The sequence below is a fragment of the Xenopus laevis genome, chromosome 3L, assembly GCF_017654675.1.
Source record: "Xenopus laevis strain J_2021 chromosome 3L, Xenopus_laevis_v10.1, whole genome shotgun sequence".
In the NCBI taxonomy this organism is placed as follows: Eukaryota; Metazoa; Chordata; class Amphibia; order Anura; family Pipidae; genus Xenopus; species Xenopus laevis.
This window is the reverse complement of record NC_054375.1, coordinates 98,520,948-98,798,401: the sequence shown is the minus strand read 5'-3', so window position 1 is coordinate 98,798,401 and position 277,454 is coordinate 98,520,948. Positions and strand designations below refer to the sequence as shown.

The following is a 277,454-nucleotide window of genomic DNA, read 5'->3' as shown; positions in this document are numbered from 1 at the left end:
TTATGTTTAAGAAAACTTGGTTGTAAGCAGCATCCACATTCCCAGTCAGGATAACAGGAAGGCCAAGAATGTTGAATGCCAAATGTAATGTGGCCAATAAAATAGAAATTAAAGATAAACTGGTGGTCTCAAAATCGTATAGATATCATAGAGAAACTAGGTAGGTGTGTGTTAAGCTAGCCATAGACGCAAAGATCTGATCATACGAATTCTCGATTCGTACGATTTTCGGATCGGGTGTGGAAAGTCATGTAATTTTTCGTCCCACGGAGATCTGTCGTTTGGTTGATTGGCCAGGTTAAAAGATTTCTGTCGGCTGATCTGTTCTTTTACTACTTATTTGATCTGAATGGTTAGTGGCAGGTCGGGAGATGGGGAAGTCCGATCGTTCGAGGATTCGAACGATCAGATCTTTGTATCTATGGGCAGCTTATTATCTAATGTCAGATAGGGCTGTAAATCAGTCTGCTGAAACACGCACGCCAATAATCTGCCCCTAAATTTGCATTAGCCTCCTGTCCTGTTTGCACCCAGAACCATTGTGTCAGCTCTGGTGCAGGCACATGTGGCAGATTCGGCGTAACAATGCAAACTTTTCCATTTTTGCACTTAAATCAGCATGAGTCTGCACCTGGACAGACATAATAGTTCTCGGTGCAGGCAGGACAGGAGGCTAATGCAGCAGCTGATTCTCAGCCTGCGTATTTAAGTGTATTAATCTGCCATAGGGTAGGAATACATGGAGGTTTTCATTTTCAACGATGCGACACCATGCGACAATTCATTAACTTACCTTATTTTTGTCTCATGCGACTTGTCACAGGCATTTTGTCGCAGTGCGTCGGATCGTGCCGAAAACATCCATGTAGTCCTACCCATATGGTTTCTGTTTTTGGGCTGAAACCCATTTAGAACTATATCCATTTTCTGTTGCACAATTTCTATTTAAATCGGAGATCTAAATTCTATGCATGGCGGAACGAATGAAAAAATGTATATCAGAATGCAATATATCCCTGCCATATAAGTAAAATTGTCAGGGGAAATTGTTGAAAAAAGGGATGCATAATATGCAGTTTAATTCATGTCTGCAAGAAGTATGGGCTCATCTATGAAAGTAGATCGCGCTCCACGTTTATATCTTATTCTGCCCACCAACTACATTTAGAAGCTAGTAAGCCAGGGGTTAAAAGAGGGTTACTAAGTGAAGGAGAGGCTGATGTATGTGATGATTTAAGACTTAACTTTCACCTGAGGGGGTCCCAGATTTCAGTGTAATTTGTAAACATGGACTATCCTATGTGGCTTGTAGGTAGGTACTAGAGCTACTGGAAAATATGGAGGGTATTAATTCTGGTATTATTCTATTTTAGTGTGGGAAATCTACATTGCCATCTCATGGTCAGATATGTGATAATTATGCTGTTTTATAATAATATTAGAATCTCAGGAGGCCTATGACCCTTTATCTCTTGGTTGGTGTGAAATGTTCCTGTTGACTCTTGGCAATTTCCAAGCCCAAACAAATAGAATTATTTTAGATTAAATTTTTTAAATCTGTAGGTAAGATTGGGGTTTAAGAGGTTGGTATTCTTTGGAATCCTTTATATATGAAGAGAGGAGAGCTCAACAATCTGAACATTGGCAGTAGTTTAATGTGTATTGAGTTAAGAGTTTAACACCCAGCAGGGAAATAAAATGAGACTGCCAGTGCAATTCAAAATTGTATTCATTTAGGTTAATGTTAATGTTCAAGGCTATCTTGCTATGCTTGATTAGGGGACCTGAAAGGGTACTAAAGGTATCCAACACTTGATATAAATTGGGAAGGCATGACATTGAGCTAGAGATATTTCAAATTAAATCTTCAGCAAAAAGACTTACTTTGTAGTGGTTGCTCCGTACCTCCAATCTGAAAATATCCAGTCTAGATCTTATTGAAAGAAGTGGTGGTTCAATAGCCATATCTAATCAACCATGCCTGGTGCAACGACGAATGGGAATGATATTAGCGGAGAAACCTACTATAATAACCAGAGCTGCGAGATTATGATAAAGGGATTAGACCCAGTTAAGTACAGCAGGTTGGTGCTAAAACCCAATTTATCTAACGTATAATAAAGCTAATCCCAAGAGAGAGAATCAAACACCTTTGGTATGTTTTACATGATGGTTAAAATTCATTTATGTACAGACTTAGTACAAAGCTAAACTGGTCCTTGTGTAAATAGAAGGGAAAGGGGTATTAATGCTCAAGTCCAAGGCTTTTCCTAGGATTTTAATCTTTGTTTAATACAGAGATGAGCCGTGAACGTGCAATTGGTCTATTCTTCAATGTGTGTTAATGTAAATTAGAGTATTAGTGTTGTTTTAACAATATCGGTATGTTTTCTTAATTAGGCTTTTATTGTGTCTTTAAGATAGATTTGGTATTTTTACTTACTCATCTACTGTGTGCAATTTAGGACACATTCACCATGTTTTTTATCCTCAATGCAACTTGCTCCCCCGATAATTCTAGCATCATTGCATCAATGAGGGAGTGACTTAATTGCGGCCATTGCATCAACCTTTAAACACTTGCATGATCCCTTTGAAGAGAATCAACTGTGCTGAGAATTTTACAGATGGTGTCACTTACAAATGCTCACCATCAATTCTTTAGTTGTATATTTTCTGCACCAACTGAAGCAGTCTACTGTTGGAACCCTGAAGATACTGGCAGCTTGGAAATGGTGGTAGAAGGCAGGCCTGCAATGTTCTTAAGAGCAACTATACAGAAGTGCAATGAGTGGCTTTGGATGCATGTATCATTAATAAATTGAATTTTTAATGTAACAACTGTGTCAAACTTTGCATCACTGCAGTTGCATTTGAGGTAAGTAAACTACCCCTTTTGCTTTTAAATGGAAGTTAAAATGCCAGGGTGACCATGTTTCTTGACCAGCCAACCACAGTTGGTTTAAAAGTATAAAGGCAGTATGAAAAGTAAAATGACTTTCTATTACCTGAAAAAGCCGTATGAAGGTTAACACACAGCAATGATATGGCATGTATCACCAGCAGCAAGAAAAAGATTGTTTTGTGTTAATGTACTATTAATGTACTATGTCAGCATATTGAGATGGAATGCACACAGGGTTGGAATACACTGTCATTTTGGAAGCACGCCGAAGCACTGGTGGGAGCAGCGTAGTCAGAACTGGTTATTAGCGGCGTGCAGTTCAGCAGAAAGTAAAAGCTTTGGCAATGGGAGAAAAGAGAAAACCCTTTATGGACTGTTTTGAGACATTTTCTAATTATTATGGCACACAAGAAGCAGTGGTGATTATGGGAGGATGCCCTCAATATCTGGACCACTTTTTTCTGACTGAAGAAATTTCATGGTCTCCTAGAGCTTGTCTTATTGTCCTTGTGCTAATAAGGGACACATGAACTCTTTTAAAACACACGTTGCCCAGACATTATTTTTCATTTATCATACCCCAGACTGCTATTCCATTTGCTCTTGAATTTTATAACTTGATCATCTTTATATGCTACAATTTCTACCATCAGCCAACTTGTATGTTGTTATCATCATCTACCTCTTACGGGGCTGATTTACTTACAGGCGAAAATTCGCCAGCGTCCACATCGCACCCAGCACCAGACACCAATTCACTAACAAGCCGTTTTGTACTTGCGCCGAACACTGGCGACTTTTCGCTAGCAGTACTTCGGTAATGTGAGCATTTCAAAGCAAAGATACGCTAGCGTTCATTCCTGCCTACGATCTGAGATCTTGCGCTCAGGTTAATTTACATATGGCAGGAAATTTAAAGTTGTATGGACTTCTTTATATTATATGTTGCAGCAAATACTTTACATTTACACTGTTTATTACATGTCCAGGGAGCCTTAATAAAGACAATAGAGTTGTTATAATGCCCTACACATGAGCCCACTGTATAATTAATGTTCCTTATGTTAGAAAATGTATAGAGAAAACCGGTTATAACAAAAAATAAAATTTAAGGACTTTTGCAGGCTATCACTCTGAAATAAGGAAAAGTTGCCAGCATTTTTTGAACTTTGATGCATTTCCACTCACAGAATATGATGTAAGTGACAGAAGATTGAGGAAGATCTATGCACTCCATTGCACTTCGTCTGGTCTGAGCTGGAGAAGGCAAGTCTGGCGAAAGAGTTAACGTTCAGTAAAATCTGCATTTTAGTGGATTTGCAGAGTAACGTCCATTTGCCAGAGCGAATTGTCACCTGGCGATAGAGTGCAAATGATCGCTAGCGTCTGTCTCTTTCACTAGTGAATTGGTGCCTGCACCCATTAGTAAATTGGCGAAGTTCCTGCGGGCGGTAACGTTAGCAAATTGACACTAGCGTTAGCCACTTCGCCCTGGAGTAAATCTGCCCCCTTGTGTATTAATCCAGATTTTATTTTTTTAACAAAAATGTTAATCTTTTTTATAGACTTATTTAAAATCCCTTCAGACAAGTACCACATTCTTGTGATGGGTCTGATTGTGATCGATTTTTTGGCTTGGGGACCATGGATTGAATCAGGCAGATTTGGCAACCCATGGACTTGCTAAATTAGATGACCTTTTCATGTATACACAACTTAAGACTCCATTCTATCTTCAGAGAAAACTAACATTGCAGCTAGACTCAATTAAATATTATACGCAATTGTTTTTGATAATTCCCCTGCACACTCCCTTTAGCAAAACATAGAGACAGAAAAAAGCTAACATTGTAGAGGCAATATTTGGATGTCCTACACAGTGGTGTATAGTTTAGTTGCTGCAGTAACTAGATGCTAAGGACAGGTCTTTGCTTCAAGGAAGAACTAAGTAAAACCTACATGTTGCTGTGCCCATTCATTGGTATTACTATCCTCTCCTTAAAAATAATTTTACTTTTTAGAAACAAGTTTATATTGCGCCACAATTCTATTTGACCCAAATCAGTCACGTTAGGGATAAAAAGATGGTGGCCATCCCCGGCTGCTAAGCCAACTTAGAAAAGAGGACACCTTCAAAATGATCTCCAAACTATATTCCATAATAGTAGAAACTGGTCCCAAACCCTTTGATAAAGCACTAGCAGCGTGGAAAAGAGATATTCCAAATCTCAGTGTTGATCAGTGGGATGAGGTAACAGGGAACCTTTACAACTTCCGCATAAGTGCCAGAGACAAACTCATACAGCACAAATTTATTCTAAGAACTTACCTCACTCACAGGTTATATCGCATGGGGAAAATACAAGCACCAATATGTAAGCGGTGTGGGGATCAGGATGGGTCCTACTGGCACATGATTTGGACATGTCCGATCATCACTAGATATTGGACAGCGGTAACACACCATGTAAAGGAAATTCTTGACCTTCCTTCTATCTGTACCCCTGAAATATGTTTGTTGGGCCTAGTGGATGACTTTCTTAATGCAACCAGAACAAGAGTTCTAGTTATATCCCTCCTCTACTATGCTAGGAAAATAATAATTATGAAATGGATGGGTCCTCTACCCATAAAAAAAGGTGACTGGGTACAATATGTTAACCGAATGCTCCCTTTGATCAAACTAACCTATGAAGCCAGAGGTTGTCCTGGAAAGTTTGGTAATATCTGGGACCCTTGGACTGATGTGCACCTGACAATATTGCCTTGAAATGTGAATAATATTGTTCTGTGTGTATGGGATCTAAACAATGTTCCGCTTCTATGGACCTTGCTGTACTCCCCCCCTTCTTTTCTGTATCCCACCTTATTTTCCCTTGAAAATATTAAAAGTTACCTATTTTAAAAAAAGATGGTGGCCATGACATCATTTTCTCCCATCTGCCACTGCTTACTGTGTGTCATCTCTAGAAGAGAATATTTATTCAAAAGGGTGAGCATGAACAGGTCTTAAGACCTGTTCATGCTGTAAGGTTTTTTCAGCAAACAGGAAAGGAGCTGATGTCATACAAATCTGCATTAGTCAGGTAACACAATGTTATAGCAATATTTAACTTTCCTTGTTCTTTAAACAGCAAACATCAGCTTAAGCAGTGGTGAGCTTCTTATCCTCCTGCCCAGTTAGGAGTTTTTATTTATTTTTGTATGACACAGATGGTACGTTTGCCATGTCTAGTGGAAAGAATGAGGAAGGCAGTTTAAACTGACAGAGAGAGAGCTAATCAATTCTGCTTAGGAAAAAATTAAACACTTTTCCTGAAAAAGGAATGAATAATAGTTAGTAAAACGTGAAGTCTGTATATCACCAACCCAGAAACAAGTGTACTTCCCTTATAAATCAGTTGCACAGGGGAAAAAAATATACCCTTGTGATACTTTCAATACTGTTATGCTTTTTTAACCCAGACATGCCAGTATAATTACTACAGAAAATGGATAGTGAGCATGTTAACCCCTGACATTCTAATTCAGTCACTAAATAAAAGAACATGAATATTAACCCTAGTTGTGCCAATATAGTTACTATAGAAAATGAATATTCTGCATATTGACCCCAGACAGTATACTCCCTGTAGAAATAGCCAATGAGCACTCTGTTAACCCCAGACAAGTCTGTAAGGTCACTGAAAAATGGATAATGAGAACTCCATGATCTCCAGGCATGCCAGTAGAATCACTAATAAATGGCCATTAACACCAGACAAGCCAGTTAAATCACTGAAAATTAGCCAATGAGCATGCCATTAACTCCAGACATACTGGTAAGATCTCTGAAAAATGGCAAATAAGCACTCCATTAACCCCAGGCAAGCCAGTAAAATCACTGAAAAAAAAGGCAAATGATCACTCCATTACCTCCAGACATGCTAGTAAAATCAATACAGAGATTCAGAAATGGATAGATTGAGGCATTACCATATATACACTTGCACATCAGAACACCAGATACCATTACCAAAGTTTTTCTTGTGCTCCTCCACTATTTGTATCTGTCTTTCTGCCTGGCTTATATCTACAGTAGATATAAAAGATTCAACTTTTTTCAACTTTTCGACCTAACTTATTATGTTACTATATACTGTGTAATAGAAGAGGCAATGCGGGACATTTATATACCGAACTGGGAGAGTGGGCTGAAAATCGGGCCTGTTACAGTTGGGTGGTATGCTATAATGTAGCTAAACCTATGCTAGATAGGCCACACAAGAGTGGTGTAAAGCTGGCCATAGACGCAAAGATCTGATCGTACGAATCGAGGATTCGTACAATTTTCAAACCGTGTGTGGAGAGTCCCGACATTTTTCGTCCGGCGGAGATCGGTCGTTTGGTCGATCGGACAGGTTAGAAAATTTCTGTCGGCTGCCGATAATATCTCTGCGTGTATTGCCGATCGTATGATTTTCAGTGGGAGACTGTCACTAGCTTTGGTTGGACATAGATATCGTACGATTGCTGTCAGGGGCAGAACATTGCTGATCTGTTCTTTAACTAATCTGACTGGTAAGACTTTGATCTGAATGGTTAGTGGCGGGTCGGGAGATGGGAAAGTCCGATCGTACGATGATTCGTACGATCGGATCTTTGCATCTATGGCCAGTTTAAGGACTCTCCATGTTAACTGACCTCCCCCCACCTGATTGTGTGCGGATGAATACTTGGTAGCTGGGATTAAGAAATAATAAAAAATATATTTTTGTTAACTAATCTTCTCAGGTCCTGTGGATCGTTTGAGTGCCGGTCGGCCCTTCTTCTACTTAGCAAATGGCAGTTACCCCAGATAACTTTTGTGAAGCCCCTTTTACCCTTTTACTCCCCACCCCAGTGGAATATGACTTTCCTTGTGCTTTACACACGATAGTGAAGTGCTCAACCTCTGTGTCTTATCCTTTCGGACCAGGTGCTTAGCAGTCAATTACCCACTCTGCCATGGGTTGAAGTCATATATAGCATCCATGAGACCGCAGCACACTCACAATACAATTCCGTTTTGCTTTGTGTATTTATTAGCTCATTGTAAGTAGACAAAAAAAAGGCCAACTTTTCGGACCTCACAGGACCCTTTATCAAGCCCCCTTGTGCTTTAAGGATGTAAAATAGTATGGAATTTCTTACCACACGTTTGAACTAAAGAAAGCACTCAGTTAAGCGGGGATATGTTTTCAACAGTACTTAGCAAGTCTAGTGCTTTAAACTTACAATATGACATACAGTAAATACAGAGTTACTGAAATTATCTAATTTGCCACAGCCAGGAAGGAATTTTTCTCCCTCCAGGGAAACTGGTGATTGCCACCTCTACATCACCTAGAAGCAGGGCAAGTGTCACCTAGAAAAACTAGTGCCACAAGCAGGAAGGAAGGATGGAATGAAGGAAGGAAGGAAAAGATTTTTTTGGATGGCAACTCTACAACACCAAGATGCCAATCAACACTGGGGTTACCACATTGTTGAAAGTAGAAGACTTTGGACGGACTGCCTCTACTTTTCACTTTTGCATTCCTTAGTGTTACATGATTTCATCATGCAAGTACTGTAAAAATACAGATTGAACAGTCTCATGGTTATTTAGGTACTATTTTAGGTATTATATTATTTAAACTTTTAGGCAATTAGGGACAGCAAGATAGTGCCAAAACATGTTTAATTTTTCTGCATAGTTTGGGTCGATGTTATTCACATCATGACCTTCTAGGGGCCTGGAGAAAAAGCTACTCAGACACAGAATGTGAAGGCATTTTCAACACAATAGCCGGCAGGATGGGCAAGATACCGCAGCCCAGACAAATTGCGGGCATATTCTCTAAGATTATACAAACTAGTTGTTCTGTTCAATGCCATATAGCTCATCTGCATTTGTGCTTTACAGCTGGTAACCCACAACATATTAAAATATTTCTAGTAAAATGAAAACGAATTCCTTATAAATTAGTTTAACAAATATCCCTAAGTAAAAACTCTGCACGTATGAAAACTGGAAGGAAGATTTCTTTCACAGAAAGCTTTGTCAATGTATATTTCATCAGTGCTGATAAACGCCTGCACATATCTTGAATGACATGATGGAGCCATTCCAAACAAACAAGCAGTACTGGTTAAATTATAATAAAGAACAACTGGGAAGTTGCTAAGCTGTGCAGAATGTAAGACAAGATTGGCTTTTGCTTTTAAGCAGTTTCTCTTAAGTTCATTTATTACTTTATTAAAAAGGCATTTGAACTCTTTGTATGGTTACTTTTGTAAATGAACAAGATATGTAAAAAAAAAAAAAAAAAGTCACTTTTTTTAAATTTTAAATTAGCATATTTGAGAAACCTGGTCCCTATTAATTTCAGCCCAATAAAGCACTTAACGGTTGCTATCCAATTCCATTCGTCAACCTATTGTATTGGCAAATATTGGGAGTTAACACAAGAAGCTTCATCCAGTTAAGCCCACAGCAACTTTACTAAGAACACAGAACAGCATTTCTGCCAGGCAATTCAGTTCAATGAAAGAAGACTTTCCAGATCTGAAATGGAATCATAAAAGATAGTTTGGCTTTTTGCCTTTTGTTCCAGGACAAATCAAATATTGATACAACAACAGAAACTTCTATGAACAAGCAAATAAAGCAGCTACAGTGTTGATAAGAAGAGAAAATCCCAAATTCATTCCGAATCATCAGAACATAGCATGGAGAGATAAATTGCAATCCCTTAACGATCCTTCCAGACGTGCTTAGCAAAACACCACTCCTCACTGTTTAGAGCACAAAATAATAAATAACCAATCATACATTAGCTGGTATTTTTTCTACTATTGTCACCTCCATGCCTTGGAGCTTGATACTGTATTTAAGTGTGATGTAGAGAGTGATCTTCTGAGACTATTTGCAGTTGGTTTTCATTTTTTTATTATTTATTATTCAGCAGCTCTTAAGTTTGCAATATTAGCAATTTGGTTGCTATGGTTTGGATTACCCTAGCAACCATGCATTGATTTGAATAAGAAACTGGAAAATGAACAGGAGAGGCCTGAATAAAAAGATGAGTAATAAAAAGTAGCACTAACAAAATTTAGCCTTACAGAAGAACATTTGTTTTTAGATGGGGTCAGTGACTCCCATTTGAAATCTGAAAAGAGTCAGAAGAGGAAACCAAATAATTCAAAAACGATAGAAAATAAATAATGAAAACCAAATAAAAAGTTGCTTAGTATTGGCCATTCTATAACATACTAAAGGTTAACTTAACGGTGAACAACCCCTTTAATGAATGTTATTTCAAACATTTACAACTACCTGAACTACATTGTTATTATTATTAATAATAATAATAATAATAATATATATCAAATATACAAATACTGACTGATACAGGGGTTAAAGAGGTTCATGTTCTTTAGGTGTAATAAGCTGAGGAAGGACCCATTCACGTGTACTACCTTGCCACATTCAAATGTAAAAAGTTGGAGAGCAACAAAAGCATGAAAAAAGTTCATGGGGTGCCAATTATGAGCTGTGATTGGCTATTGGTAAATTAAACAGCAATCAGTGCAGCCCTTCCAGCTGGATTTTCGAAATGTGTCCCTGGAGTAACTGAATTTCAAGTAATCTGGCAACCCGAATTAAAGGAGTAGATGCACAATATACCTCAAAACTTCCCGCTGTATTGCAAAATGTCTGTAAAATGGGTCTGCCTTAAAAATATGATGTGCAGAAGAACATCATGGATGTCATTGAAATGGACTAGACCACTCTAGTTCATAATGTACCCAAGAACAAACTTTAAGCCCCTCAGTTTCAAATGCAAGAAATGCAATGTTCAAAACTGCCCAATTCAAATTATTTACCCAGAGCTTAACTACTGAATATTAAATTGATCCTTATATAACTGTCCCACTAAATTCCAAAGATGACCACGCTTTTCAAGCGTTTCCCTTCCATCCGTCACTGTAGTCGTTCATTTCCTTTATTCTATCTTGTCTTTTTTTCATTCTCACTATTCTCACCACCTAGTTGTCCTAGGTGGAATTTGTAGGCCATGTCTATTTGCTCATAAAAAATTAAAGTAAACAAAAAGAACATGATGAGATGAACACTGAATTCACATCAAATGATTCCCTCACTCACTTAGATTGTTCCGTTGGCTCTTGTAATTTTTGCTGAAATGACAGTTTTGAAACTTTAAGGCATTGTAGTGGTTTGCAGCATATTACACACCAGTACTTTTGAAGTATATAGATTGTAGCAGATATTCAGATTTGGAAGAAGATCAATATGTGATGTCAGTACAGCACATGGCTGCAAGACGCAGAGCAAGGCTAAACAGGAAAGCTTTCTGTTTATTAATTTGATTTATATGTTCCTCCACTCAACAATCAATGATGTGCACTGTGCCATAATATAATATGGCCAAAAAAACTTTTGCTGTGCTATTGTGCAGCACAGAAACATTTCCTGTGTATAGCATACATTGTGTAGCACAGAAACAGGTTGTATTTTAAAGAATGTTTTGTGTTCAAAAAGGTTCATTTTGTGTTGGAACAAGCTTTTATCATGGCAAATCTTGGATAAGCTACACTTTCTTTTGTGTTGTACAATATATTTATACAGTATATAATAGTGTAACTAGGTGTTACTACCCCCCCCCCCAGCAAATTCAGTCTAGGGCACCATAAAATTGCTAAATTCACCTATTTTACCAAGATATACTTAAATTGTTCATTAATTTCGGCCTTACTGGGCCCCAACACTCCTGGGCCCCCTGCAACAGCAGGGTCTGCTTCCTCTGTAGTTACAACCAGGGCCACCAACAGGGGGGGTACAACCATACCAGGCCTGGGGCTAAAGGGGGGCCCGACTGTGCTCCAAAGTTCCTGCAGCGCTGAAGACCTGAAGCCACTCCGAAAAGACCCGATACGAAAAGACACCAAGCCTCCCTGAAAAGACCCGAAGCCACGAAAAGACACGCAAACACCAGAAGTTGAAGTCCTGCTGCTGCGAAAAGACTCAAGCTACAAAAGGTGCCGAAGAAGCTAAAGAAGAACCTAAGGTAAGTTCCACCGAACACCAATGTTTTTTTTATTGAACCCCTGGCCACCAATGATTTTTTTTAAACTTGTAAGGGGCCCTGACCACCAATGTTTATTTTTAAAACTTTTATGGGGGCCATGATGCCAGTAGTTTTTTTTAACTTATAGGGGGGCCCTGACCACCAATGATTTTTTTTAACTTGTAGGGGGCCCTGACCACCAATGTTCATTATTAAAACTTTTGCAGGGGCCCTGGCGCCAATAGTTTTGTTTTTTAACTTATACGGGGGGCCTTGACCATTATTTTTTTTTTTTACTTTTTTTTAACTTGTGACCACCTTACGTGGGACCCTGGTCGGCAATTATTCTTAAAAAATATAGGCCCAGACTGGCAATCTGTGGGTTGTGGCAAATGCCAGAGGGGCTGCTGTATTATGCCATAGAAAGTCACTATTAAGTGGGCTGGTGGGGGCTGTTTGGGCCTGTGTGTACTTGAAATGTCAGGGCCTATTTTGAATACCAGTCTAGTCCTGATTAACGGGGCCCTGACCACCAATGACTTTTTATAACTTCTGAGTGAAGGGGTTTAACGTTTTTAGTGCTGGTGTCTGTGTGGACTTTTTACTGTGGTGTGGGGGCGGGTGGGGACCAGGGGGTACAGAAAATTTTGCTGTATGGGGCCCTGTGATTTCTGATGGTGGCCCCTATATATATATATATATATATATATATATATACACACACACACACACACACACACACACACACACACACACACACACACAAATGTATGGACCCATAGGGTTAACAGGAGGATGGAAATCCCCTATAAGTGCTGTTCCCCTAGTTGCTAGGAAGAAGCCCTTGTATCTAGATTATCTTATTTACATATCTATGTTGTTGGCCCATAGAATAGTGGCCACTTCCTGTCACGCTTTAATATAGTTAATGGAAAGGGGTGGTTTGGCCTTCCATCTTCTGACCCAGGTGGATGTGTTTGGGGAGCCTGGTTTCAACAAGGCCCAGTAAAGAGTTCTGCCTTAAAGGAGAACTAAACACTAAAAATTAATGTGGCTAAAAATGCCATATTTTATATTCTGAACTTATTGCATCAGCCTAAAGTTTCAGCTTCTTAATAGCAGTATGGTATGTGTACCCACCTTTTTAGTAACTTGTACCGTGTTTTCAAAAGATAATGTCTGCTTCAAATCCCAGAACACAGCTAAAAGGAGGATTGTGTTTTTGAACAAATGATGAACTAATAGCAGGTTCTTAAGGTGTTTTGTTTTTGGAACTGTCACTATGTCTCAAAAGAAAGATGAATTAAAGATGAAGAGTAACCCCTCCTACAGTTCTCTTGTTCATGAAGTAAAAGCCTGAAATGAGGGAGAGTGAAGTAAAATACATATACTGTAATATATTCAAACACAATTTGAATCACTGTGCAATTGCAAGCTGATATTCAGTATTAACTATTAATTGTATATTTTTGCACTAGCAACAATAACTGCAGGTTCTCCACAATTTTCTAAGAAGTCCCTATATGTTCTCAATCTGCTTACAAGAATATAGTCTTTTTATACATAGAAAAAAACCCATTGTACACAACATGCATCTCCTTGTTCCACTTCACTCAATGCTCATGAATCATATATAAAGAAGGGAAAAGGTGGGGGGATGATTCATATATATACCTTTTTTATAACAAATAAATAGAATCACACTCAAAAATATGAAGTCCTAAAATGTGCAAACAGCAATGCTGTCCAAGTCTACAGAGTTGCCCATCTTGTGATATCTGGACCTCTGATAAGGACTTAATATTGCAAGTTCCGGGGGGACAGGGACTGAATGAATTATATATGTATAATCTCTGTAAAGCGTTTTACAGTACAGGACCCGTTATGTGGAATCCTATTATCCAGAAAAATCAGAATTATGAGAAGGCCATCTCCCATAGACTCAATTTTAATCAAATTATTTCCTTTTACTCTGTAATAATAAAACAGTACCAAGGGGGCGCATGCGCGCGCAGTCCAAGATGGCCGCATCCTGAGGCTGCTCTGCAACTTCCAGCTTCTTTGGCGCTAATGTTTGCTACATAACCAGTTTTTTTGTGGCGCAAACTATCTCCAAGGACTTTTTACATCGGTGCCTACCTCTATGGCTAGCCAGCGCTCCCGCAGCTCACTGAGTTTTCGTCCTTCAGCTCCTGCACCTTCACCTACGCAGTCACGCTCTGTTGCTGAACTCCTGGGTAAGCCTAAAAAGAAAAGTGCGTCATCTCCTATGGCTGCCAGCATGAACAGCCAATCCTCTGAGCTGTCGGCACAATCTCAGCAGATGCATTCTTCTGATGAAGTCCTCCTGGACAAATTTAAGATTTTACTCCAAAGTGAGCTCAAGCACACTGCGCACACTATTACTACTGATTTAACTAAGCAGGTTGCTGAATTGGGCGGATTACAGAGACAGAATCTAAAATGGATGACTGCATAACTGTTCTAGACTCCCATGAGCAGGATATAATTGCACTTCAATCACAACTAAAGGATGTCCAGGATAGGATTGAGGACTCGGATAAAAGATCCAGACAGAATAACATTCGGATCAGAGGTTTACCGGAAAGTATCTTGGATCTTAAAGTTGCAGTCCTGGATCTGCTGCAGACCCTTGTTCTGGAACTCCCAGCTATCAGACTGGAGATGGATAGAGTTCACAGAGCCCTTCGACCAAGCAGGCCAGAAGATCCTCCTAGAGAACTTATCCTTCGTTCCATTTCTACCAAACACAAGTGGCCATCTTGGCGGCGGCGAGGGCGAAGGGTAAGCTAATATACCAATCTCACCCGTACCAGATTTTTGCTGACTTGTCCCCAACTACACTTCAGAGGAGACGCAATATGGGACCTATTACTGCTATCCTGCAACAACGGAAAATACCATATCGCTGGCTATTCCCATTTCGCTTGCTGTTTTCCTACAACAACCGACAACATTCGGTTATGACCCCAGAAGAAGGCCGAGATTTATTTGCTAAATTGGGGCTTGCAGATGCAACTCTGAAAGATATTCCCCTTACTACCTCTCTGCGGAAAATATCAGCATCTTGGGAGAAAGTGAAATCTTCTTCACAGAAGTCTGCTGCTTCTCTGTTTCCTGGATGAGGGACCAATCTCCAGTTGCGCTTTCACAATCCACTGTCCCGTCTGGGTGCCTTTTGGAGACCCTTTATTATTGGTTTTCTAGCTTCTCATGCTCTCTGGACGTGACTTTGGTGCCTGACTGTTTATGGATCCTTGGTTTGGTTCATCTTTGGTAGATATATCTACGCTCCTTTGTTCTACTATAGTACAATATAGTTGTTAACTACCTGCTGAACTACATTACAGCCTTTTTGGTTGACTTTCTCTATGTTTCCCATTTTTCTATATGTTATGAGTTAAAGCTGGATATGTTAGTATTTGCTATCAAAAGGGCTGGTTGTTTAGTTCTACTCCCCCCCCCCTTTTAGGTACAGGACTAGTTGGTGCCTCGTAAGGCAGGTCCTGCGAAGTTCCTGCTGCGTCTCTGTTCCCTTTCTTACACAGTGTTGTGTAGTTTTTGAAATGTTTTTGATTCTATGTTTCTTATTCTCTTTTTTTAAATTTCTTTTTAAATTTACCTCCTTCACTGCTGTCCTCAGGTAGAAGTGTTTACTTTAATATGATGTTCTCAGGTTTGGTGAGCTCTGGGGTAGTTGAGGCCTTATTTTTTTTACGTTATTATAACAATTTGGAAACTGTCTTCCCCTCATGAGCCATAATGTACAGGGGTTCAATCCACCAACTAAGAAGACTAAGGCTTTTGCCAATTTTGCGGTTTAGCATGCAGATATTATTTGCTTACAGGAGACCCATTTTTCCCACTCCTCTCACCCCAAATATTTTCACAAACGGTACCCTAGGGTTTTATTATCTACTAGCCCGACTAAAACTAAAGGGGTGGCTTTATGTTTTCACGCCAACTTACCCTTGGTGATTGACAAAGTGGTGTCGGATCCTGAGGGGCGATATCTTCTAGCTAAAGTACTCATTGGAGATTCACACTTAACTATTGTCTCTTACTATGCCCCTAATGTCCATCAACTTGAGTTCTTAACTACACTTTTTGACTTATGTAAACGTAATCAAGTGGGCCAAATGGTTATTTGTGGGGACTCCAATATGGTATGGAATCACAGTCTAGATCGTTTAACTTTATTAGAAAAACGGGTTGTGGTCGGCCCCAGCAAAGAAGCATTAAGGTTTAAAGATACAATTGTTTCCAATGGGCTGGTTGACGCTTGGAGAGAGACCAATCCGGAGGTGCGTCAATTTTCTCATTATTCGGCCCCGCATATACTGTCTTCAAGAATAGACCACACATATCACATCTGCTATTGTGGCTTCCCTTCAGTCCTCCACGATGGTAAATGTAGGCTGGTCAGACCATTGTCCTGTTATTGTCACCTAATCTCAGATTTTAACTCTAGCATCGACTAGATTTTGGAGGCTGAATGAGTCTCTTGTTAGCTTTCCTGATGTAGTAGCTACGGTTAAGGATAATCTGAATTTGTATTTTTCTGAAAATCTCTCTTCAGTTTCATTGAAAACTACTTTATGGGAGGCTCATAAACCAGTCATTAGGGGAGTGTTTATTCAAATAGGTTCTCAAAGGAAGAGGACAAAGTCAAAGGCCATTAATATTTTAGTCAAGGAATTGGATAGGTTATCAGATCTATATATACGTTTTCCCACTGAAGCTCACCTGACCCAGTTTCACAATGCCCAGAGAGATTTAGATTTACTTTTATCTACTAACGCTGAGAAGACCCTAGGTTGGGCTAAGCATAAATTGTCTCTAGACAAACCAGGGAGGATGTTGGCCGTAAGCTAAATGAAAGATATAAGCCCATATCTATCCACAGAATCAGGACCTCACAAGGTCTTTTGTCAGGAAATCCCCAGAAGATTACAGACACATTTGACACAAAATTTTAGGTAAAATTATAGCTACACGTATCAACGTTTTCCTTCCCTCAATAATAAATAAGGATCAGGTGGGCTTTGTCCCGGGTCGCCAAGCTTTGGATGCCACTAGGCGCCTTATTCTACTTACACAACATGCCAAAGCCTCAGACATTAAGTCTTCTTAAGTTAGACATACGTAAGGCCTTTGACTCCCTCTCTTGGGACTATTTATATTACTCTTTAGTGAAATGGGAGTTTGGCTCAAATCTGTTAACCTGGCTTAAGGCATTATATGACGCCCCATTGGCGGAAGTCCATATAATGGGTTTTTCCTCCACACCGTTCCAGTTTGGCAGGGGGACCCGTCAGGGTTGCCCCTTATCCCCTACCCTGTTTAATTTGGCCATTGAGCCTTTGGCCATTGCCATCCATTCCAACCCTAATATCTCGGGTATTGAGGTAGGAGGTATGCACCACAAAATCTGCCTTTTTGCGGATGATCTTACTCTTACCATTACTAGGCCTATGACCTCCCTTCCAAATGTATATGGTCTATTGGACATATTTGGCTCTATTTCGGGCCTCCGTAGTAATCACCACAAAACTGAGGCATTAAATATTAATCTCCCTCATGAAGCAGAAAAATTGCTCCAACTCAACTTACGTTTATTTGGCACCCACACTATATCTCCCTCTTAGGCATACTAACAAGCTCCTATGATATGTTATATAAATTCAATTACCCACCTATGTTTAAAGTTTTGGCAACTCTCCTAGAGAAGTGGAGCTCTCACCATTTTTCATGGGTAGGCCATATTAACTCAGTTAAAATGACACTTTTACCAAAGCTTTTATATCTATTTAGGACCTTACCGGTCCCTATCCCCATAGGGCATTTAGCTAAATTTGAATCAAGAGTTTTCCGTTTTGTATGGGCAGGGAAATCTCGAAGGATTAATAAAGCTACCTTGTATCGACCTAAGTCTGGGGGTGGGCTGGGCCTCCCAAACCTTTCTTTTTATTATAGAGCAGCTCAGTTGGCCCAGGTCCTCGCGCTGCATTCCACCGAGGACTGCCCGCACTGGGTCGCATTAGAAGCCGCATTTACTTTACTTACCATTTTCCCCCCTTCACTAGTGTGGAGCTCTCAGGGGAAGAGACCTAGGCAGGCTAGTAGTTGTCTCCAGCAAACTTTGAAAATCTGGGATATTTCCAACAAGAAATTACATTTGGGTTCCCCCTTTTGCCCCGCAGCCCCCATATTTGGTAATCCTCAATTTACCCCTGGCCTCCAGGTCTCACAATTTAAGTGGTGGTTGGACCAGGGAATTTGGGCTGTGGGTCAACTGTGTTCTCCATTAGGCCCGCTTTCCCCTCAGCAGGTTTTAGATAAGCTTTCTATTCCACCTAGTGAAAGATTTTGGTTGCAACAAATCATTCCTTTTTTGAAAGATGGTGTATTCACTCCCACAGATTACGCTAATCGGTGTCATGTCTCTATAATAGGTTCTTTGAATCTCTCCAGCCTCTGGAGCTACCATATATATTGGCTTGGCATAGAGACCTCTCTATGGAATTATCTCCCGGGCAGTGGGAGCGTGTCTGGTCCACAACTAAGAGGTCTTCTAATAACATCTCCTTACAGGAGGCCAATTATAAGGTACTTTTTAGGTGGTACTTGGTGCCAGCACGTATAACGAAATTTTCCCCTACTGAGGATCCTGGGTGCTTCAGAGGCTGGGGGGAAATAGGCACAATGTTTCATATATGGTGGACCTGTTCGGGAGCTCGGAGATTTTGGATCAGGGGTTTTTAACATGATTTATTCTGTTTTTGAGGTTTCCTTGCCCAGAGACCCGGTGATAGCCCTACTTAAAGGACATGTCAACCCCCACAACAAATAATTTAATCATTAACATGCCTCACTACAGTCTTCACATACCTATTACTCCCGTCCTTGAAAAGCAAAGAGCTGAGCTGTTTGGTTGATTGCAGCTTCCTGCTTCTTCTCTGCATGACCAGCCTCTCTCCCCCCTCCCTTGGGAAAGAGCCTTGACGCTTGGCGATATGCACATGCGCACTTTCTATTAGCTAATCTTGCGCATGCGTATTAAAGAGTACTCGGGCTTTGTGTAAAAAAATCAGCCACATCATCAGTGACCTCTATAACATGCCTCCTAAGGAGGGTGTAAACTGGAAAAAATGTCCGCCTGGTAAACGATTGTATAGAGAGACAAAGAATGCATTGGTGTAGGGAGGAGGAGGTGATTTTCACAGCGGAAATAATGCGGTTCGGGTTGGGATAAGGTAGGCTACACAGGCATGCAAAAACTGAAAAAAGGCTTGACATTTCCTTTAACATTAAACCTCAAGAGCTCACCAAAACCCAGTTTCGCCTGTTCTCGTTTATAATGTTGGCTGCTAAGAGGACCTTAGCGGGAGCCTGGAGACAGAAGCAAATTCCCTTAAACCCAGTTAAGTCCAGAGTTGACTGGATTATGTCCCAGGAAAAATGACCAGCATTCTATTAGATACCCATCAGAAGTTTTTGTTAACCTGGAGCCCATGGATTGAGTACAGATATGGGTCTGGAGCTCCCAATATCCTTTTTTCTCTATAGCTCTATTAGGGTTTATTTGGTCTCAGTGCAGGAGAGGTATATTATATTATTTTATTTTATTACTTTACTCTATTGTTTTACTTTTTGTTTTCCTTTTCATTAAAAGGTGCTTTTGAACTCAATATGTTCATTTACGGAAGTACGAACTTTGGTTCACACAACAAATGTACGTTAACAGATGATATATGTCTAATTGCTTATTATATGTACATGTTGGCATGTCAATTTGTGCTGTTTGATAGCAATAACTCACTGTACACAAATGTTGTGATAAACAATAAAAATGTATTGAAATAATAAAACAGTGCCTTGTACTTGATCCAAACTAAGATATAATTAATCCTTATTGGTGGCAAAACAATCCTATTGGGTTTATTTAATGTTGAAATGATTTTAATAGAATTAAATTATGGAGATCCAGATTACAGAAAGACTCCTTATCTGGAAAACCCCAGGTCCCAAGCATTATGGATAACAGGTCCCATACCTGTACAAATAAAGAATATTAATAGTAGAGGACATTATGGATGAGCTCCAACATTTTAAGATTACTATAAATAATTTTGATTCTGGACATCTAGGGGGTTATTTATTAACGCTCGAGTTATGAAATTTCACTAAGAAACTCACATTTTTAGAGAACAAAAAACTAGTTTTTTTTTTTAGATTTATTATACCTGATGCTGCAAAAGCCTGAATTCGAAAATATGCCATCTCAGACTGGTTGAGGTCCTGCATAAGTCAACGGGAAAGACACCTATATCAATATGAAGTTTTCGTGGTTTGCAGGGCCGGATTCCATCACGTTGCGCCACTAGGCCGCATAGGTCCTAGCTCCAAAGCGTGCACCTCCCTGCAAGCGCATGCCTTGGCCCCTAGCCCTCCAGGTCCTATTGCCTGCCTGCCCACACATCCCCACGAGCACACGCTCCCCAGTGCTTCTCTAGATGTGGCTGGGCGGCATGCCCTCAAATTTTGCTGCCCTAGGCCCAGGCCTTTGTGGCCTCGCCACAAATCCAGGCCTGGTGCTTTGCACTGGGTTTAGCCAGAAAATCCGACTTTTTCTGGGTTTTCAGGCAAAAACTCAAAATAATTCTAGCTATAAAAATGAGAGCAACTCGATTACAAAGGACCAGTAACAGTATTTACAGTATTTTTTAAAGTTTAAACTTTTAATTCACAAAGCTTTTATTAAGAAATTACTTACTGATTCTCTGCATGCGCTCCTCTTCTGAAACAGCGACAGGGCGATGATCCATCGCATGGCGCTCGATTTCTCCTCCCTGGCTGTCTCCTATAGAAGGCAGGGAGGAGAAATCAATCGCCACATGATGGATCGTCGCCCTGTCGCCGTTTCAGAAGGGGAGCGCATGCAAAGAATTGGTAAGTGATTTCTTAATAAAAGTTTTCCGAAGTTTAAACTGTGTTGGTGTTTTTTTATCATTAAATATGTTGGTGTTTTTTTTTTCATTAAAAAGAAACAGATTTTTTTTAAAAAAATACTGTTACTGGTCCTTTAACAAGCTTTTCGGCAATCTAATTTCTTTTTATTAATAAATAAGATAAAATCAGATATGGGAGTTTGGTCGCTGTTTTTTAAAATAAAATATGATACATTCAGATTTTAGTAAATAACCCCCCAAACATACCTCTCAACTGTCCCTTTTTCAGTGGGACAGTCCCGCTTTTGACAGCTCATCCCCCAGTCCCACGTTTGTTCTGGAAAGTCCCCACTTTCTCTGCACTGAGCAGCAATGTTTCTAACTTAATTGGCTTTTGGCAGAGAGCCCTGAACATCTAACAGGTGCAAATAAGAAATTTGTAACAATTTTAAAATTTTTAAATAAGCAAATAAGTAATTGTAACAATTTAGATAAGGAGGTCTCTTGGGAGAAGTTAGACTCACAGCTTAAAGGGCAAGTCACCTTCATTAGCAAAACTGTAAAAAATACAAATAAAAACACAGAAATATGTTCAAACTTTCATAACCTGCCAATTTTTGTAAAATGAATATGGTAATTAGGGGGTGTAGCCACAAAAATGGGCATGGACCAAAAAAAAACACTGTGCGTGCCAAATTGTTTTGACCCTCTTTTTATTTCCGAAATGTTTGGAGGTATGCCCTAATGTCTGTCATTTTAAAGGTGAGAGCAGTAGACTTTGGGCATGGCTTAGAAATTCAATAGACCTATGCAGAGATTCAACTTGTAGTAGAACATCATGCACCCAGAGAACACTGCTTTTAAACAGGTATCCATTGAGTTTTATTAAAATACCCTCCTTCATCCTTTTTTCCTTCTTCCATTTATTTACCATATGTCAAACACGTATGTTTGATGATCCCTACGGTAGGATAGCAGCTGCTCTGTACATTTTATTCACAGAATAATCAACCATATTTATTATTTATAAAGTGGTTTTTATTATTTATAAAGTGGTTTGCTTCACATGGTATTTGGTGGTACAATAGGTATACAAGTGCAGTTAATCTGGTGCAAAGTAGTTGCTCACTTCCTTAGTGTAGAATTATGTATTCTATGCTATCAGGGATGTAACCAAAGCGGCCCTGCCCCCCTTCCCAGACCCTTTGTGGCTTCACTCAATTCGCACCCGCACCATCACTTGTTTGTGGGTCACCAAAACCCCTGGTACTTCAAGGCCTTCCTGTGGCCACAGTTATGCCGCTGCATACTATGAAACCTATAAGTATTTTACTCCTTGGGCTTTCCTTGTTTTAGTTAATAGAAAAGTGATTATTTTCCTTTTATGGAATATCATGAAACCAGTTTGGAATGTTCCATTCACTATTTAAATGTGGCTAAATGCCTGGAAGCACACAGTTTTCATGTTTTGGGATCACATATTTGGATGTTTTCCAGGTTAACAATTAGTGGGGTCAAAAAGGTCTTTTTATTTGTTTTCTTCTTTTTACTTTATTCCCAAAGAGTTCTCATTGTAAAATATGTGGGAAAGCTGATTGTTTATAAAGTGACTAAAATGATCATCCTGTCATATAAATACAACCCAGCAATTTCCACCTTAAGCAAAGATTGGTTAATGCAATATGTAATGACTAAATTACAAGTGCTGGAAATATAGAACCACATTAAGAATTGTTGGTAAAGTGTTAACACAATCAGCTGTTAATGGGAGATAATAAAATTAGCCATGCCATCTTAGTAAATCTTGGTATATCTGAATCTTTATTGAATGATTCTTTTAGCAGTCTGTTTGAACTAAAACTGAAAATGGAAGGCCGTTTTTTAACTTGGGAGAAAAAAAAGATCCAGATTAAAAAAAAAAGAAAAAAAGCTGCAGGGACAAGCCCCTATAAACCTCAATTCTTCTGAAGTTGGATCCTCCACCCAATACTTACTGAAGTAGCAAGTATTTCACACCCTCATCAGCATTTCCCAGTCATGATCATGATCTTTAATTTAATCCTTAACCAAAGGAGCATGCCTAGAGGTGAGCCTGCATACTGTAAGTGCAATTGTATTTAGCATTTGCTACAGCTTTTATGGCTTCTATCACTTGCAGCCTATTTTCATTGTGTCTTCTGCAATTTTTTTCTTTGGATATGCCAGGTTATACAACGCTGTGTGTAGGAGTGTCACACAGCATTTGGTCAAAAAATCTATGAATGCTTTGCTAGTGGCACGAATAAAAGTTTGATTTTGATTGGAGTGCTGCTGGAGTTATTATTATATAATAAATCTATAGCTGGCACATTCTGCGTAGTCAAATCATGCACAAATGTTGTTAGCATTTATGGATAAAAGGGGGAAATAATATTGTTTTCAAACCATATGAACTGAGCCTTTCATTAGAGAAAAATAGAGATCCATGTAGTTCCAAAATATTAAAAACCAGAGTATATTAACTTGTAACCTAATATTTCTGCTGTAAATGTGTTCCATGCTATCTCCCATTAGTTCCGGCTACCATCATAAGCTTCACTTCCCCCTGGGAGTAACTTACTAAAAGATATTTAAAGTTCAACAATCCCTTTAATATTGAGTCAGATAAGGGATCTCATACTTGTATGCATATGTCTATAACCTTGTTATTAGGTGGGGAGCAGGCATGTAACTACAGAGGAAGCAGACCCTGTGGCTGCAGGGGGGCCAGGAGGTATAGGGGGCCCCATTAGGCCCTAATTAATGAGCAATTTCAGAATACATTGTTAAACAGGACAATCTCTGGATATGTTGGGGGCCCTAAAATTAATTTGCTGTGGGGCCAAGTAACATCTTGTTACACCACTGGTGGGGGGCAGAAAAAAAATGTATGATCACAATTGAGAAAATGTACCCAACAAGTCTGAAAGTCGCAGTTCTCAGAGATTAAAGCTAAACATCATGAGTTGAACAGGCCTGGATTTGTGGTGAGGCCACAAAGGCTCAGACCTAGGGCGGTATAAATTAAGGGGCGGCATGCCACCCAGCCACAGGGGTTGTTTGCTTGATTCTGGAGCAAGTGATAGGTGCTTAGTGCTCCAGTATGAAAACGATGTGAATGTGCACTATCCTGTGGGAGGGAGAGGGTGCTGAAGGACACTGGTCTCTGGGTGAGGTGAGGTGGCAACCCTATTCCACACTTATTTTATCTGTATATGCCCTGTAACAACAATGTGCATGTAACTCTTAACCAGGGCTGTGAATCAGACATCTATTTTGATACCTCATTTTAATGAATGTGTTAATTATTAAGGAACATATTTGGAACTACACAGCAAACAAAATAAAAAACATGGCAAAATGTTTAGTGCTTGCTTGATTTCTAAGCATACCACCCACAGTCAGAGGCCTGGTTTTGCTTAGAAAAACCCACATAGTGTGAAGTGTAAGCATCAACAGAAAGCAAACGACATCAATCTTTTGTTCATTTGCTGATTTAACACTTTTTCTATTTTTGCTAGATTACATTTTCAATGAAGATACAATATCGGCAAGATACTTTTTATAGATATTCTTTGTTAAATTTTCAGGGTGTGGCTATTTTAATCTTTATCAAAAGTAAAAGTGCAACAAATTTGTGTTTAACACAAACCCAAAACAGACTTTCAAAGACTTAGGGGCCGATTCACCAAGGGTCGAATATCGAGGGTTAATTAACCCTCGATATTCGACTGGAAATTAAAATCCTTCGACTTCGAATATCGATTTAGCGCAGATAGTACGATTGAACGATCGAAGGATTATTCCTTTGATCGAACGATTAAATCCTTCGAATCGTTCGATTCGAAGGATTTTAATCCAACGATCGAAGGAATATCCTTCGATCAAAAAAACGTAGGAAAGTCTATGGGGACCTTCCCCATAGGCTAACATTGACTTTGGTAGGTTTTAGATGGCGAACTAGGGGGTCGAAGTTTTTTTTAAAGAGACAGTACTTCGATTATCGAATGGTCGAATAGTCGAACGATTTTTAGTTCGAATCCTTCGATTCGAAGTCGAAGTCGAAGTCGTAGTCGAAGGTCGAAGTAGCCCATTCGATGGTCGAAGTAGCACATTCGATGGTCGAAGTAGCCCAAAAAACACTTCGAAATTCGAAGTTTTTTTACTTCGAATCCTTCACTCGAAGTTAGTGAATCGGCCCCTTAGGTTATTTTAATACAGGATAAAACTATTGTTTTATTGGAGGCACAGCTTTCCTAAAAAGAGACCAACTGCTACACAAATATATTCATATATAATTACGTTCATGAAAGGAAAGACATCTGTTGGTACTCATGCCAAACAAAAAGTCACACTTCTCCCATTTCCCACTGAACTTGTTGCATTTTGTTGCAAGATATTAGAACTATTTAATTCTGAAACGTATTAATTTGCCACTATTATGTTATAATTCTGCAGATCCTGTCTCTAGCACTGGTTATCATCCCTATATTACCTTGCATACATTTCCTAATTATCCCCACCTCTGCTTCCTTCTATTCCACTGGCTGTGTACTTTTTCTGTGACATTGCTCATAAAACGTAAGGAACTGCAAACAAATAAAGCACACTAAATAATATTTGTTTAGCTGCAATAACGCTACTGGAATTGTTTACAGTGAGACTGTTAAGTGGAGCTTTGTAGATACTGTAGATGTTCTGAACATATGGAACGAGACATGGGCCCTGTAAGCTATAGAATGGTGTTAGAAATGGTTGACTGTATCATTATGTAGGGAGAAAGAAGTCAAGGTGCTGTTTGTCCTATATGATTAGAACAGCTACTCCTTTGAAGCCCAGTGCTGCATCTCCAAACTCTCCCTATAATAATATACTTGTATACTTATTCATAGACTTGAACAACAATTTAGCAAAAATGGACAGTGTGCCTCCTTGCGAGTCTATTTGCCAGTGTCTATTTTTGAACTATATTCACTGGGGCTTGCATTTTTTTTCTGCACATGTTAGTGATAAAAGGCTAAATGCAGACTGAGCAACATCATGACAAATGTGTTGGCAGCACTAAGCACTTACTAGCTACTACTGCTATCCTCATGTAAGCCCTTACGGTGCATAATGGGAAATGTAATGCCATTGTTATATAATATTAAAATATATTTATATTATTATTTTTATATATGGTGAGCACTGACAGGGCAGCAGCTTAAGATCTAATATTGCTTGGTTGCATGGTGTTTGTATCTGGCCCACAAGCCTCAGCTGGGCACTGCTATTATTATAATGGATTTAATAGCCTGTACTTTTCACAAGCAATCTGGCCACCAGAGGCAGCAGAGACCAGCCACCTCATATTGCCCTTCTGCTGTCCATACAGTTCTATTAGATTTTTTTGGAAGGTATATGGGTTGAGAGGTTCAGCCGCTTATCTCACAGCTGATGCACTTCTCCAGCAGCCCATGTAACTTCAACAGCAGGAGATTATTTTCACCCCTGGAGGACTGCTGAAAAGTGTAGGGGTTACATCCCTTCCAGCTGTGATGTATAAGGATAATGAAAATCACATAGTGCCACACGAATCATTGGTCACTGTAAAATGCTTAGGAATTATATAGCGTTAACCACTGCATATTGTTAAGACTCTTTAATCTTCCCGTACCATGCTTACTGATTGAGTAGATTGTATGGTTTCAGTTTTCTAAAGCATCGCTCACCCAATGACTTTCCCATAATTATACATGCACTCACTTTGCAAAAAGGAGGTCTCAAGTTAGGGAAAGGGATGTGTTTACTAAGCAGCGCGTTGTGATTCATAGCATCTTTCCCCCATTTTTGTCTCTCCCAGGGTTAAGCACATCAGGTTCCCATATTTATGACTCACTGAACTGACCTTGTGTCGAGGGAAACCAGAGCATAATGCATAAAACCTGTAATGACACCAAGCTGCCACATCCAAACATTATAGTTTTAGTGAGATTTCTCAGAAATGTAACTGCTCAGTTGGAGAGGAGGCTTTGTTGGTCTCCAGACTGTCCCGTTACATTTGTAAAATGCTGCATAAATCATACGTGCCCTATAAATAATGTAAGAATTGTCATTGTCACCAGGTAATAAATGTCACCTTGAGTCAGTACTGCTTCCTGCACATATTTCCTCTTACACACTATTCACCATTGCATTCTTCCAAACAGTGCTGCACTGTGATTATAGCAAGCGCTTGATGTGCACATTGATTTTCAAATCACACCACAAGCATTGGACACCTTTCAGTCAAACTAGCTTAGTCACTGTGGAAAACGACTCTTCTGTGGACACCCACTAATTATGTTCCCCTTGTTTCTCACATACAATCAGAACAGCTTTGTGGACCACATTGTGGCCATGCTTAGCATGCTATATGTCTCACTGATGCTCTTTTGCAAAAGTCAGAGCTGCTGGTGCATATATAAACAGATGGCGGATTCTCTATTAAACTGACAGTTGTGTTTGAGTATGACAGCTGTATGCAAACACTGCACTGGATATATATATTTACCATGCATGATTTTTTCTTTTTAGCTCTGCTCACTGTTTTTATTCTAGAACTTGTGGCATGTGTGTTTTACCATGTACCAAGGCCAAAATTGGGGGTAGGTAGCAGAGGCACATACCTGAGGTGCAACTGCTGGTGGGCTGCAATTTAGAGAGAGCAACCATCATTGGCAAAGGGATTTGTGCTCTGAGGTGGAATTAGCAGCAGCAGTAAAGGTGGCCATACACGGAGAGACCGCCAAACGAGGGCCCAACGATCGGATCCTAACGAATAGTAACGGGCTGTTGGATTGCGGGACCGCATCAAGGAACAGATGCGGCCGCGATCCAACGGGATCCGATCCTGCCATAGACCTTGCTCCTTATAAAAAAGAAAAAGCCATTTGCTCTGTGACTGCTGTGCCCTACGTTCATAGCTATTTTTGCTTTTCACATTTTCACATTTTTCCCAGTAATGGGTATGCTTATTTTGTCTATAAAAAGCACAGGGACCAGTTCTTCCTGCAAAATGTACAACTTTGTTCATATACAGAGGTCATACTTATTTGTCTTCAGTCTGTCTTCAGTGTGCTGCTACTGTATGTCCCTGGAGTGGCTTATTTCTCTGAGAGTGGGAAAGAGTTACTCCTTGCACTGCCTCTGTGCACCAAGTTAACTGGCATTCGTTTAGCTCATATAAACAGCAGCAAGCTGACACAAACAAAGCCATTAAAGGCAGGGAGCATGGTGCTGACATCATGGTGAGTGAGCCACTGACGTTCTCAGAGGGTTACCCTCCTCACTTGTTGCAAAGGCAGCAAACCACACATTTGTCAATCTGTCAGTTATAGGTGACTTTTCAGATTAAGTAGTATAGTAATAAAACTTACAACTGTCTGGGATGAAAATATACTTATTTTAATAGAAATGTATAGCCAAAAGATATAGTCATACTTCTGTAGTGGTACCCCAACCTACCCATAGGGATGTACTACAACTCCCAGGATCACACAGGTAGCTGAGGAGAACCAAGCTGTTCCTTAAAGTCGCAAAAAGGTAAACTTGGTACTGTGCCTGACAGAGCAAAGTCAGAATCACATCCTTTGTATTTTTATTCAGTTCTGTGTTTAATCCTTTATCTTCAAAGTGGCCCCTATCCTCATTGATTCAGTGTAGTCTAAAATGCATGCTATTATGATTTAAAGCAGGTTTCTGTATGTGCTGGCACATTTTTTACAAATTAAGTACCAGGTGAATCCTTGTGAACCTGGCAACTTGCAGCACAGTGTAGACGAGGGCAGGGCCGGATTTACATGGCGGGCAACCCTAGGCCCATTGCCGTTTGTCGCCCCCATCCCCTCCCTTTGTTTGCAAAAGTTTTATTGGGACCGGAGCAATGGGGATTAGTGCATGGGAAGCTTTAAAAACTATTGTATCTACTTTTTCCCAGTGTTTCTGAACCAATGTGGGTGTGGTTGGGTAGCATGCCACCCCCTAAAAATCTGCTGCCCTAGGCCTGGGCCTTGGTGGCCTTTCCACAATAACGGGCCTGGATGAGGGGTCCCCAAACTTTCTTTACCGGTGAGCCACATTCAAAAATAAAAAGAGTTGGGGAGCAGCCCAGGCATGCAAAAGTTCCTGGGGTGCCAAATAAGGGCTGTAATTGGCTATTTGATAGCCCCTATGTGGACTGGTAGCCTACAGGAGACTCTATTTGGCAGTGCACCTAGTTTTTATGCAATCAAAATTTGTCCCCAAGCCTGGAATTCAAAAATAAGCATCTGCTTTGATGCCACTGAGAGCAACATCCAACTATTGGTTGGGGATCACTGGTGTAGACCAAAGAGTAATTTGGTAGCATATATTTAACAAGAGTTTTAAAATGCAGCAGAAATATGCACACCAAGTTTAAATGGTCTAGTTGACATGAGAATATTGTATGTAGCTATTTAAATGGTTAACATGGTAACTACATGTATACTACACCTAATACTGTGTAGGGGGGGGGGGGATAAGAGTAACCATGCCTACATATTATTATGTATAGATAACAAAGGTATCCACTTAGAAAGCTTGTAATAGAAGGGGTTTCCGGAATACCAAAGAAACTATGTGCCACTGACTTTTTTGTTCTACCCAGACAACAGATGCCATTGAATTTAAGATCTCCTGTAGGCAGGGGAGTAAATCACAGTAGTGAGCTTTCTGTACCTATCAAATGGTCTGTGTAAGTCAGACAGTAATAGCTTTTACTTACCATCAGATGGCAGCATGTCTTCAGATTCTTTACATTTCTGTAATAAGTGAAGTGTTGCAATCAATAAGAGCAATAACCATATGAATAAGTAACGGGAAAGAAAATCTATCAACGAGTTATAAATCTGTAGATATTTGACAACTAAGTAATTTGACCAGTCCTTCCCTTTTATATAGGAATACTTCAGTTTTCCTGTAAAGGTGCATAAAAAATAGTGCAGTCATGTAGCATATAGTTTATAAAAAATGGTTTTAAGTGTGTATTTTAGTGTGTTAGTGCTTAAATTATAACTAAAGCTTAACTAAACAACTAGGCAAGAAATGATGTAAATTATGTTTTGGACTTCTGTACCAGCCCAAGGCAACCACAGCCCTTTAGTAGTGAAGATCTGTGGCTCCAAAGACACCCCAGTAGCTCCCCATCTTCTTTTCTGCTGATTCACTGCACATGCTGCTGTTCGTTACTGAGCTTAGGGACGGACCCAAATATACAGTATGCATAGAATATAATGTAAATGTCTCAATATAGGGCTGATTAATAATTAATACAGATAATTACAACATGGCAGCACAGAAACCAGTGTAACTAGCATCAGAATTTAATAATCAGCCCTGTAGCATCAGCTTATATTACATTATTTTATAATATAATATATTATATTATCATTTTCTGCTTGATAATTTGCCACAACGCCTAAGCTTAGCTTCTCAACAGCTGCTCAGAGCCCACTGAGCATGTGAGTGTTGCAGACACTTTCCAAGATGGTGACCCCATGTGACAAGTTTGAAGTCCTGGATCATTGCTGGTATTGAGAAGCTGAAACTTTAGGCTGGTGCAATAAGTTTAGTAAATAAATTATGGCATTTTTAGCCATATTCATTTTTAGTGTTTAGTTCTCCTTTAAGTCACTTTGCCGTGAACAAGGCAAGTGGTTTATAGGCAGGCAGGCAGGCAGGCATTTTTTGACCACTGACAGTTTTTGTCTGAGCACATTGGTGGTCCAAATGCCGTAACCTATAGATTTAACAGAGCCAATTTTTCAGTTCAGAAGAGGGTCTGGGTATTCAGAGAGATTCATGAGAAACAACCTATACAGCATGGGGAGCCATGGAATCTGTCCATTGTTTAAGAATCTCTTCTGTATCAAAAAATGTTATTATGTCCAGCTTTCTTTTTTTTTTTTATTATTATTTATTTAGACAAATTTTACAAAAATAGTACAGTACCGCAGATATAAATAGATAAACAAATAAAAGAAAAAGAAAAATAGGATAGAATAGAGTAAGAATATATAGGACCCCAGCTATCTCACAACTGATTACATATGACATCCACTCTCCTCACCCACAGGCCATCTCCCAAACCTTCAGGGTTGCATAGACCAGTTACTGCCTTTATTACTTCGGCTAACTCACTTGCCCCCTCCCCGGTGCATTCCTGTCTATACTCCAAAGGATCCTCCCTTTATTCCTCTTTCACACTGTAATCCCTTTTAACTCGATTTATTTATAAACCTAACCCATGGTTCCCAAATATCCCAGTATATAGCACTCTTGTTATGGATAATATGTGTTATTTCTTCCATTTTTCTGGTGTGCTCTACTGCCTGCTGCCATTCCATGCTACTTGGTGGAACCTTCTTCTTCCAATATCTTGGGATTATTGACCTAGCCGCATCCAGCAAGTGTAAGGTAAGTGGGTCCCTTAATAAACCCTTTTTATCAGTATCTAGACTTAGCAAAATCAAGGGGGCATCATCCAACGACAAATTGGTGTTAGTTATTTCTTTTATTACTTTAAGGATTTTACACCAATAATCTTGCAAATCCTTACACTTACACCATATGTGCGTATGTGTCCCCCTCTCCTTACCGCATCTCCAACATAAATCTGTAAGTTCAGGATACATCTTATTCAACCAAGTTGGTGTAAGGTGCCATCTAGTAATTATTTTAAAATTCGTTTCCCTCACTCTTACAGCTCTAGATGATTTGTGGGCTTGTAACAGGATCTTATTCCACATCTCGGAGAGGATCTTAATATCCAAATCTTTTTCCCATTCCCTAAGAGCTGTGTCTTTGCCCAGAAAGATATGTCCAGCTTTCTTAGTTAAATATGTGGTCCCCTGGTTCTACTTTTTTAAGTGTGGATCTAACTAAAATCAGGGGCATAACTACAGAGGAAGCAGACCCTGTGGCTGTAGGGGGGGTGGGCAGGAGGTAGAGGGGCCGCACAAGGCCCTAATTCATATATGATTTTTGTAAATATTGGTAAAACAGGTCAATCTCTAGACATTTTGGGGGCCAGAAAAATAATGTGCTGTGGGGCCCAGTAATATCTAGTTATGGCACTGCCTAAAATGTGTTAAATGTGTATTAGTATCCACTAATTTTCATGAGGTTTTATCAATATAATTGTAGTTGGGGTCCTCTTTACTTCCTACAAAGCAGTCTATGGAATTCAATGGCTAATGGCAAACTGGGACAGTTTGAACAGACAGACACCATTTCTATCAGGGCAACTGACCACGAGGAACAGATTGGAGTGGTGCTTTGTGTCAGTTGAGTACATATAATGGCCTGTTTAGCCTGAGACAATTTTGCGGCCTGTGAAATGTAAACATACACGCTTACTGCAATTGACTGTTTCCATGAGCCCCAAGCCCTACTGAGCAGCAGTGTCAGTGACTTCTTTGGTGAGAAAGGGGATGGGCAGCAAGAGGACCTAAATTATCTCATTCGGTCATTACTTTTAGTACTGACTGGTGACCTTTCCAGAGCTTTTTGTGGTGGCATCAATAGAATGTAAATATACATGCAGTCAATTTTTATTGTGTTTTTTAACAATGTGGTTTACTTACATTCCACCTCAACAACATGTGCGGGCATGGGACTTGTTATCCGGAATGCGCGTTGTCTGTTTGAATAATGGGTTTTTCCATAATTTGGATAACCATGATTTGTCTAGTTAAAAATAATTAATATATTAAATACACCCCACAGGATTTTTTGACTCCAATAAGGATGCATAATATGTTATATGATAAAAAAAAGAAATCATTTTTAAAAATGATAATTATTATCTTAAAATGGAGTGTATGGGAGATGGCCATCCTGTAATTTGGATTAGGGTTTCTAGAACTGTTTATTACGGGTCTTTTGCCACGGTAAGCAAGAACAATATTGAAAGCAATTAAAATAAGTCTTGCTCGGGTTTTATTGCATTCACCAAAAACTGGTTACCAAGCAAGCGTAGTTGCCTGATTTGGCACCCGGCTTCTAGACCAAGTGGGGCTGATCTGATCAATTCACCCCATGGCCAAATATCATAATGCAAGCCTATGGAGACCCATTTGAAAGCACACCATTTCAGCAGACCAATGCTATCTTTCTTGACTGGATCTTCTAGCCTACCCAATAGATATCTGGCTGTATGTAGGTGCCCATACACAGACCAATAAGCTGTTGACTGGAGAAGCAGAGTAAGCAGTTCATATCTGCTCTTGTATGGCCTGCATTAATCTAAAGGTGGCCATACACAGGCCGATAAAAGCTGCCGACAGACCGAGTCGGCAGCTTATTGGCCCGTGTATGGGGCCCCCCGACGGGCTTCCCCGATCGAGATCTGGCCGAAAGTCGGATCGGATCTCTCCGTGTATGGCCACCTTAACCCTCAAACATGCATTATAACATATTAGAGATCCACTAATGTAGGTTGTACTAATTAACACATGCATAACTGTGCAGAATACTGAATAAATACAGTACCACACAGTAGACCCATCCCAAACTGTGCGTATGAAATAAAAATGCTAGTGAGGCTTCGGTGCTTCTGCAAAATCCTCATTATTTATTTATACAGCAACAACAAGTTATTCGGTGTTTTACAATAATAACAAACAAGAGACCAACAATAAATTAATATTAGCTGGAATGCTGAAATGAAAAATAATCATTTGCTGTCATGGGAAAATAATTTGCAGTGGTGCAGATTGCAAGTAAAAGGGTTGGAATGGGATAACTGCAACTCTCCAGAAGATAAGCAAAGCATTTTGTAATTGCACTCAAGCACACAGCTTTGTGCTCTTTACTGTTACTATAATAAAAAGCAAAAGAGAAGGCATTTAAAAAATATTATTGCTAGTTTGGCTCCAGCTGTGCATGGTTATAAACCCTTTTTGCTTTCTTTATAAATATAATATGATGATGGCTGAAGATGTTATTATGTTAAAGTTATATCAGGGATTGTTAGGGGGACCGTCTAATATTAAACATCAATCTGTAGGGGGACATTTTACATTTGGCATGCATTTTGTCCTCAGCTTCAGGTGCACAATCAGCCCAGCTTGAACCCAAAAGTTTTGGAAACCATTGTTCGTCTTGGCATTACTGTTTTATTCTCTCTCAGCTTACAGTTATGATTATAGTTAGCATGAACAGCCTTACTAAATTGTTAGTATAGCCAAACCAGAGCAGTGAGTGCAATTAGATCTGTAAGGCTTTACTAAGTTGAAACCATTGTTCCTGCTAACCTCTGGCTGTATTTCAGCATGTGCTCAAGGAGGACAGATGGATGGACTGGGTGAATTGATGCATAACTTTGATGCATGGAGATGTAACTGTAACTGAGATGGACCGAGTTAACTTTTCTTTGTTTTTCTTTGCAAACATGCTTTGTCCATTTTACAGTCAATAAATTTAATGAGCCAAATAAATCAAATGACAACAAATATTAATAGTTGAATGCAGTCATTTAGTTGAAGAATTTAACACTGCACTGTTCATGCATTGTTGCTTGAATATCACTTTGCAATGGACAGGGGTTTGCTTTTGCTCCTCTGGGGTCAAAATGCTTAGATACTGCTGAGGTGGCTACACCTCATTCATGGCGTCCTCAAATAACGTATTGGTCTTATGTACTATTAGCTGGTGCAGCTCTAAATGTAAAAATGCATCAAAACGTGCTTGTGAAAAAGCTCAGATCTTACTATTATTTAGGTGCCAGTCAACAGTGCATCTGTTGAAGGGGACCTGTCACCCTAAGAAATAATTCCAAATTCATCATGTTAGTCAAGTAAAATAAACTTTACTTGCACTATATTTATTATTTCAATGTTGCTTCATTCAGTCTTGGAATTATAGCAAAACAGGCAGGATCCATTTTGTGGACACTGTTATTAAGATAAAATCATCCCAAAATCTTGTGTATGCACCAGAATGGGGAACCTAATTCCCATGTGCAGTGCCCTATATAATTACAGTGTGAGGAGGGAAGGGGAATGTGAGAAGTGCAGTGACATGTAGGAAGTGCTGAATGGAAAGTGAAATAAATTGACTGCCCCACCTCTATGCCTCAGGCATAGAGGCGGGGCACATAATATTTGATTGACAGCTCAGATATTTAAACACCTTTATAACCAGTATAGTTGCTTTAATGAAAAAAATTATTTAGGTTTCATATTTAATTTGCAAAGGACTTTCATTATGTAGCTTTTTATGTGTAGGTGACAGGTCCACTTTTAAGTTGCAAGATAATGCTCTACTTACATCTGCCATAGACCAAGCATTAAGTCCAAGGTTATTTTTGTCAGCAAAATTTCCATGACTGCAAAATAATTTATATTTGAGTGCATGTTTTCTGGATAAGGGGTCCGTAATTTGTAACTTCATACCTTGAGTCTGCTAAAAAATCAATAAAATAAAACCTAAAAGGATTGCTTTGCCTCCAATAAAGATTAATTATTTATCTTAGTTGGGATCACATACAAGGCACTGTTTTGTATCACAGAGAAAAAGGAAATCATTTTTAAAATGTTTAATTATTTGGTTAAAATGGAGTCAATGGGAGATGGCCTTCCTTTAATATGGAGCTTTCTGGATAGCGAGTTTCCAGAAATTACTTGGAGCAGGGGAAAGCATTGTGGATTGCTGTGATTTTGTTCCCCACTTTGCCCGCTCTTAATAATGATGCCCTTAAGCCCATGATGGGGGGGGGGGGCATCTTCACTGCTGTTTTTCTCATCAGTAAATAACAGCAGTCAAAGCACCCCTTTCCATCTGTCAACCATTCACATAGAGATGCCTAAGAAATTCCCTCATTATAGCAGACATCTAAAAGTAAATGAGTTATGGTCCTCCTGTCACCGCTGGGGCGGCCGAACATATAATTTCCCATGCATGTCTATAGCAATCATGATGATAATTATTGAGTCTTTATATCTAACACTAATCTCAGTACAGCTGTGGTCAAAGTGCCCCATGTACAATTAGCATTTGTCTTCACTGGGAATTCCTACTCTAGACTCTACCTATAGTACATACTTTTAATACTCAAGTGGAAGGGTCCTTATCCTGTTGTCACATGGTATCCCACCTAGACTGAATATACATCACAAGGCAGACTACCAGAAGCTCTGCCTCTACCCAAGGAAGCAACCTTCATGAAGGTAGATGCCACCCATCCCTTATTGTCTATGAGGCGCTGCACTGGGTATATACACTTTGAACTAAAATAATTTCATTATATCCTAATATAAGCATACTACAAATGAAACACGAAGTACAGTTTTTCATTGAGTACTTGTCTTTTACTTGAACAGTGCGGAAAAAGCCCAGATCCCAGACCCGCTTCTCAGTGGCGTGACCCCTCTAAAAATTTTGCGCGTGCACACTGACATGCATAAGCACATACCCGGCACTGTACCTATACACAAACACGACACGGCACACCGGAGCGCCAGTGGGTGCCGAAGGGGGGCCCTGGGGCAGTAGTCCCGGTGGGCCCCAAGTCCCCCAGTCCGACCCTGTTTATAATACACAAGAGCCATGAATATTCTGTAAATGATATTCTTATAAATGGGGATTAGTGAGGTCATCAGTTATAATTGGTTCTTAGCAATGTAATTTCTGTCACGTGACTCACATAAACTTGTGTATAATAGTAAATAAATTATAAATAAAGTACCCCCTGTTGTAAAACATGAGGATATTAAAAGTCACCTTGGAGTAACATGAACTTTATAAAAGCATCCGGCCTTTAGCTCCTTGCTTTTATATGGTCATTAATGATGTGTGGGCTGGCTCAAAATCCACGGGACTCACGGGTCTGGCAGGCTTGGGCTGGCTACTGCAAAAAATCTTTGGGCCAATCATTCCGCCTGCGACCTCACACTGCCGCCTTCCTTCTTCCAGCCCATCAATTTATAGAATAACGCCTGCCCTTTCATGATGTCTAAAAATAGAGGGGATGAAGCAGGCTGGGCAGGGTTTGTGTTGGGAGGGGGCGGGTGCAGGGTGGATGCGGGTCGAGAAAAACTTAACCTGCCCATCACTAATGGTCATGGAACTCCTTGGTGACTTATAATATCCTTATATTTTGCAATAGGGGGTAATTTATTCACTATATATCCTTGTATGTTCACCATCCAAACACGTTTTTTCAGTTCAATTGTTTTCAGATTGCTCACAAGAATTAAAGACAAATGCTTTCCATTTTTTATTTGTTTACATCCCATCCCAACATCTGTGGGATATTAGCAACTATTGTATCAATTATATCAGCTGTCTTTAAAGGACAGGGGAAGTATGTTCCTAATTATCTCATCATGTAATAGAATGCCCAGCATGTAAGATCTTTTTTTAAGAAACCACTCCTTTCTCTTGTAGTGGCCTATGAAAGCTAACACTATTTCTTCTTTCTCTGTGCCAAAATGTTCTTCTCTGTAATATATTATAACTGGTGCTGGAGAATGATACACAAATGTGCCAAAATAGTTCCTCCCCCTAGACATGAGCACATCTAAAAATCTTGTGCGCTGATACCAATAGCTACAGCAACAGTGCATGGGTACAGCAAAGGAGGCAGAGAGTTCCAAACATCAATCAGAGGAGACGTCTAATGTTTAGTAAAAGACTGGCGATTGTAGTTTATAATCCTCGCTTGTATTGAGGGTCAGCATAGCAACCATGAGTTGCTATTGGTGCGCACATAGTGGTGGAAGGGTTTTGGAAGAGGCTTGTGGCTGAGTGCTGGCTGTTTGTGGTTGATCAATTGCACAGACTCGCCAGTCTTAGTCTTAGTGCAGGATGGGACTTTCTATTCTAGAACTGTGTGGTTTTTTTTCTTTTACAATGTTACAGATAAGACAAACAGCTTAAGATGGAGCAGTCTTTAAACAAAGAATGACAACACAGGAGGTATTCCAGAAAGCAGGTAGGAGCGGACGCACACCCACAACGACCCTCAAAGTGTGCAGCCTGGTGCTCAGTAATGGAGGATTCGGCAGCCTCCCATGAGGTATGCATCTCAAAGAAGATTTATTTATTATTATTTCCTTGTCCTTTAATGAAACTCAGGGATTCTGCTCAGCAGGGCCAAAGATAAGAAATGCAGCATAAACTAATGTATCAATTTAGAACAGTTACAGAGTCAGTGACCCCCACCTGAGCTGCTTCAGAAAGTAAAAAATTAAACTTTAAACTGCAATATTAGAAAAACAATCACAAATGCAGAATAGAAATGAGTTAAAAAAAAAAGTCTTTATTTCTGATGAACTATCTGAATGAAACTGAACTGAAAAAAATGTAGTGGTAAATAGTAGATCAACGAATGAAGGGCTGTAAATTGGGCAACACTAATACAAAGGGTTAATGCTGCCGTCTTGCCCTACTATACATTGCACTCTTCCAACCTATAACTTTTGATTGCTGGGCCACATTCTGCTGAGGGCCCTATACAGATGTCTCTATCTGTACTCAGTTAATATGTACATTTTTATCATAATGTAAGGACAATTTTAAGTTAGATGTCAGGAAAGGATGGTTATCAGTAATTTCCGAAAGGGTTGCATCTCTGCCAGATGATTATTATGAACCATGTTAAGTACCTAACATATTGAACTTCCACAGCCTATATTTATCTGATGTTCTGTTGGAAGAATATTAATATTTTAATCTCAGTTCTTATTGACTCTGTTACTGGAGGAAATTTATATAAACTAGGTATAAAATTAATTTATAAGCCCCAACTTGTCATTATTTAGTTTAATATGGAATCTGGGCCAAAATTGTAGATTTAATTTTTATATTAACAAAACACATATTAAAGCTGTCTCTTTTGATACCTTGTCTTTCTTTTTCAATATTATTTTAGTGTTGGTCTTGGCAAGCCCAGCATGAATATTGATTGACCTTCTGTACCTTCTGTAGTATGAGTTTTGAGTCTGAATTCTGAAAATCTTAATAAACAACCTAGTGAGTGTTTTGAAGTTGATTGATATAGAATTTGTATAGAACTTTTAACTTCCATGTCAGATTGTATTAGATTAGCAGGATTCTAAACAAAGCATATTTAGTTTTATAGAATCATGTTATTGTGAATTAAAGGGGAATTAAAGGAGACATTTACTCTAAAATGAAAATTTTTAAGTGGATGTACAATAAAGTTTAATGTGTTAAAAAAGTCAAAGCCAACTCTTCTTGCATCGATGTGCAGAATATTTAAAGAAATTGTTCAGTATGAAAATAAAAACTGTCTAAATAGATAGCCCATGCACAATAACAAATGTTTCTAATATAGTTAGTTTGCCAAAAATGTATCTATAAAGGCTGGAGTGACTGAATGTCTAACATAATAGCCAGAACCTACTTCCTGCTTTAAAGCTTTCTTGGTTTCCACCAGGCAGTAACCAATCAGTGACTTGAGGGGGGGGGCACATGGGTCATAACTGTTGCTTTTGAATCTGAGCTGCATGTTGAGGATCAATTGCAAACTCACTGAACAGTTATGTCCAAAGTGGCCATCCCCCTTAAAGTCACTGACTAACTCAGAGTTCTAGAGCTGAAAAGCAGGAAGCAGTGTTCTGGCTGTTATGTTAGACATCCAGTCACTCCAGTCTTTATACATTACATTTTTGGCTAACTAACTATATTAGAACATTTTTTATTTTGCATGGGCTATCTATTTAGCCAGTTTTTGTTTTTACACTCTCCCGATCAATATCTGTCGGACTTTCAGACATGGGCCAATAAGCTGCCAACTCTGTATGTTGGCAGCTTTCATTGGCCCATGTATGGCCAGCTTAAGTCAGCCGCCTGTTTTCCAAGAGGAGTTTCAATCTCCTTTTTGGGTAAACTGAATATTACAAGGCTTTTTATCTCATACTAAAGAAGAACTTAAAGGGGTTGTTCACCTTCCAACACTTTTTTCAGTTCAGTTGGTTTCAGATAGTTTGCCAGAATTTTTTTTCCAATGACTTTCTATTTTGTTTGACCATTTTTCTAGTATTGAAGTGTAAAGTGTAATTTTTCACCCTCTAAAGCAGCTCTTGGGGGGGGGCACTGACCCTGTAAACTGTTCTAAATTGATACATTTAGTTGATACATTTCTTATCTATGTTCCTGCTGAGCAGAATCTCTGGGTTTCATTAAGGGCTAGTTCACAGTACTCGAGCCTTCCCATCCACTATAATGAAAAGTCGGCTGCAATAAAGCACACACGGCACTGCGTTTTCAGAAGTCGCCTGAAGTTGTCTCACAGCACCACGTCTGCTTTTGCGAATTTTCATTATAATGGATGGGAAGACATGTGGAGGCAGTTTGGGGAGATTGTCGTCCAGAAGACGAGGTGATTAGTCGCTAGGCGACACAAAATCTCCCCGAATCTCCTCGTGTGAACTACCCTTAAGGCAGCTGTTAGAATTGATACAATAGTTGCTAATACTCCAGAGATGCTGCTGAGAAATGTATCAACTAAATGTTGCTAGAGTCTGCACCTGAATTACTGAGCTTCTGTGACTGTGACATCAGAGACAGGGATATTAAATTTGAAACTTAGATATTAGAAATATGGTAAAAAATAAAAAATTAAAAGTAATTGAAAAAAAATTATGCTGTGTATCCTGAGTTCCCTGGAACTTTTTTTTCTATGATTCTATGAGTGGAGGTGGCTTCGGCTGTCTTGTGAGCACAAGGTAAAAACATTTTGTACAGATTAGGGATGTATCCAGAAAAAAAGTGGATTTTGGTGCATGTGCTGATGAACGCATCTCACTGTTACTGATGCCATGATTGATGAAGAACGCTGTCAGTTGACTTCACCATGTATTGTCATCCTTTTAAAGAGGAAAAAAATAAGAAGTGACTCAATGGTTAATTCACTAGATTTTGATTCAAGGATTTCGATTCCTATATGATCACCTTATGACCTTGGGCAAATCAAATACTCTCCTGTGCCTTGAGAATTGTAAGCTAAGACTTAATGAAGCTGATTTAACATGGTACTCTGTACAAGCTTAGCATTGCCGATGGCTGTGCCTGAGTTGACTGACTTCTCTTTATTTTTACTATCCTTTTCCTGTCTTTTTCTCCCTGGCAACTATTTACTTGCTGACTCCCTCTCTATTTGATTCATTACCCTGTCCCTCTGTATTTCTTTACTGATAAAATATCAGAAGCTATCTAAGGCAGTGCAGCTGTACTCTATCTTAACAATCAAAAGCTTAATTTTATAGACATAAACATGTATGCGCAGCCATAATGTCTGCCTGTGTACACACAGAGGGTTAAAGAACCATTAAATTGAGCCATAAGGTCATAAGATCATAAGTAAAGGCTATATTTAATGTGTAGTCTAATTTTAGAAACTGTTAGGAAAAGAAACATTGATGGTATTATAGCAAGTGCCCATTCAAGCAACAATGTAAATTAAAGGGATCATTCAGGTGTAAGTGAGGTTTTAGAGAGCAATTAAACTGTAGAATAAGATGAATTAAAGAGGAACTGGCTGCCTTTAGTTAATAGGAGGGATTAGATGGAGCTGTTATATAGAGCACTAGGAGGAGTCAAAAGGAGCAGCAGCTACAGACACAATCTGACAGGATTCTCCCCCCAGGTCGTGCTGTCCTCTGAAGCGTGTGATATGAGGGGCTTGGACAAAATTGGGCTAATGAGATTAGTAGCTGGGAGCAATAAGCTAGCATTAATATTGAGGGGGTGTTAGACTAGAGTTTATTTTCAGCAGGGTGGGGGCCAAGGCCCTTCAGGGGAAATAAAATGACTGCTTATCCACACAAGTGTCAACACAGATTCAGGGAGCTTAATGTTCTATTACAGAGACAATGATGAGATGCTTTACAATTGGGAGGCTCTTGTCAGCGGTATTTTTCATAAACAGGATAAATGTGCAGTGCTTAGTTGTAATGTTATCATTATCTATAAATACACAGAATTATATATGTTGATGAATATAACCCCTTGGTTGGATCTATAGGTTGTTTGCATATGTGAATTAATGGTGTTGAGGATTCTAGAAAAATAAGAGTCAGAAGAGCACAAATGAAAATGTTTTCAATGGCAACAGTAAATATAAAGTAAGGATTACCAGTGTGCTGTGGATAACATACTGTATATCTATTACACATAAAACATAGGCACTCATGCAACCAGAACAAAGGAAGTTTGTGGATTTGCTCAGTCCTGTTAAGCAGCCAATATAGGGCCATAACCAAAAGCCAGCCAGGAGTAACTTGCTAGAGCCAGTACCAGGACTTCTGCACACACAGGGTTTTGCTAGTTTTGTTGCATTACTGTATGTACTGTACTGACTTGTACCTACCTGTATTTGACTGGCCCAATCTGTAAATCGGCAGCTAGGCCCGGAATTATGAATTCAATGGCAATAAATTGGCAGTATATTTCTAACACAATTTAATCCATTTCCTTTCCTGACCCCAGTAACGTAACTAGAGGGGGGGCGGGCCCTGGCAAAGGACGTGCAGCCGGGCCCCCCCCCCGTACACTATTTTCTGCATGAATCCAGTGGCGCGCAAGCTGCCAGGGGGCCCTGAGGGAGTGCGGGTCCTGGCCCAAATGCACCCCCTGCTCCCCCGGTAGTTACGCCACTGCCTGACCCTATTCAGACAGATAACCACTTATATGGATATGCCTGCTTATTCCCTGCCCAATTCCCTCCCAAGTGATGTCATCACCGCCGCCCCATGTGACACTGACCATGCTCTGACCTGAAGGCCTGTTTTGTTCATGGAAAGAGGTAGCAACCCTATCTGTACCCTATCTGAGCTGCTAAGTAGGAAGTAGTGTTCTGGCTATTATATGTTAGACAACCATTCACTCCAGCCTTTATACATTACATTTTTGACATTGACATGATAAGACATGACACATTTGTAGCTTTTCACCAGAGATGTGGCAATTTGCCCTGCATTGGTAACTATCTTGCCCAGTTAGTAATATTCTTGGGGAGATAACACTCAGGGGCAGATTTATCAAGGGTCAAATTTCGAGGGTTAATAAATCCTCCAATTCGACCCTCGAAGTAAAATCCTTCGAATTCGATATTTAGCGCAAATACTTCGATCGAACGAATCGAATTTTAATCGATCGATCGAATGGTTTTTATGCGATCATAAAAAACTTAGAAAACTGCTGGGGAAGGTCCCCATAGGCTAACATTGAACCTCGGTAGGGGTTCAATGTAAAGTATGTAGTCGAAGTATTTTTTAAAAGATTTATGTTGGCTGCTGATAATATCTCTGAATGTATTGTTGATTTTAAGTGGGAGACTGTCACCAGCTTTGGTAGGACATAACTTTCGTACGATTGCTGTCATGGGCAGAACATCCGCTGATCTGTTCTTTTGTACTTTATTTGATCTTTATGGTTAGTGGCAGGTCGGGAGATGGGGAAGTCCGATCGTACGTTGATTCGTACGATCGGATATTTTCATCTGTGGCCAGCTTTACTCTTAGGAGGAGACTCTGGAAAAGCCTATGCTGTTTTTTCAATAACAAAAACAAACCTACTATGGTGACAGTGATATACCGTGTTGCTGCTAAATACAATATTTTTCCCCACAAAGACATTTTGCCGATCACATACATATTTTTGGAGACTACCCAAGCAGAACCTGCAAAGAACAAAACAAGCCTGTAGAACCAGGTTCTATGCTTGTAGATTGCCCATTTTCATCATCTACTAGACTTGAGTTGCATGCTACAAAAAGAACATGCAATTATTTGTTTGGATGTGTCTACATGTATCATCAGCACTTTTCTGCAGCTAAACCACAGATGTCTCACAAAAATCTTAAATGAAACAATCATAGATTCACCTCTAGATTGCTCAAATGGAAAGAACTAACCAGAAAATAAAAAAATGTATATTTCATAAAAAGCTTTACTCACAGATAGGGTTGCCACCTGGCCGGTAAAAATGATGCTTGATGCCTATGTTATTATAGGAAAAAACTGCAATAATATAGGAAGGCCGGCAACCCTACTCACAGATGACACTCACAACACACATATGAGAATATCCCCTCATGGCATGACGTATCAGAAACAAACCCGGTTTGAAAACAGGGATCGAAAGCAGCTATTGGCATCAGAACATAAAAATATATACCGCTGCTATAAACATTAAAAAAACAGATATTTTCATCTGTTGACTTTAAAATATAGAGCTAGCCACACATCTTATCTTTTATTTGCAGGAGGACATTAATCATAATTATTTTCTGGATGACAGGGTCCCTTTAACAATAACAGTATCACTCTAACCTTTCAAGACACTTGAAAGTGTTCTTTCATCTGATGCAGTCAATCTATGGGGGATCTTTTTACTCACAGGAACATACAAAGGACAAGAGGTCATGCCTTAAGATTAGAGGAAAGACATTTTCACCACCAGCAATGGGTTTGCACAATAGAAATAGTAAAATCATAGAATTTTCTGCAAGGTGAAGGTCATTTTAGATAGGTATTGGTTTATAATGAATATCAATGGTGTAAATACAGGGGGTGAAGCTGTAGCAGATGCAGGACCCCAAGATTTTTTCCCACAAAAAAAATTGCATAGCGAAGGAACTACTGCAAAAGCCTACATGTAAGGGTTGAAAGGTAAGGATAAAGAGACAATGTAATATAATTAAGAATGTGGTGGTTATTGATGGCACAGGTTGTTGTGGGAAGGAATGGATAGGGCCCCAAATTAAATTATTTAAATTGCATTGGGGGCCAGGTGCCATTAGGTATACATAAAAATATCATCCATGCCATATAATGCAATCATGCCCAGTGGCCAACTGAGGAGCCCTAACAGCTATGGAAAATGAAAACACATGCATAAAGCCAACACAAATATAACATGACATATGCCCACAGCCACATTGTCCCCACCAGTGTGCTGGATGCATGAAGTGGCATAAAAACGTCCCCTTGCAGAAAAGGAATGTAAGATATAGCCTTGTTCTGTTACATTCTGGTAAAACATATAGAAAGGTTCAAATGGTTGTACACAACTGCCTCTGTACACCTCCATGCGGTAAATAGTATTTTAAAGTACAGATATGGGATACATTATCCAGAAACCCTTTATCCAGAAAGCTCCAAATTACGGAAAGGGCATCTCTAATAGACTCCAAATCCAAATAATCCAATTTTTTTAAAAATTACCATTTTCTCTGTAATAATAAAACAGTACATTGAACTTGATCCCAGTTAAGATATAATTAAGATAATAAGATAATAATAAGATATAATCCTTATTGGGAGCAAAACCAGCCTATTGGGTTTATTTAATGTTTAAATGATTTTCTAGTAGGTTAAGATATGAAGATCCAAATTACAGAAAGGTCTCTTATCAGGAATACCTTAGGTCCCAAGCATTCTGGATAACAGGTCCCATACCTGTAATACATAATACATACCCTTTTCATCTGAACCGGATTGAAATTATCCCGTAGTAATTACTAGTAACCAGGGCCAGATTTACATAGCTGACCACCCTAGGCCTCTGCTGTTCATCACCCGTGTCCCTTCCCCTACCTTTGTGCACATGCACACATTTTTAGCATCGGGTTCAGAGTACTGGGAATTGGTGCACAGGAAATTTGAAAAACTATTGTTTCTCCTGCAAATCCACAGTGCTTCTAAACCAATGGGGGTGTGGTTAGGTGGCATGCCGCCCCCCCCCAAAAAAAATTCTGCTGCCCTAGGCCAGGGACTTTGTGGCCTTTCCACAAATATGGGCCTGCTAGTAGTTGGAGTAACTGTGGCACTATTCTGCAGGTGCCATGTCTGGATACTAAATGCTTTACAAAGAGGTCCTTGATGACCTTTTAAAAATTGGATAAATTGCTTGCTTTAGCCAACCAACAATAGCCTACAAGGAAGAGGGGTCCCTTGAAAATCTAATCTTGATTAACATTACACAAGTGGAATCAAAACAAGGCATTCCCTGATTTAGCAAACAGTATGATGAACAGAAACAATCCACAATTAACAAAATAACAATCATAAACAGAGGGACCTGTAGACACAGGTCAGTCAAATTCTGAACCGAATCTGAACCCTTTCAAGGGAGCTGAATTGTAGTGTAGCACAGCATATATTTTGCATTTTGTAGGGTTCGGATTAATATGAGGCTCTTGGATACATCCAAATCTGATTACTGCTGAAAATCTGATTACTGCTGAAAAAGGCTTGGATCTGCCCAAATCCTGAACTGAATGCTGGATTTGGTGCATCCTTAGTAAAAACAATATGGAAAAATACTCGCTCAGTGTTGAATAATATTAAAATAACTCCCCTTAGAAAAGAAGTACAACTATATTTGACCAAGGTAATATTAACTGAGCACCTGGCCAAGTTGGCATCCACCCATTTGTTGAAAGGGTCACTCCGAAAGTAGCAATGGTTTAATTGCTTAAAAAAACAGAACAAAATCCTAACCAAGAATAGACGGACAATCCACATGTTGTTAACAGAGAAGCGTTTTGAAGACATATTAAAATAGGTTATTCAGAAAAAAATACTGAAGAGAATAATCTAATAAAAGACAGACTGGCTTTATGAGGGACTGTTTTTGTATCTAATCTCTTTAGCTTCTGAGAGGGCAGTGCAGTTAATGTGCTATATTTAGGGTATCCAAAGCTGTTGATAACCGCGCCACAAAACAGGTTAGTGTATAAAAGTAGGGCACTAATGACATGGGAAAATGTTTGTGCATGGCTTATTTACAAGGAGCAGAAATGTTCTACAGTGGAGCATTTTGCACATGGGATAATGTTTGTAAGTGGATTATAAAAGAGATTAGTACAAGGTTACTCTCATGCCCAAGCCTCCCCAATGTTCATCTATATGCATTAGATTCACCATTCATAAATGTGTTGCTAATGAGGGCAGCTTATCAAGCATTCAGATGTGGCTCTTTATAAAAGACTGTGACTAATATTTTCTAAAGATTCTGTTTCTTTTGAATCAGAGCTTGATACCCTGTTGGTAATGTGTAACAAGTACATTTGGTCTAGAGTCTACCTGCAGGACTCCAGGCAAAGCTGGGGGCCTCCTTGGTGTTATGAATAACGTAATATACAGTAGTTATGTGCCTTCACTCTGGGCATGTCCTGCTCTGTGTGCAGAATTACCTGCCTGCAGAAATAGCTCTTCCACACTCTTCATGCCATGAACCAAAATCAATATTCTCTACGAAATAACAGGAATATAATACAGTTACTTTACAGCAAATTCATGCAACTAGGTCACAGTTACAAGCAAGCTTATTCTGGATTAAAGAGCACCGATGTAGGCAAATCGAGGGGATTAATTGGGAATAATTTATCAAACTTGGTACCAAATTAAAGTATTAGACAGCATCTGCAATGGCTCATTTTATATACTCTGATTTTATTATCCTTTATTTATATAGCAATGACACATATACACAGTTTGTACTTCAGCTTGTACTTCAGCATTGTGATAATCCATACTGTTATATGTATTATGTGTTTAATTACATCCCCATGTATGCTGTGCGATTAGGGTTGTCACCTGGCCGGTATTTTACCGGCCTGTCTGGTATAAATGATGCTTCCAATTGTTATTAATAGGAAAAAACGCAAGAATATAGGAAGGCCGGTATTTTTTTCCAGAAAAAGTGGCAACCCTATGTGTGATGCCTATTGTGTCACAACTTGCAACCAGTTGCATACAATTTAATTACTAGTAAGGTATTTTACACCCAGAATGTCAGGTACAAAATATTGTGCCATTTTGCAGCAGGTGCAGGTCCAGATTTGTGGGCAGGCTACAAAGGTCTGGGCCTAGGGAAGCAAAGATTAGGGGACAGCATGCAGCCCATTGACTGAATCATCACTGGGGACTGGAAGGGAGATTTTGAATTTGAATCTCACATACACTCAGTCCTCAGTAGAAGATATCACAATGGGCCTGAAGAAGCAGGCCCAACCGAGGAACAAGTTGGTGTGAGGATTGTGAGAGGCAGAAGAGGAAGGTAGGGGTGGTTACAGGCAGAGGGGTCAGCTGCGAAGGGGCGGCGTGAGTGGTGGGGTTTGGATGAGAGTTTTGGGGGCCTTACGGTGCAGCATTTTGAAATCCGGCCCTGAGAATCTGGAATTATGCTGGGATTTTAGAAAATAAATGTTTTGTGGAGATAAAGCATGTTGCATTGAGCATTTATATTTCTGATTTGGACTGGTTTGGGAGGGGCAAAATCGAAATGTAGGAGACATGTGATCTAAAATATGCTGAACACTAGTTCATCCAAAACAGTTTTGTCAACTGGTGTTATTGTTTATGTTTTTATACCTCCATTAACATTTTATGGGTGAAGAGAGGTCTGACCAAATGTTAGACAGTATTTAACACAGCATCTGACAGAGGCTTCTTAAAGCCCTCTAGTGATGTATTTGCATCACTTGAACCTCACAGGTTTATGAATAATCACAGTAAAAATAAGATAAAATGATAATCTTTCACATTTTTTATTCCAGTCCTAAAGTTTAAGCACCTCAGTGCATGTGTTTGGAACCTAGAAACCCAGGCTTCCAAAAAGATTTGCAGTTAGCTGAAGCTTTCTTGCAATATTACTGCAACAATGATACACTCCACACTATCATCTCATAGAAACCATCCTGGAATAACACAGCCTCACAGTTTTGATGTTTGATAATTGTAAATAGTTGAATGCCAACGGCCTTAGTTTTATTTTGTAACAGAACATTGCAGCTGAACTATCTTAGCTATCCCACAGAGATGGACTGGTTAACAAAAATACATAATGATCTGCATACTGATACACTCACAACAAAACCCCACTTGCAATAGATATCAGCAATCAATCAAAGCTCATAATATAAGAGAATATGAGTATAAACTCCTCAACAACCTAATGGATCCCCTTTCTAGGATGTTCTGACCTCAACCACAAAAGATCAAACTACCATGGACACACATGATTGGTCCAAGCTCAGGACTTTATCGCAATGAACAGGAAAACAACTATCTTTCTGATCACACAACATTATCCATCAATTTAAAATCATTTGACTTTATGCAATTGCCAGCGACTAATGAGTTGGCATTGCCATTACTTACAATGTACTGTCTGAAATGCCCAAGAAATTAAATATAAATAGATAATTATCATTATAGGCAATATATAGTCTGTCTTAGTGCTATTTATAGAAACATGATGGTATTGCCTAAAGAAATAGGATGCAAGCCTTTAGTGTACAGCCAGACTGAAAATGATGAAGAGTCACCTGATACTTTTATCTCAGCATAATTTCCTTATGCTCAGGTCATCACGGTTACCAAGGATTGATTTCCTAGTTCTGCTTTTTATTGTCTTACTCCTTTTTTCCCAGATCATATCAAGGCACAAAATATATAACTACATTACTTAACTGTGTATTCACAAATAGGTATAGATAATTGATATTGATTGTATTCAATAAATCATAGAATCTTCATATTTGTGTAAGTTCGAATCAGCCATGTTTATTCTGATTCCCTGCTGACCTAAATCATCAGGTCACACATGCTTGACTAAACCATTTTCTTTTAAATAAGCCAGGGAAGTGGCTACTTGGGTTGCAGTACTCAGCCTACTGATGTAGAGAGTGATATTCTGAGACAATTTCCAAATGGTTTTCATTTGTATTATTTGTCATTTTTGAGTTACATTAGGACCCTACTTTTCTGTTTTCCTGGGGACCCAAAAAATCTACATTAAACCTGGGAAAATGTACCAGCCAGGAGCAAAAGATTGTGGCTTACCTGTGCTGGACCACAAAGATTTATACATAATTTTCGGGAAAACATCTTTGTACATAAAAACAGGGTCCTACTGTATTTAGCTTTTTATTCATTACCCTAGCAACTATGCATTTATTTGAGACTATGATTTAAATAGGAAAGGACATGAATAGAATGCTGAGCAACACAAATTTAAATTTGTATCTTTACAGAAAATGTATTTTTGGATGGGGTCAGTGACTTTGAATGCTGGAAAAGTTGCTTATAATTGGCCATGTTATAATAAAAAGTTCACTTATAGGTAAATCAGTCCTTTAAGAGATACTGTACATGTGGATAGAATAGGGGGCATTAAGCAAATGGTGGTCACTGGTCATATTTGTTTGGGGTAATAAACAGGTTGACCTGCACCAGGGTCCATGGGCTCATACCTATACCCCAGTTGACACTTCACTCTTTTGAAGAAAGGCTCCTTATATTAAACATATATTTTAACTAAAAAAGTGCCTTTAAGAATCATATTGCTCTTGGCAAAACCCCAAACATAGATTCACTTCAGTACCTGAAGCCTTTCAAGATAATGTCAGAATTGGAGATTTGTCTATGTTTTTGTGTTCATGTCTGTTAGGGAAGGCTCAGGCCCAAACACAGAATATTGTAAAAGATTGCATTCAGTTCTTAAATAATAGGAATAGCTTGAGATAGCCTGAGTGACAACCAAACAACATTGCTTCATAAAAATATAAATTTGAAAAGCGAAGGTGTAGCTAATCTTATAGTTCTAACAGGGGTTTGCTGATTCCCATTGCCAGGAGACACCCACATCCAAAACAGCCAATGCAATCAATTAGTTTGAATATTCAGTTGCTTCCAACCCTAAAATTACAATAACTATGCAGATATATTTTCTTCTTCGTAAATTTAGCCCACTTTATTAGATTCCTGAGTCAATGCTAGCCACTTTAGACTGTACAGTATTCCAGGTAATGCCCTGACTCACTTACGATGGGATGGCTTTCCATCCTTCTGCTAAAAGAGACCCTCATTTGGAGCAAGACAATCCCTTATTGAAGAATCAGCAACATTTGCTGGAGGATTTAGTATTCATCGACCCTTATCTCTGTCTTACTGCTGCTACCATCCTAATTTATCTCTGCCAGCAAAGGATTACAGTGGCTGAATATGCTGTGGAATTTCATAGAAGGTTTGCAGGAATTAGTCTACACAGTGGTTTTTATATTTGCCAATATCCATTTGAAAAACAAATTATACTTGCTTTAACTGTTGCACTTATTTGGCTCAATGTATTAATGGAAAAGCTTTGCGAGTGATGGCTAAAAAGACAGGAAACACATCTGCTAGGCTCTAGCCATTTAAATCTTCCTAACTTATTAACGTTCTTAAGTCTCTGAAATGGTATCTTCCACAAATTCCCCAAGTTCAAGTAAATATCCAGGGGGTCTATGTAATAACATGAAAAAGGGGAAAATATGGCCAAGATAGATGAGTTTACTGCAGCTTTGCTAAGGAGCTGTCCTCATAAAAATAAATTGTGCCTTTGATTTATCTGTTCAGTGAGTGCAGTGGTTTCACAGAATCTTCGTGGCACAGCAGAACTCACTTACTAAAAATAAGCATTTTTGCCCCAAGCGCTAACCTATCATAACCAAACCTGCTTAGTTTTGCTCTCCCTACTACAGGTGAAAGAATAACAGCAAATCAGTCACTCCCTTCTCAGCTTAGCTTGATGCCAGTTGAGCTGACATAACAAGCAACCCAATGTTAATCACAGATACTTCACTGTTTTATCACTTAACTATCACACAATAATTATTGGTGTATTGGTGCACTTCCATGATGCTTAATAGATGAGCGACTTCTCCAGCCATCTCAGTACAGAAAGAAATCCCTACTTGTGCTTCTAAGCTGTTAATGTTTTTTTTATGATCCTAGGTGTGTTTTTGCAATGTTACAGGTGAATATTTTTATTTCTTTCTTTAATGGATAAGAAAGACATATTAGTCCATTGCTGACAAAGCAATGGATAGTGAATCAATCGGAAAAGGGCTTTCTCTAGGTAATCCAATGCTACCTAAAAATGTAGTATGAGCTTCCCTTGCACACCACCCATAGAGAGGTTAGTAGCAATCTTTGCTCCCCACACCTTCCTTACTGGCCTGCTGGGAAAAACATCTAGCTAGGGTATATATTGTATATATTGTGGGACAGAAACCAAAAACCAAATCCCTTAAAGGGATACTGTCTAAAACCCTGTTTTTTCCTGCTTGGTTGCTATTTTCATGTCTACCACAAGGGAGTATGACTTGGGTCACACTGAAGTACAATGAGAAGGGGAGAAAAAACAGCTATTTCCTTCTCAGATCTCAGAGTCAGGCACAATGCACTGAGATGGCTGCCTCCACACCAATATTACAGCTAAAAAATTACATTTGTTGGTTCAAGAATAACATTTTAAATGGTAGAGTGAATTATTTGCAATGTAAACAATGTAATTTAGAAATAAAAAGTAAACCAAAAATATCATGTCAGGATTCCTTTAATTGTGCATGCTCTTTTGTGGTGAACCTACTGGATAGTGTGACTGGGTATATTTTAATTGTCTGCTGGAAGGGTATATATAATTGTGAAACTGAATCCGATTTGATTCCCAGAATTTACCTTATCTATCTTATTTTAAATGCTACTTAAAAAAAATAATATATAGAGATGTCTGCAGAAAGAGGGACGTAATAACACTTTATAGAACATTGGTAAGATCACACCTCGAATACTGTGTTCTTTTGAGAGGCCCTGTAAAAAAAAAGAAGCTTTTCAGAGAAGCTGGTTGTCTTCCAACTGCCATTTTGATCTTTGATCTCTTTGATCCATCTTTCATATTGAGACCATGGGTGTTTGAATTACTGTGATTCCTAATATCACTGTCAGTTTCAAAACTCTAATTTACTTCATATTCCCCTGCCCTAAATGTTGAAGCATATCTGATAAAAATACCAAGACTTTTAATGCACAGCTTGTAAGAAATTGACTTATTAACGGGGCATTTCTTAGAAGTAAAAGATGTCAGAACCAGGGAATATGAAGTAAATTAGAGTTTTGAAACTGACAGTGATATTAGGAATCACAGTAATTCAAACACCCATGGTCTAAATATAAAAAGTTGGATCTAAGATCAAAATCAAGATGGCAGACAGACAATCTGAGAGTATAGAAGACTGGGAGGAGTAGAGACTAGAAAATAGCTGCATGGAAAAGAAAGGGGTGAAAGTTATCAGACAATTCTTGTGGAAGAGAAAATGACAGAGAGAAGAGTAAGAGGGAAGTGGAGTTGCAGTTGAAGGTCAAATGTGAAAATGCACAAGGCCTACAGCTGGCCATAGATGCAAAGATCCGATCGTACGAATCATCGTACGATCGGACTTTCCCATCTCCCGACCCGCCACTAACCATTCAGATCAAAGTCTTACCAGTCAGATTAGTTAAAGAACAGATCAGCAATGTTCTGCCCCTGACAGTAATTGTACGATATCTATGTCCAACCAAAGCTAGTGACAGTCTCCCACTGAAAATCGTACGATCGGCAATACATGCAGAGATATTATCGGCAGCCGACAGAAATTTTCTAACCTGTCCGATCGAACAAACGACCGATCTCCGCCGGACGAAAAATGTCGGGACTCTCCACACACGGTCTGAATATCGTACGAATCCTTGATTCGTACGATCAGATCTTTGCGTCTATGGCCAGCTTTAGAGTCTAATTACAGTAGACTGGTTACTTCCTGTTACATCACATTGATTAAGGTGTTCACTTTGTGTTTTAGAGGCATACTGCATTGGATTTAAATGTAAGTCTCAACATTGATTTATATCTGTTAGTAGCATGTCTATCACAGCCTCATGGTTTAACAGAGCAAACCAATCTACTAAACAATTGTCTCTGTCTGATCAAGTTGACTGCATTTACAGCATCAGCTGAAACATGTTGATTTAATTCAGCAACTAAATATAATTAAAATCAATCTTTTTACTTATCTGTACTTACCTTATATGACTTTTTTCTTGTGTATTCATATTTTGTTTATTTTAAAATCATCAATTTGGCATCCTGGCTGTATAATTCATCATTCTGTCTTCATACATTTACAGTCATTTTAGTACAAAGTATATGAGTCTGGTCTTGTGGATGAATGTTTAGCCAGCAGAAAATTCACGTCTGCCTTGAAGCATAGCCATATGAAACTTCTTATTTCTAAAGTTATTACTAGTTAGCAATAAAAACATAATGTAGATGTCCATTGTAAATGTATTACTGTATGTTATCTTAAATTAACTTCTGCTGTGAAAGTAATAGTTTCAGTTATTCAGTTCAAGATTTAGTATTGGCTCACAATCAAAACATACAGTATGTAAGAATTCCCTTCTACAGTTCCATCAGAATTAATACCTTTTGAGACCCTTTGTGGGGCCCTGATCTTGTTAGCCTATTGCAGATTGCTTTTTTTTTACTGTATGTTCTCCCTTGTTTAAAATAAATAAATATATATATATATATATATATATATATATATATATATATATATATATATATGTGTGTGTGTGTGTGTGTTTCGTGTGTGTGTGTATGTTTGTGTATATGTGTATATATATATATATATATATATATATATATATATATATATATATATCTTTTTTAGCTTAATATATTCTGTTAGCAAATCTGTGTGTCTAATTGCATGGATGGATGCTGTGTTAGCAGGAAATACACTGGGTTGCTCTTGTGCATTAATGCCTAGGTAGCTGTAAATCCATAGTTCTGCATCCTAGTCATTCACCTAAGCACTAGTAAATTTATCACCCTGCTCTTGTGAATTAATACTTTACCAGCAATGCATCCATCATTCTGATTTCAAAAGTCAAGGTCTAGCTTGCAATGAATACATTATTTTGGATTTAGACTATAGATTCAGATTATATAAACAATGCAGAAATTGAAGTTGGAATTTGGACGGTTGACATATCTTTTCCTTCTGTGTTCCCTCTTTTTAACCCTGTGTTATTAAATCCTCAAGCACCTACTTTACTCTTTAGTATTTTGTCATCTCATATGGCATATCTAACTGACTATGAAAATTCTATGTTTGGTGTGAAATTATTATAAGGTGATCGTAGTTCTTAGCATCTGAGTCTAATTAATCACTGGTAGACTTGAATATATATAATGTTCCTGTCCCTATCTTGCATCATCCTATTAATTTAACATCTTTCTGATCTGTCTTGTATAAATGCAGTCTACATCCAAACACCAAACTCAGGATTGTATCCCTGCTGGAATATAAAGACGGTATTGCAGTTTTTCGAAGTCAAACCAATTTTGGCAAAAATCACCAGTGCTAGAAAAAAACATTTTTCCCATGAGAATTAAATTTAGGTTACTGATCTTAAACTTTTATGTGAAGACCATATCAATCTTATGCTAATTCTTATCTTGGCTCTGGTCAGTAATACATTAGTATTCTGGTCAGTAATACACCATTGATGCTTCCCTCACCCTATCAGTCTTTAGCCATTCCTTTAAATCAAGAGCACCCTCTGATTTATTTATTCTACAAACCTCTGATTTTACCCAATTACTAATTACTAATAATTTTCTACATCACTATTCCTCCTTAAATTTACTTCGGTATTTCTTTTTCACACATGCTTAACTCAGTGTTGTTCCAAGTGCATTTGATTTATATGGTTTACTTTTTATTTCTAAATGAAACTGTTTACATTGCAAATAATTCACTCTACCACTTCAACATTTATTCTTGAACCAACAAATGTATTTTATTAGCTATAATTGGTGTGGTGGCAGCCGTCTTAGTGCATTGCGCCTGATTCTGTGCTTTGAGGAGTAGCCAGCACTTCAATCATGGAACTGCTTTGAGACAGTTATTGATTCCCCCTGTCTCATTGTACTTCAATACAACCCAAGTCGTCCCAAGTCAACCCTAATGGTAGACACCTAGTGGTATACATGAGAATAGCACTCAAGCATAAAAAGCAGGGTTTTTCCTGCTTGAGTGCTATTCCCATGTCTACTTTTAAGGTGGCCATACACGGGCGGATATAGCTGCCGACAGACTGTGTCGGCAGCTTATTGGCCCGTGTATGGGGGCCCCCGACGGGCTTCCCCGATTGAGATCTGGCCGAAAGTCGGCCAGATCTCGATCGGATGGGTTTAAAAATCCCGTCGGATCGCGGCCGCATCTGTTCGTTGATGCGGTCCCGCGATCCGACCGCCCGTTTGCCGAATGCTAGGATCCGATCGTTGGGCCCTAGGGCCCACGGTTGGATCTGCCCGATATTGCCCACCTCAAGGTGGGCATATCGGAGGGAGATCCGCTCGTTTGGCGACATCGCCAAACGAGCGGATCTTTCCATGTATGACCACCTTTAGCAATGCAAATAAATCCTTCAGCAGAGGTGTCAGGTAGCTGCTATCTGGTTAGCTGCCCATTGTTCTGTTGATAGGCCGCTGATGGGCTTCGGGGGGGGGGGGAGCTGTGAGATCACAGTAAAGAGTGACTGAAGTTAATCAGAGCACAAGTCACATGGTTGGGGGCACCTGGGAAATGGACATCATGTCTAGACCCATACCAAATTTCAAAATTAAATATAAACATTTTGTTTGCTCTTTTAAAAATTGGATTTCACTGAATTCTGCTGGAGCAGCACTATTAACTGGTGCGTTTTGAAAAAAACATGTTTTTCTGCGACTGTATTCTTTTAGACTACAAAATGTGTTTCAGTGTGCATGTATGTATACATCTACACGTATCAGCATTGTACTATTGTACAAAGGTTGTGCCAAGTAGAGTGTAACGTTTTCATAGCAATGAAGCCTATGTTACAATTATATTACAATTAATGTCTATAAAGATTTATGAGGTGCTCCATTACCCACTGAATGATTTAATTTCTTTTTTTTTTAAATTTACACATTTTTTATTTTGGGTTTTTTACGGTATTCTAGCCTTCAAAAAACAGTTCCCAGTTCTTTGGTGATGGGAGAAAAGATTTCCCAAACTGTCCACAGGCTCAGTTATATTCAGACTGTGCCTTGCTGTGCATATAGGGATGTGAACTCAAAAATTGCACCCCATGATGCAATCTAATATGGATCACTGGATACACCTGGGCACCTAAAATATTATCAGGATTTCTGGCTTTAATTTTACCATGTAGAATGAGTCCTAAGAAATACAATGACTTACACCAAGACTATGTCAGATCTGCATGGTGCTAGTACTAGGCATTCTTTAAATACCTGATTCTATGAAAAGTTAAAACGATGATTTCACCATAAGGTACATTCCTGTTGGCATTACCTATATTTGGTTTAGTAATATAATTTGTAATGAACAGCTTTGCAAAAGTTGCAATACTACCGCAGATTTAGATGTAAGGTACACATAGCATTTGTCTATCTGCAGTCACTTCCTTTGTATTTGAATTGCGAATGAGTTGCTTTTGGCAGATGCTGGCACTGTTGGGTTGTTATTAGCCAATGAGGAATGCTTACTTTCACACCAGAGTCTTCTATATGCAGAGATATGTTATGTGTGCCACATGCCCAAGGCTTTGTGAAGCTCCTTTCTAAAGTCTGCCAGGCTCTATACGATAAGTTTGTTCTTCCTTCTTTCAGTACAGACCCTGGTACAGTGAGCAATCTGGCGAGGAGTGAGATATCTATTTTTAATTAGTAATGTTCATCACAATAACCAGAGAAGAATGGCACTGTAGAAAGGAATTCCCACAAGTGATGTGGCTCAAGAAAAGCATAATAAGAAGAATGTTGTTAGAGCATAAGAAGTGATTAGAACATTGCTGTACAACAGTAGTCCTTTCTGATTTAAGCTGTGACCTCCATGCTTGGGAACCCATCACAAGGCTAATAGAGCACTAGAAATACAAGCACATAACTTAATTGCCACATTAAATTAAAGCCTAATACATCGATGTCTATTTATATGATGAGGTATGATGCTTAGTTTGCTAATTAATTGTACCACCCGTGCATTACCCAAATGGTCAAAGGAAATTATGAGCATGCAAAAATTGTGGACGGGCAAATTCACTAAGATTCGTAGTTGCGCCAGGCGTAACTTCGCCGCACTTCGCCACACTTCGCCAGGCGTAGTTTCGCCAGCGCTTCGCAAATTCACTAAAATCCGAAGTTGCGCTCAGGGGTAGCGTAAGGTTGCGAAGTTGCACTAGCGTTAATTCACTAAGTAAAGCGAAGTTATGCAAGCGAAGGCTAATTTGCATACGGCGCCAAATTCAAATTTCAATGGAGGAATACGTATCAGCACTACAAATGCCTAGAAAACCTTCAAAACATCAAATAAAAATTTTATTTTGCCCTACACAAGTGCCCACTGTATAGGTAAGTTGCCATGAGTCAGGAAATGTAGGGGGGAAGGAGGGGAGCCCCAAAAATTTTCGATCTTTTTCAGCCTATCACCCATAATGTAGAAAACACGCCAGCGTTTTTTGGGACTTAGAAAAAATTTGGACTTTTTTTGAAGCAATCCCTATCTACTCTATTGCGCTTCGCCTGGTCTGAGGTGGCGAAGGAAGTCTAGCGTAAAAGGTAGCATTCAGTACACTGCGCGCGTTAGTGAATTTGCGTAGTTACGTCGCTAGCGAAACTTCGCCAGGCGTAAGGGTGCGAAGTAACACTAGCGAAACTACGCCAGCGTTCGTTAGTGAATTTGCGCAGTAACGAAAATGCCAAACGCTAGCGAAGTAACGCTAGCGTTCGGCGCTTCGGCGCTTAGTGAATTTGCCCTGGGGTTCAGGGCTGAGCATCTCTGTGACTGCACAATGAAGCACAGGATTATGTAAGAGAATTCTTTTTAGAATTGAATGGGGATACTGGCATGAATTGTCAACTGAGGGTATTTTCTTTTACAAGAATTGTATTATCACTAAGAAAAAAGGAGACTTCTCTTTGAAACTACAGGTATGGGACCTGTTAACCCGAATTCTCAGGACCTGGGGTTTTCCAGATAAGAGATCTTTCTGTAATTTGGATCACCATACTTTAAATCTACTAAAAATAATTTAAATATTATTAAACCCAATTGGATTGTTTGCCTTTAGTAAGGATTAATTGTATCTTAGATGGAATTAAGTACAAGGAACCTTTTTTTTTTTTTTACAGAGAAAAAGGAAATTATTTTTAAAATTTTGAATTATTTGATTAAAATGGACTCTATGGGAGACAGCCTTCCCATAATTCAAAGCTTTCTAGATGAAAAGTTCCTGGATAACAGATTCTATACCTGTACAAAAATGATACTTTTCAAATATGAAGTAAACTAAGATTCCGAAAAGCTTTTAAACTTTATTTAGGGGCACATTTACTTAGCTCGAGCGAAGGATTAGAAGGAAAAAATACTTCAAATTTCGAAGTATTTTTTTGGCTACTTCGACCACCGACTACGACATCGACTTCGAATCAAACGATTCGAACTAAAAATAGTTCGACTATTCGACCATTCGATTGTCGAAGTACTGTCTTCGAGCACCTACTTCGCCGCCTAAAACCTACCGAGCACCAATGTTAGGCTATGGGGAAGGTCCCCATAGGCTTTCTAGGTAATTTGTGATCGAAGGAAAATCGATGGTCGAATATCGAGGGTTAATTAACCCTCAATATTCGACCAATAGTAAGGGGCACATTTACCTAGGGTCGAATATCGAGGGTTAATTAACCTTCGATATTCGACCATCGAAGTAAAATCCTTCGACTTCGAATATCGAAGTCGAAGGATTTTGTGCTATTCCTTCGATCAAATGATCGAAGGAATAATCGTTTGATCGAAGGATTAAATCCTTCGAACCGAACGATTCAAAGGATTTTAATCCATCGATCGAAGGATATTCCTTCGATCAGGAAATTGTTAGGAAGCCTATGGGGACCTTCCCTATAGGCTAACATTGGCCTCGGTAGGTTTTAGGTGGCGAACTAGGGGGTCGAAGAAATTTTTAAAGAGACAGTACTTCGACTATCGAATGGCCCGAATCGTCGAACGATTTTTAGTTCGAATATTTCGATTCGAAGTCGAAAGTCGAAGTAGCCCATTCGATGGTTGAAGTAGCCATATTTGACCATTTGAAATTCGAACTATTTTTCCTCTATTCCTTCACTCGAACTAAGTAAATGGGCCCCTAAATGTGCCCCTTAATGTAACATATTTTTCAAGTTTTCAGGTACAAATATGATAGTGTCCCTTTAAGTACAATTATGCTGTTTTGAAAAAAACAGTAGTTACAGCATATTTGGGTTTTTAAATTTCAATTTATTATATAAATTAAAGAAATAATCAGGTTGAATATGTATGCAGTCACAGATAAAATTTAACAAGGTCTTATGTATAAAAGCTGCGTTTGTGCTTTTAGCCGAGGTTTTAATGTGTAACAAAAATCAAAAGCAGCTCATGGAGATTAGTCCCATTATCAAATTCTATTCAGAAAGGCTTTAAATACTAGCTCTGACAGGTTACAGGCATTTATTGATTTTTTATAGAATTGAATATAACAATTACACACATTAATATGAACTTGATAAAACATTTCAATAACTATAATGACAAACCTGGAGTAACTGAATTTGAAAATAAAAAATTAAATGTAATAAAAGAAGGTTTATAATAACTGATTTGACACACACTCCGTTTAAGCTACCAAATCTGTATACAGCATAATCTTAGAACCAGAGGAAAAAATAATAAAGAAAACCAAAATAAATTCGTCTTTAATACAGTTTTGTTATGACATTTGTTTCGTGAATGGTACAATTGTATTAGTCGAGTAACAGATTTATTCTGATTGGTTTGTTTTTGAACCGAAAGGAGATTTCTACCATAAATCCCACAACCTTTCAAATTTAGCAGCTGAATTGCTTATTGAAGCACAGAAGTACAGTACATTCTTATTAATCATTCAGCTTTATAATTTCATTCTCTGTTGGTATTTATTCCAATATTCAGCTAAAGAGATTCTCCTTGGAGTTAACAAATGTGCTATTAAATATTCTTATATTATGCAGAAAATTCACTCGACTCTGTAACCAACAGGGACAATCCTAGAAATAAATATATACTTTTTATATCCTGTTTAGAACTAATTTTTCCAGATGGTTTGAGAGAAAGATGAGTTCTAGACAGGCAGCTGAGAGAGCGATAACTACAGACCATAGCCAGAGTATATACAAAGCTTCCTTGGAATACATATATCATCTCTTATAGGAGACCAAATCACTTTAAAAACCTCTCGTTCCCTGCAGAAGACTCTCTCCCCTCCTTCTAAAATGCACCACAGTGAACCCCAAATACTGCCCCATTTAGTACTCTCGGAAACTCAGAATAGTGCTAGAGGTTTGATGGCCATTATCTTCGTCGACCAGTTGAATTCAGGGCTGCATTGTCTTTAATTGCACATGCTCCTGGCCCAAGAGAACTGGGAAAGTGCCCTGATATTGCGGCCTCTAATACCATCTTCTATAGTATTATTTTCTTCTATTTCAGATTACTACATAACCACAAATCTATAAATCTACAATCATTATTGCGTAAGCATTAGTTCCATCATCTTTTCAGTTGAAGCTTTGTCTTTTTCTACTGATTACTTCACATCATGCACAAATCATGCACAAATGCTCTTCTAGTCATTCACATGAAATTACGGATACCAGGCTAGAATATCATACAAGGTAAACCCCTCAACATTTTTGTGGCATGATCATTAAAGTAGCATAGGACCATGGCAAGTAGGGTTCATTTTAATAAATCTGAAATGCTATTTATTCTTATGTTTCCTTATATATGATTTGCCTTTCAAATGCTTGTATTGATAGACCAGTTTGGCTATTTAATCTTACCTGACAACCCTCTCCCCCAAACTGATGGCATGTTAGAAAGAGTCTGATTACTCTACCCTCTAAAATAATACTCACATTTTATTCATACGGTCTAGGTAAGCTTTCCCCTCCTTTGAGCCACACATCTGTATAATGTTTGGAATCTGATAATCATTACTGCAAGTTTAGCAATGAACTCATCAATTGGCCTTGTGTACATGATGCCTACACTTCCTAAATTCATTAATCAACCATTGAGGTTTGGTGTTTGCTAGAGGTAAATGTTACAATCTATTTTTGTTAACTGATGTCTGGTCATAATTAATCTATCATTCCACTCTGATACTTGGCCATAATTGATGCATCATGCTGCTCTCTAGTATAGATTCAGGGTGGAGGTGAGGGATTAGCTAGGTACAAATCCATGAACCTGCATAGATCAATGCCTAATAAGAGGGGGGATTCATCATACTTTTTGGGTTGTTAATTGTTTCATGTTAAAAAAAATCACTGATCTTTGATGCACTGATACTGGTCTAGCAAATTATAAATCAATCATTCTGCTTACTTCAAGTGATGTCTGGTTTTATTTTTGTTCTCTATTACTAACTAGCAGTTACTATGGCTAAACAAGTAAATTACTTATTTCCTAAGTATATGCCTGTTCTAATGCAAACATTTTGAGCTATCTGTTTATCTGTCATTCTGAAAAGACTTGTTTCTCGTTCTTTTATCTAACCTGACAGTTTACAGACTGGTTGCATGCAGTAAAGAGTTTTCATTTTCTGAAAAGTAGGCTTTGAGATTCTTCACAGACTAATTGTATTTGAAATTTCCATCTAAAAAAATAACTTTGGCAGTTCTTTAAACTTCTCAATTCTTATATGAGTTCATTTCTTTGTAAGGTACACTCCTGTTGGGTTTTATAGAGCTATTTTAGTGAGAGTTTTAAAGGATAATTGGATCAATTCCCGGAGTAAATAAAAACATTGTCAAACTACTTCCCAAATGCTCCTTCACAGAGAATGCAGATTACATTTCAGACCTCCTTACAATTCAGTGGGGTCGGGTACTTAACTTTGCTGGAGACAACTCTAACAGGTGTCGCAGTGCACTTATATCGATACAAATGGTTGCTGAACAATAGGGGGCTCTTCAGCAGAAAGCATGGAGCTAAATATACAGTACAGTTCATATGAACATTTTTCCGGGGGAACTCAAACTTTAGACTGTTCTTGGATTATTCAAGGGAAGACACTCCTTTTCCATATTACTGTTTACTAGTACTCGGGTGGAGACAGACCATGCTGGAAGAATTGCCTGCACAAAACAATCATATTATTGAAGATTTGTCATTATTAGTCTTAAATGACTTGGCTCACTATCTCAGATAGAATCTTTATAGGGGCTCTTATTCCAGACTCTGGACTACATTCGCATACCTTATTGAGATGGATCCAAGTGGACAAGCATTACTTCTCCTTTGCTTTATATTTGTATATTACATGATGACTGACCAGTTGCTAACCAGTGTTTTCTCACCATCACTGCCAGTTAAAGGAGAACTAAGCACCCCCCATCCCCACTGGACCCCTCTGTTGGCCCCCTCCCTGCCACCCCCTGCACGTCTTACCCCAGAATTCTGTCCCCTCTTGAAATAGTGAGCGCACATGCAGAGTGAGTGCAGCAGAGCTCACAGGCGCCATCTTCTTCTATTCGGCTATCTTTGTGAAGTAAGCGGCGTAATGGCGCATTTGCAGTTGAAGCAATCTTCCGGTTTGCGACAACTGTGCATGCGCCAAAACAGACAAACGTTGCCAAAGGGGAGGAAGAAGACACGAAGATTAAGAAGATGGCGCCCGTGAGCTCCACTGTGCTCACTCTGCACAGAATTCTGGGGTAAGACTTTGAAGGGGGAGGCAGGGAGGGGGGCCAATGGAGGGGGCCAGTGGGGACTTAATATTGCGGGGGTTTAGTACTCCTTTAAAACACCCATGCTGCATTTAGGGCCTTTTGTTACTCTCTAATGCCTTTCTAAAACATGAATAAACCTAACTTTACAAAAGCCTGACCTCAACCCAAACGATCAGACATAGAAATCTATCTAGTGGGAACCTTGCTAAGTGAGGCAATTTCATATACCATTGGTTTGGGAATGAGATGTTGGACAGGCAGCTGTGTGACCCTCTACTGTCTATATAGTATAGCTGCTAAGGTAAAGTAATCCATAGCCCATGGATATCACTAGCATCTCAAAAGTCCTAGCCATAAAGTGCATTAATAAAATAAGACCAATCAGTTTTTCTGTAAACAGGTCAGTTATTAGGAGTGTAAAGGATGTGTAAATTTGACAAAGGTCCACAAACTGTATTGTTGGCCTTTATCACCATATAAAAGAGATTGTCAAACTTAGCTTAGCCTCCCCAAGCCTTAATGAAAAAGGGAGGGGCAGAGAACAAAAATGGATACTTTAATAATCAGAGATCTCTAAATGTTTTCTTTCTTGTTTTACATTCTCCAAATTGCTTTTTTATACAGGAAATTTCTCTACTGAATGATCCCAACCTCATCTGCTCGATAGCTATTGCAAAAATCCATCTCCCTTTTTGTGAGGAGCTGCTTCCAGGGGTATTTCATGGTTACTATTTTAGCACATCACGAGCAATACAAAAACGAAATCAAGCTCTTAAATTTACTTTTATTATCCCTAGTAATGTTGTGCCTGTGACATGGCCATATATATATATATATATATATATATATATATATATATATATATATATATATATATATATATACACACACACATCTAAGGACCTCTTTTTAGGGTGGCAGCTTTAAAAGACTTGCTGTGTAAATCTGGTTGTGGAGCCGGGGGGAGGGAGTATGAGGCGCATTGTTGCATGATGTGGACAAGACTGACATCACTCATAATAGGAAGTGACATCATGCACAGCAATGTATTCCTTCTGCAAGCTAGGGTGTCAGGGCCTAGCTGACAAGGAGGAAGCACTAGAAATGGAGTCCAATATGTAGCTGAAGGGTAAAGAAGGGTCATAGTTGTTTTTAGGGTTCAGGGGCAGACAGCGATCAGACATCGTCAGGAACAAAACTGGAAGTCAGGAACATAAGAATCAATCAGGAAGAGTATTTAGGAGCGCCCAGGAACTTTCCGACAAAAAAACAATTTTTGGGCATTGAACCTGTGTCTTGGCGTCCCTTTTATTTTGAAATTTCACTCCGTTTATGTTACTGGGTGCTTCCTGGGTGTTAGTTTTCCTGAAAGATTTATGTTAACCGTCTCCATGATAATTTTCCATTTATGTCATTTCTTCATGCAAAGAATTTTCCCCACTACATTTATAGCGGGGAATTTTCACAGAGAATTTACACCAGGAGGAAATTCACAACATTTTTCTTGAAACAGTGTTCTTATGAGTCTTCATAAATATGAAATGTGATGTGAAAATACACTTGGCAAATTGAGGTAAACTTTGTAAACTTAAATATGCCCCCCATGAATCTGCCAAAAGAAAAGGCTGGGACATCAACTGTAAGGAAGCAGGGTTAAAGCCTCTAGATAAACTTTTGTACTAAGGTAATAAGGTTGCAATGTAGCAGTTTGGTAAGTGTCCCCAATATGTTATATCAGCAGGGAAAGTGTTAACCATTTAGAGTTTTTTCTATATAACTTAATGTACTGGAAGACATGTTGATTTTAGCCAGTGCTTGAATTGGGAACAAAAAGGTGAAGGGATGGTATGGGTGTTGTGTGTAGCCCCGCTCACAGTCAAAAGCCACCACTAGAGGAAATTGAGCAGTCGTGTCCACAAAATGGCACAGTGACAATTTCATGTATAAATACCACCAAAACCCATAGCAGGATGGCAATTTCATGTATAAATGGATGCAGCCTGTCAGGAATTATACTCACGCATCATAAAAAGCTGTAATCACTCCTCCGTCATGACCGTATATCAATCTGTGATCTCCCCCATCGTGTCTCTGTCGGGTCACAAATCAAGTTGCAATCTCAGCTCCTTGGCAAAGTGCATATTTTACTTCTGTGCTCCATGCTCCCACTTTACTGTACTTTTCCTTCTCCTCTCTCCAATTTCAGTTCTCTGTCCTCCTTCCTTACCCCTCCGCAGTGGCATACCTATGATCCTGCCAGCCTGGGTGCAGGATATGCACCAGATCCCCCTCCCCAAACGTGTGTGCAGCTCATTGCGGGCTCGCACGTCAAAAAGTCCCCCTGCCCAAGGATGATTCTAGTCCTAAAGCCGTCTGAGGTGGCCTTCTTGATGCTGCCCCCTGCACTTACCATTATGGGGGGTGCATCACCAGTGTCGGACGGGGACACCAAGGGCCCACCCAAAAACCTCAGACCAGGGGCCCACCAAAGAACCATAGACCAGGGGCCCATTTTCAGCACAATTATTATTCTTCTCCTCACTCAAACTCTATTCTCCTAGTCTCTATTCTTTACATACTATAATCTATTATTCCATCTATTTAGCCTCTTTGTTCTCAAAGAAATAGGAAATAGCCATGAAATAGGCCAAATGTTTAGCAGCACAAGGGCCCCAATCACCTGGGCCTACAGGGAGTTTTCCTGGTATCCCGGTGGACCATTACGACACTGTGCATCGCTAGCACAGAGTGAAAGCCCATCAAAGCCCAGCCCTGTAGTAGCCTCACACCTGCAAGCTGAATTGGCACGCAATTGACTGAATAAGGGGCCATGCAGGGGGGCACCCAGGCCCGCCAGAGCTACGGATCCACCGAATCCAGGATTCGGCCAAGATTCTGCCTTTTTCAGCAGGATTCGGATTCAGCCGAATCCTTCTGCCAGGCCGAACCGAATCCGAATTTGCATTTGCAAATAAGGGGTGGTTAGGGAAATTGCGTGACTTTTTATCACAAAACAAGGAAGTAAAAACGGTTTTCCACTTCCCACCCCTAATTTGCATATGCAAATTAGGATTCAGATTTGGTTCGGTATTCGGCCGAATCTTTTTGTGAAGGATTCAGGGGTTTGGCCGAATCCAAAATAGTGGATTTGGTGCATCCCTAGCCAGAGCCACAAGAAATCTTATCTAGGGCAGCACGACAGGGACAGGGGCGCTTCTATAATGAGGCTATATGAGAATCTAGCCTCAGGTCGCAAAATATAACTAACCATAAGGGGTGACATTACAGCCACTATATCAGCTCAGCTCCATATTATGATAAACAAATATGTTACAGGACACCACTGCCAGGTGCTAAACAAAAGATACTGTTTTACTGCGGCTGCTGACCTGCTCGCTTGTCGTGTCCGTCACGAAGGGGCAGATTTATCAAAGGTCGAAGTGAATTTTCGAATGAAAAAACTTCGAATTTCGAAGTAATTTTTGGGTACTTCAACCATCAAACAGGCCAATTTCAACTTCAACTTCGATTCTAATTGAAAATGCTTCACAAATTCGATCATTCGAAAATCGAAGTACTGTCTCTTTAAAAAACTTTGACTTCGACACTTCACCACCTTAAACCTGCCGAATTGCTATGTTAGCCTATGGGGACCTCCTAGAACCTATAGCCAGTATTTGGCTAAGTTTTGAGAAGTCAAAGGATTTTTTTGTAAAATAGTATGATCGTACGATTCGAAGTACGATCGTACTATCTTAAAAATCCTTCGACTTCGAATGTCGGAATACCCTATTCGATGGTTGAATTTCGAAGTTTGTTTCACTTAGAAATTCAACCCTTGATAAATCTGCCCCTTACTGTTTGCTGGTATGTATGAGGATTCAGCCAATCGGGTGCCAATTCAGCGTGCAGGTGCGTGGCTGTGTAACGCTGCGCTGTTGATGTTATCTGCTCGGGCTACTACAGGGTGCAATGTGTGTGTAGTGTGTGTTATCAAACAAGTTAAAAAAACAACTACAGAAGCAACTTGGCTTTTTAAAGTCCATTCAAACTTTAGTATCAGCTTTCGCAGTTGCAAATATTTCAGTGCTGGAATTTGCAAAATATGCAGTGACTGAGGCAATGCTGAGCACTTAGGGTCGGACTCGACCATTGGGGGCCCACGGGGACTGCAACCAAAAGGGCCCTTGCGTGTCCCCCATGCACATGCACGAGCAGCGGTACCCATGAGCGAACAGAGGCGTGTCGCTAATCAGGGGAGCAGGCCGGGGCCCACCAGGTTTTTATTTATATTTTAACACAAAATTCCTTATGCGTACCACAATTTGTTGTGAGCACTGGCCTCAAAATTTGTGTGCTCACAGCCAGGGCCGCCATCAGGGGGGGACTAGGGGGATAGTTGTCCAAACCCCGTGATTTTTGGGTCTTAGGGGGGCCCAGCCGCTGTACTCACGCTGTAGCCAGGCCCCCACTGCTGTCAGGAAGCTGCAGAATCGTGTGGGGAGGGCAGAGCTTCTTCTACACGTCTTTCCCCTCCCCAGCTTCTAAACTATTGGTAGTTTCCCTAGAGCTGCAGGATCTGGGGTGGGTGGGGACCAGGGTCGCCCAGAAAATGTTGCCGTACAGGGTCCCTTGATTCCTGATGGCGGCCCTGCTCACAGCTTAGAGGGAACATTAGTCCCCACGACATCTGTTTGATTTCACCTGCCATAAAAGCTGGCTAAAGGAATTTGGACATAAATTTGAGAAGGTTATTCCTCCTGAGAGTCAGCCCAGAATTATGCTCATTTGTTTTTCTATTTCTTTCCAGCCGTGGTGGGACTAATCCACAGAGGGTAAAATGTGTAGTCAGTTTAAATCATTATAGATAGATACAGTACCGGTAATTGTTGTTATCGCTAACACAATAACACAGGGCTAAGGGATAAGCTGCCCCAACACAATACTAGAATTATGACTTTCCTGCTTTTTGTACTGCGTACTGATTGCTCATTTTAAATTCCCACAATGAAACCACTGAGAAGAATACCCATAGCTGAAGCTTGAATTTCTTCCCTTTATGTCATCTGCTTTGAAATCTGCTGCTTTTAATTTGCAGATAAACTGCTACTACCTCCAACGGGTTCCCCTTTACTTACTGAAGAATGGGAAAATGCTCAGTTATGGCTTATTATATACCTCTCTCCACATATCACCTTCCTTTATTTGTCTGCCAGCCTGCTAATAATGCAAAATGAAGCTTCCATTAGTAACTTATGCCTCAGACATCGGCTTTGTTAAGCACTGTGGCCCGCACCAGGGCCTGCACCCCCGCTTGGCCCGACGGCAGTTCACTCTCCTGTGAATCTGCCTCGATTTAGTCTTCTAGAGGGGGGGTGGGGGGCCTGTACCCAGGCACCCTCCACGGTAGTTCCGTTACTGAAGCAAAGAATATATTTTTGCTCATTATGCTTGCAAACCGTAATTTGCTAACACATGGACCAATATTGTGAATTTTATTTTCAGATAAACTGGTATACTGTACCTTAATGTGGTCTTCCATGGCAAATGTTGAATCATTGTGCTTCAAATTCAATTAATCCAGCAGAAAGAAAACTTGCCCCAGGTCTCCAGCATCAGTAATAATGTAAGAGTCATTCAGTATGTACACCATAGAAGCTCTTCCTAGAACCCCCTCAGCTGCTTCTGAGCTGGAGCCTAAAAGCAGCTACATTGCCACAGATAGGTTACACCTCTTTTATAGCATCCTTGACTTCCTAACATAAACACACGTGCCAATGACATAACTAGATGTTACTGGGACCTACAGCAAACTCAATTCAGGGTTCTAAAACATTGGTAAGGTGACCCATTCTATTGGGATATACTGAAATTGCTTAAGTGGTGCCTTACTGGGCCCCCCTACCCTCCTGGACGCCTTGCAACAGCAGGGTCTACTTCCTTTGTAGTTATGCCCCTTACATAGGCCCTGATTTCCTTTATTGCATTGCCCTCCTGCTTTAACTGTAATACTGCTCTCTTTGTCAGATAACTAGTCTTTAATTTAGCTGTCTTCTCAAATGGTCAAATATGAACTTAAGTTGTAGGAATGTATACATTTTGTTTGACCCATTGTTTTTTCTCAAGAGATCTAATGAAGAAACTCTCAGAGATGTCAATTGAATTCATGACTGAAGGATCAGGTAAAGGCTATAAGTGAGTGATATCAGGTCCAGACTGAGATTCAAAATAGGCCCTGGCATTTCAAATATATAAAGGCCCAAATAGCCTCCCACAGGCCCAATAAATATTTACTATCTATGGTATCATTCAACAGCCCCTCTGTCATTGCCAGTACGAGTGGTTGTGCCCTAGCTTTTCTTTTACCTGTAACAATATGCAGAAATGCAAGTGTAACCGACATTCTGTCACACAAACCTGTGCTACCATTTGATCAAGGCCACCACATAACTTACATTATATCAGGGAGTTATTAAAATATAATACACAAGAGCCATGAATATCCTGTAAATTATATCCTTACAAACGGTGCTTTGTGATGTCATTGGTTATAATCAGAGCTTGGTGGTGTAGACTTGTGTATTATAATAAATAAAGTACCCCCTGTTGCAAAATATGAGGATAGTAGATGTCACACGGCCTTCAGCCTTGTGTTTTCATATGATCATGGAACGCCTCAGTAACTTATAATATCCATATATTTTAAGAGGGGGGTACTTTATTCACAATAGAACCTCATAAAGATATTACAGGATTTGCAAAGGCTGAGATGAAAAAAGACCAAATTTTAACCCCTCCAAATGAAACTAAGTGCACATACATACAGTACACTTACACTAACCTAGGGTTACCACCTTTGTCAGTGGCTAAACCCGAACAAAGGGGCAGGGCAGATGGCATTAGGGGTGGGGCAGTGATGCTGGAGGTGGGTATGATGACATCAGAGGCAAGCACAATGATGCTGGGAGGGTTATGATACTAGGGCAGAGTTATTGCATTACTTAGATGCAACTGACTGGATTTCTGTTCTTTTTTTTTTAAATGTTTTAAGTTTTGAACGGACAGCTCTTTGAAAAATTGGACTGGTCAGTTCAAAACCACATGGGTGGTAACCCTATCTATATCTATATTGTGCCTGAAGAGTAAGTCCTATCCTTTAATTAAATATGTATAATATAATATAATAATATATATAATAATATATATAATAATATATTATACAGAAATCAGTTATCCTGAAAGCTCAGTAATGTTAATTTTAAAAAGCCATTCCTCATTTTTGACTGATTTGCTTCTTCTTTTGGACATAATAATATACTTGAAGATAAATAAGCCATGTTTATAGAAAAAATCATGGCAAGTATCATAATATTTAAATATTTTCATTTATTGGCCAGGTTGTTGTCCGGGTTTCACCAGGATAAAAACCAAACAGAAAGTTGAGACCCGAATATGCCTGAAAAACTAAACTGTACGGGTCAAAACCGAACAGGCGGCAACCCTACACTGACCCCTCCATTCACTCACATATATAGATATACATTTTATTACATTATACATTACACAGTTGCAATTCTTGGAAACCATTTCAATTCTATCAGTGGTTTCTCATTTGCCCCTGTCCAATACTAGAAGACATCCAAATAGCATAACAAGCTTAGGTAGTTTTGGTCATCAAAAGTGTATGTCATCATGCAAGCAAAAGTTGCAGACTATTACATAATCCTTGCACCAGTCACTTAAACTCAAACAGTCCAACAAGTGAAATACAAGAAGCATACATCAATTCATCTTCAATTATAGGGATGTTGTAAAACCCTGATGTAAAGTTCATTGTAATAAACCAGCAATATCCACTTAGAGGATTAGCTTTCATTTCATGAAAGGATATGAAATGTGTACAAATCCTCATCCTTTCTCCAGAAAGTTTCAGTCAAGACCACTAAATTCAGAAAATGTGCAGAATGAGCTGTTTGGTATGAATATGGTCTGTCATCTGTTAAATGTATTCATATGAATGGTATAAAGCTTTAGGCTGGAGTGGTATAAAGTTCTGAGACCTCACATACATCTATATTCCACCAAGATTCTCCAGGACCGCTCAAATTTTTTTCATGAGGTTAACATTGCTTGAATGTGTACAGATTAATAGGGGGAACAACAGTGATATTTGCATTTTTCTGAATTGTTAACTGTTTGCTAGATTTATTAATCAGCTTCCTAGACATTAATCTGTCACCCGATGAAGGTGTAATTGTATGTCTGACCTAAATATTGAGGATTATGTTTCAGAAACATTTTGCTTTTAGTGTAAAATTTTATTTAGCTCCCCTCTGAGTATACTTGTCACTCACTGGTATGGGGTCACTGACTGATGTTCTGAGCTGTTAGATTAGTGATAATTCAGTGACTAATCTGTTGTCTGACTTCTGATGTAAGATTAAACAAAAACTGGGATTTTCCAGTTATGTCTTGCACGTGGATGGATGCACCTCTACAATAAGAATCAGCATTATGTGCCACATTTCCTGAACGTGTAGTGTATTGATTTTGCATTTCAGTGATACCTTGACCGTTTGATACAGATAACCTGGACCTTGTTAGTGACTGAATTACTGACAAGCCAAAATGTAAATTTACATTTTTTTGTTACAGTTACTGTTATTTTCACGTTACATTTTGTAATTGGTCACACTGGGAATTGCTTCTTCTTCATGGTGATGGTGTAGACCAGTAATACCCAGGAGTAGTTGTGTCATGTTTAGACTTATTAGGGGTCTTTACAAACCCTGGGAGCACAAGTGCAAGAGAACTAAGGGACACCAGAGCATGCCCCTAACTGTTCACTTACAGAGCACTTGCTTCCCCAGGATTGTTGTTCTCTGTACTGAGTTCCACATCAGAATCAGCATCAGGAAGTGCAGTCAGTCCTTGTCCTTACCATCTCCTTTGCACATTATGTCCTGCATTGTAAATGAGCCCTATTGTCTTTTTATAATACTTATAGATTCACTGCAAACAGTCCACTTACCACATGTCTTGCTTAGTTAGCTGCTGTTAATATACTGATGAATTTGAGAATCATTACCATCAAATGACATAGGCTGATGAAATGCAAGTCATGTCGCCAAATGAAACCCACCTTCTGTAACTGCGCATACTGAATCACCATATAGGCACTCACAGCTGCTGATGGCTTTAAGCATAAGCTCATGCGTTCTGAATTTTCAGCAATTTATTATGGTACAATGTGCTTGGCTGAAGCCTTGTACACCAGTAGGAAAACACACTGCCACTGTCATGTATACTGCAATTTCACCAGCCCACCAATTCTGCATCTCTTAAAAGAACAGTAACATCAATTTTTTTTTAAAAGAAAATTGGTGTTGGTATACATCGGAAAAAAACAACAAGACAAATTAAACATTAAAATCGCAAAGTCTTTATTAAGAAATACAGTAACTTACCGAAACTCTGCTAGCGCTCCTCTTCAAAAAAGGCAACACGGCGACGTTCCATCGTGCGGCACTCGATTTCCTCTCCCTGGCTGTCTCCTATAAGGAAGAGCAATGGATCGCCTGATTATTTTTGCAATCATTGTTTCGGTAAATTATTTCTTAAAAAAACTTTGCCATTATAAAGATTAATTTGTCCTGGTGTTTTTTTCAATTTATACTAAGAATTTTTTTTACATTTTTTTGATGTTACAGGTCCTTTAATGCACTGGATGTAACTGAACATTCAACAGTAATTGAATATAGTGGATCCAAGACTAACATGAAACATAATGTACAGAACATGAATACAACACACAGTAAAACAGGATGGAAAGAATATCACGTATACTGTGTGTTCTGCCAGATCATGTCCTCAATCATACATCCTACTCTTCAGGTTACTTTTTAATGGTGGAGGAGGAAGTAAAATGTTGGTGACTGGGCACGTACTGCAAGGGAGGATTGCAAATCAGGTTGACTCCAAAAGTGTCTGAAACTATGTATTGTAGGGAGGAAATTAACTTTTCAACTATATATTAATCTTTTTTTTCATGATCTTAAAAGTGACAGACATCATACCTCTTCATTAGAAATTAATTCCTTTGAGAGGGACCAGACCATTTGGCAGTATACACAAGGGGGGTTAAGGAAAGCCCATTACAGGGATACAGTCTGACAAAGATTATCCACAGTTTTTGTCAAAGAGGTTTAGCTGCTTTGTCAGAAAGCATCAATAAGAAGCTTAGACCTAATAAACAATATTAACAAGTTCACATTTTGCACTCCTCGTGTATCTATGTGGGAACAGCTCAAATTATTTTTATTCCTATCATTGATTAAACCTTTTGCAAACCAGAAATATTTGAGAATATTCATATACAAATTTTCAACATGTTTACAAGGGTCCCCTTTATTTTTAACCTGGCATTAACCAAAGGTTAAGTACACACAGTGGCATAATTAAGGCCCCCGCAGGCTCAACCAGGTCTTGAAGGGACCGTAGAGGCCCAAGCATGGGTATAACTGGAGGGGACTTTAAAATATGTGAAGCAAAACTGAACACCAAGCTGTTAATCTTTCTCAAAATATTTTAGCTTATGATTAAATTTGTGCCTGTATGAACAAAGTTTGCTGTGCACCGTGGTTGGACACAAATACTTTTTACTGCTGGGGAACGGGTAGCCCAATAGTGCCTCTGCAGAGGGGGTCAAAAATGCTAGTTACACCACATCACTCTTGCAAAATGTGACTGTGCAATTCATAGTAGTTAAACTATATGTACTTACTTGCTGTTCATGTCTGTGACTAGTCCACAACTACATGCTATTTTATTCCCTTCACAAAAGCACTTCTTTTCTCAGAAAGCAGCCTTGCTGAAACCAGGAAGAAATATACACTCTTCACTGAGAAATAAGGTATATGCAAACTACTAGCATACAAAATACCATAACACGGCTACATAAGCTCTTTATCTAGATGCCACCTGCTTTCAGCTCTTGCATGTGCCTGAATGAATACAGGGCAATCCATAAGAGTGGGCTGTGTTTCTTCCTGTGTTCCCCCGCAGTGGAATGTAGAAGAGATCCTCTGCAGGGTGAAATGCCCATGTGAAAGAGCCCTTAGGATATAGATAATTCCCTTGAAGAGTTTCAGGTGTGCCGCAGAATGTCAATATACTGCCTCTGATACTGTTGTATTGATTCGATATTGAATACTGCAGAGTTATTGATGTGTCTATTCTATAACAAGACAGTGCTTTTTTTAGAACCACTAAAACAACATTTGTGAATGAAGCATTCAGTGTACATTTACAAACCTTCCTCATCTATATTTCGAAGTCCACTGGGTGCAAGGGCCTACTCATTTTTGTTCCAGTGTGAATTAGCAATAAAGGACATATTTGGGCACAAAATCCCAATAGCATTACAAAGCTATATTCTGATGTAACAATTACAAAATGATTTCCATTCAAAGATGTCAGGGTCTCCTTGATTTTAGCAGAGTAAAAAAGGTGCAATATACTAATATGCTAAGCTTTGGGTTTCAAGGCGGAATTTTGATTTGGGGAATAATATAGCATTGCCACCCCCACTATAAATTATGAAGTTCAGTGCATAAGTGTTAAAAGCTAGGATATGCCTTTGTAAGTACCAAATATCACCTTACTTTGCTACACCATGGAACATATTTACATAACTGTGTAAATGTTTAACTGTTAAATTGCACTGAACATCACCTCATTAAGGTCATGGTACCCCACATAAAAACATGTGTGTTTATAAAGCCGTATAAGGAATTTATGCAAATGTGTAGCTATCTAAGCACTGTTGATCATTGGTGACAATTTTTGAACAGCTTTTTATTAAGGTCCTTTTGGTGTCACAATTTCTTTTAATTTATCCCAGCTTACAGCAGGTCTGAGTTGGTGTGAAATAATGGAATAATATGTGTAAATAAAATACATGCTTTTATAAATAATGTGATGAGGTCTTTATGACTGATTATGTGATTCATGGCAAAAGGGCTACAAAGAAGCTTTATAAATATATGTTTGACTTCTAGTAAGTTAATTTGTATCCATATATTAAACTTTAATTACAACATTTAATAAGGATTATTTATGAATACAGATACAAATACAGGTATGGTATCTGTTATTCAGAAACCACTTATCCAGAAAGCTACCAATTATGGAAAAGCCGTCTCCAATAGACTCCACTATAATCAAATAATCCTGATTTTTACAATTGATTTTCTTTTTCTCTGTAATAATAAAACAGTACCTTTTACTTGATCCACACTAAGATATAATTAAGCCTTATTGTAAGCAGAGTCAGCCTAAAGGGTTTATTTAATGTTTACATGATTTTCTAGTAAATTTAAGGTATGAAGATCTAAATTATAGAAAGATGCATTATCCGGACAGCCCCAGGTCCCTAGCATTCTGGATAACAGGTCCCATACCTGTACAGGCATGTTAAAATTGGCACAAATGATTACTTAATTTTACTAAAGGTACTTGTGTCTAGAGATGTCGCGAACTGTTCGCCGGCGAACTTGTTCGCGCGAACATCGGGTGTTCGCGCTCGCCGGAAGTTCGCGAACGTCGCGCGACGTTCGCCATTTTGGGTTCGCCATTGTTGGCGCTTTTTTTTGCCCTCTCACCCCAGACCAGCAGGTACATGGCAGCCAATCAGGAAGCTCTCCCCTGGACCACTCCCCTTCCCTATAAAAACCGAAGCCCTGCAGCGTTTTTTCACTCTGCCTGTGTGTGCTGAAGAGATAGTGTAGGGAGAGAGCTGCTGCCTGTTAGTGATTTCAGGGACAGTTGAAAGTTTGCTGGCTAGTAATCGTTTTGATACTGCTCTGTTATTGGAGGGACAGAAGTCTGCAGGGGTTTGAGGGACATTTAAGCTTAGGTAGCTTTGCTGGCTAGTAATCTACCTTCTACTGCAGTGCTCTGTATGTAGCTGCAGTGGGCAGCTGTCCTGCTTCTGATCTCATCTGCTGACTGCTGCAATAACAGTAGTCCTTGTAAGGACTGCTTTTATTTATTTTTTTGTTGTTTTACTACTACTACTACTACTACTACTATAAGAGCCCAGTGCTATTAGTCTAGCAGTGTTGGGGAGTGGGACTGGTGTGCTAATCTGCTGCTCCTAGTAGTTCAGCAGCACCAACTTTAATTTTTTTTTTTAATATTCATTTTTTTTTTATTTTACTTTTTTTTATTTTACTACCGCTGTAGTAGTGTATAAGTTGACCTTTTAGGCATTATTTGCCCTGTAGGCATTATTTGCACACTGTTTTCTTCAACCCGCCATCGAGCTGTGTGACCTTGTTCACATTCTGTCTAAATATCCATAATATTACCGTCTCCAGAAAAAACACCGGAGTCACTTTTTTCAAGCAGCCATAATATATTTTACGTAATCCGTATCCACCGCTGTAGTAGTGTATACGTTGGCCTTGTAGGCATTATTTGCACACTGTTTTCTTCAACCCGCCATCGAGCTGTGTGACCTTGTTCACATTCTGTCTAAATATCCATAATATTACCGTCTCCAGAAAAAACACCGGAGTCACTTTTTTCAAGCAGCCATAATATATTTTACGTAATCCGTATCCACCGCTGTAGTAGTGTATACGTTGGCCTTGTAGGCATTATTTGCACACTGTTTTCTTCAACCCGCCATCGAGCTGTGTGACCTTGTTCCCATTCTGTCTAAATATCCATAATATTACCGTCTCCAGAAAAAACACCGGAGTCACTTTTTTCAAGCAGCATTCATATATTTTACGTAATCCGTATCCACCGCTGTAGTAGTGTATACGTTGGCCTTGTAGGCATTATTTGCACACTGTTTTCTTCAACCCGCCATCGAGCTGTGTGACCTTGTTCACATTCTGTCTAAATATCCATAATATTACCGTCTCCAGAAAAAACACCGGAGTCACTTTTTTCAAGCAGCCATAATATATTTTACGTAATCCGTATCCACCGCTGTAGTAGTGTATACGTTGGCCTTGTAGGCATTATTTGCACACTGTTTTCTTCAACCCGCCATCGAGCTGTGTGACCTTGTTCACATTTTGTCTAAATATTGATAATATTATCGTCTCTAGAAAAACCACTTGAGTTACTTTTTTCAAGCAGCATTCATATATTTTACGTAATCCGTATCCACCGCTGTAGTAGTGTATACGTTGACCTTGTAGGCATTATTTGCACAGTGTTTTCTTCAACCCGCCATCGAGCTGTGTGAGCTTGTTCACATTTTGTCTAAATATTGATAATATTATCGTCTCTAGAAAAACACTTGAGTTACTTTTTTTCAAGCAGCATTCATATATTTTACGTAATCCGTATCCACCGCTGTAGTAGTGTATACGTTGACCTTGTAGGCATTATTTGCACAGTGTTTTCTTCAACCCACCATCGAGCTGTGTGAGCTTGTTCACATTTTGTCTAAATATTGATAATATTATCGTCTCTAGAAAAACCACTTGAGTTACTTTTTTTCAAGCAGCATTCATATATTTTACGTAATCCGTATCCACCGCTGTAGTAGTGTATACGTTGACCTTGTAGGCATTATTTGCACAGTGTTTTCTTCAACCCGCCATCGAGCTGTGTGAGCTTGTTCACATTTTGTCTAAATATTGATAATATTATCGTCTCTAGAAAAACCACTTGAGTTACTTTTTTTCAAGCAGCATTCATATATTTTACGTAATCCGTATCCACCGCTGTAGTAGTGTATACGTTGACCTTGTAGGCATTATTTGCACACTGTTTTCTTCAACCCGCCATCGAGCTGTGTGACCTTGTTCACATTTTGTCTAAATATTGATAATATTATCGTCTCTAGAAAAACCACTTGAGTTACTTTTTTTCAAGCAGCATTCATATATTTTACGTAATCCGTATCCACCGCTGTAGTAGTGTATACGTTGACTTTGTAGGCATTATTTGCACAGTGTTTTCTTCAACCCGCCATCTAGCTGTGTGTATTATCGTTTCCAGAAAAACCAACTGAGTTTTTGTTGTTGTTGTTGTTTTTTTAAAAATAATGCCAGGCAAAGGCAGGCCGCCACGCAGAGGCCGTGCTAGGGGCCGTGCTGCTATGCAATCCTGTGGCCCTAGCAAATTGCCCAGTTTTAAAAAGCCAATGACCCTGAACTCCCAAAATGCTGAAGAGGTAGTTGACTGGCTTACACAGCACACCCCATCCTCTACCGTTTCTAACTTTACCACAACATCCTCCTCATCCTCCACTGCTATGGCCACCCCACGTAACACTTCCTCCACCACCGGTGCCCCTTCTTCACTGGGGTCAGAGGAGTTATTTTCCCATGAGTTTCTTGAACTGAGTAATGCGCAACCATTATTGCCAGAAGAAGATGAAGGAGATGAGGACCTTACACCAGATTTAATTCTGGCAGAGAACACGATAGAGATGGACATAATGAGTGATGAGGAGGAGGTCCCCGCTGCTGCTTCCTTCTGTGATGTGTCAGAAGAAATTGATGCATCTGAGGAGAATGATGATGAGGAGATTGATGTTTTGTGGGTGCCTAGTAGAAGAGAGCAAGAGGAGGGTAGTTCAGATGGAGAGACGGAGAGTCAGAGAGGCAGTAGGAGAATAAGACTTAGAAGAAGCAGGGAGGACAGCCCGCAGGGATCAGTAGGGCAACAACATGTATCGGCACCTGTGTTCAGCCGGCCAACGCACCCGCCATTGCCGCCAATACCGCCAACTCCGCCAACTTCTACTGTTACCGCCAGATCGCACACTTCCAAAAAGTCAGCAGTGTGGGATTTTTTTAATGTGTGTGCCTCTGACAAAAGCATTGTAATTTGCAATGAGTGCAGTCAGAAACTGAGCCTTGGTAAGCCCAACAGCCACATAGGTACAACTTCTATGCGAAGGCACATGAGCGGCAAGCACAAAGCACTTTGGGAGCAACACCTCAAAGGCAACAGGCAAACTAAAAGCCACACTCCTTCTGGTCCAGCATCTTACTGCTCTACCTCTGCTCTCCTTGACCCGTCTGAACCACCCTCCACTCCGCCTTCCACCTTGACCACCTGTTCCCATTCCCAGTCATCTGCCACCAGCCAAGTTTCTGTGAAGGCCATGTTTGAGCGTAAGAAGCCAATGTCTGACTGTCACCCCCTTGCCCGGCGTCTGACAGCTGGCTTGTCTGCACTCTTAGCCCGCCAGCTTTTACCATACCAGCTGGTGGACTCTGAGGCCTTCCGCAAATTTGTAGCAATTGGGACACCGCAGTGGAAGGTACCCAGCCGCAATTTTTTTCTAAAAAGGGAATACCACACCTGTACCAACATGTGCAGAGCCAAGTTACCGCATCTCTGTCACTTAGTGTTGGGCCAAAGGTCCATATGACTACTGACGCATGGTCCTCCAAGCATGGTCAGGGCAGGTATGTCACCTACACTGCCCACTGGGTGAACTTGGTAATGGCTGGGAAGCAGGGAATGGGTAGCTCAACAACAACAGTGGAGTTGGTGTCACCGCCACGGATTGCACGCGGTTCTGCCACCACCTCTACTCCTCCATCGCTCTCTACCTCGTCTTCTTCTTCTTCTTACTCTGCTGCTGGGTCCTCCTTCTCCTCCTCCACACCTGTGCACCCCCAGCTCCCCCTAGGCTATTCGACGTGCCAGGTACGCCGTTGTCACGCTGTCTTGGGGATGACGTGCCTGGAAAGCAAAAACCATACCGGATCTGTACTCCTGTCATCTCTGCAGTCACAGGCCGATCGGTGGCTGACCCCACACCAACTGCAGATCGGAAAAGTGGTGTGTGACAATGGAAGCAATCTGTTGGCAGCGTTGAGACTAGGCAATTTAACACATGTGCCCTGCATGGCACATGTGTTAAATTTAATAGTCCAACGTTTTGTCTCCAAGTACCCAGGATTCCAGGACGTTCTCACCCAGTCCAGAAAGGTGTCGGCCCATTTCAGACGTTCCTACACAGCCATGGCACGCCTTGCTGACATTCAGCAGCGCTACAACATGCCAGTCAGGCGTTTGATTTCTGACAGCCAGACTCGCTGGAATTCAACGCTCCTTATGTTGGAACGTCTGCTGCAACAACAAAGGGCCGTCAACGAGTACCTTTTTGAACTGGGTGGTAGGACTGGATCTGCACAGCTGGGGATTTTTTTCCCCCGTTACTGGGTGCTTATGCGCGATGCCTGCAGGCTCATGCGACCTTTTGAAGAGGTGACAAATATGGTCAGTCGCACCGAAGGCACCATCAGCGACCTAATACCCTTCGCTTTATTCCTGGAGCGTGCCGTGCGACGAGTGACAGATGAGGCTGTAGACCAGCGTGACGAGGAGCTGGAAGCGCACGATTTCTGGTCGGAATCACCAGAACGAACCCAGGCACATGCTGCAACGCAGGGAGAGGTGCCAGAAGTGGAGTCAGAGGAGGAAGGTGGCTTTGTGGAGGAGGAGGAGGAGGACCAACAGGAGCAGGCTTCCCAGGGGGCTAGTGGTGACCTTTTGGGGACCCCTGGTCTTGTACGTGGCTGGGGGGAGGAGACCGTGGATGATGCAGTCCTTGATAATGAGGAAGCGGAGATGGATAGCTCTGCATCCAACCTTGTGAGAATGGGGTCTTTCATGCTGTCATGCCTGTTGAAGGACCCCCGTATCAAGAGGCTTAAGGAGAAGGACCTGTACTGGGTCGCAACGCTACTAGACCCTCGGTACAAGCATAAAGTGTCAGAAATGTTACCAACATACCACAAGTCCGAAAAGATGCGGCATTTACAAACCAGCCTGCAAAACATGTTGTACAATGCTTTTAAGGGTGATGTCACTTCAGGAACTCATCAACATTCCAGGGGCAGAGGTGCCAGTAATCCTGCCACGAGCACACCTGCAAGGACAAAGCCCTTTGGCCAGTCTGTAACGTCAGACATGCAAATGTTTTTCTGTCCAAGGCAGCGCCACAACCCTTCTGGATCCACCCTCAAAGAACGCCTCGACCGGCAGGTAGCGGACTACCTGGCATTAACTGCAGATATCGACACTCTGAGGAGCGATGAACCCCTGGACTACTGGGTGCGCAGGCTTGATCTGTGGCCAGAGCTGTCACAATTTGCCATGAACCTCTTGTCTTGCCCAGCCTCAAGTGTGCTCTCAGAAAGGACCTTCAGTGCAGCAGGAGGGATTGTAACTGAGAAGAGAACTCGCCTAGGTCACAAAAGTGTCGATTACCTGACCTTTATTAAAATGAATGAGGGGTGGATCTCGGAGGGTTACTGCACGCCGGAAGACTTGTTCTGACTTCTATGCAGCTGTCCTTCTCTTCAAGCCTCATGACTCCACACACAGCTGTCCTTTAGCGTCCTCCTCCTCCCTCCGCCACCGTTACAAACTAGGGTGCAAACCCTACTGGTTTAATTTTTTCTGGCCTCTGTGCTTCAGTGGCTGCGACCAAAAAAATGCCTATTTTCTGCATTTATATGACATAATTTTTCTGGCCTCTGTGCTTCAGTGGCTGCAACCAAAAAAATTTATATTTTCAGCATTTATATGGCATAATTTTTCTGTCAACTGTGCTTCAGTGGCTGCGACCAAAAAAATGCATATTTTCTGCATTTATATGGCATAATTTTTCTGGCCTCTGTGCTTCAGTGGCTGCAACCAAAAAAATTACTATTTTCAGCATTTATATGGCATAATTTTTCTGGCAACTGTGCTTCAGTGGCTGCGACCAAAAAAATGCATATTTTCTGCATTTATATGGCATAATTTTTCTGGCCTCTGTGCTTCAGTGGCTGCAACCAAAAAAATTTATATTTTCAGCATTTATATGGCATAATTTTTCTGTCAACTGTGCTTCAGTGGCTGCGACCAAAAAAATGCATATTTTCTGCATTTATATGGCATAATTTTTCTGGCCTCTGTGCTTCAGTGGCTGCAACCAAAAAAATTTATATTTTCAGCATTTATATGGCATAATTTTTCTGGCAACTGTGCTTCAGTGGCTGCGACCAAAAAAATGACTATTTTCAGCATTTATATGGCATATTTTTTCTGGCCTCTGTGCTTCAGTGGCTGTGGCCAAAAAAACTGGGCAAACAATGCCTACAAGGTCAACGACGTTGACCTTGTAGGCATTGTTTGCCCAGTTTTTTTGGCCACAGCCACTGAAGCACAGAGGCCAGAAAAAATATGCCATATAAATGCTGAAAATAGTCATTTTTTGCCATACGTTGACTCAACGTATATGGCAAAAAATGACTATTTTCAGCATTTATGTGGCATATTTTTTCTGGCAACTGTGCTTCAGTGGCTGCAACCAAAAAAACTGGGCAAACAATGTCTACAAGGTCAACGTATGGCGAAAAATTACTATTTTCAGCATTTATATGGCATATTTTTTCTGGCAACTGTGCTTCAGTGGCTGCGTCCAAAAAACTGGGCAAACAATGTCTACAAGGTCAACGTATGGCGAAAAATGACTATTTTCAGCATTTATATGGCATATTTTTTCTGGCAACTGTGCTTCAGTGGCTGCGTCCAAAAAAACTGGGCAAACAATGCCTACAAGGTCAACGTATGGCAGTTGTTTAAAGAGAACAGTAGATTACTAGCCAGCAAAGCTACCTAAGCTAAAATGTCCCTCAAATCCCTGCAGACTTCTGTCCCTCCAATACAGAGCAGTATCAAGCAGATTACTAGCCAGCAAACTTACTATCATCTGTCCCTGAAATCACTAACAGCTCTCCCCCTACACTATCTCTTCCAAGCACACACAGGCAGATTTTTCAGATACATTTTTGCCCTTGATCCCCCTCTGGCATGCCACTGTCCAGGTCGTTGCACCCTTTAAACAACTTTAAAATCATTTTTCTGGCCAGAAATGTCTTTTCTAGATGTTAAAGTTCGCCTTCCCATTGAAGTCTATGGGGTTCGCGAACCGTTCGCGAACCGCTCGCATTTTTGCGCAAGTTCGCGAATATGTTCGCGAACTTTTTTTCCGACGTTCGCTACATCCCTACTTGTGTCCACATATTCCCACCTATTTGTACTAAGTGCAATTGTGTCCGTCCTGACTCTTCTGCTGAAGTGTGTGCAAATATGCCAATTGATTCTGCGGCCCCTGAAGCTACAGACTTAGACCAAAATAATCTGATGCTGATATAATTTTAGCACTGCATGATAAGTGATGCAATCCGCAGATGCAGCAGGTGCAATAATGCTTCAATTCTGGAGAAAAAATGCTGCATTATGGTTAAAAAAATTTGCTTGCAAAAATGTCACTTTTGCATACTGCACTCTGTTTGGAAATGAACCTTACTATCTAATAAAGTAATAAAGATTCAATGTTCTGGTCCACTAAATTTATAAATCAAAGTACAAAAATAGCAGCACTCCCATCTTGTAAAAACAAATCCGCCTTTATTATTTCATACAGCAACTCCAGCAATGTTTCGGACCATCCAGGTACTTATTTAAGCTGACAAAGTATTGCCAGATGACTAAAAATAAAAAAGCTATTCTGTTAAAGGACAAAGATGAAAATCAGATTTAAAAAAAACAAACTAAAAGCATATTGAAATTCATGTAGGGGTATCTAGATAAACGGGTCATGTGGGTTTCTAGAATGAACGCACATACATCCGAAATCCAACGAGAAGGACAACGAGATTGATCCAGAAAACAAATTCCACTCTGGTCATGTGGACTACAAAGCATCTGAAATAGGGAAGACGCATTCAATGCGTAGCTGGATCATAAATGCAGGGTAATCTCGCACACAGGATACCAGTTAAAAGTCCATATTTATTGAATATACTTTAAAAACATCAAGTATTGCAAAAAGTGGATGAGCTGGGCAGGGGAGTGCATGGCTCTAAGCGTTTCGTGAATGCATGGGTCAATTCATGATGTGGGTTTCTAGCAGATGTTTGAGATGTATGGAATCCATGGTTGTAGTAGAACTATGAGCACCATTGCTGTTTTTCAGTTTGTGGTTTTGTGTGGTCCAAAGCAGTAGTAAAAGGTATAACAGCTCAGGGGGTGATAAGGATATGTGAGAAGTGCTGTTTTAACTTTACACCAGACCCCAGAGGTCAGGAAAAGCCTGTGACTAAAAGGTGTTGTGGAGCATCAGGATGACTAAATAACGAGGCGCGGATTTGTGGCAAGGCCGCAAAGGCCCGGGCCTAGGGCGGCAACACATAGGGATCGCCTGGGAGCCGAGGTGGGGTTCTAGTGGGCTCTAGGACACTGCGGCATAGTGGCACCATATAAGGAAATACGGGCCTGTAAATAACCAAATACAGGGAATTATTACTAGTCAGGTCATACTAATGCTGCAGTACTAAAGCAATGATATAAAAACAAGGGTGATTGTGCAGGTGCAGCAACTATCATGAATACACAGTGACAGGTTGATTGGTGAATGTGCAGGGCTGAAAAATGTACAAGGTTGAAAAATGTCTACAATTGACCATCCAGATTATAGTGTGCTGCACACAGCAAAGAGCAATTATGAACACAAAATTGAGCAAGCATTGATGCCATTCACAAAGTGCTCCTAACAATTCCAGCAGCATCAATGCGCCTGCCCAGCATGTTGTAATGAATTATGCACACGTGCATGTATTGATGCAAGGGAACCACAGAATTACTGGCAACTTGGTCATGTTAATAGTTCCAGGCTAGCATAAGCGCAATGGGCGTCCGCAGAAAATTTTCCGGGGGGGGGCAAGAAATAAAACATATTACACATATGACTTGTACCCGTGTTTTGGTTTCCACACAAACCTAACAACAGCTTTTCTATAAATATATAAAGTAGTGACTGTTGCACATGTACAGCATTGCCATTTTATTAGTGAACAGACTCATTGTTTGCCAGGACAGCACTTGGTATTTTCGACTTTCTTAAAGGGGTGGTTCAGCTTTAAGGTAACTTTTATTATGTTATAGACATAAGCAACTTTTCAATTGGTTTTCATTATTTTTTTTATATATATAATTTTAGTTATTTACCTTTTTCTTTGCACTCTTTGCAGCTTTCAAATGGGCATTGCTGACTCCCTGCTAAAAAACAAATGCTCTATAAAGCTACAAATGTATTGTTATTGTAACTTTTTATTACTGATCCTTCTATTCAGGCCCTCTCCTATTCATATTCCAGTCTCTTATTCAAATCAATGCATGGTTGCTAGGGTAATTTGGGTCCTAGTTACCAGATTGCTTAGGATGCAAGTTGAAGAGCTGCTGAATGAAAAGCTAAATAACTCAAAAACCTTCAATAAAAAATGAAAACCAGTTGCAAATTGTCTCAGAATGTCACTCTCTATATGATATTAAAAGTTATCTCAAAGGTGAACAACCCAAAATTACTAGCCAGCACTTTGTAGACTGTTATTCCCTCTAGAGTTCTAGTTACAACGGGATAACTACAGTGACACCTCCATTTTACTTACCCTAATTTTAAAATGTTATTGATCTTTTTAAAATTATTAATATTTATGTATTTATTTATTTTTAACAGACAAGCATTTATGTGATGTTTAGCCATCAACCATACAATCCAGCCATGAAGTGATTTGCACATTCAGCACATATACATGGAAATTGGCCCCCAGTTCACCCCCCTCCTGAGAGGAGCATATTAATACATAATGCCTGGATTGGATTTCTACAATGAATCTTCTGGGTCTCTTCAGGTGTAGTTGGCTGATTAAAGGAGATATATAAAATGACGAGTGGCTTTGTGCAATTTGTCACCCACAGTTATGCTATTGTGGATTTCCGGTAGGAGCAGCTTCCCACTAGGTGGAAGCAGAAGAGGCACCTGCCTATGGCACAAAGATGTGGGGGTGCTGGGCAAGTACCTGTTCAAAAGTCTTCTGCCTACCCCTAGTCCTGTTGGTTCGCACACCTACTGCTCTCGCCTCCCTCCCCTCCATCACTCCCAATATTTTGAAATAAAATTGCAATTTGTGTCAAATTTTTATTATTTGTGGTTTTTGAGTTTTTAAACTTCTTATTCAGCAGTTCTCCAGTTTGCAATTTCAGCAATCTGGTTGATAGGGCCCAAATTACCCTAGCAACCATGCATTGATTTGAATAAGAGACTGAAATATGAATAGGAGAAGTCCTGAATAGAAAGAGGAGTAATAAAATGTAGCAACAACAATACATGTGTAGCCATACAGATCATTTGTGACCCCCATTTAAAAGCTGAAAAGAGACAGAAGAAGGCAAATAATTAAAAAACTATAACAAATAAATAACGAAAGACCAAAAAAGGAAAAATGGAGGGCACATCACCTCATAAAGTAAAAACCACTGTTATAACATAATTGGAAAGTTGCTTAGAATTTGCCATTCTATAACATACTTAAAGGTGAATCACCCCTTTAAAGACTGTTAATTGATACAATAGTTGCCAATATTCCACAGATGCTGCTGATAAATGTATTATCTAATGTGACAAATTATAACAGTTCAAAATCGGCACCTCGGTTACTGACAGAAACACCAGAGACAGCAACTTTAAAGGGATCCTGTCATTGGAAAACATGTTTTTTTCAAAACGCATCACGTAATAGTGCTACTCCAGCAGAATTCTGCACTGAAATCCATTTCTCAATAGAGCAAACAGATTTTTTTATATTCAATTTTGAAATCTGACATGGGGCTAGACATTTTGTCAATTTCCCAGCTGCCCCTGGTCATGTGACTTGTGCCTGCACTTTAGGAGAGAAATGCTTTCTGGCAGGCTGCTGTTTTTCGTTCTCAATGTAACTGAATGTGTCTCAGTGAGACATGGGTTTTTACTATTGAGTGTTATTCTTAGATCTACAAGGCAGCTGTTATCTTGTGTTAGGGAGCTGTTATCTGGTTACCTTCCCATTGTTCTTTTGTTTGGCTGCTGGGGGGGAAAAGGGAGGGGCGGTGATATCACTCAAAATTGCAGTACAGCAGTAAAGAGTGATTGAAGTTTATCAGAGCACAAGTCACATGACTTGGGGCAGCTGGGAAATTGACAAAATGTCTAGCCCCATGTCAGATTTCAAAATTGAATATAAAAAAATATGTTTGCTCTTTTGAGAAATGGATTTCAGTGCAGAATTCTGCTGGAGCAGAACTATTAACGGATTCATTTTGAAAAAATGTTTTTTTCCCATGACAGCATCCCTTTAAACTTCAATTAAAAAAAAGAATGGTCAAAAAAATAGAAAGCAATTTAAAATTAATGAAACCAACTGAACTGAAACAAAGTGTTTAGAAGGTGAACGACCCCTTAAAGAACCAGTAACATCAAAAAAAAATTTTTTAAATTCGTTAGTAAAGAACGAAAAAAAAAAAACCACAAAGACAAATTAAACTTTGAAATCGCTAAGTCTTTATAAGAAAAAACTTAACGAAATAACTTGCGCTCCTCTTCAGTCAGATCTGGTGATCCATTGTTCGGCGCTCCTCCCTGCCCTCCATATAGGAGATAGTCAGGGAGGAGAAATCAAGTGCTGCACGATGGATTGTCGCCCTGTCTCCTTTTCTGAAGAGAAGCGCAAGCGGCATTTCATTAAGTTATTTCTTAATAAAGACTTAGTGATTTCAAAGTTTAATTTGTCTTTGTGGTTTTTTTTTCGTTGTATACTAACAATTTTTTTTTTTTTCCACTGGATGAACTATGGTTTCTACAGTTTCACATACACTTAAACTTATGGGCTTTTTATGATGCATTTTTCATTCATTTTGTAGCTAATTATGTAAATTAAGTGAGTGATGACACTTAGGGGCACATTTACTAAACGAAAAACTTCAAATTTCGAAGTTTTTTTTGGGGTACTTCGAATAGGCTACTACGTCGAATAGGCTACTACGACCTTCGACTACGACTTCGATTCGAAATAAAAATCGTTCGACTATTCGACCATTCGATGGTCGAAGTACTGTCTCTTTAAAAAAAACTTTGACTACATACTTCGGTAGTTTAAACCTACCGAGGTACAATGTTAGCCTATGGGAACCTTCCCCATCACTTTCCTAAGGTTACTTTGATTGAAGAAAAATCGTTCGATCGATCAATTAAAGTCCTTCGAATTGTTCGATTTGAAGGCTTTTATCGTTCGATCAAACGATTTTTACTTCGATCGAACGAACGAAGTATTTGCCCAAAATCCTTCGAATTCGATGGATTTAACTTCGAGGGTCGAATTCGAGGGTTAATTAACACTCGATATTCGACCCTTAGTAAATGTGCCCCTTAGTTGCCCTGTAAAGGTTTCACTGCTTCACAAATGCACATGCTTGCAATTGCCACTATGTGGAGGCCAGGTACCAATTCCTCACTTGTATTGAACATCAGGTTGGCAAACATGAGTAAAGGCCAGGGTGTGCTTGTTTTTCTAAAATAGTAATCGCTACGTGATGTCACCATTCCAGGTCACACAATTTTATTCCCATTCAGGAAGGAGGAAAGGGGACATACAGTAGTCATGACAGACTAGTGTTGCTGGGCCCAGAAAGTCTGCTGCCCAACTTTTTAAATGCTGTATCTTCAAGTTTAAAAAAGTAATAAATGGGAACTGAATTCACTCCCCTATATGTTTCCCAGTTACCACTAGTGCATAGTCATTGTGTTCCCTCCTCAAACACACAGCCTACACTGCAGCAGAGAAATATAATAAGCCTCATTTTGTATACAGTATATATCACTTCAACCTTGCAAACTGTAAAGACAGGCAATTTGCTTTTTATATGTCACTTTGGCATTGCCAATTTTAATAGAATAAAGGCAGGCAGATATAGAAAGCCATAAATCCAACATGCATACTGCAGTTCTAATCTTATTAGATCTCATCAATGTAACATATTAAACAATGGCCCTCCAGTCCTATTTTTATTCTGTAACCCTTGTTTGTTAAATTATCATAGACCCCTGTTTGTTCTAAATTATTATAAATCTCCACAGAATTTGCTAGTACTATATAAATAAATGATGATAATTATGGTTTCTATTGCACATGACTTGAATCTAATCAATCTATAGGGTTAGTATGTAGAAGACAAAAGGAATTAAAAAGCCTTTCAGTGCATATACGATAAAGTAAAATCCCTTTTAAAATAAATAAAATTGGTCAAACAATTATTTTTCAATAAACAGGAAAAAGTAATGTTTCTTACTAGTACAGGTATGAGATTCAATATCTGGAAATCTGCTATTCAGAAAGCTCCGATTATGGGAAGGACATCTCCCATAGACTCAGTTTTAATCAAATAATTCAAATGTTAAAAAATGATTCACGTTTTGACTGTAATAATAAAACAGTACCTTGTACTTGACCCCCAACTGCTATATAATTGATCTTTATTGAAGGCAAGACAATCATATTGGGTTTAATTCATGTTTAAATGATTTTTTGTAGACAAAGTATTGAGATCCAAATTACAGAAAGAGTCCCCAAGTCCCAAGTATTTTGGATAATATATTGCATACCTGTATACACTGTTCCACAGTGTACAAGCATTGTATGCTCATATCTCATTATGCCCCAGTAGTAATATTTGCAAATCGTAGGTATTCATGATTATAAACACATACAGTACCTTAAAAAGACAAAGCTAGCTAACTGTACACAGGTAATATTTGTAATATTAAAATATTCATGATTGTTTTGGTAGTCCAGTTGATGTGCCAGTGAAAAACGATGGCATTGTTGTCATTTCATGTGTTGACTTAATATATAAATTAGTCCATAGAGTATTAATTCCCCTGCACACTCTGGATCAATCCCAGAGCCAAATGTCCCCAGAAAACACCCTTACAGTGATGCTGACACGTTCCTATAATCGATAGGTATGTGTCAGTATTACTTGAAATGAGGAACAACAATCTTACTTGTCAAATTGCCAATAATGCCCCTAAGCAGCCCCCAGACCAGCATTATATACCCCTACTGACCAGTTTAACCAGGCTTCATTTGTGAGACAGTACTTCGACTATCGAATGGTCGAATAGTCAAACGATTTTTACTTCAAATCGAAGTGGAAGTCGAAGGTCATAGTAGCCTATTCGATGGTCGAAGTACCCAAAAAAATATACTTCAAAATTCGAAGTTTTTTTCATTCGAATCCTTCACTCGAGCTTAGTAAATGTGCCCCATAAGGATGAAATGTTGCAGTCAAATTGCACATGTCCACATGTAGACCATGGTGATAAAAAGCCTGACATTTATTCAGACCATTAACTGTGTTGTCAATAGACAATTGGTGAATTTCTCTTTATCCTCTTTCACTGTTCACTCAACACCATTTTATCTATATCTATAATTGGACTAATGAAAGTTTAGAAAATGCCCCCAGGTGTTACTCAATAGCCATTATTAAACTGGGTCAGATCAATAGGATATTTGTAACATCTGTAACAGAATCGTGTATCAATATACACATGCCAGATATTGCTGACCAAGATAAAAAATGGAATATGCCAGAAATTGCTGAGCAAGGGAAATGGAAAACTTGAATTATGCTTACAGACATTTTACTGATTTAAATAAATTATATGGCAGTATTCACAAGGGGGAAATGTGGCTGAAGAGAAGAATGTCACATGTTTGTCTGTGTGTACATGTTTTTACATTGTTTTTAAAAATGGATGAAAGTAAAGATAGTAGACACTGTTGTGTAAATTAGGGAGTCAACTTCGATGACTTCGGAAAATGCAGTGCCGCGTGTGCTTTAGCGCAGGTGACTTTTCATTATAGCCTATGGGAAGACACGTTGAGGCAGTTCGGGGAGATTGTTGCCCAGAAGACGAGGCGATTAGTCACCAGGCGACAAAATCTCCCCGAATCTCCTCATGTGAACTAACCCTTACAGCGAGTCATCCCGGTGCACATTGTGGCAAAATGTGCAACTTACTAGCTCTATGTTAAGCTGGCCATAGATGTTAGGATTTTAAAAGATATTTTCGTTATTGTTAGACCAAGCTTATCTTGATTGTTTATGGGGCAGCTTTATCAAAGGTCGAAGTGAAAATTCAGATTAAAAAAATTCAAATTTCAAGCTAATTTTTATGTACTTCTACTAGGGAATAGTTCACATTCGGTTTGAATTTGAAAAAAATTCAAAAATTCGAATATCGAAATTTATCATGTACTGTCTCTTGAAAAAAATTTGACTTCGACCATTCGCCATCTAAAACCAGCCAAATTGCTGTTGTAGCCTATGGGGGACCTCCTAGAACCTATTTGGAGTCAATTTGTGGACTTTGGAAAAAATCGAAGTTTTTTTTGGAAAAACTTTGAATCGAATTCGATCGAATGCACTGTTACTTTGATTAGTATGGTTGAAAACGGACCTATTCCATCGAAAACAGACCTATTCGGCAAAAAAAAATTCCCATTACTTCGAAATTTGACCCTTGATAAATCTGCCCCTATTTGTACAATTTGTCCATCAACTAAAAAGACTATTTCAAGCAATGTTGTCTAGTTGAAGCCAGGAAAACTGAGAGTAGCTGCCTGCTTGGCCCTGCAAACAATTGGACAAGAGATTTCACTGTAACAATGAAAATTTTCTAATCTACCCTATCAATTTTTTGACCGATGTCGGACAAAAAATCTTTATATGCACAATTGTTCAATTCCCACTAACCTCACGATAATTTGATGGATTGGTCGGATTGCACTGAAATCGGTCGTTCGTCAAAGAAATATCTTTGTGTCTATGGGGGCGTTGTTGCTAGAAGAAATGTATGCTGTGGTCTTCTCCTGTCTTTAAAAAAGGTTAGGGATTGCCACAGTCGTGGGCTGGTGAATGCTGGGAACCAGCTACATACTGGAGATCCCTGATTACAGACAAGATAAAGGATTAAAGATCAGTAAATAAAATGTAAGACAGGGAAGGACTGAGATAAATAATTGGTCCAAAGAGCAATACTCTACAGGTTTGGCTGAGCAACATTATGTTTTAATAAAGCCATGTTCACAGGTCTCCAGTAGAGATGAAATCCCTTAGGATACAATATGCTGTAAACTGATGGCTGAATAGGATTAGTGGCCAGATGATGTGTCTCTGGGAGAGATGGAATACTCTGGTGAAATGTACATTGAGTGGCTTTCTGAAGTTCTATTCTAATAGACTGGTTTGTTTCACGCCTCTGCCTATTTATGGGGTAGGAAAAATATTTTAGTACCTTTCTTTAAAGCTTGCAATCCTATTATAAGGGAGATGTACTTGTCACTGGCACTAATGGTCCTATCAGACCTTTGCTGTTTGTACAGTCACATGGTGCATAAAAGTATTACTTCTCTGGATGAATTAGATAGGGAGCAGGTGTTATCATTGACAGTCAGTCTAGAAATATGTGGTGTGATAGACCATACTTAATCTGATATTCTCTGCTGTCTTTAGGGGAATAAATAGCTTCACATTTTACCAAAAACCCACGTCAGAATCCTTTCTAAATCAGCTGATAATATTAACCCTTAAAATGATGCAGCTCAAATCACTTTGTGGTAAGCAAAATCCCAGTATAAACATAGTTCATTTTGACATGTCTGGTCATTTGGTAACCAGCTACTTCTGTCAATATTGTGTTCCATCTGCAGCATCAAAAACTGTATAGGTCTGATTTCATATACGGTTTTAGTGGTTGAGCTATCTGCTCAAAGATGGCATCTGGGCCTGTGAAAAACCAACAATATTACTGGGGGTTGGTAAGTATATTTCTATTAAAAAATATCCATGGGCATTTTTTCAGTAACAACCTAAAATATAATACAATTATCAGTAGTGGTATGCAATGATGCAAGAAACCTGGAAAGTAAGTAGTATTCAGAAACACAAGTGACACACTGTTATTCACAATTCTTCCTGACCCACGATGAACTGCATTGATCTACAAGCCAACACATTCCCATCAGCAGTGCACTACACCCAATGCGGTGCTTATAAATTTTATTTTTTTACTAAATATACTCAATTCTGTTCATGACTGGGATAGAATATTATATACCTTACGTATACCTTATATACCTAAGCAACATTCTCAATAATGAAGCCTCAATAGCAACTTAAACAATAAAAAGGGTCTAAATTAGCTGAGATCACATTTTTGAAGGGAGGAGATAATTTTTAGTTCTAGGAAAACCAAATAAGAATTTTTACATTTTGAAAATCACTTTATAATCACTGGCCTGTTTATTATTTATTATTTACAAAATAGTTTCTGTTCAGGTGAGTGACCACTAATAAAAATTTTCATTGCTCAGTATTCAGCTTGTTCAGAGGCCCTAGGGAATTATTTCCCAGAGGTATTGCTTAGCAAAGCTTAGCAAGCATTCTCCTATCCACTAGAAACAGGTCAACAGAGGGGACAAATATAATTTACACTTAGTGCATCAAAGCAACTAATATAGCTCAAGGCTATGTGTATAAAACTGAAATACACAACATACTTTCCATTTACATCAGCACTAAACCCCAAATATTTTTTAATTTTAAAGAAATTAGCCCTGACCTAGTTTACAGATATATGTTTTAAGGTTGCAGGAGCATTTCTGAACTAAATATGTCTGAAATAAGACATTGATCAAGGATGAGGCCATTTTTTCCTGCCAGTGAGATTACTAAGGAAATTGCAGTAGAGCCCTTTTGAGCCAGCAATGACTGATAACATATGCTATTGTGGTGAAGCAGCTAACCAGGGTACATACAGAAATTTCGACATGAATATACATTGCAAATGTTACAAATCTCTTTTTCAAATTACAGCAGTTTGTAATTAAGGTTAAAGTCAAGCTGCCATATATACCAGCTCAGTAAAACACTAACAAGTATCTACATTTTGTAGCCTCATATTCAATAATCCATGTGAGATTGCATCGAAATCCCTTACATTTAAGTGTTAAATGCTGCACATATGCTTTCTATTTGTTAAAAGAAAAACATTTTGAAACATTTTGTAAAATAAGAGGCCTTTGTTTCCTCCTGTATCTCTTAACATGCAAGGATTCTTATCATAATTATGCACATGAAGCCTTATATATCTGCATAAGAAGACTTTTGTATTTGATATGTCTATATCTATGTTTGGTAGATGCTATATTTGATACTTTGGTGCGATATGAAATTAGCTCATGAATTGTCATAGGAATGGAGGACAGATTCGTACTGGTCCACCGGGATACCTAAAATAATACCGGTGGGCCCTGCCACCTGGCCGCACAACCATCTTTAAATAACCATCTTTAAATTATTTCCATTGCAGGTGCAATCTAATAGACAGCAAAGTTAGTAAGCAGCACAGTGGGAGCAGAGTGGGATTAGAAGTGACTGGGCAGTGAGCCCTTGAATAGGGTAACTGGTGGGCCCAGGTACCCCAATCTGACTGTGCCATACTTGCAGTGGAATAACTAGAGGTCCGGTTAATACAGCAAAATAATTTTAGCCCCTGCCTCCTACATTTTGGCGAATTTTTCATGAAACTGCCCTAAAACCACCTGCTTCCTCTATATCAATAACTAGTGTGATTCTTGAGTGGGTTTACTAAGCAAATTCTTTTAAACTATGAATTCGAATTCCCAAAAAACTTTAAATGCAGGGCTTTCAGATTTGCCAGCACCAATTCTTTACTTAATAAGAAAATGTGTTATTTGTGAGAAACACAGCCTAAACTTTGAATGGTGCCGTAGTGGTCACAACTTGCCCCATCATGCAATATTTTCATTCTGTAGGTGTGACTAGGAGCATCTGATAACACATGGTACCACAGTAGCTCTGTATGCTCATGGTCTCTACACTCTGTTGGATGCACAAAGACAAAATTAATATAGCAACTACTAATTAGTAAATTATCTGTTTTTTTCTTGAAAAGATGGACTTTTTACATTCAAAACCTTGTATTGAAATCTTGGATTGTCATATAGTGAAATCATTAAAAAGGGCAACTATCCATGTCAAAGTCAGGTCTATGATAACTACTACTAATTTCCTTAAACATTAGTTACAAATGACCTTGAACATTAGCTGTAACCTTTATTACATGCACAATTATAGTGCTTCACCAGGGCAGTACCATTGTTATTAAATGCATTACTGCACATTCCCTTCCTTGCAAAGGTTTGTATGTCTCATCAAACTCACCTTTTCAGATACACTTTCCATAACTTCTACAAGCGATTTAATCCCACATATTGTTCATACTAGCTTCTCCTCATCAAACATCAGTTAATCATTTAGTCTTCACTGAGATCAAAGGGATAGCAATATCTGAAAAAAAGAAAATCTTTGTATACCAGAAAAACAAGTAGTACTTAGTTCATTTATGTTAAAACACAGATTTATCTTATTTTGTCAAAATATATTGTGAGTTTTTATAGCTGCATAAAGTAATATTATTCTTAATATTTAATACTAGGATTCCAATTATCTTTATAAAAGTAAACTAGTCAAGATCAGTTGTTTTTTTTCATAAAGGAGTCTATTTCTAATGGTAAGGGAAAATGGCAATAGCTTATGCTTAACTTTATTTGCAGATATTTATAAAGTGTTGTAAAGATTTTTAGCAAAGGTCAATAAAAATGAAAATAAATGTGTAATCTCTCAATATAATTTATCTACACTGATCGAATTAGTCAGTGAATGTCCCCAGGAAAAAAAGGTATAGCAAATTGAGAGGATTTGTGCCACTAAGGAAGTTATCTATGCCTTGATTATCTTCATTGCATGCTATAATCGCAGAGGTTTTTTTTCAAATATTGTCCTATGGCTTTTCCTCTCTTGAAATATCTTCTAATGCTTTCTACTTTTTTCTTTGCCAGTGAAATGGCTACACAATTCTCAGAGATATTTTGTAGCATTTTGTCCTGGTATTTTTCCCTTGGGGAAGTCTCAGAGACCTGCAAAGACTGAAACAAATTTGCCATTACATCACAGAAATGAGTTGTGCAGAATATAACATGTTTACTGAGTACTGAGGGACAACGGAACACATATTTCTCTCATTGAAGATGATGCATTGTGCCTACAGAGTAATTTTTGTAATTTTTTTCTGGCCTGTAAAACAGTTTGTACTTTTTCAAACAGGAGAAATATACCAGCTTAACTGAGTATGCCAAAATTCTTGTGTGAAATTTAAATGCTGTGAATTTTATGGCATGTTTTCTTTTTTATAAGGTAAGTGATGCCCACACATTTGTGTTTGCATTCATATTTTGTCAATCATTTGTCAATTGCCCTGGCTTCTAACAGACTTCTTAAAAAACTCTTCGGGTTTTAGTTGACGATTTTTAATTCAAATTTTCTTTTATAAATTTTGACTATTCAAAAATATGATCTAGTATATTTGTAATCATGTTGTTTTTGCCATATTTTTTCTTGAATCACAGAAAATGTCAATCTCAAATTTGAATACATTTTCCAAAATGTTCCCAGTGCATTTATAGGAGATGTTATTTTTCTGGACAGTGATAAATGGTCCTAAAAGTCATGACACCAACACTCCCCAATCGGGAAGAGATGTTTCATAATATGTAAGGCTTGTTCACATAACAAGTAATATGTCTAGCATGAGCTATGATGTGAAATGATGGCCTTCCATAATATGCATATTGTGAATGTATGGATGTTATGATATGAATATTCAAACTTAAATAAAGAGTTAAAAATGACACGAGCGCACAACATTTTGATTAATACAATAGTAGCAATAAGAACTTACTTTGTTCTACTACTGGGCATCATAGACATTTAGTCCACACATGTAACATGCTGAAAGACATTGGAGCCTAATATTTGATTTTGATACAATAATAGAAACTTATCATGACAAAAAAAAAGTTTTATAACCAGCAACATGCTGGCACAGTGGGAGGATCTTGTTTTTGCTTTTCAAAATATTAGCCTGTGGATTATAAAGAATATTATATTATAAATATACCCCCATTGTAAAATGTATATGAATTTTATATCATTTTAGAGTTTTGCTCCCTGTAAAAAAAGCAATTGCCTTGCTGTCTCCTTGATTTATATATTTATATTTATATAGTCGAGTAACCCCTTCTAATATGTTATTATGTGTGTACATTAACAATTATATCTTCCTGTTTGGATTGTAAGCAGTGGCGTAACTAGGTATTACTGGCCTCACAGCAAATTATTTGTCAGGTCCCCAAAATGTCTAGAGGTTAACCTGTTTTACAGAAATTTATTGAAACTGTATATGAATTAGGGCCACTTGGGACCCAAATATCCCTTGGGAACCCCTGCAACCGCATGGTCTGCTTTTTCTATAGTTACGCACCTGATTGTAAGCTGTTTAGGCCATGGCACTCCTTTCCTGCTTGTATGTAAATCTGTATTCAATGTAAATATCCATCTATTGTACTGTGCTGCAGAATATGTTGGTGCTTTAAATAGAAGTAATAATAATAATTGTGATATCTGAGAGACAAGGAATATTGTCTCATGTGCATTTTTTGGGGTAAGACAGCTTAAATCATTCTACTGTAAGAAAATATTGCCCATGTATAACAATAATATCCAAGCAGAAAAGTAGCTATGCTTTTCAAAATTTAACTAATGAACTACATATTTTCATGGAAGAAATCCCATTTTAATTTGATGATTGTGACCCTTTAACAGTGCAGCTGATTCAGTTATATTTCCATAATTATTTCCCAACCACTTGCATAATTGTCAAAACACTTCTCTCACCAGTGTGAAGCTCCCGACCATCACGTGTCCAAGATCCAGCTTCCTCACAAATTTCAAAAATGGATTTCCATGGCTCGTTTTTCGTGAAATATTAAAAGCTTCTTTATTTATTGTTATATTAATCGCATATCAGCTTTGACACAGTGAACATTGTCATTACTACTGACCGGTTTCGTACCTCATAGTACTTCCTCAGAGTATACATTTTTTCACACAATACACAACTTTGTAGCTAACCTTGATAACAGACAAATATCACACCCATTATCTTAAAGGGATATACTCTAGTTCTTATTTCAATATATTGTCTCACTTCTCTATTTTGGGGAGATTTGGTCGCCTGGCGACTAATCACCTCGTCTTTGCGGCGACCAATCTCCCCAAACGCCATCCCTCACTCTGCGCCGGCTAAAATGAAAAAACGCAGGCGCTAATCACACGTGGCAGTTCGTTTTCCGAAGTTGCCTCACGAGGAAACTTCGGAAAACGAATCGCTGCAGAGACGAGGCGATTAGTTGCCAGGCGACCAAATCTCCACCCAGTGTGGCCTTACCCTTAAAAACAGATGAATGCTATAAACATAATAGATCCATGCATGCTGTTCTGGTTAATGTTTAAATTACAGGGATGCTTTACATACACTCTTATATAGTACTTCTCACTATTACCAGTTATCCCATTTAGATTTTTAGATTTTTCTCTTATTCAATATAGAATTTGATTTTGCAATCTTTAATGAGACCCAAATGTTTTTATTAAAATTAAAATAGAGAAGTGTGACAATATATTGATATAAGAACTAGGGTATATCCCTTTTAGATAATGGGTGTGATATTTGTCTGTAATCAAGGTTAGCTATAAAGTTGTATATTGTGTGAAAAAATGTATACTCTCAGGAAGTACCTTGAGGTACGAAACCGGTCAGTAGTAATGACAATGTGCACTGTGTCAAAGCTGACATGCGATCAATATAACAATAAATAAAGAAGCTTTTAATAAAAACGAGCCATGGAAATCCATTTTCGAAACTTGCATAATTGTACCTACTTTTACCCCTTTCCCCTGACATTGGAAACCCTTGTGGAATGAGTCCTCGCAGTCATTACCCCTTTGTTCAGCATCAGCAAAGCAGATTGTGATGCCTTTCTATATTAATAATAAATATAATTTATCATGTCATATGTATACCTTCCTCATTTAATCAAGGATCCAAGCTTTTCTTAAAATTAACCGTGACAACACTTAAATAAGATTAGACAGTGTGAGGTTACTGATGCTTTTTCTATTCTGCAGTGGATGTATAATCTCTGTAAAGAGCTACAGATTATGTTGCTGTTATGTTAAAAAAAAAATATAATAATAAAGGTATTGATGTAACATGATTAAATTATCTGTGTAACTTTAGTATAACGCTATCCACTACTCCAGCAGACAGGCAATAAGACATCCCTCATTATGTTCTGTAGGAAATATCTACTTTGTTTGGCACTGGATAAGCGAGAGGGCAGTCTCTGAGACATCCGCTTTCTTCATTGTCAGTAAAACATTTACAGGGATTTTATGTCCCATTCTGTTTCCAAACGAGGCTCATAAGGGCTTTGGGGGGTAAAATGAAAAAGACAGCTGGTACCCTGTCATTCAGAACAACCCCTGTACTGTAGCAGTACAGTATGCAATATTTATTTCAGCTTTGAACCATGGAGAGAATGATGCCACCCTGACAAAAAACATACTAAGAATAGAAATGCAGATTAACAGGGTCCTAACGATTAGATATAATCATTAGAAGTGTAATTTTTGGATGCAAATTGCTATGTTTTTGCCACACAATGTAGCATGTCAAGGCTGGGAAATGAATTGGAGAGGTCTGAATAGAAAAAATAAGTAATAAAAAGCAACAATAACCATATAATTGTAGCCTCACAGAACAATCTTTTTTTGCCTGCCAGGGCAGTGTCCAGAGGCGTAACTATAGAGGAAATAGACCCTGCAGTCACAGGGGGGCCCGGATTGTAGGGTCTGCTTCTTCTTCCCCGGGCACTCTCTTACCGCAGAGGAAGGGGATGCAAGTCGGGCGGGATGTGGATGGGGCGGAACATGTGCGGGCCGCGGGAGGATGGGAATCTGAGTGCCCTGGGCCCCTCTGAAGGTTTTTTTGCAGGGTGGTCCAGCATATTCTAGTTATGCCACTGGCAGTGTCTCCAATTTGAAAGCTGGGAGGGGCAGAAGAAGAATGGAAATAATTGAAAAAACTATAAAAAAATAAAGACCAATGAAAACTTTTGACATTCAATTACATACCAAAAGTTAACTGAATCTTTAATATAAACAACTATCAAATTAATCTCTGCCGTTGCCGATCTTGTGTTGATTTACTTTTGATTGATTGATATGCTGCCTACTTGGTTACAGCTGAGTTGATGTAGCAGTGAAACCTAAAACAGGACATCACGAACAGTACAAGAGTTTAGGAAGGCAAAGATTTTTGCTGTTGCAGGTGTGTAGACATGGAATTTTGGTAGTTTGGAGGTAAACAGTAAAAGTTAGGGAGGATGGTGGTTGGAAAGTATGAACAGGCCATATAAAAGGAGGTTGGAATAACCCGACAGGTTTGTGAGTTAACAGTTAATAGACTTAAAGCATGAAATAATGTAAATGTCTAATAAATTATGAGGGGGTGGATTTAAGAGAACAAGCTGAGAGACAGGCAAATGCATGATAATATCATGATAATATAAAGCAGGTATAGATAAGAATTAAATGCCTAGCTAATGCAGGACACAAACTAAAAGCATATTACTGCAGAAGTATTCTGGGAATTGTAGTAGTGTTAGAAAGCTGAAGGTTGCCTGTCCTTTATTTAAATATTATTCTTATTTATAGTTGTAGTAAGGGAGAAACTGGGAGTGGGACAGGGTCTACAAAGAAACATATGGATAGCTGAGCTGCAATCTTGTGTCTGATGGTATTCTTGAAGTGAGTGCCAAGATCGTGGGTAGTGGATCTTGTCAGAGGAATATGTGTAGGAGGGCAGAGAAGGGAGATAAAAGTTGAGGAAAAATGTTTAGGGCTGGAGGACAGCGAAGAAATCAGACAAGAAAAATAGATCTATTTTGCTCCGGAGACAGCAAATTCTTGCAGCTAAGTACGCATTTGCAATGGGGGAAATGTCTGCTGTAACTTCACCCAGTAATGTTAAAATTTATGCAACCAGTTCTGGAAGTGGAATGTAAGTGGGAGTAATCACAGGCAGACTTTGGGAAATGAGAAGTTGTAAATATTAAATATTTAGAGAGTTCCTGCTGATCCAGAGAGCCAAATATCTATGATTTTGTGTACAGTAAACATTTGGGGGTGTACAGGGTTAATGTTTTCAGTTAGAAGGTGGTGACTGATTAACTGCTAGAATAAAATTATATAACAAATTACAAGAAATCACATACTCTTCTCAGTCTAATTGTGTGTTAAGTTTATTTGGCATTATAAAGTACAGGTTGGGGACCTATTATCCAGAATGCTTGGGACCTGGGGTTTTCCGGATAACGGATCTTTCCGTAATTTGGGTCTTCATGCCTTAAGTCTACTAGAAATTAATTTAAACATTAAATAAACCCAATAGGCTGGTTTTGCTTCCAATAAGGATTAATTATATTTTAGTTGGGATCAAGTAAATTACAGAGAAAAAGGAAATCCTTTTTAAAAATTTGGATTATTTGGATAAAATGGAGTCTATGGACAGCCATTCCCTAATTCAGAGCTTTCTTGATATTGGGTTTCCAGATAAGGGATCATATACCTGTATAACTCATTTCATGCCTTTCCTTTTACTTCATTCCATATCTATTCTTCTTCCTTCCACTACTTAAAGTTTGTTCTTTTTGTTCTTGGTCCAAGAACAGGATTTATAATTGCCCTATGTCCAATTATTTTATGTACAAATAATGGGATTTCTATGACAAATGGCAAAGGTGATTATACAGGTATGGGATCTGTTATCCAGAATGCTTAGGACCTGGGGTTTTCTGTATAAGGGTCTTTCCGTAATTTGGATCTCTATACCTTAAGTCAGGAGTGCCCATAATTTACTAATGTCTACTTTTAGTGAGGTTGTCCCATTATGATCTACAACAAACAAGGGAAAGTTGTGCTCACCACTAATTTTCATCGGAAAACATGTTTTTTTTAAAACGCATCAGTTAATAGTGCTACTCCAGCAGACTTCTGCACTGAAATCCGTTTCTCAAAAGAGCAAACAGATTTTTTTATATTCAATTTTGAAATCTGACATGGGGCTAGACATTTTGTCAATTTCCCAGCTGCCCCTGGTCATGTGACTTGTGCCTGCACTTTAGGAGAGAAATGTTTTCTGGCAGGCTGCTGTTTTTCGTTCTCAATGTAACTGAATGTGTCTCAGTGAGACATGGGTTTTTACTATTGAGTGTTGTTCTTAGATCTACCAGGCAGCTGTTATTTTGTGTTAGGGAGCTGCTATCTGGTTACCTTCGAATTGTTCTTTTGTTTGGCTGCTGGGGGGAAAAAGGGAGGGGGGTGATATCACTCCAACTTGCAGTACACCAGTAAAGAGTGATTGAAGTTTATCAGAGCACAAGTCACATGACTTGGGGCAGCTGGGAAATTGACAATATGTCTAGCCCCATGTAAGATTTCAAAATTGAATATAAAAAAATCTGTTTGCTCTTTTGAGAAATGGATTTCAGTGCAGAATTCTGCTGGAGCAGCACTATTAACTTATTCACAAAAATTTTTTTCCCATGACGGTATCCCTTTAAAAACATTAGGCGGGGGTGCAATGAGGCTGTGACCACAAAATACATATAGACAAATACAAGAGGTCCTCTGCACTCAACCCATTATAAATATATTTAAGACAGAGACATTTTGTGCATACTGCTACTGAAAAATGACTTACCCTTTAAACAAAACAGGGATTGTTTGTCCATATATGCAATATATTTAAGATGGCCAATTACGTCAAAGTCATCCCATATCTGGCCAGTCCTACGCTCAATTTTCATCTGATTCATTAAGAATTCAATTGCTTAATTATACATTTTACAAAGGGACTAAGTTTTACCTGCAACATACTAGCTGCCATTATGATCTACATCCATAAAATCACTGTTAGCATTCTGTTCCATGGAAAATATGACTTAAATATTATATTGATTCATAATACTTAAAGCATAAAAACAATAAATAAAAAGAATACTTAAAGCGATACTGACACGTTCCTATAAAAATCGTAGGAACATGTCAGTATGAAGTATGTGCTGCGACAAATCTCCTCTTCTTCGCGGCGACTATTTTGCCCATTGTTAAAATCTCTATGTACCACTTTGGTCCAGATGTAGGTATGATCTATGTGCATTCACACGATCGTGAGGGAGGGGAAGGTGGTAGGGGATGCTGGCCTCTGGGCACCCTCAATAGAAATCTGGCACTAAAACTGAAGGGACTGGGGATTGGGGTATGTTAATTACTTGCTGTTCTGTATTTTCTTATATCTTTAAGATTTGTGGGTCTTCTGGATTTAAAGTAAAAAGATATAGACTGAGAAATGATCCACTTACAGTACAGGTTTGAAGATTTTTTGGGTTAAAGCCACCCCAATGTCCATTTGATGGACCTGATTTACAGCTTATGCACAGCAGTACTGAAGGGCAAGCAGTCTATTTACCTGTCTGGGGTGCAACATTTTAGGAAAAGAGAGGCTCAATTCCACAAAAATGTGTATTGATATTTTATAGTCCTTATCCAATTAAACCTCAAACAATGGCAAACATTTTCATATTTCTACTACTACTTTGTACTAAGATAATATAAGTACATATTAGTGCCAAAACAATCCTATTATATTTATTTAATATTTAAATTAGCAGACTTGATATATAGTGACCCAAAATACAGAATGCACCCATATCCAGAAAACCCCAGATACCAAGCATTCCAGATAGACCCCACACCTATACAGAGTCTAGGTCTAGGATTGTAATCAGGACCAGCTTTAGGCTAATTGAATCTATTGGCCCCTATTGGGCACTGCATTAGGGCCGGAACTAGGCAAAGTAGGTGCCTGCCTAGGGCGCAATCATGAAGGGGGTGCACTTTTAAGGGGCTTTTGTTTTGTTTGGTTTTTTAACCCTGGATTGCTTGGCCTTTAATAGTTTTTCAATTTTATAAACCGCCTATTCCAATCCCCTCTTGCCTGTGATTTGTACTGTGGGAACTCCCCATCTCCCTCTTAGCAGCTGCTGGCACAGGTACATATTTGTGGGCAATATGGTGGATTTTTGGCTCCTGCTGGCACAGATACATATTTGGGGCAATATGATGGATTTTTGGCTACTGCTTGCACAAGTACATATTTGGGGGCAATATTGTGGATTTTCTGGCTGCAACTGGCACAGGTACAGATTGGGGGCAATATGAGGGATTGGCTGCTGCTGGCACAGGTACAAATGGGGGTAATGTGATATGTGCTGGAACAGGTACACATATGTACTTTGGGGCATTATGATGGATTTTTGGCTTCTACTGGCACAGGTACAAATTAGGGACAATATGATGGACTTTTTTGGCTGCCACTGGCATAATTACAGACTGGGGGTCACACTATGATGGATGTTTTATCTTATGCTGACACAGGTACATATTGGGGGCTTGGGGCAATCTGAGAGATTGACTGCCGTTGGCACATGTACAAATGGGGGTAACATGATAGGTGCTGGCACAGGTACATGGGGCAAAATAATGGCTGCTGGCACAGGTACAAAGGCAATATGAATGGTAAGGTGGGAATGGTAATGTAGGACCGGGTGGGGGGGCACTGATTGAAGCCCAGCCAAAATACCTTGGCCCGGCCCTGCCCTATGACATACTTTCGGGTACCAGCTGCCTCCCTCTTTAGTGCTCGTCATCACAGACTATAACATCACTAGTCCCTACATCATATAAATCTCCCCCGCAGAAGCCTGATGATGAGAGGCCTGTATGGACCCACAGTATGTCGTAAATTGCTTGAGGGCCACAGTGTTCAAAAATGCATAGGGCCTCAGTGGGCTATGAAATGCATTGTAGCTCCAGTAAGTCATTAAATGCTTAGGGACAAGACTATACCATGAAATTCTGAGAACCAATAGCACACGGGAGACAGGTGAACAGGAAGAATTCCAGTGGAAGCCAGTAGGACTCAGTAGGAAAGAGAAAGAAGCAGGAATGAAAGTGCTGATATTCATGGAACCAACCCCTATCTACCACATATTTAAAATTATATATTATCCCCCCCACACACACACACTTGATTGATTGACTGGTAAAGCAAATTGTAAAAAAAAAACAACCCATTCTGTGTAGAAGGTGTTGTGCTTCCAGGAAATGAGATTGTTAATGTAGGAATAATAATATAATGACTATAATGCACACATCCTTAGAAGAAATCAGCACAACTAGATAGCAATTGGAATGATATCCGACATTATTACAGTGAAAAGTGAGGCTGGACAAAAGAGTTTTGGCTCTACATTAAAATGCCTAAAATCTGCACGTCCAACAGAACACTTGACAGAATTTATTAGAAAAGCAGCATCAGCAAATTTTATCATCGAGTAAAAAGGAGTATCTTAGCCAGAAGAGCCTTCACAATCCCACATGCCATAACCATAATGTATGGATTGTCCGGCAGGCAGCATATAAGTAATGAAATTGGAAGAGAAGCTCAGCTGGGCAAGAGTTCACTAGACACTGCAAATCCAGAATCAGAGGGGGAGATTCTGACCTAGAAGCCAGACCCAGAATGCATTGCTCATCCATAACAGGCAAGAAGGGGGCCCACAATCCAGTGCAATAAAACAAAAAAGATCTGCCAATGTTCTGTAAAACTACACAAAAAATCAGAAAGCAATCTGAATGATAAAAATATGGAATGGCACCTGACTCCGCGACTGTAAATCACAGGACTACAAAGCCCATAATGCACAGGGCAATGAAAGGCAACATGTCTGCAGTCAGGGGCGGGCCAGTCTGCCAGATAGAGGATGAGATAGGGAGGGAGGAGAGGCTGTGATTCAGCATAGCATCGCTCGCAAGGACACATAGACGCGGCTTCTATCAGAGCATCACTAACGCCACATTAGTGTGAGGAAAAGGCAGCGATTGATTTGCCATGAGAACCCCTTTGCTATAAACCCCACTTAATCTGCTACTCCCATCCCCATCCTCACAAGGGAAGGAGGTTCTTTCGCATTTGGGGGTTCGCTGTCTGGAGAAAGGGGGGCACTGACAGCTGAAGGGGGAAATAAGGAGCACATACCCCCCATACCGCACCGTTTGGTGTCGCCTGCTGGATTTCCTATTTATAAGAGGCGTTTTTTGGGTCTCTGCCATGGACTTGGGGGTCTCTAACTTTGCGGGTACGGAGGATCATGCAAGTAGTGAACTGTGCAGTCACACTCGGGAGTGAGAGACTTACTGGGGGGACCGCAGGCGTATCTACATCTAACAACTCACACCAGAACTGTCCCAGTCAGCTCACAGGCATGAGCCGCACACACATGTACAAAGCTGACATACCGTCACTGGCAAATAACAGTGCCCGGCTGTAAGTAAAGGCTTAAAGTAGCACCCACCACAGTCAGCAGCAGCACCTTGCATACATACACAGCACCCCTGGCCGCCCCGGGAGATAGGAGCACCCTCATGTGATGCACACTTGAGATAAGGTGAGTGCGCTCTGCCTTCTTGTTTGTCTTGTGCACTTGTACCTGGCCTGGGATAGCTCAGCTGCTCAGGCTCTACATGGGGTGTGAGCAAGACTCTGCCTGCAGAAACCTTTGTCTCCCTATATCTGCGCACACAACTGAAATATCAAATAGGTTTGTCTCATTTGATGGTGAGAGTTGTAATTACACAACAGCCCTAGGTTGGGGTACCCCCTGATTAACCAACCAACAGCTCAATATAGGTTTGAGCATTATCATGCCGCTCCTTTCTGTCTGTGCTTCTTATTCTTTCATTCCTATCTTTGTTTATATTTACACTTCCTTGTATTAAAAATAGAATTGTTACATTACATTTAGATTGGAATTGTACAAAAGTACATCTAACGCTGCTTTTCTCTTGTACACAAATTGTTCCTATTTATCCAGTGCAGATATCTGCTCATCTTCAGTAAATGCGTTTTCCATTATATACTTGCCAAGGGTGCTCCCTGGATGTATGTATAGTGCCGACCCTGTACATACTGCTTCGGTGTCCTGTGTTCTCATATATCACGGTGCTGCTTTGCGCAATATCTTAATGCCTGACACACAAATTGGTACAAGGGAGATGCCGTGTGTTCGTTGAAAACTGAGAGGGAGAGTGTAATTGCTATCTGACATCGCATTCAGCAGTACTTGTTTTTATATTGTGTTGGCTCCTGTATTCAGATTCACTTGGGTATTTATTTCAATGTACCGTTATATAAGGAAATTTGTTGACATCCATATGGAGTGGTTGACAATGAAACAGATTTTTAATTAGCATAAATGTAGAATTTTCAGTGTTTTACAGCTGGGGAAACTGCAAAAAAAAAAAGAGAATATGATCAGACCCACAGCTCTGCACATGTACACCAAAAAGTGGTCTGTAGACAGTTTGGCATGAAGTACACATGTGTGGGTGGTTACTTTAGCTATATTACATAAGCAAAACTGGACAATCCCCTTGAGTATTATTGTATGCCAGGTTCCTAAAATATCACTCCTTTTTTTTCCTCATTTTATAAAATATTTAGAATATATTCAACCCTATACATCATATGACTTGAGTGCTCATATACATATGAAAGCAGAGATATTTCCTTATAGTTCTTATGTCATCCCAGCTGATTGGGCCAACACGTGTACCTGATTTTGGTCCAATCAATTACACCCTAATACCATGATTAATGCCATATGTTGGAAGGGACACCAGTCACACAAACAAATGTAGCAAGTAAAATACTGTTGTGCTCATTTTACCAAAGCAAATTCCAATTTGTGGTATTGGTGAGTAGGGTACAAGTTGCAACACACTCTAATTTAGCAAACATACACTATTTAAATGGAATTCTGGGAAAATTGCTTCATTTTGATTAAAACTAAAAACACTAATTATGTCCGAATGTTGCACTTTGGAACAAGTGCTACTTTGGTAAAGGACTCTTAATTTTCAATAATCTTAAACTCCCCATAGACGCGACGATTCTTCTTGCCTAACGACCAATTTTAGGGAAGTCCAACCAATCCTTCGAAATTATCGTGCGGTTAGTGGGATTCGAACGATCGTACATTTTACGATTTTTCGGCCGACATCTGTCAGGAAATTGATCGGCCAGGTCAAAAAATCTTTGTCGGTCCCAGTGCAATCTATCTATGTTTGCAGGGCCAAGCAGGCAGCTCCCGTTTGTTTTCCTGGCAAATTGGTCTTTTTAGTTGATGGTAAATTTGAACGATCGTACGATCGTTCCAAGAAGATCGTGGTCTCGCGATTAGGATCTGATCTTATAAAAATCAAATTATCATAGCATGAGTTAAAATGAACATTTAAACATTTAAACAACATTTAAACATAGTGCTCATTTCCTTACACCAGCTCTGCCCAACAATTGAAAAGCTGTGGGCCAATAATATGAAAACAAATTGCCCGGGAGCAAGGTAATAATCAAATGTTGACTCTACATTAAAGATTCTGTGAAAACATTTGAAAGCCTTGGAGTGTATCTGGCCATCCAGCTGAATAGCTCTGCCTTAAAAATTTGCCCACAAATTTATGTGATCAAATTAATTAAGGCCTCATGAAGACTAGGAATATTTATGTGAGATTCGTTAGAGCATTTGCTCGCATACTGAATGGGACTTGCAGGGGCACACAGGAATCACACAATTTGACAACTGATGAAGTGAGATGCAATTTTTGTGTGATGTTGAAAATATTTCCACTGTTGCATGAAATCTAAGGTTCAGGATGTATTCAGTACAATTTTAGTGCTAGTAGTGACACTTATCACTCACAGTATACTGTATTTAATGCACATATATACTGGGGTGCTCATTTCCAAAGAGGTGTAGTGCATTGTCACACATGTTCTGTTTGGCTTCTGTTATGCTGTGTTGTACTTATGTGCCCAGTAAGCCTTCCTTGGGCAGAAAAACATTAAACACTATTCTAAGGTTTAAAGTCTGATCTTTACTCAAACCTACTGCATGGACAGAGAACCCTTGAATTACCTGTTGCTATAGTAGGTAGTATAGTATATATTTTGTTTGTCCATTGCAGGCTTAGTAACTATCCTGTATTTCCCAAACACTCAAACTCAAACCTACTCCATGGACAGAGAACCCTAGAATTACCTGTTGCTATAGTAGGTAGTATAGTATATATTTTGTTTGTCCATTGCAGGCTTAGTAACTATTCTGCATTTCCCGAACACATTCTGTGTAGAATGTGTGTTTGATTGTGTTGTTTATGCCACTTTTAATGTTTACTGTTCCTTTAGTTTCCCAATGGTGCAGACCAGATAAATGAGCCAGGATGCTACAGTTAATGCATTTCCTTGTGATGGTGAGAGGCCTGGTGAAGAATGATGCTTTAGTCTAGCCTGTATTTTTCTAATCTTTCCTCTTGGCCTTGGTCCATTACCTTATAGCTTTGTACTATCATGATATTTCTCAGTCCCTGTCTGCAGTCACCTTTTCTGTCAATTTCCTTTTTTATCTGTTTACTCATACATATTTTATCCTTTTTTACTTTGTTACCATCACTTGCATATCTGCTCCCTTGGCCTATTCCTGGTCTTCATTAATTGCTCTACTAACTTTCTCGTTTTCGTGTGCACTTTGAACAAAGGGTCATAGGATTTGATTACTTCCTCACAGTATGCAACTACCTTCTGATTTTCATCACATACATATCTAGTATAGTTAAATCTAAAAACAACTGGAGTTGCTGAGTAATCAATGAATACCTTTCACTACTCATCCGAGCAGCTTCTTCAGTTCAACTGACTGGTGTGGGAAATTATTGTCATATAAACTCTTCCACTAATCCAGTCACAATGGCACATTGTAACTCTTCAAAGTGGTGACATCTGAAGAAATTCACAGAGGTGTTGATTCTGTGTAGTTACTGTGTTAGACTATCCAATGTGTCATGCAACTCCTAGAAACAGGTGTTACTTGTGGGAGTCGCATGAATGGATTGTGATTGGATTAGTGGAAGAGTTTATATGCCGAGAACTTCCCACATCAGTCAATTGAACTGAAGAAGCTGCTCGGATGAGTAGTGAAATGTCTTCATTGATTATTCAGCAAGTCCAGTTGTTTTTTTTTTTTTTTTTAGATTTACCTATACTATATACTAGATTTTACCTATACTAGATATACCATGGATGAATGAAAATCTTCATAGTCATCACATACATCATTTTTCAACATAGTCATTAATGCCCATCAATACAACATTTAGATTTCCCCAATACAAACCTCAGTTCTTTGAAGCAAAGTACACTCTGCGCTCACCCTAGTCGGATGCACACTGGTCCATGTTGCATAAAATGCTCTCCAACTCAGTCCTCAGTCCCCATTCCTTATTGCTCTCTCCTTTACTTTACCCTGTGAACTACCCACTTCTCTCAGTCATAGCTGTTACTCATCTTTAGCCTTTACTAATTCTACTTTAGACTCTCTACTCATCTCCAGCAAAACCTTCACTTCTTATTCTCTCTTGTCTTCTTTGCTGTGCTTTACAACACACACGGATACTGACTGGCAGAGCAAACAGTCCTTTTGTTCACGGCTTCCTCAAAAACTCTGCCATCTCTCTCCTCTCCAATACAGCCCTTTCTGCTTCCCCATACCATTGTTAAACTCTCACTCCACCGTACAACTGTTAAGTTGACCATTCATGGGCCAATAAAAGCATAGCAAATAAAGTGTATGTAATGGTACATGTATTTTGGACTGCCAATTCCAACTGATATATTTTTATTATGGATGATCCACATACTGCATTGGCAGATGAGGAATGAGGATGAGCCACAACCTGAACGAATGGCACAATAGAATGTTGACCACACCTTGTAGGCCACTCATTTGGTACCTGTCAGATACTGACAAACATCACCCAGTGTATGGCCACCTGTCCTCTTCACCAGCACAACCATCACTGTTCTCCAGCATAAACCAAACCCTCACTTATCTCCAACACAGTCTAGATAACCTCTCACTTCTCACCCAATGCCTTATTCCTGACATCATTGGCAAAGTATTAAGTCTTCTCTAGCATAGACCCAGCTTATTTCTAGCATATTCCTTACTGTTTAGCATATTTTCTGTTTTTTTTCTGTTTTTTTTTTTACTTAACTTTAACTTTTAAGTTATCTTTGCTGCAACCATGGCTGAGATTTATGGAAAGACCAAAAAGACCCTAAAAAAGACTGGATTTTGATTTATTACAACAAAAATAGCCAAGGGCAAGGTACAGAGGTAAATCTGGGCCAACGTCCACACTTGGTCTTCTTTTGAACAACTTGATTATATATATATATGTGTGTTATTTTGGTAAGTTCTCCAGTAGTGTCATATAATGCTTTTATATTTTCTGTTGTTACAATCCTGAAGCTCTTTTGACCTTAGTCCTCCTCTAGGTCACTGTCCACAGCCCCCTCTCTATCATAGTCTGCTATCTGCTTTTCAGACACATTATTCTCTGCTGTCTCTATCCTCTTCTCCTTGTCTGTCACTACTCTCTTAATCCTTCTCTCTGTTACAATCCTCTCTCTCTTTGTCACTGTCCTATCCTAATACCCTCTATACCACGTTCTCCAGCAAAACTCATTCCAACACTCTCTTGCATCCACAAAACTCTTTTTCTTAGGCTTTTCTTTAATTTTCTTACTTTTTCACAGTTACATTAAAATGACCTGTAATTCACGATACAGAATTGACCTTCCATCCAGGTTCTTCTTATGCTGTTTCAGCCATTCTTTCTATCCTCTCTCCCTCTTGCTTTGCTTCTAAACATAAAAAATTGTATTTGGCAGGCAGACTCTTTTATGTATGGAAAAATTATCACCTGAGATAATCTAAAAACCCTTGCAGTCTGTAGGGAAATTTGTAGATTAGAAAACAGCATGGGATGCATGTTGTTCTCTGGGTTTTTTTCAACAGCCTTAAATCAAGTTAATTGAGGATTTGAGGGGTAAAATCCAGAAATAGAACAGGAATTCTATTATACTGCCCATTAACCTTCTTTCTGTAAATAATCTAATTACAATCAGCCGAATTTCTCCTTAATTTCCAGTTTTTTTGGCGTTGGCCTTGTGTCTGTTACCTGCTCTGTTTAATTTAGAAACAAAGTACCTGATGAATTCGCCATTTTGCTATCTTTACATTATTTCAGCATTTTATGTATCCTGTATTTTACATTCTTGTATGATTTTTCCTGCCTACCTATCTAAAACCAGTATTGCATCATTACTCTTAAGGTGGCCATACCAAGTAATATCTACTCGTTTATCACGGTCAGCAAATGAGCAGAGTGTTACCAGATTTGGCCACCAACATGGTTAGGTCCAGTATTAGATTATGGAGACCACATCGAAGGACCACATCGATATGCTATATACCAGCACTTTTTGTAGATTTGGTAGAATCTTTAGCATTCAGCTGAACAAAATCCTAACCCTTAGGGGCACATTTACTAAGGGTCGAATATCGAGGTTTAATAAACCCTCGAATTCGACCCTCGAAGTAAAATCCTACGAATTTGAATATCGAATTCGAAGGATTTACCGCAAATCCTACGATCGAACAATTGAAGGAAAAATTGTTACAATCGAACGATGAAATCCTTCGATCAAAAAAATCTTAGAAAAGTGATGGGGAAGGTCCCCATAGGCTAACATTGTACCTCGGTAGGTTTAAACTGCCGAAGTATGTAATCTAAGTTTTTTTTAAAGAGACAGTACTTCAACTATCGAATGGTGAATAGTCCAACAATTTTTACTTCGAGTCGTTCGAATCGAAGTCGCAGTCGAAGGTCGTAGTAGCCGATTTGATGGTCAAAGTAAAAAATACTTCGAAATTCAAAGTTTTTTGCTTCGACTTTTGTCACAAAACAAGGAAGTAAAAATATTTTCCCTTTCCGATCTTAATTTGCATATACAAATTAGGATTCGGATTCAGTTTGGTATTCGGCCGAATCTTTCGAGAAGGATTCGGGGGTTCGGCCGAATCCAAAATAGTAGATTCGGTGCATCCCTACTTTTTTCCCTAGAGTGTACCAATTCAAATCCTTTCCAAGTGGCATGGTTTTACTATATTGCAATAGTGTTACTTTTGCTTTGTAAGGCATAAAGAGTGGCTCAGTGGGCTGAGACCCTTGGCTGAGGTGCTTAACTATAAACCACAAAAACTAATTTAATTATTACATGAGCTGCTTGTAGCTTTAGACAGTCACCTTATGCCTCTGTTGCTACTGCGCCAGTAGCTAGTTTGTGAGCTCTACAAAGCTGATAAATTCAGAATGGAGTCTGATTCACAATAACCGTACCATTGACTTTAGGGATGCACCGAATCCAGGATTCGCTTCGTGATTCGGGCAGGATTCTGCCTTTTCAAGCAGAATTCGGCTGAATCCTTGTGCCTGGCCGAACTAATTCCGGACTTGCATATCTAAATTAGGGGCGGGTAGGGAAATCAGGTGACTTTTTGTCACAAAAGAAGAATTTTTAACACATTTTCCTTTCCTGACCCTAATTTGCATATGCAAATTAGGATTTGTTTTTGATTCGGTATTCGGCCGAATCTTTCACCAAGGATTCAGGTATTCGGCCGAATCCCAAATAGTGGATTCGGTGCATCCCTAATTGACTTACAGCAGTCGTTATCATTGCCATGCCATTTATTTGCACCATAATGATATCAGTGCTAATTACCTCAATACCACCGTGATGACTCAGCTTTTTCCATTTCACTCAATTTTCCCTAGCAGATACTTTCTCCCTGGTACATTAGTAACATAATAATTTTCCTTAGTACCATGGGCATCTTGCTGTGTACTGCTGTGAAACTCCATACTGACATCTTACCCTTTCAGAATACCACACTGATCTCTAACTCAGCTCTTCGATTTGGATGATGCCACCCTGCACAAAACACTGACTGAAAATCTCTCCTATCCGAGTGACATTCATGTTTCCTTAATTAACAAAATATTGCTCCAATAAGAGACTTTTTTTAGTTTTTATTATATTCTACCTGAAAGATTGCATTAAAATACCTGCCTAGTTATATCTATCATCTCACAAATGATTTGCTTACTTTAGTTCTGTTTATGCATTAAAATTATTAAAGGGAAATTAGTAGGCAAACCTTGTTTTCAGTGAAAAAACCTACACACCTTCACAGCCTGCAGAATTTAGGCCAAGGACTTTTGCAGTTTACAGAAGGTGTTAGCTGCTTTCAATAACTCAGTATCAAACAAAGTAGTTGTAACTGACAATAGGTGACCTATGTGAGCTGCACTATCCAGCCCCTCTTGGATAGTGAGTAAAGTAAGTGTATTGTATATGTACCATAAGGACATTCATAGGTTGACTAGGTGTTTTGTTTGTCACATTGGCCTGTGACCATTGAAAATAAATTTGTGGCTTACCCCAGGGCCTATTAACCCTTTTGGTAGTGGACACCACCATCAACCAGAAAAGTGATATTCAATGGAAAAAGTTTATGAAATAAGGTACTATGCAGATTTTCGTTATAGTTAATGCAAAATGGTACAGCTGGATTCCACTAGAGACGTCAATAAGCCTTTTGATTTTAATTCTAAAGGGGACATTTATTATTAAACCAACCTCTAGTGTGATGTATTCACTTATACCCTTAGATAATTCACAAATAGTCTTAATTTTTAAATTCTTGGTGGTTTTTAAAATGCAATATTTGTCTTTTTATTCTCTGACAGTTAAACTCCTTAATTTGTTAGTGTCACTGACCCTAGCAACCAAAAAGCTGGGCAATGATGAGCCTAAACTAGATCATTAAAGAACAATTAAAGAACATTAAATGATTACAACTAGGTTATTAAAGAAAAACAACACAAGCAATTATTGTTAATTTCCTTTGTACTTTAAGTTCTCTACTTTTTTTGGTACTCTTCTACTAGACGCATTCACTAAACTCAGAATACATGAAAGAAAATGTACTTCTAAGGAATGTCCAGTATACCTTTATGACATTTTTGTTTCATTGTGCTAAAACTTTTGGTGGAGTACCCTTTTATATCAGCTTGCATTTGTTTGTGGTTTTTCTCTCTTTGGCTTTTAGCATTTGCCTCTTTTTTTCTCCCCTCCTGCTTTTGTTTATTTTTTATTTAGGTTAAGAGTTTAAAGACGGTAGGTTTTTACTATATAAACTAAAAAAATCACCTGGAAACATGTTGAAAATGTAGTTATTTAGTGCCTTATGATGTTTGCTTCAGTAAAATGTACTCTGTGATGCTGTTTCACAGCTTGAGGGCTTGTTCAGACCAGCATTTTAAACTGTTTACAGTTGTCATTACTGTTGAATCTAACTGCTTGTTATGTAGCACTCATATCCATTGGCTTATACTGAATAAGGACACTTGGGACTTGCATGCAACTTCAACAGGAGCCAGTGGATATAAGTGCCACTAAAACAATCCTAAGAGTTGCATCTGATTTACACTTGCTTTGAGTCCAGCTGGTTTGAAAACTGCACTAAATGAAAGCTAATTTCTGACACTTGGACATTGCTGTTTGGGGGCCTTTTTATCATGCTGTGTAAAATATTGGAGAAAAACATCACGGGTGATGTTGCCCATAGCAACCAATCAGCGATTAGATTTAAACAGTCACCTACAAGATAGAAAACAAAAGAAAGATCTGATTGGTTGCTATAGGCAACATCACCGGTGATGTTTTTCTAAACTGTTTTACACATCATGATTAAATATGCCCTTCTTGTGACAGGATCCCCAAAAGGCAGATTGTGATAAGTAGATCTTCAGATGTGGATCAACTCAACACTGTCCACAAAACAGATTTGAAAACAGTGGCTTCAGAAGTGGGTATACTATTCAGGTAAATTCAACATTTCAGGGAAATGTAAATAGACCCGTTAGTCCCTGGACTAGGGGCTAGCACCATAACATGTATCAAATTCTGTTTACAGAATTACATCTTACATAAGAAAAGACTCTCTCCCACAGACTCCATTTTATCCAAATAATCCACATTTTTCAAAATGATTTCCTTTTTCTCTGTAATAATAAAACAGTACCTTGTACTTGATCCAAACTAAGATATACAGTCATATGCAAGAGTTTGGGAACCCCTCTTAATTCTTTGGAGTTTTGTTTATCATTGGGTGAGCTTTTAATGTACCAACTTCCTTTTAATATATAACATGCCTTATGGAAACACTAGTATTTCAGCAGTTACATACATTTTATTGGATTAACAGAAAAGATGCAATATGCATCATAATAAAATTAGACAGGTGTATAACTTTGGGCACCCAGACAGAGATATTACATCAATACTTAGTTGAGCCTCCTTTTGTAAATGTAACAACCTCTAGACACCTCCTATAGTCTTTGATGAGTGTCTGGATTCTGGAGTACAGCATTTTTGACCATTCGTCCATAGAAAATCTCACCAGTTCAGTTCAATTTGATGGCTGCCAAGCATGGACAGCCTGCTTCAAATCATCCCATAGATTTTCGATGATATTCAAGTCAGGGATTGTGACAGCCATTCCAGAATATTGTACATCTCCCTCTGCATAAATGCCTTTGTAGATTTTGAAGTATGTTTAGGGCCATTGTCTTGTTGGAATATCCAACACCTGTGTAACTTCAACTTTGTGACTGATGCTTGAACAATATGCTGAAGAATTTGTTGATATTGGGTTAAATTCATCCAACCCTCGACAAGAGCCCCAGTCCCTGAACTAGCCACATTGCCCCACAGCATGATGGAACCTCCACCATATGTGACAGTAGGTAGCAGGTGTTTTTCTTGGAATGCACCGCCCTGCAAAGCACTTTTTGTTATGACCAAATAACTAAATTTTTGTCTCATCCGTCCAAAGCACATTGTTCCAAAATGACTGTGGCTTGTCTAAATGAGCTTTTGCATACATCTATTTGTGGCGTGAGCTCAGAAAGGGCTTCTTTCTCCTCACCCTGCCAAACAGATGTTCTTTGTGCAAATTGCACTGCATTGTAGAACAATGTTCAGATCTGCAGCAAGATGTTCTTGCAGTCTATGGAAGTGATCTTTGGGTTGTCTGTAATCATTCTCACAATCTTCCGCATATGCTGCTCCTGTATTTTTCCTTGGCCTGCCAGACCTGGGTTTTACAGCAACTGTGCCTGTGGCCTTCCATTTCCTGATTACATTCCTTACAGTTGAAATTGACAGTTTAAACCTCTGAGATAGCTTTTTTGTAGCCTTCCCCTAAACCATGATACTAAACAATCTTTGTTTTCAGAAAATTTGAGAGTTGTTTTGAGGATCCCATGCTGTCACTCTTCAGAGGAGAGTCAAACAGAAGCACAACTTACATTTGGCCACCTTAAGGGCTCTTACACATGAGCGTTTTGACCTGCGCTCCCCTGCGTTCCGTTTTTTGGCGTTCAGCCGCAGGGGAGCGCAGGAATAGACGCAAGTCATTATTTGAAATGGGGCTGTACTCACTCAGGCGCATGTAGGCGCCGAATGCAGGTTCAGACGCAACATGCTGCATTTTTCCTGCGTTCGGCGCCTACACGCGCCTGAGTGAGTACAGCCCCATTTCAAATAATGACTTGCGTCTATTCCTGCGCTCCCCTGCGGCTGAACGCCAAAAAACGGAACGCAGGGGAGCGCAGGTCAAAACGCTCATGTGTAAGAGCCCTTAATGCCTGTTCTCATGATTGGACACACCTGCCTATGAAGTTAAAGTCTTAAGGAGCTAATCCAGCCAATTAAGTGTTGCCAGTAATCAGTATAGAGCAGTTGTAAGCATTTAAATTAGCAAAATTACAAGGGTACCCACATTTTTGCACAACCAGTTTTTCACATTTGATTTAATGTCATACAACTGAATACTGCTTCACTCAAAATCTTTGTTCAGAAAACACCCCAGAAAGTGGAGTAAATTATTATGCAGGCTGAGAGGGATTCCCAAAGTTTTTCATATGACTGTAATTAATCCTTATTGGAAGTACAACCAGCCTGTTGGGTTTAGTTAGGTTGTTATTTACTAAAATCCGAATTTATCATATTTTATTTTTAAAAACCTCAGCCAAACTCCCATGGCCGAGTTTATTTATTAATAAAAAAAACTTGATTTGAGCGGATAGCAGAAACTTGATAAAGTCAAGCGAAAACCCGAACCGCTTGAAACACAGAATACTTGGCACCTGCATTTAGATACATTAACTATTTAAGATAAGCAAAGATACAGTTGTAACTATTTAAGATAAGCAGGTCTCTTGGGGAAACTGTGACTTGCAGCTTAAAGGGCAATTCACCTTCATTAGCAAAATTGTAATAATACATAAAACCTGACCCTAAAACCTCCAGAAATGTGTTCAAATTTTGCATAATCTGCCACATTTTGTAAAATGGATGTGGTATTTAGGGGGAGTGGCCATAAAGTGGGCAACATCAAACTATTTTACACTTGGCAGATCATTTTGTCCCTCATTCTATTTTTCAAATGTTGGGAGGTATGCTATATATTTGACTGTAGAATATATATTTGAAGCAGCTTTCTGGGCAGCACCCACATATGCAAGGTATTGTTTTGTACCTTAAAAATCATTTACACATTAAGGGGCCCATTTACTTAGTTGGAGTGAAGTAATAGAAGTAAAAAAACTTAGAATTTCGAATGTTTTTTTGGCTACTTCGACCATCGAATGGGCTACTTCGACTACGACTTTGACTTCGAATCGAACTAAAAATCGTTCAACTATTCGACCATTACTATTCGACCACTATTTGATCGAATGAATATCGCTAAATCCTTCGACTTCGATATTCGAAGTCGAAGGATTTAACTTCGACAGTCGAATATTCAGGGTTAATTATTTTCTCATTGCAAAGCACTATGTCATACTTTTTCACTCTTGTGCTTATAATTTTTGAGCACACTGTCATTATATTTAGATATATTTAGATATATAGATAGCAGGTACTGGTATAGATATTACTGTGAACAATGTGTGAGGTACCACCCAGGACAGGGATGACTTTTTTTTGATGCAGTTGACCATCATGAATATATTTCAACAGTACCTGTTATGTTTAAAGAGGAGGGCTTGGTATCTGTATGAACACAATGTCCATACAAAATATACCCCCTCTAAATATGTGTTTGTTTTGATATAGTGGTTTGTAAGGTATTGCCATTGCTACTACCCTTGTTGTACTTATCATCTCTGTATTGGAGCAACCAAATATGTTGCAGGGAGGATGCAGGAGGATTTGGTTACCCCTATGTATCTCCCTCATGCATACTGTGATTAGAAGATGATGTTTTAGAGGGATGGTTTCCTAGCAACAGCAATTTTTGCCTGGTTGTTATTATGGAAGTAATTTAGTTCCGGTCCATGTTAAAAGCAACAGCAACGTACACAGATACACAGTACTACCCTCTGGTAAGAAAATCTATCCCCAGCCGTCACATTTATCATTAGTTAATCTTGCTATAAAAAAGCTGCAATAATAAGATGCACAGCCCTGAAGCGCCTATTTCTAATGAAGCAACTTCTTGCCTCTTGATCCCTGGGCCTGTTAAAATGTTTCTCAGGTAATTCTCGCCTCAGGGATGAGTGAGGAGGGAAAATAATGACCCAGCTTCCATCTCGTTGTTTATAGCTTTCATTCTCAATCTATCTTTGGCGTTATTTTTCTCTCTCTTTTTTATTTTGCTGTAATTTTACTCTCAGCAGTTTAGCATCCATTGTGCCTGCTCTGATGTGCACTTGCTCAGACTATTTATGTGTATGTGGTTATGTGTATCTCATTTTCTGCCACAGGCCATATATGATCTGTCACACTTGTTTCTCCTTATTTTACACAAAAACAGACTATATATACTTTCAGCCTCTTAAATCCTTTTTAGCTCCTACAGCACTGGCACAGACCGTATACTGTATCCTCTGTTACCTTTGTTTGTAGTGTGGCTTAGAACCTATAAACTTTACTGCTTGAATCTCACACAGACCATATATATATATATATATATATATATATATATATATATATATATATATATATATATATATACTGTATACCCAGCTTTTCTTATTGTTATTTTCTTCAATACACAAGCACAACATATGTACTGTATCTTCTAGCCTTTCTTTATATATATATATATATATATATATATATATATATATATATATATATATATATATATATATATTCTCCTTATATATGAATATATGATCCATTATCTGGATCCATTATCTGGAAACCTGTTATGCAGAAAGCTCCTAATTACAAGAAGGCCATCTCCCATAGACTACCATTTTAATTAAGTAGTTCATATTTTTACAAATGATTACCTTTTTCGCTGTAATAATGAAAAAGTACCTTGTACTTGATCCCAACTAAGATATAATGAATCCTTTTTGGAGTCACAACACATTTGTTTAGGTTTATTTAATATTTAAATTAGTTGTAAGTAAACTAGGTATGGAGATCCAAATTATGGAAAGACCCTTTCTCTGGAAAATCCCAGGTCCTAAACATTCTGGATAACAGGTCCCATACCTGTACATGGTTTCTTTCACATTCTTCTATGCACTTGCTCAGATCACATATTCTTTGTCTTTCTTGTTTTTCTCCTGCTCTCACATAAACAAGCACAGACCGTAAATTATGTGATATAAGTGATATGTATAAAAACACCAAATCATTCCCTCTGAAGGTAAATGTTGTTATCTGTTCAATTTCTCTTTCCATTCCACCACCATTTCTCTGTTCTCCTTTATATAATATTCCTTTGTTTTGCTGAAACTCTCTGCTTGAGGCCTTTTACTCCTTTTCCCTTGCACCTGTCTTGTTGCAGTGCTATCTCTCTATCCTCTGTGCATTCATGGCCCCTTGGCCTCATCCTCGTTTTTCTTTGTTGCCTGATGCTTTATGTACATCATTCTGGGTGCATGCTGACCTTGCTTAGTCCCTCAGATTTTTTTTTTCAATTCCACTGTCCTCCCAATCTTATGTTCTCTTTGCATTTCTCTCCTTTCTGTTTTGCTTATCTATTTGTCTTACATCCATTCTCTGTTCTCTGTAGCAGCATTTCGCACAACAAATTTGTTATCTCTGGCCATTCCTTCCCTCCATTTTGCTCTGTTTTGTTTCTTTTTTCTTTCTCATCAGCTCATATCTGTTCACTATCGCTTCTTCTATCCCATCTGTCCCAATTTTATAGCACCTTCCAAATCTTCCACTGCCAAGGAGGTATTCACTGAATTACAGTGGTCACCAGGTAGTGAAAGTGTTGAGGTAAATCACCCCCCTTCTCCTTTTCTCCATCCTTCCTCGCCCCTCCTCTGCTTTGTGTGCCCAGCAGAGAGAATTAGCAATCACATCTGTATGTGCTACAGTTAAATGGAAAGACATGGAAAAGACAGGCACAGAAAGAGACATGGGGAGGGAGAAAATGATGATAAGGAGAAAAATAGAGACTGTGCATGCTGTTAGGTGAGGCAGAGCAGGTATAAGAAGAGTATAAATAACATTATTCCCTTTGGGCACCTTCCCTCTTGCAGAAGATTTGGGCTCCAGGCCAGACCGCCTCACCTCCCCCGCTTCAACTTTAACTGTTTGACATCTAGAGGATTCAGATGCTGTTCTACCAAGTAGCTTGCTGTGCATAAAACATTTTATTTCTATGTACATATGCTGCTTTCATTATCTTTTCTCTATAGTCCTTCTTATTTACAGTTTTGCTGAAGGCAGTTTATGAACACATCACATGGCAGTTATGGGGTACAGAAGGTGCAGTTTGGATATACTTTGCCATAATTATAGACCATGTACAACATGGGCTTGTATAAATCATCTGAATGTGTCATGATTGCTTTGCATCTAAACTCTTTGTTCAGTATGTTGCGGATATGGGAGCTGTCACATGTTAGGGTGCTGAACCAACCTAGGTGTGCCAGCAGGGATGGTTACATTCTACACACAAGTGTGATGATGAAACTTAAGAGCTGAAAGGACATTCATTGATAAAGTACATTTTGAGCTCAATTTTTGGCTATTAAAGATGCATACTTCATGATACAACTAGCACTATTAAGTTGCAGGGTAGCTATGGTGGGCAGCTAAAAAAATAATTGCAGCCTAATATGTCTTGATGTACAACATATATGTACTATGGTTCTAAATGTCTACATCTGGTTGGCTGGGGATGATGGGATTTGCAAGTTAACTAATGGAGGAACAGCTGTGATCACCAATTCTCAGTATCAGTTACCTTGTCTTAATTCTTGTCATTCCTCTCCCTATGTCACCCCATTCCTCTCCTAGCCTTTTACAGTTTATCACAATGTTCTGTGTGTCTCTGTCACCCACTAAACAATCTGCTCTCCCTGACTCCATTTACCAATCTGGTTTCCCATAACCCTTTATCACTAGTTCACTTTCCTCACAGAGGTTACTTTGATAATGTTTGTGTTGGAGGCTGGAGTAGTGCTCTACTCCAGCTTATTTTCTTTGGATAGGAGGTTGGGGGTTGACAGCATAGACACCTGTCATTTCTAAACTAACGTCTGAGTGCCAAGGGCAACCTCAAGGTCAAGCACAGATCTGCTGAACCGTCTAGTCCCAGAGGTCTGCTTATTGCTTATTAAATTTACCCTTCTTAAGGTTCATAAAAAAAGCTGAGAAATCTTTCTGCTCTGCACCTAGTTTATCAGAAAACAGAAAGTATGTTTTATTTTTGCAAAAAATGTTTTGACAGAAGCAAAATTCATCTTAACTGTAAATATAAATGTTCAGTTGTAGCTGTGTGTTTTTCTAATCCAGGAAATGACTAGAAACAGAGCCATCTATTTTGCTGCTTACAATGAGCATCTCAATGTTCCAAATTTAATCCCGCAGCATTTTATTTCTAAAACTAAATGTATGCGCTCGTATTATGATATTATGCTGGGTATTTTCTTTTTATCATCTAGCCCAGTGATCCCCAACCAGTAGCTCGCGAGCAACATGTTGCTCTCCAACCCCTTGAATGTTGCTCTCTGTGTCCTCAGAGCAGATGCTTATTTTTGAATTCCAGGCTTGGAAGCAAGTTTTAATTGCATAAAAACGAAGTATAGTACCAAGTAGAGCCTCTTGTAGGCTTCCAGTCCACATAGGGGCAACCAAATGGCCAATCACAGCCCTTATTTGGCACCCCATGGGACTATTTTATGCTTGTGTTGCTCTCCATCTCTTTTTACATTTGAATGTGGCTCACAGGTAAAAAAAGGTTGGGGACCCCTGTTCTAGCCAGTATTATTGCTTGGCCTTGGAGCACACAAGTGAAGCAGCCTTACCTTCCAAGAGGTAAGCTATAGGTGTTTATAGGTCACGTTTCAGAATATTTGAGGGGACAAAGACAATTAACTCTTTGGTTCTATCACTTGCACAGCATATAGTGGGACATTCACTAAGATTCGTTGTTGCGCCAGCGTCCGCTTCGCCGCACTTCGCCAGGCGTATTTTCGCCAGCGCTATGCAAATTCACTAAAATCCGAAGTTGCGCTCAGGGGAAGTGTAAGGTTGCGAAGTTGTGCTAGCGTTAATTCGCCAAGCAAAGCAAAGTTACGCTAGCGATGGTTAATTTGCATACGGCGCCAAATTCAAGTTACAATGGAGGTATATGTAGCAGCACTACACAAGCCTGGGAAATTTTTTTATTTTGCCCTACAGATGTGCCCACTGTATAGTTAAGGTGCCATGAGTTAGGAAATGTAGGGGGGAAGGAGGGTAGCCCCAAAAAATTTTTCGATCTTTTTCAGCCTATCACCCATAAAAAAAGAAAAAACGCCAGCGTTTTTTAGGACTTAGAAAATTTTTTAACTTTTTTTGAAGCAATCCCTATCTACTCTATTGCACTACGCCTGGTCTGAGGTGTCGAAGGAAGTCTGGCGTAAAAGGTAGCTTTCAGAATAATTTGTGCGTAAGTGAAATAGTTACGTCCGTTGCGCAAATTCGCCAGGCGTAAGGGTGCGAAGTAACACTTGCGAATTTACGCCAGCGTCCGTTAGTGAATCAGCGAATTAACGAAAATGCGCTACACTGGCGCATTCACGCTAGCGTTAGGCGCTTCGTCATTTGTGAATTTGCCCCATTGTGCCTCTGCCTTAGCCTAATAGTCAATGAATATGGTATACCCCTGTCCCTGAGCCCTAAAGAAACAAAAAAATATGTTTTCTGTCTTTCCGGCCTAGAGGCTACGGAGGTTATTTACTAAACTCTGAATGTCAAAAACCTGAAAAAACATTTTTTTTTTGTATAAAATCTGAATTTTTTGTGGAAAAAACAAATTTTTCAGGATTTATTATACCCCAAGGATGGAAAAAGTGAGAATCTGAATAAGTACAGTAAATATATAGTATATAAGTCAATGGGAGAAGTCCCAAAGATTTTTTGATCTGCGCTGGGTTTCGTGCAATAATCCGAAGATTTCGCGGTTTTCGGGTGGAAAACACGTACGATTCGTTTTTTTCACGATTTTTTCACAAACAAAATTTGCGGAAAAGTGTATTAAAAAATAAGGCAAAAAATTTGTGCAGATTTGGTCAGAGTTTTTTCTCAGAGAATATTGAGATAAATTTGGACTCCGGGATAGGCTTCAGTTTGGAATACAGAGCATTGCATTGCTTTATGCCTTTTTTTAGGGCTAGGTGAACTAGAAATTGTCATCGTGTCACCAGGAATCACCAGAGGTCTCTTTCAGTGACTGCAGTGAGAGAGGCAAATGGTTTATTGCAGTGAGTGGGAAAGCATTTCCCAGCATTTTGATCTTTGCTTCTCACTAGAGGCAGTCAAACATCATGTGTGCCGTAGCCCTTAGACACATTCCCTTAAGCACATTTAGTTCATTTAAAAACAATAAAGCTGTTCCAACACCTACTGACAAAGGAAAGGGAGAATACAGATACAAATCTGTACTTGAGCCATGTGAATGTTGTAAAATAACTATACGATTCTCCCTTTTGCATTCCTCTCGTTAACTAGGGAAAGATAATGGGCCGGCTGAGGCAGAGAGGAGGGAGGTTAGGTGTGAAATAAAGGGATGCCAGTGAGGAACGCAAGAGAGACTTGCATTGACAGTAACAGAAACAGCAAAAGCAGGAAATAGTGAAAAACAGCGAGAAGGGACGAACAGAGAAAGAGACAAGGTTATCGTGTTTAATAAGAGGAGAAGAGACACCGGCAATAGCAAAGATAAATGTTTCTTATAGTCCTCCATTTCTACCACTGCAAATTGTAAATTTATTCCTGCAGTTACCAGAAGCTGTGGAAAACATCTCAAACACAGAGCCCTCTCTTGATATTTCTGTTTTTTCCAGAAATGGCTCTACTGCTGCTCCTAGAAGGTATCCTGTTGTGCATCCCAAAATGACATTACCAGCTGCTATCTCCATGTTTCCAGTCTGTATTCCTGTGTTTCTGGGTCTTTTTCTAGTTGCATTGCCTGATAAACACTAGGGTCTGTATTGTTTGCAAGTAAACATAAAGCTAATTAGGCCTAATGACAGAGTTAACTCCGAACGCTCCAGTGTCTCTGCTACCCCCCATGGGACAGCTTGTTTCCACTCTGAAAGCACAGTGCTAACCCCATGAACTCACAATAGTTACTGTATTCAGAGATGTGTACAGTTTAAGATGATATCATCACCCTTTCATTGCTGGAGCAGCTGACATTGCTGATTACCACATTTCAAATCCTTAGTAGATTGAGGGTGTTTCTTGCTCATAGCTGTATATTAATATTTCTGTTTAAGGGAAACACAGTCAGCTCAGCCCAAGTGTGGAGCAACAAGCCTTGGCTTTGGAGGGAAAGAAGCCGAAAGCTCGCTTATAAGCTCTTTGAAATGATTTCATCCTTATCCTGATTGATATATACAGTCTCTATGTGTTCAGTATGCTGTGAGTCCTCTAGAAGGCTCTGGATGCCAGAAGCATAATTGTGAATAAAAACAGCAGAAAGTAGTTCCCCGTTAGTACATGTTGCCTTTTACTTACCTACATTTTCAGCCTTGAGCCAAAAGTCAAAGGAAAATATACTCTGCCTATTTTGTTTTAAAATTCATATACTTTACTATTATAAAGCAGATAATTATTTTGTTTTTACCATGGCTACCTTCGCCTCGTACCCCATGTAATCAGTAGAGTATGAAAATAATATTTTAGGGCATGGACACACATGCATTTTTATGCTGCTGGCTTTTCTTAAAAAAGCCAACCGCCACGTAAATACTCTAGCCTAGTGTGCCATTGCATAAGTTTGCAACCGCTTAGTGTATTTATGGGGTGGTTGGCTGTTTTTAAAAACCCCGGCGTGAACCGCATGTATGTCGATGCCCTTAGGGATTACTATTGTTCACAATGCATTCAAATACATTGAAAACATTTTATTCCAGTGGCAGCAGACTGTAAACCAGCCACATCAATATTGTCTTGGTTACCATCAGCTATATGGGGTCTATAAGATGATATTCTATCCTACACGGCTATACAAAATTAAATATTCCTCAGTTCACATTTGATTGCAACAGAGGTGGCCTTTATTTTCCATTTACTACCTAGCTGACTGCACTGACTACATAGCGTTTGGAAAGCCACAACTGAAATCATTTGGACATCTACCCCACTGACCTCCTCACAATTACCCCAATAGAGAAGCCACATTTCTGCAATTTACAAGATTTTTTCAATAGCCATTACAAAAATGTTTAATTCAATGGTAACAGATTTCCCATGTTTGAACAACTGAAAAACATAGGGCATAGTCAAGACATTCAGTTCTATTGGTATCCTTAATTAAAGCACATACATTCATAAAACAGCCACCCTTTGCTTGAAAAGTTATTGTAGAGTTTACCCCCCCCCAGCTGGTTTATAAATTATAAAATGTATTGGTCCAGGAGCTCCCATGACCTTATGAAAAGCCTTTAGGGAGTGGCAAATAATTCTTTTTGGGATAGACGATGATCCTTTTCATCTCTATATATCAGCAAAGGAAAAAATGATACAATTTAAAATAATTTACAAGTGATAAGACAACAAGAGAAAGAACCTGATACCATAAAACTTTGCATTTGCTGTTCTCTGTTCCTCTGAAATTTGTGTCTAGGGATTAGTGGATGACATTTCTCTAGAAACATGAGTAGAACAGATTTAATGAAATGGATCAGTAATACAAACCACAGTAAAAAGACTTAACCTGGTTAACAACATCTAGTAAATGCAATAAACTGGTACTTTTTCCCTCTGTGTATTAATTCTGGTATCGCAGCACCTTGCTTCCATCCAGAGCCATCAATATGTGGTGCCAAAGTGTAGGTGTGGATACAAAACAGCGCAGAGGTTCTGCTGCAAAAGTGCTTGTAAATAAAGGCACTTTTGCAGCAGAACCTCTGCGCTGTTTTGTATCCACACCTACACTTTGGAACCATGTGGTTAACAACATCCTCCCTTTAGAAAAACTAATCACCTATAACCTGTTGTTTTCCAGATAAGAGATCTTTCTGTAATTTGGATCAAAATACATATCTGCTAAAAATCAATTCAAGATTAAATAAACCTAATACTATTGTTTTGCCTCCAATAAGGATTAATTCTATCTTAGTTATACAGAGAACAGAGAAAAAGAAGATTTAATTATTGGTTGATGTCCATGGGAGAAAGAAGCCTAAAGCTTGCTTATAAAAGCTTTCTGGGTCATGGGTTTCCGGATAACAGATCCCATACCTTTATTACAAATTGGCTAAAGTACAATCTGACGTAAGCACACATAGGGGCACATTTGAAGTAAAAAAACTTCAAATTTCGAAGTATTTTTTTGTGTACTTCGACCATCGAATAGGCTACTACGACCTTCGACTTCGATTCGAATGATTCGTACTAAAAATCGTTCGACTATTCATCCCATTCGATAGTCGAAGTACTGTCTCTTTAAAAGAAAACTTTGACTACATACTTTGGCAGTTTAAACCTACCGAGGTGCAATGTTAGCCTATGGGGACCTTCCCCATCACATTTCTAAGGTTTTTTTGATCGAAGGAAAATCCTTTGAATCGTTAGATTCGAAGGATTTCATTCTTCGATCGATCGATTAAAATCCTTTGAATTGTTCGATTCGAACGATTTCATTGTTTGATCTAACGATTTTTCCTTCGATCGTTCGTAGGATTTGCGGTAAATCCTTTGAATCCAATATTCAAATTCGTAGGATTTATTTTACTTTGAGGGTCGAATTCGAGGGTTTATTAACCCTCGATATTCGACCCTTAGTAAATGTGCCCCATTTACATTGCATTGCATTTAATAGTTCTTGTATAGGACAATGTTTTTATGGTGCCATATATTGCACTGACATATGTCAATATGGCATTGTTTGACAAAGTTTTAAAATTTATATTTCATAGAAAGAAACAGTGCATATTCTGTTGATAAACAGTGATTTTGCCACTATCTAGTTATTTATTGTTATTAGCGCCATTGATCCGGTTAATTAAGTGTAATATCTGTGGTCAGTTGATGATTTGTTGCACATGACTGACCTTTGGGTCGTTTGTCTGGATGATATAATATGTTTCAATTGGGATGACTGCCACATATGTAATTAACTCCGTTAGATGGTAAAATTAGTTTATTACACAGCTTTAATAGTTGCTACATACCTATTCATGTACCGTATGTTTGTTGTGTGTGCTGTACAAGGCACATTCCATCTATCATTTGTCTCCATCCATTTCTGTTCAGCCGAGGTATTCCATACACTGAAACAGGAGGGTCATTCATTAGGTGAAATTAACTAGGACCTAATTTGCAGATAAGATCTCTCAAGCAGGCTGTGATGATTGTATTGCATGATATATTATTCATTTGCATATGGATCAAAGCATAATGTGACACCCATGGGAGCAGAGAGTGAATGTGCTTTGTAGTTTTTATTCTGTATCTATCACGGGCAATGGGCACAATTGCCTCTAGGAGAGATTATTAAAGCATGTTTATTAATGTGACAAATAAACATAATATTCATAGGCAGCCCAGCCACCCACTCAGGGAAGAACTTAGTTGTCTGGCCACGCACTCAGAATTTTAGTTTGTGCAGAATTTTACAGTGTATGTGCTTTGGACATTTATATTCTATGTGTACTGTATATTGTGAGTGGGTCCCTAAGCTCAGTAAGTGACAGCAGCACAGAGCATGTGCAGTGAATCAGCAGAAAAGAAGATGGAGAGCTACTGGGACATCTTCAGAGACACAGACCTTTACTGCTAAAGGGTGGTGGTTGCCTTGGGTTGGTACAGAAGCCCAAAACATAATGTACAACAGTTCTAGCCTAGTTAGGCTTTAGTGCTCATTTAACAAAATAATAACTCTTTGAAATAGCTTTTTTTGTTTTCCTAAAATGTTAATTTTAAAAATCAATTTTGTTTCTTCCCCTATTGTTTGCAAGCAGCAGCTCAGTAAGCTTGGTCGAAGACTCGCTAAAGTGTTACAATTTAATACATTTGCAGCAACACAGTTTTCCTAGCATTTTAGCAGGAACTTTTCTATGCTGATAGATTTCAGTGCATGCTCCACTTAGCCCAAATGCAAAATATATTTATAAATACTAATATGTATAATTTGTGGGTTGGGTTAAATTATAGAAGACTTCTGCAACTGCAATGGATGATCCATAACCAATGGAAGATGGAAAAAATACTATACATTTGTTTAATGCACATTTCATTCATATGCATTTGGGATTTAAAATAAGCAAGCCATGCATACCCTTAATGGGATTAGACACATCCTTATTGGAGAAGGACCTGGGGGTACTGGAATGAAAATTCTCAGTTATGTGTAAAGGTTGGCTACGTTGGGGTTGTTTACACTAAAGAAGCGGCACTTACTGTAGATCCTGGGGCTTGGCATGTACTACTATCTTATAATGTTAGAATGTTTCATGTCACGTCAGTTGTCGTTTCCGTCATGGCTAACACTTGTTTTGCTTTTGTAGGCCTTGCAGACCATCTTCCTCTCCTCTGTTGGAATTATCTGTGTGAAATTGCACCTGACAGGTAATAAGTCATTTGTCTTTACCGAATATATGTAACTGGAAAATAAAACAAAAGAATCTAATGCTTGTTTCTAGCAATATACAGATCCCTACATTTTTTGCACCATTTTTTAAGGGCTAGAAGTGGCTATTAGAGGTAGAGGAAATATTCAAATAATGGACTGTTGATATACCTATCAACAGGATCTTTTATGGGATTCTGGGAGAGAATCTGAGACATATATTTACAGTAAACCGTAGAAAGTCCAATGAGGCTGTTGAGAGGAGTGTTTTGGCATTGTGTTCAAATTAAAGTGGATTTTAATTTTGTATAGCCAGCAGAAGAATTTGCACTGTCAGCTACAAATTTATTCATATTCATTATTCAGTACATACCTTTTCTAGGGATGCACTAAATACAGGATTCTGCCAAATCTCAGCCCTTTTTGTACGGTTTAGATACAGCCTAATCCTAGGTGCCAAATCACATTGAAACCCCTAAAGGCATGTGACTTTGCTGCTCCATTGAATGTGACAATTTCTGTTGACGTTTTTTAAAATATTTTTCTCAAATTGTAATATGTAGATTAAGGTTTATGTTTAGTTTGGTATTTGGTTAAATATTTAGTGGATTCAGTGCATTCCTAAACTGTCTTTACCATATCCTGTACTTTCAATACTTTTTTCCCTATATTACCCTTAAATTCTATCCAGGGAGTCTAAGCCAAAACATAGTAATAGCTTCAGGGAGAAGGAGAAAAAAGAAGAAACAATATGTTGTAATATACATCCTTATGAATAATAATTTTAGAATTAGCCATACATACAGAATACGGCTGCACCAAATCTAGCATTTGATTTGGGAATGCAGAGTTGAGATTTGGCCAAATCCTAAGGGACAGATTTATTATTTATTGCAGCTTGGATTTGGGTAATCGTAAGTAAATGTGAGATATTAATGTTACTTTTTTTGCACGGATTGCTTTTTTCCCTCCTGTACTTTTCCCCAATAATCCTGTTTTTTGCAAAGATAAAACTTGCCACCTAACCTGGTTTTACAAAACCACTGTAGTAAAAAAAAATCAACCTACATGAGGACAAGAAGATGTGAGTGTTCAGCTGAACCAAATTTGAAGCCTTAGTGCCTTTAAATCTGTGAAAACAGCAAGGCACTCTGCCACCCCCCCCCCCCCAACTATGAATATGTGTGAAAAAGTATTAATTGATTTCTGGAGTCTGCCTATGTCAAGACTTTGGCTATTTGTTAATAAAGTTTATAGTTTACTTTATTTCTATTTCCTGTCCATGATTTCTTACCTTATTGCCGTACTGAGAGCATTTTAGGTGAGCATATGGAGTATTGAAATATCATGACCCTATCTATATTCCCTGTTGCTCTTTTTTTGTTCGTCTTTTTTCTAATATTAGGCATCTGATATTCTTGTGTTTATTCACCAATAAAAATGCTTTATATTTTTGTTTCTATCAAATTTACAATAGAGTGTAACACAATGGAAGGCAGATGCAGGAAAACACCTGTTTCTAAGAGCCCTACAACTTCCATGATGCCACAAGTCACATTGTTGTATTAATTTGCTAGGATCAAACTCCCCCAACCACGTTGGTATTGCTGTGAAGTGCAGCACTGTGCTGGTGTGTGTATACGGTAGGCATTTACTAGTACAGCATTTCCTGATCTTTTTCTTAGAGGATCTGTGTTAAACCTGGAAGTCAGCATTGCAACACAAGCTTTGGTTTTGTTGTTTTTTTAACAACTTTGGGGCAGATTCACTATAGGGGGAATTGTCGTCAGCGACCGATTCGCACACAACGCACCACTTCACGCCACTTCGCCAGGCGCAAATTTGCTGCCACTAGGATAATTCACTAATATGCAAAGTTGTGCCCTGGACACTGAATGCTGGCGACTTTTCGCTAGCCTTACTTAGCAAAGATGAGCTATCGTTCGTTTGTGCCTAGCGACAATTCACTAGTGATCTTGTGCTTAGGTCACTTTGCATGCGGCAGGTAATTTAAAGTTGTATGTTATTATAAATGTTGGAGAAAATGCTTGAAGTTACCGCTTTTTATTACAAATGTCCAGGAAACCTTAATAAAGACAAGAGAATTTACTGTATATAATGCCCTACACATGAGCCCACTGTAAAATGAATGTTCCATATGTTAGGAAATGTCTGGAGAAAACCAGTTACCCAAAAAAAGTTTGTTAGGACTTTTACAGGCAATCCCGCTTAAAAAAAGGAAAAGTCGCCTGCGTTTTTTGAACTTTAATGCATTTTCGAAACACAGGATATGATGTAAGTAACAGAAGATTGAGAAAGATCTAGCTTCTTTTAAGCACTTCACCTGGTCTGAGGTGGTAAAATCAAATCTGGCAAAAGAGGTAAGGTTCAGTAAAATCCGCACTTTACTGAATTTGTGGAGAAATGACCATTAGCTAGAGGGAAAAGTAGCCTGGCGAAAGAATGTGAACGAATGCTAGCGACGGTCTCTTTCGCTAGCCAATTGATGCCTACGCCTGTTAGTGAATTGCCAATGTCACTGCGAATGTGATTTCTGGCAAAAGTCGCTAGTGTTAGCCACTTTGACCTTTAGTGAATCGGCCCTTTGTCTGTAGTAGGATGGTATTTCACCGTAATTAAGGGGATCATTGAGACTATACATTATACAATATAAGAACTTAATTTTTTTTTCTGACCCTTACGTTAATAATTCCTATACCAGTGGAAAAATTTGCTTTTGAATTTGCAGACCCTTTTTGCACCTTAGGACATACTCATTTATCAACACTGGGCAAATTTGCCCACGGGCAGTTACCTATAGCAACCAATCAGTGATTAGCTTTTTAAAGCCAGCTGCAAGCAGTACAATGAATGCAGCAATCTGATTGGTTGCCATGGGTCACTGCCCATGGGCAAATTTGCCCAGTGTTGATAAATGAGCCACACTAGAAAAGCCAAGTATTATTATTTATTAATATTATTATTATTATTAACATTTATTTATGTAGGGGTTAAATGTAGTGAAATGGTGAATTTTAGCAGGGTTTTACCTAGAGTCCTGTAGTGGGCTTGGTACTCGCAGGTTACCTGCAAAAAAGTGAATAACCTGCAGATAGGACTTTCGGGTGCAGGTATAGATGTGGGTTGGTGGGTCTAAGGATTTGTGGGTCACAAATCTTATTTATAGCAAATTTTACTCCATTACACATTTTTTAAAACTTTTTTTATGCTCCACCACTTCTGATGATGTCACTTCCAGTTTACAGCAACAGCAATTTGGGTTATTGGTCAGCCAGATAGCGGGTCCAAGCAGGTAAAAATGTGGGTTGTAGGTTCAGGTGTGGGTTGCGGGTCTGAGTTTAAAAAAAAAATGGTTCAGTGCAGCACTTTAGATTTACCTATTACACAACGAGTATAAAAACTGTATGCAATAAATTACACAAACAGGTAAAACATTCATAAAGGTTTGTCATCCTTTACTGAAGACCCTAAGCAGACATATTTCTATACCTAGCTTCATTTGGGGTTAAATAGTAAAAAATGGGTCAAACTGTCTGTTTTAACATAAAACCCCAACTGCATGTTTGCTGCATAATTTGTGGAAGCGTATTTCCTAGCTTGTACCATGTGTGGTATATTACTGCATATGTTTTATGACAGTATTCACACAAGCATTAATAATCAATGCAAGATCAATGATTCTTAATCTGGAAGGCATTTTATTGTTTACATTACAACAACAAAACCATGCATCAGTAGCTTTAATGATTGATTATCTGAGAAAAAAAGAAATCTGAACAAAAGCACAATGAACCAACATCATGTATATAATGCAGCTGTCAAAACAAGCACAGCATAGCACTATTTAGTAATATAGAAATTACACACACACACACATATATATACTATATATATATATATAGATATATATATATATTATGGATGCACCGAATCCACTATTTTGAATTTGGCTGAACCTGTGAATCCTTTGCAAAAGATTCGTCTGAATACCGAATCAAATCCTAATTTACATATGCAAATTACGGGTGGGAAGGGCAAAAAAATTTTTCTTCCATGTTTTTAGACAAAAAGTCACGCAATTTCCCCTTCCCGCCCCTAATTTGCCTATGCAAATTAGGATTCGGTTCGGTCTGGCAGAATGATTTGGCCGAATCTGAATCCTGCTGTAGTAGGCCAAATCCCGGCCAAATCTTGGATTCGGTGCATCCCTAATATATATACATGCACAGGTATGGGACCTGTTATCCAGAATGCACAGGACCTGGAGTTTTCCAGATAAGGGCCCTTTCTGGAATTTAGATCTCTGCTAAAGTCAGTTTAAATGTTAAAGGAGAATTCAACCCCCTAGGCGCAAAAATCCCTCCCCTGCATAGGCTCCCCTCCCTCCTCCTACCGGCCTACCTCCCCCCCCGGGCAAATGCCCCTAACTTGTTATTTACCCCTCCTTCTAGGTCCTCTCCAGCGGAGTTCATGGCAGCCATCTTCTCCCAAGCGCTCTTCTTCCTGTAGTCATTGGCATTTGGTGGCGCATGTGCAGTAGGAGGCATTTTCCTGTTCGGATCTACTGCGCATGCGCCGAAAGTCATAAAGTTTCCAAAAAAGAAGGAGGGGAGGGTTTTTTGCGCCTAGGGGGTTGAATTCTCCTTTAAAGGAGAAGAAAAGCTACCGAGGCAGTTTATTGGCAATAGATTAGCCACAATTGTGCATGAGACTTTACTTTCAGGGTTTACTGGTGTATTTACATAGACCTTTCTGATAATGCTTACTTAGTTTTAACCTTTCCTTCTCCTTTAAATAAACCTAAATAGGATTGTTTTGCCACCAATAAGGATTAATTATATTTTATAAGGATCAAGTACAAGGTTTTATTATTACAGAGAAAAATGGCCTTTCTGGATAATATGTTTCTGGATAGCAGATCCCATTCCTGTACAAAGAATTTAAAAAGGAAACTACGACCTGTGGTAAATCCCTAAGGCTGACGGCAGCCTAAAAAATAAAAGCGTGGCAGCGCTGGTACTGCCACTTTTTAGCCTAGCCTTAAAAGGTCTAGTACCAGTGACGTCACTTGTTTCCCATTGGAGTGAATGGCCAGTGAATGGACTTGTGTGCCACTGCCCTTTGCTTCCTGCTATTCTGGGTTGAGTTGTGTGTGTGAACATCTTGGTTTAGTGCTATATTTGGGATAAGGTGTAGCCATTCTTTTATTCTGCAATACTTAAAAGCATTTTGTATAATTTTTGTTCTGAGACTTCAAACCCTCTAATAATTTTAAGTACTTTTCAAAATTCAATTCTCATAGTGCTGAGCAAGTAAGTATCCTCTGTCATAATGAAATAACAATGGGTAGACGCATTTTTCAGTTGTGATTTACAAGACAGTACTTTTTCATTGCTGGGATTGTATGCACTTTATGCTGATTCAGTTGTGTGTGTATTCTGTGTATTGATATAGCAATGCACAGTCTATTTGGGCTGATTTATTACAATGCAATGAAGTCTCTATATATTGATGTAACGCTGTGCAATCTTTATGTGCTGATTTAGTATAGTGCATTCTGTATTTTCTGATGCAGCACTCTAAAACTGGTATCAGCCTATCTGGTTATTTTCATAGCACTGCATTTCTTCCACATTCTTCATATGTGGCTCTGGGGGTGGAACTGTAGGGCCATTTATAGATGAGTTGCTTACAGGCATGAGTGCAGCGGCTTCATGTTCTGTGTATAGTTGAATTATTTAAAACATGGCTTCTGTACTTTGATATATAAGAGGGTGGTGCCAGCATTAAAGGAGTGGTTCATCTTTAAGTTAACTTTAAATATGTTATAGAATGGGCAATTCTAAGCAACTTTTTAATTGGTCTTCATTATCTATTTTTTTATAGATGAATAGTTATTTGCCTTTTTCTTCTGAATCATTGCAGCTTTCAAATAGGCGTCACTGACCCCATCTAAAAACAAATGCTCTGTAAGGCTACAAATGTAATGTTATTGCTACTTTTTTATTCATCATCTTTCTAACAGGCCTATTCTATTCATATTCCAGTTTGTTATTCACATTAGTGCATGGTTGCTAGGGTAATTTGGTCCCTAGCTATCAGAATGCTTACAATGCAAATTGAAGTGCTGCTGAATAAAAAGCTAAATTACTCAAAAACCTTTAATTGCAAAGTTTCTCAGAATATCACCCTCTACTTCATACTAAAAGTTATCTCAAAGGTGAACAACCCCTTTCACATATAGTTTGGCTTTATAGCTGATTCTTCCATCAGGCACAGGGGTCAGTGTACTGTTTGATTTTCTAATCAATAGTCATCAAAATCTTGCACCAATACATTGACACAGTTGCAGCAAGCATTTTGCTTACATGCTTGAGAAACTGACCCATGCTACAAATATAACACCAACAATTAGTGAAAGACTAACATTTTCAACCCTAGGGGACTGATTTACTAAAACTCGAATTAATCTCATTTTTTTAAGAAAATAAAGCCAACCAAACTCCCTTCCATGAATTGAACTCATTTAACTAATTTTTCTCAAAAAAATCGTAGCAACAAAACATCGCAACAAAATCAAGCAGCAATTTGTATTGTGCGACTGATGCTGTGAAAACTTGATTCAATTGAGTTTTTACTGAGAAAACTAGACTTTTTCAGATTATCAGATGAAACCCCAACCATTTCAGGTTATCCAGTGCAGATCACAATGTCAAGAAACAACTTCAGGGACATCTACCATTGACTTCTACCTGACCTTGACAGGTTTGAGATGGCGTTTTTTCAGATTCAGATTTTCATCTTTGGGGTATAATACATCTCTAAAAATTCAAGTTTTTCCCCCCTAAAAACCTCGACCAGAAAAAAACAATAATTAATAAATGAGCCCTGGTTCAATAGATATGTTTATATATTTTCTTTGTTTACAGCCGTTGCTTTATGCTGGTACAATTTTAAAAATTAGTAACATTCGCTGAGCGTTGTTTGGTGGTTTGGTTGCTTGGTTATATGATTAGATTTTAATTTAATTATTTTAATCTGTCGAACAACTTAGATGGCTTCACCAATCATATTTACTCTTCATTTTCCTATTAGGCATTTTTGCTACAAGTTGTATTGGTGTGCCTCATTGTTCTGCTTTGATCTTTTGTTGAAATTCCTGCTTGTTTAACGTGGAAAACAATAAAAACATTTTCAACAGACAATAAATGAGCCCCTGAGCAATAGCTGTAGTCCATGTCATGATGGAGGGCACCCTGAAGTAACATACAGTATAACCTCAATTTTACATCCACTGATTTTTAGTTTTCCTTGATTTTACATCTCTTTTTTTGTTGTCCCAGCTATATATTATGCAGAATATTTTATCCTGATTTTTCCTGGATTTGACACCATTTTTTTCTGGTTTCCTGAAAAATGGAAAAGCATCTACTGTATGCTTTTTGTCTTCATTTTTTTGGAGGATTCCTCTATCCTTTTCTCCTGAATTCAGCCCAGCCTCTGGTTAGTAGCATAAGTGTCTATTCTATTATGAATGAGTGGTGAGAGTAACAGTCATACCTTATTTCCAATATATTTTATTAAATATTATTTAACTGATGATATTCCATCCTTTTAGATAGACAGCTCTGCCGCGTGTAACAAACGGACACAAATATATTCCATACAGAGGCTCCTGTAAAATACTGTGTGATCTGAAATACTGTGTTACAAGCCTGAAGTTAACAATAAGCCTCACTGCTATTCATTGGTCCAACCTATTACTGCTATAGTTGACATGTACACTGCATACTGTTGATTAAAGCCCCACTTTGTAGTAAATAAATCCTTAGTTCCCTGTCCATCTATGTCCCTTTAGTCCCCATTTCGACACAAAGCACAAGTCTAGAAAACTTTACAAATTATAAGAGCCAGCCCCCTGCTGTTATATATAGGGATATTAAAAGTCACCTTGTAGTTCCCTGACCTAGATACAAATTTACATGCTAATGTCTTTATATTGTCATTGGTTCCTTAGTACTGTCTAATATAGCTAGATTTAACATAAATGTAAAGGTACATTACATACATGCATACACACACATATTACGGTTGCAGAACTATCGACATTTTATATTTCACACTTTTTTCAGACCATCTTATACAACATCTTTTCATTTAAAGTAAATTAAATATACCAAAAGCACTGATAGGACATGAATATCACTTTGCCCTACCATTATACAAAAGTATTATTAGAATTGCATTTATGCCAGTGAATTTTTTTTTCTAGATAGAGATCTTAGAGGAGAAGGCAAGCTGGGGTTGCCAAATATTAGTGATTATAATCACTAAACTGAGACCCCAGGTTGGTGCTTCTGTTAACAGAAAACTGCACCAGCCCAGGGTACTTCTCAGGGAGCACCACAGAGTGATTATCTTCCTGGTTCTTCCTTCTTCTCGGTGGTTGTGCATGCATGGAAAAAATACTTTTTCACTCTTCTGCTCATGCTCCGGTAAGGAGCCATTAGAGAAAGAAGAAGGGGAAGAAGTCTATCAGTCTGTTATGCTTGTTCAGAAGTATCCTGGGCTGGTTCTGTTTTCTGGTAACAGAAGCACAAGCCTGGGGTATCAGGTATGGGATTATAATCACTGAGCGGTGCTTAACATTTGGCAACCCCCAGTAATTAAAGCTTTCCTTTAAAAAAGAAAAAAGTGGGTATAGTTATACGTTTAGAAAGAGGGACAAAAAGATTTGGCTCATGGAGTGCGGCTAAAATGTTTTGCCCACGCCCATTTTTGTTGCTACTCCCACTAATTACCATGTTCATTTTACAACATTTGGCAGGTTATGAAAGTTTGTACACATTTCTGTGTTTTTTTGTTATTACAGTTTTGCTAATGAAGGTGAATTGCCCTTTAAGCTGCAAGTCACAGTTTCTCCAAGAGACCTGCTTATTTTAAATTGTTACAATTGCTTCTTTGCTTATATTAAATTGTTACAAAAGTATCCAAGTGCACCTGCCACATATTCTGTACTCTCTGCCAAAAGCCAATTAAGTTTAAGAAATGTATCTTTCTGGCTGTTCAGTGCAGGAGGTCAAAGAGAAAGTCGGGACATTTCAGTAACTATCCGTGAATGCCGGTTGAGCTGTCAAAATCTGGACTGTCCTGCGAAAAACGGAACAGTTGGGAGGTATGTCATAGATTAAATTTCAAACATGCCCTCTGCAAACTGATCAACATCCATAAAACATGGATATTGGTTGGAAGCATCAGGACACCGCTCATGTTCCAAAAATCAGATTTTATCAGTATATGTATTGCCATATCAGGTGGTAAATAGTTCAAGTAACAACTGGGACAAACAGGGAATGTAAAGTAAAGTAAAATAAATATGTTTAAACATGTCTCATGTAGTATATCCATGATCATTAGAACTTCAAAATCTATGACTTGTAATCATAGAGTAAGCAGTTATTTTTATTATTAGGAAATATTAACATTGCATTTGCTATTTACAGTTCTAAATATGTAAGTCATCAGTTCCTTTTATGTTAGCTTACCTTTAAAGTATTTATAGAACAGTGAATGCCACAAGACTTTATAAATGACAATGTTAGTAGTCACAATTTATTCAAGTATTGATTCACAAATGTTGACATTTCAGCCAACTACATGTAGCTTATGAGTAGTTCTAGCTGTCATAAAAACAATGTTCCATTTCACTCCTGAGTGAGGAACACTGTGGGGCCTATTTATAAAGTGTCACAAATGGGAAAATGTTTTCAGTTTTATGATTACATAGGCTTTCCCTAGTTATAAAAATGACAATGATGGAAATGTTTAGTTCTATATATATACTCTGTGGTGTCTTCTTCTTCTTTTTGCACTATTAAAAAGAACTTAGATTAACAAATTGCCCAAAATATTTCTGAAATATGGAATGCATACCTCCTAACTGTCCCGTTTTTTGTGGGACTGTTCCGATTTTGACAGCTCAGCCCGCAGTCCCGGATTGCTACTGGAATTTCCCAAGTTTCTGTTTGATCTCCAGCACTGACGCCAGAAAAAGATACAAATTTTCTAAAACTTAATTAAACAAGGGGCTTTTTGGCAGAGCTCAGAATACTCAGCACCTGTAAGATAAGCAAAGATACGATTGTAACAATTTAAGATAAGCAGGTCTCTTGGGAGAACTGAGACTTACAGCTCAAGGGCAATTCACCTTTATTAGCAAAACTGTAATAACACATAAAAAATGGCCCTAAAACCCCCAGAAATGTGTTCAAACTTTCCATAACCTGCCAAATTTTGTAAAACAGACATGGTATCTAGGGAGGTGTGGCCACAAAATGGGCGTGGTCAAAAAATCGCCTCACTACATGCTGCAGAACTCTGTCACTCTTTCAGATTTTCACATTGTAGGTGGAATTGGAATGTGGAATTTGGATGCTCGTAACATATAAATTATCAGTTGAAATATAAGTATACCCGTCTTGTTACTTTTTAGAAAAGTGAAAGCCATAAGTCTTTACAGATGGTTGTATTAGTAGTTTTAGATTTTAGATTGTTGTAGGACGTGTTGCCTGTAAAATAGTAGCTAGCTGAACAGCTGACTATCCTCCCATCAGCAGCGTTCCTAGAGGGGGTCGGGCCCTGGTGCGTGATGCGCACCCGGGCCCGCCCCACTCCGTACAGCGCGCTGCCGGGTTGATTTCAGTGGCGTGCGGCGCTGCCGGGGGGCCCTGAGGGGGTGTGGGCCCTGGCCCGCTCGCACCCCCTGCTCCCCCGGTAGTTCCGCCACTGCCTCCCATTGCTAGAGGGATATTCTGATCAGTTTTCAGATGAAATGATTATTAATTATACATTTCATGGATTGTTTTCCTTTTTTTAATTTGTAGAGGATACATTTGTTGTTTTTAATATGTGATACAAAAAGGGATAGAAGGAAATAGAATTTTAGGCTGGGGTGGAATATGAGGTTTATGAAAAATTAATTACAAGCAATATAACCTGTAAATAATGTTTTTATGATTTTTATTTCCTTCAGTCAAACCTTGCTATAAAACCTTGGCTTTAATGGGATTTTCAGCAGTCATCTAACTTGCAATGTGTGGAAAGGAGATATGATACCTTATTCTCAGGCAGCATTTGGGCTCAAGTTTTGACCTTTCTAGACTGCGAATGTTATTGTAAACAATTAATTGGCCAGTTCTATCTTGACATCAGAACTCTTGGCAGCCATATATAAAATTAGATGTGCAGTGCTTTTAGATAGATAACAATACCTCATGCAGCCTATTTACAAACAAGTCCAAGTGTAACACACAACAGTATTTGCCAATTTTTGTACCATGGCGATCGGTCACTTAGTCGATCGGACAGGTTAGAAGATTTCTGTTGGCTAACAATAATGGGCCAGATTCAATTCAGTGAGAAAAAGGTTTATCACATGAAAACTTGAGATGCAATTCAATTCAGAAAAACTTATCTCATGGTTTATCATTTGACGTCTATGGGGGAAAAAACTGGAAATGAATTAGGAGAAAAGTTATTTCTCCTCAACTTTAATTCCGTCAATGAGTTTTCACAAGTTAAATCTTGAGATGACTGGATTAAATCTGGCCCAATGCATGTACAATATCAATGGGAGACTGTCTCCGCTATTCAACATAACTTTTCTATGATTCCTGTCTGTCAATTAATGGCCAGAACATTATCTGATTTGTTATTTTTACTACTTTATTTAACCTGAATCTGACCATCCTGGGTCTTCATTTCTGTATAATGATCTTATTCTTCTTTCCCTTTCTTGCTTTCTTCTCCTTTTTTGTCACGTAGTCTATTTGCTCTCCTCCTTACATTGCCTTTTATGATTCTCTTTCCTCTCTTTTAAACACTTCACTATATTTTCCTATTCATCTTCTTAATCCTTGTCTAATTCCCTGTTATAATGCTCTCAGATTTTGTCTCCATCCATTTTGCTTTGCCTTTCTCTCCCTATTCCCTGTTGCTCTCCCCTTCCCCTCCCTTTTCTATTATGGCAATCTCACCTCTTTTCCTGTTCTTATGCATTTTCTTTCTTTCTCCCTGGGACTTTTATATTCTTGTATAATAGCTGTGGTTTTTCTTTCCTGAAATTTTTGCTCTCTATTTCTCTTCCATTTTCATCTTTTATAATTTTACTTTACTGCAGATTGGTAGGTTAAAAGACTGTCAACGCACAGTGCTGCGCAAAGATTGGGTCAGTTTGACAATAGTTTGAATCTCCCATCCTGTTAAACTCAACCATCTCCTGTATGCCCCCCCCCTTCTTTGACTGTGTTGTTAAGTGAGTATTCTGTATTAGTGATTCATATTAGAACAATCTGCAGGTAATGGAGAAACAGAAGCCACAGAAGGTTAACCTGTAGGCACCCAGTTGGAAAGCCCTGATCTAACATAAGCACACAGTTGATCATTAAATAGATTCAATTAGGTGCATTTGGCTATCTACTGTGTGGTGAATCATCAAAATATAGGAATGGTTGACGTGGTCTAGTTTATCAGATACTGTAACATGACAAAATGACAGGGGGATCATAACCAATGCATTTTGTGGCAATGAGTTGACAGCATAAAATAACACCTGTAATAACTAATCTTGCATGGGAACTAAGTGCAGATCTGCTATACCCCTATACACGCATGTATACTTACTACCAAATTATCCTAATATATTGGGAGTCTTTTGTTGGGGTGGGGCATGAACTGGGACAAGTTCAACATTTCTTCATGCAGTGATCTGGTATTTCGAATAGAGATGATTGAGTGTGGCATTAGTGAATGTGGTTTGATGGCTAAGGATAGATGAGTAGCTAAGTCACAGGAGCCCTGTGTAAACTACGGTATGTCTGAGGAGGATAGATTCTACCATTTTCAGGTATATAAAATCAGTGTAATAGAGGGTGCAGGCAGATATTAGTGGAAGCTGCTGTGCCGTGTAATAGCTCCCCTTGCCTTTTGGGACCTGATGAATAAATATTCATTTTATGTGCCCTCGCTCTGAGGGATTTTACAACTATGGTGTTAACACTTGCTGTTCCAAACATCTTAGTATGAACCATTTTCTGTCCTATATCTCATTTACATTTAACCTTGTTGCTGCATCCTCTCATCACTGTATCCCACTGGTAGGACTGTGGACAGCTAGAATGAAAATCAAGTGGTAGCATTCGAAATTGCTGTGCAGACTGCGGTAATATGCACTTGTTTGTGAATAAAGGCAGTTTTATTTGAACTGATACTGGTGCTGTGCAGATTTGAAATGACACAATCCACATAATTTTATTTATTTGGGAATACATTTTATTTTATTTTGGCGATCTACTACGTCCAACACACATGACATCATAGCTGTGTGGCAGTGTGCTCATAATTCGTAAAGAAACATGAAATTTAAATATCACTCTGGGTGCCCTGTTTACAACTCCATATATCATCTTTGTGCTCCAGTAATCATAATTTCAGATGTCCAACATGAACCACATCACAAGGGCATTTTAGAAGAAAGACAACAAACGAGGCCAGTCTTAAACAGACAGTATGCCCCTGTGTTCAGCATCAATTTTAATGAATAAATCTTGTGATACACATACTTTTTTCCTATTTTTTTAATCAAGTACGGTGCAAACTAGGAAACTGAATCTACTCCATAATCCTTGTGAGTTAGATTAGATTGCCAATGCACAGATAATTCTGATACATAATGGATTCCTGCTAACAAAACAGTCACAGCCAAGGGTAAGGACCTGGAGGGGTTTCAAACTGTTAATCTAATTACTACCTTACCAAACATGGAGTAGCTTCAGTTTCCTTTTCTTGTGTTTTACACAAGAACTAAAAAAATAAATAGATTTTCAAAACAATAGGCTAAATAATGTTCAGCATAACCATAGTCATTGAACACATCACATGCTGAATAGGGGGTTATTCTGCAACTTCAACACTTATTGCATGACAAATAATAAAACCTAAACATAGAAAAAAGTTCCTTATTTTTGGTATATGCTAATAGTGTCATGATTTCCTTATCCCATATCTTTATTAATTGTCAAAGGGAGGTAAGATCTTTCCTTATACCTGGAGGCTAGATTTTCCTTCGTCTGTAGTAATTTGTTGGCATAAAAATATTGGCTCCTAAGCAGCAGCTTCTATTTTATGAGGACTATGGAAGTTCTTAGCATCCAGGAGTTGGTTTCTATCTCCACTTTCACAATATAGATCAGTGGTAATTTGCCCGTTTTGGACATGGATTCCCTTTTCCTGCCCCCTATTATTCATACCTATGGTATACCACTTTGCATGGCAAAATTCAAACTACCTAGAAATAGGCACAGGAAACTAGTAATCTGCAGTATGCAATAATACTTAGACTCTAAAGTCACACTTCAAAATGTTTATAATGAGAAGTCCTAGGTTCAATTCCAACCAGGGCACTATCTTTGAGGATAGGATTTATTTCCCCATATCTGCATGGGTTTCCTCTGGGTACTCAGGATTCACAAAAATAAAAAGGCAAGTTAATTGTCCCTGATGGAAGTGACCATAGTGTGTATACTAAAAATGTGGTAGGATGATAGGAAGTTTATGCTGTAAGCTCAACTGGGTCAAGGACTGATGTGACTGATATACTGTATAATCTTTCTAAAGAGCTGCAGGAAACTTCTGATATAAATAAAGCATGTAAATAATATGTATGTAAGTAATAATGATGGTACCTAACCTGTAACACCCATGCTGTTTCATGAACAGCAACTCCCAACTGGGCTTAAACCCATGTAAACCATGCATGCCTACTGAAAATTCATGCAACTGGCTAAAACATTTCATACACCTTTTAACTTTCCTGTGTTCAATGTGCTAAAATATTACTACATCCAGTTAGCTATGCCACACCGCCTCAATGAAAACAAGAAAACATTTAGGGATAACTGCACAATAGTAGATGAAATAAAAAGACTATACTGGTATACAATTTAAGGTATAATGGTAATACAGCTGTAGATGGCAGCAACAAAACTCTTAGGGGATTACAAGCTACCCAACATGCTAAGTGTACAGACACACTGCTATTTAACATCGTAAATCTTACATGTAAGTAGACAAATAATTTAATTATCTATACATATACTTGTATGGCACACACATCCATACTTCTCCTTCTCTTTTCTTCATTCCTTATACTGCTTTTCTCTCTTCTGCACAAATCCTCTGGCCTTTTTTTTCACTTCACTTGTGTTTACCATTTGCATTTCCTTTTCTCTTGCCTTCCTTCTACTGTTTTTGTTTTTTCATTTGCCCATGCTTTGCATTTTGCCGTTCGCCCTTCTCTCTATGTTTGGAATTGTAGGGTGGTGCAGGATTCCCCTCATGTACACTTCAATTACTATTCTAATCTTTGGTAGCACAGTGTTTCCCTGATTTAATCTTGTTTAGTATATTGTGACGGCATAGGGACAACACCACAGAAATATGCACAGATTATATAGCAGTAGTTCCAATGGGCCAGTTTCTGTAGAACTATATTTAAATAATCTTTTTCTCCCAGATGCATTATAGACATTGTCAATAATAGGATGAATGCCAGAAGTTCTTAAACAAGAAAATTAACATCTATTCAAACATAATATTAACCACAGTGGACACTAGTAAAACCAATAATCGTCAAGGCAGTGAATTAGAAGAGTAATGATATCTTCATAGACTGACTATCATGTCTATATTGAGAGCAAGAATGTGCTTACCCATCTACTATTATTCAGAAAATGATGATTCACAGTCACAGGGAAGTTAATTTGTGGCCACAGATTAAGATATTGATTTTCCTTACTCTAGGTGGGTATATGTAACTGTTACACTGGGGAGATTAACACTTGATTGAGTGAAGACACTCTTGTTATTACATGCTGTATTTTTGAAAAACGTAAATACTGTACCAGAGCAATTAATAAAGCTTCTAGCCTAAGACAAGGATGGACAGACAGTGGCCACCAGGAGAGTTACCACCTTTAGCATATGCTGGCAGCTAAAGTTTGAATTTGGTTTTAGATTAGGGCATCTAATCATAACCACTAGTGATGGGCGAATTTACTCGCCAGGTGTGAATTGGCGACGAATTTCCGTGTTTGGCCACCGGGGAATAAATTTGCAAAATTGCCGACAATTCAGACGCCGGCGACAATTAATAGACGCCCATTGACTTTAATGCGCGTCAGAATTGTCGCCGGCGTCAAAGTAGTTTCGTGAATTTTTTGCCGTTTCCCAAACTTCGCGGGAAATTCGCAGACTTTCTGGTTTTTTTTTTTGTGTAAGTGGATAGTGCACCCCATTTTTTATTTTATTCATTAATGAATGAAACATTTGCTTTTTTCCACACTTATTCATTACCCAAAAATTAAACTGTCTCAGTTACCCTCTGAATTAGCAAGTAAGGATTAAAATTCCCAATACTACCAAATTATTCATAACGATATACATAATAAATAATATATTACATTGAATAATATAACAATGAGTAATAGCACTAGTGCTAGTACTATATTACTAAAACCTGTGAGTAGAAAACTGAGTGTTAGTTTCTTCACTTATATGATCTCAATTCACTAATAGAGGTGATTTAAATTAGTACCTGGAAGGTATTTTTTCATTTCTTTCCATATAGTAACCATGGAGAGCAAAAACTAATGACCCTATAGAATATAATTAGGCACTTCATCCATTACAAGGCTGGCTGCTCCCTTGTGCTGCCCTTGAATCATTTAGGCTCTTTTATTCAGGTGTGAGATGCATGCAGGAACATTGGAGCTGCATAACCTGCCCTTGTCTCCCAACTGCACAGGGCAGATTCCTCTTTCACTCCCTCTCCCTCTTTTGCTGCTCTGATTAGCACAGCTTCCACCTCATGGATTGTAGGGGAATTTTATAACTTGTTAAAGGTGAAATGGTTTTGAGTAAATCATATCATAGGCAAGAAATAAGAGGGGACATTGCCAATGTATAATCTATTTGTTACCTTGTCTATTGCTGTTTATACAGAGAGATAAACCATTTTGCTACTGATAACCCCCATGCTATTAAAAAGAGATATAAACATTGTGCTGTTTTACGTACGTATTGCAAGATGGCACATTGAAAATAAGAGTAGCATTATGTTTCATCATCTGCTTTTAGTATGTACAAAAATGTATCAGAAGTAGATGAAAGAAATGCTTGTGAGCTTCAGCTCCTACTGATCATTTGTCAGCAAATACCAATGCTTCATGCATTATCTGGTTCTCTATACATTGCAGTGCTTTCCAGGAGAGGCCTTCACTGTGGCCTCCAGAGTATATGCTTCTGGAAGTAGTTTCATATGGTGTAGAAGGATTCTTCCAGCAAAGATTAAATATAGCATAGACTTGCTCCCCCCAAACATCTTTCTATGTTTCAATTAACATATTCCTGCCACCCCAAAATTTTTTTTTAGTTTTCTCTAAAAATTTCTTACTATATGTTGTTCAGTGTAGAAAATATTTAATATTTAAGGCAAGTTAAACATCTAATAATTACAACAATTGTATACAAAAAAATGTATTTGTTTGGTAGTATGTAAGTGTCTTATTAAAAGAAAACTATACCACCTTGTTTAACATGAGTTCAATAAATAGGGCTTGTGCTGTACATATCTTTTTGACTAGAAGAATCAGTGATTTTAGCTTGAGCTAAACATGGTGAACAGATAAACTGAAGGTACTCGATTTTTCCAACTTCATGGTTCTTGCAAAGCATATAATTAGATTATCAATCCACAGATAAACCTCCTGCATATTATGGACTGCTGCTTATCTGTAAGACAGATAGTGACAATAAAATAGTTAGAAAAGGAGTTTATAATGAGCTTCATATTCTAGTTAAACTAACTCAGTTAATTAATGGAAAGTTAGTAACCAAAACAATTCTCCATAACTGCTTTGTACTAGAAAAAAATGGAAAATAAGGATTTTTAAAATTAAAAGAATACACAGAATGTATTTTCAGAATACAGTAAGTTCTATTTATTTTGCTAATGCTTGTAAATGGTTTATATATGTGTATACTTAGGTGCACATTTACCTAGGGTCGAATATCGAGGGTTAATTAACCCTCGATATTCGACCGTCGAATATCGAAGTTAAATCCTATCGATTTAGCGATATTCCTACGATCGAATGAATAATCGTTCGATGGAACGATTAAATCCTTCGAATCAAACGATTCGAAGGATTTTAATCCATCGATCGAAGGATATTCCTTCGATCAGGAAATTGTTAGGAAGCCTATGGGGACCTTCCCCATAAGCTAACATTGGCCTCGGTAGGTTTTAGTTGGCGAACTAGGGGGTCGAAGTATGTAGTCAAAGTTTTCTTTTAAAGAGACAGTACTTCGACTATCGAATGGTCGAATAGTCGAACGATTTGTAGTTCGAATCATTTGATTCAAAGTCGAATGTCGTAGTCAAAGGTCGAAGTAGCCCATTCGATGGTCGAAGTAGCCATATTCGACCATTCGAAATTCGAACTATTTTCCCTTAAACATCAAAAAAATAGAGATGCCCTTATCTAGACCACACCATTTAAAAATTGTCCTAAGAGCAAAGTGAAATTAATGCTTTTCTTGTCTTTTAGTACACACCATCTCTCACTTGTCTGCAACTTCACTCTACTCAAATGTGCCCTTATTATGTGTATGAAATACAGAAAGACTCCCACATATGTTCGGATGATAGAATGATATGGTTAATGAATATCAGGTGTATGTGCTGCAATTCCCTGTATGATGTCATATTCTGAATTCTCTCAGGAAACAAGTGATAGAGATATTACCCACTAAGACGCTTTAACATGAGATGGACATTTCACGTTGCTTTTGGTACAGTTATTAATTCAACCAACAGTGTGGTCCAGATAAGCGCACCTCTATATTTTATGTGTTTTAAACATTTTATTTTATGTGAAACAATTTTAAGTGTGCTGCTATCTATAGAAGCCAAGCTACAATAGTCCTTCCCTTTTCTCAAATTAATTAAGTGAAAGTCTTTGACTGTCACACATATTTTAAAGCTGGCCATACACAGGTCACCCTGATTAATATCTGTGGCTTGGCCATTGGACCGTTAGTGTGATCCTCTCCCAATGGGTCTGAACATCTGCTAGTTTCTCACCCTCATAAAATGAGGAGGTCCTAACGCATCTGACAAGATTTTTGGGTCAAAGCCAATGTCCAAATAAATGCTTTTAAAGAAGATTTCATTTGAAGTGCTGTCTGCTATGAATATTCCTGTACATTCACTTCTGGGTTGCCTTTTGTATGTAGTGTCACTGCTGTCCTGTGCATTTAAACACATTCTCTTGGATGGCACTGTATGTAAATACATACATACATATGACTGTCTACCCACTGCAACAATTACAGAGATAAAATGCCTAATTCAGACACAAATGTTTGGTTAAGGACATTATGGATCATATGTCATTCTAGAGTCCAGTTAATGGCAAGTTAGTTTACATGGAATGGCTTAATTATGGGTAGAGGTTGGGCAATTTTGGTTATCTTTAATCCAGAGACCATAAAACAGGCATATGATTGTTTTATTTAAATATATATGAGATCATCCAGTAGGCTTATTCAGTAATTGATATTTCCAGAAGATTTAATTCCATATCTGAAAATTATTGCCCTTCCAGGGAATGAAAAATTACTCAAACAGCTAAAATATCACCACAAAGCGAAAATAATCTATTTCTTGGCAGCAATAGTCATTATAAAATAGTCTTAAAAGATATGAAAATCATAAAGGATTGTATAACTTGACTATTACCCTGTAGTCTGGCCAAGGCAAAGACCAGAAAAAAACATTTTACTAATGCAGGAAGGGTCTCTTGATGCATCCCTGCTCAGTTCTATTGCTCATTGTGACATGATCAATAGAACTGGGCAAGGAAGTATCAGGAGATGTTTTCTGCTACAGTAAATTAATCTGTTCAGTGTAGATTAAGAAATCTAAAAGAACATAATTATTGCAAATGGCAAAAGTACTCAGTATCAAAATCCAAAATGACAAGACAAAGACGAATTCTGCAAAGAGTGCTAAGATTTGGGTGAATTTGGGGCATGCTTAGTTTTATAATATTTTAGTGGTGATACAATATGTATCAGATTTATTGCTATAGGATCTATAGTTTAGTAACAAATTGGCTATGGGAGCTTTTTGAAGCATTTAGTATACTCTCATAAAGGTAACCAGATTATATTCATGTTAAGTCACTATAATAACTAACAAACTAACCAGACCAATTTACTTAAATTTTTGCTTGTGCGCATAATTATGGAAATGGTATAAATGGCCATTATCACTGGATTAAACATGTCCAAAACTGACAACAGAATTGGGCTTTAAATCATGTCCTGATAATGACCCACGAGACAAAATTTCTACTCTAATATTGACTTGATGACAACCGCATGAATATATGCAATCTCTGTATGTATCCATGATGGATCTATGTTATGCTAGAGGATTTTTGTTTTGTATAGATACAGAATAACAGCAACTGTATCGTGATGCATTGTCATTGTGTTTATATTTTCTCAATGTTTTAGTGCAGCTTGGAGGATGTGCATGTGTTTGGGTGTAAAGATGTGTTTATGCGTGCAGCACATATCACAGTGGTACATATTGTTTTGCTTTGGAGTGTGGACTGTGTGAACTCACTGTAGGTACTTATATAAAAATGCTTGTACACGCCATGTGTTTCTGCTAGTGCTAGTGGAGTTATTGAAAAGATTATTTTAAGCATGTGCTAATGCTGTCTTAATTAAAGGATTTGCTGTCATACATTTTCCTTTTTTAAATTGTTAATTAAGTACGTTGCAGAGGATGAAAATAGGTTTTTACATTATGCTAGTTTTGGTGTGTGCTTTTTCCATCATTGATGTGATGCATTTGCCTGTGAAGTGCAAGTTCTGTGAGTCATTTCTATGTCATCTGCAACTTTTTCCAAGCAGATTTCTTGGGTTGTTTCTTGAATTCTTTCCTAATGAATTTCAAATTTGCACTGTGCCATTTCCTGATACATTAAGCTTTTTTTTTCATGGATGTTTAGTTCCATTCAAGCTTTGTAGTATTCTGTAATTGTTGTGTAGCTTCTTTAGGAATATCGAACATAGTAGTGCTACAACACTTTTTGATAATATTTTTATCTTGTAGATAAGTTATTCTCTAGGATATTGACAGTTTCTGAGACATTACCCTATTGTACTTCCCTTCAGTGGAAGCTCTTTACTAACTTGTGGTGTTTTGTATTAGTGTGGGCAAATCTACCCTGGTCTACAATTTTGTAGCAGTCAATAAGATGTTAGCTTTCAGTTCTCTTACTCAGTCATAACAAGAAAAGATAGGCAGCAGCAATGGAGGACATGCCACATGTCTTAAGCCACATGAGCTTATGTGTAAAGGCTATGCAACTTATCAGGCAAGCTTTTATATCATTCTACTGTTGTGTGATATTGTTTTAAATGATACAATAAAGGTTACTGATGTAAGGCTATAGTAAATTGAGCATCCCCGTTACTCTAACTTGCAACTTTGCCCCAATAATGAGCTTCAAATGGCGGGAGGCTCATTTCCACTTAGGAAAGGTTCAAGCAAACAGGCATGGCAAAAGCCTCTGGCAGAATCCTTCTGAGCCCACATGGTCCAGTCAATATAGCACAGCGCTATAAACTTGGGAAAGCTAGGGGTCATACTTTAGATTCTTTAGATTAAGGGTCCCCTTTGGGCATAATCTTTGGGCAAAGTAAATCGGGATACATTTACCAGTCCCTTACACTGAATTTTAAAAAGATGATGTGTGAATTTTCCTAGTGTGCTGCTGCATTTTATGAGTACTATGTTAGAGCTGGATTAGAGCTGGGTTTTTGGATTCTTATTTTTCAGGGTGTGAATAAATGCTAATACCTGATTGTTTTTGTGGTTACTACAGATTGACAGATGTTTACCCATTTTACAACATAACATGGGCATCCTTTCTGCTTTCTATAATGGATGGTGCACAAAGCAGAGGGACACCGAGTTCCAGAAAATGGACTTATTTTATACATATATATAAAAATACTAAAAATACTACACCATATATAATAACTTTCTTATGGTTGCTTTCTGTTTTAATTTTTTGAAGATTTAGATTTTAGAAATGAATTTAATTGTCCTCCTTATAGAAACATAACCATTCATATGCATATACATACATACATACATGTACCCACTGTCAGACTATTGTTTATGTTTATTTCTAAATGTTGCCCTGCTGTAGTCAGATGAGTTTAGGTGAGAAATTAAAAACAATTGTTTGACATTATATTCCAAGAAACTAGACACATGGAGATTCCTTGTGTTTTCATCACTGCTTGTTAAGAAGCGGCAATTAAAAATGCCCTGTGTGTCACAGGGCAATAGACTCAAATGTTTCACTTGTATGAGAACTGTATTTCTGGTTGGTGCTCTAAATGCTGATAATGACTCACATTTGTCTGTATAGGATGCTAAGTGCTAATAAACTGATACTGATCAGTGCTGCTACTTATAATGATAGTATTAGGAGTTCTCATTGCTTTCAAGAGATCTGGAAGCAGAGATAGATTGTTTCTCCTCGACAACCATTTTCGTCTTTTGTACGTGGTGACCTTGTTTACTTGTAAGTCAATGTCTCTCTTATAACAAAAGCTCAGTGTCCCCTCCATATAGGATAGCTGTGTGAGTATATGTTTTGTGATTGGGCTCCCGTTCCCCTGTGTGACAATCAAGTGGTTAGGTTTGCCTGTTCTCAGCTTTTGAGTGCCTCTCACACCAGCTTCTGCTTGGTTCAAGTGGGTGATAATCCCACAGAGGCCTTTTGAAAATTGCTGCCTAATTGCTGTTCTTCACCCCTACAAATCAAGCACTTAACTTCTTCATAGCTAGAGGTAAGCATGTTCCTCTTTGGAAATCTTTCAAAACATTTATTTTTCAATACGGTGATGGTATTTTTTTGTTTTTTCCCCTTTTCTTGAGGTGGAAAGGGCCAGTAACATTCATTGTAAGTATTTTTTGACACAGATGAAATGCAAACATTATATTCCTAAATACAAGTATTATATGACCCTTTGTGACTGGCAGTTTTATATCTTCAACCTATAACTTCCAGATAAACACAGATCCCTTAATGCAATGTGCTTTCATTGATTTAATTTACTACTTTATTGCAATGCTGAACCTCCACTAATCATGGCAGCAATTGGAATGCATCACGGTTGTGCTCAATAATATATCATCACCCAGTCCCTTGCTAGAGCTGTTCGAGGTTTTAAATCAACTACTCTGTCCAGAATATTGGCAGAGGCCATTTTGTGTGCCTTGAATGCATTGCTTGTGGACTTATTTTTGAATTTAAAGCTGATTTAAGTTAAGATTCAGCCAACAATAACTCTTTATGATTGAATGAAGGTATTTTGCTGTAAACCAGTTCATTGAGGGGCATCATTAATGGATTTTTTTTAAAGACTTTATTTATTTGTTTAACAAGCAGGGGGGAATAGAAAACAGAAATAGAAAAAAGGGATAAAGGTGTACAATAATTTTACATCAGCACACAGTATAAAGCCATAACAATCATGTCCCATCTTATTCTAATGCCTTAGCCTCTATGCCCTAGATACCCATAATGTCCTCTAGATAAGGAAAGGATAAGAGCCCCAATTTGTATTACAGATCAACACCCAGGTCAACTAAGTTGACGTCCATCCAAGGAGTCCAAATTTTCTCAAACTTTGCAGAACAGCCCTGTGATTCATATGTCAATTGGATAAAAGGAAGCTGTATTGACTAATGTTAGCCATTGTACAGCTGTTCCCATACAATTAAGAACCACTGCTTTCTTAGCGTAATAAAGGACTACACTGGCCAAAGATCTAGTTTTATTCAGAGGAAAAAGATCCTCTATTTGGCCCAGTAAACAGACCTCAGGAGTACATACATTAGGAAATTCCAAGTTATCAGCCATGTTTTTTTTTTTTTTACCTTAGACCAAAACCATCTAATGGGGGGACAGTCCCAAGTCAAATGTAGAAAGGTAGCATTCAAGCTCTGACAACTAAGGCACTGGGCCTTTGAATTTTTACCTATTTTTTCAGGTAAAGTACAGTTGTTGAGTGAATTTATACTGTAACAATTTGTCGTGAAGCATGATAAGATCCTTATAAAATGACTCTTTAATCTCATCCCATTGTTCATCGTTCAGGGTAGGTAATAATTGTTGCCACTTATGCATGGCCTATGCAAAGGGCAGCAAGATGGTAGTAATACTGGCCTTGTATAGTCTTGAAACCAATTTTCCTCCACTGAGGATGTGGCATACGGAAATTTCAAGGATGAAAACTGATCTTGAAAGGCGTGACGTAGTTGGTAATAATGAAAAAACTGCAATTGTCTACCAAGCTTAACCTTTAACTGATCAAAGCTGGGAAATCCCCCACCCTCTATGAGATAATACACATATTTCAACCCTTTACTAACCCAGTAGTTAAAATCTTGAAGGTCTTAGAAATGCGGAACAGTAGAGTTTCTCCATAGTAGGAGAAAAGGGGATGGGATTTGTGTAGAGTACCCCAACATTTTACAGGCTAATCTCCATGCCCTGTATTGAGTAATAACAGTGGAGGGGCATCTGACATAATCAGATAATTCCGTATAAGGAATATTTTTAACTGCCTCCAATAAACCAAGATAATGGGCTAACAAAAGAGGTCTGGGGTCAGTTTCATCTATGTGAGCTTGGAGAGACTCTGGGGAATTTGTGCAGTTTGAAGCCCACTATATCCAAGGACTGCCTAATTTGCAAGGTCAACGGCTCTATAGCAACAACGAATAGCAAGGGAGACAAGGGGCACCCCTATCTTGTACATCACTGCAGAGGGAAAGGCTGGGAAAGGGTCCAGTGAATTCTAATATGCGCCAGCTTATAAAATGAGGGCCAAACCCAAACTGCCTCAGCACCACCCATAAATAGGGCCATTTGACTGAGTTGTATGCCTTAGTGGCATCCATGGAGACCAGAACCCTAGAGCATTAATGGATTTATGCACAGAGGAAGCAAAAATTGTTCTGTAGTTTAAATTAGCCAGAGACTGTATATGTTATTGGTTGTACACCTTTTGGGGAATAGATGGAATACATGGTTGCAACATGCTTTATGTAGACCAGAAATATGGTAAAAAATGCTTATTGCCCTAGGCATGCAAAAATCCTATACATCTTTGGGTAAATTCAGCAGAGTTATATTAAATGTCAATTGTTATGTGTTGTATTGTGAGCTACAATTGTAAGTGCATACTTTGCTATGAATTTTTATTGTTCTGTATACCACTAGGCACCTTGTGTCCTGTAAATCAATACAAAGTAGTTGCCTCTTCAGTGATGTTCCGCTGTGTTAACTAACATGATGTATTCATATTTCCTTTACATGACTCTTTTTAATCAAATCGAAATGTCAGCAGAATACTCTGAAAGTTACTCATGGGTTCAGATTTAATAAAGGTCGACTTTTTTCCCATTGCGAATTTAAGCAAAATGGCATTTTTAGCAAATATGAATATTTTTTCCCATTCATGCAAAGGCAAGTTCCCTGTGATTTTATTTCAGTGCACATTTGCTAGATTTATGTGTGTTTTTTAAATTGCCTAAGTGCATCCAATCCTTTCTTTAAATTTCAAGACCTAAAAACAAAGGGTCAATATACACTCCTAAAATACCTTTACTAAAATTGAGAACAATAAATAGAACTTGTGTTGAAAATGTATTCTGTCTATTTTTTAAAATACATTTTAAAAAACAATGTTTTCTTACTTTTTTGCCATTAAAAATCTCTAATGGAAAACTGGGATTTCAGTCAACCCACTTCCCCTATGCCCCTATAAACAGGGTATTGTGTTCAAAAGGAGATAAAGAGCTCTAAATAAACAGACCCCATCCTTCCCTAAGCTGTATCCTTAGAGATAAGGAGCTCTCATTATGAAAAGGACTTATCTTTAGATTGGAATTTATTTTACCAGCTTCTCCTTTGCTTGACGGAATATGAAGTGGCTTTATTTTATTGTTTAGTGCAAGAATAACAAAAAAGATATTTATTAATTTAAAAAATTGGCAAAATCTATGTTCAGCCCAAGTCTAATTCAGTGAGTTTAGGTTGAAAAGGGTGGTATAGCGTCCCTTTGATCGACAAGGGGCAATAAGAGGAAGCCTGAGAATATTACATTTAAAGGCCAAGCTAAAACTTAGTTAAGCTAAGGTCTGTTAGGTGTATTGCATTAGGCCAGGCTCTTTTGAAACATGTTTAAGGTTTTAGGATCAACTCATCTAACAGCTGTTAAGAGTCAACATTGCTCCTCAGGATCACAGTAGAACTTCTTTTCATCATACATTGGCCATCCATGATCATGATGGTTGGCGCACTGGTGGAGACTAGAATTTTCTAGCTTTGTCATGCATATCTATAGGTGCATTTTCTTTATACCAATGTTCTCAGAAGCATGTATTTTTAATGTTATTGCCCTTTTCTTGCCAACCTGCTATATGTGATCATAGCTTCCTCTTCTTAATGACTGATATAACTACACCCTATTCTCTTTTTCGAGTCTTTGAAAACATTTTATGTGCTTGTCCTGATTTGTGTTTTTTTTTTTTGACAACTCTATCCCTGAGTTGTTTTGAAAGCTCTGATATTTATGCTTAAAATGTGCTTCCTTTTTAGTAGACCTCAAAGAAACAAGCTTATTTATTCTGAGATTATGTGAACAGCTGTTATTGCACACAGACAGAAGATTGTCAGCTAACCATGTGACTTGCCAAAGAAATGTTTTTATACCTTATGTGAACTAATTTAGGTTTGCCATTGCAAATGGGTGGAAAGCTTATGCAATCAGGTTTTTGTTTTTAATTATTTACTAATATAATTTTGACATCTTTTTCTTTAGCATTGGAGAGTAGGTTGGATAAATCACGAATTATTATCTGTTTTAACGAGTCATGACTATGGGCTTTGGAGAAAAACATGTAAAATAACTGTATGGGAAGGAGGTCAAAATACCTGCAAGACACTGCATTTATAGACTGTATGGAAATATATGTAAAGGTGCTATATGTGTTCTTTCTGTGTTGTGTGTATAAATAGAAACTTTAAACCCTTCATTTCATATTCTTCTTTTGTGCTTGTGTAACCACACCGTTATCCATCATGTCTAGTGTCACTTTATTGCTTTTTAAACACAAGCTTGAAATTGAATTTCCCCTCTGACAGTTTACTTATAAATTATTTTAGATGCTTTCCTTTTGCTGTGGCCTACATACCTGTGTAAGCAGACTTGAAGTTAGAGGGTCTTTTAGACTTTGCTATCTAGCAGTGGACAACATATGGCACATATGGCAAATGTGTCTCAATCCCCCTCAGAAGCAACCATTCAAAAAGCAAATTTTTTGCTCCAGTTGTGCCTTTATAGATTCAGATATGTGTGATTCTAGGAAGAAAACACAATAGATGGCAGGCAGCTGCAAAGCGAAGATTACATTAGCACTGTACCTGCAAGATAAAAGGCCACCAGCACTTATAATTGTATGTATCCTTTGTAATATTATTAAGATCAACATCTACTCTTGGAAAAATAAGTGCAACAATGAAAAATGATACAATGCTCTGTTTTTTCTAAGCACTATGGAGTTTTCTGGTGCCAGAATATCTATGCACCATGTACTAATTTACGGTGCCCAAAGAAATTTCCCATTTCTCCATCTGCAATTTTTTTCTCGAAACTGCGGCCGGAATTTGCCATATAAAATGTTGCCATGACAAAAAAGTTGCCAAGAGAAAATTGACGCAGAGACAAAAAAGTCACCATAAGAAAAACGCCCATTGACTTTAATGCATTTGGAGTGAAAAAAACTATTGTCAGTGTAAAAGTTGTCGCACATAAAAACATTTTGACGCCTACTGACTTTGCGTTTTGCAAATTTTACGCCATTTTGCAAATTTGTTTGCAGTTTTGTGAATTTTTCTGTGAAGTTTTGAGTGTCTTTTTATAGCATGCTTATTTAAGTTTGTGAAAGTTCTCATTCATCCACTATAACGATCTGTTTACCTCGGATCCCGGAGGAAGGTAGCTGATCCAGGAGAACTGATGGTAACAGGAACCTCTCTACGGTTCCGGTATTCACCGACGCCCTTTTGGGGCCCTGGGCTTACTGCTGCGGAGGTGGTAGAGAAGCCAGGCGATACAAAGTCAAAAGTAAAGTGCCACACTCACACAACTCACTGTTTGAAGCCTCGGGTGCACGCTGAACTCCTCTCTGTACAGGTTCTCTACACATGGATTAAACAATTGCAGCAGCACTCGGATGTTTGAAAAAACTTTTTATTCGTGCAACAACGGCTGTTGCACGAATAAAAAGTTTTTTCAAACATCAGAGTGCTGCTGCAATTGTTTAATCCAAGAGAAGCCAGGCGAGTTACCAGGAGCGAAGTAACAAGGGATCAGGCAAGGCGTAGTCAAGTGCAGGCAAAGGTCGTTTCCAGAAGACGGGTTTCAGAGAACCGAAGTACCAAGGGGTCAGGCTAAGGCGTAGTTAAATGCAGGCAGAGGTCGGATTCAGGCAGCGAAGGTTCGGAGGTCAGTAAAACAGGCAGAGGGTCAAAACCAGGAAACTCGAACAACCAGGGCTTAAGCAGGAACAGTAGGAACTGAAGCCAGCTTGGGCAATGTGAGGAGGAAGAGGAAGGTATTTAAGGGAACAGGAACCAAGAGCTAATACTGGTTCCAGGCTGATAGCACACGGGATGTGTTGATTGCTGTCATCCTCCCTTTCCTGCAGGCCAGTACTTTACATTTACATACAAAGGAAATGCACCACTTCTTTGTGTTTCGATCAAGCATGCAATTGTTACTGTGCCAGCAATGCATAAGTTTCATACCCGCTACATTTCAAGTACCTTCAGATTATGTGACACAATATTAGCACATTAGAAACATAGATATGCAGCCTTAGCATGTGCAGTGTCGGACTGGGGTGCCTGGGGCCCACCAGGAAACCTCATCTCAAGGGCCCACAGCCCCCCCAGTAAAAAAGAATGCCCACAAATAAATATCAAAATTAACTTTTTTATTCAAAAAGAACTGGAATGACCGTAACAATATTAAATTAAAATATCTTGTTCAACTCTCCAGTTTTAAATTTCAGCACCAACAGGGTTGCTAGGGTCTAAATTACCCTAGCAACCAGGCAGTGGTTTGAGTCAGGAGTAGGGGTAATAATCTGAAAACTATACCAAATAAAAAATTACAAATTCAAATGCAAATTTTATGTATAATACTCCCAGAATTCATAGAACAATGGCCTGGTGGCAAATCCATGTATAATATTCCCAGAACGCACAGCATCATGAACACAGTACAGTAGCAGTATATATATATTTATAACTACCCCCCACAGCTCAAAACAGGGTGACAGTGGCAGATTTACAAGTCACGTTTGTTAACGGTGTAGATAAAGACAAACTTGAAGAAATCCTTCCCCGCGCCTCATCAACAGGGCCCACAAAATGTGGGCGGGATATTCAAATAACCGAGTCTGTGATTTGACGCTGCAGCTCTTTGCTGTTTTTGAGCTGCCTGCTTGTTATCTTCAGACGCAGCCTAGAGAGAGAGCTACGGTGTCCTGCAGGCAGGTGGTGGGCCATGCAATCTGATCCGTGATTTATGGGTGGAAGCAGAGTGAGAATGCGACCAGTGGGCCCACTGCCAGTAATTTACCGGATTGCTTCTGATTTTAGTGGGGCCCACTGCCTGCGTGTCACAAACCATACGGTACAAAATGAATCATTATTGCGAGATGGCATATTATCTAGGGCCTAAGGGCCCATCAAGTCCAGGGCCCACCGGGTTATCAGTCCAGGGCCCACCGGGTTATCTCCCGGGGCCCCGGCAGGCCAGTCCGACCCTGAGCATGTGTCCCAGTAACATAAGGGTGCTGTAAGGTCTAAATGTGTCAAAATGGTGGTTTTTGCAGGCAAGTTGGTAAAAAAGTGACATTTCTCAACCAGCTCCCAGTATAATAACAGTATTAGTCTACCAAGTAAAACCGAAAATTATTTGGAGCAGTCACTCAATAAAGGCAATCTTCCACCAGGCAGTTGAATCAAAGTGAAGAAATTTTGCAGCTGTTCTTCACAGGGAAAATTAAAATCACAGAAAATATATTTTGCCTCACTCCAAACCTTGTGGGAAGATCAACTGTTTTACACATATATATTTTAACTATCTTTTAAATACAGAAACAAGACTGGACAAAGGCGCTCTCATTGGGATGTGCGTTTATATATCCCTTATGTTGCTCTCTTCAAACGCTTGGAAGTTTATATTATATATTATATATTATAAATAATAATATCAATATACCTCACCCCACTTACTAGGGTTCTGGTTCTTTTGAGCAAGCAGATAATGAATCCACACCAATAAGCATATATTAAAGTGATATATTGTGAAATAAATCAATTGATTGTTATACATTAATGATTACACTTATAATAATAATTACAATATTTACAGTTACACATTACACAAGTCTACAAGTTGTTACCAAAAATGCAGGGGAATAGAGTTCAGCATCATCTCTGCCTTCCCCTCTGGTCTGCATTCCTCACATGTTGTCTTGTCCCAGGCTGCTCTGGCTTCTCCAGCTCTTCCTCTCAGCTGCCCAGCTCCCTCTTCCTCTGTCCAGTGTTCTTTTATCCTTGGTTCTCATCTGCCCCCACAGAAACCCTCCCAACTGCCAAGATGCTGTGATAAACCCCCCAACTTGCCTACATCCTTTTGAGCAAGTTTCTCGCATACAGTAAATTGATTTATGGTCCCCACAGCAGACATAGGACTTGGTAATCACAGGAAACCCTTTATTATGATAATTTGGGGTTCATGTAAGTTCCCTGAAAAACTGCTTTCCTATTAAATACCAAAATCAAGATGGCAAGTTCTTAATTCAAATTATCCAAGAAATACCTACAAGGGATGTACAAAAACCATGCAGTTGCCAAACAATGTTCTATAAGAACACCTCTTGTGCCAATGACATTTATAGCCATGCCAAGTGACAAACAGTGAGGACCAGTCACTAAAACACATCTAAAAATTACAGTAGAATTGGCTACTCACTAAAGACCAACAGCAACTTGCATATCAGCAATATACACTTCTCCCTCCAATCAGGTTGTATGACATGGTGACATACATTTGACAAAACTACAGAAGAGACTGAAATATAATTATTTAAAGGAAAAAACAAACCCTACCGCCCTACCCTACATAGACCATCCTTCCCCCCAGCCTAGATTCTGTCTAGTGGAGTTCACGTGTGTCATCTTCAGCCTCTTCGGTAATCTTCGGAAGTGAGGTTCGACGCATGCACAGTTGTACTGAAGCAGAAAATTGCTCCAACTGCACATGTCTCTTTCCGAAGATTACCGAAGATGGCTGCTGTGAACTCCGCTGGACAGAATCTGCACGGAGGGGTAAGTAAAGAGTTAGGAGCATTTGCCCATGGTGGTGGGGGGGGCAGCTAGGCTGGAGGGAGGGGGGTCTATGTAGGGTAGGGGGGTAGGGTTTTTTTTATTAAGGGTTTGTTTCTCCTTTAAGCAATTAAGCATACAGATAAAACTAAAGCAGAAAAAAATATAGATAAAAATATAGCATAAACTAAATACAACTCTTATTTTGAATGCTTTGCTTTGTGCACCCACTCTTTCTCAAGAGGCAAGATCACAGCATCATGGAAAACATGCTTATAAATAAACATGCTTAGCCTGGTGCCCCTTTCTGCATTGCCCATGTTGGGTAACTTAAAGGCCAATGAACATCTACAATGGACCATGATCATTATGTTACATTTTAACAGTCACAGCAGCTTTCCATCCATTGATACTGTGTGTCATTACTGACATAAAAGGTTGAAATGTGTATGCTAAAATAGGAGAGATGTGTGATTACGTGTGCCAGCTCTTAAATAGAACAGAGAGCCCTGAGGGTGTAAGCAGTGGAACAGAAGGAAAAGCGGATTGTGTGCTTCTGTACTAGACTAGAGATGGAACTGTGATTGTGTTGACTAATAGGACAGGGGTATAAATGAGTGTGTATTTAAATAAAACTATAGAAGGTGCAAGAAGGTGCCTTATGAAAATATATACTGATCGGTGTTTGTCAGTGCTAAAATAGAAATGAAAGGTCTATGTGTGTCAGTACTGGAAGAGACAAGTAATTCCAGGAGGTGTGTGTGTTTATCCATTCTAGAATAGAAGAAGGAGGTGCGTATTTCAGTGCTGAAAATGATGAAGAATCAGTAGTTTCAGGAATGGAGATAAGATGTTCAGGAAAAAGAACTGTGTGTTTTATTTTTGTGGTGAATTTTGCAGATTCTTAGTCAGCACTACTTTAGTAAATGGGCCCTTATATATCGAAAACAGCTACTCCAAATCGTTTAATGGGTAGTATACCCTCTTGTTCACCAGGAGATCAGTAATTTTCCATGTGTCCTTTTGTTTTAATCAAGATATTTTTGTGTTTATGTTATTCATTGCACTCAACTTAGAAAACAGCTCTCCTGTTTGGAATATCAACAGTTATCTTGTTGCTAGTGTTGCGTTTATGCCAGACAACCAGACAGTGGTTTGAATAAGAGACTGGAAGTTTAATAGGAGAATAGAACGATAAGTAATAAAAGTAGCAACTATAATAATAACGATGAGAGTGATAAAGAAAATGTAGATTAATATCTAAAAATGTATCTAAGGCGAACTATCTATTTAAGGCTAGCTTACCTAGAACCCAGTGCCATGTATTTAAATCACAAGAAAAGTGCAATGTGTGAGCACCCCCCAACAGTGAATACTATTGCTAAACTTGGACCCTGGGCCAGTGCTCCACGTCACTGAAAAACACCACAGACCAGGGTATATTGCTATATCACACATGATATGGGTGCAGTGCTCACAGGAATAGACCACAGGGGAAAATGAGGCATGTTTTTTTCTCTTTTTTTCTGTTGCAGATATATGCACAGCGTTTACTTTAAGATGAGCAAGATTTGTTAGAGAAAGAGGGCAGCAGAGGACAAGGGTTAAAGTACTACATTAATACCCATCTGCTGAAATAATCTTTTTAGCTATTCTTACATAGCCACACATTGCCTTTTCATTACTCTTGAGGCATGGGTGTTATTTTGCTCATTTCTACTGCTTACATTTTTCCCATTGCCCCAGCTTTGCAGCCAATTATTTCTTTTCAGTATTCTCTAAACATCCTGAAGCTGGTAGTAAGCAAGTCTGTACTTTGTTCAGTGTTGTAAATAGAAGTTACTGAATATTTCCAACTGGGAAATTCTGTTTTTGTTCTGTTCCAGGTTTCACCTGTTTTCGAGACTGTTGCTCAGACTTTATTTTTTATTTATTGCAATATAGATGGATTATGTTTTCACTTTTCAGCACTCTCTTGTAGACTAACAATCTGTGCCATTTTTCAAATATTGCATGTACTGTAATAAATGACACAAAAGTTTCCAAAATCTAGTAACCCATAGCAACCAATAAGATTGCTGATGTGCCTGTTTAGACTCCTCTGATGAAAACTATGAAAGTGTGTGCATTGTTGGTTGTGTACCCTACTTGGATGTGGTAGTAATTCCAGCAGGTTGTGCCAACTGCTGCTACTCATCTTGAAGATACATACATATACTGTATAATATATGTATGCATTATAGTAGCCAATTCAAAGTACAGGGGCAGAAGAGGGTATTGTTTATTATAGATATGGGATCCATTATCCGGAAACCCGTTATCCAGAATTACGGAAAGGCCGCCTCCCATAGACTCCATTTAATAATAAAACAGTAGCTGGTACTTGATCCCAACTAAGATATAATTAATCCTTATTGGAGGCAAAATCAACATATTGAGTTTATTACATGTCTACATGATTCTTTAGTAGACTTAAGGTATGAAGGTCCAACTTAAGGAAAGATCTATTATCCGGAAAAACCCTGGGTCCTGCGCATTCTGGATAACAGGTCCCATACAGTACCTGTAGTATCAGAAAAGTGCCAGTAATTTGCAAGTTATAACTTAGAACTCTTTCAATTCAGTACTGGGGTAATTGACAATATAGAATTAGAAGATTATAGCATGTTGAATATTGCTTGATTAATTGGGACCTATTTAGCCTATCTTTTTTATTCTGTGTTGCTTTCCCATTGTTATAACTAGTGATACCTATCAGTGACATCATGTGCCATTCCATTCTGGCAATGTGCATGGTGTTGTATTAGCTCTGGAACACTAGTGGGTTGTTGGAATGTGGCTGTAGATAGAGACACAGATATATATATATATATATATATATATATATATATATATATATATATATATAGATAGATAGATAGATAGATAGATAGATAGATAGATAGATAGATAGATAGATAGATAGATATATATATATATATATATATATATAAACAATGACAAATATGTTGAGTATCTCGACTATGGAACAACAAATGCAGCTTGTGTATGTGTGTGGAAATAGATGTTCATCATATAGTTATAGCCTATAGGTGGGTAAGCTTTAATATAGCCAGTGCAGATGCAGATTCATTTGGCGTCTGCACCAATGTGAAAATGTGCATAATACAAGCAGCACAAATGAAAAAAATAGCACCTGTGTCTAAGGGCTTACCTTTTAATTATAGGTAGTGAAAACGTAAATCCACAGAAGGATTGACTAGCACGTGCAAACATGCTTCTGGAAGCAGGGTTTCTAGCCCACTGATGTGGACTTGTGCAAGATTAGCTAAAAATACTCAACAGATGGGCCTTAAGATAAGATTGAGAGGTGCTAACAGAAGGAGAACCGGCAATATGCAGTGGTAATGCATCCCAAAAATGCAGGGCAATCAGCGAGAACCTGAAAGAGACCTCTTTTGTAACTGAAGTGGAATATATATATATATATATATATATATATATATATATATATATCTTTTAGAAAAGTACTAGTGGCAAACAGCCGAAGTGTGTAAGATTAGAAAGCTAGCATGGTGCTAAAGAGTGGATAGATTTATCACCTCTTTATAAACATTTACAAAAAAAAAACAGAAACACATCTCACTTGCTTACACACAAGCCAGCAGCGCACAACACATCAGATAAACAGAATTTTTGTGGGGCACACTACTACAGAGCTGGTACTGATTATACTGTACATTCAGTGATTAGGGGCCCCATCATACCTATCGTGCCTTGCTGCTCTGCAAGCCAGATATTAGGCTCCCTTTACTCACTTTAAACAATATTAAGCATTTATTTAACACTACTTGGAGGCGACAGAATTTCTTGTTTTTTTATTTTCTTGGTGATAAGGGATGGAGATGATTAGGCTCAACTGTAACAGAGGCATGCACACATTAAATGGGAGATTTTTGCAGTTTAGGACAACTTGCTGAGTGTTCTCTCTATTTATGAAGTGTTTATTATTAGCTTGATAAATTTTACTGTACACATTTTAATAATCAGAGCTTGCTAAGAATGCACAAGTCATAACATAACTGTGCTAGCATTGACATTTTAAGAAGAACATGGCACTGCTGCAGGCAGTATGTACTAAATACGCAAATGTAGCAGGATAATTTGAATTCTCAATGGCTTGAGTATATGTTTAAATCTAGTCATAGAAAAGCTATGCATTATAGCATTATTATTGCAGGGCTTTGCTCTATGTTTTGGAGCGCAGGGGCAGAATTACGAAATCGTCGCCAGAGTTACAGTTTTTAGGCACTTTGCCGATTAACTAACGGGCGCAGGCGTAACTTCGCTACAGAAAGAGACAGGCGGTAGCGCTCATTCGCACTCTATAGCCAGGTGAATTTTGCAGATTTTACTGAACGTTACCTCTTTCACCAGACTTGCCTTTGCCAGCTCAGACCAGGCAAAGTGCAAAGGAGTACATAGATCTTCCTCATTCTTCTGTTACTTACATCCTATTTTTTAGTGGAAAAAGTTTGGCTGGCGTCATTTCCTTTTTTCAGAGTGATAGCCTGCAAAAGTCCCTAAAAATTTCCATACATTTTCTAACATATGGAACATAAACTATACAGTGGGCTCATATGTAGGGCATTATGACAACTCTATTGTCTTTATTAAGGTTCCCTGGACTTGTATAATGTAATGTATTTGCTGCAACATATACAGATGAAGCCACTTGGATTTGTGAGATAAATGCGTCATGACTCAGGGTTAATTGAAGAAACTGCGTTATCTAAAGTCATCTTAACTCATTTAATGCATTTAACCTTTCCATTAGCATACCAAAGCACCATTGTGAACAATGGTGAATGCTTTAATTAGATGTTGTGACGCAGTTTTCTGTGTTAAATGAGATAAATGGGATATCTGTGTTTAGTTATTCTGTGTCAAACAGACAAACCAAAGTGGCTGCATCTGTACGTCCATTCAACTTTAAATTTCCAGGCGTATGCAAATTAGCCTGAGCAAAGACCTCAAACGAAGTTGCGCTAGGATTTGCTCGCATTGCCGCAGTAACGTTAGAGCGGTCGGAGCCCTAGATGCAACTTCGCATTTAAGTAAATTAGCATTGTCTGAGTGACTTTTCGCCTGGCGAAGTGTAGCAATGGGTGCGAAGCCGTCGCTGGCGAATTTTTGCAGGTTAGTAAATTTCCCCCCTGAAGTGAAGTCTTTGGATCCAGCAGTGACCAAGTTAGTCAGCACATGATCCAAGAGATGTGGGGGGGGGGGGTAGATGCTGCCTTGTCTGTCCCAACCCTACCTTGTGCTAATTGGTGCACGTTGGGACTGACAGGAGACGCAGCCTGCATCAGGGCCTTGTCCTTACTGTCAGGTGCTCAGTGTGGAGAGTACCAGCCAAGGGGCACAGGGGTTGCCCATACTGAGATAAACTGGCCCCTGCATTGTTACACCTCAAATTCAGACTGTAATCCCCTGTGTCGTTCATGCCTGTAATTTCCCCATTGTTCACACTTATAACACCTCTATTGTTCACACCCATAAAGCCCTGTACTGTTCACATCTGAGACCCAGACTGGAAGTGCCCACATTGTTCACCTGCTCACACCTCAAAGAAACTGCTGGAGGGGCACCATGCTTTGTATGCCTTATGCTCCTTGTGCATGCCATACTCTGCTTGCCTTATGCTCCTTATGTGTGTCATACTCTGCCTGCCCTTTGCTCCCTGTGTGTGTCATACTCTGCCTGCCCTATGCTCCCTGTGTGTGTCATATTCTGCCTGCCCTATGCTCCCTGTGTGTGTCATACTCTGCCTGCCCTTTGCTCCCTGTGTGTACCATACTCTGTCTGCCCTTTGCTCCCTGTGTGTACCATACTCTGCCTGGCCTATGCTACCTGGGGCCTCTAAGGTGTTTAATCATGTGCTGGGGGGAAGTGCTGTGTTATCCACAGGGGAGGAGGAGGCATATGGATTCAAGGGTATGTTTTTAATATGACTTACATTTTTCACATATGAGTAATGAGTGATATTCCTGCGGTGAGCATTTGTTTTTTTGTTGTGCTACCACCATTAAAGGGATTGTTCACCTTCCAAACACTTTTTTTCAGTTCAATTGCTTTCAGATTGTTCACCTTAAATAAAGACTTTTTTCAATTTCTTTCCATTTTTTATTTTTTCTGTTTCTTTTAAAATCTAAGTTTAAAGTGTAATGTTCTTGTCTCTGGTGTTTCAGTCTGGCAGCTCAGTAATTCAGGTGCGGATGTTAAACTGTTACAATTTTGGAACATTTAGTTGATTCATTTCTCAGGAGCTTTGGTCTTAGTAACTATTGTATCAATTATAACAGCTGCCTTTAATGAAACTCAGGGATTCAACTCAGCAGGGACAAAGATAAGAACTGTATCAACTAAATGTATTGATTTAGAACAGTTTACAGGATCGGCGACCCCACCTTCCCAGAGCTGCTTTAGAAGCTGAAAAACTAACCTTTATACTTCAATATTAGAAAAACGGTCACACATAGAAAATAGAAAGTAATTGGAAAAAGTCTTTATTTCTGGTTAAAGGGATACTGTCATAGGGAAAAATGTTTTTACTGCTGTACTGCAAGTTGGAGTGATATTCCACCCTTTTCCCCCCCAGCAGCCAAACAAATGAACAATGGGAAGGTAACCAGATAACAGCTCCCTAACACAAGATAACAGCTGCCCGGTAGATCTAAGAACAGCACTCAATAGTAAAAACCCATGTCCCACTGAGACTCCTTCAGTTACATTGAGAAGGAAAAACAGCAGCCTGCCAGAAAGCATTTCTCTCCTACAGTGCAGGAACAAGTCACAAGACCAGGGGCAGCTGGGAAATTGACAAAATGTCTAGCCCCATGTCAGATTTCAAAATTGAATATAAAAAAATATGTTTGCTCTTTTGAGAAATGGATTTCAGTGCAGAATTCTGCTGGAGTAGCACTATTAACTGATGCGTTTTGAAAAAAACATGTTTTCGATGACAGGATCCCTTTAACTATCTGAAAACAACTACGTATTTGAAGATGAGCAACCTCTTTAATGTGGGTATGGCCTTAAAAGTTCTTGTGGGTACATGGGTGTGTTTAAAAGTAGGTGGGGTCTATAAACTGCGCATGGTCAACACTGGCTTCTATTGTTGGCTCTCCACTACATAGGACAGAAAAAATCCAGCCCTCAATACCACAGAAGTTGGACAGCACTGCCCTAGTATATACAGTATATGACCCCTTTTCAAAGGCTAATCGCTTAACCTCTTGGTCAACTCCTTCTTCTAATATAATGTACTATAAAACTTTTTACAGTTTGTCTAATTACTTTTAATTAATTACTTAATTACTTTTAATAAATTGCCATATTTACTTTCATTTTCATCCCCCCACCCCCACCGCATGCTTCCTAGTAGCAGCTCAATAAGTCTGGTCTCTGAATCTTTAAATGGTAATAGTATCGTATATTAGTTTCTGGCATTTCTCAGAAGTCTCAGCTTCAAGGGGATGTAAACACAAAATTATAATGTGCCTAATGAAAGAGACTCTAAGCAATTTCCAAATAAAATAATTAATCTATAGTAATTATACATGGTTCAGTGGTTTGAAAGTTGTATGTAAATTAAATAGCAGTTGAAAATAGTGTTTGTCTGTCCCTTTGTGCTCTGCTGGTTCTGACTCTTGAAGCAATGTAGATGATTACCGGTAAGTCGCTCTTCCAGGCAAGGCTCTATTTCTCACAATGTGATGGATAATTCTTAACAAACACTATTCCCTTTTTAACAACATTTGCATGATCTTGCTGTCCCTTCTCTTCTGCATCCCCTGTTCTCCCTTCTTATACGTTCCCTTTTGGCTGCTTTATGTTCTGCTGTGTAAACATGCACATTTGGAAGGCACAGTGACTAGAAAAGGTTTTAGCAGGTGCTGACAAAAACACTCACTCCCTTTTGTAATTTGGATTTATTCATGTCATTAACTTTATAGTGCTGCTTATATAAAAAGATAGATATAGGAATGCATTATTATTTACCTCATTATTTATGCAAACAAATCTACAAAGAAAACCACATTATAATCTCTCTGATGCCAGCAGATCTTTCCAGAGGACACAAGGTCATCCACTCAGATTATAAGAAAGGAAGTCAAATTTTAGGGTGTGAAAAAGGTTTTTAAAGCGAGAGATGTGAAGCTGTTGATTTCCCTCCCTGAAGCAAACAGCAAGATTTGGAATACCTTTGTGCGTCAGGCCAGAGGTCTATTTTCTATTTATATCTTTCTGCCATCATTGACATACATGCCAATTTCTTTGTGCACCATTCTCTATACTGTCACGTAACTTGTATCTGCAATTGGTGCAGCTGCATTAAGTTCTATAATTGTTAGAAGTTAATAGCCCTTATTCGTTTTTTTAGAAGAGCGAGGAAAAAAAGAACAAACATTTGGTGGTGACCTTATACAATTATAGTGTATGCAATGATTTCTAATACTGATGATAGTGTTTCTAATATTGATAGAACCAAATCTTTTACTTGGAACTTCCTTTTAATCCAAGAAGTAAAATAATCCCAGGTGCTCTAGGGGCATTCTCAGTACAGGTAAAGAATTCTTCTCATTAAATGCTCATGCCATCTGGCAAGGTGAAGTAAAGAGGCAATCCCTGTGAGTGTGGGTTATTATTATTATGCACCCTATTTTTGAACCCATACTTAGCCCTGCAGTTGCCCTCTCCATTTTATTGCATTGTTGCATGCTCACTCCTTGATTTTCTTGATCTGCCTCCTCTGTCTTTGCTTTGTAACTAATTAAAAGCGAAAAGTTGTCATTTCTCAGCTTTCTGTTTCTTTTTCACCTTAGTGTCACCTCCATCTAACTGTTTCACCGCTAAAGTCCCAGAGCATTTCCCTTGCTACTCTTTTCCCTTAATCTTATCCAGTTGCCTTTTCCCATTGCAATTTGTACCGCACCTTTTTCTTTGATTGTTGTCTCATTTCGAATTGATACATCTCTGCTTAAGGTCCTATGCTCTGTCCTTTACTGTGTAAATGCCATGTGGTAGGACAGAACAGGGGAACACTACTAGTAATAATACAAAGAATGATGCGATCCGCATCGGAGCTCACCCAGTAGCGCTGTGTTTTCCCGGTCGCAGCCCATGCGAGACGCCGGCCACTTCCTGCCGGTATTCAGTGTAGAGCAAACAGTATTCTCGTCACTATCGGCGCTGATCCAGGACACGGCACACAGACAACGGCATCAATGCAAAAAGGTTGGCTTTATTTGAACACACACATGCGGTTGTGGATTACAGCGGTGGATACACAAGGCTGTCTGACTTACGCGTTTCTTGCCGGATCACCCGGCACTTCCTCAGAGGAAGTGCCGGGTGATCCGGCAAGAAACGCGTAAGTCAGACAGCCTTGTGTATCCACCGCTGTAATCCACAACCGCATGTGTGTGTTCAAATAAAGCCAACCTTTTTGCATTGATGCCGAACACTACTAGTACTCTAGGCTTTATCTGCAAACCAGACAGTGCCAATAACCTACACCTACAGCCCTTTCTTTAGCTCCTGATTGGCACTTTTCTCTTTGTTCTCTGCAGTGCATTACCCACTTGGTCACGCAGGACCACTTTCTGGTACTGAAGAGTATCGTTCTGCTTCACGTCATGTATTTGCATTGCAGAGACCCATACTAATTAACACTGCACTTAACTAACTTCCTTTTTCTTCCTTTTTTGTTGTTGTTGCTTTTAGCTCTTTTTCTCATTCTTACCCTTTCGAGCATCTCATTTACTTTATGTTTGCAAGAAAATATCATCTCGTAATACTTTAAAGTGGACCTGTCACCCAGACACAAAAAGCTGTATAATAAAAGTCCTTTTCAAATTAAACATGAAATCCAATTTCTATTTTTTATTAAAGCATTCATAGCTGTTGTAAGCTCTTTTAAACATCTCAGCTGTCAATCAAATATTGTCTGCCCCTCCTCTATGCCCTAGGCATAGAGGGGGGGCAGACAATTACTTTCACTTTCCATTCAGCTCTCCCTACATTCCCCCGTTCTCTTCACCATTTAATTGTGTAGCCAGGGCATGGGGATGGACATCAGGTCCCCCATTCTGGTGCACAAACAAGATTCTGAGATGATCCAAGGCTTATCTTAATAACAGTGTCCACAAAATGGCTCCTGCCTGCTTGCTGTAATTATGAATTCCCAGACTGAAGGAAACAAGATTCAAATAATTTATATAGTGTAATGAAAGTTCATTTTGCTTGATTGATGTGATAAAATAGGATCATGAATATTTTTTTTGGGTGACGGGTCCCCTTTAAGCATTGATTCTCTTTCCTGCCCCTGCAGAAAGCCAGTCCTTAATTTATATTAAAACTACCTCCATAGCTGTAGAACATCATTTTTACTGTAAAGCATAATTCTACCTGCTATCTGTATAGTTTCTTGCCTATGTGTCCTTCAGAGTATTTCTTACAAACATCTCTCACTCCTGCAGAGAAATTGTCATCTTATCACTACAGAGCATCATAAGCTCTTATTTTTCTGGAAACTGATCTTCTATGTAATAGTCTGTGTTTGCATATCCCTCTGATTCTCTACATATCTCACTATACTGTATCACTCTCCCTTCCATCTCTCCCCTCCTTTTCTCTCCCTCCCAATTCTTCTCTCCTCCTCTCATCATGCTGTAATTACACACAGAGCAGTCGGTAATCTGTGATACGCTGTGATTACACATTAGATTGTGTGACTATCAAGACATTGTTTAGCACTGCCAGTCTTTTAGTTGTAGATGTCTCTACACCTACGTTCTCTCTTTCCCTAGACGTGCTCACATTCATCAATTTTAATGGGCTATATCATTTTGCAGGTTGATTCTTACGAGACCCACTGTGTAGCTCAGGAATCTGCAGTTTTAAAGGGCATTAATAAATTGCAGTGCCCAGATCCACTTCTGCATTTGGAGTTCTGCCTGAGCAAAGTGGGGTGCAAACTTAGTGGCTATTGGAAATGGGCAGCAGGAGAACAACCAATTGTAATCTAAATATGTTTGGTCATATTTTTCTGTAGGATTTTAAGATCTCTAGTTAAAATGCTAAAGTGGCAGTTTTTATGCTGCCATGATATTTAGCAGCAGAAAAGAGAAAGGTCAGAGGTCAAATCTGTTCATGTTTTTACTTTACACAAGGGTATAATTTCATGGGCCAAAATGTTGTAAAATTTAAAATAAAAGCTCAGCAGCAAATATAAAAACCTTTATGATGTTCCCATAGAGTAATATATTACGTTATAATTAATTTGTATTTTGAATGAATTTTATAATGATACTTATTTTATTATAATGTTGATTATGTATCATGATAATTAATTAGTCTTAATGACAGGGATTGCTGATTATTGGGGAAAAGGTAAAGCAATAGATCTAGTTAGCGGTTCTATCATAGTGAAGAGCATTGAAGGCCAGAAATGGGGAGGGCAGTATATGCTCTTGTTTCAAATCAAAGGGATTGAGGCGTTACTGTATCAAGTGGTCTTTAGATGCCATCCTTAAGTAGACTGTGAGTGGGCTGGGGTTGGATTGGAAGGATCAGGTAAAAGGAAAAATCAATCTAATAGATGCTATACTTACTATGGAACAGAAGGTCAGTGGGTCAGAAAATGAGTAACATGGCTACTATTTCCTTGCTAGAGTGTACACTGTAGTTGCCTATAGGCTTTGTATGAAATATCACTCTGCTATTTGTTTCAACTGACCTCTTATTGTTGCTCTTGTGCAACTCCACACATATTATGTGTCTGTCATGAAGAATGGTTATTTGATACACGCTTACTGTATATGGGTAATGTTATACCTCTGGCCCTGGGTACCACAATGGTCTGTAATACATAAATGTATATTAAATAGCATTAAAGGGGTTGTTCACCTTTGAGATAACTTTTAGTATGGTGCAGTAAGTTTTATTCTGAGACAATTTGCAATTTCTTTTCATTTTTTAGTATTGAAGGTTTGTGAGTTATTTAGCTTTTTATTCAGCAGCTCTTCGATGTGCACCTTAAGCAATCTGGTAACTAGGGTCCAAATTACCCTAGCAACCATGCATTGATTTGAATAAGAGACTGGAATATGAATAGGAGAGGGTCTGAATAGTAGGATCAGTAATAAAAAGTAACAATAACAATACAATTTGTAGCCTTAAAGAGCATTTATTTTTTTAGAAGGGAGTCATCGATGCCCATTTGAAATGTGCAGAGTCCAAAGCAAAGGGCAAATAACTATACTAAATAAAAAATAAATAATGAAAACCAATTGAAAGGTTGCTTAGAATTGGCCATTCTATAACATAATAAAAGTTACTTTAAAGGTGAACCATCCCTTTAAAGGTTAGATGATAAAGGGGATAGAGTACTTGCCTGGGAGGCTCATAGATTATACAAAGAAATATATAAGGTAGACATTCTGTATATATGTATATGGCACAGACTTCGGGTCCGTAGATTTGATGTGCTGGAGGTGACTTTATTTTCCCAGTTGACACTGATTTTTTCTTTTCATTAATTACTCTAATTTGATTGCTGTAAAGTCTCTTATTCATTTATTTGACTACAGATCAGCTCAAAGGTCTTTCAAATCCACTGGGAGTTATTACAGATTTGACCTCCCCAGATCATCATGTCCTTGGCCCTCAATGATTCTCCCTTTATTCTATTTATTTTTTTCTCCCTTTATTCTATTTATTTTATCCATGCATCCTTTTGTGCATCCTAAACATGTTTTATACAGAGGCGATAAACATGCATGCGGAATGAAAAATTCATAGTGCTATTGTCATTCCTGGAAAAGAGTCACCAGCTTTAATTCTTAAATTTTAGAAAGCAGAATGTTTTGGAGTTAGATCCCCTTGCACAGATGTGTTTCACTTTGTCCTTTTTAGCCATATCCATTCTTTTTCCCAAATATGTCTTACCTTATCTTAAATTGTGTAATTGCAGAAGCTCTGGTTAGACTTTTATCTCAGGAGTCCAATTATTATTACATTAATCCAGTGAAGGGTGAAATACAGTATGGAGAAAGCATATACCCTGGATGAGAAATTATATTCATTTTGGAGGGTGAATATATATCCTCATAAAACTCTCCAAAGAACTTTTCCAAATTGTAGAAACGTATCTGTTGGGTAGCTCTGACTCTCACATTTCAGGCTTTAGAGCAATACCATTCCTTCAATAAAAGGCACAAAGGGGAATTAAGTTTCAATCTTTGCTTATTGAATTTCAGCAGGATTGGCCTTAACAGTTTAAACTTTACCTATGATTGTCTGTATCACTGGTTTGCAAAAGTGCTTTGGGATTCAGGCAGGATGATGATGATGTTTTGTGAATAACCATAAAAAGCACAGCTGGATCAGTAATTATCCATGAATTATCCATGAATGGTTAACTTGTAATCAACTTATATTCTGTCCCAGAAGCAATAAATACATTATTCATTTCAGTCCATATCCCTGATACCAACATTTCAGCAGAATCACTCCTCCTCCATTATATGTACTAGGAATAAACATTGCTTGGCTAAACATGGCATATCTGCATTTTTTCAGCGTTTTGCATTTTAACCTTTATCCTTTTGCACACACATTGTTTACTGTGCTGCACTCATATGTATATTGCTATCCCCTGGTATTATTACCATTATAATTAATAATAATAATTAATAATAATACTTCTAGAAAACTATTGAAATAAAAATAATGTGTTCCTGTGAATTGTGTATATTATTAGTTTTAGTTTTATGCAACTTCATTTACTTTCTATTTAGGCAATTTTTATCAGTTGAAACAGCAAAAAATGTAGTTCACCTACAATAAATTAAATATGATCTAGTCTGACTGTTTGTTAGTAACTTTTAAATTGGTCTTAATTTCTATTTTTTTTTTTAATAGTTCTGTAAATTTGTTTGTTCTTTTAACTTCCCATTGTGTCACTTTGCATCTGGCACATGTGGTGACCCTTGCAACCAAAAACACTTTGACCTGTGAGGTGACAGTTTTATTGAAAGTGTTACTATTAATTATCTCTCTATTCAAACCCTTTTCTATGCAGTTTGCAGTCAGTCATTGAAACAAATGCTTGGTTGCTAAATGGTTGTTAAACTGTTGAAAAAAAAAAGTTAATTCAAAAAGCACAAAAACTAAAGACTATTTTAAAATTGTCTTAGATATAGTGCCTTACACCTTTAAAATGTATAGTTGCATTTTCTGTACGCTCTTTGAAGCACTCCTGGTAATCATGTTAATTATATTGACTTCCTTTCTGTTCCTGGTTAAATTATATGAGAATGCTGTTATTCAGTCAGTGCTAGGGTTGGAACAATCATCTAATTAAGTGCCATTTTGGGAGAGATAAGATGGTAAAATAACACAAACGTACGCAAGACCTTAGTACTCAAAAACATATAATTTTATGCAGGCTTGAGCAATTATAAAGCATAAACTACACATTATCTAAGCTGGTGTTTACAGCTAAACAGTATTATAAACATGCTAAAAAACAACAATGTTATGATAGCAGACCATTTGCAATATGAATATGGTTACAGCAATCATGTTTATTGGTTGAGTGATGCAGAAAGAAGTATGTAAATAAGCTAGTCAACATTTTTAGAATTTGATTCATAGCCACATAAATATATCATGCAATTCTTCTGCTTTATACATTCTCCTAGGAATACATATTAATACCTGTATATATGTATTGTGAAACTTCATAATTTCATAATGACACATGACCAAATGATATGCGTTCCATACCTTGACTAAACTAACACGTTAAATTACACCCTTTCAATCTTGAGCAGTGCTTGTCAGATGCTGGTTGAGATGCTTGTCAGTGCATTTGGTATTTGCCCGAGGTACTGGCCCCAGAAATCTTGGCCGTTTATTAAATCATCCCATGGTGTGTGGTATGAAGGAAAAACCCTGACTTAATGTACAGGTATAGGATCCCTTATCCGGAAACCCGATATCCAGAAAGCTCCGAATTACGGAATGGCTGTAATGATTTCCTTTTTCTCTGTAATAATAAAACAGTACCTTGTACTTGATCCCAACTAAGATATAATTAATCTTTATTGAAAGCAGAACCAGCCTATTGGGTTTATTTAATGTTTAAATGAATTTCTAGTAGACTTAAAGCATGAAGACCCAAATTACGGAAAGATCCATTATCCGGCAAACCCCAGGTCCCGAGCATTCTGGATAACAGGTCCCATACCTGTACTTGTTCTACAGAAGTCATTGCAGTCTAAGCCTTCTAAGTACCATCATTTTTCGCAGACTACATGACGTAGGTGGAGAAAATTGGAGATATTTGTGATGGGCACTGCATGGCGACAATTATTCCTGGCACCTTTAAGATCATAATAACAAGAAAAGCAGGGAACCCCTGTATATAGTTATTATAAAGGATGTCCACTGTTTATCTCTTAAAGTAAATAACCAATGCCCTCATGTCCTATTTTATAAAGTCACAGCAGGACTGCCAAATATAACAAACCTTTGCTTTATTGTAATAAGTGGCAGTCTTTCTGTGACTGTATTAGATATAATGCTGGGCTTCACAGGGGTATTTTTTTATCAGCACTGCAGGTTCATCATCACATCCCTTTCTAGCCAGAGGCAGAAGCATTGTTCACAGAAGGAGTAGTAAACATTAGCTGTTTTTTAGTGGCAAGGCTCTTAAGTGTTGGTTTTGCATATGTGTGATATCACAGGGTACTCAGTAAGTAGAGCAGGGATTATCTCTCTGGTACATTGCAGTGACATGTGGGCCACACAAGATGGTTTATTCCATACCTCCCAACATGTGAAAATCAGAAAGAGGGACAAACGGTTCTGCCTTGCTACGTGTGGCAACTTTTTTGACTGTGCCAAATTTGTGACCATACCCCCTAAAAACTATGTCCATTTTACAAAATTAGACAGGTTATGGAAAGTCTGAACACATTTCTTGGGGGTTTAGGGTCATGTTTTATGTGTTATTACAGTTTTGCTAATAATAAGGCTATGGCGCACACAGTCTGTTGTCAGCCTGCATATTTTTGCTTCTGTGTATATACCTTTTTTCTGGCTCCCTGTGTTTTCCTTATATGTTTCTCTTTGCTGTTTGTTTGTCAGACTGTTCATCCATTTAATTTTCTTTGCTCTTTCATTATATACAGCCTTTATGGCTCTGTATGTGCTTGTCTTTATGTTTATCTATTTATCATTTATCTGTATGTCTCACTCTTTCTCTCCCTCTCTCTCCATCCCTGCATGGTATATTTATCTGCCTCAGACTGTATTTTTTTCCTGTCTGGCTGTACATTACTCTCTCATTTTCCTGCTAAATTCTGTCTATCTATCTAAATTTTCATATATGTCTTTGGTGGTTGATCTTTCTTTGCTGTCTGGCTCTATGTATGTGTCTTATTGTTCCTCCTTCTTTCACTCCTTTGCAGTCCACGTTTCTCTTTATACTGTCTTACTGTGTGTGCATGTGCAAGACCGTCTGTCTAGATGTCAGATGTATCTCTTTCTTTTTTTCTCTTTTTCTCCGTTTATCTTTGAGTTGTGATTCTTTGGCAGGCTTGCACTCTCACCATCTCTATGTGTTACCATCCTTTTTTAGTTCTTTTTTTCTCTGTATCTCTGTTTCTCTGCCCGCCACTGTCATACTCTCTCTCCCTCTTCCACTCTCTTTATCTGTCATCACATTTTCATCTGTGACTTTCTCATTAATTAATTTTTTAATTAGAAGTTTCACATATGGCAGTGGGGGTTGTTAGGAAGCCAGCCAGATTCTTGATTCCAGCTCTGGTACTGCACCCTGTTCTATTTCACCCTATCCACTGCACTCTGTAGTGCTAATGCAGCAACCCCTTGATGTGCACCCAATACTTTTACTGAACCATTAGCCCAAAGGGTACAAGGAGCGAGAGACAACCAGGATTGACTCAATGATGAGGAAAATAATCAGTGTGCTGGTGAAAGAGAAGAAAATGGAGATTTAGAGGGTTGCTGAATGAACATAGTGAGACAGAAATGAAAGAACCAGAGGGAGGGAGCAATGGGGGGAGGCGAGGGAGAAATGGATCAATTAAAACAGCAGCTTGAATCCGTGGCAGTTGCTCCCTCATGCATGGCTTCTTGACCTGGATTACAAGTATACCCACACTATATATCTGCAGATTTGCTTTTTAGAGCAGTGTCTGTGTACTGCAAGTCTTGCACAACTACACATATCTATGTACTGAGCAGCCCATGCTGCACTGTAAGTTTGTACATAATTATCCTTTTTTTCAGTTGTGTATCTGAGTAGAGCAGTCTAGGCAGAGCAATAGAAGCACATAAAGGTTATTGAACCGCACCTGTTCCTTCATAATCATGATTATTTCAGTTGTGTATCTGGGCAGAGCTATAAAAGTGTGGAACATTTGCATTACCATGTTGTGCTGCCCAGTACATGAAAAGCATACATTTAAATGTGTTATTTGCAAATGCAAAATAAGCCATTGCAGTTCAGCCTTAATATTTGCATGCACAGGACATTGGGTGTACTTGCATGAATGATACAATGAATGATCTGTACAGAACACTGCTTGTGTGGTTTATAACTTCAATATTTTAATTACTAGACTAGACTTGACTAACTAATTTGTCCATTGCAGTATGTTTACATGCAGGACCAGAACTGGGAAGTCGGAAACAATTTTGGGTATCTGGAGTCGGAGTCGCCAAAAATGTACCGACTCCAAATAACGTGGTTCTTATTGAAAGCACATGACCAGGCAAAATCATCATCATCATTTATTTATATAGCGCTGTCAAGATACGCAGTGCTTTAAAATGACCTGAGATGGCTGCCTACACACCAATATTACAAATAAAAAAAATACACTTGCTGGAATGAAATGGAAATGAATGAATTTTTATATTTTAGAGTGAATTATTTGCAGTGTAAACAGTGTAATTTAAAACCAAAAACAACATCATAAAAATCATAACAGAATCCCTTTAATTTTGGATTGTATTTATGAGCTATTCTACAGCTATATGCCAGGTTCAATTAATATATAAGTTGTTTTCATTTTTCCAATTGTTTTTGGTTTATGCAGTTAACTTTGATCCTATCAGCAGAAAACCAGGGTTGTTCTAGAGAGCACCATGGATGGATTCTCTTCCTGTTTCTACGGGTCTTCTCGCGGCTGTGCATGCGCAGTAGAGTGAAAAGCCAAACTTTAACGAAAAAGCCAGCTATTTTGCTCTACTGCACATGCATCTACCTGAGAAATTTAAAAAACTAAGTGTGTCAGGTAAAGTAAAAGTAGTCACTTGGGGGTGCCTAACTTTTGGCATCCCAAGTGTAAAAGATATTCCTTCTCCTTTAAAGGAGAAGGAAAGGCTAAAACTAAGTGAGCTTTATCAGATATGTCTATATAAATACACCAACCCTCAACGTAATGCTGCTCTGACTCCTCTGTCAAAAGAAACACAGTTTTCTTTCCTTCTATTGTGTACACATGGACTTCTGCATCAGACTTCCTGTTTTCAGCATAAACCTCCAGGGCTAGGGCTTGAGCATGCTCAGTTTGCTCCTCTCTCACTCCCCCCCCCTCCCTCCTCCCCTCCATGCTGTAATCTGAGCCCAGAACTATGAGTGAGCAGGAAAAGACTCAGGCAGGAAGTGATGTCACAAGAAGCTAATATGGCAGCTGCTATCCTAAACAAACAGAGCGGTTTACTCAGGTATGGTAAAACATTCTGCAGTATAAATATAGTGTTATAGCTTGCACTATTGTAGCTAATCTATTGGCAATAAACTGCTTTGGTAGCTTTCCTTCTCCTTTAACTTATTTCAGTCAACATGAAAAATACATTAGTATATTAAAGGAACAGTAACACAAAAAATGCAATTCACATATAATGTACTCTTAGCATGCACTAGGAAAGCTGCGTGTTTGCGCAGGTTACATAACAAATAACAGATAAAACACCATAGTATTGGACAGGGCTTATCTGTTATGTGATATGTAACCTGTACCTTTTCTCCTTTTTTTACAGCTTAAATGGCTGCCCTCATGGCTGCACAGCAGCTTGTTTATATAAACTATCGTAGTGTTTCTGAAGCAACAATGCCAGTTTTAATGTGCCTAGCAACAGTACATTATATTTTAATTAATTTAATACACTTTCAGTTTTTGGTGTTACTGTTCCATTGAAAACAGAGGAGTCGGAACAACAAAAATAGTCTGTAATGCTGGCCAGTATTTTAATGGTTTAGGAGTTATTATTGAAGCATGTATAGAATAGCGTGTGAGTTTAAGGAGGTCAGTTCTTTCAGTACACTAATCTGTGCAAGCAGGGTAATTCTTACAATACAGTAGCTGTGCACAGCTATATGGGTACATGCAGGGCAATTCTTACAGTGCCATATATGTACAGCATACTGTTTAGAGTACAAAATTTGTGCAGAAACAGGTGTGTTTGTTTGAGGAGGGCAGTTGTACCAAATATACACAGGGTAATACAATGCATGCAGGTTTTGTATCCATGCAGAACACTATGGGGCCGATTCATCAAGCTCGAGTGAAGGATTCGAAGTAAAAAAACTTCGAATTTCGAAGTGTTTTTTGGGCTACTTCGACCTTCGACTACGACTACGAATCGAAGGATTCAAACTAAAAATCGTTCGACTATTCGACCATTCGATAGTCGAAGTACTGCCTCTTTAAAAAAAACTTCGACCCCCTACTTCGGCAGCTAAAAGCTACCGAAGTCAATGTTAGCCTATGGGGAAGGTCCCCATAGGCTTGCCTAAGTTTTTTTGATCGAAGGATATTCCTTCGATCGTTGGATTAAAATCCTTCGAATCGTTCGATTCGAAGGATTTAATCGTTCGATCGAAGGAATAATCCTTCGATCGTTCGATCGCAGCATTTGCGCTAAATCCTTCGACTTCGATATTCGAAGTCGAAGGATTTTAGTTCCTAGTCGAATATCAAGGGTTAATTAACCCTCGATATTCGACCCTTAATACATCTGCCCCTATGTGTGCGTGAAGGGTATTCCTCACAGTACAGTAGCTGTGCATTACAGAAATTTGTACTACTTTGTACAAAACAAATTAGTACCATTTGTACCATTACTTTATGGGCCAAAGAGTCTGTTATCACAGTGAAAACTTCATCACTGCACTGTTGTCAACGGGAGAGTATATAAAGCAATAAATCTATATATCTTTGCTTACAGTATATATATATATATATATATATATATATATATATATATATATATATATATATATATATATATATTCTTTGAAATAGTTCAGTTCAGTACCACAGATAGCAGCTTTGCCTCCGCCTGTCTTACTGTATTTCTCACCTGTCTCAATAGCAATGCTTAAGAGACTTCTCCCATTGCGCATCTTTTTCCACTTACCCGCATTATGCACGATTCCTGTCTCTTTCTCTCACTCCCTACCTCTCCATCCTTTCTCCCCAGCCCCCATCTCCCCTGTGTTCTGTATTTAACAGGACAGCCCAAGCGGATGGCTGGATAGTCTCAGCGCTTGGTTGATTCCTATTATCTGTGCAAAAACAAAACCCACTAACCCTCCTCCCTGCCAGTTTACTTCTCCCTCCTTCCACCTCCCTCAGTCCCCTGTTCTCCTTTTCTCCTCCTCCCTCCTCTGGTGAAATGTTATTACCTTAGACCTATATATATATATATATATATATATATATATATATATATATATATATATATATATATATATATATATATATATATATATATATATATATATATATGTATACACATGTAACTCCTTCAGTGCTATATTAAAAATGGCATATCTTGCATTTACTTTGGGTCAATCGGTATGCAGAGTGAACTGTGCGTTCTATTCAACCACATTTTCCAATATGAATACTTCATGCCATCACTGGCACTGGCTTCCTATGCCTCCTTCCACTACATATAATATTCCATATATCCTATGCCCATGTAAATATATCTCTTTTGTAGTTGTATTGCTTAACTTGCAAATTGTGATGTTATAAATATGCCATTTTAATTTTTAATAATGTATATATTTCATAAATGTATGTACATATTCCTTTGACTCCTCTTGAGATCCCATGGTAGTTATCTAGTAATGCATTCTGATGTTTGACAAAGTCCCTTACAGTGGTTCTGGAATATCTCAGAATCAATTTTGTTCTCTTTTCCACTGCAGACTTTTAATACCTCCTTTTATCTAGTACAGTGCCGTCCAACTGGCATACAGCGCCCCCCTCCTGTGGCCCTCCATTGAAGACTGGCTGCTGTGACTGTTTCTCTTTGTGTAAAATTTAAAGGTATCAGAACTGAGATTAACTAACCCCTGCATTGGTCACACCTCAGATTCAGGCTCTAAAAACCCTGCATTGTTCACATCTGTAATCCCCCTCTATTGTTCATACTTGTAAAACTCTGTATTGTTGACACCTGTAAAACCCTGCAATGCTCACACATGTAAAACCCTGCATTCTTCACACCTCATATTAAGAATGTAAGTGGCCACATTGTTCACCTGTTAACACCTTTGGCAGATTGTTGTTGCTCATTAACCCCCTGTGGTCTCAAAGCAGGTGCTTATTTTTGAATTTCTCATTTGCATTAACCCTGCCCTGCTCTATCCTACCTGTGTTTACCATACTCTGCCTGCCCTGCTCTGCCTGTGGAGCTGGTGGAGGTTCATCCTAGGGGGGAAGACTGACTATGCTGCAACCGGTCTCTTCAAAACAAATGTAGATGTCTGTCAGTGACCATTATTGATGGTGCATTACCAATTAAATAAGTAAGAAAAGCAATAGCTAGTTATTGCTAGATTGGTGTATTTATGCTGGTGCCCTGGGTAAATGAATCGATTGTATTTTACCAATCCCATCCCCCTGAATGATTGGTCGATTGTCCACCAATTGTCCATTGTCCATACGGTCTCGAGAAAGGTCTTAGGCAAAGACCGAAACGTTGACCTGTTTTTAAAGATGTATTAAATAAAGAAAATATTTTTTAACCCTTTAAAGGTTCCTGGTGTGCACCTCGCTTTTTTGTTATATATATATATATAGTAGACTTAGACACGGTGCACACGGACAAACAAAAGGCAATGCCTGTGTGCTGGTTAAAAACATCAATAGAAATAATCAAAAGGAAAACCGCCGAAACGTTGATCAATAAAACTTTTTTATTTATTTCATACAAAGTCCTGTTGGTGTGGTTTTCCTTTTGATTATTAATATATATATATATATATATATATATATATATATATATATATATATATATATATACACACAGTGGTGTGAAAAACTATTTGCCCCCTTCCTGATTTCTTTTGCATGTTTGTCACACAAAATGTTTCTGATCATCAAACACATTTAACTATTAGTCAAAGATAACACAAGTAAACACAAAATGCAGTTTTTAAATGAGGGTTTTTATTATTTAGGGAGAAAAGAAATCCAAACCTGTGTGAAAAAGTAATTGCCCCCTGAACCTAATAACTGGTTGGGCCACCCTTAGCAGCAATAACTGCAATCAAGTTCAACTTTTGTCTCGTCGGTCCACAAGGTATTTTCCCAAAAGTCTTGGCAATCATTGAGATGTTTTTTAGCAAAATTGAGACGAGCCTTAATGTTCTTTTTGCTTAAAAGTGGTTTGCGCCTTGGAAATCTGCCAGGCAGGATGTTTTTGTCCAGTCTCTTTCTTATGGTGGAGTCGTGAATACTGACCTTAATTGAGGCAAGTGAGGCCTGCAGTTCTTTAGATGTTGTCCTGGGGTCTTTTGTGGCCTCTCGGATGAGTTGTCTCTGCGCTCTTGGGGTAATTTTGGTCAGCCGGCCACTCCTGGGAAGGTTCACCACCGTTCCATGTTTTTGCCATTTGTGGATAATGGCTCTCACTGTGGTTCGCTGGAGTCCCAAAGCTTTATAAATGGCTTTATAACCTTTGAAATTGAACTCAGGTGTGATAAACCACAGTTAAGTTATTTTTTAACAAGGGGGACAATCACTTTTTCACACAGGCCCATGTAGATTTGGAGTTTTTTTTCTCCCTTAATAACGTAAACCTTCATTTAAAAACTGCATTTTGTGTTCAATTATGTTATCTTTGACTAATAGTTAATGGTTTTTGATGAGCAGAAACATTTAAGTGTGACAAACATGCAAAAGAATAAGAAATCAGGAAGGGGGCAAATAGTTTTGCATACCACTGTATGTATATATATATATATATATATATTTTTTATAATTTGTAATATTTCATTCACATTTGTGTTTCTAAATGTCTTATTGCATTCTTCATCTCAGAGCATAGGATTCCATAATCCTTACAATGAAATTTTCATCTTCTCAGTAGCAGTAAACCTATAAAAAAGCAGGGTTTACTTATGTATTTCCTAGTTTGACCCATCAAGGATTGATGTTCCCAAGTTATGTTTCATGCACATAATATGTGTATTATATTACACAGGTGCTCCATAAATCCAGGAATAGATTCTGATCCCTTAGTAACAGGATGTTCATTGGTATTGAGCTTGCGCTTAGTACTATGATTTTTCCTCAGGGAACAGAAACGCCATATATATATACTGTAGGAAAGACCAACACTGAGTTTAAGGTGAAAAACTTTAAAAAAAAAGTGTTTATTGAAGCTTGAACAGACAATGTGATGTTTCAGTCCTCTCTGGACCTTTCTCTGATTATTTGAACAATGTGCCATAAGTATATATACTAGGTGATCTGATGTGCATTTATTGGGACTAAAGATAACATTTTCTAGCTCTGTATTAGGTGTAAAGGTGGCCATACACAGAGAGATCCGCTCGTTTGGCGATGCCACCAAACGAGTGGATCTTTCCCCAATATGTCCACATTGAGGTGGGCGATATTGGGCTGATCCGATCATGGGCCCAAGGGCCAAGAGGCTATAAGGTGGTCAGATCGCAGGACCGCATCAACGAACAGATGCGGCTTTCGGCCAGATATCGATCAAGGGGCGCCCGTCGGATGGCCCCACACACAGGTCAACCCACACACAGGTCAATAAGCTGCCGACACGGTCTGTTGGCAGCTTTTATCAGCCAGTGTTTTCCACTTTTATTGCAGGGATGGTTTCATTAGCCCCAGCATTTTCACTAGGCAGTCTTCAGAGCCAATAAGGTTGTTTCTTGTTCAGGAACCAATGCTTTGTTTTTGTTACAATTTAATACCGATGCTTTCATTTTTACCAATCTTCAAATACATTATTTCCATTTGTTAGGTTTTAGAATAGAATAGAATTGTTCCACTTGGTTTTGGTAGCAATATGCTCATATTTTATCATCATCTTAAGAATGGAGTATTAATGTGTTCTATTGAGCGAAAATATTAAGTCCTTACATCAGGAGAAAGAGCTAAATTTTTATAACTGTAAAGGTAATAAAATATTCCTTTGCTTTACAGTATGTAAATCTAAAGTTTCAAAGGGGTGAAAATGTAGATTTTATCTCACAATCCTGTTTATATAGGATCAGAGCCTTGTTCAATGCCAGTTACAGTAGCTAAGTATAGATAAATAAAATCTCTGTTCTGGTTAGCTTAATAATAATTGCATGACTCCGGTAGGCTTCCAGATGCTGTATAATTAAAGGTGTGGTATTTGCAAAACTAAAATACTTTTTTCACATATCTGGTGCCAATAATTAATATAAAAATGCAACTGCATAGATTTAATTTATTTTATAAACAAACTTTACTAGTTTGATCCTACTTTTGTACCAAAAACCCCTCTTAATGCTTTTGTTGTCGCAATGAAATATCAAGTATTAGATACAGGTATGGAATCCGTTATCTGGAAACCCATTATCCAGAAAGCTCTGAATTATGGGAAGTCCATCTCCCATAGATTCCATTTTATCCAAATAATCCAAATTTCTTAAAAAAAAATGCTTCCCTTTCCTCCGTAATAATAAAACACCTTGTACTTGATCCAAACTAAGACATAGTCAATCCATATTGGAGGCAAAACAAGCTTATTGGGTTTATTTAATGTTTAAATTAATTTCTAGTAGATTTAAGGTATGAAGGTCCAAATTACGGAAAGATCCGTTAGCTGTAAAACCCCAGGTCCCGAGCATTCTGTATAACAAGTCCCATACCTGTATACACTTTCAGCACAGTTAATATCCTCTTAAGCTACTTAAATATACTACTTTTTTACCATTCTAATCGCCATCATGAATAGGTGGCAAGACTAATGTGTAGCTGTTGTGAGGTATTAGAAGTATGTTTCAAATGACATCATTAAGTAAACAAAACCATATGGCTGTCCAGTAGCATAAATCTTAAGGGAAACAGAAGGGACCCCCTGAGGGAAATATCATCTTTATCTTCCCATCCTCTGCTTCAAAGCGTCTTTTCATGATACATCCTGTTCCAATGTGCTTCCTATTTTTCTGAATCGATATAAGAATATTATTGCAACTGCAGGTCATGTACAGTCTAGAAGTTTTCTAAGGGTAATCGTGCAGTGAGGTTTTTGATTGCCATGACCTTTTCCTACGGCAAAGCCTCTTTACTGCTGTGGGCTCCTTCCTATGGATAATACCTGATTACGCAAACGTCAAAAACATCCTTTACTTCTACATGCTCCAGCCCAGTATTTGAGAGAAAGCTCAGTGTTTCCAATAATGATATATATTTTGGAGCAGAATAGTTGGCGACTAAGACAAGCAAGGAATGTAAAAATATGTCATGTTAAAGGATTGTTCAACTTTCAAAACTTTTTTCATGTTATTCACCATAAACAAAGACTAATTTTAAATTGCTTTCCATCTTTTATTTTTTACAGTTTTCCCACATTTTGTTGATACATTTTTCAGCTGCATCTGTGGAATATTAGCAAATATTTTATCAATTCTAACAGCTGCCTTTAATAAAGCTCAGGGATTCTGCTCAGCAAGGACAAAGATAAGAAATGTATTAACTAAATGTATTGATTTAGAACAGTTAAAGATTTGGCAACCCCCCCCCCCCCAATAGAAAGTAATTGGAAAAAGTCTTTGTTTCTGGTGTTATATCTGAAACCAACTGAACTGAAAAAAGTTTTGAAGGTGACAAACCCCTTTAGGCGACTAATCACCTCGTCTTTGCCGCGACCAATCTCCCGAACGCCTTCCCTCACTCCTGCGCTGGCTAAAATGAAAAATCGCCGGTGCTAAGCACACATGGCGATTAGTTTCACTTCGGGCGACTTCGGAAAAAGAATCACCGCGTGTGCTTAGCGCCGGCGATTTTTTATTTTAGCCAGGGCAAGAGTGAGGGAAGGTGTTTCGGGGAGATTGGTCGCCGCAAAGACAAGGTGATTAGTCGCCAGCTGACTAAATCTCCCCGAAACGCCCAGTGTGACCTTACCCTTAAAGCCCTCCTAGATCACTTAAGTGCCAGTCAGGTATAAGGCCCCAGTCACACTAGAGGTTTGTATGGAGCTTGCTCAGATTTCACTCAGCTACATGGTCCTAGATTTGGAGAATATGTGGAGCACACCAAAGGTTTCCATTTTAAATAATTCACAGTGATAATGGAGTGAAGACAAAACATGAAAATTATAGAATGGTTAGTTTTTGATGAATAGAATGATTAGGATGTTAGGATCCCAGACTTGACTAGTTATAGGGATCTGCAAATCATCCCTTCCATGTCACAGATGTATCCTATGAAAGAGAGGTAATTTAAGTACAAATACTAGACATCAACAGTGCATCTAAATGAACCTCTCCCTGAATCTCGTCATGCACAATTTATAAGCATGCTCCATGCCACCATCCATGCAGTTGCAGTTTGACAACCAATACACAATAATCTGTATTTTAAAGTACAGTTCTTTTTCTAATATACTGCTCTCTGGAACACAACAATTACTTAAAATGCTCTTGCCTTTTCAAATTACTAGCCAACTATTAATCACAATTGGTGAACTGAATTAATGTGTATAGGATATTGGGCACAGATTCCATTGGTACCAGACTGTGCATGCTTTATACAAGAAAGACAAGCCAAATGTTGTTGAGTGGAATAGTTTTTGATAGTATTTTAGCCCAAAATGCATGCAGCTTATACTGTGAAATATCCAGGAAGCATTTCCCAGTAATTTACTTCCTTAATTTAAATATTACAGGATACAATGTTTCTTAGCTGGAATGCATCTGTCTACTTTGAAATATGGCTGCTTAAAGAGGTAGTTCAATTTAAAATTAAATGTAAGAATGATTTAGAAAGCAATTTTATTTAAGTGCCGGTGAAGCCATATCTCTAGTATACTGATTCACCCCACCCCTGCAATGAATATCCAGTCGTTCACTAAATTGTTTAACAGTGCATATTTTTCCACAGGATATGCACTTATATAAGATTTATGACTCCTTTCCACCAGCTTCAAAAAGTTGCTCTGGCTGGTCTATGCATTTTCTGAGATCGGCAAGGCAGGAGAATATGATGAAGGAGCCGTTTAAAAAAGGCAACATAAACCTTTGTTCTGTTTGAGCTATATAAATATGGCTTGAATTAAAATGGTATTATGCCATTTTCTAAATGAAAAACGAAAACTCTTAACCCTTTCCCTGCCAGCCGTTTTGTCCTAGATGCGAACATCTACTGCCAAGCAGTTTTTAGACATTTTGTACTCTTTCACTTTAAGGGCCTTTCCTGGGGCGGTCTTTTAGTTTACCCAGTAAAACAATATATTGTTTTTTTCAGGACAACCTGAACTTTAAAAATATGCAAGAATTTTGGTGTAATTCTACTTCTGTAAAAAAATATAGGCTTCTAAGTGTCTAATAAAATGAAAAAAATCATGCTTCACAAAGAACAATCACATATATCAGAAACATCATTTATTTTATGTACGAGAACACAGCCGATTTGGAAAGGTCTATGTCTCCTGAACGCGGCAATACCAAATATATATAGTTTTATGGAGATTTCTCACTTGTATAGATCAAAATCTCTAAGCAGTACACTACCAAATTTCCAAAGCACCGCTCCCCAAACAGCATACTTCTGATTTCAAGGCCAAACATTCCACTAACAGTAGGTCTACCCAAGAAAACTACCCATTATTAGAAAGAACAGATTCTGGTGAATAAAAAATGGGTAAATATATCTTAGTACTCCAAACTACCAAGTTGCAATTGTTTCCTAAAGTTATAATGTTTTATAGAAATTGGTGAATTTTTTGAAAAATTACCTCAAAGCTTCCACTCTACAGCATCATATCTCCCACACATCATTAGGTATCAATGTAAAACACCCCAAATATGAAAGCCTGGGGTCCACTGAACAGTTTGATGCCTAATATGTATCGGTTTACCTAAACATGTGGTATATAGGGGCCCTAAAATGTAGACACCCCATTTGAGCTATCAGTTCTGTAATTCCAGATACTACAAAATCAACACATTTACATAGATTGGGGGGGCAAAGTTAGAAAAAAGTACGTTCACCCCAGAAAAACATATATTTTCGGAAAGTACACATTCTCCCGAATCCAATATGGGTATGCATGTCTTTCTACTCCAAAGCACCAAGCTGCAAAACTTTCCTAAGTTTGGCAATTTTAGGGACATTTTCAAAAATCACCTCAAAACATCCACCATGCAGCATCGTTTGTCCCGCTTACTATTGAGTATCAAAATAAATCACCCCTAAATATAAAAGCCTGGGGTCCTCTGAACAGTTTGATGCCCAACATGTATAGGTGTACCCAAGCACGTGGCCTATAGGGGCCCCAAAATGAAGACCCCCATTTGGTCTGTCATTTCAGGTACTGCAAAATCAACACATTTACATCGTTTTTGGGGGGGGGGCAAAGGTAGAAAAAAGTAAGTTCACCCCAGAAAACCATATGTTTTCGGAAAGTACACATGAATCTAAATTGGGTATGCATGTCTTTGTACTCCAAAGCACCAAGCTGCAAAACGTTCCTAAATTTGGCAATTTTGGTGACATTTCCAAAAAATTACCTCAAATTTCCCACCCTGCAGCATCGTATTTCCCACATACTTTTAGGTATCAAGAGAAATCACCCCAAATATGAAAGCCTAGGGTCCTCTGAACAGTTTGATGCCCAATATGTATAGGTGCACCCAAGCATGTTGCATATAGGGGCCCCAAAAGGAAGACCCCCCATATGGTCTGTCATTTCAGGTACTGCAAAATCAACACATTTACAATGTTTTGGGGGGGGGGGCAAAGGTATAAAAAAGTGTTGCAAATCTTTCCTAAATTTTGCGATAAAAGCAACTGTTTTTACATTTCTGAAAATCGCCTAAAAATATTGCAATTGCCCGCATTTATCTCACCCAATATCTTACATACAATTGTAAAACTGTATAAAAAAATAAATATTGATGCCAAGGGTCTACTGAACAGTTTGATGCCCAATATGCAGTTGGCATGTGCGGACCCCAAATAAAAATAGTGCATATGAGTTTTCTCCGCTGCCGATTCGCCTTCTGTGAACATAGACCCTTGACTTCATATTATCTGCCTCAAGACCCTCCTAACAGCGATGACCCCCCAAAACCATATATTTTTGGAAAGTACACATTCTGCTGATTCCAACAAAGATAACGACGTCTTTCTACACGAAACTACCAAACTGCAAAGCTTTTCTAAACATATAGGTTTTTACAACATTTCTGAAAATCGCCTAAAAATGTTGCAGTTTGCCGCATTTATCACACACAATGTTTTACATACAAAGAAAAATCTAATAAAAAGAGGTCTAATAAATAGTTTGATGCCCAATATGCATAGATTTACCAAAGTATGTGTTGTGTATGGACCCCAAATGAAAAACGTGCCCATGAATTTTCACGCTAGCCAACTAAGCTGCAGAAAAGAGAACCCTAACTGTACGTTATGTGCCGTAAGACCCCCAAACTGTAAAAAGACCCCCAGAAACCCATTTTTTGGAAAGCACATATTTTGGCGGATCAAACTAAGTAAAATCTATCTTTCTATACCAAAGTACCAAACAGCAAAACTATACTAAAGATACATAAGGAACAATAATGCAGGGATAAAATTGCAATAAAACCACAAAAATAGCATAAATCAATGAAATAACAAAATAATTGTTCTGACAGCGTAATTAGTGGCCAAAATCGATTATCCAATAGTCACGCTGCCAAAATAACATGTTTTTAGGCAAAAAAAACAAAAGATAACAGTACAATGAATTCGTAAAAAAAAAAAACCACCTGTTTGTGTATACATATTTGTGCACTAATAAAAGTTGTCTGAGTGTGCAAATACGTGTAAATAAGTGTAAATAACTGTACAAAAGGGACCAAGTGTGCTAAAATAAAAAAAAAATTAAAAAAATTCCAATCTTTACTAAAATGTATGTGTAAGTGTATAAATGTACTGTAAGTATGTGTAGGTGCAGGTAAGTGTGTAAAAAAACGTGCACTTACCGTTTTTGGAGCAGGAGAATCCCTGTCATCTCTGGAGTCCTGGCAGCGTGTCTGCAGAGTTGTTGCGCAGCACGAAGTGCGTGGGCGGCTCTGCAGGCAGGTCGAAGGTGAGTTGAGTAGCAGGCGCTCCATGCGATGCGTCTGCTACTTTGAAGTCGGATCTGCGACAATCGAGTCGCAGATCCGACTTGACAGCCCCCCAGCCTTGTTGCCTAGGGGGCTGTCTTCTCTCCCCACTCTCTGCAGAGGCGGCAAAAGCCGCCGAAGCAGAGAGAGAGCTCAGCTGCTAAAGAACGTACAATGTACGTTCTTGCCAGCCTGAGCATTTGCCTGCCAGCACGTACGCCGTACGTGCTTGGCAGGCAAAGGGTTAAGGGGGAATGTAATATGCTTCGTTCAGCTTTTCGAAGTTGCCAGAAGTTTCCCCACGAGGCAACTTCGGAAAATGAAGCGTTCCCGCCAGCGATTTACATTTGCCATCCCGCCAGTAATTTATATTATATGTTTTGGAAGAGATGTCACCCGACGAAGAAGCGATTTGTAGCTGGGTGACTAATCTCCCGAAATAGCAGCGTGTGTCTCTACCCTTATATTATAAAGCACTAATTAGTAATTGGGGGGGTTTTTTCACCCCTACCTCTGTGAGAGATAATGAACTCTGTGTAATGTGCCACCCCCCACTTTCACTTAATTTTCACTTAATAGCTTCCTCTGTCTCAGGTTTAGAGATAAGGAGGAGTTCATTTAGCAGAGGGCTTCTGATCAATCTGCGTCTCCTCCCCTTATGATTGATCTGAATAACCAAAAAGATAAGATCACGTCAAGTGTAAACTGAAAGACTTCTTCAGATAAATTGCTGTCGTTTTTTTTAACTTGATAGAAAGCATGTATTATTAGAACGAGTTGTGTTTATGGGACAGGTGTGTTTTCCCTTTAACAATTTGATCATAATAAGAAAAAAAGTTCATTATTACAGATGAGTGAAATGGTTTGCAGATGGAGTCAGCAGAGAAACTGAGGTATTCTATGATATAGTATTCTCTTTTATGGACTGCAAAATCCCCCTAACAAATTTATCAACTGTACCAGCTTGATTTCAGTTTATAGAAAATTACATTTTGACTTAGTATATAAGTACTACATGGATTTTATCATTACTATACCTTTGAAGTAAAAATGCCATGTGCAGAACTTGAAAGGATTGACTATAAAAGGAGTATAAATAGCAAATATTAAAAAAAATGGTGCATTAGTTTAAAAATGAGTTCATTTCGGTTTGCAGAAATGCAAAAACACAGTAGTGCCAATTTGAGCCACTCCAAGGATTTAAATACACTCAGCTCTAAATATATATATATATATATATATATATAATCCAAAACCTCTCATCCCATTATACTCTCTTCCTGCTCTTCTTCATCCTGAATGTTCCCTAAGAATTAGAATCAATGCAGCCTTGAATAAAAAAAATGTAGGGCTAAAACACACCGGCAGCACTACTGAAATATTGAAATGATCTCTAAGGGACACTTATACTTTGTGGGTTCAAGGCCAACCTTACTATCAGCACCTAGAAAGATTAAGGTTATAGAGACTTGGCAAACAATTTGATATAATTAATATAACATAGAGCTAAAAGAATAGGCATACAGACCAACTGATATTCCGCCTTGGCTCCTTCAGCAGAATGCTGCCCTTTCTTGGGGCCCTGTGATGGGCCCTGCCAACAAGTAAAATGGGGCCCCCGATAAAAAATGCCCCTCCCCAGTTATGTCACGCCGACATCCTTAAATAAGGGTAACTATAAAGAGTTTTTTTTGTTCAAATTAGGGATCCGAACCCCCGAATCCTTAGTGAAAGATTCAGCCGAATACCGAACTGAATCCAAACCCTAATTAGCATATGCAAATTATGGGTGGGAAGGGGTAAATATTTTTTACTTCCTTGTTTTGTGACAAAAAGTCACACGATTTCCCTTCCCACCCCTAATTTGCTTATGCAAATTCGGATTCGGTTTTACCGGGCAGAAGGATTCGGCCGAATCCTGCTGAAAAAGGCCGAATCCCGAACCGAATCCTGGATTCAGTGCATCCCTAGTTCAAATGTAAAGACGTCCAAATTATAACAAAGATTCTTTAACACAGAAAGCACACTACATTTTATTTGAGGTGCTCACTTATGAAACTATTTGGCATTAACTTTTCTAGAGGCAGTCACCAGTCACTGGAAAATTATATTTAATTGCTGTTAATCTGCCTAGCCGAGATCCGCATGCCACATCATCACACAATCATGGGGATAATAATTCAGAACACATTAGACAGTTCTTCTGAGTCTGCCTAGGATATCAAAACTGCCTTACTGGAGATTTGTCTGATGACTGTTGTGCCCTTACCTGCCTCCTGCTCCTGCAGATAGTAAACCTTTTGCTGTAATAGATAATGTCACAAAAGGGGTTTCAAGCCACTGGGATGGTACAGAGACACTAACCTAATAAGGGATCTTTGTTTCTGTTGCTGTAGAATATTTAATGGAAGGGCACCCTGCTCCTGTCACCTATAGAGATGAATGCTAACCGTGTCTGCAGGTTTTAACTGTTACACATTCATTGAAACCTGCGCAATCAAGTTCTTAGTGAGCCTTCAGCTCCAAATAGGGTTTATTTACAACAGCAAGCACAGTTTTGTTCCCTCAAACCTCCCTGCCCTGCAGTCAGTTGGGATTAAATTTATTTTAAGGTACTTCAAAATGTGCTCCTTGCACTTCCTTCTGCCTCTTGTTCCAAATCTACACTGTTGCTCCTGTTTTCCAGTCGGGAGCTACAGGGCACTGTGTTAAAAGGTGCAGCGCATTTGCATCGAAATATTAATCACACGTATCACTCTCACCTCAAACACTGAAAATTATGCCAACAGGACCTAGAAATTGTGTCCTATAAGAGCTTGAGCACAATTTATTAATTTTGTTGCATTGGCTGCAGCTCTGTCAGGTGCTACTGCCATTGGTATGGGAGTAGCACCTGAGTAGCACCAACTGAGCCATGGCGGTTATGCAATAAAAGGCACTAAGTTTGCCCGGAAGCAGTGACCCATTGCAACCAATCCATTTACTGGTCACCTGTTAAAAGCAAACATCTTATTGGCTGCTTACTGCTCCTGGGCAAACTTAGTGCCTTTTTCTTACATATGGGGTATGTGTTTTATTTAGCTACTTCTCCAGTCTACTATAGTTAACCTGGTATTCCAATGCCTGAAAGCTTCTTCTTCTGGAAGGTATACTTTCTATTTGACCATAGGTACACAAAATCAACAAAAAGAAATGGTGTGTATATCTGCTCCAAAATAAGTGTGAAACAAAATTGCAGAAATAATAACATGGGGTCTCACTACATAAACCCCAGTCTAAAGGATTATCAAAAACTTGAAAAATCATGTATAGGCTATTCATGGCCTAATAAATATTATTTAATTTTTACAACTACTTTTGCTACTGCATTTATTATAAGCAGGCCTCTATACTATAGTGAATTTTCCTTAGGTACACAAAGATGCTTTGTGATTTGTTACTGCAGTACGCGTCACAATATGTATACTGACAACCTGAAGTACAGGCTTTTTGTGCAACTGTAGTCGTGAGAGCCACCGCAGTCACTGGCAAATGCATCACAACTGTTGTAATGTTGCATAATGTCAACAAGCTATTTGGTTGTAAGAGTTCTCATTACAACAGCCATCTGCTTTTGGATCTGCCTAGAATGTCAATAGTGTTGTCCCAGTGGTAAGCCTGCTGCTACACGGCACTCTCCTTTGATTTGCAACAGGGCAGCAGTGCAAAACTAGCTCATTCTAATCAATTCATAATTGCTAGAGACTAATATGTTTGGCAACAGTCCCCTGCAGGTAGATAACCTAAATACTAAAATATTGTCAAATATTCTTGATGTGCTAACAGCCAAATATTTATAGGAATACATGTATGGGATCCATTATCAGGAAACACGTTATCTAGAAAGCTCTGAATTACAGAAAGGCCAACTCCCATAGACTCCATTTTTATCCAAATAATCCAAGATCTAATTAATGCTTATTGTGGGCAAAACCAGCCTATTGGGTTTATTTACTGTTTACATGATTTTCTATTAGACTCAAGTATGAAGATCCAAATTATGGAAAGATCTGTTATCCGGAAAACCCCAGGTCCCAAGCATTCTGGATAACAGGTCCCATACCTGTACTATAAAGCAGTCTTTTTTACCTTTAAAACCCCTATTTTTAGTTTAGTTGGAAAATCTATTAGCAAAATGGCACTGCACTATACTGTCAGGAGAGGAAGACCGATTACGGTTCCATCAAAATTGCTACTGTACCTCTTAGGTACCCACCTACTTAGAGCGTAAGCTCCTATGGCCTGGGTTATCCTTCCTCTTGTGCAACCTAACATATGGTGCTTACTCTTTGTCAGTGTGTCATAATTATATTATTTTATAGCAGTGTTTGTGCCGCCATCTGTATACTGTTTTGTGCTGTGTATACAGTACAAGTGACAATATATTTTTAATACCTCTGTTAGACTGTATCCTCAATTCTAAATGGGCCGCAAATGTATGTTATATGTGTTTGTTGTTAAATACAAAAGAAAATGAAAACCTTTTTTTTTTTTTTTTTTAAAAACCCAATATATTATTGATAGCAGTGAGCGAACTTAAAGGGGTTATTCACCTTCCAACAGTTTTTTCAGTTCAGTTATTTTCAGACAGTTCACCAGAAATAAAGACTTTCTTCAATTACTTTCTATTTTCTATTTGTCTCCGCTTTACTAATATTAAAGTGTAAATTCTTTTTACTTTATGTCTTTCTGAAGCAGCTCTGGAAAGCGGGAGTAAACTGTTGATACACTGATAAACTGATACATTATTTGATACATTTATTATCTTTGTCCCTGCTGAGCACAATCCCTGTTATTAAAGGCAGCTGTTACAATACAGTAGCTGCTAATATTCCACAGATGCTGCTGAGAAATGTATCGACTAATGCAGAAAATTGTAACAGTTCAGATTCTGCAACTGGATTACAGAGCTGCCGACTGAAACAGGAATATAAAGTGGGTTATTTATCAATGGTAGAATTTTAGAGCTTAGTGAGCTTTTTTAAACCTCGAATGAACTCACAACTCGAATGGTTTCTAATTTAAAAAAAAACTCGAATCATTGTAGTCTGGGTGAAAAACTCTAATACCCTAATTGATCGAGTTTTAGGTAGAATAAAACTTGACTTGCTAAAATTGATAAGAGTTTTCGAACGAAACCCACCAAAAAAAAAAAAACTCGAACATCATGAAGGCTATTAACATCTTCAAATGGATCAAGGGACCTCTGCCATTGACTTCTATATGAGCCTCAGATTTTAGATGGTGTATTTTTGGATCAAGCGATTTTCAGCTTTGGGGTATAATAAATATTGAAAAATTTGGGTTTATTTTTTTTTGGTTAAAAAAATCAAGCTTTGACTGAAAAATACCCTTGAAAACTCGAATGTTTTGTGGAAAAAACAACTTGACTTTTAATAGATCTGCCCCCAAACTTTAAACTTTAATTTTGTAAAGACGGTAAAAAAAAAATAAAACATTGGGAAAGCAAGTGAAAAAACTGAACTGAAAAAAAGTTTTGGAAAGGGAACAACCCCTTTAACAAAATTGTGAAATTTCACATAATGCATTGGAGTCAAAAGGAAATACAATAAAAAATGAAAACCAATTAGCAATTGTCTTAGAATATCACATTCTATTTCATAATAAACATTAATTTAGACATAAACAACCCCTTTAAGATGTTATTGCTCTGTAATAGCACATACATTGCACTACCTTGTTAGAGAAAATCATTTCCACTAAGGTTCAACTGTTCTTCATAGAAAAAAGGGTCCCATGTTGCCAATTTCTTCCAAACATGGTACTGGGGCAGCTCCATAGTTAGAAGGAGGAGAGGTAGGGAGGCCTCCCATGTCATTGGTTGATGTGGAAGGCAAGGGGCTGACAATAATGAGTTCTGCATTATCACTCCCTGTGCAATAGGTCATGGGGGTTTTCCCACTGAAACATGCTGGATGAAGAAATTCTAGAGAAGATATTAGCAAAATTTGCCCACTGTCAACACTGCAAATTTGCTGCAAAACCATACCAGGTTAAAATGTTTTCTGATCCAAAATTATTTTTAATTACAAGCAGTTAAAAAGCACTGCCATATTCCACTGTGCTGTACAATAGAAGGGTACATCTAGCATAAAGACTGCAAGCAAATACCTATACAGCAAGTAAAGAGAGCCCTGCTTATTAAGACTAGTATTACATGTGCCATTTTCTCCCCTGGTGTCACTGCATACACAAGATGGGGCGGATAGGAAAGGGTCGGCCCTCCAGCAGAGGTGTATTTACCTGCACCTAGTGCTGCAGCTTTCAGAGGGCGGACCTCAGATGCCTGTGTGGAAAGAAACAAAACCTCCCCTGCTACCACATACTTTCCCATTAAATCCAGCAGCAGAGGTAGGGGGTCCCCATAGCGGCATGCGGCAGAACTGACGATATACATAGCGGTGTATCGCTGATCCTAACATTGATAATTATTTCATATCTGTATTATCCCATTGATTATGTTCATATGTATGCATTATGTTAAGTAAGTGCCGCACAATCGCTGGTTAAATGAATATGCATGTAATGTATCATTGCATACATTTAGAAACTAATGATTCTAAAATTGCTTTCTGTTACAGAGTGTATGATTGGCTGCCGAGGGAAAAGGATTTGTCAACTTTGTTTGCCGATCAATTTTTGTCTGTCCGACTCATTAAGGCAAGTGAAAAAATGTTGTGAACTCATGCGCACACAAACACACACATATAAACATATATATCCCTTACATTTTCCTTTCGGTCCTTTCGGTCTAATGTTTTAACCTTTCCTTTATATTTGTTTGTTCCACTGCATGTGGAAGTATATAGCCAATGTTTTCCCTTTGATTCATTTATCGCTCTTATCGTTCTTTCCTTCTCCCCTCTCACTTTTTGTCTTTCTGCCCTCTGGCTGAGTGTTACATAGTATGACAGCCCTGGCTGGACACAGTCATCTAATTCACATCATTCTGCTGCTATTTCACCCCCTTCTTATGGTTTAAAGGCCAGATGGGATGGCCCGTCTGTCTGCCTCCTCAGTTTATAGTCTGTTCTATTTTGTCCATGTCTTTCTTTCTTTTTCTCTGCAGTTATTTAACTTGCATTCCCTATCATTCTTTGCAGTTCTTGTATCATGTCACTGTTGTCTCTTGTAGCTTTACTGTTACACATTTCTTTCTTCTTCTTTCTCACTTTCTTTCTGCTACACAGTTCATCCACCTCCCATTTTATTTTGTATTTATAGCAGACATACAAGCCACTTTACATACATAGACATACAAGCCACTTTACATACATATGCAGTTCCTACAATATATCGAATGAGCAATATATCTGATACTAGGAATTCTTTCACCTGTATCCAGATTACAGATAATAACTATGATAGGTCCCAAAATAAAATTATAGGTATTATTTTCAGAGCAATGCATCTTCAAAGAAACCATATCCATCAATACATCTTTCACTAACTAGCTCCCCCTCATTTCCTTCCTTTCCCTGTCTTTCTTCATCTCTGTCAATCTCTTCTCTCCCTCTATCTCTTAACCACACCCAAAGACATAAAATCCTCTCAGTTTGATCAATCCTCCATTAATCCACAGATCAATAGTATCATCAATCACTTTTGCTAACCCTGCTCCTCCTTTTCCCATGGGGATCATTAATGTCTTAGGTCTGTTGGACCAGATAAAACTTCCCACATAGTATTCCTTCCTTCAGCTAACCTTACAGGTACTGTGTGCCTAGGCCAAATCCTAAATGGCAGCATCTCAAGTGAATATTCTTTATCATCATAACAATGATTTCTGGTCTGTTTATATATTATATAAGTATACTTTTAATCACCAGCCTCTGCCATGTTAAAGCACCATATAGGGCAATAAATATTAAGGCCCAAGATATGCTGTGCACGCAAGCCCACTACTCTCCTCTAAAATAATCTAAATTGTAGTCAATTCTTGCTAATTCAATATACATGGTCAGAAATATAAGAATAAGTATAAAAACTATTTGTACAACAGATCTAAATAAACATCTACTGCAGTTTAGTAGGTTTTATTACAGTGATGGGTTCCCCATTGAAATCCATTTTTTAAAAGAGCAAACAGATTTTTTTAATATTTAATTTTGAAATCTGACATGGGGCTAGACATGTCAATTTCTCAGGTTGCCCCCATGTGACTTTTGCTCTGATAAACTTCAGTCACTCTTTACTGCTGTACTGCAAATTGGCGTGATATTACCCCTCCCCTTCTGTCCAGCAGCCTAACAACAGAACAATGGGAAAGTAACAGATTACAGCTCCCTGACACATACATTGCTAAAAGTGCTCCAATGCCCCACCTAGTGGCAGATAAGAGAACAGCACTCAATAGTTAAAAGCCAAGTCCAACTAACCTAAGTTGTTACATTGAGTGGAAGAAACAATAGCCTACCTGAAAGTAGTTCCATTGTGAAGTGTTTGCTCTTTCTGAAAGCACATGACCTGAGATGGCTGCCTACACACCAGTATTACAAAAAAATACATTTATTGGTTTAAGAATAACATTTTAAATGATAGAATGAATTATGTGCAATGTACACAGTGTAATAAAATGATACCATAAAAATCATAATAGAATCCCTTTAACCTTCCATTCACTCCCACTAGCAGTAAAACATTGCTGGTGCAATATGAATATTTTCAAATTGACCAATTAAAATAGTTTTGTGCTGACTGATTGGCCCAAAAATTATTTTCACGCACATCACAATTTCTGCTGGCCCCCAAATTCATAAGGGAGCAAAAGGCACAGTGACCCCATAATGCTGTTTTAGCATGTTTATTTGAGAAAGATGTCAATAAGAAGAAAAACATACTGCAAAAAATATTACATATGGAATGTGCTTTGCACACAAAAAGCTTATCCTGCTTACTTTGCTGTCTGTTGATGGGGAAAGGCATGAATAATACATTTTACTGAATGTTTGTGTGTTAGAATAACAAGAGAAATTGATAATGTAACAGATCTTCAGGGGTTAATACCAGTGTTCTTGATATGTAGGGGTACGCATCAGTACTTTGGCAGGGCAGGGGATGATTTTACTAAATTGTTTTTTATGAAGCTGCTCAATGAAGCAAAATATTACAGAGGAAATCAATATCAGTGTGAGAGACAGTTATATAGATGTGTGTGTGCTGCATCTGGTTATGTCTTTCTTGCCAATATATCAGTGTGAGTGATGGAAGAAGTATAGAAAGATCCGAGAGAGTGTATATAGCTATGTCACACTACTTGCAGCAATGATCAAAACACCCACTATTCACAATGAATCACCCCCATGACATTAGTGGGAAACAGTGGCTTATTCCTCAAGGCTGTTATCACCCTGTTTCATGTGATAATCATGGGCTAGTGTGGCCCACTGGATTTCAATAGAAAGTCACCCACCCTCAAGGCCCAGGAATTTGCTATTGTGACAAAAAACCTGATTACACTACCCCTTATGGCAATTACTTTAGGACTAGAGTTTGTTATAATATTTAGATTACTTTTAATTATTGGATGAGCATCCTTATAAAACAGTACCTTGTACTTATCCTAACTAAACCGCATGAATCCATAATAATAACAAATCAATCCTATTGGGTTTATTCAACGCTTAAATGATTTTAACCAAAGGTATGGGGATCTAATTGCAGAAAGATTCCTTATCCAGAAAACCCCAGGTCCCAAGCATCCCAGATAACAGATCCTATGCATGTACAATATATTCAAGTTATTTCATATAATATAATATAAATATAAGGTAAGAGTATCTCACTCCTAGGGGGTTATTTACTAAAACTCAAATTAATCTAATTATTTTATTAAAACAAAGTCAACCTAACTCCCATCAATAAATTGAACTCATTTATCAATAATTCTTCTTGGAAAAGTCAGAGCGAAAAAACATTGTGGCAAATTAGTGCATCAGTTTGACTCGTACAATTGACTTACTTACTGTATCAGACTATCCAGCGCAGATCACAATGTAAAGAAACAACTTCGGGGGACATCTGCCATTGACTTCTACATGACTTCGACAGGTTGGAGATGGAGTATTTTTGGATTTGGAATTTTAGCAGCTTTGGCGTATAATAAATCTCTAAAAATTGTAGTTTCTTTTTACTTTAAAAATTCGAGTTTTCCCCCTTATTATTATTATGATTATGATTATTATTATTATTATTAACATGTATTTATATAGTGCCGGCATATTTTGCAGCCCTGTAAAGTAAAATACAACTAAATCACATTAATTACATACATAGAACATATGGAGTTACATACATCACAACCAATACCAGTACAAAAGGTGAGGAAGGCCCTGTGCAAAGGAGCTTACAACCTAAATTGAAGGGAATAAGACACAAGGTGTGGGAGTGAGCAGGATCAGAATTAAGTGAGAGTGAGAGATGTAGTATTGCATTTGGTAGTTAAGCGGAGTGAGGCTTCTCAAAGAAGTGTGTTTTAAGAGATTTCTTGAAAGCAGAAAGGTTGGGAGGGGTGCAGCCCTTGCAAAGTCTTGAATGCGAGCATGTGAGGAGGTAATGAGAGAATAGTTGAGTAGCAGGTCAGTAGACGAGCATAGCAAGCGGTTGGATGAGTATATAGAGATGAGATCAGAGATGTAGGATGGGGCAGAGTTATGAAGTGCTTTGAATGTCAGGGTCATTAATTTGAATTTTATTCTGAAAGGTAGCGGAAGCCAGTGTAGGGATTGGCAGAGTGGCATGGCAGAGGAGGAGCGGTTGCTGAGGTTTATGAGCCTCGCATCGTTGTTCATTATGGACTGGAGAGGTGACCGTCTCTGGAGAGGAAGGCCAATAAAAAGAGAGTTATAGTAGTCTAGACGTGAAATAATAAGAGAGTGAATAAGAATTTTGGCAGCATCCCGGTAAAACACCTGCCAAGGCCGGGGCCAGTATTACAAATTTACCGGCAATGTAGCTGCCCGTAAATTTGTAATACCCTTAAAAAGACCCCTTGGCCCGCCCCCAATCCCCTGTAAACTTAAGTTTTGTTCTCCTTCTTGAAATCTCAGTGACGCGGCCCACCCCCTTTTACGTCATGGCCCCGCCGCTTTTGACATCACAATCCTCAACTTTTTGTTCCCGCCCCCACCAGCCAGTAAAAATTTTAGGAAAAGGTGGCAACCCTGTCTATAGGTGTAATTGGTGTTTTCTCCACTGGAATTTCCACTAGCATAGAAAACACATGTTGCTCGCGAGCCATTGGTTGGGGATCACTTTTACAATACAGTAATTGTACAGACAGAAGAAAAACAAATACAAATAAATGTAAAATATACATATTAACACAGTGGCTAAAGATGTGAGAATAAAGATGAATTGAAAGACTGAGAACCCCAGTAAGTCTTGCAACTGATATCACTATTACATGCTCCTCAAGAGTTTTATCACTGTATAAAGAAATCTATTTCATGCTGCGCGTCAGTAATTCAACTTCCAGCCAAAAAAAAATCTACACACAGTATGGCATAATTGAACATGACGTGCTGGTGTCAATCCAAACTTGTGCCAAGACAGAAAACCTCTGGAGTATAACAGTCCTGTGTATTTAGTAATTCATGGAAATCTAACTAACCCTGTAACCTCTCTCATTCATCTTAAAACTGAAACCATACAATTGTTTGCATTGTGCGTACAGGATTTCTATGCTCTTTAGCCCACAGACATATTTCTGGATGTTGCTAAACACCATAGGGGTCAGTTACATTGCAAAACGCAGTATGCAAAGTGCAAAAAAGACAGCAGACATCCATTACTTTGCACACTGTATTATATGATGTGTAAATTGCTGTAAACCTGCCACTAAAATACAATGCTGACCTCTCTGTTGGCAAGGGGCAGGCGAGGGGGAGGCACCTCCTCACCCACCATCTAACTTGTGCTTCATTTAGATGAAATTTAGGGAGCAGAAGGATCGCCAAACGAGAGCATCTTTCCCCTATATGCCCACCTAAGCTGGGCAACATCCGGCTAACCCGATCATTTGGCCCTAGGCCCAGACGATTGCATTGTGATTACTTATGGGAATATGAGCTGTCAGAGTGAGGACCACATCAATGAACCAATGCTGTTTTCGATCGGATTGAAAAATCAAACCTGCCCGATCATCATCTGGCCAATTGTTGCCTTGATATCAGTGGGTGGACCCATCGGAGAGCCCCAAACACAGGCAGATAAGATGCTGAATCGGTCTGAAGGGCCTTTAAATCTGCCCGTGTATGGCCACCTCTAGTCACTGGTGTGTTGCCTAGATATCTGTGAGGCAGCTTTAAAAATTCTGACAAACTATTGATATGGTCTTTTTATGAAGGGTCTGCATAGACCTGGGGGCGAGACAGTCGGATCAGTCCACTATCTGAGTGGGCCAAATTAATCATACATCTTTATCATTTGGTAACCTCACCAAATGCACATCTGCGTGCATGGCCAAGCAAAGACTAGAATATGTCCGCAAGCAATTAAGGTGTTGCTTATAAAAATGTTTTTTCAACATGTGCTCAATGAATAGGGCTTGTAATAAACCGTTTAAATAAACATTGAAATTATTTCAATGAATTTATATCAATGGTTTTGGTTATTTTTGGCTTTAAACAAGAATATGAAACCAATTTTTGCTTTAGCTTTTACTAAAGGGCTTTTTCACCAGCGTGACGTCATTTTGCCACTTCGCCGATTTACTAACGGGTGCTGGCGTAAAAAACCTACTCTAGCGCTACTTCGCACCCTTACGCCAGACGAAGTTGCGATATGTTGAAGGGACGTAACTACGCTAATTCACTAACTTGCGGATTTTCGTGAACGTTACCTCTTGCACCAGACTTTACTTCGCCACCTCAGACCAGGCGAAGTGCAATAGAGTAGATAGGGATGGTTGAATTTTTTTCTAAGTCCCAAAAAAACGCTGGCGTCTTTTACTTTTTATATCGTGATAGGCTGAAAAACATAGTTTTTTGTTTTTTTTTAGGGTACCTCCCCCCCCCCTACATTTGATAACATATGGCACCTAATTTATACTGTGGGCACATGTGTTGGGCATTAAAATACATTTATAAAGGTTCCCTGGCCTTAGTGTAGTAGTGTAATGTGTTTTCTGCTGCATATACAGCCATTGTACTTTAACTGCACACCGTATGCAAATTTCCAATCGCTTGGGTAACTTCGAACCGCTGATCATAACATCGCTAGTGCAACTTCGCATATGATCAGTAACTTGTGCGCAACTTCTGATCTTTGTGAATTTGCGCATCCCTGGCGAATCTACGGTGTGCGGCGAAGTCAATGCTGCCGCAACTTCGGAGGTAAGTAAATTTGACCCCCTGGCAGAAGTACAAATAGAATATTACGTTGTGATATCACTCCTTCAACCCATTTATAGTGTCTGACTCTGTAGGCTGGTAGTGTGAAAGTTAAAGTAAAGTAAAAAATAGTTTTCTTTTTTTAAAAAAAAAATTGTATACCATATATCTTTTATAACAGTATATTCATAGGTAGAGCAGTCATTCAGGTACAAAATGACTTCAGATAAACACAAATGTATATGGGTAACTTGTTATTACAGCATCCCCTATATAGGTCATGGAAAAGCAGGAAAACATCTTACATCATTTTAATATACACAGGAGCAAATTATTTCTTACAATTCACAAGTGACATCAGGAAGCATCAATTATATAGTGAATAAAGTACCCCCTCTTGTAAAATATAAGGATATTATAAGTTACCGAGGAGTTTCATGACCATATAAAAACACGAGGCCGAAGGCCGAGTGTTTTTATACAGGTCATGGAACTCCGAGGTAACTTCTAATATCCTCATATTTTGCAACTGGGGGTACTTTATTTATTATAATACACAAATTTTAATGAGTCATGTGACAGAAATTACATCAGAACTCACCGTTTATAACTGATGACATCAGAACTCACCGTTTATAAGGATATAATTTACAGGATATTCATGGCTTTTGTGTATTATAACTGATTACCTCACTGGTACAGCTTAAATGATATATTTTACATATTAACAGATATAGCACTGGGATTAGAACAAGTCCCAGCAGACAGTTTTATAAGGACAGGCTCAGGTAGATTGCCAGCTATGATGTCAAGTGTGAGTATTATAGAAAGCTAGATATATGGGAAAGCGTCTCATCTGAAACTTTTGACTTGATATACAGATGTAATTTTGTCAGTTTAGACAAGCCCTGTGATAAAATAACAATATATGCAATGATGCCTGCCCAAGTGGGCCAGTACTCTAGGTTTGCATTTTCTGAATGAAGTACAAGCTATTGGTCTGCCAGGAGACCCCCAAGTGCCATCCATGTCCAGCCCCTCCTGTATGCAGTGCCACAGACCGAGAGCAGTGTAACTAAAAGCAGAAACTAAAACCAGTAAAATTATTTTGTGTTCTTGGTCAGTTTTAGAAGCGGGATGCAATTTACTAGAGTGATTGGCAGAACCAGGAACTATTACTGTAAATTAGGATGAGCAAACAGTTGTAGAAATTTAAATGAATATAGACCAGTGTTTACTCCGTAGACCAGTGAAGCTATAACATTTTATTGTTCAATGGAAAGTCATGGTCATGTATTATTTACCCTTCATTTACCCTTGAACTTTTATCTTATTTTGACTATTTTAAATACTTGGATTTCAAAGCAGTGAACCATCAAAATGTGTTTTTAATTAGACATTATTAAGTTGCAAGGTGTGAACATAAGTGCTACATTGCTACCAATCAGCAATTCGTTTTGTATTCAGCCCCATAACCCTCAAGCTGTTAACACCCTTTGTTTAAATATTAAGTAAACCCAGTAAGGATTCATGTTATCATAGTTGGGATCAAACATAAGGTACAGGTATGGGATCTGTTATCCAGAATGCTCGGGACCTGGGGTTTTCCAGATAATGGATCTGTCCATCATTTGGATCTTCATACCTTAAGTCTACTAGAACATCATGTAAACATTAAATAAACCCAATTGGCTGGTTTTGCTTCTAAGGATTACTTGTATCTGAGTTTGACTCAAGTACAGGGTACTGTTTTATTATTATATAAAACATTTTTGAAATATTTGGATAAAATGGAGTCTATGGGAGTCTGCCTTTCTGTAATTCTGAGCTTTCTGAATAACAGGTTTCTGGATAATGGAGCCCATATCGGTACTATTTTATTACTACAGACAAAATGGGAATCATTTTGAAAAATATGAATTGTTTAAAATTGAGTGTATGGGAGCTAACCTTCCCATAATTTGGATCTTTCTGGATAATGGGTTTCCGGATAACAGATCCCGTACCTGTACATCCCGGGAACACGAAATCTTCATTAATATGAATTAATAAATAATTACTTATTGTGACATGGCACACATGGAACAATTGCTTGAAACATTGCTTTATTGCTTTCTCCCATGTAACAATAAAAGCAATTTTAATGAAGATAATGCAAGTCCAGGATGTATCTTGATTGTTTTATATTAGTATAAAAAACTGAAATACGCACATTTTGTAAGAGCCCTTTAGCTTACATGGACTGATTAAAGCTCCCGACTTGGCCACTCCAGACTGTGTTGGCATATTGTTAGCTTATTCAGTGTGCCCTTCCAAGGGCCTGTCTGACTGGTATGTCAAAAATAATCAAGCAGGTATATTATCGAACAGGTTTAAATGTCCTATCAGGCACATTGGTATGTTGATGTGATTCTTTCTCAAAAGGGATGCACATTATTATATGATTGAGGGCCCTGGGTGAAAACAGGTTGGATTGCAGTATTTCCCTGAATTTTGCACCATCCATTCTTTTTTCAGTTTTACCAAGATTCACAGTCCCTGATGATAAAGAGAAGAACCACAGCATGGAGCTACCTCCACCATATTTTATAATGTTTTATAGGCAGTGTTATGCTTGTGCTACAGATATACTATATAAATATGAATTTGTGTTGTTATTTGACCACAAAACATTTCCCCATGTTGCAACTAGGTCAATTTGTTGTCTTTTGGCAAACTGATATTGTACTTTTAAAGCTGTTTTTTTTTTCATTATGGCTTGTTTTGTTCCACCATTACCAATAGTCCAGTGTCATGCAGAGCAATTGATATGGTCACCCCTTACTGACAGTGAAATACAATGCTGCTAGTGTCATGTGATTTTCATAAACAGACTGGCCATCTTGTTAAAATAGGGAGAAATGGGTAATAAAGAATATGGGCAAAATGTGCGTCTCGGTCTGCTAAAAACTGAAGCTTGAGTGACAGTCCATCTTTCAGTTGGTCAATGATCCTAAACACAAAGCCAAAGTAACAATGGAATGGCACAAAAACAAAAAGGAGAATGTCCTATTATGGTCCAGTCAAAACTTTAATTGCAGATCTCTGATTGTGTTTGTAAGCTGAGTTGTATACAAGCCTCTTCAAACTAATCTGAACAACCTGGAGCAGATCTGCCTAGAAGAACCGGCCAAAATCCCTCCATGCAGATTCTGTCCAGCTGAGTTCACGGCGCCATCTTCTTCTCTTCGGTAATATTCCAAATGAGACCGGCGAAGTGGCACGTGCTCAGTTGGAGCAATTTTCTGTTTCGCGACAACTGCACATGTGCCGAAACTCACGAAAATGAATGAAGCGGCTGAAGATGGCACCTGTGAACTTCGCTGGACAGAGTCTGCACGGAGGGATCAGTAAAGAGTTAGGGGCATTTGCCCGGAGAGCAGCTAGGCTGGGGGGGGGGGTGTCTGTAGGGTAGGGGGTAGGGATTTTTTTTTATTAAGCGTATGTTTCTCCTTTAAGCAACCTGGTAACTAGGGTTCAAATTACCCTAGCAACCATGCATTGGTTTAAATAAGAGACTGGAATATGAATAGAGAGGGCCGAATAGAAGGATCAGTAATAAAAAGTATCAATAACAATACATTTGTAGCCTTACAAAGCATTTGTTTTTTTTAGAAGAGTCAGCAACGCCCATCTGAAAGCTGCAAAGAGTCAGAAGAAAAAGGCAAATAACTATAAAACTATAAAAAAATAAATAATGAACACCAATTAAAAAGTTGCTTAGAATTGGACGTTCTATAACATAATAAAGGTTACCTTAAAGGTGATCCACCACTTTAATTCAACTTTTTAGTTGAAATATTTTTAAAAATAATTGCTATTGAAAGCAGTATCTGGCTGACTGTTTAAAATCTCTGCACTGCTGGTTGTGACACTTGAAACATGTAGAAGAAGCCAAATGATTAACAGATCTGAATTGGTGCAAATTTTTAACCAAAGTTCACATGAATACATCAGGCATATTTTCATTTTGACGTTGAGAATTCATTTAAAATCATAATTACACAATTGCAAATGTAATGTGCTGAATTTTTCTGGCATACTTTGCATATTTACGACAGTGTAGTGTCCCTATACAATGGTAATGGGTAATAAAACTTGCAAATTAGAGGCCAGTTTAACATGAGTGCAATGAATAGGGCTTGTGCTGAACATACTTTTTTCCCTATTGTTTTAATCATGAAAAGTCTGTAAGTTTTATTATTTCTTGAGCTTAAAAGGCCCAACAGAGAAACTGAAGCTACACCATATTTGGTCATGCAAGGCAGATACTTATATTATCAGTATACAACTCTCTTCACCCTTTGTTGTGACTGTTTTGTGAGCAGAAGTCCATTATGCAGAGGGTTGATCTGTGACTGATAATCTAAATATCTACATCACAATGTCTAAACAACAGCAGTGGGGGAAGAAAATAAAGAACCCCCTCCCCTCAAAACATTTCAGATGTCATGGTGAAATTTTCATTTTCATCATAAGTTTGTCAAATTTGACATTTTGCTCTTTTGTAAATATGAACCAGAGAACAGAAAGGCATAAATAAATTGTGCTTTGAACAGCTCCGCTGGGGCAAAGATTGAAATGAATTATGTATATTCTCTTTAAAGCACTGTGGGACATGTCAGCTATATATGAATAAAGAAGAAGAAGAATAAAAACTATTGAACTTACTTAGAATGACACCTTCTTTCAGTATATGAAAAAAACTGTTGTTGGGAGGAGTTGTTTAATTCAACATATATCATGGTTATTTGTAAATGTTAATACAATTAAATGTGTCTCTCTTTGACAACTATTGGTTCTGATTTTTGAAACAATATAGCAGAAGCCAGATCTCTCCTTCAGCCATGATTTCAGGTTACACAATGCATTGCTTATTTTTTCATAGGTTGGTAATTATTTGTGTTTTTTTATAGTTATCAAGCTTTTTATTCAGCAGCTCCACAGTTTGCAATTTCAGCTGTCTCAGGTTGCAAGGGTCCAAATTACCCTAGCAACAATGAACTGATTTGAATTAGAGACTGGAATATGAACAGTAGAGGGTCTGGATAGAAATATGATGAATAAAAAGTAGCAATAACAATACATTTGTAGCCTTACAGAGCATTTGATTTTTAGGTTGCGTCAGTACTAAGGTTGCCACCTGGCTGGTATTTTACCGGCCTGGCTGGTAAAAATGATGGCTGATCCCAATGTTATTAATAGGGAAAAAAGTTAAATATACAGGAAGGCCGGTATTTTTTTCCAGAAAAGGTGGAAACCCTGGTCAGTACCCCCTATTTGAAATTTGGAAAGAGCCAGAAGAAACAGGCAAATAAATAAAAAAAACTATAAAAAAGAAGAAATGTTGCTTAGAATTAGCATTCGTATACAGTGTCAGACTGGCCCGGCGGGCCCTGACCCTCATGGGCCTCCGTCGGGCCAGACCCCTTCTCCCCATATTGGGATTCCACATGAGCTGCACCTCACCGTAGGGGGCGGGGAGGGGGGCCCTGTACAGCAGTCCCGGTGGGCCCCGGGCCCCACAGTCTGACCTTGATCGTATAACATTAAAAGTTAACTTAAAGGTGAACCACCCCTTTAAGGGCTTTTTTTATGGGTTTAAGCAAATTCTGAGCACGTCAAATCACATATAGTGCATTTGTATGTGCTCTTGAAACACAACTTAGTTTTATTGTATTTTAAAATGTGTGGCTACAGCTAGAAAATGAAGCATGTTGCATCTAAAGAAATGCTCATGAGTACAACCAGGCTGAATATAATACAATCAATTAGCTGATGCATTTAGGTGTGCTGAAACCTGCACATTTGAGCCCTAAAAGTCAAAACTTGCATTGCATACAATATAAAGGGACATACAAACAATTCACATCTCTAATAGCAATAACATTTACAGATAACTCATGCATATTGGAAAGTTGCTTAGAATTACCGTTTCTTAATGCAAAGAAAGTGGGTGGAGTTAACAAAGAATGCAAAGAAAAAACTGGTCAAGGGTCTTAATAGGTTTGCAAGTGACTATATATACATTGCAACAAGCAAGTAGGATACAGAATAATCAGCTTTGAATGAGAATGTGTGTGTATTCATTAACACTTAGCACACAGCTCTCAGAGTTGTAAGGGGCAAAGGACACCCCTGAGATGTCGGAAGGCAGAATGTAACATTATTAGGAGTACAGTGAGCTATATTTAATCACAGAGTGATGATGCTGCTGCACAGATCATGGATAAGTGGCCGACACAGAGGCACGGCACTGGGGCATGATGCTTTAATCATGTATTGTTGATAATTAATGAAGAAATGTGGCATTTGTCTTTGTTTTATGATAGAGAAAAGGGTAGTAAGACAAAAACATACCAATCCACCAATTAGCAGCCCACTTTGTGCTATGTGATACATATGTCTCAATCTGTGAGTCACATTAAGTGATTACTACTTTTCACCTGCTTATGTTCTCTTGTTGCCAGTGCTTCTCCTCGCCATTTTTCCTTGCCTTTCTGTCCTCTCCTCACACTGACAGAATCCCCTCGTCACCCTCCATCTAGCTTCCTCACCCTGCCCTCCCCCCCACCGAAACACTTCTCTTCTCACATTATCGATCGATGGTTTTATCAAGTCTTGCTGGCTGTTCTCAGGGTGCGAAAGAGAGAGAAGGGGTTTCTGTACCCTGCGACACAGGCCTACACAAATGTCACACCGCGTTTACATTCACATAACATATACCCATAATGGCACATTGTCACCGTGCACAAGACCGTTTTATGAAATGCAACGTCAACAAACAAGAGACATGGCGGCACCTTGCATGGCACCTCCTGGGGCCCTTAGAATAGATATTCATGGTTAGATTAGTTTATGAGCTAAGAGATTTCAGTGCATAACTGCACTTTTAGCATTTTTCTCTGTGCAGTGCTGGTTTGGCAATAATAACTGGGAAGAACGTCAACATTGCCCTGAGCATTAGACCAGCAAATAATAAGGCTGCTCTTCACCAGTCAAAACATCCTCATACATGTTTGTTTTCGAATTGCACATGCTACTGTGTATCCTGAAATTGGAAGAGGGGATCCCCAATCAAATGAATGCCTGCGCTATATACTGTATACAATATTTCCTGTGATTTCCTTTGATTACAAAGAGTACAGAAAATAAAATACAGTCTGAGCCTGCATTGTGGTTAAAAAACACAAATTTGTGTCTGATTTAGCACTTGCATTTGTAAATGAGCCTTCTTATCCATAAGTGTAAAACAGTGACAGCATTACAGTTAACGCATTTGATGTTACAGCTTATACCACAGAGGATTCCACCCTAGAGATGTCACCTCTAGGAACCGGCTGTGTGTATTACTGCAGTTAATGACTAAACCATCATTTGGCACAGCTCACAGACCTTGAAGAGGAAGACAAGGGCACTCACTGATTTTTACTTTTTTTTAGTATAACCTGTACAAGCCAAACCTGGACCCTTCCTTTGTATAGCATGATGAACACTAGGGGCGCAACTTTAACAATTCTGTACAAGTGACCAGAGCTATGAAGTTGTACTCTTCCTCCTTTGATAAATATTAGTAAGCAGTAACCATTTGCTCATTAAGTAACGGAAGCAACCTCTCCAGGTCAGTTCTGTCTCATTCAGTGTCAGACTGGCCCACAGGGATACCAGGAAAACTCCCGGTGGGCCCAGGTGTCAGTGGGCCCTCATACTGCTAAACATTTGGCCTATTTCATGGTCGTTCCCTATTTCTATGAGAACAAAGAGGCTAAATAGATGGATTATAATATGTAAAGAAAAGAGACTAGGAGAAAAGAGGTTGAGTGAGGAGAGGAAGAATAATAGTACTGAGAGTGGGCCCCTGGTCTAATGTTTTTTTTGGGCCCCTGGTCTAATGTTTTTGGGTGGGCCCCTGGTGTCCCAGTCCTACACTGGCCTCATGGGCCAGCATTTTCCTGCCAATGAAACATCACACATCCACTCATAGATTTGAGAAACCTTTCTCTACACCACTTTGCTCTACATGCATTTTAAAAAGGGAATATTGACTTTCAGATGTTCATATTTTTACGATGTAGGCACGATGTAGACAATGGACTTCTAATGCTGTCTGCATTTGTTTTTATTATTTGCAGCTTTTAAAATGATTTTAACATTTTGTTTTGTAGCTCTCAGTTTGAAATGAAACTGCTATCTTGTAGCACAGATTCCATTTAACCTAGCAAGCAAGCTGGGATTTGAACGTCAGAGTGGAAGATGAATATAAAGGGGCCTTGGTAGAAAGATAAGCAATACAAAAATAATAAGAATGAATCTGCTTTCTGATCGCCAGGATTCACTGATCACAGCAAATAGATAGCATTTTAAATTTCAGGCTGGAGAGGGACAGAATAATAATCCAAATAATTAAAATATGTGAAAAATAGGAGAAGGCGAATTGCATATGGTTTCAGAATATTTTGTCATACACGAGCTGATAAAAGCTGCCAACAGAGTGAGTCTGCAGCTTATTAACCTGTGCATGGGGCCTTTCAACGGGCTTCCCCAGAAATCGGGCAGATATTGATCAGACAGATTTAAGAATCCATTTGGTTTGGTGACCTTGCCAAACGATCTTCACGTGTATCGCCGGCTTTAATGTAAAAATCAATCCCCACTCAATTTTAAATGCCATTACTTGCATCTCAAAAAAAATTCTCAAGCGCAATTGCACATATTTGATGCATTGTACATAATTGTGCAAATCCACATGGCTGCAATTACACTGGAATTGTAATAAAAAACATGGCAAATCGCTTCTGAAATGGCACTTTGAACACTGCATTTGTTTTCATAAATGAGTCGTTTCATAAGTGTGTTGTTTAGTAACCTAGTATCCCAGTATTTTCCTTTCTGAGGTCACATGATATAGCGTAGATCCCTTTATATGGATATGCTAGCCAGACTTTCCTTATAAAGGTGCCCTGTACTACTCCACTATGGGGTAAATTTATCATAGAGTGAAGTTCCGCCACTAGAGTGAAATTCCGCAGCTCGCAATTCATTTCTATGGGATTTTGAAAGGCGTATTTATCAATGGGTGAAAGTTCACCCTTTCATAAATACGCCTATAAAAATCCCATAGAAATGAATGGAGAGTGGCGGAATTTCACTCTAGTGGCGGAACTTCACTATTAACTTCACTCTTTGATAAATATACCCCTATGTGTATTAAACTACAGTGGAACCTCAATTTTACATCCCCTGATTTTAAAATTTCCCTAGTTTTACATTGTTGTTTTTTGGTCCCACCTATATATTATACATAATACATTTCCATGATTTTACATTTTCCTGGAATTTACACCATTTTTTTCTGGTCCCCTGAAAAACATTAAAATGGGGGTTCTACTGTATGTGGGCAAATGCTGCATTTTGCATTAAAGGCCCAGTTCTGTTTCTATAGACAATGTCAGCTAACAAATTGGTAGTATAGTCTGCCTTAGAAATATTCCTGGTAAATTAAATAGATTTTCTAACTGCTTTTTTACTGTCATTAGGTGCATGTGATTTGTCTTTCTGCGAAAGTCAGGGATTATCTGCCCCTACTGTTTAATGTAAGGATATTGTAAGTCATCATGGTACCCCGTGATCTGTAAAGGCACAAGGCTGCTGGCCAAATGCATTAACATAGGCCATATCCCTATATTTAACAGTAGGGGGTACAAGGCTTCTATGATGCATATGATTATATGGTATAGGGTTGTGCTGTGTTGAAAGAGTGTGGGGGGAGAGTACACGGAAGCTTAGAGTGCAAATGCCATTACTTATATGAAAATAGAGGAAACACTGTGAGGCTGCTTGCCTTGTAACACACGAAAAGCAAGCATTTTGTTGTACAGTTTTGGTTATAGCGAGCATTAAGTGGACACGGATGATTTAGTGCAGGTAATAAAGTCATTTTGTAGGTTTTGTAAACAAAACAGCAAAATATCTTTAGGGCCCCCTAACCATGTATTTCTCTAAGAACTGTTGAGACTCACAGGTCCCACCACATATCTGGGTCTCCGAGAAATGTTCCTTCTGCCCTGGTTGTTAATCCATATATATATATATATATATATATATATATATATATATATATATATATATATATATATATATATATATATATATATATATATATATATAACAAACAAGGGAAAGTTGTGCTCACCACTATTTTTTAAAACCATTAGGCGGGGGGTGCAATGAGGGTGTGACCACAAAATACATATAGTCAACTACTTTGAAAGCAGCTAGTAAGTTGCAGGTAAAACTTAGTCCCTTTGTAAAATGTATAATTAAGCAATTGAATTCTTAATGAATCAGATGAAAATTAAGCGTAGGACTGGCCAGATATGGGATGACTTTGACGTAGTTGGCCAGCTTAAATATATTGCAATATATGGACAAACAATCCCTGTGTTGTTTAAAGGGTAAGGCATTTTTTAGTAGCAGTATGCACAAAATGTCTCTGTCTTAAATATATTGATAATGGGTTGAGTGCAGAGGACCTCTTGTAGTTGACTATATATATATATATATATATATATATATAGTCCTGTTGGGACTATTCTAGTTAAATGACTATGCTGGTGCATTCTTCTTTGTTGTTTTCATGCATTTGAACATGGCATATCACTACGCTTATGTAATACATAATGCGTGTAGATTTAATTTGTATAGTTTAATGCTCAGGGCATGTGTTACATACAGGGGTCTCTCACATTTGTGAGTGCTGCACTCTGCACCTTGTGACTAGGGTTGCCACCTTTTCTGGAAAAAAATACCGGCCTTCCTATATATTTATCTTTATTCCCTATTAATAACATTGGGATCAACACTCATTTTTACCGGTCAGGCCGGTAATATACCAGCCAGGTGGCAACCCTACTTGTGACCCATGTATGTTTGTATATTTCTAGTTAAACAGCTTTAATTGTGCAGACTGTACTGTGCTGTACAGTAGAACGATTCTTTAATAGATAGAAGTACTTTCAAAATACAGTTGCTTTAAAGATTCAGTGCTAAGTGGAAAAGAGACAAGAGAAAGGGGGTGCTTGAATCCGATCACAATTGAACGCACCCCAGCACAAGGGCACTAGCACAGCTGCAGACACAAACACTATAAGGTTTGTAAATGAGTCCTTAATTGTTGTGCATGAGCATACATAAAGTGCTGTGCATTTTGCCCCACAGTGCACCTCATTTCCCAGTGCTTGCACAAATATGCAGTATAATTACAGTAGTTACAAATACAGGATTCTTGATCAATTATATAAGTGAAAGCCTGTCCTAGAGTCTGCACAGAGTGGGTGGTAGCATGTCCTTTTTGAGTAATGACAGCCAGCAAAAGGAATGTCCTAGTTATCTATACATATATATATATAGAGAGATATTATTTTAAAAATAGAGATGTCTGAATTAATTCACTATAGATTTAAATAATTGGCATATCATTGCTTATAGTACATAAGTTACTATTTTGGAAATTAAAATACATACATTAGACCCCCAAATGTATCCCAGTTACCGGAGCTGTTTCTTTTCATTAATCAAAATGCTGTGCTCCAACGTTAAAATAATTTGGTTCTGGTATTGACAAAGTCTGGGGTCCCAGAATGCACTGGGAGGGCTTTGCTGGCATCTTTATTGCAGTGGTAGGTAGAACTAGACTGAGTTTTTGCAATCTCATTTAACATACAGGTGTACAATATGGTTTAAGTCTTTCATCACTGGCACAAGCAAAAAGACTACAAATCCTATTGGGAGGCATGAGGTCTTTGCTCACATCAGCATTTGCAGGCAGAAGGTGGCTTTTGTTGGCACCACTATATAACTCACAGTGTGTGCTTCCATGTTAAAGAGCTGTCAAGGGAGTCGCTGCAAAATTCATGACCCGGGACCCCCACCACCCACTGACAAAATGAGTGTGACATTTGAGTCCTATAGCACAAAACAGGGGGCATCCAGGCACTCAAATAACTCCATATAGTTCTCCACAAAAATTGTATAAAAAATATATTATTTATTGTAGATTAGTTGAAAAATATTCAACATTGGCCCTATGCACTAGGGCACTAAATCATGATATTTGTGCCAGATTTTTCTCATGCAGAAGCACAAGCTTTCTATAGTGAGAATTCGCCAAGGGCAAAAAATAGATTTTCTCACATCTAGCATTTTTTGCCTGGGTCCACTGACTTAAGCTTGCAACTATCTTGCCCATAATTTATAATGATTTTTACTATCTCATGCTTGCTAAAAAATGGATTTCACTTTCCATAAACATAAGGAAAAATGTAACTATGGAACACATTTTACTTTTGCCCAGTACATTGTAGTATAATATAATGACCAACTTTCTCAGTTAAACCAGCTGTTCCTCCACACGTACTGTTTACTGTAACAATTGTGTTTTTATGCTTATCCAGCATTCCAGTGTATGAAGTGTACTGCATCAACTCTATATTTTAAGCCAGTGTTCTTTATTAACCTTTGTTAGCCTGTCATAAATTTGCCTAGGCCCTCGTGTGATGTGATGCCCTGCAGTGTGCTGTCTACCTCTCTCATGTTTATTCGCTGGTTGCATTACTTATTAATCACCCACTGCTGTAATTACTGCCCCAGCAGCGACACTACTGTTTTACGCAAGAGCTGCTCTCCAGGAGCTCACATAGAACACCACTTTCTCAGTGTATATACAGGGTAACCCAGATACTTCTCACTATAAAGCACTGGGCAGAATGGTTCTCTCTCAGTATACAGCACTGGGCAGCACAGTAATCTTTCAGTATATTGCATTGGGCAGCAAAGTTGTCGCTCCAAATACAGCACTCGGCTGCACAGCCATCTCTCAATATACAACAATGGGTGGAACAACTATCTGTATACAGCACTGCATGGAACATCCATCTGTCAGTATAGAGCATGGGGCAGCACTGATATTTCTCTCTTGAGCACCGGGCAGCACAGCTTTTTCTGAGTTTAAAGCCCTGGGCAGTTAGTATACACTGGGAAGCATGTCTGTCAGTATACAGCCCTGAACTACAGGGCTCTCTCTTCATATACAGCACTGTGGAGTAGGGCTACCTCTCAGTATACAGCATTGGGTAGCACAGCTTTATTTCAGCATACAGCAGGGGGCAGTGGGTTTAACTCTAAGTATACACAACTGGGCAGGACACTATCTCTCAGTATAAAGCATTAAGCAACACAGTTATTTCTCTGTATACAGCACTGGACAGCACAGCTATCTTTCTGTATACAACACTGGGCAACACAGCTATCACTCAGAATATACAACACTGGGCAGTACATCTATCTCTGTGCATACAACACTGGGCAGCACATATATTTCTATGTATACAACACTGGGCAGCACATCTATCTATCTCTCTGTATACAACACTGGGCAGCAGATCTATCTCTCTTTATACATCACTGGGCAGCACAGCTATCTCCCTGGAAACAACACTGGGCAGCACAACTATATCTCTGTATACAACACTGGGCAGCACAGCTATCTGTCTGTATACAACACTGGGCAGCACAACTGTCTCTCTGTAAACAACACTGGGCAGCACAGCTATCTCTTTGTATACAACAGTGGGCAGCACATCTATCTCTCTGTATACAACACAGGGGCAGCACATCTATCTCTCTGTATACAACACCGGGCAGCACAGCTATCTCAACACTGGGCAGCACATCTAACTCTTTGTATACAACAGTGGGCAGCACAGCTATCTCTCTGTAAACAACACTGGGCAGCACAGCTATCTCACTGCATACAACACTGGGCAGAACATCTATTTCTCTGTATACAATACTGGGCAGCACATCTATCTCTCTGTATACATCACTGGGCAGCACAGCTATCTCTCTGTAAACAACACTGGGCAGCACAGCTATCTCTCTGTATACAACACTGGGCAGCACAGCTATCTCTTTGTAAACAACACTGGGCAGCACAGCTATCTCTTTGTATACAACACTGGGCAGCACATCTATTTCTCTATAAACAACACTGGGCAGCACATCTATCTCTCTGTAAACAACACTGGGCAGCACAGCTATCTCTCTGTAAACAACACTGGGCAACACAGCTATCTCTTTGTATACAACACAGGGCAGCACAGCTATCTCTCTGTAAACAACACTGGGCAGCACATCTATCTCTCTGTAAACAACACTGGGCAGCACAGCTATTTCTCTGTATACAACACTGGGCAGCACAGCTATCTCTTTGTAAACAACACTGGGCAGCACAGCTATCTCTTTGTATACAACAGTGGGCAGCACAGCTATCTCTCTGTAAACAATAGTGTGCAGCACAGCTATCTCGCTGCATACAACACTGGGCAGCACATCTATTTATTTGTATACAATACTGGGCAGCACATCTATCTCTCTGTATACATCACTGGGCAGCACAGCTATCTCTCTGTAAACAACTCTGGGCAGCACAGCTATCTCACTGCATACAACACTGGGCAGCACATCTATTTATCTGTAAACAACACTGGGCAGCACATCTATCTCTCTGTAAACAACACTGGGCAGCACAGCTATCTCTCTGTAAATAACACTGGGCAACACAGCTATCTCTGTGTATACAACACAGGGCAGCACAGCTATCTCTCTGTAAACAACACTGGGCAGCACATCTATCTCTTTGTATACAACACTGTGCAGCACAGCTATCTCTTTGTATACAACACTGGGCAGCACAGCTATCTCTCTGTAAACAACACTGGGCAGCACAGCTATCTCTCTGTATACAACACTGGATAGCACAACTATCTCTGTATACAACACTGGATAGCACAGCTATCTCACTGCATACAACACTGGGCAGCACATCTATTTCTCTGTAAACAACCCTGGGCAGCACATCTATCTCTCTGTAAACAACACCTGGCAACACAGCTATCTCTTTGTATACAACACAGGGCAGCACAGCTATCTCTCTGTAAACAACACTGGGCAGCACAACTATCTCTCTGTATACAACACTGGATAGCACAGCTATCTCTTTATATACAACCCTGGGCAGCGGAGCTATCTCTCTGTAAACAACACTGGGCAGCACAGCTATCTCTCTGTATACAACACTGGGCAGCACATCTATATCTCTGTATACGTATCTCTGTATACAACACTGGGCAGCACGTCTATCTCTCTGTATACAACACAGGGCAGCACATCTATCACTCTGTCTACAACACTGGGCAGCACATCTATCTCTCTGTATACAGTACTGGGCAGTAAGGTTACCTCTCAGTATATAGCATGTGGCTGCATGGCTATATTTCTCTAGATATAGCATAGGCTGTATTTTATCACAGCAACAGATAGCACACTATACAAGAAGTGAAGAATTTAACAGTGTCACTATGTTTACCTGTCGGTGTGACCACTAAACTGTACATCTATCAGTATACAGCCGTGGGTGGTACAGCTTTCCTTAGTATACAGCACTTGGTAGCACAGCATTCTCATTATACTGCATTGGGCAGCAGAGCTATATATTAATGTGCGACACTTGGTAGCATTTATACCTTTCAGTATACAGCAGATATATGCTTACAGTACTGCACAGCACAGACATCTATGTGCAATATACAGCACTGGGCAGTGGCTTCTGCTGTGTCTTCTTATTCTCTCAATTTCCTTCTCATCTTGCCATTCCCTCTGCTTCCGTCTTGTTCTGTGGTCTCTGCCTCCAATCCCCCTCCCTTTCCCTGTCATTCTTCCCTCTCCTGCCTGTGTGTGTGTGTGAGTGCGGTGCACGGATATTTCTGCCTCTATCTTAGCTCTGCAGCTGGAGATTCACCGCTGGATTTTATGGCTGAGAGCTGTGTGTGCGTGTGTATGTGTCCTTGTGCGGCTGTCTCTTGCTGTTGTCATGCCCTTGTGTACATTTCAGCCTTTGTGTCTTTACCTACAGCTGTGTGTGTGTGTGTGTGACGAGTGCATGTCCATGAATATCTGTGCCATTTTTTCCGACCGGTACCGTGTGTGTTGTTGATTGTATTTGGTTCTGTGTATACCTTTTTTTGTGCAGAAGTCATTGATTAAGTGATTTGTGTTTGGCACTTCAGTTGGTGCTCGATTTGGTATGGCAAAGCTAAAAAGGATTTCACAAATGAGAAAAATGAAGGCCAGGTACAGAGTCCTATTGATTTGCATTTCTGTTTTTGTTCATCCTGTATATGGAATGCTATATAAGCAATATGATTTCTTTTATATATCTGTGTACCTAATAATCCATTTGTCTACTATCTATCTGTCTATCATCTATCTATCTATCTATCTATCTATCTATCTATCTATCTATCTATCATCTGTCTATCTACAGTATCTATCTATCTATCTATCTATCTATCTATCTATCTATCTATCTATCTATCTATCTATCTATCTATCTATCTATCTATCTATCTATTTCTACCCATCTGTCTATTCTTCTGCCCTCTGTTTATCAAATGTCTCCTGTCTACGTATGTGCCTAGGTATCCATGTTTCTTCTCAACCTCTCATATTTCTTTCATCTTGTATCTACAGTCTTCCTGTCTGTTTATTTTCCATTTCTGTCTGTCGATCTATCAATATATTTTCCTCTGTCTGTCTATCTATCTGTAGTAGAATACAATTTGCCCTTTGGTATGCAGATATTTTCATGTTTTAGTGGTATTTATGCAACATGTTAACATAACATTTCAGATGAAACAGTCACAGCAAAATTGTATAAATACACAAACATTTGTGCTGCTTAGATTTCACTCAGTCGTGCTGTTTATTAGTGCTACCTATTGGAGGTTTGTACAGATCCTCTAATATTGCCTCTGCATGTCTGTAAGACTGCTTCTGATGGTAAACATGTCACATTTGTTCATACTTTTTGTCCTATATTATTTCTCCTGGTCTATATGAAATATATAATATATATATATATATATATATATATATATATATATATATATATATATATATATATATATAGCCACTAGAAATGCTGCAATTCAGATAACAAGGAGCCACAGGGTCTGGATACAGTTCAGTAGAAACAGGTATCCAGACACCAAAATGAATTGTACTCGTATAGATTTATTTACAGACTGTTGTCCATATACTGTTTGGGATCTGTTATCCAGAAAGCTCCATTTTATCTAAATAATCCAAATTATTTCCTTTTTCTCTGTTATAATAACACAGTACCTTGTACCTGTCCCAAACTAAGATATAATTAATCCTTATTCTGGAGGCAAAACCAGCCTATTCGGTTTAATGTTTACATGATGATTTTCTAGTAGACTTGAGGTATGAAGGTCTAAATTAAGGAAACCTTTGTTATCCGGAAAACCCCTGGTCCCAAGCATTCTGGATAACAGGTCCTATACCTTTATATATACATTTACTTGTGTATACATTAAATATGTATATGTTCTAATGATTATTTAAGAACAATACAAAAAGATCAATGTGCATGTACACATATTGGATGTCATTAATACCTTATAGAGCATGGGGTGACTTTGCACACATTACAGTGATAGCTGATATACAATGAAACTTAGCCTCACTGGACTAGCTTTAACATTGCTTGTGCAATACACTATTTAAAAGGACATCAGTGCTGTACAGCGCTGCACACCAAGCAAAGTGACACAACTGGGCCTTCTCCAATCTATGCCTTATTTCACTCTGCCTAAGATACAGCAGATGTACTAATTATAGCAATGCACTGCAGTAGCATGTTTTGTAGACGGAATACATTATGTAAAGCAATAGCAGTACAGTTAATAGCAACATACACTTCTGCTCTAAATTCACCTTTGACTGCACCTGAAGGATGCAAACAATTGGGACCCTCCTTTATAAGTATCACGTTTTTTTTTCCAGAAAATAGAACCCACGTGACATTTTCTGTTTGATGGATTCTTCTACACATTGAAAAGCAGAGAAATGCTGAAATATGTGTTTTTTGCTGAACACTTAAATACCCTGCCAAGTTATTGAGCAACTGGAGTGCTACCTGCTACATAATGGAGTAAGAGAAAGCTGTACATGTATAAAGGCATAGAAAGAGAGAGCTACCTGAGTTTACCCCCTTTGATTTGTTTCCACAAGGGCCTTTGGGGGGGGGATATTCACTATTAACTTCATAATTACAGGGTTTTTTGTCATGGTTGCTTTTTCTTAATTATATCAAAGGTGAGATTTAGGCTTATTAATAATATTGGTTACAGTCAGTCAGTGGGCCCCACAGCAGATTAGCTTTCAGTCCCCCAAAACGTCTAGAGGTCGACCAGTTTTAGCAATATTTATTAAAATTGTATATGAACTAGGGTCTCATGGGGCCCCTATACCTCCTGGGGCCCCCTGCATGTATGCCTCTGGTTACAGTACCACTTTGGTTAGCAGTATCACAACAATGTGAAACCTAAAGTCCTGGGTATAGTCACTGAAAGTGAGAGGAAGAGATAACTGTGTAGTCCTGTTAATTGTCCCACTATTAGCATGACAGTTACTCTTTCAGACCTGCCCTCCTTTCATGCTGGGAGGGCAATCATTCATGTTGCTTCCAGGTCTCTGTCAACAACTGAATTGATGTAGCTGTGTATGCTACAGAGGAGTGCAGTGAAACATAGCTGTGCAAGCTGCAGAGGTGAGCAGTAAGTAAATGCGCATGTGATGCTCAGTGTAATGAAGCAGTTCAGTAGGAAATAGCAGTGTGTGTTAGTGAAGAGTGCAGTGCAGGATTGATGTGTATATTATATTGTGGCATGTTGCAGAGGACTGTAGTAGGAGCTATTCCTTTAACAGAGGAGCATAGTGAGAGGTAGTTGTGCATGTCACAAATTCAAGCAGCTAGCAGCAGTTCAGAGGAGTGCAAGAAGAGGCAGCTGTGCATGTTACAGTAAGTTAGTAAGTGTTAGCCTTTACATGTTCTAAATGAGTGCAGTAAGAGATAACTGCCTATGCTACAGATGAGTGCTGTGAGAATAGCCTGCATGTGTAGCAATGGTTGAAATGTTCACTGTGCCATAGACCTGTGGGGATGTAAAGTAGTGTTTGCCAGCAGGTACTTACCGGTATGTCTGTTGCATTGTGTAGAGCTATTATAAGCTGCTAACAAACAGCAGAAATATGAGCAGCAGGTGATTACTTCCTGATTAGAATAAGTAGTTCTTTAAGATGACAGTTCACAGTTTTCATTCCAGAACAGCAACTATTTTTATTTCAATCAATAGGGGAAATTTAGATGTTGACAGTTGGACATTGGGATAGGTGTTCAATCAGAAATCTGGAAGGAAGACACAGGGGTTGCATTTTTAAAAGCAGCAAAGGTTGGTTTCTTTCAGCTTCAAAAAAGTTGTTTATATAGTATAAGTATATATATATATAATACACAAAAGCCATGAATATCTTGTAAATGATATCCTTATAAACGGTGAGTTCTGATGTCATCAGTTATAAACGGTGAGTTCTGATGTCATTTCTGTCACATGACTCACTGGAATTTGTGTATTAAATAAATAAAGTACCCCCAGTTGCAAAATATGAGGATATTAGAAGTTACCTCGGAGTTCCATGACCTGTATAAAAACACTCGGCCTTCGGCCTCGTGTTTTTATATGTTCATGAAACTCCTCGGTAACTTATAATATCCTTATATTTTACAAGAGGGGGTACTTTATTCACTATATATATATATATATATATATATATATATATATATATATATATATATATATATATATATATATATATATATATATATATATATGGTCAAGTAGTTAAATATCATATCAGTGACTTCAATTACACTATTGCTGGTTGGTAAAATATTGATATTTGTTTCCTCTCAATTTGCCAAGCTTACTTTTTTCATCCTTCCATAGGGACTAACAGCAGATTGCCAGCACTAAGCTAGCAATATCATTTTGCAATTATTTTGTCTGAAGTTGTTTAGACTTCAAACTAAAAGTGAACAAAGTATCATTTGAATTAGATGTGTCAGAATGAACCATTTCTAATAAAGTTGTTGGTTTATGAACAGGCAATGTTGGAAACATTTTTCATATTATCTGGAGATGTATACGAACAAAAGAGAGATAGTTAATTTTTCTCTGTGTTTGTATAGGAGAAAATGTTCTCGCCTACAACTGCTTTCTGATCAGTTAAATGGGCAATTCAGGAATATATATTTGTGGGCCATACTTTCCTATGTGGTTATTACACTGGAAGCTGCAAGAGGAGCAGGACGATATTTGCTATATAGGTTAAAAAGAATTGCAGTTTTTTAAAATTTCCCTGCCTGCCCTGGATAATTGTGGCTAACCCCAACAGCACAGCAGAGTGGGGAGTAGGAGTACACCAAGACAATCAGTGCATAGAATAGAATAGGTATAGAAGCAAGCATTCAGGGGCCGTGCCTTAAGCAGCTGATATAAATCCAGGGTGTTTTGACCACAGTGGTCCTCTTTAAAATCAATGGATGGGTCACATCCTGATTGTGCCATAGACCTTGTATTTATGTTGCCTGTGGAGGTCATTCTTTAATTTAGGTTAGAGAATAGAAGAGCTAGGAACTATGAGTCAGAAAAAACAATTGCATTGCAATGAATAAATAATATGAAATCTGAGCCTCTAATGTAGCAATAAAATGTCAGCACCGTTAATACAGTGCAAAATTTAAATGGGATTGTAAAAAGAACTAGCAACTAAAAGAGTAAGCTGTGGGTCATAAAGATCAAAGAATTAGAGTAGACTTAGTTGCCATTACCATCTCTTGGGGATGGTGCATTGTTTTTGTAAATCAATGTGTTTTGGAGCTGGAGCAGCTTGAAAATATAGCCCTAACGCTTCACTGGGCGCTTGTAGAGTATGGGGCTTCTGGTTCTCAGCGAAGACTTGGATGTATTTTCGTGCTGCTCTAACTGTCAAACACAGCAGTTCAGAGTACCCGCCTCAGGGCATTGGGTCCTGGCTTTGGATTGCTGCATCAGTTACATTTTTTAAAGATAACTGTCAGCATTGCTTCAAGGCACAGGTGAGCAACCTTCAACTGTAGGGCTGGCCTAGATACCTCAACCCTCACCCTCCCCTCACTGACTGCTTAAGAGAGGGGTAATCTCCATTTCAACTCAGCCTCTAGATTTAGCTGCAAGTGTTTTTTTTCTTTAAGCACTTGAGAGCCACCCCTATGAATGTGCCCTCAGGCACCTATATAGAAAATGTTCAAATATAGAAAGTATTGGGGAGCCCCACAATTTGGATTAAAATGTCTAGGGTTTATTAATTAAGGGATATGATTGGCTGTTTGTTAGCACCATGTGGACTGTCAGCTCGCAGGAGGCTCTGTCTAGCATCTATGAATAATATATAATATATATATATATAATAGTGTTCTGATTTGGGTTTATTAGAATTATTATAAATTTTTTATTTTTAGTTTATTTTGATTCCCCAGTTGAAGCCCAAACTGGCATCCTGGATGAGAACCCCTGGAAAGTTACTTTGGGTGTGGGTCAGAGGCAAGTTGTCATTGCCCAGCAACAGAACACAACTTTTCACAACTCAAAGGTCGAGAGGTTTAGAGCAGGCATGTCCAAAGTACGGCCCGGGGCCAATTGCGGCCTGTTTTCAAATTTACATCGGCCCTCAGCCTCCGTCATGAAATTAATAATAATGAGGCCCCCCAGCACAGTGCGATCAGGAATCCCATAGCAGTAATATTTGGGCACATTAGTGAAATGAACTGCCACTTGGTCTATACTGCTGCCTGTGTGCTGAAGGTGTTAGCAATAGACACATACTGGCACGTAGTGACATGCCGCTCTCGCATACTTCTTTAGGGCTGAAGTTGCAATAGACGTACTGATGTGCCAGTACAGTAAACTAAAGAAGTATGGCTTCACTATGTTCCAGTACATGTCTATTACTAACACCTTCAGCACACAGGCAGCAGTATAGACCAAGTGGCAGTTCATTTCACTAATGTGCCCAAATATTACTTAATGTTAATTGTTCAAAGAATGTCGGGCTGAATGGTCGGCCCCCACACATCACCTCATCAAATCTGGCACTCATTGCAAAAAGTTTTGGCACCCCTGGTTTAGAGGTTTGTGAGGTTTTTTATACCTCACAACTCAAATTTTTTTTTTTTTGGGAGAAATACTCAAATTGATCAAGTTTTGGGCGGGAAAAACATGAATCGCTCGAATTAATTGAGTTTTTGAGCAAAACCCCCTGAAAAAAACTCGAACATCAAGAAGGCTACAAACATCTTCAAATGGTTCAAGGGACCTCTGCCATTAACTTCTACATGACCTCTACAGGTTTTAGCTGGTGTATTTTCATAATAAATCTCGAAAAATGTAAGTTTTTTTTTTACCCGAGAAAACTCGAATTTTTCAGGTAAAAAGCAACTCGACTTTTATTAAATAACTCCTTTGTGATGATCCTGGGTTGGGAAGGGGTGTGATAGGGTGGGTGCGGGTCAGAACATTTCTGACATGCACATCACTGATTTGAGTAATTTTAAAAAAAACTGTCAGTATCCCTTTAATTATTTGTTGGCATACCCCCTCAGTTCAGCTGGATGATTGGAAATGTGTTCTGCAAAAGCTGAATATGCTGCAGTTTGCCTTCTCTTGACAGTGAAATGTCCTACTTTGCTCAATAATTTTAAATTACTACATAAAAAACTTGTATTTTATGATGCAAATCATAATAAATTCCAAAAAAACTACCCTTAGTTAGGGCCTTCCCACAGGGAGGAATTGTTCTTCACCACAGTAAGCTCTGCAGCTGGGCCTGCTTTTGAGGCTATGTTTCATGCAAATAACAGTTTAAATAATACACTAATATATATTCCTAAACTTTAAACATTTGTAAAATTAAGCATGCTTTTCATTTGAGCCGACTTATAAAGGGAGCTGCAGTAAGTCTTTTTAATTCAAACATATGAATTTTGTTTCATAGAAATTAAATCCAAGAGAGGTTTGCAATGATTTCCTATGAGGTAATTATTACTACACAAGGAAAGCTACATTTAAAATTCCTTCCACTACACCACTTGTTACAATCTTGCTAAGCCCTTACCAGAGCAAAGGATTTAGGAAACAGTAAGAAGACGTTTAGCATGCACTTATCTTTACCCACTAATAAAAGCCCGGTAAAAAATACAAGTTGAAGGCACAATCAAGGAGCAATAACAAAGAGCAGACATTCCTTTATAAGTGCATATAACCATAAGGCCTTGTGCATATCTTGTTTTCTCCGCTATTGGACCCAGTAGCTTTCTCCCAGACATTACACTCACTCAAATGACAATCACATTACTTAGGTTTGTGCTACTTTCCACCTACAGTCCAAAAATGGAATTGGTTTAACTGGTTCTCATAAGATTGATACAAGTGTGTAGAGCAGATAAATCCGATTGTCCCAGACCCAACAGAACCCAGGACCTTATTTCTATTTTCGGCACCTCTAGGCCAGCCGCTGTCAGTTTGCTCCACCGTTAATATAGGTGTGGGTCCTGTTATCCAGAATGCTTTGGACCTGGGTTTTAACGTATAAGAAATCTTTCTCTTGAAGAAACTTCGGGCAACTTCGGAAATCGAAGCGCCACGGAGGTCAGGGGGAAGGCAGTTCAGGGATATTGTCGCCCTGAAGAAGAGGAGATTTGTCGCTGGGGCGACTAATGTCCCCGAATCTGCTCGTGTGGCCAGACCCTAAGGGGCCAATTCACTAACTTCGAGTGAAGTATTCGAAGTAAAAAAACTTCGAATTTCAAAGGCTAACTTTTTTTGATCGAAGGATATTCTTTCGATCGTTGGATTTAAATCCTTCGTTCGATTCGAAGGATTTAATCGTTCGATCGAAGGAATAATCTATCTGCGCTAAATCCTTCGACTTCGAAGGATTTCAATTCCTAGTCGAATATCGAGGGTTAATTAACCCTCGATATTCGACCCTTAGTGAATCAGCTCCAAAGTCTACCAGGAATTTGAAAGTAGCCAAAGTTGTTGGCAGTCATGCCATGTGGGCTCAATGATTAGCACTATCCACCCTGTCTCCCAACTGCTGAACACCTTACTTATATAGCTTTGTCTATCACCAGTGTAAGTAAGTTACATCAGATATCGCATCAGCTCTGTCTAGACCTATTAGGCATGGCTTAGCAAATGGTGCTATGATCTGACATAAAAACAATGAGCAGCCATTGATAAGTTTGCTCATAAAATTACTGCTTTGTTTTAGTGGTTGTCTTTATATCTCAGACAGGGTCTTAGCTAGACAGACAATTGCGCCATTACAGTCTGATGCTAAATATAAAGAAGGGAGCAGTTATAACATAAAATAATAATGAGTATACATAACATAAACATTTAACTATCTGATGGTTACATTTTCCGCATGACAGTTTCATGTTATGATTGTTGATGACTGGCTCAGAAATGGTTCTAGACTAGATCTACTGATCTCTATAGAGGACCAAAAATCATTTAGCCTATAAATATTACAAACTCTGCAAATCAGCAAGCAAACTGCAAACATAGAAAACAAGGAAATAATTGCTTCACTTGCAAGGAACATTCCAAAAAATGTTGACCCATTATAAAATGAGACAATTAATCTGGTTTCTGGGATTATTATCTAGTATATGGCTGTTTCTAGTCTCAGTTCTGGTGGCCCTGACTCCTAAAAATATCTACCATTCAATTTTATCAGGCAGGTTTTTTTATGCAAGCTTTAATGATTTTTTCACTACACTCACATTGTAGTACAGCAGCACTGTGCCATTTAAAATAAATATTAGGGGCAAAAAGTTTTTGGGATTGTTTTACCCTATAAAATGAACGATTATGGCCAAGCATAGACCTGATAGACATAGCATTGCTAAATAAAATAGTTGCTCTGTATAGCTGAGAGGCACTTAAACAAAATAGGATTGATTGGTTACGCCAAGCAAGTATTTTAACACTTGTAAAAAAATGTCATCGCTTTATTTATTGAACATTTAGAAAAATAAATAAAGTAAATGATAACTCATAGCAGATTATAGGCTCTGCTGTAACTCCCTGTGTGATCCAGTCTTTTGGCCTGAGGAAATAACAGTTAAAGCTTCCCAAGTTTTCCCACCACTTGGACAATCAGGTTCATTAAAGATACTCTTGCCTGGTGACATTTCCAACAAAAGTAAAGTATGGTCAGCTGAAAGAGGAGTCTTAGCTTTGCAGTTTTGTGTTCTTCCAATTCACAGAGAGGAATGGGAATAGAATTTAATATGCTGAATTCTGAAAAGGCCAAGTTTATTTCCATATATTTCCTGGTCTCTGAATTTGTATTTCCAAGGTTTTATACTGTAGAGCCAAATAAAATAGCCTGAGAGACACATTTTAAGTATTAATTGGCCTTTAATTAATTCCTGAAATGCTCATGAATCCTTTAACCAAATATATGAGCGATATTATCAGATGTATGAAGAGTTTATAAGTCACCATAAGCCCTGTATGGGTGACTGAAGCAGCAGCAATGTTTCCTTTAAGCTGTGTGCTCATGCGCATGCACACAAATTGTAAGGCCAGCATACACAACAAATTGTGGTGCGTACAAAGAATTTTGTGCACAACATAATTTTTTTGCTCACATAGCCGAGAAGGAATTAGAGGGAACATTGGAAGCAGGATATAAGATAGCACAGCTATGGCTATGTTTATTATGCTCTAGGTCTTGTACAGATTAAATAATAGTAAACAGTGCTTTTAATTAATTGAAACACCTAAAGCGGGAAATATACACTAAATATACATATACAATACAGATACAAATACATATAAACGCAGGGATCAACAGGAAGTGCTGTACAATCTGGAAGCCGCACTTATCCTGGCCAGGAGTAAAAGGATTTTTATTGTGGACAAAGTCTGCATTTTATTGCTTTTTTAAAGCAATAACTGTCTCCTGTTAGTTGATTTGTTCATTATTATTATTTTATTATTATTATGATTTCTTAGTAATTTCTTAGGGTTTCTAGCAGCTCTGTAAGTATTTGTGTTATATATACACATACTTGCATATTTTTCACAAGTGCGAATTAGTGCTGTTGACATGTGTACAGTGTTTATCCTAGGAGGAGACCTAACAGAGGAGTGCACTGCATTTAAATATTAGCTCTAGTGGCATATTTCCTGAGCATATTGATGAGCAGGAGTAAAAGGTGGACCAGTTTCACTTACTTCCTTCACACTGCAGTTGTCACTTTATATCATAGTTTTTTCATTGTCCATTAATGTCATGTATACTAGAATGGTCCAGAAAGATAATTCTAACCTAAATGAATCAGTTACCCATGACAGCTACATAGTTCCGAGTAATCATATGTTTTGTAGAAACAATGGAAATAATAATGTTTCTTGACATTTGCCGTTTCGCTGGTAATGTTTCAGGTGGGAGAGGCGCATGTAATTACAAGGAAAAGTAGATGAGGCCCATGTGAGAAATGGTTGAGAGATCAGGCTGTAGACAGTGCTAATGTAGATACATAAATTAGCACAGAAGCACTGACCCAATACTGAACTACAACTCCGTGAGCAAAGTAAACCTGTACATTTTTATATTTTACAGTTGAGTAGCTGCACTTTGGCCCCACTACTATGGCTAGAAATGGAACTGTACATAATGGAGCCTGGTGATTTATCAGGTTTAAGACTAGCCTTTATTATGCCAGGTTTCACATACCTCTAGGTTTAATTTGCCAGCTGTTGGCAGCTATATATTACTACACGTATGTAGCAAATTAATAGTACTTAAAGCATTAATGTTAATTAAGGATTAGTATATTGCATGTCTTCAACTGTAGAACTAATGAACACTTTATAACCATTTATCTGTATCTGAGGTCTATAATTTAGTATTTCCTTAATTCTCCTTTGAGCTACATTTTTTAAACAGTTCTGTCCATTACAACGAATGCACAGTATGCAATACTACATCGCTGTCAGGTAACATTAGAGGCAGCAAACTGAGCTACTTCTGATAAGGGTCTGACTGACAGTTGCAGCATATTTGTTCAACACTGATACACATAATAACAGTAGGGCTTCTTTGCACTATAACTTTGAACCTCATTCACTATGCAACCGGCCATGGCTTTTTCTAAATGTCCAAAGTTCATTATGTCCGTAACAACTAAAAGGGACAGGAAAAATAGGGAAAATGAAGCTACTCTAAAATTGGTCCTTGCTAAACGGATAATTATATTAGCAATGCGCAGAAATTCCCCCTGCATAATGGACTCCTGATTACAAAACAGTCACAACAAAGGGTAAAGAGAGGGGGTTGTATGCTGTAATCTAATTGTCTACCTCACAAGAAGATTCCCTGTTGTGCCATTTACCTTAGGAAATAACAAAAAAAAACATAGATTTTTCATGATTAAAACAATAATATGCTCAGTACAAGACCTATTCATTGCACTCATGTTGAACAAGGGGGTATACTATGCCTTTACCATTAGTCCAAATGCAGCCAAAGGGGGTAGTAACTATTAATACCATTGTCCAACTATTGTTTGTATAGAGAGGGGTTTTACTATCACAAAAATAGGAACCCAGTTTTGTTCTGACACTGGGAAGTTAATACATTTGCCCAGTCAGTCTGTATGTTTAATATTTATAGAGTACACAGTGAGAATTTAATAAACATGTTGGGTGTATTGTATGCATTGAAAATATAATAATGCTTGTTGCTTGTGAATGTTAAATAAGGATATATATATAATAACTTTATGGGTTATGGATAACACAATGAGAATTTATTATGCCAGCAGGACGTGTCAGATGCAATTAGTATATAATGAGCATTTTGGATGTTGCAAAAACAAGGAGGCTATATTGGTTGTACAGACACAGTGATGCAGGGAAAATATAATTGTTGGTTTCGAGGAACACAGATTATAATTTGGAAGTCGGAGATGCCTATTGCATTGCCTGGTGGAGTTTAGAGGGAGCTTGCTTTGTGCTTACACAGAGTGTAGTGCTTGCTATATGGCTTGTTAAAAATGTGGGTTCTTTTAAAGCTATGGAATGTAGGAAATATGCTATGTGTGGGATGTCTTCTGTTTTTTATTCCTTTATATTATGTCCTCATGTCAAACTCCAATCATACTGTCAAGGAATTTGTAAAAAAGCATGATATATGTCTCTCTGATTCAAAAGAGGTTATAAGCATGGAAGTCAGCAGATCTTATCCCCAACAGTTCTTCCACAACATTTCTTGGAGAAATATATAAAACTTATAAAAGTAAAAACATGTATACACATAGACAGTTAATAGGTATAGATTACTCAGATGATTAGTGCTTGTACAGAGAGCCTGTAAGCTTCTAATGGCCTTATTTCCATTGCAAGCATGTTGAGGCAGCCATTATTATGTAAAGATACAGTATCATGGAAAGACCAGTGAAGCAGTAATGCTACATAGGGAAATTATGATCTTCCAACAACCAGTAAATCCAGTAGCATGGCATTGTCCACTAACAGCTCCATTGCCTACACCTTATGGTTGCTTCCTGTTACAATTACAGTTTACCAAAAGAAAAAGACATTATTTGGCTATACCCATGTGGATATTCACGTAGTTGAAAGTTCTTTTACATTACCATGCAAGTGCAGTACATTTAACACCATGTCTGGCTTGTGACTGAAGGCAAATGTCAGATTGATATGTGTGTACTGGGTCCTGTGGAAACATTAGAAAAAATTAGGTCATAATATATTGATACGGTATGTGTAGAGGGAAAATATAACTAAAACTCCATATTCTAACACATATATCATTGATGCATACAGCTCTGTTTATATCTGTGACTTAGCTGCAGTTTGTTTATGTTTTAATAAAGCTTCAAGGTTTTCATCTACTATGGGCATGGGCCCTAAATTGTACTCCTTAGGCAAATTATTTGCACCCCAACCACAGAAAGTAAAGACTGCATTATACCGCACACCTTGCACCAGACTGAAAATAGGAAGATGATGTATGTAATTTGTAGTCTGTGAATTATAATAGTCAAAAATGAGTAAAAATAAGGGAAATGGACATGGCAATGGCAGAGACAGGAAGACTTTTTAATTACGTTTTTTATGTTACCAGACGTTTTGATTGTTTTGCCTAAGTTGCTTGACAAAGAAGGCACATTTTCAACAGCAATAGTTCCCATCAGGTTGTGGAGAATATGTTAGGAAAACCAGCCCCCTGGTTCTTCCAGTTTGTACGCATTGGTGTTTAGGCTGTGGGCACAGGGGCTGAAGGCTCCGCTCCTCTCGACCTGATTATTTTTACAGGCTGAGAGAAGAGCATCCGCTCCGTGGCCCAATTCAAATCTTCATTTGAATTGCTTCTGCTTGTGCATGCTCACACGCAGCTAAGTGGAGCAGAGGTCTGCCAGAAAACGTCTGCATTTGCGTATTTGGCCCGACCTCTGCTGCATGTGAGTGTGCGGAAGCAGTTTGAATCAAAGAAGATTGACTTTGCCAGCTGAGACAGAGAGTAGCCCTCACTCCAGTCACAAAATTAGCCAAATAAGTATCCAACACAAAGCTATTGTTCACTTGTGGACTTAAAAACATACATTAGCTACTTTTCAGGCTCTTGCACTATGTATGATACAAATAAATTTAACTGTGGCCAAACTAAAAATTAAGCAAAGCCTTAAAGTGGAAATATAGGGCTATCACAGATCTCTTATAGTAAGTGGGGAAATCTGAAGCTGTGTATAGTATAGAGAGAGAAAATTGTACTGTCACTCCTTGTGTCATTTATGCTACTTATGGCTCCAATGTGAGTCTTTCCTTAGTGAATTTTCCTCTTCTTCCCCCCCAGAGCAATGCTTAGTGTTTTTCATGGTGAAGTATTTAAACTATATGCAATCCTATTACAGATTTACAAATATTATTATGCTTTAGTTATATATTTTATAACGTGAGAGAAATGGCATGATGTGGGAACAATGTACAGGAACATTTTACATTTGGTAGAGTAGGACAGGATTGTGGTGTCCCTTTACATTAGCTGTACATAAAGAGACTGATATATACATGGGGAGCAGTGTTGGACAAGGATAAATGTATATTACATAAAAGAAGAAGGGTTGAGGGGAATAGCAAGAGATGACTGTATTTTACATTGAAAGATGATGTGTGTTAGATGTCAATATATTTTATAGAGCAAGCTGTGCATTTTGCTAAGGCATATGGTAAGAGTTCTTTCTGTATTGAGAGGGGCTATGTACAAGATGGGTTGTGCATTGTAAAGAGGACAGTGTGGTGTGACAGGCAGCATTTTTTACAAGAGAACCACCAGTGTGATAGACAATATATATTTAATAAAAATGAACACATAGAGGCGTTTGCATAATGAGAGATCCAATTTAAGAAAGTTCATTTAAAACAGAGAACGCCTTTGTAAAACTATTTGTAAAATAATTTCCATTATTCTGAGACAGATTCACAGGCATAGTTTTCACGCTTAATTCTGAAATTCAGTGTCTTACTCTTCATCCTGTTTTGGGGGTTAATCGTGTCTGCATTTTCCCAGACGGATATTTCTTGTCTGTAATTATTGGTAATTGTCTAACTGCTTGATTTGTATTGAAATAGCACAAAGAGGAGGAGAGATTGTTTATGTCTATAGCGCAGAACAGGTGGGATTGAACTGTAGTTGGAAATACCGAGTAGTGACATCAAAGGACCAAAAGACACAAAAGAAAAATTGTTCTTCCTGCTTGGAACTCAAGTATCTAAACATCCGTACTGAAACACACTCATGACTGCAGCTCTCCAGTCTACTTGGATACTCCTCATAGTCTGTGTACAAGTCTTCATGTTTATGAAATGATGTCACTTTTTGTATGGAAGGATATTCCCAATATTATGAACAGCAACACTTTCTATAGGATTAATTTCTCTGCATTGTAAGTTTTTATTAAAAAAAATAATTACTATCCTTCTTTTCTTTTACAGGTGAGTCCAGGATCCAGTATGACTCTACAACTTCCATCCTGTCTGTGTCCCATCCTTCTGATTGTTGTTGGCTCCATTTTGTCTGGCTCAGCATCAGGTTGCCCCCAGCGCTGTGATTGCTCTCCTCAGGACCGTTCTGTGCTTTGCCACCGCAAACGTTATCTTGATGTCCCTGAGGGCATTCCCACAGACACACGTTTGTTGGATCTCAGCAAGAACCGTATCAAAGCTCTCAACCAGGATGAGTTCTCTGCCTTCCCATATCTAGAGGAGCTGGAGCTCAATGAGAACATTGTGAACATAATTGAACCAGGAGCATTCAATGGTCTATTTAATCTCCGGTCACTGGGACTGAGAAGTAATCGTCTCAAACTAATCCCTCTAGGTGTCTTTACAGGGCTTAGTAACCTAACCCAATTGGACATCAGCGAGAATAAAATTGTGATACTGTTAGATGACATGTTCCAGGACCTTTACAACCTCAAGTCTCTTGAAGTTGGCGATAATGATCTGGTTTATATCTCCCACCGTGCCTTTCGCGGTCTTAATAGTTTGGAAGAGTTGACATTAGAGAAGTGCAACCTCACCTCGGTGCCCACAGAGGCACTTTCCCACCTTCATGGCCTCATAACCCTGAAACTTCGATATCTCACCATCAATGTTATTAGAGATTACTCTTTCAAAAGGCTGTACCGGTTAAAAAGCCTGGAGATAGCACACTGGCCATATCTAGACGCCATGACATCTAATAGCCTTTATGGACTTAACTTAACTTCTCTTTCAATTACACACAGCAATCTTAGCGCTATACCTTATGTCTCAATTCGTCATCTTGTTTATCTCCGTTTCCTCAATCTCTCCTACAACCCTATTACAGCTGTGGAGGGTTCCATGTTGTATGAGTTGCTAAGACTGCAGGAATTTCACCTAGTAGGTGGTCAACTGTCTGTGGTGGAACCGTATGCTTTCCGTGGTCTCAACCACCTGAAGGTGCTCAATGTCTCATTTAACTATCTAAATACACTAGAAGAATCCTCTTTTCATTCTGTGGGCAACCTGGAAACACTCATACTGGACAAAAATCCATTGGCATGTGACTGCCGACTTTTGTGGATCTTTCGACGACGCTGGAGGCTTAACTTCAGCCGACAGCAGCCCTCCTGTTCCAGCCCAGAATATGTACAAGGGAAGGAGTTCAAAGATTTCCCTGATGTCCTTCAGCCCAACTATTTCACATGCCGGCGTGCTCGCATTCAGGACCACAATGCACAAGTAGTATATGTGGATGAGGGTCACACAGTACATTTTTTCTGCCGAGCAGATGGAGACCCTCCACCAGCCATTCTGTGGCAGTCTCCACGAAAGACATTTATCACCAGCAAAAGTAATGGACGTCTGACTGTATTTCCAGATGGCACACTGGAGATACGCTATGCTCAGGTACAAGATAATGGGACATATCACTGCATAGCTAGCAATGCAGGTGGCAATGACACCTCCTTGGCCCATCTCCATGTTCGAAGCTACTCTCCTAACTGGCCTCACAAACCCAACAAGACCTTTGCTTTTATGTCCAATCAACCAAATGAGAGTGATGTGAACAGCACCCGAGCAAGTGTCCCCTTTCCATTTGACATAAAGACTTTGATTATTGCCACAACAATGGGTTTCATCTCCTTCCTGGGTGTAGTCCTCTTTTGCTTGGTCTTGCTTTTCTTATGGAGCAGGGGTAAGGGCAACACCAAACACAACATTGAGATAGAGTATGTACCGCGAAAGTCTGATGCTGGACTCTCCTCAGCAGATGCCCCTCGCAAATTCAACATGAAGATGATCTGATGTTGAGAATCATTGGGGGGAAGTGGGAAACAGGGTAATATGGGCAGGTAGTGGAATGCACGGGACTCGTTCTTGCCCCATCTCTTTTGCTTAACCTTTTGAGGCCACGCTATATGACTTCCTGAAGGATGGAGCATTAGTGACAGGGATTCCTTGAGCTGTTCTTGTTGGCCTGCAGCAGCTGCCAGTTTTGCGAATGACCTTTGCACTTTTAACCCTGTGAATATGATCCCCAATCTTCTCCATATTTCAGAGTGCCCACCTGTTACCCACCCACACACCCTGTTGCTGATATGGGGGCATGAGGGTGCAATAAATAAAGAGTATGAGGCAGTGCAAAGACTTTTAACTGTCTGAAAGAGTAAGTTGAAATATAGGCGGAATTGGGAGGGCAAAATTGACTACAGTACTGAACTTTGACCTCTGTATCTTCTCCTGATTTCAATACCTGTGATTTTTATGGAAAAAAAAGAAAGAAATATTATTGAAAAAATAAAGAAAAACTGGAAAATGCCAAAAGACGTGACACTGCAACAATCACATAATTTTTTAATGAACAGATGTGTAGCCTACTATTCTATAAGGGGAAAGGGGGTTATAAGAGGGGGAAGCTATGCAGTGCCTACATTACAGAGAAAGTGATTTTCTATAACAAAAAGAGGGCATATAACAGCTCAACAGATCAACACACATTAGGTAGTCTTTATTATCTGTTATTAATTTCAACTTCTGCCATAATACTTGTAATACTACAAGTTGTAGTGCAATACTGCTAGTTTGACATCCCTAAAAGAAGCTCTAAAGAAAGGTAAAAGCAATATGCGTGTGTGTATTCATTTTATAGAGCAATATGAAGCAGTGGTTGTAGTTATTGGAACATTGAATTGCATTAAAAGCTCTATGCATGCAAACCACAAAAACCTCTGGGAGTCGTCCATGTTTGAGCTGTTAAGGCCCACAATGGTCAGCTCCCAGACAGGTTTTTTGCAGGATTTGCAGAGATACACTGAAGTAATTATTTGCATGGCTTGACAATAAGGTGAAATAGGCATAGATGGTGGTATTAATTAAGAAGAGCATCTGGTAGACTTGTAAAACTTAATTATGCAAAGCAAAAGTCAGAAATTTAGAAAGTAATTATATGCTGCAATAAGAAAACTTGTAAGGTTTAATAAGGGCTAGGGAAGGGTTTTGTCTGTCAACCTGGAGGACAGGCATGGAACACAAAAATCAATGGAATGAGTTTTTACACACAGCTATATAAAATATTTATAAAGAAATGGGAGTAATATGATATACATATATGTGTATCATTAGAATACCTTGTAGAGTCTTATGGGGAATATTTATTAAAGAGTGCAAATAGAACCACAGGTTGCCAGAGATAAATTTCAAATTTTTCTGTACACTTGTGTTAGATTTTTAGTGACATGTATTTATCACTTTAATGAATATTCCTCTAAAAGTGAATACAATTTGAGAGTTATCATTCTGGACCTGAAGGTAAGTGCAGGGAATGTCTCTCACTAAGTACTGGAAGCTGTAAATTTAGCATTTAGTTTTAAGTGTTAAGGTGGATTTATAGTCTGCTCAGCTCTGCAGCTGGTGTCTGGGAGTTCAGAATAGCAGAGATTATGAGTCTCAATAGGAAAGGGTGTGTTATCATGTGTAAAATGCAAGGACTGGAGAGCTGAAGGGCACAAATTGTACACCATAGGACATCTGTAAAGCTGTCCCCATGTGCAGAGTGCATCTCACACAGATACAAGAGAGACATGTACTTTATATGCAAGTGGAAAGTTCAGGGCTCTCTTTTGCTGTGCAAAGTAGGGGCATGCCAAGGACACCCATGTGCCACCCTGCATACATAAACAGGCACAACTCTGCAAGCACTAAGAGTTGTGCATTTGAGAAGCGGTGCATCACCCAGGGGACAAAAACATGGTGATGGAAAGTAATTACATGGAACAACAAGAGAAGGTCCAGAGAAGGTTTCTGCAGTAGCAAATTGGATAATACTGGGCAATGTCTAAAAACATTATTTCAGGTCTGTAAATTGTTACCAACAAACCCTTATTTGGCTTGAGATAAAATCCTGTATTCCTACCTTTTTTGTGGTAATGCTGGCTTTTATTTTTCTGTGAATGTGCATAGACATGAATGTGTTAAAGAAGGTATTTTTCTGCCAGAAGAGCTATAAAATATCGCAACTGATGTTCTATAATGAGTGAAGCAAAATAAGGAAGCGTGGCTCTCAGTTTCGAGGGGTTATGAAGAGAGTTCACATGTACAACAAAGCATGGCATATGGAAGAATAGCAAGCTAAATTGTTCCTAGCTCCAAGTAACAAAACAAAAAATGCAGTTATAGGGAACAGCTAACTCGAGCAAGAGCTGGATTGGGAAGAGATAAACACCGAATAATTGTGCGTTAATTCAAGATGGATTTATTTTGGGTAAGAGGGCAACAGCAAGAGATTTTACCATATAATTTCTCCATTCTGATTTATTACAGTGAGGTTTATGATTATTCCTAGGAATTCCCCAGTGAGAAGACTGAGAGCTCCTTGCTTGCTGCCAGACTAGCGTTTCACTTCATTACCTTCAGACAGTAAACAGGTCAGAACGCTAATTGTGGGTGTGTCCGGGAGAGATTTGCCATTGACAAGCTGGATCTACTGATTACACTGTGTTTATGTAGAACTGTACTGGGGAGAGGCCTCGTGTACAAATCAATTTAAAATAACTGCTGGTAATTTACCAAGCAAAATGCTAATAAGGTTTTGGAGCTAGTTCATACATAATGAGAACCATTTCTATGGCAAACATACACAATTCATATGAAGCACCTCCTGCTCTGATATGTATAATTTACAGCCAGTGGTTTTATGTTGAAGCTAAAGATTAGGAAACATTAAGGGGGTAATGTAATAAAATTTGCAAAGAGAACAAATTTGCAAATAAAAATTTACATATCGCAATGTAATATTGTTTATTAGGCTTTTATTGCATTGTGAATCGTAATTGCGCATTGCAAAGCTTTAACACGTGCTTTAAGGTGGCATAAGTTTTATTAAATACACTGCACACTGGCGCAAACTATAAAATTTGTAATCACCATCCTACTGTCCTATGAGGGGCAAAGTGTAACATTTTAAGGCAACATTTTTCACTTTTTAATTATTTATTCACATTGCAAATCAATTGCGACGGGTCCCCTCGAAATCCTTTAAATTGTTGACTGTAACCCTCGTTATAGTCAGAATGCCAAGTTGTAAAATATGGGAATGTTATTCCAGAGTTAACCAGTGAACAGTTGGCCATGCTTACATTTAGGTAGTGTTTTCTGCTTATTTTGGAACACATGAAGCCAATACATAAGAGGTTTTTAGTTCTGGGCTCAAACCCTCTCATTGCACACCAATTTTTGGTTGGGCTCACCTCACAGACCCATAACAGACACCCCACTATAATGCTCTAAGAATGTCCATATCAGCATTTTTATTCAAACTAAAAATATACATATTGGTAATTCTATGTGCAATGGTGACCCATCATAGGGTGTGCACTGTTGGTTCTTCAGGTTTATAATAATCTATATAATATATAACAATATAATAATCTTTTTGCAGCGAAAACCTCCTCAGAATAGCGTAGAATGCTCACCCATCCACGATGACCTGGGTGTTCAAAACCCCGGGTCCCACACGTCTGGGTTTGCAAACACTTTAAACATGCATGATGGTAATGAAGGAAATGCACTCACCAAAGTGGATGTGTGGCCCGGGTGCATCACCCAAATAGCTGGAGGTAAATGGCACTCAAAAACAAAAAGCTGGCAAGCACTCCGTGTTCATTTATTCATTTCATTCTTTAGGTTATATCATGTGACATGTTGTCCTTGCCTTGAGTAGGGCTCTTCTGAATTTAAACCCATCACTTCCAGTTTGCCCTCATCTTTTCTCCCTCATCTATAAGTTCCAGGGAAAGAAAGGATGTGCCCCTCACACCAAAGGTTTAGGTTTAATGTTTATTTACATCAAGTATATCCAAACTGTGACTTTTTGAATTACATCTCCCAGAACCCACAGATGACCATCCAAGTAGTTGTAGGATTGGTATAAATTGGCCTCAGATTGCCTATGCCCGCCTAATCTATTACTTACAGCAAATATTTTGTCATTTTTGTACGTATTTCCAGTGTAGAATATCCTTTACTAGACAGCTTTGTCACTTTCCACTCGTTCTTAGTTCCCTTTTCCCCAACCCTTCTCTTCCCTTTCTCCCGCTGGGCTGTGGAGCTGTCACAACATATAATTAACGCTAATAAACTTGTTTGCCCAAATTCATTCTCTTTAGTCAGTTAGCATCCTTCCTGACATGACTGTATGATGCCTCTAGTGCTTGGTATTAATTAGTATCCTTATGCATATTAATCAGATGCCCCCAAAATTAGAACACAAGACCCATTTGTTGCTATTCGAGTGGCGTTTAGTCCAGAACTGCTGCAAGGGACTGAAGCGCGGTGGCCTACATTTCTAAGGGAACTTAAACGTTTTGCGCTATTTATTTGCAGGTAATTCTACAAAACACTAAGAGAGCTATTATCAAGGACTCCTGCCTCGTGCCCCAATTTTCTCATTGTTCTCTTAGAGTGCCTTGCAACCCGTGTCCACTACTCCCATTTTGCTGAATTATAAATTCTACTCTGAAATGTGCTTCTCTTATTTTTATTTTAAAGCATTAAAACTCAAAATCAGTTTTTGATGGGGCATTGTTTTTTTTTTGTTAAATTTGTGGTCCAATGGGCCGAGGTGTCAAAACTCAAGTTTTCAATTTTTACAAGATTTGAGATGAAAACAAGAATGTGAATATAACTGAAAATGTTAACCTTGAATAGCCAGTATTTACTAGAGAATAGAAACAGGAAAAGCCGCAAGAATAAATTTAGTAAATAAAGGCTGGAGAGGTTCAAAAGTAGTCAACGGGAATTGTCTCAAACAACTTTATTTATTTTGCCAGTTTATTGAAACATTCACTTTTTTTAGCCTCAATCACCTGATTATTGTTTTGTACACTCATCTTAAAGAGATACTGACACCAGAAAATAATCGTTTTTTATATCTATAATAACATTGCCTTTGTTTGCGATTTATAATTTTGCCACAGAAGTGTTTGCCTGATGCTTTTACATTATCTATCTGATCTCCATTTTTCCTCTAGGTGAGGGCTGCCATATTTGTGCAGCAGTAGACCGTTAGCATTAGAAACTCTAACTGACAGGTTAAGAAGGGACAGTCAGGTTGGCAAAACAGTCAGATTTATGAACTTCAAGTAACAATTACTTACAAAAAGAGAACTATCAGTGAAAAATTATCAACATGACCTTAAGGTAACTTTTAATGTAGATTAATATTTTGAAAATAAATTTTTTAGTGTCAATATCACTTAAATGGCAATGTATTTAGTGTCTGATAGCAAATCAGAGTCAGCTCAATATAACCCACAATTTTAAATTGAAGCAGGTGCACATACCATCAGTGGTCCATCCTCCATCAGAATCCACAAAACAGAAACTCTTTGTACAGCACCGTGTAGTTAAAAAATGCCTTTATTCACAATTTCATGGCAGAACCCGGTCAGCAAGTTTCAGGCCTTTGTATGGCCTTTTATCAAGCCCCTTCAGCAACGTTTCAGGCCTTTGTATGGGCTTTTTTCAAGCTTGCTTGATAAAAGGCCATACAAAGGCCTGAAACATTGCTGACCGGGTTCTGCCATGAAATTGTGAATAAAGGCATTTTTTAACTACGTTGTGCTGTACAAAGAATTTCTGTTTTAATGTATAAAGTGTCAGCATATTCTGAAGTGCTGTATGTATTATATAAAAATGTAAAGATTCAAAACGTAATGAGGTCCCTGCACCTCAGAGCTTACAATCTAAAATTTTTTTATTCCTTTATCTTTTATCAAGGCGTAATCTTTATTTTAACAGCTGCCCTTGAGATTCACAGTGTCACATTAAATGCTAGAACTTGTCATCAGCCAGAAAAGAAGCATTTTTTGGGGCTGCTTTCACCCCCTTTTTCCCCCTCCCCACTTGCTCCATGCTTACCCCTTTGGCGTCAGAGCAGGTTAGGGGGTTTCACATTACTATTGCACAGAGGACACTTGTGGAAATTCTGCACTTCTCTCCTTGCCCCATGACAGGAGTAACCCCTGTGTAGGAAGAAAACTGTTCACTGGACTTGGGCTTTAGAGACCCACATACAGTATCTGGTGACATTTCTAACCAATGATCACAAAATTACTTTACAGATTAGAGAATCTTTTAGAGAGGAGAATAATGGAAGTTGTGTAGCCATTATGGGGATGTCAAGGGACGCTGAACGTGAAAGTTTATCCAGTGAGTCAGATCATAGCCCCATTCTACATATATCTAATAAAAGAATGGTTAAAGGAGAGATAACACCGCTCTCAAATGGAGGTTAATGTTAACACTTTGACTGAACAGAGTGTGTAAGTGATGTAATATTAATGATGTTCTGAATAGCACTATGGGCTGCAGGTCTATTGCAGGGGAGGGGTCAGAAGATATTTCAAAAGGAAAAAGTCTGATAGGGCATCTCAGAGGATACCAGCAGATACATAACATAATAGAGCAATAGACCAGAGAAAGGTTAACATAGAAAAGCTCAGGAAAGAATTCTCTGCAGGTCTATAACATGAGAGTCCATGGAAAGAGATCCCGAGCGTCTGTGATAAATTAATGATTTGTAGGGGAACCCACAAAATCATCAGTAGGCTAGGGGTAACAAATATAATCTATTTTCAATATAGATCAATAAAGTTAGTGCTTGCATTGGCAAACCATAGGGAAGTTACGTTTGCATTTTGGTGATGTGAATATATTGTTCATCATTTCTCGCACTGGCCATAAATGACATTAGTGTGCTAGTCAGTTGCATGTGTAGGTGCTAAAGGAAGCCCAGGAATTTACCACTGTGCAAACATATTAGTCAAACATTAGCCCTGTATTTCATATATATATATATATATATATATATACCATTGTCTAATGCAAGGGCTGTACGCCTTGCAGGGACCACAAAATTCTAAAATTTCATTTGAATTGGCTTATCAGTTTTTTTTCTACCTATGCATGTAGAAATATTTTCATAAAACTAGAAGTTTTATCTTTTGCAGTGATTGCAATTAGCAATGTTATGTTCACCCAATTTATTTGTATGTTCTCTAAACTAAATCCACCCTAAACAATCATGTTCAATGGAGAATTAAGGTTAGGGGCGTAACTACAGAGGAAGCAGACCCTGTGGCTGCAAGGGGAGCCCTGTAGATAAAGGAGTCTCATGATACCCTAATTCATATACAATTTAAATAAATACTGCTAAAACAGGTCAACATCTAGACATTTTGGGGGCCTGTAGAATAATTTGCTATAGGGCCCAGTAATATGTAGTTACGCCACTGATTAAGGTGGCTATATATGGTCTGATGTTGACTGCCAACTCCACACAAATTAAATCCACACCAAGTCAGCAGCTTATTGCCAACATATGTGGTCAAAACAATGTCCTGTCTGCTCAATAGCGAGCAGACAGGTTTTAAATCCCTCTGGGTGAGGACTGTATCAAGTCTTGAATGAATAAGCCTGTTTAGACTATATTGTGATCCAATCATTAGCCCAAGGGCCAAACGATTGGATTCGACTGATTTGGACTCCCAACTGGACAGTCAAATCAGGGAAAGATCAGGATGTTTCTATGTTTTGCCAGCTTTATATTATTCATATTGGTGGCTTCTCCCAAAAGCCCAACAAACAGAACTATGTGCATTTTTAAATTAAAATGATTTGTGGAAATTATGCAGAATATTTATAGTACAAGTAAAGTGATTATTATATATTAATGGCTAAAACCAAACTGCTGTTTTGAAATGGGCTTATATTGCTCATTAATCTTGATTTGGGGTGAAATACAAATGCAGAGAGCATCATTGTTAGGGACTGTTCCAGATTCACATGCACTGTTCCAGAGTTTCACATGTTTGTTTGGGTTTAGGATCCGGTGACAGAATGCAAAAGGGATAACTAAATTGTTTTTACCGTAATTGATTGACCCAGACAATTCTCGGTATATACAATACATACCTCACACTATAATAGGCCCACTACAACCTTGTTGTGGAAATTCAGTTACCTGAGACTGCTTGAGGTAAAAGACAACGTTTATTTGACACGATCTCTGAGGATTCTAAACTTAGAACCACAAACAATGAAATCACAGGGTTTTATAGATTTTTTGCTCCACAGCACAGAAAAAGAAATAACTGCTCTTATAGCCAATCAGTGGGCTCTGCCCTCAGGGCCAGGGTACTAACGACGAAGGTAAAGGTAAAGTTCACTCTGGAGAACCAAATTCAATTCAGTGTATTTTATTTAATTTAAACACAACATGTTTCGGACAGACATGTCCTTCATCAGGTACTAATGCCGAAGGCTAGCTTGAGAACAAAATCCATCCAAGTCAGAGGGGCTCCCAGAGGAACCTGTATACACACAATTTTATTCTCTCTCACCCACATGGGGCTTGGCCCTGCAGAGTCTGGAAGCTTCTTTGGTGTCAACCAAACATGTTTGTTACACTAGACAACTGTGTTATTTACAACATTGTGTATGTGCTGCCACGTAAACATAGCATACCTTTGTGTGAAGATATCAGTGGCCGGTTTCATCAGCACTTGCCCCACTTGTATGACATTATTGCTAATGAACTACTATTCTCATGAAGCCTCAACAGGATTACTTCCCCTTGACTTGGTAGGCAAAATATTGACAAACTGGGCATGTGCAGAATTTTTTATTTAAGGGTTTTTTATACAAAGGGCTAATTATCTAAGTGCCACACCGATGTGAGAGCTCCTACTTTCTGTATACTTGGTATATTCTCATGTACAACAGCTTTTTCTTAAAAACTTGGCAGAGTGTACTTTTAATAAACCCTTCAAGTTCATCATAAAATAGCATAGTGTATAGCCCAAAGTACATTAATGCACAATTATGTCTCATCTTATTTAAATGAACTGCTTCTAGCGAGGGAAAGTTTACATTAATTAATACTATAACTTAGCTTTATCTAACCTAATGAGGAAGTAGCCTTATACACACGCAGAGCCTATAAATTGGGTTGAACTACAGCCTCGCAAAGCTTAATTAAATGGTTTTATGCTCCAAAGCTCTATAAAAATTTAACTCATCTCTTCTTACTTCAGGGATCTTTTGCTAAGGGAGTAAAAAAAATCCTATGCACATGTTGTTTAATGGTGATGTTTAAAGGGGCACAACTTCACCCATTTTTGCACTAGAACTGTGTCTTGCTTTCATAAGCCTTTTTGTCTATAAGTCAGCTGGTACTGTAGACTTGGCTAGAATATTTCCATTGAGGTGGTATAATAAAAGAATTTCCCAAATGTGTTGTCTTCTTGGCCAAAGGGTCAGACATTATACCATGAGTAGACCCAAATTATAATGCTTTGGCCATTTAACTTTTGATATGAATAATAATAATTAATTAGTGTAGTGCCTTTGTCATAGGCTTTCATGCATGGAAGTATCTTCATCTACCATGTAAGGGAGCCATGGGCCATTTGTAGAATCCTGGATATGGATTGTTGGCCCTTGTGTGTGCAGCTTTAGAAAGTCCAGTTATTAATTAGTATTTAAAAATTGATGTCTTTATTTAAAAAAAAAACAACAGCATACCAACCTGACTATTGACTATCTGACTCTGCTTAAGTATTAGAAAGTTTTTATCAGGCAGACAAAGAATTAAGGGCTTCAGCTGAATTTGCCACCTCCCAGCTGGAAACTCACTTGTTCTATGGGCTCATTTATTAACACTGGGCACATATTCACATGGACAATAACTCTTTAGCAATTTGTTTTGTGCAGATTAAAGTTTCCTTGAATCAAACCTCAGTAGGGACAAACCCTACAACTACAAGACAAAGGCTGAAATACAGCAACAAAGTAGGCCCAGGACTTTCTCTAAGTGCAATATGCTTATGTTTCTTTCTGTGTATGAAAACTCATCTAACTACCATTACTCTGTTGTTCTCAACCCCTCCTATTCCCATCGCCTTCCTGTGTTTGTCTTTTAAATTAAGGCTAATTCAGCATCTATTATACCCCAAAGGCAGTTCAGTAAATGGCGCCTAATCATGTGAGCAGCGCACTGGACAGTGTTAGGCTTCTCATTATGCATTTCAGTCAAGCAGTTAGACTAAGAAGCACTAATGGGCTAAGCAGACACCAAATCAGCACACTGGATTACAGACAGTACATAGGAAAGCTTCTGATATACAGATTATTAGATGATTTCCTGTTTTAAACAACCCTTTCACAACAACAGAAAAGAAGACCATTTAAAGCTGATTTTTGGCACATGGACTCTTGTCCATAATTTAAGTAAGGGGAACAAACAAACAAATGGTGGGCAAAATAAAGAAACAATGGCAACTTCAGTAAACATGTGATACCAAAAAACTGGAAATATTTGATATGCATTGAAATATTGCTTATACTGCCTATACTTTTTGGCAGCAACAGACATTTCATATTGGAAAAGTCTCCACCCTTAAGCTGCTGACAGACTTAAGCTGGCCATAGATGTTGAGATTTTAAAAGATCAGATCCTGATCGTGAGACCAATATCTTCTCAGAACGATCGTACGATCGTACGAATTTACCATCAACTAAAAAGACCAATTTGGCAGGAAAACAAAGGGGAGCTGCCTGCTTGGCCCTGCAAACATAGAGAGATTGCACTGGGGCCGACAAAGATTTTTTGACCTGGCCGATCAATTTCCCGACAGATGTCGGCCGAAAAATCGTAAGATGTACGATCGTTCGAATACCACTAACCGCACAATAATTTCGAAGGATTGGTCGGACTTCCCTAAAATCGGTCGTTCGGCAAGAAGAATCGTCGCGTCTATGGGGACCTTAAATCGGCAGATTATTGGGCAGTTTATTGGAACCCCCAATGGGCTTCCCCTGATCAATATCTGGCCAAAAATCAGCCATAAGTTGAAAGTCCAGGTTTAGAAATCCTGTTGGATCAAAGATCGCATTGGTTCATTGATATGGTCATCTGTCCGACTGCCTGATATTCTCCTCGTTATGATCCAAACGTTGGGCTCTAGGCCCCACAATTGGATCAGCCCTACATAACCCCCCTTAAGGTGGTCAAATCAGGGAGAGATCCACTTGTTTTGCAAGGATCTCTGCATGTATGGCCACCATTAAGTATGAAGGGGGACACGTTGAAGAGGAGAGGAACAACATTAAAAAATATTCTAAATATCTTATCTGTTATACTGTTAAACCTGATTCCCTATCCAGCTGCGATCCCTTCACTTTAGACAGACTCAGAGCCTAGGAGAGAGCTACTCCCTAGTAAAATCCTTGTTGGAGCACAGGCTGCTCATTCTATTTATCCACACTATATTACTCTCCTAGAGCGTACCATGAAACAATCTAACCTGTCACTGACTGGCTTCATTCACAGGGTTGCTGCTCCCAGACTTATCACTAGAGGTACAGATCCCTCTAGGGCAGAATGGCTTTACTGGAGCTTGGTGTATCCAGGCTCCCTGAAACAGATACAGCTGGATCAGCAAGTATTGGAGTTCTACAGTTACCTGACAAGCAGTAGTTTAGGATGTTTTGTATTCCTTTCCATAAATAATCTCTTAGACAATGTTTGTTTGGATCAGAAACATCTGCTTAACGGATTTCAGCAATCTGCTATTTTTCTCACTATAGTTCTATAAGCTTTTTTTTTTTTTATATTTGCTTCTGGAAATGCACATTTTTTTTTTATCCTGGGTTCTTGGGGCTAGAATAAAGGAGTTCTTCAGACTATTATAGAGTTTGCTTGCGGAATAAAAAAGAAATCTGTAGAATTTACGTATAATGCTTACCATTACCATCCCCTAAACCTTAAAGACCTCAGGCAGGGATTGGTTGTGTACACAAAGACGCACCATATTTCTCCCCTTATGTTCTGTGTATGCTTTGTGGCACCATTGCAATATGCTAAGTTAGTGCTAAATAATAATGCAGTGGAGCTGCAGGGCAGATACAAAGTTATAGATGTACCAGGGATTCTGATTCCTAATTGTGGTGCTTTTCAAGCGAGCCCATATAGCATCCTATGCCTACTTCTTCTTTCTTTGTGTGGGTTTGTATTCATAGTGAAAATCCAGCCCAGGGCAGGAAAAAAAGACAAACTGGAAGAAGAGGATCGATCAGTGGTGCTCGCTGATATGTACCCCAGGCTGGTGCAATTTTCTGCTGATAAGAGCACCAGCTTGGGGTATCAGCTATATGAATACAATCACTGGGGGGTGCCTAACATTTGGCACCCCACAGCATACCTCCCAACTGTCCCGTTTTCAGAGGGACAGTCCCTCTTTTGACAGCTCAACTTGCAGTCCCTTGTTTGTACTGGAAAGTCCCAATTTTCTCTGCACTGAACAGCCAGAAAAAGAAACAATGTTTCTAACTTAATTGGCTTTTGGCAGAGAGCCCAGAACAGCCACCTCTGCAGATAAGATTCTTTTGTAACAATTTCGAGATAAGCAAATAAGTAATTGTAACAATATAAGATAGCAGGTCCCTTGGGAGAAGTTAGACTCACAGCTTAAAGGGCAATTCACCATCATTAGCAAAACTGTAATAACTAAAAAAAAAAACAGAAAAATGTTCAAATATTGATAACCTGCCAAATTTTGTAAAACAAACATGGTAATTGGGGGGGGGGGTGACCGCAAAAATGGGCGTGGTCAAAAAAATATTGTCCCTCTTTTTATTTCCAAAATGTTGGGAGGTATGCCCCACAGTGATTTAAAGGGTAATTCTAGAAACAATGGCAGTGTATGTATGTATAACATTTTGCCTTATAAAAGAAAATAAAACCAAAGGCGCATTTCCAATATACAAGTATTCAATGATTTTTAAATGTATTTGTAAATATAATTGCTATTGAAAGCAATATCTCTGTCCCTTGCTACTTTCTGCATTCACTGCTGTTTCTGTCTATTGACATAATGTATCAGAAGCAAGTCCAGCAAAAACTGAAATTCCCACGATACCTTGCAGGCTTTTTTTTACAGGTCTGCTAATTAACTGACGTCTGCTACATTGTGTTAGTAGTCAGTACAGAGAAGAGCAAGGGACAAGTAGATACTGCCTTCAAAAACAATTACAGTTGCAAATAACGGAAAACTTACAACGTTTGTAGTAATTAACCAAAACCAGCATTAAATACAGCTTTTTCTTTACACAGTAGAAGACCCTATCTGAGCTGTGACCGGCTATGAAATCTTATGGAATAAATGTCAACTGACTGCAGCAGGTTCTATGGCAGACTAGTCTGTGAAAGCTGCTGGGCTTTGGCAAATACTCTGGTAGCCTTTTTTTTTTTCTTTCAGATCAGTGGTACATACTGGTGGTGTTACTGGCCCAGGTGGTGTATTAAAGGGGGTTTCAAACACATAGAGGTAATGCATAGTGTAAGTATAATGAAGGGAGATATTAAGCATTACTAATGAACGAAGTACGCCGTGCAAAGTACAATTTTCAGATTTACATATATCACATTAATAACGGTATTAGCATCTGATTCACTTGGTGCAAATTAGCCACCAATGTAACCCCAATAAGGAAATCTCACACCAGACTGGTGGTAGTTCGAGGGGTCCCAAGAATCCATGTTATTTTTTCCTAATTAGTTATTTTGCTTGAGTTTGTGAGGTTTATAATGCTATAGTAATGGTCCATCAAAATAGAAATATTATGGCTCAAATTACTTTGACAGGAAAAAAAGAAAAAAGAGAAGATAAAGAAGGGGGGGTAAAAAAGAAACAGAAAGGACCCATGTGCTAAGGGTATGAAGGCAAGATCCATATATTTCTAATCAAGCAACTGAGCATCAGAGGAAGAAGACCAATGTTGGACACAAAACAATGAAGATTTTTCAAAGCAATAAGTTGAATATCTGTTAATCTTTTCATCTCAAGTATTTTTTTAAGGTAGCCATACATCAGCTGATATGGATTGACTCTCTTGCCACTCAAGGGCAAATGATTGCCTGTATGCATGTGACTAATTCTTTAATAGATATAGTATAAAGACTGGCTGAGACAATCCATAGGAAGGGCAAGTCTATTATTTTGGTTCCATAATTGCTGTAGGGTTGTAATGGTAGATGGAAGAGAAATTCCCCATGGTGACACTGTTATAGTAACAAAGAACATTTGTCATTTCTTTTTCAAAATATTATATTGATGTTTTCAGTTAAGCTCATCCAATTTTTGGATGTGAAATATAATGAGAAAATTCAATTTCGAATAACTTAACGTTTTAGTCAAACATATATGTAAATATTGTAAACAATACAATGACATATCAAATATCTAGTATGTAGTATGTTCTGTGAATAGCTCTAATCCATAAAAACAAATTTGACAAATATTGTAGAGAATGGCTATAGAAGATATAGATGAAGAACTAGAGTGAAACTAAAAACTAGAGTAAAGATTTCCTTGATGCTTCCAGGACTATTGAGATAAAGAGAGTCGCAAAAGGCTTGGATACAGCACTCTGCTTTAAGATACATTTTTTGTGTTTAGTGCAGAAACTTAAAAACTGAATTACCTGCAACTTTATTTTTAGCATTTATTAAATAACAGTATATTTGTGACTATATGCAGGTATTCCTGTTCCTGTAGCTAAACTCAGTGTCCTCTGCATTCTGCTAAAGTGATTACACCAGTCTTGCATATTATATATACATATTTTTGTATTTTTTTTTTTTCCAAAAAGGTAGACAAATGTAAGATATAGTCCAATATCAAGCAAGCTACATAGCTGTAAAGAAAAGCTGGCAAATTTTATACACACACACACACATTTAGATACAATAGCAGACAAAAAGTGTGAAAAACAGGGGCGTAACTATAGAGGAAGCAGACCCTGCGGCTGCAGGGGGCCCAGGAGGTATAGGGGCCCCACGACGCCCTAATTCATATACAATTTCAATAAATATTGGAGAACAAGTCAACCTCTAAACATTTTGGGGGCCTGAAAAATAATTTGCTGTGGGGCCCAGAAATATCTAGTTACGCCACTGGTGAAAAAGCTACAAAATACCAGATAAAGCTACAAGATATTTCTTCAAATGCCATTAAACTCTTTGCATGCAGGCAGAATGGAGTGGAAACTCATTGGCTAGGGTCCCAGGCTGGTATGGTATAGTACAAATAGAAGGATTAACATAATGTCCAGGCATGACTGCTATGGGAAATGTAGTGGTAGATGTGCAGACAGAGGGTGATGATCCATGACACTAATCTGGGATGTGTTCCTGTGCATCAGACCTCATGCACGGCAGCAGACAGAGGTAAGTACCAATAATGTACCTTAAATAAGTGGTGCTTGGGAACTTGTGATGATGCTTGTGACCTGGGGTTTTCCACATAATGCATCTTTCTGTAACTTGGATTGTCATACCTTGTCTACTAGAAAATCATTTAAGCATTAAATAAACCCAATAGGATGGTGTTGCCTCCAATAAGGATTGATTTTATCTTAGTTTGGATCAAGTACAAGGTACTGTTTTATTATTACAGAGAAAAAGGAAATCATTTTTAAAAATTTTTTTAAAATGGAGTCTATAGGAAATGGCTTTTCTGTAATTCTGAGCTTTCTGGATAACAGGTCCCATATCTGCACTTCTATGTTGTTCTCTTCAAATGCTAGGAAATTACGGTGGTGCAGTTGCTAACATTGCTGCCTTCATTAGTCCTGGGTACAAATACAACACTATCTGCAAAGTCATTGTATGTGCTCCCTGTGCTGGCGTGGGTTTCCTCGGGGCACTCTAGTTTTCTCCCGCACTTCAAATACATACAGTAGGTAAATATAGGAAGCTTAATTGGCTGTTTTTAACACTGACCCTAGCATTTGTGTGAATGTGATAAGGATTGAATTGTAAGCTCCAATCGGGCAGACAATAATGTGTAGTCTCTGTAAAGCACTGGCAAAATGCTATATAAATAAAGGATCATAATAAATTCTCCGTACATGTGATATAAACAGCTTTATTATAAGACAATCTGCCTGCTGCTCATAGGCATGGAATTTGCATTGCAATCTGGTTTCTAGGGCATAATTACTATTGCAACCAGGCAGCAGTTTGGAGGTCAGGATGGAACAACAAAAAATGAAAGTTTAGCAGGGGTTCATAGTAGGGATGCACCGAATCCAGGATTCGGTTCGGGATTCAGCCAGGATTCGGCCTTTTTCAGCAGGATTCAGATTCGGCCGAATCCTTGTGCCTGGCCGAACCGAATCCTAATTTGCATATGTAAATTAGGGTTGGGTAAGGAAATCACGTGACTTTTTATCACAAAAGAAGATTTTTTTCCCACTTTTTCCTTTCCTGCTCCTAATTTGCATATGCAAATTAGGATTCGGTTCAGTATTCGGCGAATCTTTCACCAAGGATTCGGGGATTTGGCCGAATCCCAAATAGTGGATTCGGTGCATCCGTAGTTCATAGACAGCTAAGAAGTTTGGATGTCAGACAAATGACATAATGTTCTTTATTTTGTTATCACATGAAATTGCTACCCACCCCAAAAATACCTTTTCATTGTGATGCCTGGGAATCATTGAAGGTAAAACTCTTTCTTCCTCTGCAGAGTTGTACTGCAGGTAATCCCAATGGATAACAATGGAAAAGTATTTTTGGATGTTTTGTCATCTGCACTGGAAGCTATTTCATGCAATGACAAAACATCCCCTGTGACACTACTCAAACAGGCAGGGCCGTATATACTCAAAGGTACTCTGGTGCTTATATAGGAAATAATTGCTGTAGAAAGAAATTAAAATTCCCCCAGCCCTCCAACAGACACTTTTGGTAAATTTCAGCTGAGGGAAAGGGATGTATTTAATGGGACAGTATACTCCCTGTTCAACATGAGAACAACGAATAGGTCTTGTGTTAGACATACATTTTGCCTATTGCTTTTATCACAAAATCTATGGTATTTGTTATTTCTTGAGATAAACAGAGAAATTGAAACTCCTCCATGTTTGATTCTTGCAAGGAATACTATATTCCCACAGCACAGATAATCCCCTGAATAGCTGCAGTTTTCCTGTTTAGCTTGGGAAAAATCAAAAGCTATAGAAATTTCACAATTTAAACAATAAGCAAAAAGTATGTACAGCACAAGCCCTATTTGTTGTACTTTTACTGTACTGGGTTTCTGAGTTAATCTGAATGGCAGTAACCAGGAATTATTCTGTTTTAGATGCTAGTCACAAGCTTTCTTCTGTAGCGCAATGGCCATCTTACACAGCATTTATTTGCAGGGAGAAACTGTGCTGCATTTTGGCCATAAAATCCTTGAAGTACCAAAGGAATGAAACAAAACATATATTCGGTGTAGAATAAACTCACAACTCAAATGTTTACTTCTTAATGAATAAATCCAAATGTAAAAAACTAATGCAATCGGAGGGAAAAACTCGAATACTTGAATTGATCGAGTTATTGGTGAAGAAAATTGAATAGCGTGATCAAGTTTTCAAGCGCAAACCACTGAAAAGAACACAAAATCACGAAGGCTCAAAACATCTGCAAATGGTTCAAAAGATCTCTGCCATTGACTTCTACATTTTTACTGAAACTACCCTTGAAAACTCAAATTTTTGGGGAAAAACACAGCTTAATCTTTAATAAATAACCCCCTAAATGTCTTTACCCATTCAAATGTAAATAAAAGTCAGGGAGCAACACAAGCATGAAAATAGTTCCGGGGGATGCCAGATATTGGCTATTTGGTTGCCACTATGTGGACTGGTAGCCTTCAGGAGGTACTTTCTGGTTTTTATTCTGCCAAAACTTCAGAAATTCAAAAATAGGCACCTGCTTTAAGACCACTGGGAGTAACATCCAAGGCGTTGGTGAGCAACATGTTGCTTGTGAGTCACTGGTTGGGGATCACTAGGGGATTAATTAGTTGCTCATATTTTTGTGTGCACATATATAGACAAACTACTACTAATACATAAATATTAGAAGTTCTTAGTGGTCATTTACAACAATAAGTGCAATGTGCATAGTGCATTATTAAACACAAATTGCCATGTTTTTTACCCATAGTGCAGTGCGTAATTTTTTTCCCATAATGCCAGCATAACCTTGTGGAAGTGCAGAATTGCATATGTCGATATGAACTCTTCATTGTGATCATGTTATAGCAACTGTGCATTTGTAAATGACCTCTACTTATTGCTGAGGGCTTGTGAAAAATGTCCTCTCTGCAATAAAGCACCCAAAAATACCTTCTCATCTGGATGCAGATTTACCAGGTAATTGTGCAGTAATGCCTTTTTCTGCATTTTCTCTGTTGTAATGGCCACTAGACATAAAGTGCCCCACACACCTGACCAAGGACTGCCGTAGCATTTAGGTACTAAAGGGGGTTAAGTTGGATACAAAGAGACACCGAGTTATGAGGTCAGGACAGAGCTGAGCAAGAGGAATATGTAGTGGTAATATGGTTAATGTGTCAGTGCACTTTGCACACTTGCTTTGTGGGTCATAAATAACTCCTTGTCTGTTGTGCTTACATGGCTTTCTCACACACTCCAAAAACATACAGGTTAATTGTCTCCTGATAATACTGACCCTACAGTGTGTGAATGTGATTGGTTCCTTAGGTTGTAAGCTCCACTTGCGGAGGGACTGATGGGAATGGTGTGTATTCTCTGTAATGAGCTGCAGAATATAGCGGCACTATATAAGAATAATAATCCTCCATTTTCAGGCAGACTGAATCAGAAACCATATAACTATAGTGTTTTAAGATCTGAACAGCTGCAAAGGATACATTTTTATTCAGTGTAGTGTTTTCAGATTTTACTCAAATGTAAATATGCAAATGAAGGTTTTAAATTGGTAATTGTACAGACCTTTTGTGGAGGATTCACTATTCTGCTGCACCCCAACATGTTTAGGCGGTGCATCCCTAGCCTTCACTGAAGTTGGATATTTATAGCTACACACAGAGAAAACTCAAGTCTCAACCTTCGACATGTAGTTGCTCTTCTTCAGAGCCAAAGTAAGTATCAGTAATGAGAGTGAATGGCAGGATGGGTGGCAGTGCTATACTTGACTCTGGTCCTTCAGTCCTTCGTTTTTTACTCTGGTTTCTTTCGTTTTCCTGGTACCTGCTTCCCTGGCTTGTTTTCAGACGCTCTGTGCCTTGATTACTCATTATAGATATTGAACACAATTGTATAATCCTTCCATTCACCCACAGCTTTTCCTTTAGTTGATATGTCTTTTAGTATTTGATTCTACATCATGATTTGTTAGTCTACCTGTTCAGAGGTCTGTGTCACTGATGTCTATATTTACCTGCCCATATAAAGCACATGCACCTATTTCACCTATGGGAACTGTGATTATGTTGAAACAGCTAAGCTTTCCGCAGACATCTCTTACTAAAGGATTGTGCCAACTTAATTTGCTAATAACTGTCTCTTGGTTTGTGCCAAATGTCCATACAGCAGATTGTGAATAACAAAGTACTGTGGGGAATGTGCTAGAATTATGCTTACATTTATTTCTTTAGTTTCATTCCAAGAAACTGCACCTGCAAGATGCAAACTAAAATTCTTTGGCAGAATTGGCATATAGGTGCCCAAGAGCAAATAAGAAGTCTGCTTGCTCTCTACACTAGGGTCGAAATACACGGTTCTACTGTTATGATTGATGTACTGGCCAGTTATCTTATCTGACCAATGGTGGCCTGAGCTCAGTAGCATTTGTTCCCTCTTGCTTGCTTCAGACTGAATATCAAGCCAAGTTATTCTTGTTAATTGTGTCCTGATTTGCTCTTTCTTGCTCACCACCCACTAGATTTGAAGCATGGTGCAATGCAGCAGTGCATCAGTACACGAGTTAAACAAATATTAATTAAGCAAGCATAGGAAGGACTGAAGTCTTCAGAGGATTTGACACTGAATTGAAAGAAAGTTGGTTGGTTGGCTGGTGAATTCTAGAACGTTGCTTGCTCACATATTAATCAATAGAAGGGTTATGCAGAAGGGCCAAGCAAGGAGGGAGGACTAACCTCAAACTCCATTTACATCTCAGTGTGTCAAAGATGTGCTGAGAAAAATGAACCAGTTACTCCGGGGTGAAACACAAATCTGAAACATATAGGTGCCCCATCATCAACAAAGAAAATAAAACTGTAGTATAAAGGGGCAAGCATAATATCCCATGTTCTTAGGGAATGAAGGATATTGGCAGGGATAGGATGAAGAAACTGGTGGTTATTGGGGCACAGGTGTTTTGGGGGGGAATAAATATGTGCACCCAAACTCCCCCCACTTGGCCCCATTCCATGCAGAAGTGCACACAATATCCTCCAGACAAGCGCCCATGTGTCGTTTTACCTGAGATAAGACCCCATTGTGTCTCTAGTGGGCCATAAGGAGGTGCAGGCCCAGGTGCATCCCTGCACCCTCACTTGTTACGCCACTGTTAATGTTAATAAAGATTTCTCTGGATTGTTAATTGGAAATATTATTTTGGTAGAAATGTGTTGAGCGCTTCAGCAGGTTGGTCCAAATGTGTATTGCCGGACATTCTAATAATGTGAGAGAAACACCAGGAAAACCCCCAGGTTCTCCTTGCTGTACCAGAATCCACAATTAGGAGATCTCATGTACCGTAAGAGGATATATCTCTTCCAAAGCAGTATTGATTAGTGCTTAGAACAAAGGAACTTACATAGAGTCTCAGCACATTTAGCTCTGTTCAACCCACAGAACAAAGAAAACACAAACATGTTTACAGAGCTGAGAGCGTGGTTATATATGGAATTATTCTGAAATTACCTATATCCTTAATTATATTGCTGATGTTAATATGAATTTCCCATTGTGACACACTGCTGGTTATCATGGCTCCAGCACACTTCACAGAGAGCAAGATTCTATTAAAAGGAACAAAATTGTCAAAATGTTGTTCATTTCAGGACTGAGCAGTGCTGAGTGTGACTATGCAGAAGTGGAGAGGAGAACATTTGGAAGCAAATAGCTTTAATGAAAGTGGTTTTAGGCGCAAGTGACTTAGGGGAAAAGCTCAAGTTGCCCACTGTGCTTGTGGACATAAATAGGCTCTTAAAAATGGCGCCAGTCAGTAATCCACTGATTTATTGCAGTAAATCTGATTGTAGAGCCCAAGAAAACACAAACAAGCAGTGGTGTAACTACTGAGGGTGAGGCGAGTGATTGCACCTGGTTCCCCTGGAGCCGCAATACATCTATAGTGAGTGATTGCCAGGAGTATAATGCTGCACTATTCTGTAGGGGGAGGGACGGCTGGGTACCAGGGTGCACATCGTACACCCTGGCTCCCATTGTGGATAGTTATAACACTGCAAACAAATAGTAAGCTTTGTTTAACCCTGCACCAAAAATAAGTGGGTAAGAAGCTTTCCAGCATTGTTTTGCCTTGACGCAAGGTAAGAACCTTGTCTGTATCAACAACGGAAAACCTGGAAAATCCTTTCCATTTTATAACACCTTTCTTTAAAGAACTGTGGGTGATCCCACCCTCAGGACTAGTTATGGTGAAAACTGGGATGATTTGTCTCTTAGGTACAGCTTGAAGGTCCGGGAACAGTGATATATGGGCTGAATATGTATTTGCTGTCCTAGATATTATGGAAACTATCGCCAAATGACTGATACGCACATATTTTCTTGTACCAGTAACAATTTCATGAGCTAAATGGTCCCAGGCCACTTTGTATGGGCCCTGTCCGACACTTAAAGGCCCAGTACACTCCAATTGAACTGAAACAGAAAATCTTTATTTGGCTTCAGCACAATGTTACTCACGTTCTGCATCAGTTACATGTGAGTCCAAGTTCTGCTCTTTGCAGGATGTCAGTTACAAGAAGTACATTCTGAACAACCCATTGGACTTGCGAACCTTTGTCAAGGAATTGCACCACCTGCCAGTCAAGCAGTCCAGCGTATGATCTACATCCCTCCACTTAGCTCCAGACAGGAATTTTCTTTGTGCTACCTCCCTCCTTCAGCCAGTCTGACACCATACCAGTGCCCACTGACTTTTCCGGGTAGGAATTTTCTTCTCTTCTGACTCGGGTTGTCCACACTGTCCTTTGCTTACGCCCTATCTGTGGCAGAACCACGGCTTCTAAGCCTCTACCTCCTCGGTGGGGTCCAAAAATTACCCGTTCTCTCTAGCCGTCTCTGGCTAAGGCACCTAGTTACTGTACTTAAAGAGAAGTAAACCCAAAAGTTAAAAAACCCTATCCCCTACCATACAAAGACCCACCCTCCCTCCTCCCCCAAGCCTAAGTGCAAAAGAAGATTACCGAAGCGGCTGAAGATTGTGCCCATGAACTCCGATGCCTGAATCTGCACCAAGGGGTAAGTAAAAAGTTAGGGGCATTAGCCTGGGGTAACACTTAGGCTTGGGTTTGCTTCTTCATTAAGGAGACCTACACTAACTGCATCTGCTTGGAACAAAAGACCACTCCCTGGGCGTGGCTCCTCCCTTTTATACCTTATGTTCTCTGGTGGTGGAAGTGGGTATTACAATTAACCTTTTCCCTTGCTGCCACCTAGTGGAGTTTTCAACAAATTACATTTAACACATAATTTTCCAAAAAAAGCAAGATTTACTTATCACAGCGCAAATTGAGTGTGATTAAGCTATTTAACTGCATGCATATATAATAATCCCTGCTTTGCTTTACATTTTAGTTAGTTAGTTATATTTTGTAGTAACTGTATTTTCATATGGGTGAGTGCAAATGATATATCGTCTTTATATGCATTTGTGCTTAATAATGTAAAATGATTTAGTGGTGAGCACAACTTTCCCTTGGACACAGAATAAAGTTTAGATCATCAAGTGGGGCTTGAGTTGAAAAAGTTGGACAACCGTTGCCTTTACGTTTCAGCTACACTACAATAGACTTGGAGGTCTAACTGCTACCCCTAAAGTAGCGTATACATTCTCAGACTTTTTTTAAGAGTTAAATTTGCCTCTTTCCAGCTTTAAAATGGGGGTCACTGACCCCGGCAGCCAAAAAGCCTTACTTACCTTTCCATTCAGATGATTAATAAAAGACTGAGACAGTTAAAATCACGTATGGGGTGGGTTCATTCTGCCCGTTGAGAAAGCATCACAAAAGGTTTAGGGCCATAAAGAATCTGGGAATCTGATATATGAATATGTGTTAAGCCTGTATGCCATTGCACTCCCTTGGTTGTGGATTAAAGCTTGACATCTTTTAAGACAGGGATATTGTGCTAGATTATTAGCATGCAGCGGCACATAACAAAAGTATGGACTTTTCACACGCAAAATCTTTCCCTGCAGAGAGAGAAATGAATATAAACAAAGGATGGGTTTAGAAAACAGAACATATTTTGCAGACTTTCTTTGCCGATTAGAACTGAGCTAACTCCTGTCTTTGTTCCCACCTCATTGCCTGGTGCAGTCAAGGGTGCATTCTGCCATTTGGGTGATTATTTGGTTGTTACAGCAGAGTCTCTGGATGACAAGAGCTCAAAACAAATCTACAGATAAATAAGTCTCGCCATTCAAAATAACCTACGGCAATGTGCTTTACTGAGCATTTAGAGGTAAATAAAGGGAATGAAAATGCTAGGAATATATTCTCTAATATTATTAGGGGTACATATACACGCATTACCAGTTGAGTATTTTAATTTTGTACTAAATGTACACTGATACTATATTATATGCCTTCCTATACAGTATATATATATATATATTATGCATGATGTATTCATTAGAATTGTTTCCTTACGATCAAAACCATTAAGAATGGAAAAATTTTTCACTTGAGAAGCCATATTTCACGTAACCTTAATATCTGTATACGTCTCATTGCTCCCTCTATGTATACATTGATATACGTCGCCCAGGCCAGCTGATCCTTTAATACATGCGCACTTGAACAGGCTGCTCTCCCCGAGGGTCCGAAGGCAGGTAATAAATACAGATTACCCCAGTAATCTCCTAGCTCACATTGCTCTACATCCTCATACATAATGCATGAAGATATTCTATTGCAAGCTCATTCTGCATACATTGCTGGGTGGCATGTCCAAATTTAAAACCAATGCAGAGGCTATATATAGAATGTAGTGTGCAGCTAGAATATACATAATGAGATCAGATTGTAATTGAGGTCTTCTGAGAACCAGATTTCAATAAACTAATGGCAATTGCTTGAGAGGAAAGCAGGATAACAGACAATATGCCCCGAGATGGTTATTAAGGAAATCGGAGCATAAAGCAATAAAGGTAATTGTTATTATATATATTAACCATTTTGGTGTCAGATGACTTTTCGAAAATTGTGGTTTATCAAAGCAACGTTCTAAGGGCTCTTACTCACGAGCAATTGTAGCTGCACTCCCCTGCGTTCCGTTTTTCTGCGTTCAGCCGCAGGGGAGCACAGGAATAGACGCATTACATTTTTTCCAATGGGGCTGTACTCACACAGGTGCGTGTAGGCGCCGAACGCAGGTTGAGACACAACATGCTGCATTTTTCTGCGTTCGGCGCCTACACGCGCCTGTGTGAGTACAGCCCATTGGAAAAAATGTAATGCGACTATTCCTGCGCCTGAACACAGAAAAACGGAACGCAGGGGAGTGCAGCTACAACCGCTCGTGAGTAAGTGCCCTGAAGCTTATGCTGATCTGGCACCTACCTTACCTGCGAGAGAGGCTCAACCGGAGGAGATATAGATAGATACATAATACACAAGAGCTATGAGTAGCCTGTAAATTATATCCTTATAATACACAAAAGCCATGAATATCCTGTAAATTATATCCTTATAAACGGTGAGTAGTGATGTCATCAGTTATAAACGGTGAGTAGTGATGTAATTTCTGTCACATGACTCACTAAAATTTGTGTATTATAATAAATAAAGTACCCCCAGTTGTAAAATATGAGGATATTAGAAGTTACCTCGGAGTTCCATGACCTGTATAAAAACACTCGGCCTTCGGCCTCGTGTTTTTATATGGTCATGAAACTCCTCGGTAACTAATAATATCCTTATATTTTACAAGAGGGGGTACTTTATTCACTATATAAACAGGCTCGGATTTGTGGAAAGGCCACCAAGGCCCGGGCCTAGGGCGGCAGGATTTTAGGGGGGCGGCATGCTGTCCAACCACACCCACATCAGTTCAAAAACACTGGGGATGCGCTGGAGATACAATCATTTTTTAAATTTCCCATGCGCCAATCCTCATTGCTCCTGTCCCCCTGGATCGGACAGGGGGGATGAACGGCAATGGGCCTAGGGGTGCCCACTATGTAAATCCAGCCCTGCTTATAAATGGTGATCGGTTATAATCGGCGCTTAGTGATGTCATTTCTGTCATAAGACTCACTGAAAGTTGTGTATTATAATAAAGTACCCCCTGTTGCAAAAACACAATGATATTAGAAGTCACCTCGGAGTTCCATGACCTTTATAAAAAAAACTTGGCCGGTCATGGAGCTCCTCAGTAACTTATAATATCCTTATAATTTACAAGAGAGGGTACTTTATTCACTATATATATTATTAGCCTTGCCTCCTGATGAAATGAAATGGCTGTATTGTTCCTTTAACAGATGTTCCATATGATATATTCTCATTGTGAAATGATGTAGTAATCACCATAGCCTGGCATCTTAATTGCCCTGCTTTCCAGTTTCATTTTTACCTTGATGCATTTGTAAGGAAGTAATGCTTAAAGGCAGGGAGTGATTACTGCCAGGCTGTAGATGTAGCGTGGGTGCCCACACAGCGGCCTGATTTAACTATTCTTTCACTTAGTTTACATAGCGGAGGGAGAATATGTGCACCTGATGAATTACCCACGCTGCTTCTTTCACCTGGCAGCAGTCCCGTAAGTAGCAAGTGGCGGAGCCATCAGGGCACAGCTGCTGCCACACCCTCTGGCACACAAAGACACTATTCAGCAAGTAATGTGGCACACGTATATATAAAGCATTAGCAGCAATGCACCTGGGCAGAAGGAACTCATTGCACTATTTTGAGCATTCTCTCCTCCCACACAGCTTTCATTAATTAACAAAGTGATTGCCTGCTAATAATAATTAATTACCAGGGTGACACAGGCCTGGCATCTCTTAAGTTGGCTTCAAAAGAGTTCATTATGTGGTGGGCCTAACCTCGTTAGCGGAGGGATGAAGAGAGTGCTATTGATCTGGTGCTGATTGGTTTAACTAAGTCTCAGACGTGTAATTAATGAAAGAACGGTGACTGAGAGATGCCTTTAAGGCTTTTATATCAGTTTCACAGTGTAGTTCTGTAGAGAGCCATGAATTGTATTTATCTTCCGGTTTAAGAACTAAACCCATTGTTATCTACTCTTATTTTCCTATTCCTTGACATGGCACTGGACACCAAACCCCCTGCTGTGAGAATGTTACAGGAAATGATAAATTATAAAAGGACCTCCCCTTCCTAGTCGGGCCCATCTCTTTCATCCTGTGATCATATCCCCTTATACCAGTGGAGAAGCTCTCCTCCTGCTGAAGCTCTTGGGTCAAGGGTCTTGCCATTAGTGATTCGTAGGAGAAACTAGCAGGGTTGGCCATTCATGCCCTCTGGTGTGGTAAACTGTAATGCCTTTGTGTGGCACATGCGTAATAAGTCACATTCAACATGGCGCATGCCCAGAATGCACTTCTACACATGAACAAACTTCCAGGAAGGGCTATAAAGCCAAATCCAAAAGCTGAATTTTCATCTACCTGCCCTGTTTGCCTGTCTATGGTTTTGAATTGTGCCATTCAGCTGGTCTTGCTGGTCCCAGATGTCAGTTATTGCTTTTGTGGATGCTTTAAGCATGGAACCTCAGGTTTGATTAAATATTTACCCTGATGTGTCTATTTTTATAGGTTGTCTGCAATGAGTTATAGGCACACTGGCTCCAGGGGTAATTTCTGACTAAGAGTACTTTTTAGGACTTGTCAAGTAGTGGTCTTTTTTTTATTGGTTTCTTCCGGGAGCTCTTCAAACAGAGAGGGATCTTAAAGACACAAAGCTTCTAGAAAAGAATACATTGCTTGTGGAGAACCTGCTAGGGCCACACAGAGCCAAAACCTGCTGCCCGATTTCCACCAAACCACTGCCAGTAGCATTCTCTCTTTTCCGCATTCAGAAGTACTGAATCGGAAACGGCGCAAACTGACTTTGTGGATTTCTGCAAAGAACCACAAGTCTCTACATTTTGAGCCGAAATCCTCCGGTCTTTTTGTGCCACTTCTGATTTATGCAAAAAATAGAGGATGCTATTGCCAGCGGTTGGGCGGAAATCGGGCAGTGGATTTTGGTGAGCGGTTTTGGTCTCCATGTAGCCCTAGCCAATAGATTATGCAAGAACAACTTTTGAATATGATGGATTGGATGTAGACTACTAACAATTCATGTCTAATATGGTATATGGTGGAGAGTCAAGTGCAACACTGGAAAACAGTGTTATGTCTTCCACCAGTTTAGGTGTCCCTACCAGACTTTATATACTCAAACGCTTGTAAGACCTCAGTGGCCACCACTTCCTTAGCCAGAGCTGATCATATCTGGCTCTGATATAACTATTAAATTGAACAAATTAAATTAAACTGCTTGATCTTATTCAAGATGCTAAAACAGTCAATGGCTTCACATCTGAAGCCTCTATGGGTGGCGTTTGCTTTGCCTCTAAATCCATGGGCCCGGCTGTGGCAGCCCAAAGAATTATGGCCGAGACATTGGCATGCTTACTCTTAGTCCAAGCACAACCTTTGCTCCCTTTCCTTCAAGGTGGAAAATCTTACTCTCGACAACCTTAGAGGTGCAGATTTTAAACTCAAGTAAGAAGAAAGCAGAAACAGGAAAAGAAGTCTGCTTGAAGGTACACAAGCTCATCTGTCCAAAGTAGGCGGCAGGTTGCAAGTGTGGGTTCAGTAAACTATGCACACTTGTGTCATCAGCACCATTTCAGAAGGCTATACTTAAAGAGCTAAAAAAATATCCCAGACCAAACTCAGGTCAAAGACGGCCACAAAGATCCTAGAAGATATTCTACTAGATCTTCTCTTCAGAGGGGTCATTGTGGAGGTTCAAACAAAAAAAGACCTTTTTGCAGGGATTCATTTTCACCTCTACCTAAAAAAGGAAAGCAGAAGGAACGTTCCATGTCATCATTTATTGGTCAGACCATAATCACAGAAAATAATGGCAAATGACCAGTACGTTTGGCCAACTTAACCCCAGCACATATGGAAGCTTTGTACTTACAGAAAATGTTCCTTAAATAACAGGGAAAACAAATGACTATAAAATGATGAACCCTAACTAAACCCTAAAAAGAAATATGTCTAGATGTGCAATATTTTACAAACTGAACTTAATGCACCAGCCCAAATGTAGCGGTAGCTACTGAAGGCATATTCAGAGACAAAATGCGCAAAGGTACAGCTGTTTTCCCTGGACAAAAAGTTAAGAAGAATTTTTCTGAAAACAGTACAGGCTAGGGAAGTTTGCAGAGATGATGTCTGAAGTGTTTTCTGCATTGTATTTGGCATCAAAGAGAACCATATGAGCGATAAAAAAAAGTTGAAGTTCCAAATCATTAATATGAATTAAACATGTTCTCTTCACCCCTCTAGCTGGCTTAGAACTTCTCTGACACCAGAGATAATAACTTCACTCTCCTTGGGGTGTGTAAGCACCGCATTCTGCAAACGGCTCATGTATAAGTCAATGGTCTCTAAGGTTGGAGTTTCTGTTGTACCTAAGGGAGATAAAAGCAATGTTTGAAACATATATGTTCAAAAAAGCAGGACCAGTTTAGTAGTTAATGTAGGTCTTAGCCAAAGACTATCATCAATGCAATCAAAGGAGCTTGTTTCACATACGTGCAATGAATAGGGCTCGTGCTGGACATGCTTTTTGTCTGTGAAAATCATCTATTAATTCTTGATACATTTTGAGGACAGTTTTCTCATTCTTTTGTTCATTCCAATTTACTTTATCCCATATCCAACATTTATTTCAGGATAAACCATCGCTGCCCCAGTTAAAAGGCACATCCTCCCATAAAGACTAACTTTCTCTCTCATATTGCTTAAAAGGTTTCCATTTATACACAAACCTGGAACTGGCACAGACTGCAGACAGTGAGTCAGTGCCTGACGGACGCTCTGTAAATGCTGCTGTAACAGAGAGTTTCTCTCGTGTTCTTGGCTCAGCTCAGCTTCCAATCTTTGAACAGCTGAACGCATGCTTTCCACATGTTTCTGTAGGGCTGCATTACGTTCCTCAAACTCCATGTTGGACTTCCGGAGTTGCCTTAACTCTGCCTCCCGTGCTGAAATTAAGGTATAGAAAGACAAGGTCTATGATAATGACAACCAATTGCTGCTAAAGGTGCATGGAAATGATAACCCAAATCTTTTCGCTCACCTTTACTGTGATTCAGAAATTCCTCTGTAAAGATAGGAATGTCAAAGATTGGCCTTTCCTTCAAAATGGATTCTTTCTGTATCGAGAAATAAGAAATGGAACTCAATAAAAGAGATAAGGGATATAAAAATATGGAGACAGCTTAAGAAGGATTTATTGACCTTTTGCATTTGTGAACTGCAGTGCACAGGGACATCAGAACACTGTATAGGCAAAAAAAAAATAAAGATTTAAAGCAGACAGAATGGGCGAATAAAATAGAGACTAGAGAAAAGGAGTAAGAAATGTGTGCAACAGAATATATAAAATTAAAAAATATCAAACTTAAAAAGACTGCATAAACACAGGTAGAAATGAAGGTGATGAAAAATGATAGTAAAAGGAAGCAAAAATGATAAATAAAGATAAATGTGAGGGAAAGAATATGAGGTCAGCAGTTAGCTTAAATAGTTCCATAGTTAAGTAAAGAAAAAAACCCAAAGTCCATCAAGTTTGATGCTTCCAAATGAAACCCAGTGCAGATATTTAGAATCATGTCAGCCTAACTATATTTACTAATAATTATACTAACTGTTGATTTTAGAATGACAATAGCCTTTGATATTATATCCCCCACTATGTCTATAATGACCTCGTGTCCCCTCACAAGCACCTTTTTCCAGAGAAATCAACCCTCGCTTCCCTGATATTTATATCTTCCATCCCCTTTGCCAGTCTAGTTGCACATCTATGTACTCTCAGCTAATTAATATCCTTCTTAAAGAGATGCCCACACAAGAAATTAACTTTTTTTTAAATAACGTTGTCTTTGCATGTTATTTATAATTTTGACATAAAAGTATTTTCCAAGTGCTTTTACATTACCTATCTGATCCCCCAAGTAGTAGACAATTAGCATTACAAACTCTCTGGTTTAGGAACTTCAAGTAACAATTTCTTCAATTTCTTACAAAAAGAGACCTATAAGCAAATAATGATCAAGGTGACCTATAGGTACATTACTATTTTGACTATTAGTTTTTCTAGTGTCAGTGTCACTTTAAGGACAGGAGTATAAAACTGCACTGCTTACACAAACCTTACCAGGGACCTATAAAGAGGCAACATTTTCTTTTCATCCATTGAATAAAGACAAGACTATATACTATTTGCTCTGGTAGCCACGGAATGATATTGCCTGGAATTAGACATCTTGTTAGTTACAAAAATACCCAGATCCTTCTCAATTAATGATACTCCACCACACTACCATTTAGTGTATAACTCCCATTTATATTATTTCTACCACGGTGCATAACTTTGCACTTAGCAACACTGATTCTTATTTTCCAGTTTGCTGCACAATTTTGCAATTTAGTCAAATTGCTCAGCTAAGTAGCAGAATCTTGCATGAAACATCGTTTTGTACTATAAATCAGCAAAAATGGAAACATTATTTTCAATGCCCACCTCCAGCTCATTAAAAATTTAAAAGCAAAGGACCAAGTACAGAGCTCTGCAATACTCCACTAACAACACTAGTCCAATTAGAAATGGTTACATGTTAACACCACTCTTTTTAATGTATCTTTCAGCACATTCTCTATTCAAGTACAAATATGTTCCAGGCCAATATTCCTTAATTTACCCATGAATCTTCTGTGTGGCGCTGTATCAAATGCTTTAGCAAAGTCTAAGTAGATCACATCCACTTCCTTCCCAGAGTAGAGGTTCCTGCTCACTTCCTCACAAAAGGCAATTAAATTAGGTTGGCAAGATCAGAACACCATGCTGGCACAAACTCATACTATAATGATTTACAATGTAGTCTATTATCCATTTTTACCTGCTCAGCCCTGTATATCTCTACTAAGCATCATTGTGGGTTTAACCCAATGTTATATATATTCTAGGTTGTGGAAGTTAAAATGAATGGTCTCACATTCACCAGCTGGGAGGACACCTCTTACTTTCTACCTGTATTTATGGATTCATTTTAATTGTATCACCTTTAATTGCTTTATATACTATTGCACACATTTCTTACTCCATTTACTAGCCCATTCTACCTACTTTAAAGCTGCATTTCACAGCATTGGTTTGCAGTTATCCTACCTGGCATGTTTCTCTGTTCTTTCTGTCAAGCATTCAATTTCCCTCCAGATGGTAAAATCTGGTACATTTCTTAATCCAGTGGAACCATTGCATTTAGCAATAATGTACCACCCCTGTAAAATCCCACATTACACTATTTGTAATTATCTCTCTTTTACCAATCTTTTCCACCTAAAACATGCCATCTATCCATGGATTCCTGTGCCGTGTTCACATTCATTTTCCTTCAGTTGATCGGTCATTTTAAATCCTTTCATGAAGCATAAGGCATAGAGTCTTAGACTACATCCTCACCTCTGTGTTGCTTGGGACTCCTCGAACTCCCTCTGAAAGATAGACAGACATGAGTAGAGTGCACTCTCTTTTGCCTGGTCACACCTCATCCCAAGAACGGTATGTTCTATTGTACAGTGCTACTCTCAAACAAGTGTTACCATTTAATTCTTACACACATACAAAGATTTTTACCCTTAAATTACAGATAACAGCTGGTCCCCACTAAACTTGTGGAATGTGGAAGCTACATTGAATCAGTTTGAGAGTACAAATCCCATCATTTTCAGCAATTGTGTATGTGCAACATACTAAGGGGACTCTAGAAGTAACAACTTTTCTAAACCGTTGTTTATTCCAGGGATTCCTTGTGTCCACATGCCCCATACTTTGCACCTTGAACCTTGTTCAGAAAAGCAGAAGAAAACAGTGTTATAGCACTAGGCTCAGATATAGAAGATTGTATAGATGTAAAAATCTTTGTGAATACCACTTTAAAAAAAGTATAGGCATTTTTGCATTTGCAAATGTTATCTCTTATGATTTTAGTGATCTTCATGCAGCACCTCACCTTGCCTTTGCTGCCTTCCCTTCTGACGGCTCTTGGCCTTGCGGCTGTATGTTTGGTAGGCATCTGTGTTCTGGTACTTCTGCAGTTCCTTTGTGTAACGCTCTTTATCTTTTTCTGCTTCATCCAAGTAATGCTAAAACAACACACAAAGCATAAAATAGAGGTAGGAGAAGACAGATCTGTGTACAGTGTTTATTGTGAGAACATAAGGGGAAAAAATACCAAGATAAAAAGCATGCGGTTCACTTCAAAAGTACACAGGAATAGGTCTAACTTTACGAATACACAAACAACAAAAACAATGCAGCAGCTGTCAAATAATTCACTGGGGACCGTGGGCAATACAGTGCGAGTTAAATGGAAGAATTTATGCATATTAGAGAATGAATTTATGTTAGTGGTGGGTGTACATGGATCCCTGTTTAGAATTACTTTGGCTTTACAGATATTTATTATTAATCCACCTAAATATTTACAACGAAACGTATATATTTCATGTATGGTTTAAAATCTGCATTGTGGGTGTGTAGTAATTAAGAATGAGAAACTTCTTTCAAAAGATATCTGGCTTTAAAAGAACAAACTATTTCTTTTGTTTTATGTTAATGAATTATGATGGGAAATGCCAGGAAACACAATTTGCTCAGAAATGGTGATTGTTTAAATAGTGCTTACATTGTTGAAATTAGGGATGCACCGAACCCACTATTTTGGATTCAGCCGAACCCCCGAATCCTTTGCGAAAGATTCGGCCAAATACCGAAACAAATCCTAATTTGCATATGCAAATTATGAGTGGGAAGGAGAAAACATTTTTTACTTCCTTGTTTTGTGAGAAAAATTAAAGCGATTTCCCTCCCTGTCCCTAATTTGCATATGCAAATAAGGATTCGGTTTGGCCAGGCAGAAGGATTCGGCCTAATCCGAATCCTGCTGAAAAAGGCAGAATCCCGAACCGAATCCTAGATTCGGTGCATCCCTAGTTGAAATACAGTCTAGGTTTGTTTCAGTATTGAGGCAAATCTTTTGTAGTGAACTTGCCATTTGCCAGAGACTAAAAACTGGGTGTAAATACCCACTTTTAGTGAGGGGGCCTATCAGGAGTGAATATATTCACTTTGCCTTTGCCACTGACAGCATAAAGCAAACACCCACAACCTGGTGGAAATAGAATATATTCACTAATAAAGAAATAATACAGTGAGAGACAATTACCTGTTTTTCGTGGGCAGGTAGTTTGCTCCACTCACTCCCTACAATCCTGGTGATTTCTGGGAATGGAACATCTGGACGCTCTGTCCTGAGCTGCTCTCTTCTTTCATTCATAAAGCGCACATACCCTGTTAAAGGTGCTTTAGGTGCATTGTTGTCACGGGGGCTTCTTTTCCTCTTTCGTCCCTTGTTCCAGCCACCCCGCCGTGCCTTTGGTAACTAGGAAAGTGTTTAAAAGTTATAATAACTTATTTATTCTTCATAACATAGCATACCTCTGACCATTTATGTATCCAATTTTTACATGTGCAATCTGATATATATATATATATATATATATATATATATATATATCACTACCTCACCTTCCTCTTTTCTCACCTCTTCCTCCTGTCTTAATTCTCCACTGTTTCCCAATTGCTGCTCCCCACTTTGATGCAATGTCAGCTCCTCCCTCTCATCTTGCTGAAGAGTAGGAGAATGTGGATGTAAAGGAGCCTGGGAGCTTCCTGAGACAGTGGTCCTGAGAAGACATAATAATACTTTAATTGACAGCCTACAGTGGCATTAAAACACTGCACTTAAAAATAATATTCAGAGGGGCCAGCACACAGTAGTTCCTTCCCAGGCCCTCCCTCCAACTGCCCACCAGCTTGCATTCCTGTCTGCTCACGATAGGAGGGGTGATGATTTCTAAGACTATAGAAGAAGCAGACCATGTCCAACTTTCTGCTGGGTCTGTTTCTGCTATAGTTACACCACTGACTGCTAAAATTATAATTCTTGTTGCTAAAATGTCTACAAATAAAGTCAGATCGAAATACACATACTTTTGAGAGTTATTTCTAACAAGCCAGTTAAAATTCTAAATCCAATGACATGGATAATCTGGGTATTTGTAAAATCCTGATTTTTTTTTAAAGGAACGAGTTTAAACATTAAAGACGCTGTTCACCTTTAAATGAACTTTTAGTATGATGCAGAGTGTGATATTTTGAGACATCTTGTAATTGTTTTTTTGAGTTGGTTATTTAGTTTTATTCAGCAGCTCTCCAGTTTTCAAAACCCTAGCAACCATGCACTGAGATTAGAACAGAAAGATGAGTAGTAATAATACCTATACATTTGTAATCATTCAGAGCATTTGCTTTAGATGGGGTCAGTGACCCTCATTTGAAAGCTGGAAAGAGTAAGAAGAAAAAATAAATAATCAAAAAGCTACAAAAAAAATAATGAAGGCCAATTGAAAAGCTGCTTAGAATTGGCAATTCTGGAACATACTAAAAGTTAACTTAAAGGTGAACCACCCCTTTAAAGCCTATGGTAAATTGGCATGTTTTTGATCATCAGGGTGAAGTAGAGTCAAGTCAATTATGTGCTTTTCTCCAGCAGTAGCAAATTAGATATGTACAGTATGTTAGGTTTCCTGAGTGTTACCCACACACTGGCACAAATCATGTTTCTAAAATACTACCTTCTAAGTGCTCTGACAACACATATTAATATTTATTCAAGTAAATTGGATAATCTGCTGAACAGTTGGGCTACAACTGAGGGAGGCTAGAAGTCCCTGTACATGGTGTCAGTCATTGTGACAGGAGAGGGAGAAGCTGCTAGGATTTGGCAGTAACGCTGGAGCAGGAGGGTGAGGGGAATGGGTTGTGCAAAAAGTTTGGAAGGGAGAGAAGTAGTTATAGGAGCCAGACAATGAGAATAAGGACAGGAAACAAAGCACAAGAGAAAGAGAATTGGGGATGGTTACAATGGTATTAATTCTGCTAGAGAAGAATTTGGTGAAGAAGTTGCTGATTGGCTGACACATTACTGTGCACCTGTTGTTCAATAAGCCCTCCTCTCTGAGTTGCCTGCCCCCCTCCTTCGCTGCACTCCCCATTGCATATACCCTCCTATCCAGAGTAACCCATTTGCTCCTATCACATTGCATTCTGATGATGGTCTCTCAGCTTGTCCCAATAAAATAAGCCTGCACATGCGTGTGGATTCCAAATTTCCTACAGCTCAAACTCTCCATAAATGGTTACTGTGCATGCGTGGTACTCAATATTAATTTATAAATAGGGATATCTATTTATACATACATAGTTAACAACTGCAAAACCAAAAGATGACAGATTGGAATGCAACAGCTTACCCACAAAATGGTGGCTGATTATTTTCTTTTGTGTCCGCAACAAGATCTTCACTGGAAGGGGGCACTGCAGAGGCTGTGCTTTCCATCTAGAGATTAAAGAAGAAAAGCTATAGCAAGAATGACTGTTAATACTTTCACTAATATAGTAAAGCACATCTGATATAATACCAAATTGTCCCTAAATTTGCTGTTGGTAAGGCCTAATGCAGACTGATGACAAACTGAATCCAGGCATGAAATACCCAATACTGCACATTAGAAATACTTCTTTACTTCTACTCCCAAATATGGAAAATAAGTGTTCTTTCAACAATTCTACCGCAAATAACCAATTTTACTAGAATTTGTTTCCTTGTGCACTAGTAGCAGTACATTTGTACAGTAAAAAATACCCTATCACAATGTTTTTATAAATTAAGGATTACATTAAATTAAGATTAGGGATTGATTTCAGTATTCAGTATTATGCACCATTTCAACCACAACCAATATCAGAAAAGCTGCAGCTACATGAAAGGAATATATCCAGGGTATACGAGTTGGGATCACAAACACATCATGTTTTGGTATAAAAACACATCAATCAACTGCACACCAATGCATGGTAACAACTGCAAATGGAAATGGAACAACTGTGAATCCTAAACCAAGTACAGAGTACAGTGAGTACTTGTAAAGCCTGCAGAACACACAATAAGAATAGCTGTTAGCAACACAAGCCATTGGAAAATGGCACTGAAGAAATGTTTTTGAAGAAATCAGGGATAGCATTCTGAGATAAGGAGCAACAAGAAGAAAACATTTAAGAAAGGAGGTAGCAGAGGAAGTGAGTGGTGTGAAAAGATGAGAGAATGCCAGAGACAACCAGGAACATGGAGACTCAAGTGAAGAGATATAGCGAGATGTGGAATTGGGAAGGGTTGCGAAAGTTAGCAGATGGAGCCTTTTAATTAAAGTTATCTAGAGCTGAAAAAACTTAGTGTGATACTGACTGGCTGACAACTTTGCCTGTGCATGGCAGTCTACTAGCCTGAGTGTGCAGCCAACACCATGACAATCCCAGCTGATGATGGAGAGGCTGCTGGACCTAGTTATATATTGGACTCTGTACCATGGGTCTGCAGTGCAGTAAAAATGTTGTTTTTTGGGGGGGGGGGGTTGAACAATCAGATTAACCAAATTTTATCCTCTCTTAAGGTGGCCATACACGGGTATACTTTTATCGTTCTGTGATGAACGATTGTATCATTAAACGATCATCTGACGATTATTTTACCATACGATATGCCAACCACGGAGATTACATGAACAGATATAACCATATTGTTTGCTTCGTGTATGGACGAACATTGTTCAACAAACTAGGAGTGGTGCTAGCATTGTGTATAGTATATAGTCAGTTTCTCCTTCCCTGCTCCATACAGACAAATGGATTTATGTCTTGCTATGGCATAATAAACATATGAGGTGATAGGGTGATATTCCTGCAATCAGCACCAATTTATTTATTTACATAGTTCATGTAGTTACAAATGAAGCTTTCAGCAGAGAACGTTAGGGTCCTTCCGTATATGTCCGTTGTTCTGTATATGTCCGTTGTTCTGTATATGTCCGTTGTTCTGTATATGTCCGTTGTTCTGTATATGTCCGTTGTTCTGTATATGTCCGTTGTTCTGTATATGTCCGTTGTTCTGTATATGTCCGTTGGTTTGTGCTACAATCCTGACATGCACAAAGATTTTATCACTGAACGACTAACATTTTTAAACTCATCCGATCAATTTTGCGAACGATAATGTTGAGACGATCGTTCGTACACCATCAACCATCCGATAGGTTATCGATATTATTGGAACGTTCTGGAATTGGTAGTTTGGAAGTAAAAAATCTGCCCGTGTACGGCCACCTTTAGGAGAGCAAGCCACTGAAAGCCCTGCCAATGACACTGCTAAATGCATGGCTCTTGCCACAGAAAAAAATAATCCTTACCCCTGAAAATCCCAGTCCCAAGGATTGTGGATAAAATGAAC

General features: G+C 38.7%; 2 protein-coding genes across 8 annotated transcripts in view; one reads left to right on the top strand and one right to left on the bottom strand.

The window, feature by feature from the left end:
* Positions 1–106,452: 106,452 nt before the first annotated feature.
* On the top strand, positions 106,453–242,562 carry LOC108711307 (leucine-rich repeat and immunoglobulin-like domain-containing nogo receptor-interacting protein 1). 4 transcript variants are annotated; one of them, XM_041586683.1, is made up of 4 exons: positions 106,453–107,143; positions 130,710–130,770; positions 199,777–199,855; positions 237,621–242,562. In XM_041586683.1, exon 4 carries the CDS (start codon positions 237,639–237,641, stop codon positions 239,457–239,459), a length of 1,821 nt encoding a protein of 606 aa, XP_041442617.1. In that variant the 5' UTR covers positions 106,453–107,143; positions 130,710–130,770; positions 199,777–199,855; positions 237,621–237,638; the 3' UTR covers positions 239,460–242,562. The 4 variants fall into 4 exon arrangements, with proteins under 4 accessions (XP_041442617.1, XP_041442618.1, XP_041442619.1 ...); XM_041586684.1 differs by lacking the exon at positions 106,453–107,143 and adding an exon at positions 120,099–120,116; XM_041586685.1 differs by lacking the exons at positions 106,453–107,143; positions 130,710–130,770 and adding an exon at positions 183,795–183,863.
* A 25,282-nt stretch (positions 242,563–267,844) lies between these two features.
* hmg20a.L (high mobility group 20A L homeolog) overlaps positions 267,845–277,454 on the bottom strand; it is a 10,813-nt gene continuing 1,203 nt past the window's right edge. For 2 of the 4 annotated variants that reach the window (XM_018251045.2, XM_018251046.2), the window contains exons 2-10: positions 275,425–275,510; positions 273,654–273,795; positions 273,276–273,491; positions 272,061–272,193; positions 271,511–271,542; positions 269,284–269,325; positions 269,123–269,198; positions 268,812–269,027; positions 267,845–268,451 (exon numbers count right to left, since the gene is read on the bottom strand). In XM_018251045.2, the coding sequence (XP_018106534.1) occupies positions 268,315–268,451; positions 268,812–269,027; positions 269,123–269,198; positions 269,284–269,325; positions 271,511–271,542; positions 272,061–272,193; positions 273,276–273,491; positions 273,654–273,795; positions 275,425–275,510 (1,080 nt within the window). In that variant the 3' untranslated portion in view covers positions 267,845–268,314. 4 annotated transcript variants of the gene reach the window in all.

Excerpts from the sequence above, each read along its gene's own strand:
- LOC108711307 (XM_041586683.1), top strand. The coding sequence starts at position 237,639 with ATGACTCTACAACTTCCATCCTGTCTGTGTCCCATCCTTCTGATTGTT.